This window comes from Vulpes lagopus, chromosome 3, assembly GCF_018345385.1.
Source record: "Vulpes lagopus strain Blue_001 chromosome 3, ASM1834538v1, whole genome shotgun sequence".
NCBI classification, from domain to species: Eukaryota; Metazoa; Chordata; class Mammalia; order Carnivora; family Canidae; genus Vulpes; species Vulpes lagopus.
Genome location: NC_054826.1, coordinates 79,505,486 through 79,737,723, shown reverse-complemented (window position 1 = coordinate 79,737,723; position 232,238 = coordinate 79,505,486). Strand labels below are relative to the sequence as shown.

The following is a 232,238-nucleotide window of genomic DNA, read 5'->3' as shown; positions in this document are numbered from 1 at the left end:
CCATGTTGAGGAGGGGGCAGGTGGGAACGAACGGTCTTCACCCTCGGAGGCCAGATTGTGCTGCCTGCTGCTCCCTCAGCTGCTGCCATCACCACTGCCCGTCATCCTCCCCCTTTTCAGAAGCTTCTGGAATTGGAAGCATGAAACTGGGGTGAGCATCTGCTTGTCAGAAGGTAGTTCCTTGTGAGCAAAGTGGGAGATGCAAGGAAAAGTGGTTACGTGTGAGAGCTGGGACGTGCGGGGGCATCAGCAAAGCACAGGGGCCATCCGTGACTTCCCGTCGGTGGTTGTCGCCTAAGAGGCCAAAAGGCGGGGGCACTGTTGTCATTAACATAGAACATCTTTGCGTATAGCGAAATGTCAGATCCCACTTTCCAGGGTTCTTTTCACACTTCATTACAGGAGAATAAAAAGATTTGGAGAAGCGTGTGCTTTTCAACTTAAAATCCAAATTAAAACATCCTCACAGCACATACTGGCAATGTTTTAAGTTCTCCTGTAAGCCAAAAATAATTTTCTTCTATTATTAGTTTCAGAGGTAAAATTCAGTGATTCATCGGTTGCCCATAACATCCGGGGCTTGTGACATCACGTGCCGCCTCAGTGCCAGTCACCCAGTTACCCCGTCCCCCCCCCCCCCCCCCCCCCCGCCCCCGCAACCCTCAGTTTGTCCCCAGAGTTGAGTGTCTCTTATGGTTTGTCTCCCTCTCTGATTTGGTCCAAAAATAATTTTCAAACACTCTTTTAAAGTTTTAAAGACTTCAGATCTTTGCTTGCCCAACTCTCCAGCAAGTGACGCGTTGATCTTTCCTTCATTATGTGCTGACCCTGAGGTGGTCCGTGTCTGTAGCTGACTCCCCTCCACCACGGTCCGTCTGTCCCTCTCCATCTCTCCATCCCTCTCCCCCGGACTCCTCTCTCTGCAAATGTCTCCCCTTCTCCGCTTTTCCCTCCCTCACTTCCCCCCACCTTCCTCTGCCCTCCCCCTCTACCTCTGCCCGTCCTCCCCTCCTCCCTGGGCCCCACAGGACCCTGGTGAGCCCAGGACTCATGACTCTCCTCTCTGGATGGGGACGGGAGTCGGATGTGCCTCCTGTTACCTGGGCTCTTCCCTCCTGTTCTCTGGCATCCTGGTTCCCAAGGCGCACTGCCCCGCACGGACTCTCCTCAAGTAGGGGTGGGGGACGTGATGTAGCACGGATCAGAGATATCACAAGAGGGGCACCTGGGTGGCTCAGTGGCGCTCGCCTGCCTTTGGCTCAGGGTGTGATCCCAGGGTCCCAGGATCGAGTCCCACATCAGGCCCCCCGCAAGGAGCCTGCTTCTCCCTCTGCCTGTGTCTCTGCCTCTCTCTGTGTCCCTCTTGAAGAAATAAATAAAATCTTAAAAAAAAAATGATATCCCAAGAACAGAGATGCCCCCAGAAAGAGGTGAGACTTCAACAGGGAGACAGAAGACTGTTTATGGCCAGGAATGAATGACGAGATTACTGATCCTGGGGGCCCAGCCTTCTATACCATCTCTCGGGGCTCAGGGGAATACTCAGAAAATCGAACAGCTGCTTTCTGGTTTCAGAGAGAGGACAGCAGAGGAAAAATAGACCAAAGATCATTTATTAAAGAAACTTTCGGGGCAGCCTGGGTGGCGCAGCAGTTTAGCACCTGCCTTCAGCCCAGGGTGTGATCCTGGAGTCCCGGGATCGAGTCCCACGTTGGGCTCCCGGTGCATGGAGCCTGCTTGTGTCTCTGCCTCTCTCTGTCTCTCATGAATAAATAAATAAAATCTTTTTTTTTTTAAAGAAACTTTTGTTGAACCCTTCTAAACCACTAGATACTGGGGAGGGACAAGAACAGTCTTTTCCATCAAGGACTGTCAAGTAGTGGGAGGCACGCACACAAATACCTCACGTAACTAGAGTAATAACACTATATGGAAAAATAACCAAGGAACAGTGACCATACTTTCTCACCCACAAAGGGGGGGATACGCTGGCTGGACCGTGTTCTGTCACTGGGGCAGAACATTATTAAAGGCACTGTTTGAGGAGATCTGTGTGGGCCAGAGAGAGGTCAAGTGTGAATGTTATGTCACAAAATGAATGTGCTCGTTTCATGGAGCAAACCTGTGTGCCACTGCTTCATCTTGGGCCAAAGGCTCTGGGATCTGCTGCTGGCAGCGTCTTGGGCCAACAGGCACGAGCCCAACAACTGTGCCCCCGTCTAATCCCCCCGATGCCGCAGGGCAAGAGAATGTGAGGTCCATCCATGTTAAAATTTGTGCTTTAAAGGAGAAATGATCCATCTGGAGGAAGGACCTGCTCCTGAAGAAGTCAGAGACAGCCGGACACCACATTCCCTGCACCAGGCACCCCTGATGAGGAGACAGTGGCTGACTGTCCCCTCTCCTCCCTGTCCCCAATCCCAGGAACTAGAAAAAGATGGAGTAAGACGCGTTCTCCGGGACTCCCTCACCCGCGGCCCCAGGCCTTGGCAGCAGTGTGACCTTGGGCAGCCTGTGCTAAGTCTTGCGGGGGCCGCCACCTTTTGGTCACATTCATCACCCAGCATAGCGACCATGAGTAACCAAACCCCCAAATAGAGACCCAGGACCTGCAACCTAGGCGTATTCTTGGAGGTGCCAGGATGGCATCCAGAAGGGCTGTTGCCCTGCTGTAGACCGTAGAAGAGCTGGGAGGATGACCTCCCAGCCTTCTGGAAGGCGTCCTCCTCCTGGGAGCTGCCGCCGTGCCCCTCGCGCCCGGCAGAGGGCAGCAGAGCCTCGGGCCGAGTCGGGTGGCGCCGCGCCCCAGGCCCTGGGCGCCCGGTGAGCAGGTGACCCGGGGCCGTCAGACCTCCCGGGCGCGGGCCCGAGCCCCAGTAGGGGGGAGCCGCGGCGAGTGAGGGGGTCGGCGGTCCTTGAAAAGACACCGGGTGCTCGGGAAAGAACAAATAGGCTTTGGGGGATGTTGGGGCGTGGGGCGCAGGGACGGGTGAGATGGGGTCAGCGGCTCGGATGGGAGCAGGTTCCGAGGAGGGAGTCCGGCTGGCGGGGCCCACGGCAGCTGCTCCCCGCCCCCCCACGGTGGGGCCCCGGCCTGGAGCAGCGCGGCCTGAGCGGCGGGGGGCGGGGGGCGGGGGGCGCCCGGGACCGAGATGCTGCTCGGGGAACCGGGGCGCACTCGGGCAGGGAGCGGTGCGCGGGGGCTACCGGCCTGACGGGCAAGGACCCCTCGTCCTCCGCCCCCTCCCAGCTCCTGCCGCGCCTCCAGGAGCCAAGCCCAGCCAGTCGGGGGGCTGGGGGCTCCCCGAGCCGGGGGACGGCGGCTCTGCACGGGGTGTACCGCCCCAGCACAGGCTCCGCGGGCCGCCCTGGACAGTAGGCAGGCGGCTCTGGGGGGCCCGGCTTTGGGGACTGCCCCCCCCCCCAGGGCGACCCCCCAGGGCCCTGCCTGGAGGAGGCCGGGGGCCCCTGGCTTCGACTGGGACTTCGGAGGAGGTGAAAACGGGGCTCCATCTGCTTCCATTTGGGGGGCAATCCCAAAAAGCCGGGCCCAAGGGGAGCGCAGAGTTGGTGGGTTCAGCGCAGGAGGTTCCAGAGGGCTGCGGGCGGGGGCAGGGGTCCCCGCGGCCGCCGCTGTCCCCGCAGCCAGGTCGCGCAGTACCGCGGCTTCCCGGGAGAGGGCAGCCTGGAGCAGCGGGGGGGGGGCGGTCCGCCCAGGGCCCAGGTGACCCGACGGCCCAGGAGCCTGGTCCAGGGGAGGGTGCAGGAGGGTGCCCCAAGCCCTCGGAGACGCTGCCGGGCCCTGTCCACCTACACGGCCTTGGTCTCTGCTCGTGTCGCCGGCGTGCACCCCCCACCTCGGGGAGGAGGCTCCTGCCGGTGGAAAGCACTTGGGGACACACTGCGTGGACCCCACTTCAGGGTTCAGCCTCTCCAGGGGCGGGCTCAGCAGCATCTCTGCCTCGGCTCCCCAGGAGAGTACCTGCCTGGCCTCCTTCCCAAGGACACGGGGATGACAGCGGGAGGGGAACCCCCAGGCACCACTGTCCTCACTAACACACCATGGCCTCAGCACCCCCCCTCCCCCGTGACAAACCCACAACCTCGGCACACCGGAGGTCAGCACTGTCACAGGCCACCTGCTCTCGTCACCCCATTTCTTGTACCCAGGCGGGAGGTGGGTGCTGGTCCAGGGATGGCCCTGCAGGCCAACCAGCGCCGAGGCCTGCTTCCTACCACGCGGCCCAACCCGCAGGTGCTCCGGGGCTGGCTGGGTCACGTGTCCCCTCATTAGCCAGGGAAAGGCTAGCAAGTGGGACGTTCATTCCGTGATCAGCTTGCTAAACTTGCATAGATAGATGATGATGATAGATACATGATAGATAATAGATTGATAAATAATAGGTCAATAGATAATAGATCGATATAGATGATAGATATAGATAGATCGATAGAGACAGAGATAGATGATAGATAGATAGACGATAGTCTTTTTGCTAAAATGTGCCAAAAGTTGGCTTAGATGTCCCATTCTGGATTTTTTTTTTTCTATTTCTGAGATTCTGTCCTTAGCCTTCTGGTATCTTGTGGCTCAGAAGCAACCGAGGTCCAACCCAGGTGGGGGAGCCACCAGCACAGGGAAACCCTGGGGGGTCCCCATGATGCCCTTGGTTCCCGCTCCCTGCTGGTGGTCTGCAGCGCCCTGGGGGCGGAGGTGCCCGCGGGCCACAAGCTCTGGCAGGCCACCTCCCTTCCCCTGTGATTGTATCTCACAAGCAACTACAGCTCATTCGGTAGAGGACTCAAGAACAACCCAGATGTGATGTGTGTAGTGCCAAGAAGACCTGTTGTGTGACTAGATCTATTTTTCCAAAAGAGAGAGAGAGAGAGAGAGAGAGAGAGAGAGGAGAGTCACGTGGCCTGTGGTGTGTGGTTCTTCTTCTTCTTCTTCTTTTTTTTTTTTTTTTTTTTGGTGTGTGGTGCTTCTGATGGTAAGTTCTGGATTCAGTTCCTGACTGCATTTTTTATTCAGCAAGCTATCAGCCTGTTTGGGCTTCACTGTTCTCACTTGTAAAATGGAGACAGTGATTCTGACTTACGGAGTGTCGGAAAGTAAGTCCCCTTCCGCCTGCCCCGGGGCCTGGCAGCCACAGGTCCCTTTGGTACCAGAAAGCCAAGTAGCAGGGAAAACATTCTTTACCAGGGAACCTGCAGAACGTGCACATTCTAGGGAGAGGCTAAGCTTTCTGGGGCTGCAGGTAGACCCCAGAGCAGGCTTCTCTTATGCTCCCTGTTCCTGCCGACCCACCCCCAAGCAGCAGCAGAACTCAAAGGTAGAAAGAAAGGGGAAAAAAAGAACCCAGTGTAGACAGTCTAGCTTAAAGTGGGGTGGGTGCGGTGTGGGGGGTGGGGGGGAGAAGGGATTACAGGTCCAGGGAAGTGGGGAGGAGGAAGAGAGGAAGAGGCAGGTGGCCTTGTAGGGAGCACTCCCTATCCAGATCCGAGGAGCTGCGAGGGGTAGCACAGCTTTAGGATCTCGCCACGGCCTCCCTGCTCACCACTTGAACCATGAGAAATGACCGTCTTCTCAAGTATGTATGTTTTACCAGCCATGCCCCTTGCGGAGTGCCCACTCTTCCTTCCGGTAATAAGGGACACTCTACTCAGATTTGCTAATGTGTGCAGATCTCACGGCACAAGGGTGAGTGCTCAAAACATGGTAGATTTTATGGAGATAGGGGCACCTGGGTGGCTTAGTGGTTGAGCGTCTGCCTTTGGCTTAGGGCGTGATCCCGGAGTCCTGGGATCGAGTCCTCCATCAGGTTCCCTGCAGGGAGCCTGCTTCTCCCTCTGCCTGTGTCTCTGCCTCTCTCTCTCTCTTTCTGTGTGTCTCTCATGAATAAATAAATAAAATCTTTAAAAAAAAAAAGATTTTGTGGAGCTGTATGGAGAACACCCGGAGGGCCGAAAACGAACAGTAGATGTCCAAGTGCTTTAGAGGGCTTGCCTCCAAGTCACACCAAAAGATTTTAATAGATATTATGATCAAAGCTGTGTTGACCCACAAAAAGTAGAAAACAGAGGAGCCTCCAGGCTATTTCCCACAACAGCTGCACCATTTTGCATTCTCACGAAAGGTGTATAGTGGTTCCAATTTCTCCACAGGCTCCACAACACTTGCTGTCATTTCTTGTTTTGATAATGGCCATCCTGACAGGTGGGAAATGACATCCCATTGTGGTTTTGAGTTGCCTTTCCCTGATGATAAGTGCTGTTGGCATTTTTTCATATACCTGTTGGTTATTTGTATGTCTTCTTTGGAGAAATTAAAAACAGAACAGCCAAATGATCCAGCGATCACTTCCAGGTATTTATTCAAAAGAATTAAGTCACAGTCTTCAAGGATTCTCGTCCCCATGTTCATTGCAGCATTAGCCATGGCAGCCAATATGTGGAATAATCCAAGTGTCTGCCAGCGGGTGGATGGATACAGAAAATGTGGACTATACATCAGACGGGATATTCTACCTTTAGAAAGAAGAAAACTCTGCCACATGTGACATCATGGCTGAGTCTTGACATCATGCTGAGTGAAATGAGCTGCACAACAGAAAAGCAAACATGTCAGGATCCCACTTGTATGGCACTGCTCAGAGATACAGCAGGTTCCCTTCCAGGACCGCCACAATAGAGCAAATATCTCAAGTGAGTCAAATCAGTGTTTTGGTGTCCCAGTGCAGATACATGTTATGCTTACACAAGACTGTTGTCTATTGAGTGTGCAATAGTAGTGTCTAAAAACACAACGTGCAGACCCTAATTTAAAGATACTTTATGGGCAGCCCAGGTGGCTCAGAGGTTTAGCGACGCCTTTGGCCCAGGGCGTGATCCTGGAGACCCTGGATTAAGTCCCACAACGGGCTTCCTGCATGGAGGCTGCTTCTCCCTCGGCCTGTGTCTCTGTGCCTTTCTCTCTCTGTATCTCTCATGAATGAATGAATGAATGAATGAATGAATGAATGAATAAATAAATAATCTTAAAAAATAAAGATACTTTATTGCTAAAAATGCCATCATCTAAGCTTTTGGGGGAGTTGTAATCGTTTTTGTGGGTGGAGAATCTTGCCTTGATTTTTTGTTTGTTTGTTTGTTTTTAAAGATTTTATTTATTTATTTATTTATTTATTTATTTATTTATTTATTTGAAAGAGAGACAGAGAGTGCATGAGCAAGAGCGGGGACAGAGGGCGAGGGAGAAGCAGGCTCCCCACTGAGCAGGAAGCCCCACACAGGACTTGATCCCAGGGCCCTGAGATCACAACCGGAGCGAAAGGCAGACACTTAACTGACTGAGCCACCCAGGTGCCCCTTGCCTTGATGCCAATGGCCGCTGAACCATCAGGGTGGGGGCTGGTGAAGGCTGGGGTGGCTGCGGCCACATCTGAAGACACAATCAATTTTGTTGCATCAGCTGACTCTTCCTTTCAAGGATGATTTCTCCATGGCACGCAATGCTATTTGATAGCATTTTGCCCACAGTAGAACTTCTTTGAAAATTGGAGTCTGTCCTCTCAAACCCTGCCGCTGCCTTAACAACTGAACTTCTGTGATATTCTAAATCCTTTGTTTGCATTCCAGCAAACTTCACAGCCTCTTCACCAGGAGGAGATCCCATCTCAAGAAACCACATTCTTCGCTCATCGATAAGAAGCAACTCCTCATCCGTTAAAATTTTATCGTGAGATTGCAGCCATTCAGCCACAGCTTCAGCCTCCACTTCTAATTCCACTTCTCCTGCTGTTTCCACCCCATCCGCAGTGGCTTCCTCCACTGAAGTCTTGAACCTTCAATTTGAAGAAGACAAAAAATCTGCAAAGGGCCACCAGGCGAAGCGCAAGAAAATGAGGTATGGCCGCCTAAGGCGCCCACGATGGCCACAGTCACAGAATCAGAGGGGACTGGTGGTGGCCAGGGGCTGGTGGAGGGGGAGGGGAGTTACTGATCAATAACACATAGTCTCAGGTAAGCGGGAGGGACGGCTCTGGGGACCTCCTGGATAACATGGTGCCTGTAACCAACGACACTCTATTGTATACCTCGAATGTTCATTAAGAGGGTAGATCCCGTGTTAGGCTCTTATCACAATAAAATAAAATTGAAAAAAAAAAATCAGAAAACAGAACCATGACAGGTGCAGCCCAAGCAGGTGGACGGCACGATGACCAACAAGTACCTTCCTCACCATCAAGCCTGATGGGGTCCAGTGCAGCCTGGACCTCAAGCATTTTGAGCAAAAGCAACTCTGCTTCATTGCTACAAAATTAATTCGCTTTTGAAGACCTTCTCAAGGAATGCTGCGCTGACCTGAGGACCTGTAGGACCCTGTATCCTTTGCGGCCTGGTGAAGTGCATGCCATCGGGCCTGTGGGGCCACAGTCAGGGAGGGGCCGAATGTGGTGAAGACAGGCGGAGGGCTGCTCGGGGATCCTGGCCCTGTGGGACCTGGGACCATCCATGGGGACCTTTGCATCCAAGCTGGCTGGACGTTACCATGGCAGCGATTCCTCGGAGAGGGTGGAGAAGGAGATCGGCTTGTGGTTGGGCCTGAGGAGCTGGTGGATGGGAGGAGCTGTGCTCAGAGCCGCTGGACGAGGAAGGACAGGAGAGCAGACCCCGGTGCTCCCCGCACCCTGCCCGCGGCCGCTCATCGGCAGGGCCCAGGCCCTCGCAACCCCAGTTATTTTTGAGAACTTCCTTAACATCTGGAGCTGGACATGCTCCCTGTACAGTATCATGTGGTACCGTCAGATTAAAATGTTTCATCCCATGTAAAAGAGAAAAAATAGAACAGAACCATGAGCTGGTCACACAGCAGCTGGACACGAAGCAGGAAGTTAGATTCTTCTTTGCATTATCTGCTCGGCGTGGTCAAGTGAATGAGCAGGTGTCTCACCTGTGCACAGGGGAGGTGCCGGGAGGAGCCAGGAACAAAGAGGCTCCTATGTCTATTTCTGGGCATCTTTGGTACAAAGATAAACAAACAGCAGTCTTTCCAGAATGGTCCACATTAATCTTGCCAAGAACCGGGAACGCAGGTGTAGGGACCTCTTAGGGTCTCCCCGTGATCTGATGATTAGCACTGAAATAGGAGCGTGTCGGAAGAAACAAATCCTTTCCCTGCTCCTGCTCCCGTCGCAAGCGCCCCCGGCGGTGTAGACTGCTGGCCCTCTGCGATCTGAGAGACTCTGAAAGTCCTCCCGTCAGTGGGGCCTTCCCTCCATCACTCACACCTCAGAAAGTCCGTGCTTTGTCTCCTAAGCATCTCTGATGGAAGACAAAAGTCCCCTGCCCCCCCTCTGAGGGTGATAGATAAACTGTCTTCCATTAATGGTTTAATGTGTGAAATAGTTAATTGCTATCGTTCATTTAAATTCATTGAACCAGTCTTTCTAGAAAAACCTTGCATAAATCAAGGAGGCGGGTTTTAACTATTTCCTGGTTGCCAGCATGGGAAGACCGGTGAGACCCAGGTCCCTGCCTGCCCAGCAGTCAGGCGGAGGGAGGCACAGACACAGGGAGCCACCGTTTACGCAGGGGACAGTTCTGTGCAGAGCGCTATGGAAACTTGAAAGAACGTTCTGGGAGGTCAGGGCCATTGAAAGCTAGGACTTCAGGGATGCTTAGCAGGGCCCAGGGAGGAGTGAGGCAGAGGGCTAATGAGTGAAAGGGCTGGAAGTGGTTGGCAAGGGTCAAGGTCGATAAAGACCTAGTGATGACTGGTCACAGCAGGAAAATGTTTTCCTTTGTTTTTAGTCACAGGGCAGGCATGGGGGGTTCCAACTATAAAGGAAAGCATTGTTTTGTGAATGTATATGAGATTTATCTTTTTCTGGGAAGAAGGTCTGTAGAGTTCTTCAGATCTACAGAGTCCATAATCCTGGAAGAGTTAGGCCCCCTGTGCTCCTCAAAGGCAAGACCTTGAGAGCTTTTAAGCAGGGGTGTGTCTCCACAAGAACACAGCTGTACTCTAGAAAGTTCTGGCAGACAGCTGTGCAGCTCAGAGGCAGGAGGCCAGGCTGACCATGCTGAGGCCGGAATCCATGTGGCAGGTGATGGGACTGAGGGGATCTGGGCTCTGACTTGGGCTCTCTGGCTGTGGGTACCGCTGGGCCCCACTTTCTCTGCTTGAGAGGAGCCAACACGGAACTGAGTCTTTATAAAGTTGTTGCTGCCACAGGACTAATGCAAACTGCATCTTGACAAAGAGAAATGTTCGGCGGGGCACCTGGCTGGCTCAGTCAGATGAGCATGCAACTCTTGATCTTGGGGTTGTGAGTTCGAGCCCCACGATAGGCGGGGAGCTTACTTTAAAAAGAAGAAGAGAGAAACATTCATTCTTCATGTAGGCACCTTCTACAGCTGACACTATTCTGGGCATTAATGTCCCTCTCCTGAGGGATCTCATGTCCTGGTGGCAAGATGCACGGGGAACATCCACACACAAACAAGAACATTTTAGAAAGTGTTACGGAAATACAAGAAAGGAGGGGTGGGGCGGGAGAGCCATCACAAGAGGCATCTCTGCGGAAGGGACGTTTGATCTGAGGCTTCAAGAGAAGAAGGCAGGTCTTTAAGATCTTGGGGGAAGAGCATTCTGAGCAGAGGGAATGGCCAGATCAGTGGACATCGGCTCTGTAGCTTAAAGGAGCAAAAAGAAGGCTGGAAGGGCAGAGCAGAGTGACCGCAGGGAACGTGGCAAGTGGCCAGACTGGGGGCAGAGGGCGGGGAGCCACGGCCCAGACTGGGTGGCTCTGGGGAGTCGGGAGCGTTGCACACTAACAGTATTTGGAAGCCATGGGAAGGTTTTCTTTCTGTTTTTCCTTTTGTTTTCTGTTTGGTTTTTTGTTGCTGTTTTAGAATCACTAAATTCTACCTCTCAAGCTAATAATACATTATATGATGATTAAATTGAATTTAAATTAAAAAAAAACGTGGAAACAACATCATCTGATGTCTTTTTTTTAAATAATTTTTTATTTTGAAATAGCTCAGGAGTCACAAGAAGTGGCAAAACTAGTAGAGGTATTTCCCATTTATCCTTCACAAGTTTGTGTGTGGACAGCTATTTTCATCTCCCTTGGGCAGGCGCCTATGAGTAGAGCCATGATTATTTATTCATGAGACACAGAGAAGCAGGCTCCTTGCAGGGATTCCAATGTGGGACTCGATCCCGATCCCCGGAGCCTGGGACCACACCCTGAGCTAAATGCAGCCGCTCAGCCGCTCAGCCACCCAGATGCCCCATCGGATCTCTTTTTTTTGAAAGTCATTTTAGCACTTAGGGAGAGACAACATTGAAGAAAAGCAACTGTGGGCACGAAGAGGCTAACCTGGGGGTGCCGTGAGGCACGAGAAGGCAGGGGCTTGTCCTGGAGCAGCTGAGGAGCATGAGAGCAGCCCCGGACCTGGGGTACGTTTTGGAAAGGAGAGTAATGAAGGGCACCTCTCAGGTCTCGGGGAGCAAGTGTGGACTGCCAGTCAGAAGCCAAGCCTCTGTTTTCTGGGTTACGTGAGCCTGGCTGTGGGGTCTTTTTTTTTTTTTTCTGGCTGTGGGGTCTTGAGTACATCACTTAACTTTCAGTCAAATCACTCATTCTCGACTCATAACTTGGAGCACCACTGTGGGCCCTTGGAGGAGTTCCCAGCTGTTGAATATTTGAAGTGCTGTCAGATAGAACAAATGGACTTATTTGAAACCGCTCAGAATTAGGGCCAGAGGTGGGCTCCATCTAAAAGAGCTTTTCCTAATAACCTGAACAACCTGCATGGGTTGTGCCACCCCGGCAGCTGGGATCTGCTCATTGAATGGGAAGCTGCTGGCAGGTTGCATTTGTTTTTTGAGATTTTTAATTTGTTCTTGAGGGAAAGCAAGAAAGAGAGTGTGTGCACAGAGGGAGAGGGAGACACAGACTCTCGGCTGAGTGAAGAGCCAACATGGGGCTTGATACCAGGACCCTGGGATCATGACCTGAGCCGAAGGCGGATGCTTAACTGACTGATCCACCCATGTATCCCACTGCTGGTGTGTTTTAGATTAGCTGCCCTCAGCCTATGGAATGGAGAATATATTTGCAAATGACATATCCAATAAAGGGTTAGCATCCAAAATCTATAAAGAACTTATCAAACTCAACACCTGAAAAACAACCCAGTTAGAAATGGGCAGAAGCCATGAATAGACATTTTTCCAAAGAAGACATCCAGATGGCCAACAGACACATGGAAAGATGTTTAATATCACTCATCCTCAGGGAAATGTGAATCAAACCTACAATGAGATATCACCTCACACCAGTCAGAATGGCTAAAATGAACAACACAGGAAACAGCAGATGTTGGAGAGGATGTGGAGAAAGGGGAACCCTCTTACACTGTTGGTGGGAATGCAAGCTGGTGCAGCCACTGTGGAAAGCAGTATGGAGGTTCCTCAGAAAGTTAAAGGTAGAGCTACCCTACGATTCAGCACTACTAGATACTCACCCAAAGGTTATAAATTCTTTAAAAATATGGATTCGAAGGAGTACATGCACCCCAATGTAGCAGCAGCATCAATAATAGCCAAACCATGGAAAGAGCCCAAATGTCCACCAACTGATGACATGGATAAAGTTGTGGTGCATACACATAATGGAATATTACTCAGCCATCGAAAAGAATGGAATCCTGCCATTTGCAACAATGTGGGTGGAACTAGAGGGTATTCTAATCAAAATATAGAAAGACAAATACCATATGATCTCACTCATATGTGGAATTTAAGAAACAAAACAGATGAACATATTGAAAGAAGGGGAAAAAAAGAGAGAGGGAGACAAGCCATAAGAAATGCTTAAAGATAGAGAAAAAACTGAGGGTTGCTGGAGGGAGCTAGGTCGGGGGTGGGCTTGATGGGCGATGGGCATTAAGGACGGCACTTGTGATGAGCACTGGGTGTTGCATGTGAGTGACAGATCACTGTATTGTTCTCCTGAAGCCACTTTTGCATTGTATGTTAACTAAAATTTAAATAAAAAATTGAAAAGAGGGCAGCTCAGGTGGTTCAGAGGTTTAGCGCCACCTTCAGCCCAGGGCCTGATCCTGGAGACCTGGGATCGATTCCCACGTCAGGCTCCCTGCATGGAGCCTGCTTCTCCCTCTGCCTGGGTCTCTGCCTCTCTCTCTCTCTCAATCTCTCTCTCTCTCTCTTTCATGAAATAAAATCTTTAAAATTTTTTGAAAAGAAAAAGAAATAACAATAAATCATTTGGCTGCCCTCAAAGAAAATGAGGGTGCACTTGATGAAGAGTGACGTCCACTATGACCCCAAGCTCTGGACGCTTTTAGACTCCAGCTTCACCTTTTGTAGACTGAGCATTGAAGCGAGAAAATGTGCAAAGGCAAGCAGGAGCTTTCACACAGGTGCTCTTTCTGGGTTCATTAAAAACTGACTGGAGACAGTGGGTGCCTAGTATATCTCTGGGTGCTCTCGGGCTTATACTAAAGATTAATGAAACCAGAGCTGACATTGTTTTACTGCCACTTATTAAGTAATTATACTAAGCACCTTACATATATTAGCTTTTGTTAATCCTAATAACAACCCAATGACATAGGTACTTTTGTTATCGCTAATACACAGATGAAGAAATGGAAGCACAGACAGGTTAAGAAACTTGGTCAAATCACACCGGTAGTAGGTGACACAGGTAGGGCGTGAATTCAGACAGCCTGAGCCCACAGCCCGTACTCCCAGTTTTTACCCTCATCACTAAGATGTGGCTCCAGGACCATTGTAGCCAATCTGGGAATATCTGACCCTACCATGTGAGACCATTTAGAATGTACACAAGGCAACACAAAGTTGTTTGTGGTAGTTGTCACCTCCTGAAATTGCAATTTAAGTTGAGAGGAAAGAGTATTCAAAGTATGGACCTCTCTCCTGCCAGGTTGGCTTTCCTTGTGAGGAGTGAGTAAAGCAGGCTGTGTACCGGGGGGTGGCTGGCCTGGGGGGGGGGCTCCTGTCTGGGAAGCAGCTTCTGTGAAGGGGGTGTGAGACAGAGCTCCACACCGGGCCCTGCGCTGGGCGCGGAGCCTGCCTGAGATGCTCTCCCCCCACCCTGCCCCCCTCCCCCATCTCTAAAAAAAAAAGGAAAAGGGAAGAAAAGAAAGAGCAAGCCTTGGGCCAAGCTTGAGGAGCACAGGCTCGTCTGTAGGGACCCTCACGGCCCCATCAGCCCGTCTTCATGTGGGTGGGGGGGCCTGGCTTTCTTGCAGGTGCCCCCCCCCCTCCCCGCTGCCTGTGAGGCTCTCCTCTCTCTCCTGGAAGACATTTCTGCCTGCAGGACACAAGATGTAATAACACCGCGGGGGGGGGGGGGGGGGGGGCGGGGCGGGGCAGTGACAGTAACAGGTGGCGCTAGTCTGGAGCAGGGGGCTGCTTGAAATCCCTCGATCCCATCTCCCAGCAACCTCTCGGCATCAGCACTGGCACCTGGCACCTGGCACCTGCCGTGCCACCTGGCCGTGCAGACCTCCACCTGCCTAGATGCGTTTCTGAATGTGAAGTCTCCCCCGATTTGGATTTTCTGCCTCTGGGCCTAACGTGGCTAAAAGAAAAGGAAGGAAAGGAGGGAAAGAGAAAGGTAAAAAACTGAGTTATCACCAAGGGTGGGGGGGGGGGGGGAGAGATTGAGAGAGAGAGAGAGAGAGACACACACACACACACGGAGGGAGGGAGGGAGGGAGGGAGGGAGGGAGACTGGTGCGGCTGATGTAACTCGGGTCAGGTGTGTGGGACCAGAGCTGCCAGCCTGAGCAGCTCTTTCCCCTAAACTATCATTATGGGAAGAGACTTTTGACAGACAACAGTGTTTATCGCGCTGGCAGCTCTGCTCTCAGGAGCCCTGTTGTCCCCAGCGGTGGCAGAGGGAGGACACAGCGGGTGTCCCCTGGAGGGAGCAGTCTGCTCTTGGAACGTGCTGGGACACCCCCCCCCCCTCCGCCTCCCCTGCCCCGTCTGCTCCTGGCAGCCCAGAGCCCAGGCAGGAAGGCTGGGGCTTGATTATAACAAGGGAGGCTTGGGGAGAGTGTGTGTGTGTGTGTGGGGGGGGTATTTGGGTGTGTGGGGTGTGTGTGTGTGTGGGGGGGGGGTGCCGGAAAGCTTGCCTGGGGAGTAAGGCGGAGAGCAGCCACCTAGACTGGGTGTCCAGTCGGGCTTCTTACGGCTTCTAGAGAACTGGCCCAGAGCCCACCCACTTCCTTAAGGAGTTGATGCGAACAAACCGATTAAGCTCCTAACATAGACCAAAAGGAAGAATTTGTACTAAAATGCTTTCTGGAACACATGTCTGCGTTCGATTTCCTCCCCCGTCTAGGGAGGTGGAGGAGGTCGGGCCAGTGGTATGGTTTCATTGGTCTCCAAATCCCTGATCCAGAGCCAAAGAACAGAGCCAGGGGCGGAGGGTGGGCTACTTCCCAGCCCTTCCCGCACGGGCCCAGCTCACCGGCCTCTCGGACTCGATTTTCCGGGAGGCGCAGCGCTCAGGACCGGCTCCACTCTCGGGAGGCTGTCCCGGCCACATGTGAGTGCTTCACGCCCCTCTGATCCTTTTTATCCTCTGATTTTCAAGATCAGTTCTGTCACTCACAGGCTTCTGCACCCAAGGATTCCAGATGGAAACCACGAAGTGAAAGGTCCGTGATATTAAATCCCTTTGAGCTGCAGATGCGGGGAGAAAGGTTTTCTGATGAAGCAGGTCAGAGTGGAGCGGAGGAGAAGCCCCCACGTGGCTGCTGCGGCTTCCTGCGGAGCCTATGCCCCTCTTACCCAGGAGGAAACAGAGCTCAGAGGGGTTAGGACACTTAACCCAGAGCCATACAGCCAGGGTCCAAGTTCGAGCCCACGGAAGCCGGGCACACAGCGGCCCAGCTCGGAACCCACAGCCTGAACACCACCCGCCAGCCTCTCCACACTGCCGTGGGACTTGCAGCAGACTTTTAAATTAAAAAGTGTGGGGGCAGCCCCGGTGGCTCAGTGGTTTAGGGCCGCCTTCAGCCCAGGGCCTGATCCTGGAGGCCCCAGGATCGAGTCCCACGTTGGGCTCCCTGCATGGAGCCTGCCTCTCTCTCTCTGTCTCTGTCTCTCATGAATAAATAAATAAAATATTTTTTAAAAAAGGTTAAAAAAAAAAGTGTGGGGATTTCCTGTCGCCTAACAGAGGCTGTTGAGCCAGTCACAGCCTGAACCAAGTGCCTGTTCCTTCAAGTGTGGCTGGACAGAAGCACTGCATCACTTGGGAGCTCTCTAGAAACATGAATTCTCAGGCCCCACCCCAGATCTCTCAAATCAGAAACTCTGGGTGTGGGACGCAGGAATCTGTCACCACAAGCGCTCCAGGTCACCCCGCAGCACGCAGCTGGAGAAGCCCTGGTCTGCTCACAGCCTGGCTGCACGTTAGCATCCCCCGGGGAGCTCCGCGGACACAGCTGAGGCTTAGCCGCATCGGTCTCGGGCCGGTGTGCGTCCGTGCTTTTCGTTTTCTGTTTGTAGCCAGTAGTGTAGAGAGGCTTGTTTTTCAGCTCCCAAAGGATTTGCAATATGCAGCAAGGTTTGAGACTTGCCAGTGTCACACAGAGAGCTGGAGTTTGAAGTCCGGGAACTGGGTACCAGTGATGGTTCTCCTGGCCACCAGCCGTGTCTCCGGCTTAATGAAGCCCCACTTTGTTCATGGGGTGCAAAGGTGGAAGTGACCACTGAACAAGGTCATTCATAATGCAGCTGGCAGTGTCTGGCCAACTGTGGGCACTCAAGATATGGGCGCTCTCACCTTGCAGGTGGGCAGCCCGCTCATGCGCCCCAGCTGGTGCCTGAGCCCGCAGCAGGAGTGGGGTCCGGGGCGCCGGGAGTGACCTTGGGGCCGGTCCCGTGCTGAACCCCTGCCCCGGGGGGTGCGCTCCCAGGCAAGGCCTGTGGACATCTGGTTTGGAGCTGGCAGAAGGCTGAGCTGAGCTGTGCTCCTGGATCTGGGGATTCCTGAGGGCACCAGCCTTTGTAGGAGTTCTGAGGGCAGCAGCTGTAGGGAAGGATCATTCACCGAGTACTTCAACATTGGACATTTATTTTCTCGCAATTCTGGAAGCTAAAAGTCTGAGATCAAGGGGTCGCCAGGGATCAAGGCGTTAGCTCCTTCTGAGGCTTATAGATGGCCATCATCTTCCCTTTGTGCGTGTCCTGATCTCTTCCTATAAGGACACCGGTCCTATTGGACCAGGGCCCTCCCCAATGACCTCACTTAACCTCAGTGGCCTCTCTCAAGACCCTATCCCCAAACACAGTCACATTCGGGTGTACTGGGGGTTAGCACTGCAACAGATCATTGCGAGGAGGACACAATTCTCTTTGGGGAGGGATATGACACCCTGTGCTATGACCCCCCCCCCCATCACATCCTTCTTATATGCAAAATACACTCACCCCATCCCAATAGCCCCGCAGGCCAGGACCCATTCCAGCATTAGCTCTAAGATCCAAATCTCACGTAAACGTCACCGAAAGCAGTTATGGGTGAGACTAGAGGTACGATTGTTCTCGTACCATCTCAAACTGTTGCCTCAAACCAGACAACAGGTGAAAGGGGATTTCAACCGCTCCATTTTGACCTCAGTCTGGACTAATTAAATTCTTTCCCGCTTATCTCTTAATGTAGGCAGAAGACCCAGCGGGCAAGCATCCCAGACCCCAGGAGCAGGAGGGGCTCCCCCCAGCCGGCAGGACCCCTCATGACTGCCTGCAAGACTGTGACCCACGTGACGTTCCACCCAGCTGCACGGACCCACCCACCTCTGTCCTGCCTTCTCCTTTCATAAACCCAGGAGTCTTTTCAGCGCTTCGGAGACTGTCTTTGAGGTGCTAGTGCACAGTCTTCCTGGTGTTGGCCTCACTGGACTAAATCCCTTTCTTGTTTCACCCCTTTTGGATTTGGTTAGTGGTGAGTGGCTGGACCTGGTCTGTTTGGGACCCGCAAGGCAGGTGCTCTTGGACTCCAGAGCCCCGGGTATGTTTAATTATCTCCTTCCAAAATACAGCAGATCAGGCCTAAGACAGACATCCCCAATCCCAAAGGGAGAAACTGGAAACAAGAAAAGAGTGACAGTCCCAAGCAAATCCCTACCAGTATCCCAGGGCAAATTCCATTAGAGTTTAAGGCTCAAGAATAATCCTCTTTGGCTCCATGCTCTGCTTTTTGGGCCAGCCAGGATGGTGGTTGTGACTCTCAGCCCTGGGGACTGTGTGTCAGTGGCAGCCCTGTGACCTCTAGACTGCCTTCAAGGTCATTCTTGTCTTTGCCTGAAGGATAAGGCATTCCCAGAGGGATGGCTCTGTTGTGCTATCCTGCTGAATCCCAGAAGCCCAACAGCCTTCCTTCATTTTGTCCTGTCTCTGGTCCCCTAGGTCTACGCTGGCATTCCTGCTGCTATAAAATTCTGAGAACACTTGAGATGGGTCTGACGGGTCCAAGCCATCAGACGGGAGGCTCTTCATGGATCTTTCCTGGATAAGCCTGTTTCTATTTCTGGCTTCCATGGAGATGGCTGATCAGATCCTTAAGTGACACCCATAATCTCTTTCTCATTTTTCAAAGTGTAGACAGGTTGAGAATTTTCCAAATCTTCAAGTTCTGAGTTCTTTTTCAATTTGTCTCTTTTCTCTTGCATTTTACTACAAATGGCAAGGAGAAACCAAGCTGTACTTCCAACCATTTGCTTGGAAACTCCCCAGCTCTGTACCAAGCTGATCATGCACGAGTTCTAGCAGTAGAACACCCCGCAGTCAAGTTCACTGCGCTTTTTGACAAGGACGGCCTTCCTCCAGTTTCCTATCGCCAGTTCTTCATGTCCATCTGAACTCGTGTTAGCACCTTCAGAGACTGTATTCCAACAGCGGCCTGTTTGTGATGATTCATGGGTCTCTCCTCTTTTCTCAAGGAGCCCTTGACGGAATTGTCTTTCGTATCTATGTTTCTACCAACAGTTTCTTCAAGGCGATCTATGCTTTTTCTAACATTCTCCTCAAAACTCTTCCAGCTGCTACACATTTCTAGTTGTGAAGCTACTTCCATACTTTTTAGGTGTTTATTACATAGCAACCCATCTCCCGGTACCAAAATCTGCATTATTTTTCTAGGTCAGCCAAGAAAAGTATCATAGACTGGGTGGCTTATTAACAGAAATTTATTTCTTCAAAATTCTGCAGGCTCAGAGTCCGAGATTAGGGTGTTGGCAGGGTTGGCTCCTTTAGAGGCCTCCCTCCTTGGTATACAGACGGCCGTCTTCCCTGTGTCTTTGTCCAGTCTTCCTTATAGGCTTCTGTGTCCTAAAGTCTCTTCTCTCTCTCCTTTTTTAAAGATTTTATTATTTGAGAGAGAGAGAGAGACAGTGACAGAGATAGAGAGAGAATGAGCAGAGAGGAGAGAGAAAAGCAGGCCCCCTGCTGATCAGGGAGCCTGACATGGGGCTCGAGCCCAGGACCCCAGGCTCATGGACTGAGCCCAAGGCAGATGCTTCACTGACTGAGCAGCCCCCCCGCCCCCCCGCCGGGGTTCCCCTAATGTCCTCTTCTTATAAGAACACTAGTCATGCTGGATTAGAGCACCCCCTCCAAAGACCCCACTTTAACTTATTCATCTGTTTAAGGACCTTATCTCCAAATATAGTTGCAGCCTGAGTTATTGGGGTTTAGGACCTCAGCACGAATTTTTGAGGGGTGAGGGGGATATAACTGAGGCTCCATAATAAGCCTTAAACACTCACCACTTGCTAAGAGCTGACTCACATGGCTTAGTGATGTCACTCTGTGGCTGTGTCCTGCCCGCCCCACTCCAGCCCTGTGAGCTGCTGTTGCCCGGACTGGAGAGACATGGGCCATGCTCTCACCGTGGCTCACTCCCGGCATGTGGCTGTGGGAGGGGAACACTTAAAAGTGAGAGATGTGGGGTGCCTGGGTGGCTCTGTCAGTTAAGGATCTGACTCTTGATTTTGGCTCAGGTCATGATCTCGGGGTCATGGGATCGAACCCCACATTGGGCTCCATACTCAGTGGGGCGTCTACTTGAGATTCTCTCTGCCACTCCTTCTGCCCCTCCCTCTGTCCCCTCCCCATGCAGGGGCACACTCTATCAGAAAAAAAGTAAAATCTTTAAAAAAGAATGGAGAGGTGCTTAGCTGTCCCTCTGAGGCCTCTGGTGCCGCTTCTGGGGTGTGTGATGGCAGGCCTGACACCGGTCACTTTCTTGCCCACAGTGACCTTTCACTGAGAACTCAGTCTCTAACACCGACCGCCTCGGCCCCCCTGTTCCTGTGCCCACATGCCTCGGGGGGAAACCACGGTGGCTCGTGGCAGCTGCAGCCCTGGCCTGGGAGGAAGGCGCCCAGCCATCATCCTGTGGGGCGAGCTAACTGTCCCCATGTCACAGACTGGGTTAAATGACATTCCTCAGGTGACACAGGTGGTGAGTGGAAGTGCCATCTTTCCACTTTTTTTTTTTTTAAGATTTTATTTGTATTTATACATGAGAGACAGAGAGAGAGAGAGAGAGAGAGAGAGAGAGAGGCAGAGACATAGGCAGAGGGAGAAACAGGCTCCATGCAGGGAGCCCAACGTGGGACTCGATCCCAGGACTCCAGGATCATGCCCTGGGCTGCAGGCAGCTCTAAACTGCTGAGCCAGCTGGGCTGCCCCATCTCTCCACTTCTGAGACCTCACCTTTCACTCACAAGAAGACTCCCGAGGCTTCTGGAAGTCTCTCCTCCAGGCCTCGGCAGGCCATCAACAGTCTTTCTCACCAGCCCGTCACCTGCCCCCTGCTCCTCAAAGCGCCCTCCCTCCCCAGCCCGACACACTGCAGCTCTGCACGGGCCCCACGCTCCCCCTTAACCGCACTCTGACCCCATCCTGTCTCAGTGCGGTCGTCTCCTGGTGGTCCCCCATCCCCTGTGGGGCTGGGAGGAGCATGGATCAGGGGAGTCTCAGCTTCCCGGATGGTGAAATGGGGTTAATGACAGCGCGGCAGGCAGGCCAGAGTTATCTGGAGGGCGGTGCATTTATCCCAGGGTCAGGCAAGTCACAGCCAGGCTTCTTGGGGTCACCCCAGTACCTCCTTCCACTTGCCTTTCTTGCGTGCCCCCAGGCCTTACTCCTTGCCCTTAAACTTCTGTCCCCAATGGCACCCAAGGATGGTGTCTGACAGGTGATACCCTCTGTCCCTTCCCATCCCACTCTCCCCGCAGCCTGTGGCGAGGAGCTCCATGGAAGCAGGGAGTCCGGAGCTGCGGTCCACGCCAGGTGGGCTTGGACATGACGGTTTCCTGCATGAGGCCAAGCCCGGGTTGGTCAAGAAACGCCTCCATCTCTCTTATCAAGGCACTTTTACAAAGTCCTTCTTCCGGGTCCCTGCTCACTGGGCAACCTTCTGCTCGCTGTAGTCCCATGTGGCTCCAATATGGAGAGAAGTTGGTCAGAAAATCCCAGGCCCCTTCCAGCTCACCTGTTATAGGTTTAGCCGGTGGTTGTTCTGGGGGCCCGGTGGCTCCCCTGCAGCTGCTCCTGGGCTCCCTTGCCCACCTGGCCAAGGCATTCATTAAATGCTGTTCTCAATATAAATGAAAATTCCATGACTATGAGTCTCTGGGTGCATGGCTCACATAAGTCCATCCTCAGGGGCACCTCTTCCCACTTGGTCTTCGGAATCGGGGTGTGAGCCCAGGTCCAGTGTCCATGTCAGACTCCCCTCTGCCTCACACCCCATTTTCAGGTGATGCTACAGCAAGGGGACAGACCCATTGAAGCTGGGGGATGGTTCAGGCACAGACAGGTCATGGATGTCATCTACACTGAGGTTCTTAGGATTCAGGGGTTCCAGAAACTTTGATGGGAAAAAAATCTTTTTTTAAAAAATAATTTTATTATTATTTTAAGATTTTATTTATTTATTCATGAGAGACACAGAGAGAGAGGCAGAGTCACAGGCAGAGGGAGAAGAAGCAAGCTCCATGCAGGGAGCCCGACATGGGACTCGATCCGGGGTCTCCAGGATCAGGCCCTGGGCTGAAGGCAGTGCTAAACCGCTGAGCCACCCGGGCTGCCCAACATCTTTATTTTCACGAACCTCCAATTGAATATAAAACTGGGAACTCTTGTCACCATTAAAAAAAAAAAAAGATCACAGATATTTTCATAGAACATTAATTATCACAGATTTTTCAAAATACTGCTCATGCTCATCACGACTTTGAAATTACAGTAGCTATGAAATGTGAGGCCTTGTTATTTAATGCACTGAGAAGCACTTATTATAAAAATATTTTGCTAATTGTGTCCTAGTCTAATTAGTCGTGTCTGTAATCCCAGGCCATGTGTTTCACTCATTTGAGAAGCTCAGAAGAAACCCCACGTTGCCAGCAGATGTCAGACATCAGGAGACCCGGAAGCCGCCACCACGGAGGATGCCCCCGCCTGTCCACCTGCTTCCAGAATTCTTCCGGGGGTAGCAAACGTGGTGGCTGCCGTGGTGGCCCAGTGGGTGCCTGGCCCTCCCGGTCCTCCTCGCCAGCAGAACCCACGTCTGTGACCAAGGACAGTGGCCCCGGAGAGGACGACTGCTGGCCGTCTAAGCACCTGAGCGCCCGGTTCTGGGCTGCGGGGCCCGAGAAGCCTGCGGGCGGTGGGGGTGCTCAGTGGAAAGGAGAGGAAGGAAAGAAGGGAAAGGCAGGCAGGCAGGAGGGAGGCAGGGAGAGGGAGAGAAGGAAGGAGGGAAAGCAAGGAGGGAAGGGGGAAGGGGAGCCAACCTGGACAGGGACCTGGGGGTGGAGGGGGGCAGTCAGGCAGAAAGCCGTTCTTTTCGTTCCGACAGTGTCGAGCCCCAGGACTGACCCGGAACCCTGTCACCTTTAGACTCCTCGTTATACAGGATAGTAAATGTCTCTTTTCATTCAGGCTGCATGTAACTGAGATTTCTTACCCTCGACTCCGAGCGCTCCAAGAGTCTCCTGCAATTCGAGAGCGACGTGACGGCTCATCCTGCAAGTTCATCAGCGAGCCCACAGGGGCCACTCGGAGGTCTCACGTGGCGGTCCCCGGAGGGCCATGCCCTCCCCCAGCCTGGGCTCCAACAGGACCGAGGAGGCCAGCGCCTTTTGGAGGCCGTCTTTATTCTCATAACTGCGTTCAAGGTCGTCTGACCCCCTCTCCCCCCAGGCCGCAGGTGTGACATAGGGTGAGCACCACAATGGTCTATTTTGCAGCCCTGTCCCACTGACCCCAGGTCCCCAGGGGCTCAGGCAGGGGCTGCAGAGCCATCTCTCATTACTGTTTTGGGACCCTCTGGTCCTACAGTGTCTTGGAAACAATGTGTATCATTTGCAGCACACACGATACAGAAAATCAACTACCGACCCTTGTACTACCGGTAAATTGGTCAGGAATATTAGTAAGTTGGTCTAAGAAGGGAGTTTGCTTTTTTGCTTTTAGGGAGGTCCATGAACAGAAGAGATGATGATAAGAGATTTTATTTTTCTGGCGGAATATTTTTTAAGAGTGTGGAATGTACTGTAGAATCAAGCAGCTGAGTCAGGTTACATATTTTGTTATAATCAATGTTGCACATCTGATCCTCTCCAGTTCCAGTCCAGGGCTCACAGAGCTCCCTTCCCCCTGTATCAGCTGAAACTCTTTCCAGAGCATTCCAGAGCCCACACCTGACTCGACTACCCAGGCTCGTCTCTGCAAAGCCCCCACTCGGAGCCTGCAGAGCACCCTGTCTTCTTGCTTGGCATGGAACATTCCCTCCCCTCCTAAGTCTTCAGGACTGTCAGGGCAACACAGAGTTTCTCAACAAATATTGAATGAATAAACTTTTCCCTGATGCCAAAGCAGGAATCTCTCTCTCTCTCTCTCTCTCACACACACACACACACACACACACACACACACTCCTAGGACTCTGAGGGACACTGCACAATTATGCTAAGATCTTTGTTTCTCAGATGGTAGGAAAACTGAGTTTTTGATTGTCTCAGATAATGGGGAAAGAGAACGCAGAAATGTGGTCTCTGGAACATTAAGAAAAACTCATCTGGGCCAGCCTTTCCAGTGTGCCCCTCTCAGCACCCAGTCCCCATCCAAGAACAGGCCATTGTAGTGTTTTTGTGATGTACCTGCGGGGTACTTCAAAGGTAGGTATTTTCAAAGGCTGAGAATAAGGGGGAAGGGTCTCAGACAGCCTCAGATGGCCCCAGAGAGCCCCAGAGAACTGGTAAACAAGCCTGTGGGTTTTATTTATTTTTTATTTTTTAAAGATTTTATTTATTTATTCTTGAAAGACAGAGAGAGAGGCAGAGACACAGGCAGAGGGAGAAGCAGGCTCCATGCAGGGAGCCTGACGTGGGACTCGATCCCGGGTCTCCAGATCACGCCCTGGGCTGAAGGCGGCGCTAAACTGCTGAACCACCTGGGCTGCCCGCCTGTGGGTTTTAAATACTATAAAAACTGTGAAAATGTTTGCCCCCTCGCCCCACCCCAATTCGGTGTGCAAGGCTCTGAGTGCCCAGGACTGACTCCAGGTGAGCACTTGGGAGTGGCGTGACCTTGAGCAGGTTAGCCCCTGCTCTTGAGGTTAAGGGCGTCAAGCCACAGCCTCTCAGGCCAGCTGTGAAAGGCACCCCATCACATCTTCTCTCAGGTTACCGCGAGCAGGACAAGAGAACGAATCCCAGGGCTTGGCTCAGTGCCTGGCACATCATAAACACTCCACCGACGATAATGGTTATTACTACAAATAAGAATAAACACCACAAGGGCGCAGCAGTACTAAGCAAATGCTTTTAAAAGTGTGCTAAGAAATGGTCATTGAGCAGGGTCCCCAAAGAAGACAGGCCGTTTCTCAGACATGAGTCACCCCCTCCAGTAAAGCCCAAGAATGACTGCAGCCACCGCCAGAGAGCGTTATCTATAAAGTATCTTCTCTTTATTTAAGTTAAACAATTTTCAAGGATGGTTTCCATCTATAAAATGGACAAAGTACAAGCTCTGTACAGCAGTTCTTTTTTAAAAATCAACTGGAAAAAAAATTACCAAACTATATTTTGAATTTGCAAAACATACTCACAGATACCATCATTTTAGCTTTTATGAAGACATAAGAAAGACCATCAGAGAGAAGACGACTAACTTCGCCACGCTTTGCTCAAAGGGCTCTTGGGAAAGAATCTGTATTTGTAAAAACGGGAGTGAGAGGGTGGGATCGTCCCGATGACTAAGAAATAATGCAACCACAGTAAGTCACTTTGGCACACTGTTGTCTTGTAAACATAGCCCACCTCCAGAGAGCCCTCCCGGCCCACCTCTACTCACGAGGCCCGCACGGCCGGCCACCCCTGCCACCCCCACCCACTCAGGGACGGGGAACAGCCCCAGAACAGGGGGGTGCAGGGATCCTGATGGTACAAGCTTGGTGAGAGTTCTGGGTGGGGTGGGGGCGTGTGGGGGAAGGATTCATCAACAACCTGACTCGAATTGGTTTTACATCAAAGCCAGATTTGTTTGCTAGCAACAGGTATTTCTTGCTAATGCCTGCAGGAGCTCACAGGTGACAGGGTCCGATGATGGAACCCAGGTGCTGAGGCAGAATCACCAGTACCGAGACTGGTTCCCGCCCCACCTGCCCTCAGCAGCCTTGCACAGGGAGCTGGCGCTGTCCCCAAGGGCCTACCTGCAGCCCCGACAGCCTCTGAAGACAGTGCAGAGGTCAGCCAGCTGTGGCTTCCCTGTGCACTGTGAGCACATCTAGTTGCTTGACAGAGGGCAGGAAGACGCAGGATGGTGGCCCAGCCACGCCTCTGTACCTAAGCCCAGTGTCCCAGGGCAAACACATGGGGCTTTTGCAGTGGAGGAAGAAAGACCAATAGTGTCCCCTTTTCTAGAAGAAAGGGACAGGGAAGAGAGTGGCACTTTGCAGAGTGTCAACCTAGCAGAATCTTCTAGGGCCACTTCTCACTCTGTGACCTCCAGGCCCTCCCCAAAGGGGCCTGAGGATGTGCATGTCTGACGCATGCCCCACCATGCAGCAGCTGTGGGTGGTCCCGGGGTGGCCTCTCTGATGCTGGGCATACGTGTGGGAGGGGTGGGTGAAGGCAGTGAGGGGAGAAGGCAGGAGGGAGCCATTCTGTAGGGGGCCAAGGGGGCTCTGCAGGCACCTTCCTGGGCATCCCTTCCTGCTACAGCTTTTAGTTCCTAGCTGTCTTGTGGTTTATACGGACCCCTGCTTCCTAAAGCACAAGCCTCCTGTTTTGTGCCTGGAATCCTCCACGTCAACTGATTAGGCATCGTCTGGCATCCCCCTCTCCTAACTCTTGATCCGGGGCCCCATGACCAAAAGCAGGCACACAGGCCTGGGAGGGACAGTGTGGGCAGGCCAGATTCGGGCCGTCTTGCCAGCTCATGGGACACTCACGATTAGCCCGATGCCCGTCTAGGACAGCTTCCTACCCTCACCTATTGGAAGCTGTGGGGCTGGGTTCTTGTTTTTTTGCTTTTTCCCTAAGAGAAAAAAAATCTAATTTTAAAAGACCCAAAGTAATGTTTGTCAAAATAAGTAACCCATCCAGGTTTACAGATACCGAGGGCACAACAAATGGATTCCGACACTTAGCAGCGACTTCCAAGCTGAAGCCCCCAGGGGCTCCTGCAGCACCTGCTCACTGATGGGGCTCCCAGGGGCCACGAGGCCACCTCCTCCCTGGGGGAGGGCCCGGTCCCCGTCCTTCCGGCTGTGAACTGCTTTGTGGGGAACTGACACGATGAGGACAACCTACAGAAACCATAAGGAACTGACCGTACATTCTTTCCTTATATATATTTATACTTAGTGTCCCACCATAGAAAAGTTCATATTCAAACAGAGCAAGTACATCACGTGGAAGAGGGGGCTGTGCTGGGAAGACAGCGGGGACGGAGGAGCGGGACAGGGGAAGAACAGAAATCTGCAAAATGACACGGTTCGGCATCGTGGAAACCAGACGGGACTTCGATGGGATCGAAAATGGAGATTTCAAAAGAGTTCTCCTCGCGGTGATGTCGCAACTACACTCCCTGCACCCTCCCGCCCCTGCCCCCCTGCCCCCCGCCGGTACGTGTTCGGGCGGCTCCTCGGGCCCTCCCAGGGATCGCTGGGGCTTCGGTGGTGGTGGCGGTGGCGGCGGCCCTCGCCGCCTCCCACGGGACGAGGAGCGCGGTGTCCACCCGGGCCCTGGGCCTCGTGCAAGTTCTCCGACTTTCAGACCATGATGGAATACTGAGGTATATAGTTTCGCAGAAAGTTCAAGAAACATAATCAATAAGGTGATCACCCCACTCGGCCTGCTGCTGTGGGCGCCGGGCCGGCTGGGCCTCAGGGCGCTCCTAGGGCTGCAGGTTGAGCGTGAACTTCCACTGCTGGGACAGGGCGGGGCCGCACACCTCCACGCTCAGGCCCCCGTTCTTGGCCGCGCGGCTGTCCAGGCACAGGTTGCTGCCCACGTGCCGCAGCTTGGAGTTGCCCTCGATCTGCTCCCATTTCTGCAGGAGACAGGACAGTCAGTGCCTTACGATCAGAGCCCACACCAAACAGTACGAAACACATCATTTGCAGGGTCTTCTAGCTACGTTACAGACAAACAAACAAAAAAATCCAAGTATTTTTTTGGGGGTGAGGTGGGGGTGGAATCTCTGATCATAATGGAGGAATTACCAGCTGTCCCAAGAGAAAGCAGCCCAGGGGTGGTTCAGCATCCAGGAAGGAAACCCACGCTCTCTGCCTTGGTCTGCAACTCAAAAGCTCTGTGCTAGGCCTGCTAAGGATGGCTTCTCCCACCCCACCACCCCCCTTCCCTGGCTGTCCCCGCAGCCAAGGACACCTGGCCATTCTGAGTGATTAACGCAAGGACTTGAGGTAGGGAGCTTCCAGTAGGGAATTTGCATTCATCCACAAGAAGGCCATATGAGAATATTTCACCATAAAGAAGGAGCCCCAAGAAGCTGAGCCAGAAAGAGGACCCCAATCCCACCCCTGGCTACGGAAGGTAGCCCTGCCCAGAGGCCGTGGCCTGGGCACTTCCGTGCTCCCACTGAGGGCCTTATGCACAATTAAAGCAGGGGAATGGTACGAGATGCTTGAGTGGACAGGATGTCATGCTGAAGAACCCGTTTCTAATACTGTCTGTTTTCTCTACTAGTCTGTGAGCTCTTCAATGGGGGGTGTGACAAACCTGTCTCAGCCACGCCAAGGGCCCCCAGTGCTCTGCATGGCAGGGACCAAGCAATACTTGCTGAGTTCCAAATGTGACACTTGCGTGTTTTTTTTTCTTTCTTTTTAAATATTTTATTTATTTATTCATGAGAGACACAAAGAGAGAGGCAGAAACACAGGCAGAGGGAGAAGCAGACTCCCTGTGGGGAGCCCAACGCGGGACACTATCTCAGGACCCCAGGATCACAACCTGAGCTGAAGGCAGACGCTCAACCACTGAGCCACCCACGTGCCCCTCAAATGTGATACTTGTAAAGCACAGGGTGTAGCATCTTCTTATTTGAGTGCTTACATCCTCCCTCCACCAAGACCAACCCACTAACCTCAAACAACCAGCTAACCAAACTCAACCAGTCAACCAACCAGCCAACTCACCAATCAACTAATCAACCAACCAAACAAGAAAGAAAACAGCCCACAGGCTAGCCTAAAAGAAATCTGAGGTCCCCTCACCTTGTTGTTTACCCCTATGTAAAAATTTCTAATGTTTGTTCTTTAAAAGAAAAAACGATCACACTTTTTTTTCCCCAAAAGCTCTCCTTTTCATTAATATAGTCTGTGATTCTAATTAATTCTTTACACTGTGTGCACTAAAGCTCCTTTCCGTAAGTATTTTTGCAAATCCTTTTGACACCGTGGAATTGAATTCTCTTCCTCCTGCCTCCCCTTCCCCTCTGACTCTGCAAATGCACACACAACACGAACACACAGACGTGCCTGGAAACCAAATAGCCCAACTGGCAAGACGGTGTAGTTTCAAGATAAAATTAGCGGAGAAGCCTCCTCTCAGAGGGCAAATGGATGAGGTGGGGAAAGAGGTAGAGCGAGGCAGATAGGAACCCAGCACCTCCAGGACTAGCTTGTGCACAAGAAGAGGATGCTAGGATGTATCAAGGCCCCTATGATACTTAGTCACGCCATCTCTAACCTGGAGTTTCTGCCAACAGTGAAATTCAGTGCAATCAGATGAGCAGTGGGGAGGTCACAGCTACCTGCCCATCATGGCCTCCTTTCTGGCTCCCTGGCTGTCAATCATCCCTCCATTGTCATGTAAAGTGTGTATGTGCTGCCAACATCCCAGTGTCACTCTGAGCGGCCAGAAATCAGGCTTGACAAAGAATGTGGAATGAATGGAATCTGATTCCCTTCTCTGGAGGGGCTGTGCCTGTCATGTGTCAAAGCGTCAGCTAAATGAGAGGTCTTTAAAAAAATAACCAAACTCCAGCTCTGTCTCTGGAAGGCAGTGTCGTCAGCCCAGAATCATGGGTCAGATTTCTAGGACATCGAGGCTCTAGCGAAACAGCCCCCACACGGCTCTCCACTGGGCGAAATCTCAGGGTCATACAAGCTGTTTGCAGGACATTTCCAGCCCATGGTACGAGCCTTGGGGGCATCATTATGCTTCCCAAGATTTGGAGTCGCACCAGGAACAGCTGTTAGCTCTGAAATTAGGTGAGGTCCTACTGAACTCCTCCAGATGTTAGGCGTCCATCAGAAGCCAGGCTGGGGTTCTGCAGCATGGGGAATGAGGGGCACCCCGCAAGCAGGCCAGGGATGGACAGATGCAAGCATTTCCCTGGCAACTGGGATCTAGGCAAGGGACCTGGTCCTGGCAGGTGACATCGGAGAGATGCGCTGACTCTATGGGTCTCAGCCTCCTCTTTTGTGAAATCTGTGTTGGACTAGAAGCCCACTGAGGCTCCTGGCTCTGGAAGGCTCCATGTCTCAGTTTCCCTACACCCACCTATCTCATATAAAAAGGGATTGTACGAAGACAAGACAGGGCTCCATGTGTTGGCACATTGGAAGTTCCTTTTGTTGGCTGCATCTCTATTTCTGACACTAGTCGTTACCCCATGGCTCAAGAAAAGGCATGTCTTCAAGCTACCACCAGGGTCCATGTCAGAGAAAATCAGCTTCAAAGGTTAAGAACAATCTGAACTGTTTGGAAAAAATAATATATTCAGATAGACACTTAGAAGAGTATGTGTGTGTGTAGAAGGTCTCATCAATTCGACCTTACTTGTTTAGCATTTTTAGAAACTTAAAAAGTAAAAATATTTAATGGATAAATAAGAACATGCAACTGTTCTTTAAAATATCTGGTGGTGTGGGAAGAATGAGAACGTCATCAGAAATAAGCAACATCAGACAGCTGACTTGAGAAATAAAGGTATGTGTGTGTTTAAAGGTGTGTTTATAGGCCTTTTCTTCAGGGCTGTGGGTTTACTAGCACACCAAAATGAAACAGAATGAAAGCACCCCCCCTTTGGTGACGTTGTTACAAACCTCACTTTGTTTCCTAGTACTTATCTGCAGGTCAGTGTTTCACTAACTTCTCAGTGGGCTCTGAGCCTGGACTGTGTTCTCCACATGGCGTGGCTGGCCACTGCTGCACACCCTGCCCAGTCCTTCCAGCTGTCCCTCTCCACTCCCTGGCCTGGGGTCCGTGCCTCCACATGTGGGGGTCTGAGGAGCCAGAAAGTGATGGGGTTCCAGTCATCACAGCCAGCACTGACATACACACACCAGCACAGCCACCAGCACCCACCTCTCTCCCGGGCTCACTGACATCACCAGACAAATCTCAGGAGGCCCACATACAAGTGGCTGTGACAAAGATGCTTCTGAAAAAGGGACCAGCAGCACTGCTCACCTGGCACGGCACAGGGAACAGGAAATGACCTGTAGGTCGGGAGCCCCTACTGCAGTTCCAGCCTAGGGAAGGTGTTTATAGACCTTCCCAGGAGCTGGACATACAGATACAGCCCCTTCCTTTTCAGTCTGGTTAGAGAGTGAGGCATAAATATAAAGGGATTAAGCAAGAAGTTATGGAAAGGGGTGCCTGAGTGGCTCGATCAGTGGGGTCTCTTGACTCTTGATTTTGGCTTGAGTCACGATCCTGCGGTCCTGGGACCAAACCCCATGTTGGGCTCTATGCTCAGCAGGTGTCTGCTTAGGGTTTCTCTCTCTCCCTCTCTCTCTCTGCCCCTCCTGTTGCTCTTTGCACTCTCTCTCTCCCTTTAAAATAAATGTAAAAAAAAAAGTTATGGAAAGATATAACCTGGGATGGGTGAACTCAAGGTGGAGCAGCTCAGAGGAGGTAGAGGGCAGAAGGCATGCTGCCCAGAGCCTGTGTACCTGGGAGACAGGGAAGCCTCCTGAGCCCTCGCACCCCACACCTTGCACACGAACACCCCACGTTCACCCAGCATGGGATTCAGGGAGTGCTTGCTAATGCCAGGAGCTCCCCAGCAGGGTGGGAGACGGTGGAGAGCAGGGGCGAGCTCTGACAGGGCGGCTGGACATCGCTAACCAGGGCAGGCAATCTACTTGGGGTGCGTGCTGCTGCCGAGGCCACGGAGGGTGCAGAGGAAGGCCGGGCCTAGGCGTGCAGGCGTCCTACCTGTCTGGTGTCATTCTCTCGGCAGCCCTGCAGCTTTATGACCGAGCCGGGTGCCCGGTCCACCACCGTCAGGCACAAGTCCATGTGCTTCACTGACTTCTCCTTTGTCAAGGCCCATTCCTGGAACATAAAACAGGAGGTCAGGGACATGCCACGTGCAGGGCTCGGAAGTGATGGGGCCCTGAGAGGGAACCGGCCATGCTGCGGAGTGCAGATCCGGAGCCCCTGAGCCAATGGTGCCCCCGACACATGACCTTCTGCCAAAGCGCAAAGCCACAACTGGCGCCTCCCAGCGTATCACTGGGTTGACTGGCTGATGTGGCAAAAGGACTTTGAGAACATGAGTAACTAAGACAAACAGTATCCATGATTTTAGCCCCAGACACAAAGCGAAGTGCCACATTCAGCTTTCTACCACGGAAGGTGAGCTGGAAACAGGGTGGCTTGTGCATGGTTCCCATGGGATGGACAGTTCAGGGCCTACTTTTCCATCCACACTATTTTGCAAAGACCCTGTCCCCCAGCAGGTGTGGTTTGGAAACCACCTTTGTGAACGTGTATTGTAACATATGAACATGATAAATTATACATGGCCTATTTAAGCAAAATACATGGTGTGCAGCCTCACCACTGAGCCGTGAGTTGAATTGCTGATGCTCACGAAGGTCTGAGATCCCCAGGGATGGATCTGCATATTTACACACACACCTCTCACAGCTAACACCGCGCACCTATGTGTTGGGTACCACTGTGAGCTCCAGGAGAGGGGCTTCTATTACCCCCACTTTACAGATTGGAACACCAAGCCAGAGGATGCTAAAATAACTTGCTCATGATTTTTACAAATAGAAACACAAACACACACACACACACACACCCCTTAAGGGCTGAGAGTACAACCATTTATTCTGAGTGCTAATTAAGACTGTCTAAAAGGGCAAGAGGCCAGAGAATGGAGAGGATGGGTGAGCGTGGCCCCAGGCAGAAGGTTCTGGGCAGGGCCACGAGTGTGACAAGAGGAGGGATTTCCGACCTTCACTGTAGGATCTGACCTCTCCAAGGAGGCGATACCCAAGCGAGACCTCGGGATCCAGAAGCAGCCAGGCATCTTCCAACCCAGAATAGCACTGGGACACACTCACTCCCTACCACCGCATCCCCCTCTGCTATCTGTGCAGGAAAACTGCTACGACTGAGCCATTCTTCCAGTAACAGTACACTGCTCCCTGCAGGCCTCGGGCACTCCCAGGCCTGGGTCTGGGGCAGCGAAGGACCTCACACCAGGCTGGCTCTCCCACGGAAGAATGACTAACTCATGAATACATTTATATATAACTTTAGGTGCTATTAAGTGCTATAGAGAGATTACTTTTCTTTTTTTCTGTTTTCAGGGGATGGAGATAAGGGAGGGAAAAATGATCTTTTCTTTCATTCATTCATTCATTCATTCATTCATTTATTTATAAATGATCTTTTAAAGAGGCTTTCCTATTCGGTACTTCGGTCACCTAGGAACAAACGGTCTGTCCCAGACAGGCAGCCCACCTAGGAAATGGAAGCCTGTTCCCAGCTTCCTCCTCTCCTACAGGGAGGCAGACTGGAGCCAGTCCCCTCACCTTCCTTGGCTTCAATGTTTTCACTTTTATTGAGTGTTTCTCAAAGTGTGCTCCAGGAGGGATTCTATGAAAAGCTAGTTTCAGGTCAAATAAGTTTGGGAAACAGTTTGGGCCATGTTTCTTTCATGTTTCTTTTTGCAAAGTCACAAAGAAGCTCTTAAAGGCTCTGGAAGCCTGAGAATAGAAGAACCTGCTTAGGCTGTTTTCCTTAGTGTCTTTCAAACTTCAGAGCACAGAGCCCTGTTCCCACCTGTCCCCATCAGCAGCTCTTGGCAGTGAGCACTGCAGAGCATTCTCCGGGAAGGGCCACACGCCTCCCCTGAGGGTTGATTCCAACCTTGCATGCTGTCGCTCCTCAGCCAGGGCTTCTGAAGGGCCAACAGGTCCTCAGCATCACCTGTGCTTCAGGGCAGCATTCAGGGCCAAAAGGTCCTAGGAAGGAGCGCCTGCACCCCGCCTTCCATTCATTCATCATGCCCCCACTCGTGGGTAAGATTCTAGATACTTCTTTGGAAGCAAGTGTTGAACGATGTTGGAAGGGTTGCAGATACCCAGTGAAAGCTCACGTATGGATGTTTCTACCACCTTCTTGCTATTGTGTGTTTAATTATTTTAAAGCAGACTTTACACTGAATTCCAGAAAACCTAATTCAGCTGTGCAAACAACAGAGCTGGCTGCCACTTTGTTCTTCTGTTGCATTTCAATGATCTGAATTTGTAAAATAAAGTTCATAAATATTTAAGAATTGCTTTTTTGAGCTGCCACTCTTAAAAAAGCATGGCCATTAATTTTCCCATTTCCTGTGTGTCTGCTGAGGCTCAGCCAGAAACCAGATAACAAACCTTACTCGTCCAGAGCATGGGATCCTGTTTTCAGTTAGGAAATGTTATTTATCCTCTCATTCCTCACCCGTGTGGCACACCACTCAAAAAAGCATTGCTTTCCATCAGTTCAGATGGGACTTACTCATGGTAGGGTTATGAGTCGGGACATCTGCAAGTGGCAAGCGTGAGCTCTGGCTTCCTGCTGCCTCCAGAACCACACTTCCCCATATGGTGGCCACTATCGACCTTGATTAAGTCAAACAGAATGAACACCTGACATCCTCAGCCACACCCTGAGGGCTCTGTAGCCACATGTGGTTGGTGGGAACTATATAGGATGGTGTACATCTAGAACATTCTCATCATACAAAGCACAACTGGTTGGTGCTGCTCTAGAAGGCAGCTCTCTGGGCCACAGGCTGGTCCAGGAGGAGGGTGTTCCCAGGTTGTAGATGACCGTACACTACGTTGTCATGCTGCCTGTCACCCACTCATGTGGTCTCTCCTTCTAGAAAACTCTTATTGTGCAGCTGCTTGTTTAGGGTCACCCACCTCGGGAGCCATCACAAACCCCCATGCTCTGCTACCCCAGGCCTGTGAAATCAGGCTTTCTGGGCAGGAGACCCATCCCCAGAATTTCCTAATAAGCTCTCGGGGTGATTCCAGCACAAAATCATGGGAGGAACGCTCAGATCAAGTAGAAACCTGCTCCCTGGACAGGCAGGGCTATGTCCTCCTGTCTAGGATCTCCGAGGGCACCGCACCTAGCCCAGTGGGCACTCAGCAGATACCTGCTGGAAGGAAGGAAAGCCCCGCTCTGCCCCATATCATTGTGAGAACAGCAACGGTCTCATAACAGAAGGGAAAATAGTGGGAACGGAGTGCTCTGCACCTGCTGTCATGTCTGTTCTTCATGACAGCCCCGCACAGCACTGGGACAGGCCGACATCTGGGCTGGGCCATGGCACAGCAGTGTCACCCATGCACCCAGCTAGGGGGCGCTTACCAGTTTCTTACACAATGAAGAGCATGATGCAGGACACTCATGAGCAGCCAAGTGGACAGGGATGTGGGAGAGGTCTGGGAGGCCCAGAGCATGAGAGTTTACTTCCCTGTGGACTCGGAGTGCCCCTCCCTCCCCACACTGGGAGGTGCAAACCCAGAAGCTCCCCGAAAGTGTCTCGTTGGCCTCCTTCGCCGTCCCAATCTACTTTCTCCCTCCCAAATGGCATCCTGAGAGCAGCTCGTCATCAGTGAGCTCCAGTGCCTATAACTAGGGTGACTGAACCAGGCTACTTTGAGACCGGGAGTGGGGGAGGCTATTAAAAATTGCACAGAAAACAGGTGTAAACCAGCAATGTGCCAGGCAGGCCAGGACAGTCAGCCTCCCTGTGGGCTTGCAGAGGAGTGCTGGTCGGCTCAGACCAACTTGCAGGCAGGATCTGGGGGATCCAGAGCCAAAGCCACCAGCCATCATAGGTGGTGGTGGCTACACAGGCCATGGCAGCCTGCTGCCCAGCAGCCACCAGCTTTTGTTAATTGGCTGTGGGGTAAAAGGTGCCCTCCCCTCCTAAGAACATGCTGAGTGGGTGAGAGCCAAGCACAGGGCCCAAGACAGAAGCAGGTGCCTGAGACACGGAGAAGGCGGGGTGTGGAGCAACGGAAAGTCCTTCACTCGCAGCCATGGTACTTACTTTTCAAATGCTCTACAGAGTAAGGCTTCTCATGGCCCAGTAGAGCTGCTACAATATAAGGGACTGACCCCTTTAACTATCACCAAATCACCAGAACATTGCAAACGTGACAGAGGGAAACCCCAGTGATTCAATGGGGAGACGCGTGAGTCCAACTTGGCATTACAAGTCCAGCGATATAGATGGTGGATAACGTGGGCCACATGTCCTCTGCTGTGTACCATGCAGGGGGAAGGTGCACTTCACCCAGCTGCATATGCATGAGCCAAATTTCTGAATTTCTGCTGTGAAGACCAGAAGCACCCTCATGCTTACCAGAGGCACAACCTTTCTGAAGCACCTTTCTGACAAAGATTCAACTGAGCTTCTGGAGAATCGTTAGATACAAGAAGCTTGTCTTCCGCAAGCTTAACTTTTTGGAAGGCAACATTTTAGTTATTTCCATTCTGGCTATGGAGTCCTCCCTCCCTCCTGTCCCCATCTCTGCCTGCCTCATCTTCCCCCCTACTCTCCTTCCTTCTCTCCTTACAGCTCTTCCACCTGACTCCTAACATCTATGGGGTCTGGGAAAGAGTACGAATGGGGACCCACATATCATAGGTTGAAATACTCGAAATCCACAAATCTGGCTGCACCCAGGGCTGGATCTGTGCTCACCCAAAGCTCCCAGTCTGTCCTTGGGGCATCTGCAGGAGCCAGGGGCTGTGCCTGCAGGACAAAGGTGAGACCCCAGGAGCCCGAGTGTGGCATGTGTGTGCTGGACCAGCCCTGGCTGCCACCTGAAGCTGGCTCTCCCTCCCTTGTCTAGTTTAGGACATCTGGATCGGTCCAAGCAACTGCTAAAATGATATTACCAAGCGAAGAGAGGAGGTAAAGCATTTGGGGATTGCAGTCTGCCCAGGTACTCCTTGGGGGGACTTGGAACAACCAACTCTTTTAAAAATACTTCTATTTAAAGAAGGTTCTGGGATCAATAAATCTGAGATACACTGAGTTAACCCCCTCCCAGCACCCCCACCATTTAAACTGCAGGTCCTCTTAGAGCTTGGCATTTTTTTCAGAGAGATGAGAGTACCTAGCATTACCCAAACTTTTTTGTGTACACAGCCCACATTTTACCAAATGCTTATTATTTTCTTCTGGGAAAACTGCTTTCTAGAACATTGTCCTCTGGAACATGTAGGCCTACAGGCTGTCACTTCTCTGTCTTGTTTTCAGTAAGGACAGAAGGCGATGGGGGTTTAGGCTTCCAGGACAAGTTGTGTGTGTCAGCTTGTCACTGTCCTGGACAAGTGACGACTAATATTTTCTATCTAATCCACTGTTATCTTAGCAGTCTTTTTTTTATTTTTATTTTTATTTTTATTTATGATAGTCATACAGAGAGAAAGAGAGAGAGGCAGAGACACAGGCAGAGGGAGAAGCAGGCTCCATGCACCGGGAGCCTGACGTGGGATTCGATCCCGGGTCTCCAGGATCGCACCCTGGGCCAAAGGCAGGTGCCAAACCGCTGCGCCACCCAGGGATCCCTCCACTGTTATCTTATAGGCAGGGACCGATATGACTTTGGCAGCAGCCATAGGGGCTGTGGTTAAGTACCAATTAAACCAGCCAGGGGGCTGGTGCTTACAAGCATGCTCGGAGACCAGACACAGATGCAGACATAGGACAGGTGCTTTGGGGTGAGCACACACCACAGGGATGAGAGAGGTGACAGGAAGACAAGGAAGAGGAAGAAGAGGAACAGATAAAGGTCACAAGTGCTATGGCCCTGCCTTGACAACGGATGTTGGATGTCAACGTGAAGTACTATCCCCCTCATTGCTGCAGCAGGGCCTGGCCTGAGGCTGATGACAAAGTCTGGGGTATCCCACCTGATCCTGCAGCCGCAGGTGGGTGACCAGCAGGGGCCAGGGGCTACTTCAGACATCTTGGGTCACAGGACAAAGGCAGCAGCTGAGACTTGTAAGCTCAGAGCCCTTTTCTGTTCTCTCTGGGCCTCCAGGTGCTTGAGACCCTCACACACATACCTGGTTGCCCCCTGCATTGTGACACTCATAGACTCCAACGACACCATCAGCAAAATGTCCCAAAGTGTCCAGGCAGTTGGTTCCCTGCTGCAAGGCCCCAAAAGCTATATCCTGGTGGTCAGGGACCCTGGAAAGCAAGGGGAGAAACATATGCTTGATGCTGCAGGCTGCACACCCCCGTGCTCAGTGATTGTCTCGGGCAGCAGGAACCACGGGAGGAGGCCTACTCCCCTGGCTCGTAACCTTCCTCCCACAGGTGGGCTGTGTCAGCCAGGCAGCTTTTCTCACAAGCCCTGGATTGCTAACCCTAAGTGAAGACTTCAAGTTGGAGAAGGATTCTTTCTATTCCATTACCAGGGAAATGTTTCTGGAAAGGAAAAGCTCCTCTATTCTTCAATCTTAGGGTGCTGGAAATTCTTTAGAAGAGCAATTCATAAGGTCAGGTCTTGTTGCCTTGAACTTCCCAGGAGACTTAAGATCTGAACTTTACCTAGTGGAAGGGAGAGCTCGAGTGGCTTTGTCAGGCAGCTGAGACACACAGAAACAGGGCACGGTGGCTGGGGGCAACATGCCTTAGGGTTTGACCCAAAACTGGCTGGCCTGGGCCTTGCACCAGCTGTGTCACCTCTGAGACTCCCACTCTCTCTAAACCTCAAACCCCTCTTCTGCACAGCACCTGAGAACAGGTCTGTTGTAAGTATCACAGAAAACATTTCACTGTAAGCACGTACAGCCCAGTGCCTGGCATATAGCAAGCACCCAGTAAACAGTAGTGCTTATTACAGACACAATAGGAATATTAAGTTGGTGTTTCTCTTCCTTATCTGGCATGGATGTGGGGAAGCAGATTCACCTGCTGGTGTGGTGCTCAAAGCTTTACATATGGTCTTAAGTGGCACAGGCCCGATGTCACTCCAAATCATGGGTGTCCTCAGGGTGAAACTCCATTTAATGTCACTCGGCCTGGCATCATCACCCACCAAGTCACAGACAACTGTGACAGCAAAAGCAAAGTACGTATCATTTCAGGGCAACAATGCATTGGTGTGAAGTCCCTCACTGGCTAGGAGGGGGATAATGACCGGAGGCTTCCCATGGGTGAAGCCCCCATGGCTTTCTCAGCCCTCAGCAAAAGCCATCCTTCATGGAGGCGGCCAGAGGGAGGAGAACATTCTGAGGTCCCTGCTCTCTGGGGTGGGGTGGGGGTATGTGGCATGATGTTATGCATTACTTCCCCAAGCACAGGAAACAGTTCCAGAGGGCGATGTAAGTGAATAGCAGCAATGAGGCAAAGCCACATTATCTAACTCTCAAACAAATCTCTGTGACAAGGGCTCTGAAGGAGCCGTTAGCACAAAAGATAATGGGCGTGACTCTTGCATTCACTGTCCCTGCGCTGGAGATAGGGGACTTGCTGTGCGATGCTCTGGGAATATTCACAATAAGGAATGTGCCACATTAAAGCAAAACCTGTCTGGCAATCCCGTTATGAAGATGAAGTTCAGATGGATCCTGAAACCCGCAGACCTGCAGGCCCTCTGATTAGGGTCTCAGTGCTCCCTTAGGATGTGGAGCTCTCATTAATTTAAGATGAAATTCTGGGTGTAGAGAGAAGACTCAGAAGAGTATTTCTGCCATCAGTGAGTCTCCAGGTGGGAAGCAGGGTACCGGTGTTATTACTTCCATGTCACACGTGGAAGAACAAGCCTGGAGGGGGAGGCGCTGCTGTAGGCAGGGTCCCGGGCTCTGGACCTCTGCTGGGCACTGCCATCTGTTCACCAGGAGGAGCAGGAGGGGCAGTGGCATCCTCGCAGCAGAAGCAAGGTGGGGAGTGGCAGAGTGGATTTATTCTTTGGCCTCTGCCAGGACCTGCACTAACCTTGGCTCTGGACACTTGCTCACTAGGGCAAGATGAGCAACGTGGGTGAAGCTCTAGGAGCCAGAACAGGGAGGCTGGGGAGAGGTACCTGCTGGGCAGAGGGTGCCCAAAGTGCACACCTGGGGGAGCCAACTTACAGAGCTGGTGACACAACAGACCTTGGTTACTTAGCCCCTGTCCTCTCCCAATAGGGCAGGAGGTAAATGAGGGGACACCCGGGACTGTTTCCACCTCTGTGGAGAATGGGAAGGTCACTTGGCAGGAGGCCGCTGTTCAGGGTGCGTGTTTGCATTCTCAGGGGTGCCTTGGGACAACTGCAGGGTGAGGAAACCGGGACCCCAGCTCCTGGCTTCTTGCCTGAGGTGCAACCTTCCTTCACTTCTTTACCTCTTGGGACCTCACTGCCTCTCTGACATCCGTTGAGCCCTTACAAAGTGAGGCCTTTGATCCCCGGTGGCTTACCTTAGTTCTGGGTAGACATTTTCCAGGTACCACTTGAAAGGCTTGCAGCTAAGTTTCTTCCTAAGCTCCAATCGGCTCTGAATACTGGAGGAGAGGGAAACAAGATTCCTTTACCAGCTTTAAGAACGGACAAGTTCCTTACATCAAATCTGAAAAACTACTGATGAGAAAGGGTTGAGCTGGGTAGTGGAGTGGGGCCCGTCCACACTCCTGCCCCCACACCCTCGTCCCACCTCCCATACACCTCCTGCCTTGGGCCCTCGGCCAGCCTTGAGCAGAGGCCCCTGCTTTGATACCCGGGCAACCGTCCTGGACTCCAGGAGGCAGAATGGTTCATGGGGTGTGGGCTGACCACAGGCTCCCCCCACCTCCAATGATCCTGAGCAAAGCAGCATGAGAGGGCTCAAGTGACACTTACTTTCCATAAGGAACATTTCTGGCAGAAGGCACCGCTGCGTAATAGAAATTTTTGTATTCATCCATCCAGACCTCTGCTGCCCGGCGGGTGTTACTAGAAACAAAATAAATCTCCTTGAGCTGTGATTTGCTTCCTGGCCATCAGCATCACTTCGTTTGTACTTGTCTGCATGGAGGGCTACTAAGGAAGGTCCTCTGAGGAGGGCTGGCAGCTATGGCAGTGATGCAGAGAGTGGGCTGTCCCCCTCAGCACCCATACCCATGTCTGCATGTAGCTGGCATTCAGTGGGTGCTTCCTGAACCAACAGAACTCGCTTTCTTGTCTTTCACAGAAACAAATTGCCAAAGAACAAAAGTCAGAGTTAGAACTGAAGCACAGGCAGGTACTGGAAGAGACAGGGGCTGGGCCAGCAAGAAGGACACAGAGCGTCACTGCAATAGCCTGCATGACGTATGCACAGATGGCTGGCACCAGGGAGTATAGCCCAGAAACCCTTGGCCTCTGTGCCCTGTCTCATCGCAGCTGTAACGCTACTAGATAATTCTGTGGAAAAGTTAAAAATACATAAGAATTACTATTCAAAAGACTTTTTTTCCCCTGCAGACTTGAGCTGAGCGAGTGTCCTGTTTGGACAAGGAATAACAGTGAGAAGGGGAGAGAAGCTTTATGGCCCACATCAGGGGCTCCCACTAATGACAACGTGCTGCAGGGACACAGATAGAATGGATTTTTTCTGACAAGCGAGAAAACCACATGCTTAAATCTCAAAATCATACCTACTTAAATCTCAAAACCATGATGTATGATCAGTCAAAGTCATTGGAACAAGCTACTTTTGCGTTACGGCCTGTATGAAAGGCTCCTGCATGCGTGGGCATCAACATTCATACCGTGAGCCTCTCTGCTCCCATATCCTGGACTCGGTTCCAAGGTAGACTCACTCCTCCTTAGAACCCATATAGGAGACATTATGTTCTTCCAAAATAAATACATCAGGGAGGCAAGGATCACCTTTGAAAAGAATTCCTTTTCTCTACCAGGAAGATCTCTTTTCAATGGTGAGCCTTTCAAATTATCTGAGCTACAATTACTAAAATAATTTCTATTCAGGGCACATATCTTTCACATAAAGTGATGTATAGCCCTTTTCTTCCTTTTCGTGCAGTAGACGATGAACTGTTGAGAATGCCATTTATGAGACGGGCAAGACAAGATGAATGAGTGGGCCCTCACTTCGGATTCAGCAGTTCCCACTTCTAAAAATTTACCTCAAGGAGAATATATATATGTGAAGATAAGCTCAGTTCAGCATTGTTATTAATGGCAAAAAAAAAATTAGAAACCATATGATGATCGACAGGGAAGTGATTGAATAAATGGGTGACTCTACAGTCATTGAAAATACTGGTGGGCATTTTACCTGCTGCTGTGGAATGATGTCCCTGACTGGTTGCTGGGTGAGAGACCAGTGCAGGGTAGACCTGTGTGTGCAGGGAGAAGGGAAAAGACAGGAGGGGAGGACGGGGTGAGAGATGGATCTGCCACATTATAAGGCTGTCTTTGGTAATGAGATTGAGGATACTTTTTACTCTTGTTCTGTAAGAAATGTAGATGTACAGCAATGAGCATTTAAAGATTTGAAGTAAAAAAAAAATAAAGATTTGAAGTGCCTGGGATGCTGGATCATAAGCATTATTTCTTAGATGAGCCATTAAATACTCTTACTAGGATTTGGGAGCCTTCCGAAGTGGCCCATCCTCAACTTCTGCCCAGCTGTGTGACTTCAGGGCTCTTAAGACTTGGATTGCTCATCAATAAGGTGAAAGAATTGGATTCAAGCATCTCCTAGGTCCCTTTTAGTCCTAATGGCTTCAGGGTTTTGTGAATTCCAATGACACAGTGGTTTTGAATCAGCTAAGTCATTAAGTAATTAAGTCATTTCTTAATTCCTAAATGCAAAGCAATATCCTTCTGTCTACTTGCTAGAGAAAAGATACTAGATAACTTCAACAAATCAGCTTCCTGGGCTACTCAGTGCTCATTTCAATTCATTCATTCAAACGTTTATTTGGTACCTACTATGTGCCAAACCATCTTCTTGGTGGTGTCCTCTAGAAGGGTCCACTTTCATTCATCCAGGCTCCCTTTGCTTTCTGCTTCCCCTCTGCCCAACCCTATACTCAGTGTAGACAAAGTAGCACTATCAGGAGGCAGGCAGCAGAAAGAAGGTGTGATTCCCATGGGCCAGCTCTACTGCTTGGTGGTTAAGAAAGTAACTTTAAACCATTGGTTTCCCGTATTTAATTTAAATCATATTAGTAAAGTCTCACTGTCTCACCGTTAACTCTAAACCTAAAACCAAGTATCCACCTAAGGATCTACCCCACCTCTACACTGTTATTCTGATTGGGACCTTCTCTGGCCCCTGGGGAACACATCCACTCAAGCAGACACAGAGCCCTCCAGTCTCTTAGGGGCTTGTAGGAAGCTAACTGGAAACACAGAGACCTGTCCAACTGGATCACTTTCAACTAGTCTTACGGGATGTGGTTGCCACAACCAGAGACAGGAAGAAAGTTTTTGCGGGTGGGTCTCATCACCTTACCCTTTCTAGCACCCACATGCACACCTGGGAGTGTTAAAACAACAAAGGACCCCACTAGGCTACTTGCTCCATTCATTCATTCACTCACTCATTCACTGACAAACTAACCTACACAAATGAGATCATCCTCCACATGCTGTTCTACCGCCCATTTTAGAATCTCTATCTAGAGATACCTGGGTGGCTCAGGTTGTGATCCCAGGGTTCTGGGACTGAGTCCCTCATCAGCCTCCCCATAGGGAGCTTGCTTCTCCCTCTACCTATGTCTCTGTCTCTTTGCCTGTTGTCTCTCATGAATAAAGAAATAAAATCTTTAAAAAATATATAAAGAAGAGTGCTTTTAAAAAAGCGTATAAAGCAACGTTCTGTGTATGCTAACAGACTCTTTTCTAAAAGCCTGTCATGCTGGTAGCAACCAATAGCTTTGATTTGGGTATTTGATATGTCTACACAGGAGGTTTTGGGAGGAAGCTCACATTGTCCCTGGGGGAAAAAAAAAAAAAACATACCTATCACTATTTGCTCTTGTAGAGCTCACTGGATAAGAACACATTTTTGTTTCTAATAAAGAACAGAAATGAAGTCAGACAACATTCAAGAAAGGACAGGCCTTTGAAAGAAGATCATTTGGTCAGAAGTTTTGCTATCTGGCTTCATGAAAGTTTCCCAGAACCCAGATTCTTTGCCGAAACTAACTTCTGTGTAATATGTGTGTATTGTGCAATCTGTACTTTGAATCCAAGTTTTAAAACACTATACAGGAGATATGTTAGTCATTCTCTCCAGCTCATTTCCACCCTCTCTCAAGTGCCCCTAGTTTGGTGGGGGCACCAGGTCAGCCAAGTTGTAGGACCAACGGCCAAGGATTCACTCTTAATTCCTGGCTCTTGGTCTCCTGTGACTGCCAGGCCACTGTAAATGCTGCCTTCCAGAAGGTGGCCAAGCCTGGCACGCCCTGGCCAGGGCACTTCCTCTCAGCCTGGGCCACGGCAATGGCTCTAAGAAGTGCCCTCACCCCTGCTCCTGCAGTGGAGGGGAGGGATGTTTGCACCATCATTTCCTCCTGGTGTCACCTCCTCACCACCCTCTGCCCAGTGGCCAGATGGACCTCACTGTAGCTTAAACCAGAGAAAGTCAGGAATGTATAGCAGCTTTCCCTGGCATCAAAACAACATCCAGTTTCCCATGACCTACACAGGTGCTTGGCTAGGGCCGGTCTAGCTCCCTCATCCTGTCTACCGTCCCCTCATTGTCTCAGCTCCAGTCCCACCTGGTGTTCTTCTGCTCTGAAGAAGTCATGCTGCTCTCAGCACCGAGAACCTGCTCATCCTGCAGGAAGCACTGCTCCCCAAGAGTCCACAGCCCCTCCCTCCCACCTTTTGGGTCTGAAACAAGTGCCACCTCCTCAGAGGGTCCCTCTGGCTGCATGCCACCCCAAAAACCTCTCCTCCTGTCTCTTTCATGCTCAACCACATGACCACATTTTATCTTTTTTCACAGCATTTATCAGTAGTTGCAATCATCTTATTTAGCTATTCATATATTGGATTGACTACTCCCACCTCCTGGAGGCCAGGCTGGCTGGCTTGTGTGCAGTTTTATCTTTAGCATCTAAAAGAATTCCCTAGAAAAAACCGTGGGCCTGAGACTGGTAATTTGCCTATTTTCTTCAGAAAGCTCCTCATTTGGCATCCTCATGTTTACTAAAATATATCTATTATCTATCATAAATCACATCCCCATGCCCCGTCTTTTTGGCTTGAATTTAGTATGGCTTGACTTACATATTGTTCCTTGGATGGTAATGCATACAAAAAAATAAGTCCCTCTTCTTTACAATAATGCTTTCTCATACATTTTTGGAGGTGTGTACAGTTGTATGAGCTTTCACACATGTACAGTCTTGTGCGATGACCATCACATGAGGATTCAGGACAGCACCGTCACCCTGGACACCCCTCAGGCTGCCCCTCTGTGGTCACATCGCTGTCCCGCCCTGCCCGTCTGCTCTCCATCACTGTAGCTGTGTCTGAAACTGTGTTAAAAGTGGGATTGTGCAGTATGCAACTTTTCACTCAGCGTAACGCCCTGGAGAGGCACGCACATTGCAGTGTGTACAGCTGATCCCTATCAATGCTGTGTGGTATTCCAATGAAGGAGACCTATTTCCATACGGCCCAGGGCTAAGTCCTGTCTGGGTGTCTGGGTGGTGGTCCTCGTCCCTGCTCAGCCTCCCACAACCACTTACCGGGCAAAGACAGTGCCGCTGCCCCCAGGGAAAGTGTAGGGGTGCTGCTTCCGGAACACATGTCCCACACGGCTGCAGGGGACAATCTCCAGGCTGCCACCGCACTGCCACACTCGAAATGAGATCTCTGCGATGAGGAATGAAGACAGGATGACTGACAGAGCCCCAGACTGCTCTGAGCAGCAGCCACCCCAGACAGGGTACAGACACCTGCCAATCACCATCCCATCAAAGGGCACTTGTGCCATCAACTGCTGAAAGAGATGTGAATAAGGAACTGGCCTCCTTCCAGAACATGGTCCTAAACTTTCTACAGTGGAGACATCCGACACACCCTGCATCTCCTCGCTCCATGGCACAATCCAGAAGGTATGTGCAGGCGGATAACTCAAATCAAGCTGTGTACCTTAAATGTCTACAATTTTAAATTGTCAATTGGACCTCAATAAAGTTGAAGAGGGAAAAAAAGATCGAATGAAAGTTCATCCTTGGGTTCACTAAGAGGGTGTTTCCCCAGTGGTGTTGTTTTACAGAAATGTAAAGTGATACAGACAAAATGAAGAATAATGTCAAATAAACTACCTATCCTGGAACATTTACAATCTTAGATTTTAGCACAGATCTGAATTAGGGAAAAGCCAATGAGATCTGTGTCACCAAATCCGGTGTTTTCATTAAACAATTCTATTCCAAATTCAAAAGAAAGAGCATGTGGAAACACTTTCCAGATTCGGATGAGACACCCTGAGATAAGTGTGAATCTTTGGTCTATTCTGAATATAAAGGACACTGAGCATAAGATCATGCATGTCCACGTAGCATCACAGTATCTACCAATGAAATGCTCACACTGACTTCTTCACTAGCGGCTCATGACCATGGGGTAGTACATTTGCACTTGCTTAGGATCAACACTGTTAGAAAAGGTGTCGCTGAAGGTGTATAAACATTGATAGCCATGAAATGCCCACAATGTAGCTTTGATTTTAGAAACAACAGGCCACCATATATGCCATCTTCCTCTAAAACTTACTTTCAGGGCACTGAGCATTACTATGCACCTGGGCTTTCTCCATCCAGGTGAAAAAACTATTCCTTAAATTTCAAAATTGATACTCATCCATAACTGTGCATTATTAGCAGGCTTCAAGTCACCTGGGAAGCTCACAGGTGTCTCTTGGACTATGGTAGTGACCAAAGATGCCTGAGTAATTCACAGATCCTTCAAAGCTGGCCACTAGCCAGTTTACTAGCCAGTAAACAATAGCTCGCCTACTTTGACACAAAATCAACCTTCAGGAGTAATGCTTAGTTACGTTGGCCAGCACTGCTCAGGCCAACGTCAACACAAACGCTGTTCTGAATAACCGTATTTGGGGAAAGCTCAGCACGTGGCTGCCACCCTCTGACCAGGCACCTGTCCTAATCACTAAGCATCCAAGTGACTGCAGGAGACTTTGTGTTTGGTATAAAAGGGCACTTTCTTGACATCAAGAACACAAGGAGGAGGTAAGACAATCCACAGAATTAGCAGTCACTGCTACAAGTAGAGAAGCATCAGAAGTAAGGGGGGATTACCGTAGACCATGAGTGAGGTGCTGGGTAAATCCTCTAGATAAAGCCTCATCTGTGGTAGCCGCAGGTGCCCCGACTGCTCAGTTGAAGGTGTGTTACTCCCACTTAGGGACAGAATCACAAGAGCTCCTCGTACTGGATGTGGCAAGCTGAAGTAGTAGAAATACCCCATCGGCTGGAAATGAGTGATCCTGGCAGCTGTCATGGGCCTTTTGTAACCAATACCCTTGAACCCTTGAAAAATGGAGGGTCATGACTACTCACACCCCCTGCAGTCAAAGACTTCTGATTTTCTTTCTCAGAGTCCAAAAAAACCTTGAGTAAGAAGTTGTCTGTATTTCAGGAAATAAAATTTAGATATGTGGTTGCCTAACGGGAACTTCCAAAATTGGGGGCTAGGAAGGCCCGATGGCTTCTATAGGAAGAAGCTGTTAAACAGGAAGGGATCCCTTCAGAGATCTAGTGGGAGATTTTGAAGGCCACATACAATTACAAATATATTCAGCTCTGGTTTTGCTTGAATTTGGGGATACTACAACTTGGGAATGATTCCTCAAGATAACTGGGTGGATTCTGAATTAGGGAGCTTGTGTTTGCATCTTAGCTCTGCTAACGACCAGCTCTGAGATCTGAGGCAAGAACTTGGTCCTTCAAGAAAGCAGGAAATGAAGTGTATGGAGTTGTGGAAAATTTCTGTTATATACCTGAAACTAATAGTGTGTGTTAACTACTTAAATTTTTAAAAAATGGGGTGGGGGTGGGGCGCCTGGGTGGCTCAGTCAGTTAAGCATCTGCCTTTGGCTCAGGTCATGATCTTGGGGTCCTGGGATCGAACCCTGCATAGGGTTCTCCACTCAATGGCAATATCTGCCATTGAGATATTCATCTGCCCTCTTCCTCTTCATCTCCTTCTGTGATCTCTCTTGCTCTCCCTCAAATAAATAAAATCTCAAAAAAAAAAAAAAAGAAAGCATATAATGAGCTGATGTACCAGAAGCAGCCTCTATCTGAATACTGTGGGGACATGACACAAAGGATACAGGTATCCAAGGAGCCTGACCCTATGTCTCATGGGGGCTAGAGATCAAGTTCTTTGTCTTTTTAATTGCTTACATTAGGCTTACATTAGCAGGTAGGAAACATGGAAGCTGTAGTGGTTCTTTTTGGCCGGGGGTGGGGGGGTGAGGAGAGGAGGGTGTACTTGGAGGAGGCGGTTTTGGATTTTGAGTAAAGGCATCCCTGCACCCTGCCTCCCCCGACACATATCCACATATACCACGCTGGCTGGACACCTGCTGGTATGCACCCAGTGCTCAGAAAAGGAAGTCAGAGTGGTGTCAGAAAGATGGACTCAGACTGGGGACTTCTGTTGCTGGAGCTCTGAAGACAGTGGAAGACTCCTGGGACTCTTTAGCTTTACAGAGCCAGGCAAGAGGAGGGAAGGTACCAGACAGCGCCCAGGCAGGGGCTGCTCCAGCCCCTTCCTCCCTGTCCCACTCCACCCTGATCCCAGTCCCCTCAAGCCCTTCCAGGGAACCTCACCTGTGTCACAGCTACATGAATATAGAAACCAAACCAACAGCAGCAACAAACAAACCAGGTCATTTAAAAAAATTCTCTCCCTTTTCTGTTCCCTGGGCGAAATACCCCTCTGATGCTTCAATCAATGCTCTTTCTCCTCTGTGACACAAAGGCTGGCCACCATCTCATCTGTCTAATCCGTGCTTTCAGCTAATGGCACACATTGCAAAGCACGTCCTGGCTTCAGGAGATGGTTGCCTAAGTGATGCACTGTCCTATTGGGTGGGGGTGGGGGGGGGGCTCCTGGCTGGCAGGGTCTCCACAAAGCCATCAGGGGATGTCTGTGTAGTGAGGGGGACTCAGAATTCTCTTCAGAAGGTTAATAAATCTTCTGACGCCTTTCGTGCTCAAACCACTTTAATACAAGTCCCTCCTACCTGTCAACGTATTGTTAAAAAAACCAAAAGGAGTTTGACTCCTGGTCCTTTGCCCCAGTGTAGTTACTGAGCCTAGAGAGGCTTTCAACATCAAAACACCACAGACAAACGCTCCACAGAGGAGATGTTGCCACTAACTTTAGCATCATAAAATGAGAGAAAAATAAGAGGCTAGTCTAGTTTTTTCTTTTAAATGAAAAATACCCAAATTTCTGTTACAGGAAAAACCACTAAAAATGACAGTGATGTCGCATTTTCCTCCCCATCCTTGCCCTGCTTCCTCCCAGGGTGCACCCATCCAACGATGGAATTAACTCGACAGCATCCGTAGCTGAGGAGAATCAGTTCAGAACCCCCGACAGAAAACCCTAAACAATCAAAAAAAAAAAAAAAAAGAAAAAGAAAAAGAAAAAGAACTGAGTCTTTTTTCTCTTAATGCAATAAATATGATTTGGCTACTAAATGTAGACCAAAGTCTATAAAATTTCATTGTCCCTAAACCTGAGGAAAACTGATTTGCACGGGTTATTAAAAACAAAAACAAAATCAAGCCAAATTGGAATCATTCACAAAGTTGTAAAGGAGGGCTTAAATGCCAAGGCCTCTCTGCTCCGTCTGATTTCTACCATCCCAGTTTGGCCAACCCCAGAGGCTGGCCAGGGCTCGTTTTCCACTCCACATGGCTGAGCACAGATCCCACAGTCTGCCATGTTTTCCCATGTCTGTAAGCTCTTCAGGTGACAGAGTTAACACCTGACCCCAGACACTAGTGAAAGGGATGCTATTGATACTTGTATGGGGGCCGATGGCAAGTGATGGTGACCAAGGCCTTTAGAGTTTTTTCCAACTGGCTCCCTGCACACTGCCAGCTCCTGCCTAACAGCCTCTTCAAAGCTTCCACTTTTCATTTGGACATCGCTGGTGGGTAGGAAAAGGCCACGGTTTCATCAGACTGGAAAGAAGAGACTCAGGCTCATACATACCCAGGTTTTCTCCTCCCCACACGTCCATCATCATGTCATACTTCCCCAGTTCTTCAAAGTAGAGCTTGTCCATCACGAATAGTCCACCAGCAATCATAGGGGTTCTGGAGAGGCAGAGAGAGGGTGGGAGGGAAGAGAGGGATGGGCCAGAGGCCAAGGTCAGATCTTCTGCATTCTCACGCCAACGTCATGTCTACAAGCTGATCTTAAAAGCAATGGCATAGCCATGGCTCCCCATTCAGAGCTCAGGACATCCTCACTGTTTTTCCACTGCTGACTTCAAATGCCTCCCACCTGCCCTGCTTAGACACTCCCACAGCGCCAGGGCCTGGACCCAGCCTTCCCTGTAAGATGGTGACTGTTGGAGCTGGGGGCACTCACTGACAAGGGGCCCTAGGCAGGGACTTGGTTTTTCTGTGCCTCAGTTTCCTCATAGGATTAAAAAAAATAATATGTAAATAATACATATAAGCCCTTAGCATACTCAGGAGATGCTTGATAACATCAGCTATCCTCATTCTCATCCTGAAGCTGGTTCCTGTTAGCCGGGACTCATCACTTCTGTGTTTCCTCAGCCTGGGCAGGGTGGTGGTGGGGCTGAGCCCCCACCTCCTTCCCAGTAGATGCCCTGAGAACTCAGTGTCAAGTGCTGGCAGGCTGTGGCAGGGCTGCCACCTAAGTGTGTGTCTAGCATGGAGGGGCAGCCCACACTCACACTTCCCACAGGTGGTGGACTCCTGACTCCCAACCGCAAGTTTCTCAGCAGGGCACAGGCTTGAGTTCTCTCCTCTGTGGGCAAATGGGAACGCAGGGGTAGCTCAGGGAGGGAGGCTGAGCAGGAAGGGGAGCAGCTGAGGGGACTCACGCCCCCCCAACCCTCCCTGTTCGCTTTAGTCTCCAAGCTCAACCTGAAGAGCCGGCCCTGCTGGAAACCGCTCTATGGCACAAATGTGAAGGAAGTCCCTAAACTCGGAGATTTGTCTCATATATATGTACGTCAGGCTTCATCTGAGGAAATCTCAAAGTACTTTATTCTGTGATCCGATGGAAGAAGCTAACTCTCCCTTGAGCTCTGACAGGGGAAACGGGGTGGGTGGTGGGCAGGAGGACAAAGAGCCTAACTTAGTGTCTAGGAAACAAATGCCCCGAGAGGGGTCACTGAGGGGGGTGCCCCCTGCAGGATGCTAACACTTACTTTATGGGGGCAACTGGGTTCCCCTGCCGGGATCTTCTCTGCTCAGGGGTCATATAATCCCATTTGAAGACCAAGTTCCAGTCAAAACCTACAGGCCATAGGAAAGAAACCAAACATTAGGGTGCTGATGAGAACGGAGGGTGCTCCTGGCACCCCGTCCATCACAGCTCAGACGGATTTGGTATTTGGACTGGACTGAGAGCCACACACAACAACAACAACAACAACAACAACAACAACAACAACAAAAACCCCAAAATAATAAAACCACCACTAGAGAAGCAGCAGAGGGGAGGGCGCCTAGGGTGGACCCAGGGCCAGGGAGCCAGTGAAAAGGGCGCATACCAGCGACTCCTTCCCTGAGGAGCTCACTCCCAACAGAAAACGTGGGGCGGGCTTTCCTACATAAAATGCCTGCAAATAACTCTGACAGGGAACACAGGGCTGTAAGGAGGACAAAGTCCAATCTGCCACTGTGCCTCCCATCCTGTCCCAGGCCGAAAGAGCCCAAGGAGGGGACGAGAGCACAGGTCTCCCAGCTGGCACACTTGGCTTCCATGTCCCTTGACTGCAACCAAACCATACGGGGCAAGGTGGCAGAGGGAAGGCTTTTAGATGAAAATGAGCCCAAGGAAGTGGCAAAGCTGGCAGCAGGCTGCAACTTCTGAGAAATACGGCGGCTGTCCCAATTCATTTATTTGTAGAATCTACAGGCCAGTCAGGACGGCTCAGCCCAGGCCTGGTGCCTGCATGTAGTTTATGACATTTGACAAGCTGCTGGGTCTCACCCTTACTCAGAAGGTCCCCACGTTGAGCCAGTGGGCACCAGTACACCAAATCTGCTGATGCTCTCAAGACGCACGAGGAGACCATTTCGTGGTGACAGGTGGTTCACTTACTGCATTTCCGAGGACCTGGCAGCCAAACCTAATTACTCCAGGGTCATCTATCCCTCAGCTCTATGCCATCAGGCTTTTTGTCAGCAGGCCCTGTGCAATACCTATGTTTGGGTTTCTCCTCAGGGTGCTCTGAGGTCAATGGGTCTGTATCCTGAACAGGCCAGGATACGAGGTTGGTGGTCTCTTGGGCCAGCACAGGATGTAGTTTCTGGCCCAGCCAGGGGCATGGGACCTAAATGGTCTCCCAGCTGTCACTGCAAAGTGTGGCAGGCTGGCCAAAAAGGAGTGAGCGGCCGGGGAGCCAGGCAGCAGAGACAGTGGCACAGAGAGGAAACTGAGGCAGGCCCCGCTGGGCTTTCCTGAAGAGCCCAGCTCTGCCCGAGGGAGAAGGCCTGCCTCAACCAGGAAAAAAACAAACGTCCTATGTTATTACAGACAATGCAAAGTCCTCAATGGGCCAGGTGATGTAACATTACCTGCATTTTTGGTATAACTGTTAATATTTTATTAATTTGGTCCAAAGAAACTAAATTAGGTTTTGAGAATCTGCTAAAAATGTCATCCTTGATTTTTTTCTTAAAGGAATTTGAGTAAACTAGGTGCCTACTCTTCCTCCGACCCAGCAGGAGGCCAGCACTCTTGCCCCCCGCCCCCGCCCCCACCCCAGAGCATCTGTGTCCCTGCACTGACTCTCACATAAGCAGCCCATCAAACCTCAGCTCTTGCAAATCCTCAGGGGAAGAACGCATTATGAACACTAATGTTTTCTTGATAACTAAGGATCTGTCCTCTTTAAAACTTCAAACCTTCTTACCATTTCCTAAGCATCTTCTCTGAATTTTACGTTTCCTGATGTAAGGAGAGTACTCCCACCATGGCTGCCCTGTTGCTGATGCCCTGGGATGGGGGAGCTGCTCACTCACATCTTTGACCTGGTGCTGGCCACTCTCACCCCTTTACTACCCCCGTGGCCAGTGCTACTATGCCTCCACTTCTCAGATGGGCATGCTGAGGTGCAGAGGTGAACTGGCCGGCCTGCGGTGACAGGGCAGGTAGGTCAAGAGCCCGAGTCTCACGGACTCTTGGCATTCTGTATTCAGAGGCTGTGCCCAAATTTACAGTATCACCGTCTTCTTCTTCTTCTTTTTTTTTTTTTTGATGTTAGACTATCAGTTAATCCTGTGTGTGTCTGTCTGGAATGGTCCAACCTCTCTACTCAGCTCAAAGTGTTAGAAGGTGGGAAAAGAAGGCCCTTGTTTCCCACCAAGCAAGAGGGGTGTTGGACAACTAGAAAAGAAATCATGGATCTTAGGAGTAAAGAATCAATAGTGAATAGATTGCACAAACAGAAGGTAAAGGCTTTGACATCTCTTTTAGCAGTCCTGGGGAGTCTTCGCTGACCTCTTGGCCCTCAGCCAAGTTCTGAGAGGTGTGGCTGCCAACCAGATGAGTTTCAGAGCTCAGGGCATTCACTGCTCTGACCCTGGAGCACAGGTCACCAGCCCCCAACCAACCCTGCCAGTCCCAGGGACATAAGGACAACCAGGGAGAACCAGATGTCATGTGACCAGTTCCTTCAAATGGCTGCCGTGATCCCTGTGCACCTCTCAGCACCATGAGGCACTGCATGAGACCAATGGTTCTCCAAGCATGGTCCAGGGGCCCATGGGGGTCCATACACCCTTTCGGGGGGTCTATCACACCAAAACTACTTTTATATTTACATGTCTCTTTCACTACTCTCACTCTTTCAAAAGCATATGATAGAGCTTTTCAGAAGCCGCAGGACATAGAGCATCGGTACTCTGATGGACAACAGGATGTGTACCTGCGTCCTCTTGTGTTTTAACAATTTCTTGCCTTTAATTTCTAATATAGCAAATGCTCATACATACACATAAGTTCTTTGGGGCCTGTGATAGTTTCTGAGAAGGTAAGAGCATGAGACAAGTCACTCGTGGGGCCCAAGGGGTGGTGGGTGTGAAGAGCACATCCTGAGGCTGTGAGGACCAACAGGAAGCTGGTGTGGCCCTTGGAGGCAAGGATGTGGGTGGTCAGCAGGGTAGGGAGCAGGAGCCCACCACCAAGCCAGGTGCAGGGGTGACTAGGGGGTTTGGGTGGTCAGCGAGAGTTGGGGTGACCCAGGTGGTGGGGTAGATGGCTTTGCCCCCAGGGAGACGCAGGCTGTCAGAGGAGCTGGTATCAGGAAGGAGGCAGAGCCGAGCCCAGCCCTGCTACTCTGAATCCTGAGCTCCGTGATGCTCACCACACAGCCTGTCAGCTCTGGCGACTCCTCATCCCAGGCTCTGACTTGGGAAGGCTTAATCTTCACTGATTAAAAATGACACCAAAACTGTGCACTAAGCCCCACATGTCATAACAGCCACAGAAGGTCAAAGAGATAAGAGAAGAACAGGAAACACAGGAAGTTCTTTAAGGGAAATGAGACTATTTTTCTCTCTTTATGAGATGCTACTTGTCCAGCACGGAGGCACCCTCTGCTCGCAGCATGTGCGCCAGTGGTGTGAAAGCTGCTGTCACTGTTGCTCACGACCCTGAGGGGGAGCAGGGATCAGCCTCCAGGCGGACGGCCTGAGCAAGGCAGGGGGGAGCAGGAGCGGCACCTACCGCCTTTCAAGTCAGCGGATGCCCCCACGTACTGAAAGTTGTCCATATTAATGACATCGATGATAGGGGACACGACCCGAGTCCTGTCCTAAAAAACAAATCAACAAAAGATGGGAATAGGTATCACCAACAAAACAAAGCCTCCTGTACCCCCCACCAGAGGCAGATGTCAGTGTCAGGCAGTCTCAGTAACAGCCACCCCCTCTCACCACCTGTCCCACTGGGCCTACAGGGGCCCCGGGACTCCCCATCCCACACGCCCCGCCCTCTGCCGTCACACTGATGGGCCCTCGTCTGTGCCGAGCGGGGCAGGGAGGGGAGCAGCTAGACAGCTGTGGCCATGGGACACCTCCGGCGTTTGCTTTCTTGGCTGAAGGCAAGGACCGCACCTGGGTGTCCCCAGTATTCTTTTCTGTTTTCCCAAATGTCAAAACTTCCAACCACGGGGGGCTTTCATTCTGATAGAATCTAAGCTCAGCTGTCTTTAAATGTCCTAATGTGCAAGCTGCGGCCAACCTCGGGAATAGATTCATGGCTGAGATCCTCACACGATGATGCTAGGAATCTATTTCTGTGGGCCTGAGGGGTGTGTGATGAGGAGAGCGTAGCTATTATTATGGCCGAGGGTAACCCAAATCAGCTCAAGAATCCCAGATTCGAACTTTGTCTTACCTGTGACTCTACCCAACAAAACATTTTTTCCCCCTTAGATGGAGGCATTTCTTTCACAGCCACAGTTATTATTCTGGTCGTTTGTGAACATAGGTCTTTTACCTTTCCTGCCCTCTTTAAAATCAGACGCTTGATGCTGGTGAGAGGCACTGCCCCATGCGGCAAGTTAATAAAAGGGTAAGTGCTTTCCTTGAGCCATTTACAGAACCCGTGTTAACCAGAAAAAAGACTTAGAAAAACAAATTAGTAACAGAATCTGCAGAGCTAACAACAGAATACATCAGATGAACACATAAAAGAACAGTATGAAGTTCTAGCACCACCCAGCTGCAAGTTTACGGGGGAGCACTGCAAACAGAAGTCACTCTTCCTTGCCTGGCTCAGTCTGGACCTGGGGGTGGGAGTCAAAGACCATAATATCCACTACTTTTGATTTCTTTTGGTAGGACTGGAATTAGTGGGAATTACAATTTTCCACTCCTTCTACTATCCTTACTTGAGGAGAGGGTATTTGAAATAATCCTGACAGCTCCACCGTAGTATCTTGGTTGTGGCTTTCCTGTGTCCTCTGCTTCCCTGGGGGACAGTACGGTGCTGTGAGAACTGGCAGTGGGGTGGGATGGTGGATACGGGTTGGGGGGCGGGGTGGGGATTCCAGGGGCGCTTCTTTCAACTAGATGTGTGTTTATGTGTAAGAGGACTCAGTTAGGGATGTAGTAGAACATGCTTTGCCATCCTGGCTCCACCTCCTGTATGAATTCTGGACGTGATATCAAGTTCTTCGTGTGTCAAATGGGGGTAATACCTAAATTAAAGGTAATATGTAACATGTCTAACGTGTAGTTAGTACTAAGTAAGGAGTACTAATTATCGTAATATTACAAATTACAAGTGGACAATATTAACATATTATATCATAATTACTAGTAGCTTATAGTTAGTATTTCATGACTTACCGTCCGCCAGCTATACCCTTGTTACACCTGACTTGTAAAAGGCATGACTTGTTCATTTTCCATTTCTCTAGTAATTTTGTTAAGTTGGCTGTATCACCCCAAAGAAACACTTTCTCAGTAGGGAGGAAAGAAAGTCAATAAAACAAGTAAAAAGCAAGAGAAATGGCAAAAGGCCAAAAGTAATACCACTGATGATGTTTCGAGAGCCAAAGGCACACAGAGTGTGCCACGGGTCACCCTGACAGCCTCAAAGTGTCGGTTGTGTGGTTACGGGCGCCCCGTGCTGCCACAGGCCTGCGGGGCAGGTTTCTCAGGGGGCAGCATGGCTGGAGAAGGCCAACCTGCCCCCCAGCACTCAGGCAGCCAATGCTCAGATCGCACTTGGATGCCAGGCCTTGTTCTAAGCGCTCTGCCCCTTTTGAGCTCAGAGAGTTGGCTGCAAAGCTGCAGGCAAGGAAAGAAGGTCCTTGTGAGAAAAAGCAAAGGGTTGTATTCGACAAATCCGGCTTTCACCAGCCTCTGCTGATCCTTGCCTCCTACCTGTCAAGTGCTTTCCCCTCCAGACGTAGATCCCTATGGTGAATAAAATACTCTTCGAATAGATGTCCAAGAGGCACCCCCTCCCCCGGTTTCCGGAATCAGGGAAAACCACAGTGTGAACCCTGGGCCTCACCTCAGCCACCCTCTCCAGGAGGGGCTCCAGCCAGTGCTCGTTGCACTCACAGTGGCTGTCCAGGAATGTCAGGACCTTGGCCTGGGCCGCATCAGCCCCCCGGACCCGCGAGCGCATCAGGCCTGCGGAAGGAATTTCAAAAGCGCATCAGGGTAGCTGAGCAAAAGGCCACAGAACAACCCATCCAGCACTGCATCGCCTCCCCACCATGCGGCTCTGCAGCCCTCGTGCAAATTTGGGTGGTAGGATCAATACCACCCTGTGGTTACAAAGACACAGTTCTGTCAGGACTTCTGTTTCCAAATTAATTGGATGACCACGAAGACAATTTTCTTAGAACTACTGCCCTCTGAGAAAGGCCTTTACATAACTGAAGTCTCCTTTATCAAGCAAGTGAAAGTGTGGAACTTTCACAACTACTTTCCTGCGACACAGCAACAGAGTTTTCTAATTAGCTGGGCCACAGAAGGTGTTACTCAGATGCTTCAAAGGACTGATGGAGCCTATGTGAATGGTGATAATGTAATGAGAACAATGCTGCAAATATCTCTGTCTTTCTAAGACTTACCACTGCCCAGTAAACATACATGACAAACCTCAGGTGATTTGGCTTTTACACAGAATTAGTCCCATTATCGGTCCAACCATACCATTTATCACGTATTTGTGATCTGTTCCTAATATACAGTGTTTACTACCACACCAAGTCCTATCACAAGTAGTATATGTGTCACTAAACAAGGTGGTTGTAAATGGCGTTCTTCATGCTGGGCTCTCTGCAGTACCCCCTGCTTCGTCTGTGGTTTAGCTTTTCACAATTTCAGTTAGCCACGGTCAACTGCAGTCTGGAAGCAGACGATCCTCCTGCTGATTGATGTATCGTCAGAAGGTCAGTAATGGCCTGACACTACGTCGCTTTGTCACTTGTGTCACTTCATCTCGTTACGTGGGCATTTTATCATCTCATGTCATCACAAGAAGGATAAGTACAGTAGAACAAGGTATTTTGAGAGAGGCCACATGCACATAACTTTTATACAGTATACTGTTCTACTTTATTATTGTTGTTGTTGATCTCTTACTGTGCCTAATTGATAACTCAAACCTTGTTGGAGGTATGCATGCATAGGAAAGAACACAGTATACATGGGTCCCATGCTACTCATGGTTTCAGGCTTCCACTGGGGTCTTGGAACGTATTCTGTGGATAACGGGGGATGACTGTTTATGAAGATAACATGACTATTCACAACCAGTAAGGACAAGTGTTTTAAGTTCTTTTATACACAGTCATCAAAATGGGTGTTCAATGGTTCTTACAGAGCTGCACACCACAGGAAGGAAGAGACAAAGGTTCCAGGCCTGGTGTTGCAAAGGCAAGAGAATCCATTTGTACTGGGCAGACCCTTCCTTAGAGCACAGTTATAAACCCTGATCAAAACACAGGAAGCAAGTATCGGGAAGGGCCAGAGAGCAGTCAGGAGCATGCAGAAACTAGAGAGGGTTCAGTCCATCAAAGAAGAAAATCACATGGAGTGAAGTCCCTGTGTATGTGCTGTTCCTCCTGAGGTTACTCTATGATCCACCACAACATCACGTTTTTGGCTTGTGGTGTCAGAGGACAGAGTCCAGGGTCTTTACAGTGGCTGGACTCTAGAGGGGGAGATCTGGGAAAGAAGGTTAGCCCCCAGTCTGGTGATAACCTCCCCAGAAGTTCTTGGCTGACTCCTGAACGTCAGGCACAGTGTGGAGGATCCCAAGGAGTCCAAGGAAAGAACAATCCAGAAGGCAGAAAGAACAGAGAGTTTGGCTGGTAACCAGCCCAGCCCTGAGACACAGAATTTGGCACACAAGTCCTGCCAAGTTAGAAGGGCTTGGTCATCTTTGAATTTCCCCAGCTGATTCTAATAAAGAGCCAGATGAAGACTCACTGGCATATAAAATCCCCAGCAGTAAATGGGGTTACAGCCATTCCTTCACTGCCATAATACATTAGGCAACTGATTTTCTGTCATCAAGTAGTAATACTATAGGCACCTGTATATATGCTTAAATATATGAGATACATACACACACAAACACACACAGGTACACCCAAGCACACATGCAGTTGTATGCGTGCATTTTCTCACTCAACTCTCGCATACTTCATTTATTCCATACAGGCTTCCCATCCTCTGCCTTCCCCCAGCCGCCCCTCTTCATCCTGTTTCAAAACAAAGCATCAATATGGGCTCTTACCCAAATGAACATCCTAACCTGAAGTACTTAGACGCACTAATTTCTGAGGCTAAAGGCACTCTCTGACAAGGCTAGCAAGTGATCTGTCAGTTATAAAACGCCGACATGAAAAATAATTTCTTTCTTTCCTCCTCTTCTTCTTTTTTTTTTTTGCCTGTGCTAGCAGACACTTTGGGTTTAAATTCAAAAAGTCATTATGCAGTTTGGGAGCAAACAGAATTCAAGATTTTCCGTCTGATCTCAAGGTTTTGGTTTATTCTAAGCTTGGGAGACAGATGTGAGTCCCGTGAATAGAGCTTGCTTAGGAGCAAGGCTGATCCCATTGTCTATGTATCTTGAACATCTGGATTGACAACCTTAGTTGGTTAAAATATGGTGCTGCAGGCACTGTCCTAACAGGCTCAATCACTTTATCGTGGCTGAAAATTCATGCTAAGAAAGACTGCATTGCTTGACTCCGGTTGGACTGTACAGTGAATCAGAAGAAAGAGTATACACTGGTCAGGGAATGCAAGCACCAGTTCAGGGCCAACAGTCATTCTCATATAATCCAAAGGGCACGTGTAAAATCTGTGCATCTTCCTATACTGACAGATTTCTCTGGATGATGCTAGAGCCTAGAATCCAGACACTGTGCCCTCCAACAGCACTGATGCACTGGATGTTAATTACATTGTGATTTTAGCTTCCTTTCCAGACACTTCAAAGTAATACTTTCCCCCTTTGGAGTCTCTCTTATAACTGCCAATAAAGTCAACTCGATGAGCCCAGCTCCAGCAGATAAGAGTGACAGCAGGTTTTGAAGCTGGCATTTGCAAGATCCAATAAGCATGTAATTGCAGTGTTATCTTCCTTCTTGGGATGCCTCACCTTCAGCGAGCTGTCAAACTTGAATCCCTTATTTTATCAGATGCCTGGAGCATAGAGTCATTAAACTTCTCATTGCTAAATCTTTGTTTTTCTTCTAAACTCTCGTACTCCAGGGACTGATAAGACTTCCTAGGTTCTAAAAGGAAAAGAGGAGCCAATTTTCTAAATACATAAATAAAAATGTAATTTGAACTCCTGCCCTAGTATACAAACAATTTCAATTAAGCTTTGAATGTCCTCCCTAGGCTTTGCTGGGCGAGGCTCCCAGGAGGCTCTGGTAGAGAGAGACAGACAAAAAGACTAGGAAGTTAATTGTGCTTTCAGCTGAAACATTTCTTTAAGTTATCTTTGGGCTTGGGAAAGTCAGAATTCAACTGTCTTGGTATTGAATTAAGAAAAAAGAGTCTTACCTTCTCGCCGATCATTTCTGAGAACCCGCACCTTCTCAATTTTTCCCAAGAGAGCCCCATCCTCAGCTGGGGAGAGAAAGAAGCAGGGCATTTGGAATCTCGTTTACAAGGTTCGTATTCAAGGATTGTGATTCACGGTCATCTGTGGGTGGAGGAGCTCCTGGGGCATCGAAGAGGCATCTCTTCTTTCTGTGGCCCTGACTTCTGGCTTTTTCAGGAAACTCGTCATTAGCACCCACAGTAAGGAGAGCTGGCATCCAGGAGAAGGGCTGGGGAGGGGGGCCGAGTCAGACTCAGTACTTACGGTCATTGCTGTAGTCATCCACCAAGATGATCTCTTTTATGAGATGGGGTGGGCTTTTCTTAAGCACACTGAGGAAACAGATAAAGAATGGAGGCCTTTTAGGGGCATCATTTGGGGTGGTCCCAATCCTTGGTTGAGAAGCCACTGGACACTCCTTGTGCTAGTGACCTGCCTGTCCCCCCACAGACAGTCCTAGCCCAGGTGTGATGGGGTCACAGGGCTGTGGCTAGCATCCCTGCCAGGGAGAACCTCCTGTAGGTCTAATGGGTGGCATCTCCTGCCCTCACCTGACCACTGTCCTCAGCAGGGCCGACCTGGCTTCATTGTGGAACGTGATCACCACGCTGGTGGCTGGTAGGTCCACCCGCCACTGCTTCCGCTGACACCTAAGGGGAGAGAAAGATGGTTCTCTGAATGAAGGACCCTGACCAGCCTCGGAAGGCTCTGGAGAGCACAAGCAGCCCAACCTGCAAAGGTGGACACTCTGGGATAAACTGGTTATCTGCAGAAGGGACTGGTCTATTCTGAGAGAGAGTGATGGCGGGACATAAGGAAACAGAAAAACACAACCGGAGTTACATTTTAAAAGATGATTTCGGCGAAAAGTAACATATTGAGAACATCTTTCTAACGCTGAAAAAAAAAAGCGTGTTTTAAAACAGTGAAGTCCCATTTATTCTCACATGCAGATACACCTCTAGAGATGTGCTTTTCACAATTCACAGTGGTTATTTCTGAGGGGTGGAACCAAATTCGTGTCGATGTTCTTTTCTCATTTCGGCAGCAAGCACGTAAGGCGTCTGCGATTCTTGGCAGCACTGCATGTGGAACCTGACTTGGTCCCGCTGACTGCCCTCCCCAACCCAGGGCAACAGGGATACACGTCTGTCACCCTGCCAGGTTGGGGCAGGGTGAGGGCCAGGCCCATGGGAACCTGAGCATGCCCGCTCTCGCCTCTCACTCTGAGGAGTACTGAAAGACCCCAGGGACGGCCTCTGAACGAAGTCGATCGGAGCAGCCAGGGATAAACTAGGGGCAGGTCAAAACAAGGTACTTCTCAGGTCTGGTCTCCACAAACAGACACAAGACTGCAACGACATGGAATGGTTCTTTTAAAAAACAGGACTGCTGCTCTAGGTTGAGGACGCTAAAGGGCCCCACGCTAGAGAAAGAAGTGACCCATCAAGGTATAGATGCAGCTCAGCAGAATCCATCACAAGGGACCTTTCAGAGCAGGCCCCATGGACGGAGAACATGCCAGCATAGAGGTGATGGTTCCAGAGACAGAGAAATACGTCCGGGGTGGGCTTACAGCCTCTCAGGACCACCAGGCAGCCGTCAGCTTGGGGTTTAAGTGCATTCAGAGAGTTATTAAAATGATGGTATCATGGATGCCGGCTTTAAAAAAGGCTGGGGAGACAGTAAAGAAGCTTTGGCCTACAGGGAAACAGTTCTCGAATCGTCTTTTTTTATACCCAAGGTCCAAAGAGTGAAAAATTTTTGCTGTGAGCCTGCAGTAGGGTGGGGACCTGTCATTGGCCCCACAGCGAGGCCCCTCCAGGCTGGTCTCTGTGATCTGTAGACCGTCCCTGTAATTCACGCCATGAAGCACACTGCCACCAGCATGGAAGAAGCTGAGAACCTTCCACGGGGCCAAAACACTTTAAAAACCTCGTTTTACCCATTAGCTCTTAACGCAGTTTACTGCAACTGTGAGCGATCCGCTTCCAGAATTAAAGGTACCTCTCTTCAATGGCGAATCATTGGGAAAAGGAGACAGATTTAAAACAAAAAAACCAACTCATCTTTGGAGCTCAGCACTTAAGCAGTTAAGGCCTGATGTGGCCGTGCAAGCAACTCACAATGGCCAGCAACTCCACACAAATGGGTACATCTGAAAGGCAAATGGTCCACAGACACTAATTTTCCCTCCTGACTGGGCAAACAACTTCAGAGGAGCACATTTTGAAAAGGAGCAAGAAAAGCACTGCAATTAAGAAGCAATTAGGTCACAATCACAAAGTGGACTTCTTTTGTTTATTCTGGTTATCTGGATAGCTTGCTTTTCATTAATCATGAGAAAACTGCATAATATACTAGTCATTGTTGCCCGGGGGACAAAATGCATGCTGGCCATTAACATGGTACACCTCATTCCGGCTTCCAACAGCCACGTCTTTCATGACACGTAGATGGATGGGCAAGTTCCTCGTCTTTCAATTTCAAGAACTGACCGATTGTTAGATTAAGGAAGGTTCAACTATAAACAAATTCCTGAGGACTGTCATTCCCCGGAGCTCCATCCATAAAGCTAACGAGGAGCATCAGGAGGGCAATACCCTCTGCAGTGAGTGAGCGCCACCCAGCCAGGTGGGAAGTGCGGAGCGGAGTGGGCTGCACACACCCCATCTGGGCTCACCTGCTCACCGAGTGCCAGTCACCCCAGCCATGAGAGGATTCAAACAGGGAAACACTTTTTCTCCTCGAATCGTAGTCAACCCATCCAATCATGTCCTATTCTCTCAGCTTCCTTTCCTCTGTGGGAAGCCTCGTTCTCCGTGAGCACCAGGAGTCTCAGGGGGCCCTGGAAACATCTTCCTGAACACAGAGGGCTGCTGCATCCACATCGTTTTATTAAAACTCCTCTACATATTCATAAGGCACCCAGTTTTGCTAGGACTTGGCAGTTGGGAAGCAGCTCCTTTTTAAGAGGTATCCCATTTTTAAGGCAAAGAGGGATAACGAGCAAAAACTGAGAAACAGCTTACACCGCATGAGTTAGGAGTGTATGTGTGTGTGGATGTGTATGGATTCAGATCCGAACTCCTCACACTGAGCCAAGAGAAGTAGGGGGTGGGGGTGGGGGGGGGGAGAGTGAAGAATTTCTTTAAAAAGAAACAGAATAAATCTTGCATTTAAAGAGTCCTATCTGTGCCAACCAGTCTTCACTACTCCAGAGCGAGTGAAAGGAGGCTCGATATAGCCACTCATCGGGGGACTTGGCTGCTGAGGGCACTTTCATACTTGAGCTTTCTTGGGGAATGGAGTACCAACCGCAGCTTATTTCAAGTCAGTGGCAGGACAAGTCTGCAGTTAGTTTTGTTCTCCCAGCTGAAGCTAGCTGGAAGCGATGTGATGCCTGGGGAGTGAACCTGGGCTCTGGTCACATGCCTGGGACTCAAGTTTGCATGAGTCTCCACAGGTCTGCTACTAGAGTGATCACTCTGGTAGCTTTCTATAACACACTTAAAACACAAACATGACTTTTTTTTAAATCTTCAATTTAGTTTTAAATTTCTCTGGGACCACACAGCTATCAATATTCGAACTTTTAAGGGCCTGGAAATGGAAGAAATAGTCGATCTCAAGCACCATGTGCTTCCGAGACCTTGTGAAGAGTGAATTTGTCTCTGGGCCTGACTTTTCTCTGATGCGGGTGTTATATTTGGGGTTCATCATAAAGTTGATCCAAGAACCCAGTGCACCTCTTCAGATGTATCCCCAGATGCACGGGGAAGCCAGGGGCTCCGTTTAATAATGGAAAAGTTTAATAATGTGTAGTTTCTCCTTTACCCCAGTGCCATGGCTCACCGTCACCCTGGCTGGTCTAGTATTTCTGCTAAGAGCCTGTGGTAGCCTTGGTTACTGCCTGTGTCATCTGTGAAGATGGTCCTCACAATCTTGCATGGTTACTGGGAAAATCAAATAAAAATATATGAAAGAAAACAATGAAAATGGGAAAGATCAGTATAATGTAATGCAATGGAATACGCATTTGGTAGTTGTGCATCATTGGTGCCTGTCACAGGAACGTGGAGGTTAGCAGAGTTTTATATTTTTTAAAATATTTTATTTATTTATACATGAGAGACACAGAAAGACAGAGAGAGAGGCAGAGACACAGGCAGAGGGAGAAGCAGGCTCCACGCAGGGAGCCCGACATGGGACTCGATCCTGGGTCTCCAGGATCACGCCCTGGGCTGAAGGTGGCGCTAAACCACTGAGCCACCCGGGCTGCCCAGCACAGTTTTCTGTAGCAACCTGGAATTCAGTTTGTGTTTTTCACTTCAAACCCCATCCTCATGGGAGTAACCTGAATTTGGTACTTCATTACCCCAAGTAGGGCTTTAATAAACTATATATGTCCATATTCATAAATAGTATGTAGTATTGCTCTGCATATATCTGAAATTTATATGGGTGACGTTGCACCATGACTTGCTTTTTGCACCTTGTGGGAATATGCCTGCTTTGATACACATTGTTCTATTAATTTCAAGTTCACTGCTGACTAGCTTCCCACAGTAGGCACACAATACATTTTACCTTTTCCGTGGATTGCCAACTTCTATTAGGAATAATGGAGTAGCGGACACTGTCTTTTGCATGCTTGAGAAGGCTTCTCGGCATTATCTACTCGCATGTGGGACTGGTAGTTAGAGATTATGTACCTCTTCAACTGAACTTGAGACAGCCAAGGGCGCTGGAAAATGGCTGTTGTAAGTTTTACCCCTACCCACAAGGACAAGTTCATCTTGCTTTATGGTCTCACCACCCCCTGGTACTGTCAGAATGTTTCCATTCTGTCAGGCAGATTGGTATGAAACGGCTACTTAGGATTCCGATTTTTATTTCTCCAGTTCCTAGAGCCACACATCTGTCCATACATTTGTAAGTTCACTGGAGTCTTCTGTTAACTGCCTGCTCATATTTTTTGTCTACTTTTTGATGAGATTTTTACTGCACTATAACCCGATGACAGGAATTTGTATATTCTGGACATTATCCTTTGCCAGCCAGATGCGTTGTAAAAGTCTTGTCCAAGCCTGTGGCAGATCCTTTAATTTTGTGATGTCTTCTGTCCAACATATGTTTTAAGTTTGCTTTTCAAACTGTGGCCCTGGGGTAATTGTCCTCATGACCTCAGGTCACTGATACATTCACATAGATTTTCTTCCAGATGTTTTAACTTTTACAAATACTTTTCACATTTATGTTCTCCACCTACCCATTTATATTTTTATGAATGGTAGGACTAAGTCATCTCATTTTTCTTACGTGGATGATCCGTTGTCTTAGCACCACTTAATAGCTCATTACTTCCTCCCCGATTTGTAATGTCACTGCTGTCACACCGCATTTTTTATATGCAGACATCTATTTCTGGTTCCACTTCTGCTCTGTTCATCTATTCATGTAACCCTGCATTCACACCACACTGCCTCAACTGGAAGTCCTACCATCGGACGAGGCAGGCTGCCCATGATTTTTCAAGACTTTTTATTGGCTATTCAGGGCCACCTGCCTTTCCTTTTGAATTTAAAGATCAGTTCTTGAAATTCCATGAGAAAAAGCACCATTTGACACTGTACTGAATTCCTACATTAATTCGAACAGAATTTGTATCCTTGTAATACTGAGTGGGGTGTTTTTTTTTTTTTTTGTCCTTCCATTATGTTTTACTGTTTTTGCTTTTGTTTTGTTTTGCTTTTAAGTAATGGCTACACCTGACGTGGGGCTCAAACTCAGGATCCTAAGATTAACAGTTGCATGCTCCATTGAGGGAGCCAGCCGAGAGCCCCAGTCAATTACATTTTGTACTTCTCTAATTTTCTCCAGAAAAGTGCATGGGCAGCCCAGGTGGCTCAGCGGTTTATAGCCCAGGGCGTGGTCCTGGAGGTCCAGGATCGAGTCCCATGTCAGGTCTCCGTGCCTGTGTCTCTGCTCCTCTCTCTCTCTCTGTGTGCCTCTCATGAATGAATAAATAAAATCTTAAAAAAAAAAGTTGTGCACATCTTTTGTCACATTTATTCCTAACATTCTTACATTCTGCTTCCTATAAAGAGTGGGGTCTGCTAACAGGCTGGTGTGGTGCTTGATTTCGCAGGTGGATGTTGTGCTTGGCAACCTCACTGGGCTCTCTTCTTGGTTCTGACAGTGTGTACGTTCTCTTGGATTTTCCACTAATCAATTCACCCACATTTTGTCCTTTTCTTTCCATTTCTTGTATATATTATGCTTCTTTTCTTGGTAAGGCAGTGATTATGGGCTGCAACATAACATGCGATTTTAAAAAACGAGGTAGAGAACATCCCTGCCTCCAACCCATCTTTAATCTAATCACAATTTTCATCATTAAGCATAATGTTTGCTGTGGATGTTTTATAGATGCCTTTCATCTGGTTAGGGAAATTCCCTTGTTAAGTGCTACATTTTACTGATTTTTTCCCCTCCTCCATCTATTAAATTGGTCATATAGCTTTTCTTTATTTTTTAAAAAAGATTGTATTTATTTATTTTAGAGAGAGAGAGAGAGAGAGAGAGAGAGAACACCTGCATGTGTGCTAGCGGAGGGAGGGGCAGAGGGAGAGAGAGAATCCTAAACAGGCTCCAATGCTGAGTATGGAGCCCAAGATGCAGGCAGGGCTTGATCTCATGAGCCTGAAATCATGACCTGAGCTAAAAGCAAGAGTCAGATGCTCAACCGAGTCACCCAGATGCCCCTAGCTTTGCTTCTTTAATCCACTGAGAAGGTCAACTGTATTCATACAGTTTCTGTTGCTCAGTCATTCTTGTAGTCCCAAAATAAACTCTACCTGGCTATGATTTTTTTAAATATTAGACTTTTGAGTATTTTGTTAAGATCTTTTGAATATATAACCATAACTGTGATTGGTCTACAAGTTTCTGCTCTTATACCTTCCTTTTCCAATTTCATAGCAAGGTATTCCTGCCTTCGTGAAGCACACTGGGTAGCTTTCCTTCATTTCTATTCTTTAAACTGGCTTGTGTATAGAACACTTGAATAAACCTGTGTAAACCCACTTGAGCCTTGTCAGTTTGGGAAAGGCAAACTTTTTATTGCTGATGGCTTGTATGTATGTATTTATTTATTTTTAAAGATTTTATTTATTTATTCATGAGAGACAGAGAGAGAGAGAGAGAGAGAGAGAGACACGCAGACACAGGCAGAGGGAGAAGCAGGCTCCATGCAGGGAGCCCGATGTGGGACTCGATCCCAGGACTGCAGGATCATGCCCTGGGCAGAAGGCAGGTGCTAAACCGCTGAGCCATCCAGGGATTTCCCCCATGGCTTGTATTTATTAATATTTTTTATTTCTTGAGTGATTCTGGTAATTTCCATGTTCCTAAAAAACTATCCATTCCATGTAAGTTTGTCACCTCTTATTTGCATAAAAGTTTACTTACTATTTTCTTATGGTCTTTACAAGCTTTACTGTATCTATAATAACGTCTGTGCGTTTTTCCTAATATTATTTAATGATGGTTTTTCTTTATTTGATTCATCAGTATTCTTGGAGATTCCTATTTTTTGAAGATCAAGCTTTAAATAATCCTGCCTATTTTGTGATTTACTAGTTCATTAAATTTTTCTTTATCCTGCATTGTCCTTCCTTCTGCTATTGAGGTTTTACCCTCAACGTAGTAAGTTTACTCCCACCTTCTTGAGTCACAGAGTGGGCCTGGGTTACCCTATGGAAAAAACAGGTGCCTTCAAATCCAATCAAATTCTACAGACGAGAAACAAAGACAGCTCTGTCCTCAACCAAGAGGAGGGTAGGGTGAAATGAGGAGATGTGGCCTGAGGTGTAATGATTAGCTTTTTAACTCCAGGAAAGAACGAAGTGGCACATATCACCATCCTATGCCAAAGTACACACTGAGGGCCAAGCCCTGGGGGACAGGGCCACAAAGGGAGCCCTGGGGTTGCTCTGAGCACACTGTCTCCACAGACCCAGCGCCTGAAAGTGTCAGCCTCCACGCACCCCTGCCGGCCGGGTGAGACAAACCAGGAGAATGTGTGAGGCTCAAGCTCAGACAGCAAGGCCAGGACGTTTCAAAACCCTCGAAGCAGATTCTGTTGCTTTCCAGCCCCCTTGCTTGCTGCTTGTGTTTGGAGACGTGTGTGTGTGTGTGTGTGTGTGTGTGTGTGTGTGTGTGTGTAGGGATGTTAACACCCAGGACGCTGGAAGGAAGGCTCTGAACAGCAGGTGACCCCAAGAGGCCCCAATGCACATTTGTCCCCTTTGCTCACCCACAGAGACCATGTGCGTGATTTCCATTTCAAAGGGAAGAAAGGGCGGGTCTGTTGCTTGCCTGCATTCTGGCAGGCTGAGGGACACAGCTGTCCCCACATGACCTGGCATTTCCCATATAAGCTGTACAGCCGGGGCACCTGCCAGGCTGGGGCCAACCAGGGTGCAGGCACCTGCTGGACACATGCTCTTCACTCAAGATGCCAAAGGATCTGGGGGGCAGGGCAGCTGCCCTGGCATGGACTCCTGATCACAAGGTCCAGACAGTTCGTGTCAGACTCTCAGAAGGGAGTACTAAAATGCAAATACCTTGGCCCTGCCCACCTGAGTAGGTCTGAGTGATGCCTGAGATTCTGATTTTAGAAGATCCCCTTTTCCCCAGGTGAAGATGATGCAGGTTGTTCTTGGGCCTCATTTTCAGAAGCTTTGCAGAAGACTGCGGGACAACGGGCCTCTGACACAGAGCTGTGAGGAGCTCTGGAATTATACACCCAATTCTGGTATGGACCACATAGCACAAAGGTTAAAAACCACTTCTCTGAAAGATCTTGGTTTCTCATTCCCCCTTCACCTCAACCTGAGTCCCAGTGTCCACCATGTAAGGACCCCGCCAGTGCTGCGTTCCTCACGCTCTACCACGGCTGTGAAGCCTAACACTTAGCGTCAAGTCTGCCTTTGGAGTAAGGCCCTGACACATCCAGGGCCCCGGGAACAAGCCCCAGCCCATATGTGAAGTCTGGACACACTATAAGAGGTGGGATGTACTTGAAACAGGCTGTCCCTCGACCTTTAGAGCATGAAGAGCATTTATAGGCCAGACTGGATGCCTCCCTCACCCCCAGGCGCTTCCTCTCTGGCCGCCCACAGACGATCAGCCTCCCGTGGCCAAGTTCATGGTGTGTTTCGTTGCGGAGTTCGAGGAAGGCTGCACAGACCATGGCATGGAATGGGTGTTGGAAATGGAACAGAAGGAAAAATTCAAAGGGAAGAAGAAAAAGAAGAAGAAAGCTAACTAGCTGTTGTATGGTGTTCATTTAATTAAAACACACTCTGAATAATCCTCTAGCGATCATGGCACAATATTCCACCTAATCAACTAATTTCTGATCAGTCCTAATAGCTAGAGAGCTTATTCTATGGAGGTCTCTTAAAGCTGAAGAGAACCAAATCCTGAGACATTTAAGAACCCATCTGAAATTAAGCTTCTTAAAAATCTAGTTGGCAGGAGATTTGAATAAGCCCCATTAATCACCATGGGTTTGTCTTGCTTTGAAATTATTAGTCTAAAACAGCTCTCTTGAATTCTGCAGGTTCTTGTATCCTGCACTTCATATGAAATAGGAGCCACGTCCTCAAACAAAATATTTATCCTCACTGTGGCACGGGAAACTCAAGCCAGTCTTATTGGCCACACTCCCTGTGAAGTCCTCTGACACCCCTGGAAAGCCAGGGGTTCCAGAAACAAAAGCACACACACCCCTCGGGCAGGAGGGCAGATGACACACCAACACACACTTCACGCTCAGCACCAGCCACAGCAAAGGGCACCTGGGATCCACAGGCGTTCTCCTCCCGGGAAATGAAAACAGTAGGTTTCTACCTGCTGCCTGCTGCCTTCTTTCATTCAAAGGGCATCATCTACCCTTCACTGCCTCCAGTTTTACAGGCACTAAATTTTAACTGAAAACTTTTTCAGGAGTCAAGAGTTATTGAAAGTTGCAGAAATGACAGCCCTGGATGAAGCCATCTGAGCTTCATAAAGCATCCAAGGACACTTCAGCCATCCACTCAGGTCACCATTCTGGTGGGGTCAGTGCAGAGATGGAAAATGCAGGACTTCAAACTGTCCTTCCTCCTGATGCCAGGGAAAAGGTTGTCCCCTCTGGAGGGAAGTCCATGCTGCTTATCAGACAATAAGAACCATATGCTCCATTTCTTGCCCCTCGCCTATTCACCTGGGCCATGAGGCACCAACTGTCCTGCTCAATGACACCACCTCTGTTTCCAAGTTGCCAAAGATTAAGTTTTTATTTTCAGTGCTCCGTGAAGAGATGTGCTTTTATTTTATCTGCTCCCTACTGTCTTGAAGTGGCCAATCCTTAAGAGTATCCCTTTTGGGGATTATCCAGGCAGGGGGCTTTCTTTTCTGCCCTGGATCTTTCTTTTTCAGCTGTGGCCTCAAAATAATGGAGTCTGGGTGGCCACCGAGCAGCAGTTCTGACTTTTCAAACTTGGTAGGAGAAAGCAATGTGCCATCAAGGATGATGTTTGAAGGGACCACTTCTTTCAAAGATATAGTTAATTGCTCTATGTTGTTGACTGTCATACACAGATAACGTTTCACATAACGATCCTATGACTAGCAACTGAACACTGCACCAGATCCCTTCGCTTATAAGGATGAAGGCAGACAGCTCGTTCTGTCACTGGACAAGTGTAAAAGGGGAGCCTGGGTGGCTCGGTTGGTTCAGCATCTGCCTTTGGCTCAGGTCATGATCTCAAGAGTCCTGGGACTGAGCCCCAATTGGGCTCCTTGCTCAGTAGGGGGTCTGCTTCTTCTCCCTTTGTCCCCCTCTCTGCCACTTATGCTCTGTCTTTTATACTCTCACATAAATAAATACAATCTTAAAAAAAAAAGTGTAAGAATGTAACCTTGAGGGATGCCTGGGTGGTTCAGAGGTTGAGCATCTGCCTTTGGCTCAGGGTGTCATCCTGGAATCCCGGGATCAAGACCCACATCAGGCTCCCTGTGAGGAGCCTGCCTCTCTCCCTCTACCTATGTCTCTGTCTCTCTCTCTGTGTGTCTCTCATGAATAAATAAATAAAATCTTAAAAAAAAAAAGAATGTAACCTTGAAAGAGAAGATTCACTATTTTAATTGCTCCTCTGGCCCTAGTCTATCAGTGTTCCATATAGAGAACAAAACACCCAGTGTTGGTCTTGACATGTCTTATGCATATTTTTTCCAACCAATGTCAGGATAATTTGTTTGGTTCCCTAATCCTTGGTTCATGTTAAATGTAACAGCAATTCTGGAATCTCGGGAAAAATCATCAACTTCTAGATGATGACAGAATGGCATATTATGATAAAGAATGATAAGGTTTTTTAACATATCCGGACACCGACAGTTACTACATTTTACGTTCAGTCCTTCTGACTCTACGATTCTGTGGGATGCCTCTAGGCACACCTGAAGAAAGATACATCCTTCTCATTAATGCAAAAACCACCCTCTCTTGTCTTGTTCCTTTCTGCCGGATTTTGCTTTGGGTGAACTGCCAAGCCCCTGAGGTAAATCCTTTTTTTTTTTTAAATAATTTTTATTGGTGTTCAATTTACCAACATACAGAGTAACACCCAGTGCTCATCCCGTCAAGTGTCCCCCTCAGTACCCGTCACCCATTCACCCCCACCCCCCGCCCTCCTCCCCTTCCACCACCCCTAGTTCATTTCCCAGAGTTAGGAGTCTTTATGTTCTGTCTCCCTTCCTGATATTTCCCACACATTTCTTCTCCCTTCCTTTATATGCCCTTTCACTATTTTTTATATTCCCCAAATGCATGAGAACATACACTGTTTGTCCTTCTCCGATTGACTTACTTCACTCAGCATAATACCCTCCAGTTCCATCCACGAGGAAGCAAATGGTGGGTATTTGTCGTTTCTAATGGCTGAGGAATATTCCATTGTATACATAAACCACATCTTCTTTATCCATTCATCTTTTGATGGACACTGAGGCTCCTTCCACAGTTTGGCCACCGTGGACATTGCTGCTAGAAACATCGGGGTGCAGGTGTCTCTGTGTTTCATTGCATCTGAATCTTTGGGGTAAATCCCCAACAGTGCAATTGCTGGGTCGTAGGGCAGGTCTATTTTTAACTCTTTGAGGAACCTCCACACAGTTTTCCAGAGTGGCTGCACCAGTTCACATTCCACCAACAGTGTAAGAGGGTTCCCTTTTCTCCACATCCTCTCCAACATTTGTTGTTTCCTGCCTTAATTTTCCCCATTCTCACTGGTGTGAGGTGGTATCTCATTGTGGTTTTGATTTGTATTTCCCTGATGGCAAGTGATGCAGAGCATTTTCTCATGTGCATGTTGGCCATGTCCATGTCTTCCTCTGTGAGATTTCTCTTCATGTCATTTGCCCATTTCATGATTGGATTGTTTGTTTCTTTGGTGTTGAGTTTAATAAGTTCTTTATAGATTTTGGAAACTAGCCCTTTATCTGATACGTCGTTTGCAAATATCTTCTCCCATTCTGTAGGGTGTCTTTTAGTTTTGTTGACTGTATCCTTTGCTGTGCAAAAGCTTCTTATCTTGATGAAGTCCCAATAGTTCATTTTTGCCTTTATTTCTCTTGCCTTCGTGGATGTATCCTGCAAGAAGTTACTGTGGCCAAGTTCAAAAAGGGTGTTGCCTGTGTTCTCCTCTAGGATTTTTTTTTTTTTTAAATTTTTATTTATTTATGATAGGAACACAGTGAGAGAGAGAGAGGCAGAGACACAGGCAGAGGGAGAAGCAGGCTCCATGCACCGGGAGCCTGATGTGGGATTCGATCCCGGATCTCCAGGATCGCGCCCTGGGCCAAAGGCAGGCGCCAAACCGCTGCTCCACCCAGGGATCCCTCCTCTAGGATTTTGATGGAATCTTGTCTCACATTTAGATCTTTCATCCATTTTGAGTTTATCTTTGTGTATGGTGCAAGAGAGTGGTCTAGTTTCATTCTTCTGCATGTGGATGTCCAATTTTCCCAACACCATTTATTGAAGAGACTGTCTTTCTTCCAATGGATAGTCTTTCCTCCTTTGTCGAATATTAGTTGACCATAAAGTTCAGGGTCCACTTCTGGGTTCTCTATTCTGTTCCATTGATCTACGTGTCTGTTTTTGTGCCAGTACCACACTGTCTTGATGACCACAGCTTTGTAGTACAACCTGAAATCTGGCATTGTGATGCCCCCAGCTATGGTTTTCTTTTTTAAAATTCCCCTGGCTATTCGGGGTCTTTTCTGATTCCACACAAATCTTAAAATAATTTGTTCTAGCTCTCTGAAGAAAGTCCATGGTATTTTGATAGGGATTGCATTAAACGTGTAAATTGCCCTGGGTAACATTGACATTTTCACAATATTAATTCTGCCAATCCATGAGCATGGAATATTTTTGTGTCTTCCCCTGAGGTAAATCCTGAATGCCTCAAGACAAACTCATTTTCCCAACCTCAGTCATGGTCACAAATAGCCATGACTTAGTCCTAGTCCAGGGATTACAACAGTCTGCTGGGCAGACTTCCAGAAAAGTAATAAGCCACTAAAGAAAAGAGCATTTTTGACCCCTTGACTTCCTGTCTTCAAAGTGATTGTGATGCATGGAACTACAGCAGCCTTTTTACAACCAGAAGGCAAAGAGGATGAGGCTGAAAAAAATGCTGACTATGGCGGTGAGGACAGTTCTCGGTTCAGCAGAAGCAACTCTTAGAGGAGTTACCTCCTTGTTAAATAATTCAATAAAATGTCTTTCTTTTAAAAAAAAGATTTTATTTATTCATGAGAGACAGAGAAAGAGGCAAAGACATAGGCAGAGGGAAAAGTAGGCTCTCTGTGGGGAGCCTGATGTAGGGCTCGATCCCAGGATCCTGAGATCATGACCTGAGCCAAAGGCAGACGCTCAACCACTGAGCTACCCAGGTGCCCCAATAAAATGTCTTTTTTGCTTAAAGTATCCTGACACAGCACAAGAAATGAACACAATCAGAATACTAAACAGAAAACTATGAAACAGCATATGAGTCTTAAAAAAAGACATGCCACAAGAATTCTGTGCATTGTGAATTTACCATTCGTGTACAAAGGGAGTGGAAAGTAATTCTTAGGATGAGCAAGCCCATGGAGCACTTCAGTTATCTGACTGCCTGAAAATATGTTTGAAGATCTACTCTAAAATAAATAAACTTAGAAAAATAAATAAAACGAAGATTCAACTTCTGGGAAAATATGGTAGGACTTGTGAAAAATACTTCAGTAGTAGGATCTTAACAGGCTTGTGTAAATATGGTGGCACAAACAAAAAACTGCTTAAAAAATCATGATATGAAATATAATTAAATGATGATATAAAAGAACAATAATCTGTGTCAAATTCTGGGTAAATCAACAAAACCAGAAAGTGAGGAGAAAGTAAAAGCTTATTAATTCATCACCTGGAAATATGTATGATTTTATTCTTGGCATTAAACCAGTACTCCTTTAATTTTCAGTGTTTTTGCTGAAGTTTTATAAAAACAAAAAGGTGCAACTAGTTGACTCCTATGTGGGAAACAAGCTCTCTTAGCCACAGGAGGGAAAAATAATGGACAAAACAGAAGACCAACAAGTAAAACATGACATATTTTCCACGTGACAGAGGAAAGAAAGCGGTGCAAAAAGCAGGCATGAGAAAAACAGAATGACATGAAAAAACCAGAGAACAGATCCACCATGAAAACTGCAGGGCATTCTCTTACACTTCAGACCATCAGGTTGGCCTAAACATAAAAATACAGTACTAGTTGCTTATAAAAGACAAATCTTAATAAAAATGACACTAACACAAAAAGAAAACTAACAGAAGACTAAAATAGGGATGCATGGGTGGCTCAGTGGCTGAGCGTCTGCCTTTGGCTCAGGGCATGATCCCAGGTTCTAGGATCGAGTCCCACATCAGGCTTCCTGCATATAGCCTGCTTCTCTATCTGCCTATGTCTCTGCCCCTCAATCTCTCTCTCTCTCTCTCTCTCATGAATAAATAAATAAAATCTTAAAAAAGAGAGATGAAAATATATCAAGAATGTGTAGAATAAAGTAGAAAATTAACACTATAAAAAGTAAGATGTATGGCCAAACAGGAAGACACTGGATGCAATACCAGAGGGTAATTTTTTGTTAATAAAAGTATAATTCATCATGAATACATAATTTCTAGGTACCAAATCAGAGTAGTCTCACATATCAAGCAAATACTCTTAGAAATAAGCAGAAATTGGGGCACCTGGATGGCTCAGTGATTGAGCATCTGCCTTTGGCTCAGGTCATGATCCCGGGGTCCTGGAATCGAGTCCCGCATTGGGCTCCCAGTAGGAAGCCTGCTTTTCCCTCTGCCTATGTCTCTGCCTCTCTCTCTGTGTGTCTCTCTCATGAATAAATAAATAAAATTTAAAAAAAGGGCAGCCTGGGTGGCTTAGTGGTTTAGCGCCACCTCCAGCCCAGGGCACGATCCTGGAGACCCGGGATCAAGTCCCACGTCAGGCTTCCTGCATGGAGCCTGCTTCTCCCTCTGCCTGTGTCTCTCATAAATAAATCTTTAAGATAAATTAATTAATTAAATAAAATAAAAAAGAAGCAAAAACTTGGATCAAGAGGTTCTGAATGCAATTAACCCGTTTAACAGGTAAATTTTGAACTTTGAAACAAAGATACTATTAGCCTTAAAAAAAAAAATCAGATATTTATAGAAATGAGAAGGAAAGATTGCAGCCTCTGGAGTCAGGCTGCAGTAGTTTGACTCTACTATTCATGAGTTATGCAACCTGGGTATTCTGTTTTGTCCTATATAAAACCACAATACCAAAAGGGCCACGTATTTCAGAGTTCTTGCCAGAAAGGCCTGTGAGGTGCTTACCAAAGCATCAGGGAACAAGGCACTCCACTGCAGGCAACTACCCCGGCTGTCACGCATCTCACATCACAAATAAAGCCCTTTGTGTCCTCCAGGTCAAACCATTACGTTGTAATGTCTGACTACAACACAATAAAGTGAAAAAAAAGAGAAAAAAAAGATCCAAAAGAAAAGGACTTAAGTCTAAACGAGTGAAAAAGAAAAAAAATCAATTTCTTATAATTTTGATACTCTCTGAAATAAGCAAGGTATTAGAAAAGAATCCAAAAGTAGAATTCCAGACAGAGTGAGGAATAACAGTATTCTGGTCATTTAAGAGGAGGTTTGAAATTACAATGCTACGTTTCATAATAGGGGAAATTCAGTCAAAGCGAAACAAATGTTAACAGACAAAAAGTAAACATTCAGTTCTAATGGGGGGGGGGGAGAAGAGGGAAGAAAATATAAAATAACATAGGCTGACATGAATGTGCTAGAAAACAGATAAATCTTAGAATTCACCTATAATCCTAGCACTTGGCTCCCAAGGATGAAAGGAAAAAAGAGTAAAGGACAAAGAGGAAAAAGTGAAAAAAACCCAGAGAGACAAACCCCTGGCATTTCTAAGCAGTGAAGAGATTTAAGTGCATATGCACAAAACTCACGCCAATACATTTGAAAATCGAGTGAAACTTATGATCTTCTGGGAAGATATAAATTATCAAAATTAATTCAAATACAACACAGACAAACCTACCATATGTCCACATCCACGAGAGAATTTTTAAAAGTGATTAAAGGACCACTGTGAGTAAAACAAAAACAGCTCTGGGTTTAGATGACTTTTATAGTGAATTTCAGAAAACAATTTCTTTGTAAAGAAGTTTTTCTAAAGCATCCTTTTTTTTTTTTTTCTTAAAGACGATTGTTCTAACATTCATTTTACAAAGCTAGCATAAACATGAAACCAAAGCCAGATGAAGGGAGGGGAGGGAGGGAGGGAGGGAGAGAAAGCACAGATAATTTCAATGAATCTTAATCCAAAACCCAAAATAAAATAGTAGCCAAACTCAGCAATATATGGAATACATTCTGGTAGATTCTCAGAACCAAGTAATACAGTGACATTTAAAACAGGACTTCCTTTCAAATGAGTGGGCAAAAAAAGGTTATTCAAAAATATTCACCCAACACTGTTTGCATTAAAACTGAAAAGAAACAATCTCTCCTTCCGTCACCAGAGGACTAGCTAAATAAACATAAAATGGAATATATAAAGCCATTAAAAATGAAAGCTATATTTAAAATGTTTCCTATGGATCAATGAGTGAAAAAAGTAGAATGCCAAACAGCAAATATAGAAATATATTTTTATATAATTACATGCATCTATCGGAGGATAATATAAGAGACGGATCAGGAAGGGCATTGACAAGAATGCTAATGCTTGTCCCTGCCTACTGAGATTTTCAGATGGAGTTAAATTCCTTTTAATTCTTTAGATAATTTCCTTTTGGGGGGAGTGATATATAGCAAATGTGTATCTACTTTTTAAAAGCTACTGTCAAAAGAAAAAGAAACTGGAGACTCCTGGGTGGCTCAGTGGGTCTGGGATGGAGTCCCAACTGGGCTCCCCGCGGGGAGCCTGCTTCTCCCTCTCCCTCTCTCTGTGTCTCCAACGAATAGGTGAATAAAATGTTTAAAAAAAAAAATCTTAAGAGGATTTATTTTTTTTTTTAATATTTTTTTTTAATTTTTTTTTTTTTATTTATTTATGATAGTCACAGAGCGAGAGAGAGAGAGGCAGAGACACAGGCAGAGGGAGAAGCAGGCTCCATGCACCCGGAGCCTGACGTGGGATTCGATCCCGGGTCTCCAGGATCGCGCCCTGAGCCAAAGGCAGGCGCCAAACCGCTGCACCACCCAGGGATCCCCAAGAGGATTTAAAAAAAAGAAAAACTGTTTAAGAAATTAGGTATTTTTTGAGGAGGTCTGATACAAGCTGTCCTATGCAAGGTAGAACAAATTCTTCTGGGTGGATCACTGTCCATTTAGAAATGGACAGATTTTAGAGATTTTTCAGCTATCATTTGCTTAAGATACAGTTTGCCAATGACAGGAGGGGGCATCGTCGTCACCATCACTATCAGCACTGTCATCTGTGTCTTGCCCTGAGCTCCTCAGGTTTGGTGCTTTTACATCACAGAATGGACAAATCCTAGGACCCTCTTCCCCTTGGAGGCCATGATAAAAGCGTGTTCAGATAACGACACCACCATGCACTGGTGGGCACCTCTTTACAAATGGGATTCTAGAGATGACAGTGCCAACTGAGTCATTGCATAAAGGGAGCCACCAAGTGAGATCCGGTTCTGCCCACTGGGCAAGCGGTGGATGGTGAGTTACAGAGAATACCAGGAGCTGCATTAGGTGCTAATCTGCAGGGGAAATCTCCAGGTAACTCCAGAAGCATTCCAGGAGACTGAGCTGGTTAGAGTCTATTCCTAGGGTCTCTATTCTTCTCTATGACCTCTCTTCCACCATCTAATATACCTGAGAGTGAATACATCTGATAACTTGGGTTGTCTTAATCTCGAGCTATGTTAATGCAGGAGAAGTAGGCTCTGGTCCCTCTAGGGCTAGCTGCAATTCATCATGTGTGACAGCAGGATGACATTTACTTTGCTACTCTTCTTTATTTACCTACCAGGAGTCCATAATTCCTAATCTACATTTCCAAGGTTTGAAACTCTCAAAAAAAAAAAAAAAAAAAAAAAAAAAAAAAGAAAAAAGAAAAAAAGAAAAAAGAAAAAAAAAAAAACCACCTCAGATCATATTTCATGGCAAAACCTGAGCCCACCTGAATTCATTTGACCCCAACTGAGGTCTATCAGCTTCATCCATCTCACTTTGTGTGAATGTTCATTAAGTTTTCCTGCAAAAAATATTAGCATTTAATTATAAGATATTGCCCCGGAATTAAGGATATTATGTAATAAATCTATGTAATATCTATCTAAAGTGAAAAAAAATCTGAGTTCTTCAGGAGTTTAAGTGAGGGACTAGGGAGCCGTATGATCACAGATGGTCTCTATCCCCAAGAAGCTTACTAAATGTCCGAAGAAAGAATATGTGAGCTCCGAAACAAGGGAGCCCCTCCAGCACTCAGTGGGGATGGGGAAGGGCTGTGGGTGTAGGTCATGTGAGGGCACTGATCCCTGGGCATGGGGCCAGTTGGAGGTGGCCCTTTGGAAGAAGCAAGGTGAGCTGTGTCTTGAAGGATGAGCAGGGGGAGGAGGCAGGGCCAGCTGCTGTGGGATGCTGAAGCAAGGCCAGGAGGGTGGATTTGGCTCGCTGAGGTCTTCTGTTGTTTCTTGCATGGGAAGGAGCAGGGAGGAGGGGTGTTTGGGGAGGTGGGTCTGAGTGATGGGCCCAGGCCCCTGAGGGGGGCACCTGCAGCAATTTGGGGGGTGGTGGGGAGCCAGGGACTGGAGTGAGAGTGGCGTGGAGAGGAAAGAGCTGCTTTGAAAGGAATGCCAGAAGAGAAAGGCACTCTAAGCCCCACAGGCTGTCCCTAGTCCCACAGGCAACCTGGACCAGAAGGCAAGGCCCTGCTTTTCTTCTAGCTCAGAACACACACAGGGCTTCTTCAGCGCCAATACGCAGCCCCTGGATGTGAGTATCAAAAACATGAACTACCTTGGCCTTTGCACTTAATGCAAGAGCATATAAAAAGCATTTATCAACCGCAAAAAGGTGCTGGTTTCAGGGTCACAGTGTAGGTACCAGAGGAAATTCAGCAGTCACCATAAAGGAGAGAAAGTCCATGAAGAACAAACCTATTAACACTGAAGCCATTCTGGTGATCAGAAATATCTCCATGCTTACTAACACACATTCAGGGATGGGGAACAGAATGGTCATCAATATCACAGAGAACTGCTTTGAAATCCCAAATGTGGGGGGCCCCTGGGTGGCTCAGTGGTTTAGCGTCTGCCTTTGGCTCAGGTCGTGATCCCGGGGTCCTGGGATTGAGTCCCACATCGGGCTCCCTGTTCAGTGGGGAGCCTCCTTCTCCCTCTATCTGTGCCTCTGCCTCTGTGTGTCCCTCATGAATACATAAAATCTTTTTTAGAAAGTCCAAAATGTGTAACTTCTACCTAGGCCTGTGCTCTGAATTTCAGATCTACTGCCCACTTGACCCTTCTTTCCATTCGGATGGAAAAGTTCCATCCTAGTCCCTAGAGCAAGGCTTCCCTAGCCACAGCTGATGTTCATGCAGCGCCTACCACGTGCCGAGGAGCTGGATGGAATTAACTCCTTCACACCTCCCCACAGCCCCATGGAAGGGCCACTGCCCTTCATCACCTCAACTTATACCTGATGGAAGTGGCAAGGGGCTCAGGGCTGCACCAAGGTTGGGCAGCTGGTGAGGGGACACCAGGATTCGAATCTGGGCACCACCCCCAGCACTCCTGCTCCTCTTCTCAGGATAGGGCCTCCTTCAGGCTGCTCGGACCAGAACCCTGGCCTCTTCCTTCACACTCCACATGCTATTGCTCAGCTTCCTTCTTGTCTCTACCATCAAAATGCATCCAGAATCCAACCACTTCTCACCAGCTCCTCTGCTAACCCCTTGCTGCGAACCACTGGGTTTCTTGGATTGTCTTTGCACCTCCCACTCCCCTAACCCCCCATTAGCCTGGTCTCAGCACACCCACCTTTAAGGGAATGATCCTCTAGATGCCTAATTCAGGTGATGTTTCTCTGCTCTAAAACCTGCAGTGGCTCCCATCTCTCTCAGAGGAAAATCCAGTGTCCTTATAATAAGCCTCCAGGCTTCCCCAACGCCCTGACCCATCACATCTCCTGCTCCCCCTTCCTTGATGCCCTGATACACCTGCATACTCCCTCTTCAGGAACTTTCCTCCACCATGTCCCAGGAAGGGACCCCTTCCCCACTATCCAGATGGCACTCCCCTGTCCCTCCCTCAGAACTTTGCCTAAATGTCCTCCTGTCAGGGAGACCCTTCCCACATGACCTGTTTAACTTCCCCCAGTTTTATTGAGATAAATTGGCATACAGCACCGAATACGGCGCAGAGCATGATGACTCACCTTAACACATACTGTGAGGTAATTACCACAGTAAGTTTAGTTAACATCCATCATCTCATACAAATACGAAGGAAGGCAGGAAGGAACGTAGTCTTCCTTGTGATGACAACTCTCAGGACGCTGTCTCTTAGCACACCATACTGCAGTGCTGACTAAAGTCACTAAGCTGCACTGACATCCTGAGTACTTACTTCTAACCGGATGTTGTACCTTACGGTCACCCTTCCTCAAGGCTCCCCCCCGCCACCCCTACCACCAGTAATCACAAATCTGATCTCTTTTTCTAGGAGTTTTTCTTTTTCCTTTCCTTTTTTTTTTTTGATTCCACATGTATGTGAGATCAGAAAATATCTGCCTTTCCCTGTGTGACTTATGTCACTTAACGTAATGCCCTCAAAGTCTATCCATGTTGTCACAAATGACAAGATTTCCTTCTTTTTTTATGGTTAAGTTTCCACTGTGTGTGTGTGTGTGTGTGTGTGTGTGTGTGTGTGTGTGTGAGACATTTTCTTTATCTAGTCATCCATCAACATACACTTAGGTTGTTTTATGTATTGGCTATTATAAATTTTGCTGCTGTGAACATGGAGGTGTAGCTACCTCTGAGATGGTGATTTTGTTCTTTGGATAAATCCCCAGAAGTAGAATTATCAGAGTGGAGGGTTGCTCTACTTTTAATTTTTGAGGAATCTGCAAACTGCTTTCCATGGTGGCTGCATCAATTTACACTCCACCAACAGTACACAGGGTCTCTTTTTTCCACATCCTCACCATTTCTTATTTCTTGTCTTTTGATGATAGCCATTCTAACAAGGTGTGAGATGGTATCTCCTTGTCGTTTTGATTTGCATTTCCCTGATGATTCGTAATGCTAAGCATGTACCTGTTGGCCATTCACATATCTTCCCTGGAAAAATGTTTATTCAAGTCCTTTGCCCCTTTTAATTAATTTATATATTAATTATTAAATTTTTGCTATTGAGTTGTATGAGCTTTTTATATATTTTTGATGTTAATCCCTTATCAGATATATGATTTGCAAATATTTTCTCTCATTCTGTTGGTGCCTATTCACTTTATTGTTTCTTTCACTGTGCCTAACCACTTGTTTAATATTGGACCTTCAACCTTGACTATCACACTCTCTGACCCCACCCTTTTTTATTTCCCTATATAATATTTAACATCGTCTTAGACTATATAATTTTTAATCACTTATTTTATTGTCTCCTACTCCTACCCCCTCCATGTAAGCTCTATGAAGGCAGAAATTTTTTTAATCAGTTTTGTTTATTGAGCTTTCCCTAGTGACCAGAAAAATACCTGTCACACACAGTAAGCCCTTAAATGCTTCCTAAATGAAAGCATGAATGCAAGAGTCAAAAGAAATCAACACGGAGTATAAAACTTCAAATCCAAGTTCAATTTTCCTATTGGGATATTTCCTTCTTTTAATAGGCTCGAATTTCCAAAAATGTGGATTTTCTTTTTCTTTCATCATTGTCAGATGGAGGAAATCACAGTTGATTCAGTATAGTTAAGATGGGTGTTATTTTAAAAGTCTGTACTTCTAATTTTACAGATTGAAATGGAGAGCTGGGTTCTCACAGACTCCACCACTAACACTTAGCACTCCAGGGCCCTATGAACAGGTCAGTTACACCAGAGGGCAGGCAGGTATAAGAACGCAGGTATCATAAATTGACAAGGCCACCTCTTTCCAGCTTATCAGAAAAGTCACAAGAAATGTCTGAAATCATATTGTTTCAGAAAAAGTAAAATATACAGTTTAAGGGACTGAGAGAGCTGAAACACAGTTTATACTATTTCCTAAAATATACAAAACCCTTCAGTTAAAAAAGAAAAGAAAAACTTTTACAGTTACGTGATGACAGTGAAGCAATGTGTTTAAGCGTGTGGCTGACATAGGAGGGTTTGTTCAGACCCAAAGATTCATCTCATTTACCAACAACATGCCAATGACCTCCATCTTTTTTTTTCTCTAAATTCTTTCTGAAATAGGCAGGATTACCATTTCAAAATTAGTTCCTCAACTGTTTTTGATCAATAACAACACTCTCCAGTGTTGTGCTGCACAAGAAGACCCACTTACCCCTCAGCACAACAGAGGCATTCATACAGAGAAGGCTGAACGTCTGCGCTCAATGGCACGCACATATCGAGAGCAAAGCTTAACAGAATAACAATTCAGTCTTTGCTCAAAGCTGATTTCTCATACACAAGCTGCTAGTCACATAAAATAATAATACAAACTATCCTGTATTTGTGAATTTGTTTGCTGCTTATGAAGTTCTTTCACAGATATCTGAGCCTAATAGCAATATGTAAGTTGGATAGGGCATGCACTATTGTGGTTTTGCAGATAAGAAATCCAGAGTTTACAGAGATTATTTCAACTTTAGTCTGGGAGTTAAGTGACAGAGCCACTCAAGTCCACAGCTATTTCTACTTATTATCACTTGGGAATAGACAATGCTGTTCAGGGCAAAATTTAAGAATGGTCAAGATTCAGGTTGAATTTGGATCACAAATAGAATACTCAGATTTTTTTCCTATTTTCAGTGATAGTATAAAGTTCCTTGGTATAGACCAATCTACTCACTAAAAGCAACTACAAAGTTTGGGTGAAACATACCAAAAAATCTATTTGAAGGTATTGGAGAGTTGATAAGGCAGCTGGGTGTTAGAGGACCAGGTTCCCAGAAAGAAGACAGGACCTCAGAGTAAGGCCAGCATTCTCTAATCCTCTTCTCCTCAAATAGTATGAAGCCAAGAGACTGGATAAGCCAAGCAGAAGTGAGGGCTTTGCAGGTGGGAAGGCAAGCCAAGTTTCTGCAGGTGTCATGGTGCTGTGGAGGCCAGAAGGGGAGTTCAGGACTTGCCAACGAGAGGGGGCTCTAATAAACTTCCCAGACTTCCAGGTGGAATCCCAAAGGGCTACTTCCTAGTAGCAAAAGAGAACTGGAAACTCACCAGTGCTCTACAAAAGACCAAAACCCAGCTTTAAGGCAGCTCAATTCCAGACTTGACCCAGTTGATCTGCCCTATTTTAACTATCTGCCAGGCAGCAAAACTAAATCCTCTTTGGAGGATGAAAACACCAGCTAGGGCCTTTAAATATCTCTACATTTGTCCGCACGCACCAAAATACAATAAGTAAAATTAAGAATTCAGTAGATGGACTTTAAAATCAAAACAGATACAGCAGAAGAAAGAATCCATTAACCAGAAGGAAGGCCAATAGAATGATATCTAGATTAGAACACAGGAAATAAAAAAAGAATAAATAATATAGAAAAGAGCACAGAGGGGCACAGGACATTTAGAAATATCTAACAAAGATGTGATTAAGGTCCAAAAGGGAGAGGGAGGAGAAAATGGGGCACAAGCAAAACTTACCAAAGTTTGAAGCTGTGGATTCAGGAAACTACAAACCCAAACAGGTTAAATACAAAACAAAACAAAACAAAACACCACACTTTAACACATTTCAGTGAAATTACTTAAATCAAAGACAAAGAGAAATATTTTTAAGGCAGCTAGAGGAAAAAATTTAAGATGTCTGCAAAAAACCCCACTACAGGTGAGAAGGTAAGATTCACAGTTGATATTTTACCAGAAACTAGGGAAGCCTGAAGACAAGAGAATGACTATATAAAAGTGCTCAAAGTACTATCAATCTAGAATTCCAAATTCAATGAAAATACTTTTCAAAACTAAAAGTGAAATAAAGGTATTTTCAAATAAAAGGATAGCATTCATTGCTAGAAAAGTAGCACCAAGAGAAATACTAACAGAAGTTCTCAGACAGATGAAAAATGGTCCCAAGTAGAAAAGTGAAAAATATAAGAAATGAGGAAAAATGGAAACATAAACATATGAATAAATTGAAATATGTAATAAATTTATACTGCATAAAACAACAGAAAATGCACCATGGAGTTTACACATAAAGAGGGAATTAAAGCCATATGACAACAAAGAATGTCAAACCGACAGGAAAGTTAATGGGGTGAAGTGCTATTAAGGTCTGTGGGTTCAGGAAATAATAAAATTATTCATTAATGTTAAAGTCTTATAAGTAAAGAATGCAATAAGCTAGTAGAGGGGGAAATATTTAATGCAAAAGAAGCAGAAAAGAGGAGGAAAAGAACACAAAGCAAAAGAACACAAAGCAGGTGGCATAAAAAGGACACCAACAGGGAGATGCTAGTGTCAATCCCAAATACCTCAGAACTTCCACTAAATGTAAAAGGACTAAATAATTAAAAGAAAAGATTGTCAGAGAGGATAAAAATCCAAAATCCTATTAGCTGCCACTTAATGGGATATAGTTTAAATGTAAGAACAAAAAGGTTGTAAGTGAAGAAAGAATGGGAAAAGATGGACAACAGAGAACACTAAACCAAAGAAAAGATGGGACAGCTTTACCAATACTGAGCATGACAAAAGCATTACCAGTGGTACAGGCCACCCAGAAGATAACAGCAACTCACATTGGGTCTAAAACACAAAGGACAGAGTGCGGTGAAGAACAGCCTCAAGCTGGCCGGTTGCACTTCCTAGACCATGCAACTTTCCATTTAGCCGTTGGCCTCTTTCACTGCACTCTAAGTTCCTCAAGGACCAAAAAGACCTTTGTGTTCATCACTGTATCCCGAGGATGTTGGTAGAAAGGGGACCAAAGAATAAAACAACAAAATTATATTACTCATTTTGGACCATCCCATCTCTGCCCAAACTACAACTCAAGAGTCGCAGCCAGGGAAACGGAGCCATGTGTGTGCACAGCCACTCAGGGATTCAGCTTTCAAAATGTTCGCTACTGATCTTTTAAGAGGGGACCTCCACCAGGCCCTTTGGAGTTGCTAACACAGGCACAATCTCCACTGTCTATGCCTCAGACTGTCTCCCAGTTCAGGGCATTTTTAATTTTAGATGCAGATAAGGCCTCAAATAGTCAAAAAGGGGACTGTATAAAGGGGAAGAGAGGAGTGGCCTGTTGCTGGAGTTGGTTTTATAAAAACACTAAAAATAAAAACAAGCAAACACAAAACAAAAGAAGCTGGTGAACAGAGGCATGGCTGTGGTCTGAATTTTGCATGAAAGGTGTAAGTCAGGCCCTAGGACAAGGTGGCAGGGGACCTGTGAAAGCAGGGAGCCTTACAGCTGGCTGCCTCTGACTGTCCAGGTGGCATGCATGTCCTGAGCCTGCCCACAGCTCTCCCAGGGGAATGAAGACGGAGTGCACCCTTCCATTACATTCCCGTGGAGAGCCTGAAACTGGAAGGAGAGAAACCAAAATCTTGCTTCTTCTCAGGATCCCATCAGCATGTAGCCAGTGGGGAACCAATGTGTCTCAGGCATTTGGCTCTAAGTCACTAATTCTTGGGGCTTTTTCAGTGCATTTAGGCCTCACGCCTGAAAACCAGGAGTGGGAAAGATGTCTGTGCTGAGCCATGGCAAGGCAGTTGTGCTGGAGATGGAACTCCGACGGGGAGGTCAGGTGCTTGGCACTCCTGCTCCTCCACTAACTGCCGTGCTTGACCGCAGGCAAGGAGCTCGGCTTCCGAGCCTCAGCTCCCCATCTGTTGCGCAGACATGCCATCAATGTTACGGCTTCAGAACTGCAACTTGCCAGGACTTCCCAGGGGCTCAGGGCTCTAGATACAGGTGGTGCCTCAGGGAGGGCTGGGGACATCCCACGTGCCTGCTAAGCCCTAAATGTGCTCCTGCTGACAACGTGACCAAGGGGGATGGCCCCCTCTGCCCAGCACACTGTCAGGGACTCTGCCTCCTGGGGAGGCTCCTGCACCTTCTGGAGGCTGGGGTCTCAATTCACTGGCTTCTGGAGACTGGCAGATGATGTCATCAGAAGAATAATCTCTCTACCTACGTCGCAGGAGTGCTAGCAGATTAAACAAAATCAATGCACATAAAAGGCTGAGCACAGGCCATGACACTGATAAAATGTCCAATAAATACTGTTATTGTTATTACTGAACAGACTCTAAAGCCTGTTATACCACAGCCAAACTCCCTCTGCCCCACCACCCACAAATGCCCAAGGCCACTTGAACTTACAGCAAGCCGTGGCCCTTGCTTAGAGAAGCATGTGTCTCACGTGCCATGCCTTGTGTGGCACCTGCCTCCTCCTCCACCAGGACCCTGCCCGCAGGACAGAGGAAGTAGAGTTCAGTTTACAAAGCAGGTGCCAGGGATTCATGGGGCTGAGCCCACTGAGATGCAGAGGGAGCAGGTGCTCTGGCCAGTTCGGCCCCGGAGCAGCTGCCACACTGGGAGGTCAGTTGTGTGTTTATGAGACCACTTTTATAAGAAAAATGTGAAATGAAAGCAAAGCCCTGGGCCCTCTGAAAAGGCCCCCTTTCATGCACCTACTCACAAGGAGCCAGATTCCCTTCAGAGCTGTGCTTCTCATTTTGTTTCCCTGGATCCTCTGCTCTCCTAAAAATCGGACTCTGGGTCCTATAATAATTGCCTGCACCAGAGCATCCCTCCAAGCAGCTGAGTTTATGTAGCAAACTTTTTCTTGGCTTCCAAAGTGTTTATTCTTACTGAGTAACAATGAGAAGTTTAGATTGTATCTTTCCCCACAACCCTTAATCCTGATCAGCCACTCTTTTCAAACAACTGACATCAATGCTGACATTCCAGCCAGAATAAACAGCACAGCCCATTACTTAAATGCTTGCCTTTTTGTTGAAATTCTCTAAAAAAATCAAAGAAAGAACGGAAGAATGGCCCCTTCAAGAGTTCTGATTTCTGTGTTTGGGCAGCATTACAGCCAGACATTTAAAGCTCTGCCTTAAAACACAGCCCCTCAGTGATGATCCTGAACCGAACCGAACCAAACCAAACCAAACCAAACCAAACCAAACCAAACCAAACCTTTACAACTCTAATTTATAGACTAAGTAAAAGCAGTGTTTTCTTGATTTAAAGCCTGCCAGATGAATCCATTAGGTGGGTAGTTTGGACACACTTCTCTCTAAGAGAGGATCCTTTGTGGGATGTAGCTGAGACAGCCCTGCTCTCAGGAGCAGTATTTTAGCCTTTGACTCAAAAATGTTTCACAACCTTTCATTTTAAATTTAGTGATCAAAGTGAAAGGGTGGTAGCAGAGAGAAACTTTCAAATCATTTAACTTTTGCAACCTGAACAAAACCTGTTCTATCAAGCAGTTCTCATTTTTAAGGGACTTGAATAAATAAATGAAAAGGAATGGTGTTTAGTTGACAGGGAAAAGAAGAAAACAAGATAATAAGATTTCTCTCCCTAAAGGTTTATTTGATTTTACTTATATAAACAATTTTAAAGCAAATCAGCTCCAGCTTTCCCCAGTAGGCAGAATGATATTTGATAAACTTCTTGGGTTGCACTTGATTTCTGGACTTGACTTTCCCGTCAGATGCATTTCCAGGCAAACAAAGCAAAACAACACACACATGCATGCAAACGAAAAACAAACTACACAAAACCCTTGTGAGTTGGATGCTGGAAAGGCCTTAACATACCCCCACTCTAAGAAGTACAAGAGTACTCCCCCACTGGGGCCTTGGCACTAACAGGAAATTGAAAGTGGTCTACCACACTGGACTGTACTCCAAGTGTTAGCCTTGGCTTCAAATTTATAGGTGAACATTTCAATGGTGGAGTCATCTAGAGCTTGGTCTTTGGGCCTCTCCTTATTTCTGTCTACATTCACTGCCTTGGAGTTGACATCAATGGCATGGCTTTAAGAACCATCAGCATCCTGACCATCCCCAAATTTACATTACCATTAAGACCTTTCTGGAGAACACCATACACAAATCCAGTCACATACAATGCATCTGGAACTTAACATGCCTGAATGTTAATTCCAGATGTGTCCCCCACACCTCTGGCCCCAGGCAGACCCTTTGACCACTCTATTAGTGTGTCCTGTTGGCTCCGCCTGCAGTACATACGTATCTGGATTTGTCCAATGTGCTTTGCATGACCTTTTGCCACGGCCATAACAGCTTCCCAGAGGTGGGAAGGGTAAGAAACAAATCGTCTGAAAAAGCACTTTCAAATTCTCATTGGTTTTTAATTTGCTTTTACTCTTGATAACTTATTTGATTAAGTTATTTGCTTTTACTCTTGATAACTTATTTGATTTCAAGTAACAATAAATGAGGTAGAGAAGCTTTTTTTTTTTCTTTTTTTGAGTGAAGAAACTGTACTTTCAAGAATAGGATGGGCTTCCACTGTAATTTCTAAGTGTCCAATATTTCCTGTATGTCAGATCTAGGATTTCACTCCCGGCAAGCTTTCCTAGGCTTCCTGCTTCTATGTTCGTATTTTTTTGTCACAGTGTTTTTTGTATACTTAAAAAAGTAAATAAAACACAGCCCAGGGCAGCCTGGCTGGTTTAGCAGTTTAGCACCGCCTTCAGTCCAGGGCGTGATCCTGGAGACCCCTGATCAAGTCCCATGTCAGGCTCCCTGAACGGAGCCTGCTTCTCTCTCTGCCTGTGTCTCTGCCCCTCTCTCTCTATCTGTGTCTCTCGTGAATAAATAAATAAAAATAAATTAATAAAATAACACAGCCCAAGAGTTTTTGTTTTGTTTTTGTTTTTGCAAGGCTCTGATGCTCTGACTTCTTTTATCTATCTCAAAGGACCGAAAATAAGGAGTAGACACAAACACAGTATAGTTATTTGGGGTTCATCATGGGGTTCACCTGATCTCCACTGCCTAAAAACCTCCCTTTTACTCTCCTTTATTCTTTTATGACTGTTAATATTACTAACGACTTAGTAGTTACTCACCATATGTCAGGCTGTGTGCTAAACAATACACTCACTCAACAAATATTTACTGAGTTTACTGAGTGCTGTTAATTGTCCAATAATAACCCTGGACACGGTGTCTCACTATTCTAATAAGAAAAGACAGATGAACATGTAAATAAGTCAAATGCATGGTGTGTAGGTGGTGATATGGATTATAGGAGATCAAGTGTGTGTGTGGGGAGATTAGGAATGCTGGTGTAGGGGCCAGAGGCTGCACTCCTAGGGCAGGCGGTCAAGGTCAAGGGCTGCCTCGCTGATGTGGCTCCCAAACAAAATCTTGTGGGAGGAGGAACCAGCTCTTGTGAACATTCCATTTAATCCTCAGGGTAACCAGAGTGATCGTGTGACATCATCTAGCAAATGATAAAAGTCACAGAATTAAGAATTGGAGAGTTTGGGATTGCAACCAAGATCTGTGTGACTCTAAAAACCTTGTTCTTAATTAACCACGTGCACTGCTTTCAGATTTATCTCAAGTGAAGACTGAATCCAAATGTTTCCATAATCCTAGACCAATGGGGATTCTGCAGAGACAAATAAAAACAAGTGACATTTATATGGAAGGTCAAATGCCTTAATTGTTCTCTATCAGAGAAATGGTGGGGGGAGATTCATAGAGGTAACTAGACCTCCTTAACCTGACATTCATATGAGCAGGTTATCCCAGAGCTTATGCTTGGAGGAGAGCACACTGGCTCAGTTCCAGGCATCGCACAGACTTAGGTGGACTTTAATTTAGCCAAAGTCAAACAAACATGGAAGGCATCCCAGCTGTTCCTTTAACACATGCAAATGAACATGACACAGTAGCTGCAACTAGAATTAAACCCACCTATAACACATACCATCAAGGGATGAATAAACATCTGTTTGGACAAACTCATTTTTCAAAAACTGAAAAAAAAAAACTACATATATACACATACACACCACACACACACACACACACACACACACACACACACACATACATACACAGTTTGGGGGACTTTGAAAGGGCTTGCAGTGGAGGCAGAACCACAGCCCACACACTGATGAGCCATCACAAAAGACACGAGTTTCCCTCAGCTCTAAGGAAAAGTCTATGGAGGAAAAGCCACAGCAGAAAAACCACTCAAACCCAAATGGTGCAGAGACACTCACATCAACTTACAGAGATGGGATTTCAAACAGTCAGTTCAAGTCACCAGGTTAGGTTTCTGAGCTAGATCCTGCTAGAACTTTAACTACTCTCTTGGGCTTAGGCCAAGACTGTCTTAAAAGCCACACTGCCCCTTCCTGGCCTTAAGTTTTTAAGGACAAGTGTTTACAGCAGGAGCCTCGGTTTCCTCTCTGTGCAAGGAGGACATCCTTTGTGTCTGGTGCCATGAGTCTGGAGGACTGTGTAAGTGCAACCCCCAGGAGCACAGGGGCAGTGCAGAGTCCAGTTAGCTTGGGGGGGGGGAAGGAAGAAGTGGGGGGGACACAGGCACCTGGGACCTCTCCCCAGATATACCTTGGGACTGTACACACAGCTTTAGGGCTTTCAGGGTCCCAAAGCTTCCATGTGGGCTCCCCGGTGTCTATGGACCCTAGGTCAGCAAATCCTAGTTTAGATAGGGTGTTAAACACTTAACCATGCTGACTTTAACCAGGAGCACAGCATTAGGACTGAATAAAGCTGCCTTTGAAAAAGAATTAATGGATCATAGGAAATATCAGACAAAAACAACCTCCTGGACTGGACTTAGAAAAATGGTAAGAATTAATGTTATGTATCACATCCATTTATACATCAATCGCATGTTTCATATATTGAATACGTATCACACACACACACACACACACACACACACACACACACACTGCACACTTCCTTCCCTGCTCCAAAAGACCTATAAACCTATATCTTTATGCACTGTTATGGGCAAATAGAGCTATCTAGAAGGCAAAGACAACTGTTAGGAAGTGAGCACCTGGCAGTTAACTGGTACCTACATAGTTAAGTCAAGCTCCCCTGAGAGTGGAAGAGGAGGAAAAAAAAAAAACTTTTCCATATATATTACTAACTTACGAAATAAATAAAGCCAAACTTTAAGATGTGTTCGTGTGGAATTTCGTTGAATTTTGTCTCTTGTCACTTATCCTCCTCTCAATCCCTGGAACACAAACCCAGAGCAATCTGATCCCTGGCTGGCTCTCTGGAAGCCCAGGGCTGCCTGTCACAGCCTTGTCCCTCTTTCTTTCTGGAGGCTTCTAGCTCAGGACCTACCCGTCCTTGGAGCCTTTCCTGACCTTCCCACTTCCATTTGGGGCCCCATTTGCATTGATTTGGAACAGACTGTCCAAGCCTCAGGTACTGCATCCCCTTGCTTCCTGGTGTACTGTCATCCCCTGACCAGCCAGAAAAGGATAAAACATTCATTCACTGATTTATTTAGATTTTACTTATCTATTTGAGATAGAGCAAGCACGAGCAGGAGGAGGGGCAGAGGCAGAGGGAGAAGCAAACTCCCTGCTAAGCAGGGAGCCTGACTAGAGGCTTGATCCCAGGACACCGGAATCATGACCTGAGCTGAAGGCAGATGCTTCAATGACTGAGCCACCCAGGCACCCCAAGACTTTTCTGACTGGAATCCTGAGACCCAAACACAGTATCTGAGTAGCAGCAGATGTGTAATCCATGACAGAAGAATGTGACTCTCTAAGTTACTCAGTGAGCAGCAGTGCCTATCAAGCACCCAGGAAAACAGCTCTCCTCCAAATGCAGCTCCCTATTTTTTTTTTTTTTTTTACAATCTCAAACAAGACTAACCCCTAGTGATGCCCATGTGACAGCCTCCCCAACAGAGATTCTTAGCAGCAAGGCTTAGGGTATAGTTGCAGTGAGGGCTGTGGATATCACTTTTGTGGTATGTGGTGACAAACAAACACATGTTAGAATGTCTGGAGACCTCATCAGCCAAGCCTGATAAGCCCCAGGGTACCCTCCACCCTCAGGTCCCAGATCCCTGAAGAATCAAGAGAAGGATGTAGACGAGAGCATCTGGTAAGGTAAGATGTCACCCTGCCTCTGTCTCCATTTTACACCTACTCTGCTAGGTTGTTTCTTTCCCCTTTCTGGTCTCTACATCATTTCTGACTTAAGCTGTCCTAATAAGAAAGAATTCAGATTTTCTTCCTTCCAACAAGGTTGTGAACAGTGGAAAAATTATGCTTGTTTGTGAATGGATTTTAGAAACGATAAGTGATTAGTGAACATGAGGCCAGTACCACAGGTTTCTCTTGCTGACTCCCACACTCTGGCCAGCAACCCACAGCCTCTGGATCTGGCCTTAGGGCAGCTGAAAGACTAGAATCCGATGTCAAATGGGCCTGTCACTTCCAGTGGGTGAAGTTCCATTGCTATGTGCCTCAGAAGTTTTCCGAGTTTTACCACCCCATTAAAGGCCCCGTATGCGTTCAGTTTCCCAGAGTATCAGAAAAATGTTAGTGTTACAGTAAAAGCTGCTTGCTGGACTGTGGGAAAGCAAGTGAAGCCCCAGGCCAGCACACGGCTTTGTACTTACTGGTCATGTCTGGTGTCGGGTATGGCTCTGTCCATCCGCAGCTTATCACTTTCCACTTGGTTGAATTTGTTGCGGGCATAGGGGTCCTGCCCAGAGCGAACCATCGTCCCTCCGACGTAGGCTTCCTGATTAAAGTCTCGCCACCGCACTTTTCCTGAAAGCAGCAGAGCAGACGGTGTGGGACAAGGGGGAAATGAGGCCAGGGTGGCCAGCACGCACCTCAGTAACGGTGCTACCTTAAGAATTAGTGCCCAGGGCTTCCTCTGACGGCAGTTGTAATCAACAAACTAGTTAGAAACAGCCTGAGCAAGCATCATCATGCCCATAAATTGGAAAGCTGAATGTTTACAGTTCGCAACAGGGAAGTTAAAGACTTGGACCTCAGTTGTTGTCTAATGAACAACATTTTCTGCCAGCCAAAGTGTGCGTAAGCATGGTACCACATTTTGTAAGAAAGGAGATTATTATCTGCCTCTCTCACCTTTCCAGGGGTTATGGTAATGCCGAAAAGCATCTCAGATATGGTGAAAAAGATAATGTCCAAATTAAACATAAGGCATCCCATTGTGTTACATCAGGTAACTCAAAAATAATTTTTTTAAAAAAAGACTTATTTATTTTGAGAGAGAGAGAGAGAGAGAGAGAGAGCATATGGGTGGGAGGGGCAGAGGGAGAAGGAGAGAGAGAATCTCAAGCAGACTCTGTGCTCAGTGTGGAGCCTCTCACAAATCAGAGATCATGACCTGAGTGGAAACCAAGAGTCAGATGCTTAACCTACTGGACCACCCAGGTGCCCCATGAAAATAAATGTTTAAACAAAGAATAACACCCCCCAAAGAAGAGGCTGTCTAAACACCCCTCAGTGAAACTCCCTCAGGGATTCTTCTCAAAGCTGTTGCCATGTCTGACCCCACATGGAGGTGAGCGAAGCCATTCCTACCATACATGCCTCTTAGCACACACTTCAAGAGGGAACAGAGCCAAGGTAGCCTGTCCTGTCCATGCATAAGGCAGCCCTGACTCATGATCAGATAAGTGGCTGCTGCTCTAGAAGGCCAAGCACAGAGTTCTCCAGGAACACAATAGTAGAGTGGGTAGTTTTTACTAGGATCTGGCATAGGGGCAGTGTTGGCAGTACCTTGGGATCTAGAAGAAAGAGCACAATGTGGTGGAAGAGCCTGGACAAGCCTGGGCATAATGAAGAAGCATGCGAAGGTGAAGAAGCATGCGAAGGTGTCAGGGCTGAGGCCAAGAGGTGGAAGGGAAGACAGACTCAAGGCAAAAGAGAAAATTCAGGACTTGATGTCTATCTGGCTTTAAAAGACCACTGCTTGCTACTTGCTACCTTCAGGGTCATGGTCAATTTTTTTATTCTTTGAAATAGTTTCCTAAAGATAAATAAAAGTAATAAAAAAAAAAAAAGGGTTCTTCATGAGGGATATAATGGCCTACTATGTGCCAGTTTGGTAGGTGTAGCTAACTCAAACCAAACTCAGAAAAAAAAAAGGAAAAAAAGGAAAGGGAAACAATGACCACAACCCTGCCCCCATGCATGATACTCATCAAATTCCAGGTAGTCCTAGTGCTGTGACGAAAAGGCATAAAGGGACAGATCATCCTGGGGTTGCTGTTTTATGGAGTGTCTGATAGGAGCTCTCTAATAGGGAGACTTTGAGCAGACATGCAGACAAAGGGAGGGAGAGGGCCATGTAGCCTTCTGAGAAGAACATAGGAAAATGCTCAGGAAACCACAGTGCAAAGGCTCTAGGGTGGCAGTGAGCTCACCTGTCCAGGACCAGCCAGGAAGCCAGTTTTTTTTTTTTTTTTTTTTTTTTATTTTTAATTTTTGTTGGAAGCCAGTTTAACAAAGAAAGGTGCTAGTCAGAGAGCTGAAAGCAGGCCTGCTGACAGCTACTTGGAACAGGCAAGTATGTGCAGGCAATAGTTCTGCCCCATGTCAAACGTCAGGTTGTTTAGTTAAGACCAACAATACCTACATACAAGCTTTTCCAACATGGATCTTCCCGCATACAATCAAAAGAATGTCCTGTTCCTTTCTCTATTTCAGAGATGAGGAAACTGAGATTCACTTACAGGAGATTTGTTCAAGGCCATAGAGTAAATTTTCCATCTAAAAGCTCATCTGCTTCTTGTTGCAATTGTCCTGCGAGGTCAAAACCCTCATCTCATCACAGCTGGTTGCCGTGGAAATGATGCTTGGGGTCACAGAGGTCCAGTCTCTCAAATGGAAAAGCAGTTTCAAAACTCATGAGCTCCCTGGCTATGACGATGCCATGCCCTCAATAAGTGTCTGCTTATGGGAGCCAGCCAGAGTGTCAGCATTCTCTCCCACCTAAAATAAAATGTTTCCAAAACATTTTTTTGGAAACATGTTTTTCATGCTAAGGTGACCCTAGAAATAACTTGATCCTCCTCTCACCCCACCTTTCTGCCTTCACCCTTATAGACTCCTAGGGATGGAGAAGAAAAAAACCACCCACCTGTGCTCAAACTAACACAAGTCAGAGCCTCAGCCTAAATCTATACCTGCAACACTTACTACGGAATCTAAATGAGCTGGTTCCCACTAATGTTTAATGGCCTGAATATTCTTTACTGCAACGTGAAGCTTGTAACTATGAACTGGGAATTGTGGAGCTCCATCCATAGCCAAAGAAGAGACTGTCACCCAAGAGATGGTCCATCTATAATTTTGCTTATGCTTTACATGATCCTCGCCTGGAGCCCTGGGAACAGTAAGGTCACCTCACTCCCGGTTGGTGTGGGTCTATGTGCGGAAAGAGCAGTGGCTATTGGCCCTTAGCCTTAGGGCCAACCTTAGCCACTGTTGACCTCTTGAGGCTTTCAACCCACCCGTACATCTTGTGCTATCAAAACCCCGTCCCTGTTCTGGAAAAAGACCTGAGTATTGCAGAGGGTTTTATGGGATGCCTGGTGTCAGTCGACTGCAGGTACTTGGCCTCAAGACACTGGTGTGTATTAGGTGTGGACTACACACTAGGCATCACATTGGCTCCTGCAGGTGCAATAAGCAAAAACAGACCTGTCCTGGGGAGGTCATGTTCTAGGAGACGGAGGGAGATCGACAATAAAATGACCATAATGTGTCATTAAAAACTGAGCTAGGTGTTCTGATGGTAAGGAATGTAGTTCTGTGGAGGCATCTAGCAGAGGAAGCTGATAGAAGAGGGAACAGGGAGGGTTTCCCCAGGGAAAGACTATCTGAGCTGAGATCAGAACAACAAGTAGCAGTAACAGAAGAGAAACTATCCTCCAAAGACTATAGGAACCCACTCAGAGGCAGTCCACAGTGACTCTGCCACCTTGGGAACATTCTTAGGACTCTTGGTGGCTCTGCCTTGCCTTGTGACAATTTTCCCAAGGCATACAGCCATTTTACTGGAGACAGATTATAACCGGTTTCTCTTTCATAAAAATTTAGCAATATGTTAGAAATTGGCAGGGACTTTCTAGCATGTTTGACTAGGACACACATTTTCTATCCTGTCCCAGATGTCATGATGTGCACAAATGCACACAACTGAAATGAAGGTTTCACCCTTCCTATGTGTGAACAGATCTAGTCTATCCTATTTTTCTTACGTGGGTCTGACACACCCTCTAATAGTCACAACCCATAATTTGAAAAACGCAGGGCTAAAGTACCATTATAGGAATGAGATATTTCTGTATTATACAGAATTCCTAGGGTTGGAGCCACCCGAAGAGGCAGAGGCAGGAAAAAGAGAGAGCAGGGCTCCCAGAGGGCATGCGTACCCCAGTCTGATCCCAGGTAGCCAGGGAAGCCCCCAGATGCAAAGATAACAGAATAGGAGGGGCAGGTTAGAGAGAAACAGTCCAAACAATAGATACAGCGTTTGAATAACTTGACTTTTAAAAATGCCATTCATACATCATCTTGTACTTCTATCACCTTCTTAAAATTATTAGAAAGAGCCTTGCAAATGAACTTTAGAAAACAAAGAAATACAGGCAAATCTAGTGACCGTGCACTTGGCTACGCAAAAGCAGTGCACAGGAAATACCCTGGAGATAGAAAACTATACAGGAGAAGCCAGAAAGCAGCTTCAACCCCAAGGAAAATGGGAAAAGAGCCTGCAATTAGAGAACACTAGAGCAGAGAGCCAACATTACCCTACGAAGGCCCAGGAAAACTGCTTTTTATTAAATGAGGTTCTGAAAATGCTGACGAGGAAATGGATTTCCAGGAGGTAAACTTCTCTGAGAAGGAGGGACTGTGTGGCCTTGAGAGCGTGGAAACCTATGATTCTGTAAAACTGAGATGCTTCCTGGTGGTCATGTGCGGGCAGGAAGAGCCACTTGTCCGCGCCCTCATATTGACCGATGGGGCTGGGTAAGAATCCCCACCCCATTCCAGCCAAACCCCCAGGCAGCCTCCTAGGGTCCCCGACCCCTCTGTGAACACACACAACCAGCCCAAGGCCACCCTGCCTTTCAAGGTCAAGTTTGTCCTTCAAGGCTAATAAACTTCTTGGAGAAGCAGGAGGCTTCTGATGCTGCCCCACCTGCCTCCCATCACCCCAGACATACTCCTCCCAGCTGGACTGGGAAGGAACTCCTCGCCTGAGAGCGGAATCTCCTGTTTTGTTGCTATTTCTCACCCACAGAGCCCAGCACCCTACGCACACATGACCAATTGCTTCTGACATCCACCTCTGAGAAGCTTTCTCTACCTGTGCTGGGCAGTGGCTTCCACTCGTTTGATGACACTGCTGCCCTCGTGAGCCCATCAGTCAGATCATCGCTCACCATGCAAGCAATTGAGGACTCGGGTTGAACAGCAGTCCTGTGCCAATGCTCAGGTCACAGTGGGGGCTTGGAGGGCCACAGCCAGTGTTCACAGAACGTGAGCAGAGAAGCAGCCGTGAAGAGCAGGGGTCCCAGGCCCAAGACCTGGGCATGAGCTCAGTCCACCCACCCCTCCTCACCCCTAGTCTGCATGTAATCAGAACATTCCACCTCTGAAGTTGTGAAAAATAAATGAAGTAATGACAGCAACAGTAATTCCTAAGCCACTAACTACTGTACAACATTAACTGACTTCATAGGCGGAACTGGCCAAGCAAACTCAATTACCTCCACTTTGCTGATGTAACCCCTACCTAGGCTGCTTGCTTGGGAGGGTCGCTGGGAGATGCTGAGCCCACCCAGGCCCTCCATGGCTTCTCCTGGGGGTCTCACCTCTGCAGCTGAACCTGGGAAATGAGTAGAGAGCCTCACCTTCCTTCCAAGGTTCCTGTGAGCACCTGTCCAGGTGAACATGGCACCTGGCTAGGTGAGCATGGGCTAAAACACATAGGAGAATGCAGTTCATACCTCAGTGCTGCCCAGGAGCACCTTCTGCCTTTGACCTACAGTGCCCACGAGAAGAGAGAAGGGGGACCGTGGGTAAGTTAACCTATGTCTGCACCTCTATTCCTCCATCTCCATCTGTTATGCCCAGGAAGCACTTAGAAAAAATAATAAACACAACATCAGTGTCTGCTTGCTTCAGGCAGGGGGACAGTGTGATACCGTCACATTTCAATCATGGGCCACGGGGAGAGGGGAGGGAAGGCCTGCTTGGAAGCATGGGAATTACTGCCTGGAAGAGGAGAGTCAGGCTGGAGACCAGGCTAGAACATGGGAATTCTAGTGGCCTATTCTCAGATAATATTAGCTTTGCTGTCAGTCATATCATGATCAGTGAGGCCCCTCAGCTTCTCACTTCCATTGTTTCTTCTTAGAGATAGATACCCCAGGAGTGCAGGCAGGAAGCAGAGCGCCCAGCAGCCTACCCTGTGTGCCATGGGCCAGCAGGGGCCAAATGCAGACACAGATGCCATGCTTTGGCTCAGTAGGGAGGGGGAGGGAGGGGAAGGGCCCCAACCCTGTGAAGCCGTGTGTGTGTGTGTGTGTGTGTGTGTGTGTGTGTGTGTGTGCGCGCGCGCGCGCGCGCAGAGGACAGGAAACAGGGTGGGAATGGATTTCTGGTCCCATTTCTACCTTCTCATTTCCTGGTGAGTCCCAGAACCCACCCTGTCACCTTTGACATCTGGAAGCCTCTTTTGTAGGGCAGCTCACATTCTGTTCCTGCTCACATTTGCAGTCCTGGGGAACTACTCACTGCATAAGACAGCCGTTCTATTCTGGGCAAACTTACTGTAAAGAAGTTCTTAATTTTGGAGGAAACATTCACTGCCTTCTGTTTCCCCCAAGTTGGGTGGAACAGGCCAGGACGGAGAAGATGCCAACCCTGAGCAAGCATACGAGAAGGCGTGCAGCCTCTGCCCTGGAGCTATACATACCTTGTGGGAAAAGGTGTGCCAAGTGATATGAACAAGATGAGAGGAATCTGGAATCCAGAGGTAGAAAAAGCCCCAGAAGAGGGGCATTTGGGCTGGGTCTTCAGACATGAGTAGGAGCCTGCCACGCCCTGGAAGGGCTATGTTGGAAGACACAATAGGATGGAAGGAAGGGGGTGTGAAGATGGGATGACAGGAGAGAAGGCCAGTCTGTGCCCAGCCCCAAGTCTCAGCCCTAGCTCCACTGCTCAAACTATATTCTCCACATTCTGAGGAGCACAGAAGCTCTGAGCAGGTGAGTGCTGACCGAATTTGTACTCCAGGAAGTGATTCTGGCTGCGGGGAGAAGGACGGATGCTCAGAGGGGAAACCCCCAAAGTAAGGGCGTGGTTGACCCCCCAAACACCTGCCCCCTCGACTCCCTGCTGAGGAAGACCCCGTCTGCCCCCAGGGATGCGTCCCAGGTCCCCAGAAGCACATCTTTTCTTCTCTAAGCCCAGCGCCGTGGACCTGAACCTGCGAGGACATCTATTCTCTGGTGTGAGCTGCCCTGCTCTGTCCTCTCGGCATCTCCCATCTCCTCAATGAGGAACCGCAGCAGAAGCCAGGGCCCCAGGATGGCACCTCTCATTTATGTGTGAGATCTCATTCCTGTTATCGTCAACCTCGTCTCTCTACCCTCTAGACTACCTGTAAACCTTTACTAAACCCATCCATGCAGAGCTCATGCTGTGTGTACTATGAGACATCACGACACCGTGAGGCGGGGCTGCTTCTCAACATGGTCACCTCCTCCAAGAGGCCCTCTCGGGTGTCCCCGGCTACAGCATTCCTCTTCCCTCTTCCTCACACACACAGCTCCATTCCAACCACAGCTTTGGCACAAGCCTCCTACCCTCTAATAATTTAACTCAAAATTCTGCCGAGGACAGAGCTCAAGTCCACCTTCGAAAACAGAGATGACCGCGTGTGCTCTGCCCTTCCCCAGGAATTACGGAGCAGGTTCTGCAGACAGTCGTGGGTCCTCGCAGGGCCCATCTCTCTGCTTGTCTGCACTTGGAGACGCTTTCATTAAAGCCGTCTGACACCAGTACTCAGCCCCTCTTCATCCTGCTCAGCCTTTTTGGTTTGGACATCGGTGTCTAGATAGAGGCGACAGAAACCAAATAGAAACTGATGAGCTCTGCGCTCTCCGCCCGGCGCCCTAGTTCCGAGCCAGGGTGGAGGCTGGCCTCCGTCTGCACCTCCACCCTCATAGGCCCGAGCACTCTTCCGGTGCACCCCACACATGCACTTGCATCGCCTGCCTGAAGCTCTCTTTGCTGCCTGGTCCCTTTGCTTGCTTGTTCACTCTTTTTGCTCCCAGGCAGGGGCCGAGCCTCAACCCTGCCCCGCAGCACATGTTTAATAATGCAAAGGAGTGTCCCACAAAAGGAGCCTTCTACAACCAGGGCGTGGCCGGCAGCCTCAGCTCATCTGCGGCCACTCCACGGATCCAGGCAGTGCAGGAACCCTGGCCCTCCTGCCACAGCTGCTACCTGCTGGGAGAGGAGGCCTGGGGGGGGGGGGGCTGGCTACGGCAGGGGAAGCCAGAGCACTCCCCCCTCACAGCCTTGGATCAACACCCCGAGGTCTCCCGGTGTGGGCCGATTAAGGACACAGTCCCTTTCTAGCCTTCCAAGCCGCAAGAAACAATGTCCAGAGGCAAGAGAGGATGAAGCCCGGGGCCACCATCTTGGGAGAGAAGGTTCGGACCAGACGCTCACACAGGCCTCTTGAGTCTCAGCTTGCGGCCCCCGCGGGCTAGGGTCCTCAGGTCAGTAGTGAGAAGACAACTTCCTGCCACTTGTACCTACTGGTCCATGCCGCAGACGCGCACCTGCCCACTCTGTGCAGCCATTACCACACTGCCTCCTGGCCACATGGACCTCAGCTCGGGGCCGACAATTTCTTCCCAGTTTATTTTCCCATCTTTGACTTTCCCCGGCAAGCCTGCCCGCTCACATGCTTCCTCTTTCACGCTGCTTTCTTTTTTTTTTTTTTTAATTTTTTAAAAATTTATTTATGATAGTCACACAAAGAGAGAGAGAGAGGCAGAGACACAGGCAGAGGGAGAAGCAGGCTCCATGCACCAGGAGCCCGACGTGGGATTTGATCCCGGGTCTCCAGGATCGCGCCCTGGGCCAAAGGCAGGCGCTAAACCGCTGTGCCACCCAGGGAACCCTCACATTGCTTTCTGAAGCCAGAGTTTCTTCTCTCCCCCCGTAATCTACCCCAGCAGGCTCTTGAGCTACTCCTGACTTTTCAGAATCTTTTTCTTCCTAGCTGAGTACCAGTAGTCCCCCCATTCCCACCCACCCCCACCACATACCCCAATCTCATCCACACTGCAGAGCAGCACAGCACCCCTCAGGCAGAGAGACCAGCTGGTGATCATAACTGCACACGATCCACGGGGCCCAGACAGAGGCCGCACAGGTGCTGAGATCCATGGGAGGCCTGGCTCTGTGGTCTAAGGTCAGGACCTGTTCCAGCTACCGTGGGGGTCCTAAGTGCCGCCCAGGACAGTATTTCTGCAGAAAAGCCTGTTCCAGGCTCCTAGTAACCAACCCTAAAACTGATCTTTTGGAAAAGACACTTTCATAACCAGGAACTGCTTGCATTTGGATGACTCTTTCCATTAAATTTAAAAGAACACCACATTTCCAAACAACATCATTTCTTTCTCAAAATTTGTTTTTGCTAGGCCTCATATTTAAAGCAACAATGATGTCAATCTATGAAGATGAACCTTCTAAAGGGTTAATACCACGAAAGCTATGAAAACCCAAGTGCTTGGGGACATACACATGTGGTCTTCACATTAGAGACCTGTCAGGTGTGATGGTCCTTTGGCAGATCAGGGCTGTGTCACAAGTGTACAAGGGAAGCAAAGTGCCCTGGCTGGTGTGGGTCCCGCCGGGCCAGCAGATTGGGGGGGGGGGGGGGGGGGGGACGGGGGCAGGAGACTTCTGGATTCTGTGCTACTACCACGGCTGTGCTGTACTGTAGTGCTTCACTCAAATCCTCCCCGGGAAGGATGGCTTAAACAAATTGAAAGCCAGTCTGTGTAAAACAGAGCAGCCTCTTCCGGGAAAGCAGCCAAGAAGGGAAATAGAATGTATTTTAAATCAAAGGACAAAGCTCTCAGATTTATTTTAACCTCCTGGTTGATCTCAAATGGAATGTAATTTTACTATACTTAAGAGAAAAAAAAATCCCTAATATTTTTTCTCTAGAAGGTCATAATGCTATAACATGAAAGAGGAGACTGGGGCAAGGCTCGAGCTACAAACAAATATATCCATTTAATGACAATGACATGTAAATAATATTTTATTATTATTTGTCACTGAATAGCTGGTAGGAAAAGAAATTTTGCTCACCAATGAGAAACTGTCTCCTGGAATAAGAAATCATACACAATTCATTTTTAAGAATGAAAAAAGAGGGAATTCAAAGAAGAGATTAAAAGTTCTTTAGTCACATAATGAAAAGAAAAACTCAGATGTTATAGGGTAAATACCCTTAATTTATTTAAAATTACTTGTGCCATCAAAATAACTACAAAAATAACCACCCTGAAGCAGTTATGATTTGCATTATGAGGTCCATACCTGGCTTGAAATCATGCAATCTTCATATATTTCTTTTCCAAATTTTAAATGGAAACTCTTCATTTTTCCTCTAAGTGACAGTGTCTAATGATAATTGATCTAGTTTGTTGTATTTGGTCTCCACTGATCCCCTATTTCATCCCCAATATTAGAAGTATCAAAGTGAACAGAACTGAAGCTGTTGCATTGGAAGTACAGGTAGAGAAAGAGGTAGTAGCCTATTAACCAGTGACCACAGGACAGCCACTTCACCCAGACCCAATCCCATACCATGCAATCACCCTGTAAAATATGTATTATTACTGCTCCATTTTACAGATTGGGAAAGTATAAAATGATGGCACCACAACTCAAACCCAGGTCTCTCACTTCCCAACGCCGTGTTCCTTCTACTGTGGCCTACAAAGCACTTTAAAGGAATTGAAGCAAGCACCAAAGGTAACTCCACAGGTCTGTGCAGGTCGCACTCCCCCTGACAAGCACCCTCTCACGTGGCACAAGCCATGGCACGGCCTTCCCCAGGTGTGATGGAGCCTCTGAGTTGAAGCCATGTACTACTCTCTTGAATGCTGACATCCTACGTGGCTGGAGTCAGAAGGAACCAGGGAGGCTATTTCTCTATAAGTATGGGAAAATCTTTTCATTAAAACTCCTAGCATCCAGCCACTGCTTATGAGTTTCCAGTGATGGAGGAATCATTGTTTCAAAGGGAGTCTGTTTCACCAGACAGCTGGAATTGTTGGCATAGGCTTCCTTATACAATAACAAAAACTGCCTGCCTGTAACTTCCACTCTCTGGAGTCTCAAATAAAAAGAAAAAAAAATGAGACTTTAGCCTCTTTTGTATGGCGGCCTTCCAAATATTTGGACATCACGATTCCATTTTCCCCTTCTAAGCCGTTCTGTAAAAACATGCTGTTATTTTAAGTGCTCCTCATCAGATGCTGTTTCCGGCCCCCTCACCGTCTGAGTCACATCATCTGGACCTACTCTAGCTTATGAGCATCTGTGAAAACCCTGTGCCCAGAGCAGAACAGAGGAGTTCAGGTGTGGTGTGTCAGCATGAAGGGCACTAAATGCCATCTGAATTATTTGCAATGCTCTATTTCTACTAATAGAGCACAAGACAATTCTACTTCTGGCTACTGACCTGATCTCTGTCTGCAGCTTTTTTTCTTACTTGTTGGAAGGTGGGGGGAAGGACATTAGAAGGTTTGTTTTTTTTTAATGCTGGCTAGGGTGCAAGGAAACAGGCCACCTTGGGAGACAATCCGGTGACCGATATAAAAAATTCTTTAATACGTGCCTTCCCCCTGACCCCGCAGTTTCACTTTTAGGGATTTATTTCAAGGAAGTAATTAAGGGCATATAAAGATTTATCTCTTTACTAGAAACCTTCTATATGTCCTACTGCACAGGATAAGTTCAGGGAGCTTAGGTAACAGTACATTGATGTCATTAAAAATGCTGTATAGGGGGAACGCCTGGGTGGCTCAGCGGTTGAGCATCTGCCTTTGGCTCAGGGTGTGATCCCAGAATCCCGGGATCGAGTCCCACATCGGGCTCCCTGCATGGAGCTTGCTTCTCTCTCTGCCTGTGTCTCTGCCTCTCTTTCCATCTCTCATGAATAAATAAATAAAATCTTAAAAAAAAATGCTGTATAAAAAAATAAAAAAATGCTGTATAGGAAGTATTCATGGACACGAGAAGGTGTTTATGATAGAATACCCCAGGAAGAAATGGGCGAAGTCCAGTGTGGTGCCTCATGTATAAAAATGTCGATGTAACCAGCTGGTAGAGGCTGCTTGTGGCCTGTTCTGAGCCATCCCAGGAGGAGGAGGGAGGATGGAGGCTTGAGGTGTTGTCCATGACAGGCTCAGAGAGAGCCCTGAGGTGCTATGCCCGGGAGAGGGGGCCTGTGGGGGTAGACTTCTCAGCTAACCCCCCCAAATCCTTAGCAGTGTTACGTGGTGGACTACTTGCATATTTTTTTGTAAAGATTCATGAAAACATGAAAAGCCCAGGAGCTGATTCAGAAATTGTGCCTAGGCCCCAGGCCTCCCGTACCTGCGCTTGGCACATCTGGCAGCAGACACCAGGTCATCTTAGTCACGTGGGTAAGTGCATCTGGATATATGCCCAGAACGAATCCAGAGGAACAGGCAGTGGCAGAGAACGGTGGTGACTTTGGGGTAGTAGAATTACACTTGAATACTTTCCTTATTTTTGCTGATCTGAGTTTCTAATTTTTCCACAAAAACATATTGCTTGTTTTTAAAAAGATACTTCCCCGAAGGATACTCAACCACTTATTTTCCTAATGACAACGCTGTGCAGAGCAGAGCCCCAGGCCTCAGGTCTGGGTCATGGCGAGCCACGCAGAGTGAGCTGTCCCATGGCTGTCACACAGTGCTCCCTGACCATGCGGCCTGCAGGGCGCCTGGCACAGAGAGATTATGGGGGAGGAGTGTTCAACCCTAAGCAACAACCCTGACGTGTGCTACCACATGTGTGAACACAGAGGACGCTACACAGAGTGAAACACACCCATCGCAAAAGGACAAATACCGTATGATTCCACCTATGTGAGGTGTTGGGAGGAGTCGAGTTCATGGAGACAGAAGGAGAATGGTGGCCAGGGACCAGGTTAGGGGGAATGGGAGTCAGTGTTGAATAGAGACGAGTTTCAGGCTGGAAAATGAAAAAGTTCTGGGGATAGACGGGGGTGATGGTTGCACAACTGTGTGAATGTGCTTAATGCTACTCTACTGTATGCTTAAAAATGGTTAAAATGGTGAATCTTATGTTATGTGTATCTTACCAGGATGTTTTAAAAAACACATACCATGCTGGAACCCAGTAAATCCCTGAGAAGGAGAAAGGTCAGGGGAGCATTTCTCCCGACTGCAGCAATGCTGAATAAATACACAAGTGGTTCATCTCATCTCTCTTCCGGCAGGTGGGAAGTAGAAAAGCTAAAACGTTTCCATTAGCATCAGCGGCAATTCACACCGGGATTTGGGTTCTATTACACACCTCGCCATTCCCGTGTCATTCATCTTTGTGTGAACGCGAGCCATTTCTGTTTGGAGAAATCAACTGTCTCGGGTAATGAAGCAGCAGCAGGCAGGGCCGCGGCGGGAGGAGACCCCGGGACAGATGGGGCCACCTCCCAGACAAGCCAGAATGTAATCAGGACTCTCCCCCTACCCGTGTCTCTCCCCCTTCCACAAGGTTGTAACGAACACCAGAATGACACCACAGTTTCAGAGAGGCAGAAAGAAAATCTCTCAAAGGAGACGTCAGCATCTGAAGGATGAGAGCTGCTTACGAAGAATGTGCCTCAGAGACAGGCCTCGGCCTTCCCACCCCTGGCCAACCTCTGCTTCTCCCTGTCCTGGATCATTGGCCATCCTGCCCACTGGCCTCATCAGTCAGAGTGGCAGATGCCGAGGATGCAGGATGAGAGGATGCAGGAGGCACAATTACTAAGAGAGACTAATTTTTCAAGGCAGAGGACTTTTTCTGTATCCAGGGGGGGAAAAAGATTAAATTTGTCTCCATCAGGGGGCACCTGGGTGGCTCAGCAGTTGAGCATCTGCCTTTAGCTCAGGTCTTGGTTTTGGGGTCCTGGGATCAAGTCCTGTGTTGGGCTCCCCACAGGGAGCCTGCTTCTCCCTCTGCCTGTATCTCTGCCTTTCTCTGTGTGTCTCTCATGAATAAATAAAATCTTAAAAAAAATTCATCTCCGTCAGATAGATTTTAAGAAAACAAAAAAATAGACAATCAGCACCAAAAAAGAAACTTCAGTAGTTGAAATGGAAGGAATCAGTCCTGGAATCTCAGGGCCAAAGGCCTTCCTTCCATTCCAGACCTGAACTCTGTGAGGAGGGAATCACTCCATTTCTGAGGCAGTGCGGTTGGTGATCCCAACCTCGGATGAGAGGCTGGAAGGCAGCAGAAAGACAGAGGTGAAACAACAGAATCTAGGGCTCTCAGAGTGAGAAAGTGTCTCTGTTATACATAGAAGGGAAATGAAACTGCAAATAGTCACGATTTTTCTAAGGCCAAATACCTGGGGGCAGCGCTAGGGCCTGAGGCCGGTGCCTGGCTCAGGATGCTGGCCTTGTCCTTAAGCCCTGTGGTTCTCGAGGACAGCTCTCACATCCCAGCTGCTGTGCGGCTGCTATTTCAGAAATGGCAAAAACACTGGAAAGAGGACACGGGGTGTTGCTATCCAACGCGTTCAGGAGTTTAAGAATCTTACAGCAACTCCTCAACCTCTAAAAAAAATTGTGATAGAAGAACATGTCCACTTGAGAATGCTGTGTACCCTCTCTGATGCCAGTGGACTCCCTGCGAGCGCTGGGCAGTTAGCAGGACTCTCCCCATGAGCATGACCTCAGCCTCCTCTGCAAGGCACCAGGAAACCCACCCCGGGTGCAAAGAAAACACACTACTCCCTCCTTCCTTAGGCAACCAGAGGAGAACTATCTGACTTCTAAGCTGTCTGTGACCCAGAAAAAGTGCAGATCTATGAAGGGAAACGGAGGATTCCCTGAGTGACCCTTGAGCCCAGGGAGCTTCCAAGGGAGAACCCCTGGCCAGCATGAGCTGGGTGAGGGCCAGCCCCACTTCACAACCGCACTCAGTCACCCTGATGACAGTGGGATCCGACTAAACAGAAGTAAAAGATGATGCTGACCAGGTCTCTCACCCCAATTCCCAGACCTCCTTCTCGGATGGGGTTTAGACTGGAGAGCTTGCTGAGGAAATCACAGGTCTCTAAAAGGCAAACACTAGATTCAATTGTTTAAGGATTTAGCCACTGCTGTTCACACACTGTGGTTCTGCCCCTGCCCAGAGCTCACAAAGCCCACTGGGGCTGTGCCCTGGCTCAGCGTGTAGCATGCAGCTTGGTCTGTGCTCAAGCCCCTAGAATCTACAGCTGGGATATACATGATTGAGCTTTCAACAGAAAATGAAGGCCAGGACCTCAGCCTCCAGGCCTCCCCTCTGCCACAGCCACTTTATTGAAATTCCAGATTCTCCCCCAAAGTACAAGGGGCTGGGACAGGAGATCTAGTTAAAAAAAATAATCTGGGCTTTTGTGGCCATGGTTGACCCAAGAGCAGTGATATCCGAACTGGGGCCACATGAGACACTCTTCAGGGATAAAGAAACAGTAGATATTTTCAAGTATTTTTCCTAATCCATTATAATATCCTATTGAAAATATGCCTTAGAATGCATCAATAGATTCGTAAGGTATTATGTGTTTAATCTATGAATATTTTAAGATATACAGAGGGAGAGTGAGCTATACTCAAAATATTTTTGCTAATAGGGTGTTTGGTCAAAAAAGTTGAAGTTGTTGCCTGGGGGCATCATTGCTATCTCTAATCTGGCTCCTACATCTGTCAGTGGGTTTCGTGGCCATGCTGAAAGACACCAGGCTCCTATATTCGGCTTCATGCTGCCTCCTCCCACCCATCTGTCTACAACTGCTAGATATCCAACACCTAGAACACAGGAAGCTACTGAGCTTCTGAGCAACCCACTTTACAAAGTGGAAAGTGCTATGAACAGTGGTTCCTTACAGACCACAACTCTGGCACTGCCCATCATTCTTGTGGAAAATATGTTTCTTAACCATGGCAAAATAACTTCTAAAGGGAAAATTCATGTGTATGCTGATTTAGTGAGAAAAAAAGGTCACAACAAAAACAGATGACATCCTCTGGCAAAATAAAAGGACACAGTGCCTTCATCAAAAGTTTTAGTAGTAACTCAAAAAAAGAGGAAAATCAGTACATTCCTATCTCTGAAGGAAATTACTGTGTAACAGCTAGAAACATGAAAGCCAGGGTCACTATCACATTGAATGGATTTTAACTAGAGTATGACTCTTAATAGTAACATCTAGTATATGCCCTGAAGATGGCTTCCCCCTCCCTCTCCATATATGTCTTAAAATCCACTAGAACACTCTTTTTTTTAAACAGAAGACAACCCACAGGAAGTCTCTCATTAATCCACACAGTAGAAGCATATCCTATTATTATAATAAAGAAATGCTTATTAGCTAAGTATTCCATTCAGATGCTCCCCACTGCGTGGGTAATGCCTATTTTAAATAGGAAGGAACTGTGGCTCACGCTGCTGACTCATATAGGAGTTGGGAAAGAAGAGAGGGGGCCACCCTAATAGATATATCTAATGCGCGTGCACACACACACATTTCACATCTAGTGTAACTGGGACAATGGGAAGGGTGGAGACAAAGGAGGGTCTGTATTCCCTGGGGTGATGCTTATCCAATCTCAGTAAGAAACATGAATATACAGACTCTTCATCATCATCAAAGTAAAAATGTCACGGACTAACTTCTGGTTTCTGGTCTAGTGTATAAAGAGCTTGGAAGTTATCATTCCATTCTAATAATAAAGCAAAACACTGAACAAGGCAAAACATCAACTCTTCTTAGCTTGCTCAGAGAAGTGAGATCATAGAACATGCTGCTACTCCAAAAACTGGAGAGACCAACAGGTGAGTACAGGGAATCACAGCAGAAACCTCTAGGGGAACACTGTCTGGGGAATGAAAACCAAACTGTAGTGGATGAACAGCTGGAGGTCACCACAGACAAGGCTGAGAAATAAAAACTCCAGGGGCCTCAGCCATAGGTGGGCCCCCACACCTCTGTAAGTTTTACCACCAGGAGTTTAACTAGGTTTCTCATAGTGAATAGTGGGAGACAGATCCCTTCATGTTTCCCACAGAACAGCAGAGGAGAATAGGAGAGGAGAAAGAATCATTTTGAAATATGCCAGAGCATTCTGTTCTTAACAAGGCCTGCCCTCAAGAGAAATTGTTTTACCATAGCTAACCTATTGGGAGTTTATCAGAGCCTAATCAACCTGGAGAAAGGAGAATACTCATTTCAAATCACCTCTAGCCACACTGTCCCACCTATTTGATAAAGAAACTGAGGAGTATTTGTGAAGTTGACAGCCCAGGGGTGCAGATCTATCCTATGACTATAGAATGTGTCCCCTACCCCTCTAGACCTTATCATCATGTCACTAAAGGCCTATTTACTGGAGTTCCTTTTACCCAGCACATCATATCTAGTGCTGAAGAAATACAAAGCATACTAAAAAGCAAAAAAACATAGTTTGAAGAAACAAAGCAAGCGTCAAAACAGACTCAGATATGGTAGGGATGCCAGAATTATACCAGAAATTTAAAACAACTATGATTAATATATTAAAAGTTCTAATGGAAAAAGTAGACAACATGGAAGGACAAATGAATACTGTAAACAGAGAGATGAAAATTCTTGTAAAAAAATCATAAACAATTATTGGAGATCAAAACACTGCCACAGAAATGAAGAATGGCTCTGATAGACTCATCAGTAAACTGGGCAAAGCTGATGGAAGAATCTTTGAGCTTGAGAATAAGATAGCAGAAGCTTCAGCTTCCAAACTGAAAAGCAAACATTAAAAAAAAACTGAAAAAAATCAGAACAGAGTATCCAAGAAATGTTGGGCAACTACCAACAATGTACAAACATGTGTAATGGGAATACCAGAATGAGAAGAAAGAAAGACAGGAATAAAAGAAGTATTTGAAGTGATAATGACTGATCATTTCCTTAAATTAAAGTCAGACACCAAAACACAGCTCCAGGGAGCTTAGAGGGCACCAAGCAGGATAAAGAACAAAGACTAACAAACAAACAAAAAGCACAAACTATACCTAGACATAGCACATTCAAAGTGTAGAAAATTAGTGATTTTTTTTTCAAATCTTAAAAGAAGAGTTGGGGGGGGGGAACAGCTTTACAGAAACAAAGATTAGAATTCCATCCAACTTCTCATAAACCATGCAAGCAAGAAGAGAGTAGAATGAAATATCTAAAGTGCTGAAAGAAAAAAACTGCCAACCTAGAATTCTTTATCCTGTGAAAATAATCTTCAAAAGTGAAGGAGAAATAAAATAAAGACTTTCTCAGACAACAAAAATTGAAGCAATATGTTGCCAGTAGACCTGCCTTGCAAGAAATATTAGAAGACACTTTTCAGACAGAAGGAAAATTATATAGGGCAGAAATTCAGAACTCCATAATCAAAGTAAGAACATCAGATAAGGAAAAAGTGATGGTAAAAGGACAACTTTAGTTTTCTTATTCTTAATTTATCTGATAGATAACCGTTTATTCAAAAGAATAATAGCAACAATGTATTTGATTATATATGCTTATATATATGTATATACACATGCATGTGAAATAATAACAGTGATGATATAGGAATGGAAGGGAAGAATTCTTAATATTTTGTTATAAAAAACACTAAGTGTGAAGCAGGCTAGTGCTATTTGAAATTAGACTTGCATTAGTTGTAAATACATATTGCAAACTCTAAGGCAACCACTAAAACTAAGGAAAAAAAATAGGAGAGAAAAATGGATTCATGTAGAATGCTCAATGAAAGCTAAAGAAAGCAGAAAAAAGTGTGGAAGATAAAAATAACAAGAAGAAAAGAGTAGCAAATATGGTAAATATTAATACAACTAGATTAATAACCACTCTAAATGGCAATGGTTTCAATACACCAATTAAAAGATAGAGATTGTCAGAGTAGATAGAAACAAGACCCAACTGACTGTATGTTATCTATATAGGAAATCCACTTCCAAAACAGAAAGCACTGAGCCCAGATGGGTTCACTAGTGAATTCTACCAAGCATTTAAGCAACAAACCATATTAATTCCCTATAATCTCCTTCAAAAGATAGAAGCTGAGGGAATACTTTCTAACTTATTCTATGATGCCAGCATCATCCTAGTAACAAAACCAGAGGACATTCCAAGAAAACAAATCAATATCTTATGAAAATAGATGCAAAAATCAACAAAATATTAGCTAATTAAATACAACAAAGTATAAAAAGAATTATATACCATGACCAAGTAGGATTTATCTTAGGCATCCAAGGCTAGTTCAACATATGAAAATCAATATAATCAATTGACAAAATCCAACTCATTCATGATAAAAATTCTCAGCAAACTAGGAGTGGAAGGGAAACTTCTTCAACTCGATAAAAACATCTGCAAAATCCTAGAGCTAACTATACTTAATGATGAGACACTAGAAGCTTTCCTGCTAGGTCAGAAATATGGCAAGGATGTCACCACTTTCCAACATCATACTAGAAGTCTCAGCTAATGCAATAAGGAAACAAAAAATATAATATAGATTAAGAAGGAAGATGTTTGCAGTTGATAGGACTATGTAAAAAATCTGAAAGAATCAAAAACTCCTAGAACTAATAAGTAATTACAGCAAGGTTGTAGGATACAGGGTTAATATACAAAAGTCAATTGTTTTCTTATACATGAATAATGAACAAGTGGAATTTGAAATTAAAAACAAAATACCATATACTTTAGTGCCTCCCCAAATATAATACTTTGATATAAATCTAACAAAACAGGCACAAAATTCATACGAGCAAACTGTAAAACTTATAAAAATTTTTTAAAAACTAGGTAAAAGGAGAGAGATTCCATGTTCACAAGAGGAAGACTCAGTATCGTCAAGATGTCCATCCTTACCAACTTGATCTAGAAGTTTGATGCAATCCAAATGAAAATCCCAGCACATTATTTTGTATCAACAGATTCTAAAGTTTATATGAAAGGCAACAAACAAACAGAATAAGGAACACAACATTAAAGAGAAAGAACAAAGTTGGAGGACCAACATTATTCGAATTCAAGAATTACTATAAAGTAATCAAGATAATGTGGTAATGTGGTATTGGGAAGAGACTAGGCTAACAGATCAATGGAACATAATAGAGTCCAGAAATGGACCCACATAAATACAGTCAACTGATTTTTGACAAAGGTGCAAAAGCAACACAATGGGGTAAAGACAGTCTTTCCAACAAATGATGCTGCAACAACTGGAAAACCACATGCAATCAATCTAGACACAAAACTTACACCCTTCTCAAAAATTAACTCAAAATGGATCACAAACCTAAATATAAAAGCAAATTATAAGACACTTGAAACGTAATATAGGAAAAAAAAACTTAGGTGACCTTGGGTAGGGCAATTACTTTTTAGGTATAATATCAAAGCCAAGATCCATGAAAGAACTGATAAACTTCATTAAAATTAAAATTTCTGTTTTGGGAAAGATACTGTCAAGAAAATTAGAAGACAAAGATGGAGAGAAAATATCTGCAAATGAATATCTGATGGAGGACTGTTATCCAAATCTGTAAAAATGCTTAAAATTCAGTAAGAAAATGAGCAACCCACTTAAAAAAATGGGTGGAAGACCTGAACAGATACCTCCCCATAGGAGATAAACAGAGGGTAAATAAACATATCAAAAGAAACTCAATATCATACATTATTAGGGAAATGCAAACTTGAACAATGAGATTTCCACTTCCCACCTATTATAATAGCCCAAACTGAAAACACTGACAACACCAAATGCCTGCTGAGGACGTGGAGAAACAGGAACTGTCATTCATTGCTAGTGGGAATGCAAAATGGTACAACTACTTTGGAAGAGTTTGGTAGCTTCTCACAACACTACACATACTCTTACTATATGATCCAACAGTCTTATTCCTTGGGATTTACCCAAATGAACTGAAAATGTATTATCTACAAAAAAACCTGCACACAGATGTTTATAGCAGTTTTATTTACAACTACCAAAGCTGAGAAGCAACCACATGTCTTGCAGTAGGTGAATGGATAAGCTGTGGTCCATTCAGACAACAGAATATTATTCAGTGATAAGAACAAATATACTATTAAGCCATGAAGAGACATGGAGGAGCCTTCAATACACATTACCAAGTGAAAGAAGCTAATCTGAAAGGGCAACATACTGTATGATTCTAATAGGAAAAAGATGAGTGGTTTCAGGGATTGGGAGGAGAGGAGAACGAAGAGTTGGAAAACAGAGGATGCTTAGGGCAGTGAAACGATTCCGTAGGATACTGTAACAGTGGATTTATGTCCCCATAGATTTGTTAAAACCTATCAAATGTACACCACCAAGAGTGAAGACTAATGAAAGCAATGGACTTTGGATGATTGTGATGTGTCCCTGTTGGTACCCTGATTGTAGCAATGTATCACTCTGGTGGGATATGTTGTCAGTGGGGGTGGTATGCATGTGTAGGGGCAGGAAGTATATGGGAACCTCTGTACTTCACGCACAATTTTGCTATGAACCTAGAATCACTCTAAAAAACAGCCTTTTAAAAAAATTGTGAATTGATATACTATCCTGTATTTTCTATTTTATTCTATTTTTTTTCTTTCAACAAATTTTGGGCATTTCCTAGTACACTTATTTCACCACCCACTAATAGGCTTGAAGGAAGACCACAACACATTGCCATAGAGCAGTGTCTCCAGCAGCCCTATGAAATCCATATTCTACCCCGCAGGCTCCACAGGCTCTACAGGTCACATTCAGCTCTACAGTTTCTGAGCAAGAGGACTTCCCAGCCACTAGCCACCAGCCACCAGCCCAAGGCTGGATGGGTCCCCAGGGGCTGCTGTGGTACCTGGAGGGAGGGTCTCCATGCTTTGTGCTTTCTCATCCCCGTTGCTGTGATGAAGGTCTTTCTTTTTAATTGGGTCAATTTCATTCCAGTCCTCCTACGGGGAACAAAGACACCAAATGAGTTGATCAGTTTTTCAAGCACACCTGCGTTCACCAGTTCAATAAACAGTAAGTGTTAGGATGCCAGTGGCCCCCGGGGATGCAAAGGATGAGGGAGAGAGAATTCTCATCTCCAGGACCTGCATCCTAGAAGTTCTCAAAGGGTGGAGATTTGAGGGGAGAAAAGTATGGGAGTGACTTTTTTCAGTGAAGGATTTCCACGTCCCTCTTCATTTTATATTTGCATTGTGTATCTATGGGAAGGAAATACTCGGGGCAAATCCCAGGTCTCTGTGGATCCACAAAGGTAGGGAAGGGAGATGGGGGAAAGTAGATTAAATAACTCAATAGTGGTTAAATTAAAGCCATTAAAATCAGGGTAGCTCTCCAGACATCTTAGATGGTTTAAGGACACCCTAGGACCCCATTCTCCCTCCGGGCCCCTTGGAGCCCTCCCTTGAGGTTGCTAAATGATTTAATTCCGCTGAATAACAGTGGACAGAGGAGGAAGGACCAGCCAAGCTTTTCCTAGGGCTAACTCTAATAAGACTGCCAATGGAACAGAGCTGTAAATTAAGGGTTTAATGTGAAACCAGAATAAGATATAAGTTCTGGCAGAATTTATTCAGCTCATCTGCACAAACAATTTAATCCATCAACATTAAATCAAACTAAAAAACATCTCCATGACCACAGAGCTAAATATATTTTTCAACCACTTGGAATCTGATTTCTGCGAATCAAATAAGAAAGGCTTCTGTATATAACCCAGATCAGAAATGCCCCATGGCTAGTCATTTTCCTACACAGACTTGTGTGAGCCAAGCATTGCGGACTGGCCATTCTCCCGAGCAGATGCTGCCGGGATGATCCGCACGCAGCATTAAGCCCTTCCTCAGGGAGACCCGACCAGTTCCACGCAGGTCTGTCCAGCTAGCATTCCTCCAGACCAGCGTGGGCTGTGCGCTGTGCAAAAGCTGTCCACTGGAGACATTTTGGCTCTTCAACATGTAAAGTGAGATCTGCAAGGAGGGCAACGCTCGGGGGCTGGGCCAAATCATACATTTTTCCCAAATGTGACTTGCTTTGCCAATAATCTGCATTTTTACTCAAATGGTATGGTAATTAAAGAGCAATCATGCCTAAGCTTCCTCCCTCTTGAGGCCAGCTTTTCCTTCAGCTGCTTCTTCAGTGATACAGCTAGGTTTAAACTAGCAGGGTCGGGATCCCTGGGTGGCGCAGCGGTTTGGCGCTTAGCAGGAGGGCATCTGAAGTACCAATGGGAGGACAAAGCAAAGATTTATTAAGAAGATGGTATGTAGGGGCAGCCCCGGTGGCTCAGTGGTTTAGCGCTGCCTTCGGCCCGGGGTGTGATCCTGGAGACCCAGGATCGAGTCCCACATCGGGCTCCCGGCATGGAGCCTGCTTCTCCCTCTGCCTGTGTCTCTGCCTCTCTCTCTCTCTCTCTCTCTCTCTCTCTCTGTGACTATCATAAAAAACAAACAAACAAACAAACAAACAAAAAAACCCAGCAGGGTCAACATGGAAATGACAGGTTGAGGCACCCAGGAGGATGACCCCACTGCAGAAACAGTGGGCTGGTGAGGAGCCCTCTGGCACCTTGGAGGTCTTTGTCCCACCCAGCTGTGATAATGGCCTCAGTCCTCCAAGCGCCCCAAATCCTGGGACTTTTGAAGATTTTTATCCTGCATTTTAACAAATGTATTAAAATGCATCTGTATCCCCATTCAAGTATTTTTTGCTGCAAAAAAAAAAAAAAAATTTCCAAAGGTATTTATAATTTGGCTTTTGAGATTATTTGGTTAAAAATAAACTTCCGGTTTACTATTGGCAATGATTTCACAGCAAGTTTGGCAAATCCATGAGAGGGAGAGACTAACCTACTACTGCCTTTACAATATATGGAAACGTGTGAATACTAATTCGGTAAGTTATAAAGTAACCAGAGTCATGCTGTGCAGGCTTTTAATTAAGCATTATTAATTTTTATTTTGCAGCTTGCTTGTAGCATTTTGTGGCTAATAACTTTTTTCTCCACAGGCCTTATACTGGTTAACGGATCAAACCATTTAACCTTGTACTTGAATAAAATCAAAAGTGAAAGTTGCTGGTGGGGCCGGAGCCTTACTTTCTACGTGTAAGAACCACGGCATTCGCTGTACTGTTGACAAAATCAACATTGAGGTAGGCCAACCATCCATGTTTTCTCAGAAAATAAATGCCTCTTTTTTCCCACAGGCAAGACTGAATAGTCCACAGGCAATATTCCTTAACCCTGCTCCCCACCCCAGTCCACGAAGCCCACCACAAAATTAAAGTGGGAGATGAGAGTGTGCTGAATGACAAAGTCCCAAGCAGGTGAAATAAAGCTAAGTGCCGTTTATGAACACCTACCATGTGCCACGTGTTGTACACAGATACCTCCCATCCCTGCAACAGCCACCCTGGCAGTTTATAATTCCTATTTCACAATGGGGACGTGGAAGACCAGCAAGCCTAAGCAATTTGCCCACACAGGTCAAAGAAAAAAGTAAGAAGCTTAAAGGTGGCTTTTCCTAAATCAGGACTCAGGTTAAACCAACTTATAAAAGCCCAATTATCACAAAATCATAAAAATCCAAGGATACGTTTCTAGGAGGTCATTCGCGAAGGACTCTCTTATTCTGGACTCCCAAGTCAAGAACTGCAAATTACCATGGTAACTACCTTCTCCTAGAGGAAAATGAGGAGCAGGAGGAGGAAAAGGAGGAACTGCCTAAGCTACTAATACGGAGCGTTCAGGAGATGCCAAGCTCCCCTCTAAACACTGTGCACACACTGATCTTCCTTTCAGTACTCTAACTAGCCCCATTTTACAGATGAGGAAGTTGAGGCACTGAAAGCTAAAGTAGCACAAAGGTCACAACAAGGCTACAATCGAACCCCAGGGGGTTTAGTATTGACTCCACGGTCTCCATCATTCTATGCACTGCCCTTAGATAAGAGAGCTTCCCCCTCTACCAGCAAGATAGACACAGTAAAGCAAAACAAAGTATTAACTATTCATCTCAGAGTATGTCTGAGCACCATAAATTCTTGATTGTTCACGATCACTGATTGGATTCGCTGCCTGAGACAGCCAGTGCCCATGTACAACCCACCACCTGTCAACAGCTCACCCTTCCGGACACCTGTCATGTTCTACTCTCTTCCTGAAACCCTGACCTGTGGCCTTCGCTGGGTGGAAGAAAGTCCCCAGAGACATGGTGGGGACCTGGCAGCTTCACTTCAGCTGAGTGTGTCCGCTGGGGTGCAGACAAGCATCCAACAATGATGGTACTGCGCCACTGAATACTGGCACACCTTGAAGACTGTGGGGGCAGGGCACACTGGCAGGAGTGCCAGGAAGGCTCCAAGAAGCCTATGTATGAGAATTGACAGCTTAGTAGAGATCTGAGGGGGTCAAGAATTAACCTGGCAAGGAGAAATGATGGGCATGAGGGAGAGGAGGGTTGTGGTGGAGAGAACACCATGAAAGACAGGAAACAAGAAGATGTGGAAGTGGCAAGATACGGAGACTTGAAACTTGTGTTCCAGAAACATCACTCTGGCTGTAGTGTAGGCAGCAGAGGGAGAAGACAGAGGAGAGGCCAGGGGGCCATGAGGGGAATGCAGCAAGGGATGGTGGTGAGCTGGCTCATGTCCGGGTCTTGGAGATGCAGAGAGGAGGTCGGCACAGCCATGGGGTGATGGCTGGAAGAGAAGAGCAAGGAAGGAAGGAAAGGATCAGAGATGGAGGCTTCCAACCTGGACATTTCAGACAGGCGGGGCATTCACCACTAAGGAATACGACGACGCTGTGTGGGTGGGGTAATGAATGGTGCTGGGAAATAAAGACAGCTCTGGGAAATGAGCGTTTGGGAAATGTTGGGGTTACTGCGAGATACAGAGAGGAGGTGGCTGGCAAACATGGGAGACATGTGGCTGGAGTTCTGGAAAGGCAGGATGAGCATGTGAGAGCACCCAGGGAGGGCAGGAGCTGAGTGAGAATGGGTCCTGGGCCAGTGGGAGATACCAATACTTGAGGGGCATATTGGGAAGAGTCTGGGCCCGGGAGCTGGAGCCTCGGGTTCTAGCACAGGAGTCTGAGGAAGTCACCAGCCTCTCTCTCCCCAGGGGGGCCCTGGGCTGAAAGTCCCATGGTCCCTGTTTGCCCAAGCATTCCTGGGGACCAGATACACCCAGCACTTTTTTATCCTTTCTACCTATCTTCCATATGCTTGGTATCCGAAAGCACTTCAGGGCCTTTGAGGGCAGAAGGGCTTTGTCGTATCCCCATGGCACCAAGTATGCTGCTGGTCGCACGTCAGATGCATAATAATAAACAGAGTTGAAAAAAGCTCTCACACTACTTACTCAGATTGATTTGACTGGCTTCGCCCACTTTTCAGTGGAAGCTTTTCATTACAACAACCCCCTGCCATACATCTACATACATTACGAGGTTTATTTACGCCCGTGGAGGCTCCTTTCAAACGGGAAACGTGCAGAATGTAAATAGATGGAGAAGCCTCTGGTGCCCAGGACCCACTGACAGCCGGGATGCGCTACCAACTGATCTGTTTTCTCCCAGTTGAGAGAAAACGATGCGGTGACAGACAGGTCCTCTTTTTAGTGACAAGGATAAACTGCTGAGATTAGAGGAGTCATGATGAGGTTTGATGCTGGGTCAGAAGTTGCAGAGAATTCAAAGCCCGGGATCTGGTAAGCCTGCTTTTATTCCTGGGCTGCAGCCCCATCCCTGCATTGTCTCTCCCACCCTCTGAGGAGGGCTGCTGACACCAAATGCATAATGAGTAACCCACTGAGGGCCAATGCTGCTGGCAAATGTAGACCAGGGAGGGCTCAGTGCTTCTGGCCCAACACTGGATTGTGTCAGGGAAGTTTAAACAGAGGTCTGCCAACACCCTTCACACCCATAGTGGAGCAGGGGGTGTGCTGTTCCCCGCGGCCCTGGACTTTATCATTTTGACCACACTGCAGGAAAGCCCTGGAGAGCCTCACCTACGGCATGAGATGGTCTCATCCCTGTGAAACGTTTGAGTCAGATAATGCAAACTCAATTTCCTGTTCTCCTACTTACTAACTGACGTGAGCTCACAGCTGTTATTATTTGTATTTGAATTGGTTGAGTTTTCACAGAGTCTTTAGAAGCTCGAGATATGCACTTTGCCCACATTGTTCTTACAAATGTGTACAACGGAAGCAGTCTATTACCTGAAGCACAAATGGAATTAAATCAGGCCGGGAGTGAAATCAGATGGAAACAAATGACTGAGTGATATCTATTTATCTACCGTAATTAGAGAGTACAAAAGCCAAAATTCATCCTATTTCCAAGAAGATAAAAGAACAATGAGTTTTAATAAAATGACATTATTTTCAGAAATAGTAAATCCAGTAGGTTGGTTTATTGAGTAGTTATGAAAATTAATTTAGTGTAAATATAGCTTTACTTATTAAAAGAGTATTACCCATATTCCCAATATGCTTTGTCTCCATTTCAAAATAAGAAAAAGTAAGTAACAAGTGGACTTGACTTTTGCCAGAAACAGCCGTCAGTGGCTATGAGGTGTGGAGGCAGAAAGGCCAGTTGGGGGTTGGGGGGGAGGTGCAGAGAGGGTCAGCTGGTTTTTGAGAGCAGCCTTTTACATAGGAATAGATTATCATCAGCTTATTCAGGGCCCTATTTCATCCCTGTTTCTTGTCCCAGATGAGAAAGCGATCCAGAAGGGCTAAGTGACTTACGTTATTAACCACTGCAAAACAAGTTCCCTCAAAACTGAGGAGCTTGAAACAAGAAACATTTTTTATCTCACACTCTGATTCTGCGAGTCAGGAATCCGGGTGGCTCATGGTCCCTCATGAGGCTGCAGTTAAGATGTCAGCCCGGGCTGCCACCATCTCAGGGTCCGACTGGGCTGCTCCCAAGATTGGTCACTCACAGGGCTGCTGGTGTGCCCTCACAATACAGCAGCTGGCCTTCCCCGTAGTAAGAGATCAGAGAGGAGAGCAAAGTTGGGGGAGACAGGGAGAGGGGCAGACACCAGGGCTCCTTTTACAACTTAATCTTAGAAACCATATCCTGTCACATCAGCACATTCTGTTGACCGGGAGCACATCACTATGTCCAGCTCACACTCAAGGGGAGGGGAAGTAGATCCCACATTTTGAGAAGAGGACTGCCAAAAAACTGGTGAGCATACTCTAAAACCACTCTGTGTGTCAATGCCTAAGACGGAGAATGGCAGAGCTGAGGACAGAATATTCCAAAGGGAGACAGAACACTGCTGTGACCCAGACAGTCAGTTATCCACACATGGGAGCCATGAGATGATGGGAGTCCAAGAGATGAGTCACGAAAGGGTCAAGTCTGCACAGTAAAAATGTCATTTCATCTCACATTCTCTTGTCCACAGTCCAATATAAAGACTAACACCACTTATGGTAACACGTTTGAATCATGAACACCGAAGGAAACATGCTTACACACGTAAAACTAGATGATAAAGGTCGGGGTATACTGTAGACTCAGCAAAGGCTGTCTTCATAAATTTTAAGTGGCTAACATTGTATTTGTTAACAGAGATAAATATATCACTGTGGAAGGAAAAAGGAAAATAAATAGGTTGTTTTTAATCTCCCGTTACTGAAATATATTTTGTCACTGTTAAATTATTTCCGCCGGCTAGACCATATGCTCAGAGGCAGATTAAGTAACCAAAAATATCATCTGAATGACTACTTGATTTTTTTCTTTATCAACTGTCTACTTTCCACTGTTATTTAATGACTGTTCAGTGATCACCGCTACCACAACCAATCTCTAACAGCAACATTTGAGTTCTGGGAGGTAAAAAAGAAAGCCAGGTTGCTAGACCTGTTAAAAAGATATGATCATTTATATTTCCACAGCCCACTGATACTGAAAACTAACTAGTTACTTGAAAGCAAATTTTTTAAAGAGTAGACTTAGTTTCCTGCTAAAGACCAAGACTTCCCATACTCCAGCATTCTCACTATAAAGTGATCCATAGAGGAACGGAAGGACTATTTATTATTTCTAATTCTTCAGGGTGGATATCCCACCACATCAGTGCAAAAGAGTATTCCTGGGTCTTCTTATGAGAGGATGGAAAAAATCTGCTGATATAAGGTATCACTACCAAAATTTTAGTTTCCAAATAAGGTATGACCCATTAATAAAGTGGCAAATGTAATTTTAACTCACTGGGGAAACAGCCTAAGAAAAGAATGTCAGAATACTCAGGGGAAGCCTCCTTAGCTAGGCTAGGAGTCAGGTCACTCTGAACCATGATCAAATTTCAGTTAAGACCAGAAACCTGTACCCTGCAAACAATGACCTCTGCATTTATAAAAGAGATGGTTTCTGTGACACTGTATATCAACAAAGATAGTAATCTTTTTTCAAATCAAAGCAATAAGACATGAAAATAATTGGTGGGAAAAAAGATTTCTGCTTCTAAATAACAGTTCCCACTGAAAGCAGTAATTTAAGAGGAAGAGTGTGCTCCTCCCTGATTCTCAGGATAGAAAGGGGACATAATATACTGTAGAGACCAGAACCACACTGGCTCAGTTATTCAACCATTTCTGAACATGCATTTTGTGCGTGGGTACCAGTGAGAACCCCTAATGCCAGGTTTCATCACTTTAGGAGAGCGAGTCAAACAAGCTGGAAGAGTAGGAAGAGCTCAGGGTAGCTTCCAACGGCAACCTCCCAACAGTTTCCAAAACTTTTATTCAGGTAAGTATAGGAAGGGTTTAAGAATCAGGAGCTGGGTAGAGTGGTGAGGGAAGAAACAAGACAGAAAGGCCAGGTCCTTGCCCCAAGGCCTGGTCTGTGTCTCAGCTTGGGTGTTTTCTAGAAGCTCCCCTGGCAGCTCTAACGCACAGTCAGGCTTGAGAACCACTGGCTTCACTAATGCACTTAAAGTTGTTCACATTCATTTCTCCAACTGAGTTCATGAAACTCAATGCTGCTAAAATGGAAGGGGCAAATTTCTACTGTGGATTTAAGTCACAGGCTGCTTCATACATAATCCCTTGCTCGCAAATAAAAAAATATATTATGATAAAGGTCACTGCTTTGTTTATCTTACAGTGTAGTCTCAGAGAAACGTGGGCTGGTGAGAAATACCATGGGGCTGCTCGTTATTTGGGAGCTGTAACGATCAATCGTACTGAAGGCATGAGTTAGAAGAACACCGCTTTTTATCCTCTGTTACTTAACTTTTCTAACGTGCAGGGGGCCAGGTGCATTATCCCGCACAGTCAGTCAACAACCTTAATTCGGTCAAAGTCTTCCTGTTCAAACTTGGTGGCCACATATAGATGAAATGTCATCAGTGACCCCCGCCTGCTCAAATCTAGAAACTCTAGAGCCTAAGATGCAATTAGGAAAGGTTTGGGATGTGCTTTGGGAATGGCAAGGTGATCCTGGTCTATCTCTAACACCCTGGGCAATTCAGGGCCTTGGGTTTCCAATATGCAACACAGAAATTTTAAAACCCCTCTATCCTATCCCATAAAATGTGACAAGGCTCCAATGGACTGTAAGGCATTATACACGTTAGACATAAAGTCCCATTACTGAGAACATCATATTTGCCTTCTTCTAATCTGAGGGACCGGTCTTCCTCTCTTTGTCCTCACACTAGGGTTACTGAACATCCCTCCCTGCCCCCATCATTAGCTCATTCACTGACTTGTTAACATGTATATATATGTTACCTCTGTGGTCTTCCCTCCCCAAATCCTAAACCCCAGTCTCACCATGATGAAAACATTAGATAAACCCCAAATGTGGGATATATTTTTACCAAATGCTTGACCAGGATGCCTAAAAGCTATCAAGGTCATCAAAAATAAGGAAGGCTGAAGACTGTCACAGCCCAGCCCAAAAATATCTGACAACTTAATGTAATGTTGGATCTGGACAGATCATAGAAAAGAAAAAGAACATTAGGGGAAAACTCAAGAAATCTGAATAAAGTAGGGACTTCAGTTCATAAAAATGTATCAGTATTGGTTCTTTAATTATAACATTCGTACCATCCTAATTTGAGATGGTCATAATAGGGGAAACTGGGTACAGAGAATATGAGAATCTCTGCACTTGTGTTCTCGTTTTTTTCTGCAAATCTAAGACTACTCTAAAAAACAGCTTAAAATTTTTTAAACTAAATGTGTGCATAAATCTTATTTACATAAAGGGAAAATAATTACATTAAACACTCCTGGTCCAACATCTGTCAACTGTATTTCTAGGGTGTCTGTCAATTTTTAATAGCAATTTTAATTCCACTCCTTTTCCCTGCAGGGAGCTAAGGTGTGAATCTCTTGATAAATGCTGATTTTAAAGCCAATTTTTGCAATGAGACACAGAGCCCAGGAGTAATCCATTTCACACCACAATTCTCTTTTCAAGAGCAATCAATCCATCCTCAACTCCCATGTTCACAGTAGATGACCAAAGCAGTAGGAAGCCCAGAGCAGGGGGAGCACAAGGCAGGCTATTAACATGCTGCTTTTCCTTATTCCTGCTTCTAAATAAGAGTTTATGAAGCAAGACGACTCTTGGGCCAGATCATAAACATTCCTGAAGGCAAGAGCAGCAGGCCTTTTAATACAGAGGCACAGGATGGCAGAATGAGAGCCCACAAGTCAGCTAAGCACCTGCTATTTTAAGGAGCTGTTTATGGTCTCATTTTCTATCACTTGATCTGATTCTACCTCTTTCTTCCTATAAACAGAGAAACAGCTTCTCCGATTTGGGGGAGGGGGCTCTTGGACAAAGCCAACAGCTACTCTACTTCTTGTTCTGGAATCTTCAACATTAGCTGAAGCAGATTCTCTTTAGGGAAATGATGAACAGCAGCAACCTTGACAAGAAAATGTCTTTTTTACCCAAAAAAAAAAAAAAAAAAGTATTCTAGAAAATTACTGGGGTGCCTGGGTGACTCAGTTGGTTAAGCATCTGACTCTTGATTTTGGCTGAGGTCATGATCTCAGGGTCATGGGATCAAGCCCCACATCGGGGTCTGCACTCGGTAGGGAATCTGCTTGAGGTTCTCTCTCTCTCCCTCTCTCTCTACCCCTCTGGCTGCTCATACACACGTTCTCACTCTCTAATAAATAAAATCTTAAAAATAAAATCATTTCCCCCATGACTTTTGCGAAGATCAATTGTATATTAAAATTAAAAAAACATAATTCCCAGTAGAGGAGATAAAAGTGGGAAGAGAAAGGTTAGGCAGGCAGTGGGCATGGCATGGTGTGCAGCAGCCAGCAGGGGGAGTAGACAGGTGGTACCCTCCTCAGCCTTGAGGACCAAGAGCCACAACCTACCCTCACCAGCCTCTCTACATGCCACACCCACACTGTCCCACCTTCCCCCACCCCCCACTGTCACCAGGATTCCTCCAAGTCTGGCAGCACCCTGACTTCTGTGTCAACACCCCGGTAGAGCTGCATCCCCACTTTGCTTCAGCTCACGGATATATCAGGTCTCATAGACCTGTGCTGCAATGCTCCCCTGCCATCAGTAGGTGCCACCAACTTGCTCATTTGCTGATTAAATCCAACCTGCTGGCGGGGGGGGGGGGGGGGGGGGGGGGGGGGGGGGGAGTCCTCCCCTTGCTCAGCTCTGTAACCACTTGAGTCAGATATAAGGGAATGATCCTCCAGGAACAACAGATCTGTTTGGAAGAACATCTGCAGGAGAAAGTGAGTCCTAGAATGATATGCTAAGGGCTCCAAGGGGACCCAGGATTAGAAATTAAATAGAAAACATGGAATTATGCCCCCGCCCCCTTTTGGAATCATAGGTCATTAGAGTCAGAAATCCCTGGCAGCACAGCCCAGGTGCAGCTGACCAGGAGGGACGATCTCTTATTAAAGCCTCAGCTGGTCTTGTCTCATTTCCTCCTCCTGACTGTCCAGTGAGGCTGATACAGCCATTCTGCCCCAAACCCGAGGTTCCCCTTACAGTACCTGACCCGCGTGCCTCAAAGGGAAGACTCTCAGTCCAGGTACAACAGAGATTTCGACTCTCTTTTCTTTGGGGCCAATTAAATTCAGAGAGATCTGGATGTTAGAAAAAGGAAAGGAGCAGAGAAGTGAGGGGAGAGGCAGTGGCTCCCCCAAAGCTGCCCTAGGAGAGAAGGGGAAGGCAGCAAAGCCCAGCACACCTCTGTGGCCAACACCAAGGCTGTGCAACCTGAAGGCTGAGGAAGGATGTGTTTGGAAAACAAATGATAATTCGGGTCTTTTTAGAAAATCAGTGTGTATGGCTAGAGCACCAGAGACACCACATGTGAGCCACACCTTGGAAGATGCATGTCATGAGCAGTGAAGGAAAATAAACTATGAGCATCTCAGTGAGATGGTGGGGAGGAGTTTTCTGAAGTTTCTAACCAATGAGTAACAGCAAACGGGAACTATACAGCATTGACCTTTATTAATGTAAAATCTATTCTCATTAACATTCTCTTCATCTGGGGTCGATGCCTAGGAAGGCATTCTGCCATAGGAACACATGAACATCACAGAAAAACCCTAGAATGGGTTGTCCTAAATCTGTTTTTCTCACTGGGCTTTCATTTTATGAATTACAAATTCTTCTTTCACAAATGATTTGTGCAAACAGAACACTGTCGTACATCATCAGCCCACTTTATAAATGGGTAAACATGGGGGAAAGTGGGTGACCTAGCACCGCCTGAGCCCAGATTCCACTCCGGCCTGTTTCCAAACAGTGTTTTTCCCAAAGCTCCATGCTCTTCTCTTAGGAGGTTATTTACATCAGATCACAGAAGCCAAGTGGAGTGTTTGCATCCTTTGTCTGGTGTGAGGGGCATGCAGCAGGACACTGCACTCGACAACACAGAAAGCCCCGCCCAGCTGGGTACAGTCTGCTGGCATGTTGCAGGGTGCTGGTTGCCACAGGAGTCTCCTACCGTCTTGTGTTCTGTCATGGGACAGGACGGACAGCCCTGGTCAGGGACAAGCTGTTTGCTCCCTCAACCCCTGGCACATTTACTTACATGTCCATTCTGTGCCTCCAACAGCTGGGACATTTTCCAGACTATTACAGTATGTGGTATTACAACATGAGTTGTAAATGCCCCACTATCTTATTAAAAAGCAAAAGGAGGGGCGCCTGGGTGGCTCAGTCAACTGACTGCTGCCTTTGGGCTCAGGTCGTGATTCCAGGGTCCCTGGATCAAGCCCCCACACGGAGCCCCCTGCTTCTCCCTCTGCCACTCTCCCAGCTTGTGCTCTCTCTCTGACAAATAAATGAACAAAATCTTTTTCTTTTAATAAAAAAAAAAAAACAAACAAAAGGAAAGAGTGTAAATTAGTCCAGCCTGACTGGAAAGCAACTGGGCACCACACATCAAGAAGTAGAAAGACACCTATAACCTTTAAGCTGAGAAATTGCATTACTGTGAATCTATCCTAATGAACTAACCCAGAATAAGGAACAAATCTTATGCACAAATGTTGCAGCATTGTTTCTTAGGGAAAAAAAAGTACCAATAAGAGGTTGGTTAAATTATGTTATAGCCCCTCAAAAGAATATTATGCCACCATTAAAAATTCTAATTATAAGGATCACACAGCCATATGTAAACGCTTATAATATGTTAAATGAAAAAGCAGGAAACAAAATTTTATGTACACAATGAAACAACTATATAAAACTACGTAGCCATATGGGTTAGCTTGGAATGAAATGCACTAAAATAAAAATGGTGTGTTAGAGTGAAGAATAATGAGTTTTGTCTCTACTTCTTAAACTTTCTGTCATGTTTTTAAATTACCTTCATGAATAATAAATTTAAGCACAGACATGTTTAGGTTGGAACTTCAAACCTATGCACTATTTCACATCATTAAAGGCATTGTGGCAGAAGGCTTGTATCTGGCCAGAAGGTCTGGACGCTGCCCAAAGCAGCCAGGGAAACCTGTGGTGGCACAGGACCTGTTTCTGGAAATGGAGATGAGCCTAGCCTCTCCTTTCAAGGTGTGAGGACAAGACACTATTCTAGAAGTCGGGGAGGTCTTCTCTTCCCTCAGGCCCTGGAAGGGTCCCTGCTGTTCTGGACAGGATTCAGCACTGCCAGACCCATGGAGAGGCCCATCTCCTCTGTGTGCATCTCTTCCTCTATTGAATGTTCCTTCCAGAATGGTCGACAAAAGACCAAACTGATCTTGGATACTTAGGGCCACTGCTGGTGCTGACCTGAACTAAGGGGTACGCTGGGCCCTAACACTGAGTTCATGGGCAAGTATAGACACAGAAATCAAACCATTCTCTTCCACCAGGTCACCCATCTCTGGCTTGACTGGCCCTGTTCCTCTAGTGTAGAACATGTAGGCAATGGGAGTCACAGTGGCAGTGGCACTGCCTCCACAGAACAGACATTTACAGAGAAGTCCCTAGGTGCCAGGAGTGGTGGGGTAGCTGTACGTATGCTCTTTCTGCCAATCCTCACCGCATTCTGGAGATGCGGTATTAATGCCCCCATTCAAAGATGAGAGAATTGAACACCAAAAAGAGAACTGAGGGCATGTGACAAACAGGCAGCCCATCCAGGGTCACACCCAGGTCTGACCGGCCCAGGGTCTGTAATCCATGCATCATACCCAGGCAGGTCTGGGGTGGACTGGATGACTCAGTGCCTACCTGCATAGTTAGAATAACCAAATCCAGCTCATCTAAGTTTCTGGCCCACAGTTGATAAGACAGTAACTGGGGGCTCCCCACCCTTCCTCTTTATCTAATCTTACTCAATTTCAGAAAATTATAATCTTACACTAATATTTCATCTCAAAGACTGCTTTTCCTATTCACAAACCTTATCTCATTTAATCATAAAGGGAAAGTTGGGGAGCAGGTGATCTGCTGCAAGGAACTTGGGCTTTGCAGGCAAATTCAGATTCCTGCTCCGGAGCTCACAGCAAGAGGAATCGTGTTTTCCACCCATGGTGATGTTGCAAGAATTAAATGAGTTAACATGCATGATGATAATGATGCCAGCAGGTTCTGACACACAGTAGGTTCCCAAAAAAAAGTGAGCCTTTGTCCCACACAATAGTCTTCTAAGTTATGAGGCACTCTATCTTATAGCAGAGAAAACTAAGCACAGAAAATCACCTGGGTTACCCAAGACCTCATAGTTACTGACAACCAGTCATGAGCCTTCTTTCTGCTGCAGACAGAGTCTGTGGGACTCAGAAATGGACACCAAGGTGAGTCAACTCCACAGAATTTGTTTCAAGTGGTGCTTGTATCTCTCCTCTAGTACATACTAGGTCTGAGAAGTTTACATTCTTTTGACACAGTGTTGTTTTTTTTTAATGCTGCATTCCAAAGAGCCTGTTTGCCTGCTAATTTACTCTCTTTAAGCCAAAGATTCATGTGCCCATTGGCTTTAAAACAAGAAAGAACTAGATGCAAATCCAGGTTCTAGAACCTTTTTTTTTTTTTTTAAGATTTTATTTGAGAGAGAGAACATGCGTGAGAGTGCACAAGCAGGGGGAGTGGCAGCAGAGGGAACAGGGAGAAGCAGGCTCCCCGCTGAACAGGGAGACTGAGGCGGGGCTTCACCCCAGGACCCCAGGATCATGACCTGAGCCGAAGCAGATGTTTAACCAACGGAGCCAGCCAGGCATCCCTAGAACTGTATAAATTATCCATCTCTCTAAGTCTTGGTGGCATTATCCAGAATGCTAGCCTCCAAGAGTATTTGAGCAAGTGTCTCTGAACATAGACAGAGAAGCTGTGATACAGCTCAGATACCGAAGCTTCGCCCAACACCTCGAGGACACGGCGGACCAGGTGTAACACGTGCCAGAAGGAACACACTACAAAGTTGACTCGCCCATGTGCTCGTGAAAAATGGCAAAGTTTATCTGAGTCAAATCAAGCAGGACATGCAAACTCACTTGCATTCGTGTGTACACAAGCTTGGGCAGCTGTACAAGAACCCCGAGGTTTACCAGCAAAACCAATGAACTGGCAGTGCCGGAAACTTTTACCTTTTTAAGGAATTTTGCTGGTGGGTCTTACCAAAGGTTTACACCCCATCTTCCAAAAGCTTAAAACGAAAGACTTAAAGAGCAACACACGGAGGGGATGGGACACAGAGACTGGGGAAATGGGGAAGCAAAATACTGTGGTCAACTTGAATGCTAACTCTGAGCTTCCCAGGCACAGGAGTATAGGGAGTAAGAGGCACGAGAACTAGGCTGCAACGAGCATCAGCCACGAGCCAGAAGACATGGGTGCAAGTCACCTCCCCAAGGCAAGGCGGTGCGTGATGGAGTCCGTCTCCATTCAGCCCAGATCCGACGGCTCCGCTTCAACGCACTGCATTTTCAGTCCCCAAGAGAAGTCATAATTACCTTAGGAGAGACTGAATTTCTGGTGCAAAATCCTAAATTTGTCACGAAAGTCACAGACTGGAGAAACGTAACGTGGCGGATTCAAGTCGGCCACGTTTCTAGGCTCCTCCTCCCGCCCCTCGCGGCCGCCGGGCGTGGGCGTGGCCGGGCGTGGGCGTGGCCGTGGGACGGCTCAGCCAATGGGACGCCCGCCCCCAAGGCCTGGGGGTGGGGCTTGCACCTGCCGTGCAGGGGGCGTGTCCTCTCAGGCCCGCACAGGCCTGCACAGGCCGCAAGGAAGCCGAGGTCCCTGGCACTTAACCTGCGCCTTGGGGCACGGAGGCTCCCAGGCCGCGGCCAGCAGTCCTGGACCAGCCAGCCAACTGAGCTGCCACTTGACGGCAGGGACACACGCGAGCCCCGGACGGATCTGGAGAGACCTGCAGAGGCACTGTCCCACAGCGTCGTGGGGAGTCATCAATCATTCCCATTAGGGCCACTATGCTCAGGGGGACCTGCCAAAAAGCAACAGATAACAGACAAGGATGTGGACTGAAATAATACAGGAAATCCTCAACAACAGCTGACAGAAAACAGGAAGTGATTTTCCATGGCTGTTGCCCATAAAAACTGCGGGAGCATGACATGGAAGGGCAGTCACAGGATGCTACATGGAGCAAAACCAAGTATCAGACACAGTCTGAGCCAACAGCCCCCAGTTTAAATATTATACACGCCCTTAAGTAAATATAAAAAGGGATCTGGGATAACCTGTGCATCAGCAGGGCTGAAAGAGTTTCTGAGCTTCTGAAGCCATCTGCCAGAGACAATTTATTCCTTTAACAAGTTTGAATGCTTACTATATGCCAGGTCCTCTGCCAGCTAGTAGAGCTGCAGAGATAACTGCTCAGTCAGGCCCTGTCTTCAAGAACACCACAAGGCATTCTTCCTGAGTACTAGGTGGACACCGTGATCTTGGGCACATCTACACCCTCCCTAAGGCTCAGCTCTTGTCTAAAGAATGGGAACAGCAGTTGATAGTCACCACACAGGATTTCTTGGTATAGTGCCGGACGCACACTGTATATTCAGCAACATTACTGTTATTAATACTGCCATCAGTACTATGATCCCAAAACTAACACCATATCCCTTTGCTATGATACAGAAGACAGGCTGCAGAAGTCATGGGAGGAAGGGAGGAGGGACTTTCACATGACAATGGTCATCCTGGAGAAAAGAGATGAAGGTCTGACCAATAAGCAGAGGCTTAGGACACTGGCCCAGAAGTCAGGGAAGAAGCCCCTAGTGGGTAGCTCCTGGAGACAGAACACCCCACAAGGGCTGTGACTTCTGCCTCCCCACCCACTCCTCCAAAACTCTCCATAGTCATTCTGGCTCAAAAGGCAGAAATGGAAGGCATGCTGGCCAACTCCTCCAGAGCTGGGAACAAACTGGCAAACATGGGTTGGCCAATGGCTTCAGAAAGCTGGCACTCCTCCAGGATTCTGGTTCCCTAGAGGCATAATGGTCTACCAGGTCCACCAGGTCCACCAAATCCCTGGTGAAAAAGGGATGAAGGGACGAGGAGGCGCAGTATGGCCAGAGCCAGCCTGCCTGCAGGTGGTAAGAAGACTCTGCATTTCCATCCTGGAGCTGACCAATATTCACCTGGCCTTGCTGCACATGAGCCATCCAATTCAGTCTTCACTGTGTTCAGTGGTACAGCCCACCCTGTCAGAACCAAGATGGACCAGGATGATTCGGCACCCGGAGGCCACAGCACGCCCCACAGTTCCCTATGGACTCGGTGTGTGGTCTTCAGGCTGGCCATGGCAGTGTGGAGCCCTAGGGCCAAGGGAAGAGCAAAGTGACCATCCCTTTCCCATTGAAGAAAGTATGGTCCATGTGGTCTCAAACTAAACTATAGTTTTTAAGTATTTTCTTCACACCTGGCCGAAATGCAATTAGGTGAACTTCTCTTGCTGATCCCCTAGTCTCACAATGAGTATCTTCTTTCTGGAGATCCTCCTAATAAACTCAAGGGAGTGCTCAGCATTTTGAGAGAAACGGATGGAACGGCTTGGTGTCGTGCAAATAGAAGTCATGTGCATCAGATATCTCTGTGGAGGCAGGAGCAACCAGTAAGAGAAGAGAAGACAGTTCCCTGAAATAAAATATCACATTGATAGCAGCCAAAACTGCAGGGTGATTGGTGCTCTTCCTGGGCTGGGTAAGCTCGCATGTTTACAGACTATGGGTGAAAGAGCGTGCTTCTGATAAAGCTCTATTTCAACCCCGGCTTTCTGTATCATCAAAAAGCAGTGTCAGTGTCCTCGGCAGACACACTGGGTCAGCCCCTTCACCACTTCAGGCATGTGATGCAAGAAGAAACACACTGCTGCCCAGGTGCTGGACATTCAAGTAGCAGGGGCTGGGAGCCGTGCGGAAACACTGCCTCTGAGCCTGGTTCTTTTTGTGGCTGCTTGTTCACAGCTCTGCATAGAAACAAAGCCATCAGACAGCATTCATCCAACCAACTTAGGGGCCAATGGTACAAAAATCTTTATCTGTGCTAGGATGGCAAACACAAGAGCTCCCGAGGGAGAGTCAACTTGACTTGATTTACCTGGAGGGAGAGATGGTAGGAACGAACCCTTCCAGTAGGCCAGACCAGCTATCTCATGAGGTGGTTTAAGCTCTACTCACTTGCTGGCCACTTCTGCTCTCATGGGAAGAGGGGGATATCTGGCTAAAAATATCTTGCAGACTACCACTGGTCCCATATGCAAAGTCTGGCGGTGTCACAGGAGGTCTTAGCTTTCTCCTCTATTGGGCATTTTTCCAAAACAAAAGTTGTTGACTTCATATCTTAGTATTCCCGTCTCTAGAACATGCAGCATATGTTAGTGATGGCCTCAAGCCCCTCTCTACAACACCTCGACAAATCCACTGTGTGCAGGCTTTACCCACATGCTGGAGAAATGCACTGGTCTCTGGCTGCTCCCTTATCTGTCCCTTGCATGACACAAAATGCCTCCATCACTCTGCCTCCCACTGCCTGGATAGTCCTGAGGATGGCTCACCATCTTCTATCCCCTGAGGTACAAACACTTTCAATCCCCCTGTAGCCAGGCTCCACCTTACCCACCCAGGCTTATTTCTTACTGATCCTGCCAACGGCCCAATTCCAGGCCTGTTCCAGCAGGCTCTTTACAATGACATGATGGTTCTAAGTTCCCTGACTTGGCTCATGATTTGTTTTAAGATACAATTTACATACAGTGAAATTCACTCTAGTGTTCAGCTCTGTGAGTTTGGACAATTGCACATTCATGAACCACCACTACACGCAAGATATACAGCAATTTTGTCACCTCAAAAATTCCCCTGCATACCTTAACTCAGCCCCTGGCATCCCCTGATCGGCCTTCTCTCTCTGTAGTTTTGCCTTTCTGGAACATCATGTAAATAAATCATACAGTAAGTGACCTTCTGTTTTGCTTATTTCATTCATGTTGTGCATGGAGATCCGTCCATGTGTATGTTTATCAGTACTTGCTTCCTTTCTGCCACGGGGTGGTATCCCACTGCGTACCACCACGCTCTTTCTTATGGGTGTACCACAGCTTGTTCACCCATTCTCCAGCTGAGGGGCAGTTAAGTGGTTTCCAGTTTTGGGCAAATATGAATTAAGTCATCAAAAATGTTGTGAGCACAAAATTTTCATTTCCCTTGGAGAAAAACCTAAGTGGGATTGCTGGGTGGCATGGGAGCATGTGTTGAACTTTATAAGAAACTGCCAACAATAGTCACACCATTTTGCTTTCCCACCAACAACATGGGAATTCCAGTTGCTCTATATCTCTGCCAGTGCTTGGTATTATCATTTTGGTTTTTTTATTAAGTCATTCTACACAGATGTATGGTGACACGATATAGCTTTCTTATTTGCTATAATTATACTTCCTACCTGCCAGGCACCATGTTTAGTGGCTCATATACATCTCGATTCATGCTTATTCCAACTCAACAGACTAAGTTCCTATATTTTCTCTGCTTTTAAATGCAGAAATTGAAGGGCACCTGGGTGGCTCAGTCAGTTAATCCTCTGCCTTCAGTTCAGGTCATGATCTCAGGGTCCTGGGATCTAGTCCCATGTCGGGCTCCCTGCTCAGTGGGGAGCCCGTCCCCTCTCCTTCTGTGCTAATAAATAAAATCTTTTAAAAATGCAGAAATTGAGGTGGCACTTGATCCAGGGTCATATGACTACAAAGTTCATGGCCTTAAATAAGACTTCACCTAGGATGACCTTATTTATACCTTCCTGAATTCTCTCCTTGCTTTTGGGTTCTGGCTCAAATTTCACTTCCTGCGTGATAGTTTCTCCAAATCATAATGTAACACAGCCCAGTCTGACCTTGTGTGCATCCTATTGTACTTGATCAATTCCCTAATTATTTATCTTCAATTAGAAAACCAAAGTATTCTTCAAATACCTCATGTTTCTTGCTTCCCAAACAGGATGTTCAGCCTCTTGAGACCAGAGCACCTGTCTTCCCAGCACTACTTTTCACCCTCTACATTTCAGGCACTGATTGAAATGAATCAGAACTTGTAGAAAGTGTTTGAAAATTGAGGAGGGAGGTGTGCTTGTATGTCATGGCCTCAGAGTTCCGTAGTGCTTTACATACCCACAACCTGCAGGTGGTATCTGCCCTACCAGGGGGACCAGGAAGTTAAGTTACAGAAAATAAGATAGGTTATGAGTCAAGGTAAAGTACATTCCTCCCCTACCCAACAAAAATTACCATAAACGGATCCATGACAAATGATAATAAAATATTTAGTGTATGGAAAATAGGGTGAAAATTGTTGGTGACATCATGAAGGATCAGTTTTAGGAAACAAACACTGAAGGCAAAAGAAACACAAAATGGAGCCTCTTGAGTTAATTAACCAATTAACATTCTACCAGGGACAAGGAAACTTCTTAGGATGACAATGCAAAGTAGTGCTGAAGCCAGAATAGATGCTAAAATGACACAGCAGGCCTCAGCCACGTCACCAGAAGCTGCCGGAAAGCAGCCACACCTGGAGGCCAACCAGCACACCCACCAGTTCCTCCCGTGCTCAACCCCATCATGTTGCTTTGCCCACAGGATTCAGGAGCCAGGTCCTTGCTGTAAGTCCACATCTCTGTACTCTGCTCCCTCTCCTCCCCGACCCCAGCTCCAGTCTCATGACATCAGCACCCAAAGGCGAGGCCTACATGCTGTCTGGTCAGCATTTCACATCCAGGACCCACATCCTAGAAAGTGAAAGCCTTTGCCTCTATTTCTATCCGTCACCCAGAGAAAGCTCCCAGTTACCTTCCCTCACCCCAGCCTGTGTCCTGGAGTCCTACCACAGTGTCATTCACATGGCTCTGGCCATCCGCAGAGCCAGGGACCCCAAGTCTGTGGCATGGATTCCATGGTGTCTCCTGACCTGATGCAGTGCTTCCCTCTTTCTCCATGTGTGAGCCGCTAGGGAATCTGCCCTTCACAGCAACACTTCATCCTCTGCTCAGGCCCTAGAGCAAGCCGTGTTTCACTTCCTAGAACCCTCAGGGCACTCTCCTGACCTGGCCCCTTAGCTAACCTGTCTTAGTCAGCACTTTGTCCTCCAGTCACACTAGGCGATTCTTGACCTTCTGTGACTTCCCCGTTCTGTGTTCTTCATACTTGGGAATCCAGTTTGGGTTTATAATCACTCTTTCTCTTGGAAATGGCCTTCAGGTTATAAAAGCTGCAGACCCCAAAGCCTGACCCTGCCTGTGGAGCCATGCTGGGAGAGTCCTGCCCCGTTGCTACCAGCCCAGGGGACGAGACCCCATTTGGCCATACACCCTACACTTGTACCCCTATCATAACACTTGGGGTGGGATGAACTTACTGACCTATCCCTGAACATTTCTGATCTGTTTTTGAAGGTCCTGGAATAAGATAAAATTTCTTTTTCTTCTTAAGATTTTATTTGTTTGAGAGAGAATGCTCATAAGCTGGGGGCAGGGTGGGGGGCAGCAGAGAGAAACAGACTCCCCACTGACCATGGAGCCCAAAGTCGGGCTTGATTCTACAACTTGGAGATCATGACCTGAGCGGAACACAGACACTTCACTGACTGAGCCACCTAGGTGCCCCTAAAATTTCTTTTTCCTACACATCTGAATTAATGGCCGTTTCTAAAAAATCTCCGGGTTGAGTTGTACGCCAATCACCGGTTCAGGGACAGCCAAGCCAAAGTATGGGCTGGGAGTGAGAGGTGAGCTGTGATGGGGAAGGCAGAGAGGGGGCCACTCTCTCACAGTTCAGAGGCAGCAGGCCCAACTGCAGAGATCAGACCAAGATTCTAGATAGAGAGCCTGATGCAACACAAGAGAGAGTCTGACAGAGCCAGAGCTCAGCATGCACAGCTTCGAGAATCCTTGGGCGAAAATCAGAGGGCACTCGCTCACCCAGATGCAGGGGAAAGTGAAGCTCTTCGACCGGAAGGAACCCACAAATTTGGGAAACTGCTTAGAGGCCAGCCACAGACTCCAAACCTAAACCCAAGTACTTAAAAGTAAAACTGAGTGGAGAGCCAGCCCTACTTGGGAGGCCCTGATGTCTAGAAAACAAAGCCCCAAACCTAGATCCCAACCAGCAAGTCTCTGAGTCCAAATGTTCCCATCTGACAAGGATACCATCCTTGCTGGAATAGGGCTCATCTTAATAACCTTATTTTAATTTGATTACCTCTGTAGAGAACTTGCTTCAAGATAAGGTCACAAAAAAAAAAAAAAAAAAAAGATAAGGTCACATTCTCAGGGACAGGGGGTTAAGATTCACCATATCTTTTTTGAGGGGATGCCTGTAAGATGACCTCTCCTCCAGGGCAGCCCCAGTGGCTTAGTGGTTTAGTGCCGCCTTCGGCCCAGGTTTAGTGCCACCTTCGACCTGGGATCGAGTCCCACATCAGGCTCCAGGCATAGAGCCCGCTTCTCTATCTGCCTGTCTCTCTCTCTCTCTCTCTCTCTCTCTCTCTCTCTCTAATAAATAAATTAAAAAATCTTAAAAAAAAAAAAAAGAAAAAAGATGACCTCTCCCCCAGATATTTCACAGCGGGGGCGGAGGATACAAATAGAAGGGCCCAGACACTTCTTGTGGCTCAGCTGCGGGGTTTTCCCACTGACCTGAGGCTATTTGTTTTCATCCCATCTGACTCAAGACTATTTCTTAAAAAGGCAGAAAGCATCGGCTCTGTGCCACGGGGGAAAGCTGGCGCAGAGGTCAGTGAGCTGAGAGGCCTGTGGTCCTCCCCTCTATGCAGAGTTCATCTCCTGTGGAGAAGAACTCACCCACCGCGTGACCAAGGGAACCACATCTTGATTCCAGGCACAGGCAGCTTGATTTCTAAAGGACTGAACAGTGCAATATTTAAAACGTACAAAATATACATTCCCATTGCACAATGGGGATAAGTTCTTGGCGTAACAGCTCAACACTCTGATTATGCAAGTGCTTTTCAAAAAGCATCGAGCCTCCAAGAAGCTAATCTGACAGAGACTTATTATGCTCTCCAAATAATGGGTGAAAAGAGAAACCATTTCTGAGTCTTTAGAAGATAGACACCCAGGCAGACAGGCCCACACAATAAATCTGCACAGAAGTTGTTAAGAGGCCTGGACACCAGTAGTTTTTATGAACATATCGATTCCACCAGACTCCAGTGAAGGAGAGAGCATGAATGTTCAGGGCCACCGGCAGGAGGGCCCCCCACCCCACACCCCGGGGCCCAGGGCCTCCTGCGGGCTGCTGGCGTGCCAGGCGGGCCAGGAGAGCAAAACAATGGCAACAAATGGCCGTAATCCATCCCGCGGGGGTGGGGACCAGGGCCATGGCCAGACAGGCTCAGCTCACTGGGTCTGACAAAAGGAACTTTTCACCACTGAGACCTTTGGGTTGCAATTATGAAAAGGCAGCAGGGGTGGGGGGTCAGGAGGGCACTCTGGGGGACTGGTGATTGGTGAATTGAGAAGCCGTCCTCAGACAAGACTGGATGTTCCCTGAGAAGTATTTTTCGAAAGGACTGGGGAAATGAACACCAAGGCCACTGTAATGCTGGTTTCAACGTAGCAAGAATTACGGGGATGTTTTCTGTTTCCCAGAGACATGAAAATGTGCTTATCATGATGTTAAACAAAAAAAAAAAAAAAAAAAGAAAAGAAAAGAAAAATCTTTAAAATGTTAAGAGATGGGTCCTCATAAATTGCTATTTAGGGTGTCTGTCAAATCTGACTACAGAAATGCTCTTTTTACTAAGAGAAACAGAACTGGTGATCAGTGGGTCTCTACTGTGTGTGTGTCCTAGGCATGGCACTGAGCCTGCCTGTCCTCGTTCTCTGTTTCAATCTTATCTCCTTTAGATGTACCTAGGCGGGCTGAATGCACTGGAGTCAGGTCACCAAGTATTAAAAGCTTTACTCAAAGTGGTGGACAAGAAAATCTAAGTGCAGGGAGCTGGGAGGGACTGCCTGTCCCAAACCAGAGCCAGGCACGAGGCAGGAACACAGGGGACAGGGGACAGGTAACAGGGTGCAAAGGTGACCCAAGGTGGGCAGTGCAGTTTCTGAGTAGTGCACCTGGGAGCCAGGCAGCAGGCGCTGCAGGGAGATGTGGGGCATGGGCAGGTGGAACGGGACCCTGCCCCATGAAGATGATTTATGAGGAGCCATCTGAGGAGTGGACCAAGGCCGCACATGACAATGATGCCCATCTTGTCACACTTACCCGAAACATGAATACGTGTTCTAAATGGGATTGGCTAGCTCCTCTCCTCTCCCTAGCCTCTCCTCTTACTCCTGTCCTGTCTATGCTCTGGCCCAGCAGCTTTCAAATTTTTTTTTGCCAAAACCCACAGAAAGAAATAAACTCAAGGTAGAGACCTAGTATTACATAATTCATATATTAATATATAATAACACATATCTAATATATGATACATATATTGTGTATTATATATTAATTATATTAATATATTTATTAATTATAAATACATACATTATATTAATATATACACATACACAGATGTATACACACCCACATACATGTAACAAGTTTCATTCAATACTACCTACGCTAGTAGATGTCACGTGCTCCAGTATCTTCTCTTCTACTTTTCTTTTAAAGATGGATGCCATCTTCCTAAAGGAGTTTCATGATCTGCTCTACGGGTTGTGACTTAAAATCTGAAAAACTCTGCCCTAGCCTTTGGAAGAGTCATGTTCCAGATTCCAACTGGGTGTTGGGTCTACTCACAGGCCACAAGTTCAAGCCTGAGTCAAGGAAGTAAAAGGGAATAAACAGCCCGGACCCTCCGAGGGCCTTCTTTCCATTCACCTGCAGCTGAGGAGCCCAGCAGCTGTGTTGTCCTTCCTCACACCCATGTGGCAGGAGCAGGGCCTAGGAGGGAAGGTACCTTGGGCGAAGGCAACTGTGAGTGGATCAGAGGACTGGAAATCCTCCTCCCAGGGCCACACTGGGGAGGTCGGCTGCTCAGGGTCACTGCCTTATTAAGGAAACACGGGCCCTGCACTACCTCTTTAGCATCCTGTGCTCTGAGGTAGTTTTCATTTCTGGCTGGGCCATCACCAGGCTCCTGGAGGCATCTAGACAGAAAGCCCCACCTTTATCATCACCCTTGCCTGGGTCTAAACATGCAGCACTGATTGTACCTGAATGGAAACAGGGCGGGAGATACATGCAGAAGGCTCTGCTGGAAATGCTCCTCCAGGCTCCTGCCTCCCAGAGCTTGCAGGGACGTAAGGGACAGGGCGGGACAGCGAGGCAGCAGTGACAATCAGTTGCTCTGGAATCACTATGATGACAAAGCTACAAAATCTGATCCAGAAGGCCACACAAAACCTGAACACATCTGCCCAACAGGAGGAATATTACGTGCCAGGAAGCAACTTGGGTCGCAGAGTAAACAGAAAAGAGCTGCATGACATCACATAAAAGCCCCGACACACCTGTATATTTCTGCTACATCCACCCTAGTCCGAAGAGTTGCACACAGCAGCCCTAAGTAGAGGTTCTGTGAGTTGCCTGGAGACCACAAGGACAGATTCCTCAGGGAAGGGAAAGGCAAAGACAGGTTCCTCTGTGCTCAGAAGACAGACAGCAGGCTTCTGTCCAGAAAACTCATCAGAGATGAGCAGCAGAGCCTCTACTTGGGAGGCTCACTCTCCAGCTTGTCTGGATGCCTCTTGCCATCTTGAAAGGCTGAGCAGAGGGCTGGGTGTTCCAGCATATCTTCCACGGGAAGGCCAAGCACTGCAGCAGCTCTACAGAGGTGCCCTGGGCAGAATTTTTATAAGTAGAGCTTTAAGTTTCAAAAGAAGAGAAGAAGAAAGAAGAAAGAAGGAAGAAGGAAGAAGGAAGAAGAAGAAGAAGAAGGGCTCTGAAACCGCTGTATAAGGGGGTAAGACGTCTCTGTAAGAAAAGTTTTTGCAACAGAAGAGATTAGACTTTCCTTCCAGAATAAAGTAAGACACACACACACCCCTCCGTGATTCCCAACTCAAACTCCAGTGGAGACATTCACTTTTCCGGGGAGGCTGTTGACAAAAACAAAGCATAAGCAAAGAGGAAACGTGAAGTTGCTATTTTAGTACATCTTCTGAAAGCAGGTTTGAGAAATAGGTTCAAAAGTTTAAAAAAAAGAGAGAGAGAAAGGATTTTTGTTTGTTTTATCCAAACATAAGTTTTTGGGAGCAAATATGCCACCTTGGGAGATGTATGAAATATTGCCTTTTATTTCAAGCCTGTGAAGTCTCTTCTGGGTTTTCTATCTCAGGCTTCCTTTGGTGAAATAAAGAAGTGAGTCTTCTGTACTGAGAAACAAGCACACATAGGTGGGCAGCTGCCCAGGCACCAAATGAACTGATGACTCCCTGGCTCCGAAGCTCAGGAATGGAGAGCAAGCTGGCAGGTCCCTGGTTCACTGGCTCCCAAGCCCCTGCAGCCATCCCCATCCTGGGGGCTGTCACACTCCATTATGGCACAATCAGGTAAGACACAGGCAGGACGTGAAGCATTCGAGAGGATTAGATCAGAGTGGGAAGCCCGCAGAGCGTACACGTCAGCATGGATGGCTCTGATGGCTACCAGAGAAGCCCTGCCAGACTAATTCAACAATCTGCCCCATCTCCAGAGAGGAAATCCTAATGAGGCAGGAGAGCCTGTAAGGCAGTTTTGTGGGTGTTCCGTCCAGCCACACTATTCTAAAAGTGAAGAGCATTTGGCTGCAATTTCCTGCTCTGGACACAGAATTATGCAATATCTGTCTGTTTATATTTACATGGCCAACATATAAAACAACAAAACCAAAACAAAGCCCATCGCCCACCTCGTTAAGCCAGCCGAGGCGGCACATGCGTGTGCACACACACACCAATCAAGTGGTGTTTTCAATCCTCTAAATGCAAGGATCCTCAAACTTCTGTTGTACTCCAATGCATGGAGGGGGCCCTATGTGCCCCTGCCATGACACTGGGCCACCCCAGTATCACTACAAAGGAGAGGGGATGTGTTCAGCTGAGAAACGTCCCTCCCCACAACACCAGACCTAAGAGTTGCCATAATCATAGAGCGCCCAAACCAGCAGAGCTGCACATGCTCTGGGCCCCAGAAGCCTGCAATCAGGCTGCACCCATGGCTACCACTGCTAAACCCTAAGTGGCCCTGCAATGACTCCCTGCCAGGAGAGACGAGATCTAGGCCACAGGATGACCTCTAGAGCCAGGTGACAGCAGCAGCAGCTCTTGTAACCAGACAACCAAGACTCAGACTAGGAAAGCTCCTCAAGATGCTACAGACCCTGGAACTGACTTTGAGGGAGTGAGGCACATCCTTCTGGAGAGATATTCAGGAGCAAGGCATCTGGCCCTCTCTGCAGCAGGAAGGGGGCCACGGGGTGCTCTTCCAGTCCGGCAGGGCCGGAGGAACCCCTGACTCCACCATCCCACCACCATGCAGACTGTATTGAAATGTTCTAGATCTTCCCCTGGTAGAAGGCCCCCGGTAGGTATCAGGCTTCCCCATTTCAGTTTGGGAGAAAAGTAGCTCATCACCATGCACTCTCCCTCACTGAGCACTGGGCACATGCGGGCTTTCTTGAGTGATCTGGCTGTTGGAGGGGCAGGGGTAGCCTTCATCTGAGGGCCACTGCTTCTCCCCTCCGGGTCAGTGCTTCGGTCTTTGAAGACTCAGAGCCTAGAAGCAGAGGTGGTGAGGAGTGGGGTCTGGGTCCTCTAGGCTGGTGCCAAAGGGCTACACCTGTATTTATTACTATCAACAACTGTCTGAAGGGTCAGCAGGTGTAAGAGTTTCAGAAGCAAACTGGATGATGCATAAGGTGGCGTTTGCTATGAAGATCTGGGACATGTACCTTCCTCTGTCCAGGTACTTTGTACAAGGGCCTCCAGCACATAAACAACCCTCGGAATACTGCTCAGCTCAAGCTCCCAGGCTGGAAACCACGACACCCACCAGGCAAAGCCAAGACAGAAGCCTCCCATGCAAGCCGGGCAGTGCCAGGGGCAGGTGCGCTCCCTGCAGGAGGCAGCCTCCGCGAACAGTGACCCCCAAGCCTCAGCCCCTGCTCAGGGGTGCAGCAAGGTCATCAGCCAGCAAGTGCTCCCAATCAAGACAAGCTCTGCTGAAAGCAGGCATGAGGTGCAGCCCTGGCCTGAGATCTCAAGAGAGGGGAGGGAGAGAGAGACAAGGGACCTCAGGGCCAGGAAAGGGGAACCAGCTCTCTGTTTCTATTTCTTCTCTCCCAGGGGAGACGCACTCACCCACCCTGCACCACAGCAGTCCCAGCCTGACCAGCTCTCCAACAATTTCTGCCAGAAGTTGAGGACAGGCAAAGTGAACACTAGGTGAAACCACACTTCACCAGGAAGTAGGCTGCAGTCTATGAGAAGTTTCACCATAATAAATCGTTTTTTTGGTTTGTTTTTTGAAAAGATTTAAGAGCAAGCGAGCTCACATGCATAGGGCAGAGGGAGACAGAGAGAGAGAATCTTAAGCAGACTCCCCACTGACCATGCAGTCCCACATGGCTCGATCCCACGACCCCGAGATCACAACCTGAGCAGAAATCAAGAGTCAGACGCTCAAGCGACTGAGCCACCCAGGTGTCCCACCTTAATAAATGTTGCCATATGTATCAGTCAGGGATCAACATGCTGAGAAGAATACAAAAGCAATCCCTCCAAACTGAGGATGGTGTCAAAGCACAGAACTGAGGATGGAGAGTCATCGCTGGCCATCTCCCTGGACTCAGTGACTCCACCGCCCTCCCTCTCACCCCCAGCACTGCCTCAGGCCTCGAGTTCTTCTGAGTCCACTTCCCATTTCTCTGGCTCCAGCCTCTCCCTCCAGATTCTCTCAGAAACACCCTCCCAATGGCCCACCTGCCTCTAGACTGGTTTCCCACTTCTCCTACGCAGTGCTGCCAGGGGAACATTCCATCCACATGCCCTACATGATTCTCCCCTTTACCTTCTCATGGGTACATTTCCAAACACACACACACACACACACACACACACACACACACACACACACACAAATGAGCTACACGTAGCTCCCCGACATGCCATCACCACTTCTTAGGCAAGACCCCCTGTTCCCTGTCCCACCCAACCCCCAGCATGGGCCACACTTCCGGCTCAGTCCTGATGACACTGCATCATTATCAATTATTCTGGTGCCTTCTTTCTCCTAAAAACATAGGCTCCCTGACCACAGGGTTGGCTTCTTACTCTGATGCCCACCGTGTGGTACACGCACAGTAAAAGCTGACCCAACCGTAAAGACATAGGGGAGTGGTTCTGAAACATGATTTAATTATTAACAAAAAATACTGGAGAAGGAGGAATGGTCACGTCCATACATGACGCAGTGTAATCAAATTCTCGGCCTGGGGCTAGAGACGTGAGTCAGGACCACCCCCCAGCCACCCTGTTCCTCTGGGGCTCCCTCACAGTCATAATGAAAGGGGGTGGGCAAAAAGAGCCAGTCTGCCTTTATCAGTTTCTCATGCCTGACTCCAAAGTGCAGAAGTACAATGACTGTCTTTTTAATTCCCAGCTCAGGAGGAAGAAGGAGAAAGCGCTTATTTTTAGCCAAGCCAAAAACATAAGCATCTACAGATCAATAAGGAGCAAAGGAGAAGAAAGAAATCTCACAAGAGATCAGAACTGGATCCAAACCCTCCAGGGAGCACTAGAAACGTGTACACTGATTGCCTGAAGCGGCCTGGACAAGGAGTGGACCGTCTTCTCTCTTCTCTGGATAATTAATCTCAGGATAATGGAAACGCATGCCGTAAGCTTCTTGAAAACACACGCACTTCCCAAAGGAGCTGGGCAAGTGGGTAAGAAAACAAGCAGTGTGAACGCCTGTTTTCTCTGTAATTATTTACAGAGACCTTGTTTCAAATGTGATCTTTCCAAGTTCAGAGAGAACCACTGCCACTAAGGCAAGAGCTGGTTCTCTGTGGGGCATCCTACCTGGGCCTACAGATACCACCCCATTTCCTCCTGCACCCACTGCTCAGAGGCAGCACCCAACACCCACTTGGCCAAGCCCCACACAGGCATCATGCCAAGGGGGGTGGCCTTCAACACTAGCTATGAAGCAGAGTTTTTGTTTTTGTTTTTCACATGGAAATGCCTAAGCCCCAGCCTCAGCTGAGTCCAAGCTGAACAATCCAAGCATCCCCAGGTGTTTCAGGGGGCTGAGAGCCACTGACTTGGCTGTGTTTTCTCACCCACCATTGAAGTGTTTTAAAAACAAAATACAGAGGAAACTGGAGACTGGCTTCAAACACTAGACACACAAGGAACAAATGCACATACGCTTCCATGACAAACCATCTTTCAAGTTGTAGGCCTGACCCAGAGACTCCCAAGCCTTGGGTGCCGAGGGTGGGAGTTTAAAATATGGATTTCAGAGCCCCTTCCCTGCTCCTCCAGGGATTCTGATTCAGAGTGTCTGGACTGAATTGGCCAGTTGTCAAGCAACACAGAGGCACTCTGAGAAATGGTGGTGTGAGGATCATCTTGGTAGTATGATGAAAGAAAGGATGAGTGAGAAAGTCTCCAGATGCCCTAACTCTGGAGGAGCCACCGGGGAGCCACTGGGATGCTCAGCCCCTTCTCTCCCTGCTTTTGCAGGTTATCAAGGAAAGGGAGCCCAACCTCCCTTGAGAACTTTCCTGAAGATCTGCAGGGAGATATCCAAAGGTTGCCAAAGGGAAAATGAGTCGCCATCCTCCCCTCCATGTTTGGAAGCCATAACATCAGAAATGCTCACCATAACCTCTGCCCTGAGTCAGCTCCTCACAGGGCGTTTTGACACCTTCTAAATGCAGCTTCTCCCCCATCCTCCAGTCTCTAATTAGTCCCTTCGCTCCTCTTGCCCCTCATGAGAACAGGGACTCAGGCCAGAGATGCTTCCTTTGAAGTAAGTATCACAAGGAGAAAAATGATGCCTGGGATTTGCGTGAAACTACAGGGACAGAATAAAGTGCACATGGAAAGAGACAAACCAAGCACAGTAAAATCCCAGTGACTACTGAGAGGGTGGTCAGTACATAGTTTGTTGCATCTACTTCTGTGGGTTTTTCATTATTAAAAAAAATTTCAAGAAAAATACTAAAATTCTATATATTGGTTACTATCATAATTCTCACAGCAAGGAACAGAGACCATGGAGAGACCACTGGATCTGTGGTCATCTGAGGTATACAAGTGACCCCAATTGTCCTGATCTGGAGCTACTGTTCCCCTGTAATTACTGACTCTCCTTTGCTTTCACTCCCAAAAGGGCCCTGGATCCTAAATTGCAGTCACTCTGGATATAGGGAACAATGAGCCTGTCATAACAGAACTATCTCTTTGAAACGCAGCCCAAAAGCAGCATAGTAACATTTATTCCCCTGACCTGCTCTAAATCATGATCTAGGTCAAAATACTGACCCAGATCTGTTTCTGCACACCTCCTTGCTACAGACACCAGGCTGCAAAGCATTCATGGGTGAGGCTTTTGGAAGTTGAGCATGTTTCAGCAGATTTCAGAGGCATGGTTGTGTTTGAAAGGGTGCTATTTTAAAACTGATTAAGATTCAAAGGTTAGCAATTAAAGCTATTAAAAACAAAACTCTTGGTATCTGACAAATGCCCAAATGACAGGAGGAACATCATCTGGGAGAAACAAAATGAGCTATTTACCACTGAACACGGTGACAGTCAAATGCTGCCCGAGAGAAACGTCAACGAACAGCTGTTGCAGCTGGAAAGTGTGGCCATCTTATGGATGTCACCCACGTGACTGTCACAGATAAAGACAGGCCTAGTATCCTCTGAATCATCAGAATGGTAAAAGAGGCCTGGGAAAACCAGGGGCTTCAGTAAGGGTTGTCGGGCTGACACTTTCCCACATGAAAACCATATGCTACATAAAGCCAAGGAAAAACAGTGTTCAGGGCCAGCTGGACCATCTCTTTCTCCTTGATCCCTTCTGCATCTGTCACATCTCTTTACAGAGGAACAGCAGCATTCACAGAAAAGGCAACTGGTCCCCGTGGCAGGTTCCTGATGGAACATCAGGCTTCTCTGAAGGGTAGAAGCCAGCACGTCATGCTAATGTGGCCACCTGAACACACCCACACTGCTGCCGCTTCCACCTCACCTCATGATCCAGTTTCTGTGTTTCATTCCTGCTGCTGCAACAGATGGACAGATGGACAGGGGGCCCCTTGGCATCTTACCAGAAAATAATTACTTGCCACAGAACCAGTCATATGGCCCCTCCCCCCAAGTTTTCAGATGTGGAAACCGAAAGCCAGAGAGCAGGGACCCTGTCCAGGTCACAGGGCCCACAGTGATGAGCCAGAGAGTGCTCCAGTGCCGATTCCTAGGGTCTACTGCTGGAAAAGACTCCAGGGTTCTGCCTTTGGATTCACACTCCAGGAATACCAGAAGCTAAACTGAGCAAGCACCATTCTCTCTGCCAGCTGCTCACACACAGACAGCCCTCCAGCCCTCTCTTCTAAAACCAGCTGGGCTGAGGCTCTGAATTTCAAGTAGCCACTGCTGGGACTCAGCTGGGGACTCCCCATCTCCCCCTGGTATGCATACAGGCCCATCCGCACTTTGGGTTTAAAATGAACATTAAAAGGATAATTTATAAGTGAGTATTCAGAGAAAAACCATGAAAACCAGCCTTCCTACCCAGGTGAGGCAGGGGGATGAGAAGTAGCTGACCAGTTAAGTACCCAGAGAGCATTTAGCAAATAAGCAAATGTATTTTATTAAGAGATTGAATAGACCAGGCAATGTCCAGTTCATAGAAGTTATATTCCAGACTCCCACACTCACCAGAAGCCTGGCCTATCTTCACATATCTATCTTTATATGCCTGCCTCCTCTATCTGTCCCACACACCCCTGCAGGGATTCCTGATCCTGCAACAGCTTAGTCCCTTCCACCAACACACACACAAAGTATGATGATTTTCCAAGTTCCAAATAATCAACTCACAGAAAACTAAAAATGTTTTATACCTGCTTTCAAATCACTTGCCAAAAACAAGGAGGGGACCTGCCATGACACTGAGAAATACGAGAAAGAGGGGACCTATCCCATCCCACCACCTTGATGCGGCCGGGAGGTGACTCATGGTGTGCCTCTGACCTATAGCAGATGACCCTGAGCCTGAGGAAGGGTGTGTGTTGCTGTCATCAGGGTCTCCCCTCAGCTTCCTTATCCACAAACTTCAACTTGGAACAAATCATCTAGTCAGGCCTACAGAGCATTTACAAGGCTTGGTACCCTTTATAATCATCAACTTATTTCATTCTCTTAACAACCCAAGGTCGAGGGTACCTGGGTGGCTCAGTCGGTTAAGCATCTGCCTTCAGCTCAGGTCATGATCTCAGGGTCCTGGGATTGAGACCCACATTGGGCTTCCTGCTCAGTGGAGAGCCTGCTTCTCCCTCTCTGTCTGCCCCCCGCCCCAGTTGCGTACTCACTCGCTCACACACACTCTCTCTCTCTCAAATGAAGAAATAAAATCTTTAAAAAACAAACAAACAAAAACAATCCAAGGTCAAAAAGCAAAGTAAGATCAAAAAAAAAAAAAAAAACAAACCCCACCCAAAACTCAGAAAATAACAAGTGTTGGCAAAGATGTAGAGAAATTAGAACCCTGTGCACTACTGATGGGAATGTTAAATGGTACAACTGTTAAAGAAGATAGTATGGTGGTTCTTAAAAAAATTAAAAGTAGAATTACCAGATGATCTAGCAATCCCACTTCTGAATACAGACCCAAAAGAATGGAAAGCAGAGATCTCACCAGATGCTCATAGTTGATTTGTAATAGATGAATGGTGGAAGCAACACAAGTGTCCATCTACAGATGAATGGATCAACACACCATGATACATACATACAATGTAATTCCCTTAAAAAGGGGGAAAAATGGTACATAGATGAACCCTGAGGACATCACACAAGTGAAATATGCCAGTCCCACCAGAACAAATACCGTATGATTCCGCTTATGTGAGGTTCCTAATGGTAGTGAAATTCCTAGAAACAGAAAGTAGAATGGTGGTGGTCAGAGGCTGGGGGTGAGGGAGGAGAATGAGGAGTCAGTGTTTAATGGGGGCAGGATTATAGTTTGGGATGATGAAAAAGTTCTGGAGATGGATGGTGGTGATGGTTGTACAATAGTGTGAATGTTCTTAATGTCACTCAATTGTACAGTTAAAAATGGTTGACGGAAAATTCTGTGTTATATATATTCTACTACAATTTTTTAAAAAATTTTAAAGCAAAGTAAGGGGCACAGCCAGGGTCTGAAGCCAGCATCTGAAGCCAGCATCTGGACCTGAAGTCCATGATTATCTTAAATGATGGGTAAGGCCCCTTCTTTCAGGGGTAATATCAAGACTCCATGATTGAAATACTGTGAACGTTTTTGAAATAAATCAGCTCCTGTGATCCTCCCAAAGGTCACCCAAATCACACGCGAAAAGAACACATCTTCTGTTTTCATGTTTTTAAGAATCTTTATTTCATAGCCATGCATTCTTTCTTAGTTTCTGGTTTGTTCCAAAATATACACATTTGCAGGGAATGCTGACATTTCCCCACGATGACACAAAACCAGAGAAATAAGGATAGAGCTCTTCCAAAATCACGAAGGACCCAGGAAAGCACAAATCTTATTTTTTTTCTTCCCCTTAACATCATCATTTGGTAATCAGAAAGAAGATCCTCTGCATAAATTTAAATACTGTAGAAGTGGGTTGTATAAAGGCACGTGCTACCAGAGTCACCTTATTTTCCGTTACGCTAAATGATTTAGACAATTCATTTACCACTGAGACATACACGGGCCTCTCCCTGAGGAGAAAGGGAAGGGGGGCTGAGGAGGAGGATTTGTAAACAAGATGATATCTAAACACTGACACACGCAGAATCAGGCGTAGGAGGGGAAAGGATGGAACTGTAATATATTTGTAAAAAAGCCTCCCGCCGTGGAAGTGAGCCGCACTAGGAAACCCAGGACACAGATGCATCCTCTCATCAGAAGGAACATACACAGGGAAGAAAAAGCACTTGGGTGGCTCAGTCAGTTGAGCATCTGCCTTCAGCTCAGGTGGTGATTCTGGGGTCTTGGGATCAAGTCCTATGTCCGGCTCCCTGCTCAGCAGGGATGCTGCTTCTCCTCCCCATTGTGCCCCTCTTTGGCTCATGCTGTCTGTCTGTCTGTCTGTCTGTGTCTCTCTCTCTCTCGAAAGAAGGAAAGCAAGCAAGCAAGCAAGTAAGCGAGCGCATATGCATTTCAACATAAAAACCATGACTCTTCAGATTTGCCAGTTAGACCTTCATTTACTGGAATTTCCTAACTATAAGATATACCCATGCTTAAGTTTCACCTAATTCCCTCATTTAAATATAGTATTTGCTAAATGTTCACCTAAATTTCCTCATTTAACGTAAGAACTCAGAGATGGGGATGAGTCTACCTGCTTTGAGAACGAGCAAAGGGAAGCTCAAGGAAGTGGTGACTGCCAATGGTTGATGGTCAGTAGTGGCTATGAAGAGCCAGAAGCTTCTCGCTGGACTCAGCAGTCTGTAACTCCCTGGAGAGCAGATGCCAGGCACTCTTGCCTGGGTCTCCAGCAGGTGCTTGGTCAACAGCTGATGAGGCAGTGGGGCGGGGCCACAGCCAGAAGTCACAGGAGAGATGCAAGCAGTGACAAACAAGGTCACTTTTTCCTATCAAACTGGCACTGAACAAAATCCAAGGAGAAAAAGGCAGAAGGGATAAGTGAGGCGTCAGGATGTAGCACAGCAACTTGTAAAACAAATCAGAACTAAAAAGCCAGGGAATAATAAAAATATTTAAAGTCTGGAAGGAAATCTTTATTTCTAACACCACATCAAAAGAAATCTAAGGAGAATATATTACATTTCTCATTAATGAAGGAAAATAAAGGCTTAACCATATAGAAGCTGAGCTAAATCCTACTTTACCTTTAGGGCAGTTTGCTTTTTTTTTTTAAAGATTTTATTTATTTATTCATGAAAGACACAGAGAGAGAGAGGTAGAGACACAGGGAGAGGGAGAAGAGGCTCCATGCCAGAAACCTGACGCGGTACTCGATCCCAGGTCCCCAGGATCACACCCTGGGCAGAAGGCGGCGCTAAACCGCTGAGCCACCCGGGCTGCCCCATTCTCCTGGTTTTTTTTGTTTGTTTTTGATTCTCCCATTTTTAGTGTGTTTCGCTAACTAGGTCCCACTCTTGAACTGGACATGTCCAGAAAGCTTGGCAGACACCACGGTGGTACGTGGCACTGGAGTCTGGCACGTGTAGCGGAGCCAGGAGAACTCAAGTGCAGGGCAACAACCCTTCTGCAAATCAGTCGGTAATTCACGTCCACCTGCTAGCCTTGGAAGAGAAGGGAATTGCCCCTCTTCACTGCTAGACCAAGGTCACCAGCAAGCACCTCTGCAAGCAGCAGCAGGTGAGGAGGTGTGAGACCCACTCCCCAACTGCAGCACCTGACCACATGCACTTCTGGGCAACAGCACCCGACACAGTATGAGTCAGAAATGGACTTGGCTCCCAGTTGAAATCTTCTTGCTGCGTCTGCCACGTCCACGCAGGCTTTCTGCTGTGCAGCACAGACCCTGCCTACACTCCATTCCATGATGGAGCCCACGGCAGCAAGACAGACCATGTGATTCCTCTCCACAAAGCACTTGTGCCTCCTAGCACCCATTCATGCCAAAATGAGCAATACCATCTGGCTCCACCCAGTAAACCCTGGGGAAGCCCCCTCATTCCCCTAAGGAAATGGGGTAGAAAAGAGAAGCTCCAGGTAGGGAAAGATCAGCCTTTTGTCTCAAAAAATGGTCTCTTAACTTAGGGACAACGCACTGACTACCTAGGGTTGCTCTCACCCCTTAGCCCCCTGCCTGTCTCCCACCCCATGCATACCATCAGAGAAGCCTGATAAGGAAGCAAAGTGGAAAGCCAGGGCTCAGGTTTGAGAAAAGCAAGCTATGCGGACAGTGAGCTCTCAGGTCTGAGGTTTACTGTAATAGGTTCTTGCTGAATGACCTTGGACCAAATACGACACTGTAGATTCTTACAAAATGACATTATCAGGACCCTCCTCCCACTTGCCCCCCTCCAAGTCTGGTAAGGCTAAAGACACACGGTGGTTTGAAGAGTCTAATAATAGCATCAAAGCAGAACATTGCCCCCACAATTTCTGACCTTACTCTATCATGTCCAGTCCTCCAGAAGGAGCAGCACTCCAGAAGTGAAGCCCTACAAGTTGATGATCTGAAGAGCACACCTCCCTCCTTAAGGATGAATGTATTCAGACAGGGAAGATGGTGAGTCTGGTCAGGAGGAGGTCAGGAGGCCAAACTGTGCTAGAAATCATGACAGGAAGAAACAGGCCTATGGACCTAACTGTATTTTGAAATGCTAGGTTAAATGTAAAAAGTACAGCTTGCCATCTCAGGCCACAAGGTATGGACCTTACTCTCTTGTGGGAGCTCTGTGGCAGGGTCATCTATAGAGGACAGCCAGACACAGCTACTGAAGGGGACCCTAGACACAAGACAAGAGAAGCAAACGGATCATGCACGATCCAATACCGCATGCAAATACACATGCAGGTTCAACTGGAGGTACTTGATACACCACCAAGGGAGTAAAACTCACATCTCCTGCACTCTTCTGTAATCTACAACTTGTAAGAGAGGCAAAAAGGAAGGTGATGTTTATGGATAATCTACAATATGCCCAAGATACGCTGCTAGGGCTTCATACACATCGGCTCATTGAATCCTCTTGACAAGGCTCCAGAAAAAAATCCTTTCACCCTCATTTGCTAAAAGAAAAAACTGAGGATCAGAAAGATGGCACTGGTCTCAGATCCCTCAAACAATAAATGGCAGAGACAGAATTCAAATTCAAAGCCAGACTGCAAAGGGTTCTCCCCCCACCCCCACATCTCCACAAGGGGACAGGATGAAGGGCTGCTGACTTCCACACAGAAGGCAGATTCTGATGGCTTCTGTGGCTTATGCCTGACAATTCAAAGACAAGAGGAAGACACCTGGGCTGAATTCAGAGCTTCTCTGTCAGCACAATGGAAATGAGATGTAGAAATTTGGAGAATAGCATCCTCTCTAAGAAAAGCATCACAAGTGGAATTACAAAGAGGAAAAACGAGCCTCAGGAACTGGCACAAAATGAAGATTCTGTATTGGAGAATAAAATCTGGGTATCACAATGACTGTCTTCCCCTACTGTCCTTACACGAGCACCCAAAAGCCATGCCTGCGGTGAGAGCATGCCTCAGGAGAGGCAGGTCCAAACACCAAATGTCATTTGCTCAAAGATGCATGATTTTTCCCATCTTGATATCTCTGAAACAGAGAGGAGTCTTAAAATTGATTGCAGAACACTTTGGTCACTGTTTTGTTTTGTTTTGTTAGGAATAATAAGGTGATGGTATGTCTTACAATCCTTAGCACCTAAGGTTGAATTCAGTAGGCTATAATGCTTCAATATTATAACATTTCATTATTTAACATTTGGAGGATTCAACACAGCCTCAAATACTTTGTCTCATTTGAGCTTCAGAGGCAAGCCCAATAGGTTTTGTTGTTTTTTTGGTTTTTTTTTAGATTTTATTTATTTATTCCTGAGAGACACATAGAGAGAGAGAGAGAGAGAGGGAGGGAGGAGCTCGACGTGTAACCTAATCCCGGGTCTCCAGGATCAGGCCCTGGGCTGAAGGCACGTGCTAAACCACTGAGCCACCTGGGCTGCCCCCTGATAGTTTTTTAATTCCCACTCTTCTTACTTAAATAAAAATGGAGCAACCAAGGCAGACTGCTTGGGGATTTGTTCAAGCAAGTGGCAGCATCAAGACCGGACTTGAGCTGGGCCCAAGACCTGAGCTGGGCCCAGGGGAGGAGTATGGAATTATAGTGTGGACCATGCAGAGTGGGATGCTCCAGGACACGCTGTGTACTCGCTTCGCTCCTCCCCCTTCCCCAGTGCCTCTCCCTCACGTGGTCAGGAGGGTGAAGATCCCAATCACGAGATGTCCCATGAGCCGTCCCATGAGCCGAAGTGGGGGAAGAGCTTTGTCAATACAGATCATCACTGCCATCAAAAGAGGCTGAGTCAAGGAAGCTAGTCCCCACCCAGTCTGGGACTCCCTCCACCTGGCCCCAACCCAGAGAGGGGGGAGCACGAGGGAGGGACAGTTAGAAACTGCTCCCCTGGAAACAAAGAAATAGCGAATGGCTCTCACGCCTGGACCACTGCTTTATTAGCTTCCGAGAGCAGAGAGGGAAAGAGACTCAGAATTTCACTTCTCAAAAATGCCAAATAAATTCAGATGAAGAGTTAAACATGGAAATCAAGCAAACAAACCAAACACCAGAACAATATGTAATTATTTTATATCTGATTTCTAGATGAGAAGGGCATTTCTAAATTTAAAAGCATTGTAAGAAACCACAGAAGAAAAGAATGAGAATTTAAATGTATAACGTGAGGTCCTCCCTATTTAAAAAAGACAAGAACAAAGTCAGAGGAAATATTAGCCCCAGAAATAGACAAAGGGATATAATTTGTAACCCTTATTAAACAGCGTATACAAAGTGATGGGGAAAATAATCCAGTTAGTACACACGGGAAACCTATCAAAAGATTTAGCAAGGTTCAAACTCTCTGACCCTGTAATTCCACTCCCAGGAATTTCTTCTAAGGAAATGGTGAAAAACTCAGCCAAGGTTTGTGTAAAAACATGTTCACTTCAAGTTAAATGACTGGCAGGGAATTAGCTAGGTAGACTGGGACATAGCTATACAATCTTAAAAAAAAAAAAAAAAAACCTTTTCAGATCATGTAAAAATACTTATGATGTAGTGTTAAAATTTTCAAGTAAGGAAAAAAAAACCCCTAACATGTTATTATCTCAAGTATATTAAGAAACAAAGAGAATGAAGCTTAGAAGGAACCATGGCAATGTCACTTATACATACGGATTGTGTATTACTTCTTTCAGCTTCCTGTGCTCTTCTGGAGTTTATCATTAATGTACAACAGCTCTATAATGGGTGGGGGGGTGGTAAACAGATTCTCACCCTCTCACCCCATGCTCAAGAAACACAATTCCAAAGCAAAGGGAGGCCAGCACAACGGATACTAGATATTTTTAGAGGTATTCAGAAAGAAAAGAAGCACCTAATATAGCAGGCCTTTACTCTCCAACAAAATGCTCAAAACATGTTTTTAATCACTGGTTTAATTCTTTCAACACTAGCTTGTACACGCTTGAAGAAATGCACAGACTGCCCTCCTTCATTTGAGTATTGCCACCCTGAATTTCTTTTTCCTAAGTAAGCTCCAAGACAGTTTGCAGGTCACCACGGCTCACTGTGATTCCTTCCTTGAGATGCCTAATTTCACATTTATTAGCAAGACCCAGCCCTGACACAGAACCAGAGGAGGGGGCAAGGCAAGCTGGAGTGGCCCATGACCTAGTCCTCCCATGGGCTTTTCCAACATTCAAGGAGCTTCCACATATAATCAGGGACCCACACCATGGGTACACCAGACAGATGGACACCAAACCCTCCTAGGAGAGGAGTCAGGGTTTCTATCCCCTACAGTTCTGGATGGAGGTCCTGATGTCCCTCATCTCTGTCCCTTCTCGGGTTGTAAAAACCAGCTCAGGGGCCTCTGGGTGGCTCAGTCAGTTAAGCGTCTGCCTTTGGCTCAGGTTATGATCTCAGGGTCCTGGGATCAAGCCCCACATTGGGCTCTCTGCTCAGTGGGGAATCTGCTTCTTTCTCTCAAATAAATAAAATCTTTAAAAATAAATAAATAGGGTGGCTGAGCAGTTTGGTGCCTTCAGCCTGGTACATGATCCTAGAGACCCGTGATCAGGTCCCACGTGGAGCTCCCTGCATGGAGCCTGCTTCTCTCTTTGCCTGTGTCTCTGCCTCTCTCTGCACCTCTCATGGATAAATAAAAAAGCTTTTTAAAAAATGTTTAAAAATTATAAATAAATAAATAAAAACCGGGTCAGAAGACAGTTACTCCAGGGACCCCACACCTGGACCAGCCAAGGCCCCACATTCCTACCTCTTTGGGGCTCACATTCCAGTTTTCCACTCCCGTGAGAAACAGAGAGCAGTTGGGCATGGAAGGAGTGAGGGGCCAGTGCCTCTGCTGCTTCTGTGCCAATGCACCCAGAGCTCATCATCCTCCTACTACCTTAGGTCCACACTAATCCCCCCAGCTACCATCCTGACCCAGTCTGCTGCTTTGCTGGTGGCCTAAAAACTCATTAAAGCGATTTAGCCATCATCAGCCAAGTTTGACCCTGGACACTCGGAGCTGTCTCTGAGACTACCAAACCTGTCTAAGCGGAAATTCCAGACACTCCTTGGGGCACCGCAGGCAGGGGTTCCCTACTTGGGAGAGGAGACAGGGTCAGCCAAGGTCCCGCTGTGCTCCAGATACAGTGCAGCTTCTGCTGGCTGGCTCCTCGGTGAGCCCCTAACAGCCTCTGTGTGCAACTGGTGTTCCTTTAGGCAGCCCGGCCAATAGTGGGGGTAAACACAGGGCTCCTGGACCCCTCCAGCTGGGCTCCCAGCACAATGGAACCTTTGCATAAGTTAACGCGCAGCAGCATCGAGAAACGAGCATTTAATGAGTGTTCTCTAACTGCCAGACCCCATGTTAAGTGCTTTTCCAAAGCCACTTAATTTATTTAACAAGGAAAGCAATAGTGGCCTCTGCTTTGCGCTGACATTAACTACAATGGACAGTGAGATCACACACAAAGGGAGCACGGCTCTGGTAAAGAAGCTCCAATGAGCGCACAGGCAACTGGAGCAGATGGGGGCTGGTTGAAGGAAGTTCTCAAAAATCCTAAAATGTGAAGGAATTGGACAGGTTTCTTTCACAAGTGGCAGAAGAAGGTGGTGGGAGAGTAGTTTTCAAATATTTGGGAGATTCTCATGTGCCAGAGGTAGAGGACCAGTAAGTTCCAGATTTGGTGTAGATCAGCAACTAGAAGCTTTAGACACGCAGAAGCTGGGTCTTCAGGGGCTGTCTACCCTAACGCTGTAGTTTACAAATAAAGAAAATGAGATCCCCCAGACCTTTCTACATGGCTCAGACAAGAGCCTGAGTGAGGCTGCAGTGGTGCTGGCTCCGGGAATCCCAGCAGGAAGGTGAGGCCTGTCCTCAAGGATGCAGCAAAATGCTTGGGCGGGGGCCAGCTGGGGTCACTCTGAGTTCTAAGACTCTGATACTAAGTGAGTCACAGAACGAAGAAATCTTTTCAGTACCAGGGCACATGGCCGCTCCTGAAGGACACGCGGTGTACTGTCTCCTCTCAAAAGATTCTAGATTTGTGGCTTTTCTCCCCCAAATAGCACACAGGCTAGAGGATAGGAAAGAAAAAAGTATTAAGAAATAGAAAAATTCACAGCATATCTGCAGTCAGAATTTGGCTTTAAATCCTGGCAACATAATCTATTTTGAGCATAAGACAAGTTTGCTAATTCCTAATGAGCCAGATTAGAAACAGACTACAAACGAACAGCAAACTCATCACAAAACTATGAGAGTGCCCAAAATACACTGCATTACTTATGCACCGCGAACAGCGGCATGTGGCTACTGAGTGAAAACCGTGTCACGGGTGCTCTGGGAAGAAAGGGCTTGCGGAAGTATTACCGATCACCCAGAAAATCCTCTCCACGGACTCTCAAAGATCCAGAACATGCCAGGTAGAGCCGCTCGGAAGGATGCGGAAGCACTAAAAGTCCCGGGCAGGCAAAGTGCAGGGTGCCCTGGGACAGCGTGTAGGGCCACTGACCCAGATTCGAGAAGACGGTGGTTCGACAAGGCTCTTCTGCGCTGGGCCCTTCCGGGCACATGGAAGAGCGCTCTGGCACAGGCAAGAGGGGATTTCAGAGGAAAGGGTCTGGAAAATGCTTCCCAGCCAAAGCTCAGGTACTCTGACCATTCAGGTAAGACGCACCCAGAAAAAAAGTCTCACGTAAACATCCTTATCAAAGTCCCTTCTCTACTTTCCGATAATTCCTGCTTTTCTTTCTCGTGCACCTCCCTGCCCAAGAAGCGATGAGTCTATGCAGACAGACCCAGAAACCAGTGTTTCCAACCCTAGTATAAGAACCAACTGAGGAGCTTTATTTAATAAACGGGACGGACAGAGGACACCTGGGCTCCACATCCTCCAAATGATGGGGCGCGCCACAGAAAAGGCAGGGCACGAGCCACCTCCCAGGGACTGAGGGGCCAGCGCCCGGAGCCACCATAGTCAGCAGCACCAGGGCCCTCATGTGACCCCTTCAAGGCTGGGACAACACAAGGTGGTGCAGACACTGCTTTTCTCTATAACCCCCTGAATGCGATCCTCAAGTGCACCTGCATTTAGAACGAGCTGCATATGGTGAGTGGGGTGTGAAAGAGCAGTTATAACAGGAGGCCTGTTTGGAAGGCAGGACAGATGGCCTAGGATGGGCTGGGAGGGCGCGAAGTCACAGCCGAGCCCCACAGTGCCCTTTTAGGGCCCATATGCTCCCCGCCCCCACGGGGACTAGAGAGGACCTAACCAGCAAGCTTGCGGTGAGAACCTCCAGAGAAGAAAGAGAAAAATGATAGCTGAGGCATACAAGCCAGCTCTCTGCTCCCACACCCACCCCTACTGCAGCCCAGGAAGGCCACTGTGTTAATGAACCCCAGAGGGCATTAAGGGCCAGAGCCACCACACACAGGGCACGACCACAAGGACACTCTGTCTTCACCTGCAAAGATGCTCTATATCCTGCACCCTGGACACAATGCTCTGGTGAAAGGGAGGGAGTTGTGGCACGATGACCTCACACCTGGGGAGACCGCAGGCACCCAGCATACACCCCATGCTGGGCCTGGGTAACCGGGCCTGGAGTAGCAGACAGGCAGCCCTGAGGAAGTGGAAATGCAGCCCATCACTCAGGGCGATTAAGGTGCACAGTGAGGTGCTCCAGCATATTTGACTCTTCTTAAAAGCAACTGCTCACAGGTTTTAAGTCAAACTATGAAGAGTCCTCCAAAGCAGGTGGGAAAGGGAAGGCGGAACAGTGAACTAGGGGAACCCGCCACAGAGCGCCAGTTGCGGGGCTCACAGTGGATTTGGGAGGAGCCTCAGACCCTGTCCCCCTTTTTAAACCAAGGGCCGCTGGCACCCGGCAGGAGAGAGCATATGTCTTCTGGATCTTTCTCAGGCTCTAGCACTTGGCAAAATATGAACATCCGTTAACCAACCACTGGGAATATAAAACCCCCAGACTGAGCTATGGAGTTGTATGTTTACAACCTCAGGGCTTGGGTCTGGAAACAAAAGTCAGCCTCTTGGATCCCTCCTGCTCCCAGTAAGCCCTGAGGGGAGAGCGGCGCACTGTGCGGTCCTGGGGCCAGTCATCCCACGGGGCTCCACTGGCTTCAGGAAAGCCCATCACCAAGGCCACAGAAGCCTGCAAGCTGGCAGCCCAGGCCTTGTCCGACTCAGAGATGCAACGGTTTTGGACCTGGCTGGGTGCATGGACATTGATGTGCTGTCCTCATTCCTGCTCTTTGGCCTAGAGGTGCTGACGTATTTCTACACACCTTGGGGTGGGGAGGTGTGAAGCCCTCTCCTTCTCACTCTAACCCTCTCAAAGCATCAGCATGCATTAGGCCTCAGCCATAGCCCCCAACAAGCTAAAGAGGCACATGGCTCCCCAGTCAGCAGGCTCCTTGTCCCATTCACACCCACCTCCTCACAGCACCCCAGGAGGCCCCCCACCACTACACTCCTCATTGGGCGCCTCTCTGCCCTCTGCCCCACCCCACGATCTAGCCCTGCCCGTGACCCCACTCCGGGCTTTGGGGCCTCCTGGAGTGCCTCCCCACACCCAGCCCCCAGGCACCCCGCTCCACTAAGTTCTCAGGGTCTCTGCTCAAGCCTTCCCCTTAGCTAAGACTGTCCTGTCCCCACCCACCCTGCCAGCAAATACACTCTCGTCTGGATAACTCACCAATCCTCAGGTACGGCTCAGGGGTCCCTGCTCCAATAGGCCTTCCCACGGCTGTCCTCTCCACCATTAGGGGCCCTCCCTCTTTCCCCCCTCCACCGACACCTACCCCAGCCCCACCACATCACAGGGCAGCTATCCATTTACACGTGGCCTCCACCTAGACCCCAAGCTCCTAGGAGGCTACCATTCTCCCTGCGTCTGGCCTATTTTGGTCACTGAAAGACAGACTTGAGGGAAGGAAAGACAGACAGGAGGGGGACATCAGGAACTCTGCCAAAAATCCCTTTTAGAAGGATTGGCACACATGTTGTAGTTCTGAAGAAATGGTGGTATGAGGCAAGACAAGAGGTTTAAAAACAGCTTGACTTTTCACTTAAACCGAAGACTGGAATATCACGGGAAGAGCTTTCAGGATCGGGTCATCCAACACAAAGTTGCCTATTACCCTTCACACCCCAATTTAATTTTCTCATTGCCTGGAAGCTGCTACAAACCCCACTCTCCAGCCTACAAAAATCTAGGAGCTCTGGTGAGACACTCCCACTAGCCCTCCACACAACTGTGGACTTTTTTTAAATGTGACTGGCCTTTCCATAGTTGGTGATATTATAAGATACAAAATTTAAGACACAATCTTGGCTGAAAGACTCACAATCCAAACCCAGAAAGTAAACCTTTCATCTTTCGTTATTCAATCTGCCTTTAATTAAACTATCAAATTCCAGCCCAGCCTGGCGTGACATCCTCAGGGAGGGGTACCCAGCAAACTGCAGAATTCGGAAAACAGAGAGACCTTTCCCAGCTCTACTTCCTTTCTCCACTGCCCCACCCCACCTCATATAACTTCCTTCCCCCCATTTCAGTTAGTTTGCTTTGGGGAAAGACACCATATTGTAATTGTGTGACGGGTTAGCACATCTTCACCTACAAATGCTCCAACTGGTACTGACTTCAGACTTTGGCTGTCTTCTTTGGAAGTCTATTGACTTCAAACATTTTTTCAGCCGACAACGCATAACCAGGCTTGGGAAGCCTTCATATTTAACAAGAATAAAGAATAGCTTGGGGGAGATCAGCTTACATGGCATGACAAGTCATTTCAACTTCGTCAACAAATAAAGCAAAATCTGAAGGTCACGTTGTGGTTTGCTTTGTAAAGAACAATAGTCATGAAAACAAACGGTAGTGCAAGGGAACGTGATGATCTTCTAGTATTCATACAATTGATGAGAGCACAATATCCTGGATTTGATGACCACACAGTTGGGTTCTCAGAAGGAAAGACCATTTTCCCTAATGGACCCTAAGCCTTCAAGACCTCCATTTTCATTGCTGAATTAATGGGAAGGACTCGGGGCAAAAATCAGTAGAAGGTACCAAGATCCCTGTCTATGCTTTCTCCAAGGACCTGAAGAAATTTGGTATATTCCAGAACACAAGAAAAGTACCTTCCCATCTCTCTAAGGAGAACAGCCACCTGCTTCCTTGAAGTACCAGGAGCCCTGGAATTACTCCCATTATGCTACACCACAGCCACTTCCCCATGTAGTACAACCAGGGAGATTTTTCATGCAATGGACAGCCTTCTAGAGAACTCCTAATTATATTTTCTTTGCTTTTTAATAACATTAAACATTCCACTGGTGACAAGGTGACATGGCAGCTTGTCACAAACCCAGTACAACCACAGCTTGGGTTTAGAAGGGCTCTTCTGGTAAACAGTTCTTCCAGCGATGTTTACCAACAAACCAACATGCTGAATTCGTAAGAGTTGGTGTTCCACTCTCCTAGTCTCCATGTTTGTATCAACACTAAAAGGAAATGATCAAAATTTACTGCAAGAAAGTACCTATCAAAACCTGTACTTAATTTAACTCCATCTAAATCTATGCTGGATGATATTTTTGACATTATACAGATCTGAGAACATCTGTGTTTCTTTTTAAATCTGAGCTGGGCATGTGAGTAGTTGAAGTGTCAACAGAAGTCCAGACGACAGGGACAAAATCTCTAGCTCATGCACACATCACTCTGTGCATGCTTTCATTACATGGCAAGAGCTGTACTTTGGGGCCCTACAAAGTTCACCAATGAGGGAGAATGCCTAAGAAAAGCATTTTTATGGCACTCCTGCATTTGCAGAGTGCTTGCTCAGTGTGGGCTTGGGGTTTGGTTTCTGTATCACATCTGCTAAGTGTACAAGTCATTTTCAAAACTGCAGATGCTAGAAAACAAACGAAAATTATGATCATGGGGCTAAAGTAGACAAAAGAAAGCAATTAGAACATTCTGTTCCCACAGGACAGAAGGGCTTAAGTACACCTGCTGCCTTATAAATAATCTATATACAAATTACACACACACACACACACACACACACACACACACACACGCTTCCCCTTCTCATCTCAGCAGAAAGCGAGGAAGCAAAAAAGGCCCCTCAGAAATGCACTAAAGGTCTTTCACAACATAGACTAAGGGAGGATGATCCCAAGTGGGTACAAAGTGAAAGACAAAAGTAAAAAGTGGTGAGGGGCCAACTCCCAGAAGCCTGAATCGCTTAGGAGTCTATACTTAAGGGTGGAGGCAATGTAAATATGGCCATCATTGGGTAAGGTGGGCTACTTTCAGATCCTAGAACTCACACACCTGTTGTGTAGGCCGCCCTTCAAAACAATCCCCTTGGGAGACCTTTGGTATACCCACGAAGGTGCCAGTAGCCAAAATATTTCTGGAGCCCGTCATGGCTTGGTTCCCCCCACCCCAGAGCCAACAGCATAATTTTCATCCTTTAAGGCATATTTGATTTTTGGAAATAGCTACTAATCACTCAGAGTCAAGAGTGATGAATAGAGCAGGCAATCAAGCTCAGTAATTTCATTCTTGGTCAGACACTCACAGTGGGTCCCAAACAGCAAGTGCAATTTTCTCACACAGCCTGTAAGCTAGCTGTTGATGATGCTGTTAAAGGCAGAGCTCCAGGACTGCTCTGAGCAAGGACAGCATCAGTGAAGTAAGTGGATAGCCCCCTCTGAAAGTAACATCTTTGAAGATCATCCTTCCCTCTGAATGCACACACACTGATGAGTCTATTATTTTTTTTTGAGTCTATTATTTTTATAAAGATTTATTTATGAGAGACACAGAGAGAGGCAGAGACACAGGCAGAGGGAGAAGCAGGCTCCTCCTCCCAGGGAGCTCAATGTGGGACTCGATCCCCAGATCCAGGATCACACCCTGAGCCAAAGGCAGACTCTCAACCACTGAGCCACCCAGGCGTCCCTGATGAGTCGATTAAACCCAGTCTCCTGGGGCGCCTGGGTGGCTCAAGTGGTTAAGTATCACGTGGCTCAGGTCAGGCTCTTGCAGTTGTGGCACTGAGCCCTGTGTCAGGCTCCATGCTCAGTATGGAGTCTGCTTAGAATTCTCTCCCTCCCTCTCCCCCTCATAAGCACTCGCTCTCTCCCTCTCTCATAAATAATTAAAATCTAAAAAAAATTCCAGTCTCATGATTTTATAGCCATCACTACAATGCCTGATGCCTTCCCCAACTCAACACAACCCCAAATAAGTTATTATTAATGAGGGACACTGGGCATTTCAACAGCTAATCAAGAAAATCCTGAACCACAACCCTGCAGGGACATTCACATCCTGTGGGCATGTATCAGTGTCCAGAAGTATACACATGTGTGTGCAGGTACACACACATATGTATATATATACAGCACAGATTTACAGCTCATCCTCGAATCATCTTTAGTGGGTTTATCCTAAGTTTAGATAATAAATTCAATGTTAATAATAGCTGAGACCTTTAAAATCCTCTGGAGGAAAACACACACAGCGCTCCCATTCATATGCCCTCACATTAATTGATCGACTGTGGTTTTCTGGTTTCTCTAGCCTTGCAAGAAAAAAGGGGCATTAAAAAGAAATACAACTAAGAAAGCTAAGATACAGTGCAAGTGCAAACATCAACACAGGATTTCCCCTGAACACAACACACCTGCTTCCTGACTTACAACTTGAAAAAGTGTAGGTTTCACAGAGAGACAAGATCGGGGTAGAGGTAGGATCAGTGTGCAGTGACTGGTTTGGAAGCTTTGAGGTTTGGGATTCATATTCTTTAAACCCTGACCTAATCCAGAAGGAACTTTTTTAAGGCAGAGTTACACTATTTTCCCCACCCAACTAGGAATGAGTTGGTGATTAGCCTCTAGTTAACCAAATCTATCTGAGAGAAGCAACAAACGGCCAACCCATGCTTGTGGGCAGAGGTTCATTCTGCTAAGTCCTAGCACCTAGGCTGCTTACAAGAGGCGGTACTCGTCCAGGAGGGAAGGGGAGATGTTAGAATCAGAGAGACCTGGGTGAGAAGTCTCAATCTCCCCTCCTTCTAGCTGTGTGACCTTGAGCTAGTTGCTACCTTCCCATTGTCCCCTTTCCAGGAGCTATAAAAAAATGGGTTCTGTGATAGCGTGTGTCCTCCCAAGGCTGTTGGGAGGACTGAATCTGTATGTTAAGTGCTTGGTGCAGTGCCTGGGACATTATCCAGCTGCTCTTCCTTATGGGGAAGTCAACAAATTTCCCCCAGTGTAACCCTCCTCCAGGGGAACACACACACACCAGCATTAGCAGGTTGTAAAGGTGACACCGGGGCACCTGAGTCACTCAGTGGTTCACTGTCTGCCTTTGGTCAGGTCGTGATCGGGTCCTGGGATTGAGTCCCACATCGGGCTCCCCGCAGGGAGCCCGCTTCTCCTTCTACCTGTGTCTCAGCCTCTCTCTGTGTGTCTCTCATGAATAAACAAAATATAAATAAACAAACAAACAAATGAACGAATGTGATACCATCCATCTTTTAGGAGATCAGAGTGAAAGAGGGCATCTTCCCCAAACAAAAACAGACACTGGTGTTCCCTTAAAATAGAAACAAAGCCTTGCAAAATGTCTCCTTGCCCAAACCTGGAGTATTCAGACGCTGGAACTCTCCTTACCAATGACAGAGTCCATCAGGAAATGGATGAACTAAAGGAAAGAGAGATCCTGAGCATTGAAGCAAGGACTGAGGAAGAAGCAGAGAATATGAGAGGGGGCATGATGAGGAAATGAACAGGTGAGGACAGGTCAGCAGAACAGAATTGCCTCTTCATGCGTGAACACCTTGCTGGTGCTTCCTTTTTTTTTTTTTTAAGATTTTATTTATTTATTCATGAGAGACACAAAGAGAGAGAGAGGCAGAGACATAGACAGAGGGAGAAGCAGGTTCCATGCAGGGATCCCAATGTGAGACTTGATCCTGGGACTCCAGGATCATACCCTGGGCCAAAGGGAGGTGCCTAACCGCTGAGCCCCCCAGGAGTCCCTGCTTCTTCCAATACTGGAAGCTGCTTCTCCAGTGCTGGGGTGGCTCAGACTTCCTCACATCCTCACGGGCCTCTGCCAGCATATGGCAGGCACAGGGAGGACTGATGCTCCAGCAGAAAAGAGAGAAGAGTGGGAAGCAGACATCCAGATCTGGAAGCAGATCCAGATCCAGGGAGTGTAAATAAAGGGAGGCAGCTCCAACCCACTGGACACTGGCTCTAGCTCACTCACTGCTCTAAGATCACCCCTCCTCAGGGAACATAGGGCCAGCGTCATGCACCACCATGGAGAAACATCCGGCATATACCCATCCTAGGGAATGCTTTCAATAAAGCTGGAGAAAGATGGGAAGTCCAAACCAAAATTAACCAATTTCTAGCCTGGTGTAAACCTCAAAGTTTGCTATGAGCCATTCAGTCTATCAAAAAATTAAGGAAGTCACTGGAAGTTTTATCTTAACCAAGGGGTTGAAGCTATGCCAGCATGACCTAGCCTGAGACTCAGCCATGTCTGGCCATGTGTGATGACCTCCGGCCACGGGCACTACTAGAAATAAATTTATTGAAGAGTAAGGATGTGTGTGTGCTTTTGTGTGTCTGTGTATGTGTGTGTGTAAGAGAGCTTTTTCACCCAGGCAGCCTAGAGAAGAGAGGAACTTTGACTCCTGTGGAGGGAAGAGCAGAAAAGAAGCTAAAGGAGCATTTCCACATCCAGCTCTGAACCATGAAGGTCCAGATAGCAGTGTCCAGCTGGCATAGTGACACTGGAGGGAAGAGATGCAGGGGCTCCATTTAAACAAGGAACACAGTGTTCCATGAAGCAAAGACTCCAGGGACGCACTGGTAGGACTCAAACACCAAGAGGGTTTGCAGCTTGGCAGCTCCAGGAGATACACCCTTGGCAGGGAGCTCATCCCTCTCAGGAAAAGTCCCAGCAGGGCTGATTAGGGTGCAGGCAACATCCACAAGGCAGATCAAATCATACATCAACAGGCTGTTACTGGGCAGCAACCCCTGGACCACTTAGAACCAAATGGAGACTCTGAGAAGAAACAGAGGTTACCCTTACTATCTAACAACCTCCTTATAACCCAGGCTAGGAGTTGGGACCTGGAGAAACTCAGGGGTAGCCTTGAGAAACCCCTCACAAGCCTGATGAAGGGTTAGTCAGCAGGGGTCTGCATTAAGATGTTCTATGTGGCAAGGTTAGTGCTGGTGGCTAAGCATCCAAAGATGTGCGAGCCAGCTACTGACCCTGGGACACTTATATCCTAGGTAATGGGAGGAGTCACAAGGGTAACAAGTATTGGCAACATATGGTGGTGGTATCTGCAAAACTATCAGCCAGGTATGAGAGGGTCTAGGGGAGGAGCATGAGAAGCCCGCCGCCCCGGGGAACAGACTATGGCTACAAACACCACTTCCTAATAAAAGGAAGCAAGGCTCTCTGGGAAAATGGCTAATTCCAGGTCTGGGGCAAGAAATTCACAATGTGACCTCAGAAATCTTTTCATACCAGATAGCAAAACAGTGATCGAAGGTGATCAGGATCACATTGAAAGGAGCTAGGAGCCACCTAGAGAAGGGCTCACTGACCAAGGCTGAGATAATCTGAACATTAAACAGAATACAAACTATAACGAATTGAAATACATCATTAAATCCCTGAGTTCCCGGCACCTGGTTGGCTCAGTTGGTTAAGCACGTGCCTTCAACTCAGGTCATGATTCTGGGGTCCTGGGACTGAGCTCCACATGGGACTCCCTGCACAGCGGAGAATCTGCTTTTCCCTCTCCCTCTCTGCTTCCTTTACTTGTGCTCTGTCAAATAAATAACATCTTTAAAAAAATAATAATAAATCCATGGTTCATAATAATACAAAGCCAAATCAAACCAACAAAACACTCTATTTGTTCACAACTCACTGAAAACCAATAAATAAAAGAGAAAGAATCAAGCTGTGTGTTGTCTCTCCCATATGGGCAGCACAAGGTAGGCAGTGGATGAGGAAGAGTTTTCCTTTCTACAAATATTCTACCAAGGACAGTAAAAAATGGCTTACAGAATGAAAATGCCACGATGCTGCAATCCCCATGAACTAGGGATCCAGGCATGGAACATTCACAGCTGCTAACATCACAAAGAGACAACCACAAGATACCATGGGACACTCACTGAACAATGCAACCCCAACACATGATGAACATTAATCTTGCTCACTCTCCCCAAAAATGAAAAATTAAAACTCAAACCTGAATCTGATCAAACTTCTAGGTCCAAATTCTAATTTGCAAGAAATAAAGAGCACAAAGGAGCTTGCTTATTTATACCATGGGGATGCAATCAGCAAAATACAGACTGGAAAAGTGTAAGGCAAACTCCTGGTTCCCCCGAACAAATGAATTGCAAAAACAAACCAAGAAAAAAATGAGAGAGATAAAAAAGAAAGAAAGAAAGATATTTAAAAAGATTTAAAGGCAAATGAATCATCAGAGTGACTTTATCTAAATCTTGAGTTAACAAAAAAACCGTAAGATAAATTTGTGACATTTATGAACTAACAGGAAATCTGAACTACTGAATATTTGATGATTAAATAAATGTGCTAATTTTTAAAGGTATGATTTATGATACTAGGAGTTATTTTAAGAGCCCTTATATTTTAACAATGCATACTAAAATATTTACAGATGAAAATAATGATTTCTGGGGCCTGCTTGAGAAGGCACATGGATGGGGCAAGACTGTCCCCAGGCTAATGGCAGTTGGAGCAGGGGAACAGTATGTGGAGTTCATAATAATATTCTGTCTACTTATGCATATTTGAACTTCTTCACAAAATTTTTTAAATCAGGCTAAACTGAGAACAAGGGCCTCTCAGAGGAGGTGAGATCCAAATCAAGCCTCGCAGGGTAAGGACTGGCTGGGATGGCGTTGCCACTAAGATGGCGTGAACAAAGGCTCTGAGGTGAGGTGGAGCCACACATAGAGCAAGCTGCCTCCCAGTCTGCCATGGTCCAAACATCTGTGTCACCCCCAAGTTCATGTTTATGTCCTAACGCCCAATATAATGATGTTAGGAGGTGGGGCCTCAGGAGGTGACTCCGTCATGTATGGCTGTAGTGCCCTTATAGAAGAGACCACCATTTCCAGCTCCCTTCCATCAGGTCACTGGGGTGGCTCAGTTGGTTAAGCAGGTCACCAGGTGAGGACACAGCAAGAAAGCAACCTGAGAAAGGGCTCCCCCAGAGCCTGACCATGCTGGCACCCTGAACTCAGCCTTCCAGCCTCCAGAGCTGTGAGAAGTTAATGCCCGTTATTTACCCGGTCTGTGGGGTTTCTGGTCACAGCCCAAATGGACTGAGCCCCACACAGTCCTTACAGGGCAGATGAGAAGGAAGGCTGAGACCTGAGCGAGTTGGGGAGAAGCCTGGTCATGCACGGCCTTGCCTCCTAGTCGTCAGCTGGGGACTCTGATGGGGAGCCCAGCCCTGTCACTCATAGCTCAAATACTGCAGATCATCCTGATGCCCCTGCAGATGGTAGCACTAAATGGGACTAAAGGGGGGGGACCACCCCAGAAGTCACACCGACAGTCCTGGTCACCATGCATGGCTAACCACCCTGGTCAATGTGAGGCCTGCACACTGGAAATGGCGAAATGACACATCGCCATCTATCCTGTTATGCGACACCAAGTGTTTATGGCAAAGCTCAAAAGACCAATCCAACATTCTAGATGCAAAGGTGAGCAGAAGGCACATTCCGTGGGCCATGCCCATCCCAGAAAGCCAGCTCGCTATGTCAGATCATGACTCACGTGGTCAGTATAGCTCTGACCCACCTGGTCGGCCCAACCCTAATTCCAGCGTCCTGATCATTACAGGACCTACTTACAGCCAATCACCCTCCTCTCTGTAAGAAATCCCTCCCACCTCACTACCACCTAAAAATAAATCTTTCAAAGATAAAGAGATAATAACAAGGAAAACGTCTGTCAATGTATTAAGCTCAAGTGTCTTCCTAAATTTCACCGAGAGTCACTTGAGAAAACTCCTTTACAAGTAACAGTCTGTAGGCACCAGGTGACAGCGGACAAGAGGCAGGAATGAGGTGTGAATTCACCAGGAAGCTAAAATGAAAACCTCATATTAAATGCGGTCAAAAAGGAATCACAGTGGCCTAGTTCTCAAATCCTGGGTGACTCGGCAACTGCTCAGTGGGTGGGAAGCCCCCCCCCCCCACCGCCCGCACCTGAAGCCAGCTCCAGACTTCAAGGAAATACACATCAAAACTGGCTTCCCTGAGGGGGAGATTCTGGGGCGCCCAGGGGGACTAGCCGCTGAGCGTCTGCCTTCCACTCAGGTCACGATCCTGGGGTCCTGGGATCGCGTCCCACACTGGGCTCCTTGCGAGGAGCCTGCTTCTCCCTCGGCCTGTGTCTCTGCCTCTCTGTCTCACGAATAAATAAATAAATCATTAAAAAAATAGAAAAAGATGAGATTCTGACACTCAAGGCTTGTCACAAAAAGACTTTCATTCTATCACATCAAGCACTGCACAGAGATTTAAGTCCTTCATGCAACTGCCTCCCCCTGGATGTCAGAGATCAGCACATGTTGAGTCGAGTCCATGAGAAAGAACCAGTGGCTCGCCCTCGGCCACGGCGACACGTCACCAAGCACAGGGAAGAGAGCCTCCCCCATGCACCTCCCAAATGGGTGCTCCAACCGCAAGCCCAGGAGCACCCCTGACCCTCTTCCCCTGAAAGCACCTTCATGAGACCATGACCCCTTAACCACTCAGGCACAAACAGGCCTCTGTCACTCACTGGGCTCTGAAGGGAACCCGAGGAGTACCTGAAACTCCACATGCTGGTGGTGTTGGGGAGGTCCCCACGTCCAGGCCCCATCAACCCTAAAACTCTCAGCTCTTAACTCCCCCCGCCCCCTCACGCAGCAACGGGCCATGCCATCCACTCCCTCGGCACACTGTACAGGGCACTCTGCTCTTATCTCATTTTTGCTCAACTCTTGCCCCAAGACAGTCTTTGGCTGTTCTGTGCAGGGTCATTGCCCTTGAGGGAAGGTCACATCCTCTAGTTCTTACACATCTCCCACAGTCCCTTCCCCAGCCTCCTTGAGAGCGGCTATACCCTCTGGTTCCAGGTACAGACCAGACACAAATGCCAGGCAAATGGGGCTATGAGTGAAGGAGGAGAGAAGAAAGGAGAAAGAAACTTGTACAAGGAAGGCTCACCTTTGCTCAAGGGCCCCTGGCTCTCTGTGCTAGGCTGCTGCAGCCCCAAGCAGAGCTCTGGGTACCACCAGCATGGCCTGGACCAGACCATTCCAACGGTCTCAGCCCCAGGGCTTGCCCCTCCAGCACTCCCTGTGCTCCACGCACAGGGACAGTGCAGACAGCTTTCTGAAGCAGAGATTCAAAGTCCTGCACACACGAGCCCAGACTCTCAGGTCCTGATGTCCAGCTGCCACCTAAGCAAAGTGGGCGTAAAGCACCTCAGCAGGCCAGACGGCAAGGGAAGAGAGCCCCACTAGGATGTGCTCGGAAGGGAGGGTGCAGGTGGGAGGGTGCCAAGGACATTTCTACGGTCTCCCCATGCCCCTGGCCTACTCCTGCAGTCATCCAGGACGCCTTGGTGGCGGGACAGGACGCGATTATGCCATGCATTGTGTAAGTACCTGAAGACACCATGCTTTACCAGGAAAGATGCTTGCTCAGGATGTGCTTTTGGCCTGGCTGGCACCCAAAGGCAGATCACAGGTGGTCCCTGCTCCCTGCGCAGGCCCAGGGCAGGCAACAGCCATACTTCCCCTCTCCCTGGCCACCCCTCCCTCTTCTCCCCATCGCCACCCTCACAGCCCACACACAGGGAAGGCTGACACTGGAACACTCGGGAGAGATCCCTGGGCCCATGCTGCCACTTCCTCCCCTCTTCCTCACCTGCCTGCTGTTGGCTCAGGCAGGGGACCGTCGTGGGCAGAGCTGGAAACCAAGCGCTTTCAGATCCTTCACCAGGAGCAACCTAGGCACTTTGGACACATGCTTCAAAGGCAGGTACTCCTAGCACCTTGGGAGCCCACAGTGCCCCTGCCCCGGCACACGGGTCATGCCACAGTCCCTCCAGATGTGCCAGCAGCGAGCAGACACCCACGCTATGCTAACCCAAGCAATTCCTCTGGGGAGGTGCTGGCTCAGTCTAGGCTGAAAGGCCCAACCAGGGTGTGCAGATTAGGATTCCCAAGGCAGAGAGAAGCCCTCTGCAGAGAGAAGAGGGAGCAGCAACCTGGGGGGGGGGGGGGGGGGCACACGCTGCTGTGCCTGGGTCATGACCCAGGCCATGACCTAGGCCATGCTCCAGGCTGTTTCCAAGTCTCACCTCACACCTGGCCTTCAGGAGGCCAGGCAGCTTTCCTACTCTCAGCAATGTGGCATACCCTCACATCCTCACAATAAATTCCTTTCTCCACTTAAGCTAGCCTGCATTAGGCTGCTTTTGCTTGTAATCAAGAGGACCTTTTTTTTTTTTTTTTTTAAGATTTTATTTATTCTTGAGAGACACAGAAAGAGAGGCAGAGACATGAGCAGAGGGAGAAGCAGGCTCCATGCAGGAAGCCTGGTGTGGGACTTGATCCCAGGACCCTGGGATCACACGCTGAGCCAAAGGCAGATGCTCAACCGCTGAGCCACCCAGGCATCCCGAGAGAACCTGTTAATAGGACCTTCATTAGAAAGCGAAGAACTACAAAAGCAGGTGGCTACAATGTGAATCCAGCAGCCCCTCCCAGGAAAAAAGCAAAAAGCATTTTGCACCCAAATCTCAGGTCTTTAGCTCTAGACTCTGCATTCAGAGTACTTTTCTCTTTCCTCCATAAGACATTCTAGAGGGAAACAGTTTTCATTTTAAGAAGCTTTGGTGCCAGGCAACCTGACAATTAATTTAATGCAACAAGCTAATCACCGTGAGAGGCATAACAGCAAACTTGTTTCCATTCAAGGGCTGGCTCTGGTGTTTAAAGGGAAAATCAGAAGTTAAAACTTTAAAACAATTCCTGATGATCTGAGCTGGCTAAAGAAAGCCCACCTGGGTCCCTGCATGAGGGTACAGAGCTTTCTCAGGACAGTGTCTTGAGGACCCGAGAGCATCTCTGGTCAGAACTTAATGGGGAAACCTCACTGTGGAACATGCAAACACACACACATGCACATGTGCACACACCCAGGTGCTTACATAAATATACACCCAACCCTTCCCATATTCCCATGACACCTTCAACTCACCTGTGATCAGCTTCTACCTTGCAGCGGGTGTCTCTTGCATTAGAGAGAAGAACATGAATTTCCCCCAAGGTCCTACAGTTGTACTAGTAACCTGCCCAAAGAAAACCATATACCACAACCTCTCCATTTCTGCGAGAAGCCCAGGCTCAGGTCCAAGCCCCTCTGAACTCATACTCAATGCATCTGCATTCCTGGTCTCAAACCAGGAAAAGTCCCCAGAAAAATCTTGGAGACAAACAAAACAAAACAGAAACAGAAAAAGCACAGCTGAGGAGGGACCCTCAGGGCTTAGGCATAGATGTCTAGAAACCAAATAAATAAAGAACAGCGGCAGTGTGAGCAATTTATTGCATTATTACTGTGTCCAACGTCCTGTTACACTCACTCATTCAATCCTCCCACAAGCCTCTAGTTATCCCCACAGTTTAAGAGGAGAAACAGAGCAGAAGTTGAGCATCCCCCAGGTAACAGGGCTGGGGACAGACCCCAATGACCTATCCTGGGGTCACTCCATAGCCTGCCCCTGTGTGATGCTAGTGGGACACCCTGGCCACCACAGCTCCTGACAGCCCAGTGACTCAGACAAGAACAGCATGCACAGGGCATGCACAGGGCAAAGCCAGAGATCCCTTCTTCCCTTAAAATGTTCCTACCACACAGGAAAAACATAAAAGAGAGGTTAAAGAGGCACAGAAATTAAAAACCACCATAGCATTGAAAAAAAGGAGCTAGAGGCCAGACTGCAAGAACTAGAAGGACCACTTGGTGGGTGGTCAGGGTGCTTTGGTGGCTCTCACCAGTTGCTCCATGCTGGTATTCTGAGCAGGAGAGCTGCACCAGGCTAGGGGAGACCATCACCCCCAGGACATGCCGGAGGGCAAGGTGACAAGTCACAGGGGCACATGCTGTGCAGGTTGTTCCCCACCTTTGATCCTACTACAGAAACAGAAATAAACCTGAACGGTAGATAGCCCACGTCCAAAAGGAGGTAAACCATTAGTACACTGGCGCAATGGACTCATTTGGCCTTCTGACTTGGGGGCTCACTGACTGCTTGCCTAAAGGCTCCTCCCTAAGCATACCCACCACCCTGTGTCCTATGGCTGACCCAACACCCCAAGTCTTTCTGCCCAGGTCGCCTGAGCACCACATCAGCATGTGCTTCAGAAAATTACTCCAGTCTGCAGCCTCCGCTGAGACTTCTGTAACTCCTCACAGTGCTAGTGACCCAAGGTCCTGCCCCAAGAATCACCCTCGACCATTCTGCCCCGGCCAACCCGGCTGCCCCCTTCCTTTCCCAAACCTGCGCTTCTCCTGGTTCCATCCGGACACCACCCAGCCTCTGTGGTCCTTCCTCCCCACCTGTTTCCACCACACTGGCCCCTGTGAATGGCAGGGCTCATCAACTATAAGGCCACCTACCACACTGTGCCCAGAGGCTTCCATGCACGCTCCAGGCGCTCATGATTACATGAAATGGCATAAGTCATGCAGTCACATCTACTCTGGCCACACTGCCTGTAGGAGCCCAAGAAGCAGTTTCAAAGTGTAGCCTCCACTATATCCTTCAGGCAATGTCCTTTTCTTTTGGATCAAAGATCATCAAGGGACATGGGTAAAGCAGCCTAGAGGCACGAGGTAGGCTTTCCACACCCCCTCAGGGGACTCATAGGGAAGAAATCTTTCTGAGTCAATCTTTCTTTGACCTTGCTCATGGGGTTACTTTTCCATGACCCCAACTTCGTAACTGTGAAAGCACTCAAATTCTGTAGCATTCTGCCAATCGAGAAATACTTGCTGAGCAGCTGCATTGTGCTGGGCTCAGCGGGGGACGGGAGGGTCCCCCAAATGCCTCGCACTGCTGCCAGGCTCCTCCCATCCTCTGGATGAGGGGGTACAGGTCATCAGAAGAAAGGTCTTCTGACAGAAAAACAGGAAGTGAACAGGATGTAGTTAGGAAGGGTCCTCTCACCTCCTTGGGCTCTCTCTGTTCTAGGACTCGGGGGGTCTGTCTGGAGGACTCAGAAGTCTGTCTGGAGGCCTCAGGTAGGGCAAGGCAGGTGGTGTCCAGAAAAGCAACTCACATTCACTGTGCTTGGTAAGCACGAGCACTGAGCTAATAAGCCTTTGCATGCATCATAACAGATGGATGTCTGTATCTCCTTCTCTTCCTAAGTAGGGAAACCCCAAGTCCAGTTGTGAGCATGATGGCTGCTGCCCCACGGAAGAATGCTGGGAGAAGGCAGGGCACCCAAGCCAGCCCCCAACTGCAAGAAGGTGGTCAGATCTAAACTGGTTACCCAGCAGTCTAGCTGTGAAGCCCTCTGTCAAAATGTTCACATGGGCCCCAGCTGTGCTACAAAAACCTGAAGCATGAGATGGGTTCTCATGTCTAGGCAAGAGAATTCAAGGGGAGCTCTCCCACCTCCAGGCTGGCGTAAAGGCAGCAGGGACTAGGAGGGGGCCACGCAGGGGTGTGAACCTAGAAGGCTTCATCTGGGGCCTCCTGCCCCCCTGTCCATGCCCACATGGCAACTGCCCCTCCACACGCTCTTCTTCAAGTCCCAGGGTGTAACTCTATTTATCCTTGCCTTACAAATTCCCGGTGTGGAAAATAAACAGGTAAACCACTATGCCAGGGAAAAAGTAACTAAGTGTTACAAGAGATACAGGAAAACACTCTGGCAGCAGCAAAGAGGCGATTTATTTTAGCACAGTGGTTCCTAAGCTTGCCTGTGGATGCCTGTCCCCATGCCCCAAGAGATTCTGAGCCTGAAAGAGGGCTGGCTGGCCTGGCATCAGAACAAGCCTCTGGCTTACAAGCAGCCAGGGTCACTCCTTGTTCCTTATGGGCAAATATGGTCTTGGCATATGTTACACTCCTCTTGCATCCCACAAAGCCTAGGACAATTGCTGAATAAACACTGGTTGGTTTCTGGTGAATCCTGATGAATGATCTGCCAATCAAATGCACAGCTCTGAAAGAAAAGAGCTACCTTTTTTTAAAAAGATCTTTTAAAATTTTATTTTAGGGAGAGGGGAGGGACAGACAGAGAGGGAGAGGGAGAGAGAATCTCAAGCAGATTCTGTGCTGAGCACAGAGCCCAACATGGGACTCAATCCCATGACCCTGAGATCATGACCTGAGCTGAAAGTCAGATGCTCAACTGACTGAGCCACCCAGGTGCCCCAAGAGCTATCTTTTAATAAGCAAGGTCCATTTATTGTTTTGCTGTTAACCCTGTAGTGTCCAACCCGAGCAGCTTCCACCTGCCCCATTTCAACACTGTCTCTAAATGTCAATAGGTCTAAACTTTATAGATGCAGCAATTTTATAATATTGTAACCTAAATGGTAATGGAGTCACGATACATACATGGGATCCAGCCCCAGCCAGGCCAGAGAATTCAGGAGCAACCCCTAATGGCCCAAAGGCATTGGTGGCTCCAGATACAGATACATGTCACAGAGAGACTGACCACGCAAACCCGGTGGCAGGGCTGGTGGCCCTCCTCCTGCTGACCACTGGCAGGTCCCTGCCATACCCTACAGGGAGCCTACACAGTCCCATGCCCACTGCTGCAGCAGGTCACCCACCTGCTCCCTGAGGTCACACACCTGCTCCCCCCCCCCCCCGCCCCGCCCCCGTGCCTACAGCAAGAACACCTGGGTATTCTCATCCATCCACTACTCCCTAAGCATCTGGCCCAAATTCACCCATCTGAGAAAGCCTCTTTAAGCAACTAGATCCCATTTACAGGATTGCTGGAGCCACTTCTCCTAAGGAGACACAGATCTTAGGGGAATGCTTTTCAACTGCCAGAGGAGGCCAGGGCCAGCAGTGGAGTATGAGATCAGTTCAGTGGGCTGAACAAATCCATGTGGCTCAGAGTGAGCGCTCCTGGTGGCATTGAGCTCGTCTTCTACCACCGTGTTTAGCCCCACCCCACACCCTGTGCGATGCAAGCCAGTAAGCCTGATGAATGAGCCTGTCCAGACCTCAGCAACACCTTCCACAGTGCTTTACGGTTTACACCACTGACATCCACCTGTTTGCACCCGCAGGAAGAATGGGGGTACATGCACTGCCCAAGGCCGCACAGCCAGCGGGGCAGCTGAATCCAGGCATCTGGTGTCACACCACCATTGCCCAGAAGCTCATCCCCCACCAAAGCTGCCCAAGGGACTGCTCAGGCTCTGCTTCCCCCTTCCCTGAGCTCTGTCTCTGATTTTTAACATCTCAAGTCTAATGAAGATCTAAGAAAATTTTTTGTTTTAATTGTTCATATAAACTACCCTACGAAATTCATGCTCTACCCACGATACGTAAACTACTTTTACTCATAGAAAACCTATTTGTGGGACGCCTGGATGGCTTAGCAGTTTAGCACCTCCCTTTGGCCCAGGGTGTGACCCTGGGGTCCCGGGATTGAGTCTCTCATCAGGCTCCCCAGAGGGACCCTGCTTCTCCCTCTGCCTGTGTCTCTGCCTCTCTTTCTGTGTCTCTCATGAATAAATAAACAAGATCTCTAAAAAAAAAAAAGAAAAGAAAAGAAAACCTATTTGCAAGTTAGAAGACTTCCGCAATTCTCTTTTCTTTAATCAATAGTTTAGAATGCACACACGCGCACATGCATACATGTGCTCATACACACGCAGAATCTGTGAAACTACAACCCGTTTCTTCCCAACTATGTCTCGGTCCGTACACGCAGCTGACCTCAAGGAGGAGGTGAGGGCCTGCACGTATCAGCTGCCATCTGAGCCACTGCCACCTCTGCCAGTCCCCGCACTGCAACATATGTCCCCAGAGCACCCCTTCTGCTGACGGGACTCGACCCTCTCCAGAGTGGCTGAGGAGCCCTGCCTTCCTGGAACTGTGATCCAGCTTCCAGAACCAGAGTTTCTGTGTTCAACCAGAGCATTGGATTCGGGGCTTGGCCTGCCCAGACCCACAGGGGGACCCCCACGTTGCTGTCACTTGCCCACTGGCAAGTCTCATAAACGGGGGGCCCCGATTATCACTGAAAATATGGGGAGAATACAACTGCCTTTCTCATGGCGTTATTACAAGGAGTAAATGAGATGACACATGTAAATAGGATGAACTCACTCATTTCATCCAAACAGGAATGCTTGCAGAAGTGAGAGGGAACGTGTTGGTCGCCACTGGGCAGCAGGGCGCCCCACGACCACCCGGGATGGCAGCATGGGGCCAACCAACGAAGAGGGACCGTTTAAACAGCGCTGATGAGGGGCATCATCAAATTCTCTCTCACCAGTGCCTGGCCTACAGTAAGTGTCGACCCTTACTCGTGACAGTTCCATCATCCGCTTCCCATCTCAACCCCTGGAGCCTTTAACGTAAAATAAGAGGAACAGGGACTAACGCTCAACATAAAACATCAGCGCTGAGGTCACAACCTTAGCGACCAGGTCGAGGGACAGCGGGCCAAATCACCAAAGGTGTCAGCAACCGAAGGGACATGGGGCCTTCAGTGTCCAGGGCCCTGCCTCCAGGCCACCAGGATGCCCCGGCTTCTGGAGGCCAGCACTGGGAAATGATCTCCATCCACTGCTGCTCCTCATGCTGCAAACTCCGGGCGATAAGACACTCTCCCCACACACACGGCCAGGCTCCCACGGAGGAATAAGCCATCCAGAGATAACATGGCTCATGCATGCAGAAAACACAGAACTCTGCTCTCAAAGTCCAGGACCCAGAGCAGACGATACCTGGCAATTCTCCAGTACGCAATCCTAAGCAGAAAAGAGCCTGTATGCCCTAGGTCATGGAGTCTCCATGTGGTTAATGTACAACTACTGCACAACACTGGCAGGTTTGAAGACTAAAGAATGAATCACATCTACTGCATTCACCCGACTGCTCTCGGGGACAGGAAAGGTAAGCGAGAAGGACTGGAGAGACAGTGTACACGTTGCCACGCACACAGGGTACTGGACTTGGTATCAGACAGAGCTACTCTGCCGCTTACTAACTGTCCATCCTCAACAAGCTGCTGGGCCGCTCCCTGGGAGCCAGGACCCTGATGTGTAAAGGGGGATGATCATCCTCGTGAGCCAAGAGGACATGAAACCCCAACACAGAGTAAAACACAAGTATGAGTCTCCTAAAAAGGCACACTGCGATGACAGGGACAGAAGCTCTCGCTGTCGTGTGCCGCTGCTCATGTAAGCTTCAACGCTTCGCCCGTGCTGACTACCATGAGTTATATATATATGAGGTGGGCCAGAAAGAATCTGCTCCCACAACAGCATAAGCAAGAGTGACATGGGTCATTGAATGGAGATACCATCGACTGCAGGGCATGCCATTAGTTTTACATACCACTTAGGAAGAAAAATGGTATTAAACCATGGAACACTGTCCATTGTGAGATGCACCCTGGTTTCAGAGATGTTAAAACATGAGAGAGAAAAAAGGTGCATTTTAGAATCCATGAGACACAGTGTGACAAGGACCCCAGGGTGGCCTCGAAGTCAGGCTCCAGTCCTCACTGGACAAGGTCCGAGGCCAATTTGAGCACACTGGGCAGTGAGGGGTCTAGCGGAGAAGGCTCTTTATAACCACCAGGAACTTGCATACATTCCAGACTCCCTGTCTCTCCTGCAGACTGACTGTGTGGATCTGGAATGGTGTCCGGGGATCCTTTTTACAAAGCTCCTCAGATGATAGGTCAGGAGGGCCCTCCAGTCTGAAAGGGTCCCTGCCTCCCACCAGCTGGTCCCACACCACCCTACAACCATGCCCTGGGCTGAGAAGGTGGAGAGAGGGTTCCGTGCCTTGAGCACCCTGTGCCAGCCAGGGTTAAAGCCCAGCTAAACTACAGAATGGATCTACTCCACGGTGGCTCCCCCATCCTTCCCCCTACCCCAACTTCAGGCATCAGAACACACCTTCGCTAAAGAATGATCAGGACTGAAGCTGTGGGTCTCTACATACAGCACCATTCTGTGGCCCTCCCACACTTCCATTTCTGCTGAGTTTCTCTTGCACACTCCCCCCTCCCCACTCTGATTCATTTTCTGAGTATGCAGTTGCAAACCTCCATTTAGAACAGGGGGGGAATTGAAGGCGTCCTGTGTGGCATTTCCCTAAGTCAGCTGTGACTCAGCCTGGCAAAGCCCCAAGTGCCTTTATAGAGGCTTCCTTCTGCCCCTTTATTAGCTCAGCGAGCAGCAAAGACCAGTAATAACAGGCCAATCACTGCTCAGGGGCGCATTTGCCACACCTCCAGGGACCCAGGGAAAGAGAAGGAATGAGGGCCCCTTCCTCCCAGCTCTGCAAATTTCATTTACATTTTGAAGCGACAGGGGACATGGGTGGAACTCCACGGTTGCAAATTATGCACTCCAGGATTTCTGAAACCCTATTAAGAAAGGGGAGCCTAAGTGGGTGGCGAGCATGAAGCAGCTCCAGCCACCTGTTCCCTCCTCCCACCCCTGCTTAGCACATCACATTTATTTTATGACTCAAGGTATCCAACTAGGCAGGGGTTTTAAAGCTTCCCATTTCTGATGCTAGAGCACCAGGGGGCTGAGAATCCAGATCCTCAAGCTAAAATGTCAGCTCCGGCCCTCCGAGGCCCACCAGCTGGTTCTGACAAGGCACTGCACTGCAGGAGGAGGATTCCCCAGAAGACAGGATTTCAGTTTTTTAGACAGTGGTTTCATGAAGCTTTGGGGAAAGGAGCCAGGGTGACAGTGGGTGAGAGAGCCCTGTGCCAAATAAAGTCCATGCCCATATGCCCTGCTTCCTGCAGCACTTCCTGGCCCCAGAGCCTACAGGCCTCAGGGGGTCCAAGATCCCTGTCCCACATCCTAGGAGAACACAGAGAAGCCAAGGGTGCTGTACCCCAAATGTTGCTGTATCCTGAAAAGGAACACAGTGCGAGCCTCGCCCAGAGAGCAAGAGTCGAGTTGATTTGTTTAATTGAACCCAATACATGGCTCCCTGGGACAAGCGTCTGCACCCTGAGTGAGGAGAGTCCTGCCAGAGATGCACAGCATCACTCCAGAACATGCTGAATGGAAATCAGCGAAGGTCAGGCAGGACCAACGCTCGCTGAGTAAATGACTAGGGAAGGAAAGGCATACATAACAAGCCATTACCTAATAAGGGGTCTGTCTAAGCAGCTGACTTGTTCCAGAATTGAGGCCAAAATCAGGGTTAACTGCAAAGTGCCTACATGATAATTACATGGCTGGGGGGTTTTGGCATTTTGTTTCCTTCCTTCCTTCCCTCCTTCCTTCTCTTCCTTTTTTTCCTTTTCTTCCTTCCTTCCTTAGCCACCTCATTCTCTCCTTACAGCCACACCATAAAAATCCTGAAAGATTCTCCTTTCTAGAAGCAGCAACTGATCCTTGAGAGCCCCTGGGGATAAGGACAGCCTGGCCCACATCTGATCCAAACCAAGCAGGAGGGAAGCCCACCAGCATTTCTTCTCAGCCCCAAGGCTGAAGACAGAAGCTTGCTCATGGCTGTGGATGTTCATCTGGAGGAAAGACAGCAGTCGTGGGAGAGCATCTCCATGCTCAACCCAATTCCTGCCGAATGAAAAATAATCACCTTCTCATGAAGGCAGTACAATCACTCACATCCATGAGCAAGGACAAAGTAAACCAAGGTGAAGAGAGTAAGAGCCCCATTACGTCCCAGGATGTGCAAAATGAGATCCCACAACCATTATCAACGTCCATTCAGGGGATTCGGGGCTCCCAGAGATCTAAGGGATGATGACTAGAACACAAAGGACCACAACCCTCTGTCTCTGTAAACAGCTCTTTCTAGCAACTGTCTTTCCAGACAGCCTCACCTAGAAGGAAGTGGAGGCTGTTATAATTTCTCTAAAACCAGACTTGACGAGGGTCTTCAGATAGCCCTAGTGCGAAGTGCAGTATTCCCAATGCCACCCCAGGAAGGCCTGGGTCTCAGCCTCAGAGTGACCTACAAAAAGCAAAATGTCACTTCCGGTCCCACAGAGGGAGTCCTCAAGTAACACCCTTCTCCATGCCACTTCTGAGTACTCTCCGCTCTTCTCCTACGGCCCACGCTCACCACGGCTGCCCCCAGAACAGTCCCGTAGCACTTCCACTGTCACGGCTACCGCAATGTTTTCAACTTCTGCATTACTCGAGTGTCTCTTTGCAGTCTGCCCCACGTAATCTGTTTCCATCAATGCCTACGTGAAAAACTGCGTGAGACTTAGTTTGCTCTTAAAAAAAAAAAAAAAAAGCCACAAGCTGTCCCAAGTTCTCATACTAAGTGCATGTCATTACAACTAAGAAGCCTGTGCAGCCTTATGTCAGATCAACAAGCAATTTCCACCTCACTCTTGCAGATATGAATACTTCAAAGACCCCAAATGGGTATCAACTTTCCCCACAAAACCACATCTGCCACAAGCTCTTCCAGAAAATAAACTGGGAATTCTAAAACAAGAATTCATCCATTTGGGCTTATAATTTCAGAGAGACACAACTTCACTCTTGAGACCAAAATTACTGATTTATTTTGAAGCTGCAGTTGCCATCTCCAACAGAAGCTTCCCCTGAGAATGCTCCGCCCCTGCATTTACAGCTCAGAAGACCCATTTGCCCACCACCAGTCACTCTGGAGACAATAAATCAGACACATCTGCCCCCGAGACACATGTGCCCTCAAGGGGCTTGTCTGGTCTCCCCTTGTCTGCCTTGAAAACAGTTAGGCTTGTTTTCCAGGTGGGAAGGGTGCTTCTTCTGAAACAACAGAAACAGTTTTGAGCCTCGTAAGCCCTTAAAATTTACTAGCACCTAAAATTAGCTCCTCTGATGGACAATTTGTCTTTGCACTTTTACACAATGCAGACAGCTCACCAAGGAGGGCAAACAGTGCCTATGTCAACCAGTAAAAAGTGTCGAGGAACGAAGAGGAGAGCTAATTTTAGGAGGCAACTTTTCACTGCAGCCACTTCTTGTGCTTCTGTCTGGCACAGGGACAGAAGAGGAATACATACACCATCCCCAAAATCTCCCCTATGAACTTCTCACCACGCATCAACCTCTATTCCAGGCCAACTCACTCCAAAGTGCCAGGAAAGGAATCCATACTATACAGCTTCTTGAGGAAAGAGGGGAAACCTCAGGAAGAATAGGAATCATTACACACAAAAAAAGCAAAGACAATAATCCATCATATTCATAAAACCCACACTTCCACTTATGATACATGTTTTTTCTCCATCAGCCTTACATGGTTTATTAAACACTTATTCCTAGCCCAGAGTTTGGCTGACCAGGACTTGAAAACCTGTTCAAACACCATTAGGATCATGTCAAGAATCTTTTAAGTCATCTAAAAAGGCATTGTTTTATCTGTCTTGACAAACTGGGAATATACTTGGCATGCTTGGGAATCTTCTCAGCTCAACAAACATGCCCTGGCACCTGATACGCTCAAGAGCAGGCACAAACTGTCTGAGAAGATGGGTGTACCAGTGCCTGGACCCAGGGAGCACCTGACAGGAGCCGGCCACAAAAGCCAAAGAAGGAAAGCATGGTGGAAATGCTTGTATAACACTTACTGCCAAAGCCAGAATTACAGTGAGATGCCCCTGTTGTAGAGCACATTCAGGAGTGTCAGGGGAACCTACACGTACATATACACACACCTGACCCTTGAACCACAGGACGGTCAAGGGCACCGCAGAGTCAAAAATCTGCGTCGAATTTTTGACTCCCCCAAAACATAACTATGACTAGCCTGCTGTTGACCAGAAGCATTATAGAGAACATAAGGAGTCGATTAACATACACTCTGTATATGTATTCTATATTGTACTCTTACAATGAAACAAGTTAAAGAAAATATTAAGAGAATCATAAAGAAAATACATTCACAATACCGTGCCCTATTAGAAAAGATCTGTGTATAAGTGGGCCTGCACAGCTAAAACCGTGTTGTTCAAGGGTCAATGGTACATTGTCTTTGTGTGTGTGTGTGTGTGTGTGTGTGTGTGCATATTTCCCACACATACACCTCCTAAATGTGTCCTACACCAGGGGTGTGCGTGTATACATCATGCACATATATATGTATTTCTCCACTTTCTAAATATGTACACACATATGTGTGTATACTTTTTTTCCCATTTGAAAGTAGCCATTTATTAACTGACCAGATTATAAAAATAATCATGGTAGATACTTGAGTTCATTAGCCTATTGATCTGGTCTTCCCTGTTGCCAGCATCTCCACCTTCTACAAAATGGGTGGTCTTTTTTTTCATACCCCCAATGGAGAAGAACATTTGAAGGGCCATAAAAAGTTGTTTGCTTCTTTGAAACATTTTCCAACCATACAGATCTCATGAGTCAGACCCTCCATGCTGATGATGCCATATCTACCAGAGATCGGGCAACAAATGTGTTCTCTGACATGGTAATTCACTTCTTGTTAATCTTGCCATAACCACGCTCGTAGATCAATTCAGTCACCGACTTCAGGTTTGGGTCCCCCCATGCTATATATGGTTCCACAATCCTTAGCATGTTAACTGAAGCCTTGCTGAGCTTAACCAAGGTGCCATTAAAGATCTGGTGAAAGCAAAGAAGCTGTAACACTTTTAGAACCTGTGGGCTCACACCATTGAAGCCTCTGATCCTGATGAAAAATGCCAACCTGGGTTCTGCAGGCACATGGAAATTGGCAGCTTTTCTTACCAGCCCCACCATTCAAAGCTCTTCCAGAAAATAACAGTTCTCTACATCTGCCTATATTCAGTTGTGGTAATGCTCAGCTTTTTCATAGATAAGCTTCCTCCTTGCCTTTTCGAAGCATCTTTTGGGCAAACTTTTTTCTCAGACACTTGATCTTCAACTCTGCAAAATTCCTTTGCTTTTTCTTATTGGTTTCTGGCAAAGCAGGAACCTTCTTTTTTCTTTTCTTCTGCACCCTCCATGGTTCCAGCCAGAGAAGAGGCCATATATATATTTCTGTGTACACAAATATGCACGCACACGCACACACACACAGAGATTCTGCAGGGAGGCAGCCCTGCATGTTACACTGGTCTAACTTAAGAGCATTGTGACCATGAGTGAGCTATTCAGCTCTGTGGTTGCTCATTGCAGAATCAGGGGAGTAATGCCTACACCTCACAGGATTTGCTAATGTTGACCACAAACCCTGGATGGCCCAGTTCTGCACGGTAGCAGGCACACAGTAGGTGGAGAACCAAGGAAGTTTCTCCAATGTTCTTTGGAGCCACTTGAGGAATATTAGCTACACCTTAGAACTTAGAAAACTGAAGCAGAATAATGGGGCACATTGCCTGCAATTGTAGCACGTTAAAACTACTTTCAGAACCTGACCCTTCATTTTCCAGTCGCTCATTGAGCAAAAACCATTTTGAACTTCAATTCTTCACCACAGACTGCATGAGAAGCTGGGATAAACCATGGGCCCTGCCCTCAAGGCACCTGGGTCCTAGTGGACAGGAAATAAATGCTATTAACTAAATATTCACATATGCAGCATCTGGGACATCAAGCCATGGATGAAGCAATTCCTTAGAGCCAGGTGTCTCATAACCCTAGAATGGAAAGAAGCTGAGAGTGATGGGAGCAACTGGCCTCCTTGCAAGCATCAGGCGCAAAGAAAGGATGGAGCCCTCTTGCTTGGGTCTGCAAAGCCATCTGCAGAGCCAGATGGAGGGAGGCTCCAGGAACTCCTGCCTGGCAGCCTCAGAACATAGGGGAAGAAAAAGTCTCCTTCCAGGAACAAAGGCCAAAATACCATTAAGCTGTCCACAGTGAACCCTCTGAGGGCAGGGGCAGTTGCCAAAAGACTTGCAATGGCTGTGGCCACAATGGTGTAACATATGCCACCCCCGGGGGTTTCCCTGCTGGCGTCTCCTGGGTATCACAGCATGGGACATGTGAAGAGCTCTGACAAGGGGAAACAAGCCATCCTGGTCAGAGCTACAGAGCTATATGGACTTGCTGCAGATTCGGAAATGCACTAGTAGATTAATGCTTTCAAAAAACTTGCAACAAAGAATGCATATTAACTCTGTTTACTGTCTCAGACTCCCAAGATGTCTGATGTGATGTGCTCCTGCCATGCACCCCAGCCTGGGGCTCAGGGAACCCTGGAATCACTATCATAGGGGTGTAGAATAGGCTGTATACATGACTGCCAATTAGCAAAATGGATAAAATTGGTGCCAGTAAAGAAAACAAACCAGGGCCCGGGGGCACTGAGACTGCTCCAAGTCCACAAGCAAGCCCAACAAAGCACATGGTGAGTTGCTTGTAAAAATGCCACCATCAAAGATGGCCAGTATGATACAGGAGCATATGGAAGGCCACCTCTGCTGAGAAGGCAATTAAAAGTCTATGGTTAAATGGCACTGCTGAAGCTCAGATTCTCCTTTCACATATGTGATTTTGCGTGATCAAGAACATCAAAACTCAACAGATGATTGGGTCTGTAACACCATACCAGTTAGAATTTCTACGAGTTAGAATTTCCCAGATTCATCTAGGACTGAAGTCCCTCATATCTCCTGCCACATCTTGGGCAGTCCCTGGCATATGATCAATAAATACATCCAGGAAGGGGACATGGCAAATCCACAAGACATCTGGGTGGTAGCTTTGATGCCTATCCTCCTGGATTAATTTCTGTGTCCTAGAGAGGGTCTTTTTGGCTATGGCCAGCCCTCAGGGATCCTAGCAGCCTCCAAGAGCCTGCAGCCCACACAATGGCTAAAATATGATATGATCTGGAAAGTTCTCACTTTGGGGTGGATTGGGCTACCAACACGGCCTAGCGGACCAACCTGGTTAATCACTGGGAGGAAAGAAACTGAGGCATAAGGTAGACACACAAGTTTGGAGGAGGCAGTTTTAGTCCAGTCCTCTAACACCCCTACCCTAAGCTGAGCTGTCAAGGTGTGTGGTGGGCAGAAGCCAAGCAGCCTAGGGTAGGAAATAGCCCATGCCACCTCCGGAGTGCTGCTCCCTTCACCTGTGTTGTGAGGAGCCCTCCTGCCTGGGAGCTCATTCTTTGGAGGACATTGGGCCCAAAGTAGCCACAGTCAAGTCAAATGCTCTGGCACCCTGCCTGGTTCCAGGGCCCTCAAGGTTAAGAGGAGCCATGCCTCACCTCCTTTTTCATCATGCTGGATTTGTTACTATTTTGCACTCAACATCTGCCAATAAATATCTACACTGAGCCAAAAAAAAAGAGAGAGAGAGAGAGAGAGAGAGAGAGAGAAGGAAGGAAGGAAGGAAGGAAAGAAAAAAATCATGTGCATACAGTCTAAAAAGTACTATCCTACATTATGACCATCAGACCTCATAGGAACAGATACAGCCAAGCAGAACAACAGGAAAGAAGAGAAAACTCTGGCATTCTTCTACAGGGGTACAGGACATCCTGCCACACTACTAGAGAACCTGCATAATATTTAGATATGCCTTCAAAACCTCATAATCCCACAAATAACACCTTATAGTCCAAGTCTGTGCTAAAAAGAGTGAGTGTAAAGTGTTTGAAGTTTCTAGACAAACATGGTTATAAATGTCTACTTACCCAGAAGGCAAACAAGGAAATTCAGAATTTATCCTGGTTATTAATTACTAGCATTTATATACTTTTTTTTTTACAAGGGGCACTCATACATATTAACTTAATCTTTGATCTCTGAAACCAAGGCAGAATTAGCAGTATTATCTATTTTATAGGGGCCAACCTAAAGAGTCAGTTACCATGTCCACCCTAAACTGCCAACCAGTTAAGTATGATACAACATATTATTTGGTACATGTTACCATAATTCTCTACTATTAAAAGAGATTTCATGGCGCATGAGTGGCTTGGTCAGTTAAGCGTCTGTCCAACTCATGATTTCAGCTCAGATCATGATCTCAGAGTTGTTGAGTTTCAAGGCCTGCCTGGGACTCCACACTCAATGGGAAGTCTGCTGTGATTCTCCTCTCCTCTGCCCCCTCCCCACTTGTGTGCACAGACAGGCATTCTCTCTCTCTCTCTCTCTCTCTCTCTCTCTCAAAAAAAAAAAAAAAGGTATTTCAAACTTTCTAATATCAAAGATAGATAATTATTTCATTCTTAAAATTAAAATGTAAGGGACGATGTTATTTACAACAGCCAAGAGGTGAAAGCCACCCAGGTGTCCACTGACAGATGAACTGATAAACGAAACGTGGCCTACGTCCGTACAACGGAATGTTACCTAGCCTCACAAAGGAAGGGAATTCTGTCTCCTGCTACGGTGTGGATGGACCTTCAGACATATTGCTAAGTGAAATAAACAATCACAAAAGGACAAATATTCCACAATTCTGCTCATAAGAGGTCCCTAGAGGAGTCAAGTTGACAGAGACAAAAGAAGAATGGTGGTGGCCAGGGGCTAGGGAAGGGGAAACTGGCAGTTAGTGTTGAATGGAGACAGAGTTTCCGTTTTAGAAGATGGAAGAGTTCTGGAGCTCAATGGTGGTGATGCACACACAGACAATGTGAACATACTTAATGCCACTGAATAGCCACCTGTAAATATGGTTACGATGGGGAAAAAAAAGTAGTTGGTTTGCTGAAACATAGTAATCTCAACATGATAAAAATTGTATCTCCTGAGCAAAGTACCTAGCAGTTTAACAATCTGGATAAACAGTTCATTAAATTCAAGAGTCTGGTGAGGAACGTTATCGGTGTCCCCCATGACCCTGAGTCTGAACTGTGAAATCTCTATCCCCTCCCCACAGACGTAGCTCTGGACAGTAACTTAGTATGATCCTGATGTTCTCACAACAAATTTAATAGGAAGAGGGAATCATTTTGTTTGCTTCTAAACAAACCATTCAGACAGAAATGAAGGAATTACTCATCCTGCAGAATCTATTTACCATCTGTTGCTGAAGGGGAAGTCTTCACTGAATAAGGAGCCTGAGCTGGAGGACCTCAGAGTGAATTAAACACTTGCAGCTTCCAGGTCCCACTGATTCTACGCCTGTATATAACTCGGATCACACCGATTCTTCCCTTGAGAAGAAATACATGAAGGGCCATTAAGGAAACCCAACGTGGACAGCACCTCCCCACCTGCACCCCAGGCTGCTAAGGATTATACAGAAGAGGCTGGAAAACTGAATTAATTATGAATTAAGAAAGACTCTGCTTGATGGATAACAGAAATCTCTCAAGTAAGATGAGAGTCGAATGCAGAAGCATTAAAGTGGTCCTGGAGGGGAGGCGGGAGAGGCTGCTATGGGGCCCTCGGGTCAGCCTCCTGGCCCCCTCAATGACCAGCAGCTAGCATTGCCCCTAATCACCAAATCACTTCAGCAAATGACTAAGCTGCATTGGTAAGAAATTATTTCTTCATAATTATCACAGATAAGTACGTATTTAATATGTTTGGTTTCACTATTAAAATCTGAAAAGGTAATATTTTCTATCCTGGTGCAAGCCACACTGACAGGTCCTAGAATGAGAAGACAGCACAAATGCAAGCTGATTTGTAGGTTTTCTGAAAGCAAACCCAACTGAAGCCAGCCAGGATCAGTGAGAAGAATTGTGAGGGCAACTGTCTTCAGACCTAGGGCAGAGCCCACTCCCTCCCACTCCCCAGCCTCAGGAACTCCAGGCACACTCCCACAGAGAAGCCCTCTGCAAAAGCAGTGGACTGGACGACAATGATTTATCAGATCTCAGGGCACTTTGGGCTGCCTGGGCAGTCCTTTTTTTTTTTTTTTTTTTTTTTTTTAAGATTTTATTTATTCATGAGAGACACACACAGAGAGAGAGAGAGAGAGAGAGAGGCAGAGACACAGGCAGAAGGAGAAGCAGGCTCCATGCAGGGAGCCTGATGTGGGGACTCGATCCCCGGACTCCAGGATCATGTCCTGGGCCAAAGGCAGGCACTAAACCGCTGAGCTACCCAGGGATCTCCCTGCCTGGGGCAGTCCTGATGGTCCACCAGTGTCACTGGGCATAAAGGGGGCAGGCCTCTCTTACCAGAGGCGCAGGCCCGTGGTTCTCCATGCCACCACCACAATGGAGTGTTCTATCCCCCGGGGAAACTCCCCTAGGCTTCTCTCTCCAGCAAGAGGGGTCGGGACTTCTCACAGCACAGTAGCCCAGCTCCAGGAGAGAAAGGCAGAGACTGCCCGGCCTCTGAAGGCTGGGCCTACAGAGCTCAGTGTCCCCCCTTTGGCAGTCCACTGGTCATGTAAGCTATTAGACTGGCCCAGACTCCAGCCAGGTGAATTCAGCACTTGGAGCAGGGGCATGCAGAGCAAACAGGGAGGAGAACCTGCCAGGACGTCACTGCAGACCTCCTCTCACAACAGGACACCGGAGTCACCATCTCCTATGAAGCCAGAACTACTTGGTTTTGTTCTGAGAAGTGCGCACTGGAACCCATCACGTGGAGATAGCGGTGGAGTGTGATGGTTAAGGGCAGGCCCAGCCCAAGGGGCCAGCAAGAGCAGGTGTCAACTCCAACACCTAAGGTAACTCCTTTAACCCCTCTTTATCTGGCAGTCTGTCCACGGAGGGGATGATAAAACTGCCTCATGCCGTTTTTATAAGGATTAGATGAAGTAACACATTACCAAGTGCTCAAAAGAGTCCATGGGACATAATCAGTTCTTGGGATCACTGTTTTTATTCCCCGCTGGAGGGGCCACACCAAAGTCTGTCCAAGCCACAGAATGCACAGACGCAGCCCCACAGGTCTGCTGACCACTGCGACATTCCATACCAGTTCTCTGCAGGCAGGATACATAAAAGAGCCAGGTTCTGGGTCCCCAGCTCGCGCTGATCGCTTTTTCTCTCTCACCCTATTCAATCAGAGACAGATAACAAAAATCTGGGAATCAGAACACCTCGGGCAGAGGGGCCAGTTTTTAATCACAGTAAAAATCCAGAAACCAGGAACCGGAACCATATGTGACTCAAGCCGTGTGCTGAGAGCTTTCTCCACATCGCTTTAATCCTCGCCACCCCAATGGGAGTTAGGAACACACCTAACACAGGCTAGGTTCCACGTGTGAAGCTGTTTCGTCTAGAAAGAGGGTATCAGCCCCCCCACAGACCTGTACACAGAACAGTACTCGAGGTTAGTTCCCACGCACCTGGCTCTTCAGCTCCTTTCCTCAAATTGTTTAGTTCTATTTCCTATTTGATAGTTTTTACTTCTACTACATATATTCCATTTAACATCAGATGTTCTGGGAAAATGTGAAGATTTAAATCAAAAGAACAGTAACATTATAATTACCCCCCCCCCCCCGCCACCTTCTAAGTGACAAAACTAAGGCTACGACAGATTGAGGAGCTTACACGGCCCGAGTTTACACAGCCAATATGGTAGAGGGTGGATTCAAACCCACTTATCAAAAGCCTGCCCTCTTGGCAACTGCCTCATGTGCCTCTCAGGGGTGAAGTGAGCAGGATGAGGCACGTGGCCCACAGACCCCTGGGTCTCAGCCATGACCCGTCAGGGCTGCAGAAGGCGGGCCTTAGAGGCAATCATTCTCTCTCACAAACATGAACTCCATGTCCTTGCTTCAGCTTTGGGCATTGACTTAAATAAATGGCCACATGCACCTCTCTGCATTTAGTTTTTGATATTTTTTTTGTCCAATTGACACCATCCATTATGATGTGCAGTGATCTTTAAAGTCCAGTATTCTCATCAAGTGTAAAGGCTATGAGATGTTTGTCTCTCATGAGGAAGTGCTTCATTCTGTTAGAAAACGAGGACGATGTAACTCAACATGTTTCCTTCGGCTACCAAGATCCAACTTATGCACAACTGACGGAACTTCCCTTGGTCCAGTATCAGCGGACTTGTTAAAAAACTCGTGGGCACTGAGCTATTCTGTTAACTCTTTGGGTCTCAGGCTCCTGCTCTACATATGGGGATAATAATACCCACCAGGCAGGATTATGTTGGGGGTTAAACTCAACACAGATGGGCAACACTTACCCAGTATCTGGCCCCACAGAGATGCTTCATGTTCATTCTCCTTCATTCTTCAATTCTCCTAGCCACTTCGGTTTCCTTCCCCTCTTTCTTCCCACCCCTGCAAATTATTGGGCCCTAGATTTTTAAGCTCTTGTTTTAATGAGTCTGTGTTTATATACAATATACGCATTTTTTCTTATGTGCTGCCTCAAATCTTTTTTGGAGTGTACACGGCTTAAATACACAACAGCCATGATCTAGATAGTTGAAGGAAATTTCAGAGTTGTCACATAAGGGGCATAGAATTTAGTGATAAGGTTGGAAAATGTCACCCTCTGAAAATAAAGCCAAAAAGAACCAAGAGAATGAATGGCATTAGCCATCTGGGGTGATCTTTCCAGGAAATAGCTCACTCTAGCTGATGACTTAGAAGTGTAGCTGATGAGAAAAGAGTATGTCTCAAATCTCATAGAGGAATCAAAAACAAAATCTCATCAGAATGACTTGAGCAAAAAAATCTATGGAACGTAACATAAACCGTAATCTAATTAAGTACAATATGTCTCAGGAAATAGTTCTGCTGGCTGAATACTAAAGAATGTTGGCAAGAAAGTCAGATGTATCAGTCAGGATTCAATTAGAATTCAGATGCCACATGAGCTTTTTAAACAGAGGGTAGCTTTAACAGGAATTGTTAACTAGGTGTAAAGTTGTTAACTAGGTAACTGAGGTATCAGGGCTACAGCAACTGCAGAACCGGCCAGCGCCCCCAGGACTGGGGGGATGAAGGGGAGAAGTTGGAAGGACTGACCCTTACAAACTCAGAGAAGAGGCCCTGATGCCCAGAGCACTAAGGACAGGGCAGAGGCCATGAGGCAGTTTGAAAGCTAGATTCAGCTGCTGCAGGTGAAGTGGACAAGTGTCCCTGAGGACTGCTCATGGGAAGAGGAAGCCTAGGGGAAGGACCAAGTCCTTTGCTGGTCCTTTGACTGCCCCCTACCCACACCTGGCCTGCCAGGGAGCTGCTGGCAAGAGCAGAAATGAGCTGGCATGCAGAGTACTAGCTTGGGTATCACAGAGCAGAGTCTGGAAGGATTTGGGGCTAAGATAATACTTTCATAAATTGTACACTGGGTTTTTGTGAAAAATGAGTCTCCACTGCCACCTTAGGGAGAGGGTATTGATTCTATATACAGAAATATCCCCAGAATGGTGAAGGCCAATTCATCAAGCTTCATAGGCAGAGGAAAATAAGCCTACAGAAAACATAGCTGCTCCCCCAGCAGTGTTGTGGTTTCCTGATTACATGAGCCCCTAGGAGCCTTCTTACAACAGCATGGTTCTCGTCATCAGTTAATAAACTGTCAATCTTATTTATCAAAATTTTACAACCCTGATTCATGGAAACCCCAACCTTTGATTGATAAATTCCAAGGTGAACTAATCAAATTGAGTTTCAAAACCTGTAAAACCCAGAGTGAGACCCCAGACCTGTGTCAATTCCTCTCTCAAAGCTCTGACACAGCTTGGTGGCTTCTGTTATTTTAACTGTGTGTTTGACCACATGTGATTTACACATTGGGAAATTTATCAGGTATTCTAAAGACAATAACTGAAGTCTCAACTGTTTCTACAAATTGGTTACACACACACACACACACACACACACACCTGTGCAGAATAAAGAAAACAGATGCAAAACTTCAACCTCCCCATGGATAAACCCATTCATGGCATTCCTAAATTCTAGCCAGTTTATCCTTCAACAGAGAAATCAGCCGATGTTCATAGATTTCAGAAACCTCAGAACCATGGGGACCTCCTCCCCTTCCCTCCCAACTCAGCTTCTCAACACAAAGTAAATCATCCTGAGTTGATAACAATAGGGAGACAAGGACAGAAGTGCTACTGGAAGGTCCTCTACCTTCAGTTCAAATGGGCATGTGTGAGACTGTGGAGGGGAAGCAGCCAGGCTGCTGTGCAGAGTGCTTAGTAGCACTCACCAATTCCAGGTCAGACTGGGACAGACAGCTTTGTTTATATCCCCCCCAGAAGATAAATGGCTAACAGGCAGCCTAACGACAAATGTCAGTGTCCTCTAATCATGTAAAAGTTCCCAACACTCCCAATCAGCGGGTACATGATCCATAATAGGTTGTCTAGAATGATTTTTTTCTGGAGATTTACAACCACATGGTCACTGACACTCAACATTATGGGGTCAAACCTCCCTCCTCAAAACAAAAACAAAAACAAAAACCCATAAACACAACAACAAAAACCACCAAATCCAGAATAAAAAAATACACAAAAATAGAACCCATGATTGCTCAATGACTGAATACCCTACTCCCTGTATCACTCAGTCCAGAGTCTATAAGAAAAGTTACATTTTCTTTAAGCTCTAAACTGTCACTTTGGTATCTTTTGATCATTATTTTCTATTGTAAACAGCAAGCTTCTTGGAGATTCCAGAATAACTAGTTATAACTAAGAGCCTCATTCAGTAATCCAATGGGCAATCCATTATATGCTCATCAATATTCAACTCTAAATCAAGCACCCCACAGAGAAGAACCAACTCAAAGTCCACAAAACTGACCAAACATATATACAAGGACTCCATGATGTTTAGCAATTATGGCCAAAGATGGAAACTCTCAGTAATTAACCTACCTGACCACCGTTTCCAAACCTGACTGCATGTAAATCAAGAGTGGGGAGCTTCTTCTAAAACATTCTTCAGCCCTATGGCCCAACATTCCAATTTAATTGGTCTGGGGTAGTGACTGGGTGCCTGTACTTTTAAATCCCCCCAGGTGTTCCTCCTGTGTGGCCAGATTGAGAAACACTGGACAACAGTTTGCAGGGTGGGCGGGTATGAAAGATAAAGATGTAATAAGCTGCAAGGAAAACCAATTAAAAGACACAGGGGAAAAGCAAGGGGGGGTGGGGAGAATCAAGAAGATAACAGAGTCCAAGGCTACTGCAGTCCTCGAAATTTCATTTCAAGCCAGCAAATCAAGTGCAATCAATGGACAAATTCCTTCACTCCACATATATTGCCTTAGTGAAATTACTAGTTAGTACTGGTCCTCAGATGAGGCAGCTCTTAAAATACGGACACTATGCATGTCCTAATAGGCCACGTCCCCTCCTCTCCAGGTACACTGTGTACAGGTTTTGAAGGGGCTGTGCCAGATGCTTGCTCGGAGCCTGCCACGTGAAAGAAGGGGACAGAAGCCAGCTTCAAACCAGGATCTTCATTTCCACCTTCCCTGGTAAAGTACGTTTCTCCCTGTAGTAGACAAAAAAGTACGCAACCTACGCAAAGTAACCTCGCATTTCTAATGAAATGACATACACACCTTTTCAGCCAGGAAGAAGCAAAGTTGTGGGAGTGTGTGGCTGCATGTGTGTGTACACACAAGTGTATGAGTACATGTGTCTGTAGCTGCAGACAGAAAATGACTGAGAGCTGAGTTAACAACACACACACACTATATTGAGCACTTTCTACCTACATGCTGGGGCACAGGTTTATACTAAGTGCTTGACAGACATCTCACTTAATCCTTGGAACAAAAGAGGTCTTGTTATTTCCATCTTACAGGGGGAGGTGACAGAGACTTAAGGAAGGTGCCTGCCCAGGGACAGACAGCAGTAAGAAGGGCTTAGACTGGACCCAGATGATGATTCCGAAGCCCAAAGCTGCCCACACCACCTCTCCATACACACTCTCAGGGTTCCCCAAAAGCACAAGCAGCATGGCCAACACACAGCTGGGGAGAAAGTGTTGTGCCCTAAATCCATGTTATTAATCATAAGTTATTAACTGCTCCTAGGGCTCCCATGCAGGAGATTCAGTCTGCAATTGGATCCTCATTTCTACAGAAATTATGTCCTGGGTGGCGGGCGGGCGGGCGGAAGGGGTTGTAATTGAGGAGGAGGAATAAGAAGCAAAGAGGGAAATCAATGCCCTTGGCACACAAAGAACTCACTTTGCAGCTGTTTTCCTCCCCAGGCAAGGAGAACACCCCCAAATAGGTCAGAGACAGGAAGCTCCAACCTCCAAAGGGGAGCCAGCTGTGCTGCAGGACAGTCTCCCTCCAGGCTTGCTCCCCCCCAACCCCCGTTCGCCCTCTTCCCTTGACACGGGCAATATTCCAGCCACCCACACCCCATTCACCCACCAGTTGTTTAAAAGTGAATTAACCACTCCTCGGCACAGGGCAGAGAGATGCGCAGGTATCATTAATTATCACTATCCATTCTAAATTCTTGCTCAAATGACTTCAGATGCCATCCCTGGGGTCTCATTATTCCGTACCTCCAAACACTGAAAATAATGGAGGACAGAATTTTCTCGGTTTCTAAGCATGCCAAGTCCTGGAGTAAAATCCTGTTGTTGGGTCTCTACATTGCACAAAGGCGGACAGAACTCTGCCCTGTGGCTCAGCACACTTCCCGTGGCACCCGCATTCCTCCCTTACCTTGGTGGGTTGGCTCCATACACTTCACAAATTGCTCCAGGCATCCCAACAAATGCTCCAGAAGGGTCTGCCCCTTTGGCAAACAGTGTCCGACGACCTCAGGGGCACTGACTGAGGTGTGACCAGGCCGTGTGCCGACTCAGTGGCCCCCACATTTCACAACACACATCCACCTCCACCCTATCTGTCCGATGCCCTAAACCTCCCATCCTCTATACCAGAAGTCAGTAGTATTATCAAGTTTTATTTATTTATTTAGACACAGTTTTATTTTATAAGTGGCCATCGAAGGCACAGAGCATTACAATAAGAAGTCAGAGGTAGCTCCCAAAACTCAGAAATGTAATGAATAAGAGAACAATGGATGCCTAATCCCTAGCCTATCAGCGTGTCCACCCAGAGACTATTTTAACCTAGGTGACTGCCTCCAGATTACCATCCATGTGCAGAGCAGTTTTATGATTTGATGAATTGGTGGAAGGAGAGTTCACAATGGAAAAACTTTGCTAAATACAGCTAGAAGGAACTAAGAGGGTTTAAAAACAATTGATAATTTTATTGTTCATTATCTCTCTCTCCTCTCCTTCAGCATCCTGGCGTGGTCTCCGTGCGCTCCTCAGACGAGGTAAAGCGGCACCCCCACTGATTAAGGCCCAGTGATTTAATAGCACACAGATACAGCTGGGGCCTGTTTGGCTGCAAGAGCAATGCAGCATTTCTGGAGGAAAAAACGCTCTAGGATGCACTGCACTTGAGGAAAAGCCAGATTCACACCCAGAAAGGATGGTGACTCCCCACCTTGACCATGTCTGCCAGACCACAACTGTTACAGACCAGAGACAGTGCATAAAGGGGCAAATGACTTGTAACAGAAGGGCTGGGTCACCCGGCAGGGAGAAAGCCCAGGGGAGGGTGGGGGCAGGGGCCAGCATGTGCTGTAATAGCATGGCATGTTTACCAAGCAGCAGACCCTCCACAGAGTCTGGGCTTGCAGCCATTCTCATCACAGTGACCCCAGCAGTCTGAGACTCATCTCACTGACCAATGGTCACAGAGCACCAACTGTGTGTTGGGTGCATACTCAGGGAACCCAATGACACACACGAATAAATTCCTAAGTGCTTACCGACCTGGTGCCTCCCTTGCCCACTGTGCTTCCATTCACCAGCCTTCTTTTTGCTTTTAATTGCCCAATCACATCAAACTGACTGGCCTCAGGACCTTTGCACATGATTCCTCTCCATCCCTTCCACCACGTCCTCATGGCTGGATCCTTCCAGTCATCAGTTCTTCCCCAAATGTCCCCCCTTCAGTCCTCTCTGCTGGTTATGTGAGTCCCCTTGGAGCACCATGTAGGGCTATCCAGTACCGTTTTGGTGGCCTTCAACCTGCACCTCTCCCAGAATGCAGATTCCCAAGCCCACAGGGCCCTCATTCCCCAAAGCCTCCCTCAGTGTCAACACACCATGGTTGTTAATGCATCTCCCTAGGAGGGAGAAGGGCAGAGAAGGGGAGTAGCTAAGCACATGCCAGCCCTCACAGCCAGCTCACAGCCTGTAGGATGCAGGCATTCAAATATTATATGGCATGGCTCAGCAGGCTGGGGAGGTCCTGGGTGTCAATACCAGCACACAGTTAAGGACCCAGGGAGACTGGACAGCCTTGGACCCAGATAGGCTTGCTATCTGCTGGACTAGCAGGAGTCTGGGGCTGCAGACCTTCTCCCCCAAGGGCACACAGCCCAGCGTTCGGGGCTGGTGAGAAGAGCTCAGACCAACACCCGACCCAGTCGCTTTCCTCCTTTGTCCTGGCCACCACTTCCCTCTACTTGCACACAGATCAGAGGACAGGGCAGTGGGGCTCCTTCTTGGGGGAAGGCCTAAGAAATGCCCAGGGGGATCCTCAACACTTCATACACACACAGGTAATGTTGGTCCGAATCATTCCAGAGACACGGAGCACAAACACAGTGTGTCCCGTCCCCCCCCATTACCCCCCACAAGAAACTAAATGCTGAATGTTGTCCATCTCCTAAACTCCCTGGGCACCATTTAACAGCCCAGACAGCCTCTTTAAGGGAAAGAGCAACGCCTTAGAACCGGAATTCTATATCTTGAAACATCTCAATGTGCTGTATCAGAGGGCTGCAGACAACCTTTAAAGGTCATCTCTTAGCCTGGCTCCCCGGCTCCATCATCCCAGCTGCCTAATTAGCACTTAAATGGGTATGTTCCATGCACAGGCCTTCCTGAGCGTTACGATGGGCAAGGGCTGGTTCCCTATTTCTCTGTGTGCGGACCTCCAGAGCCAGGACTTGTCTTCTCACAGCTCGACACTCCCTTCTTGAAACAAGTAAGTACTGCAGACCCTGTGGAAGGTCCCTAAGCCAGACTCTCCCCCAGCTCAGCCCTGAGGAGGAGGGACGAGGAGAGCCCACCTCGGGGGCCGACAGAGCACGGGTGGATCTCCAAGGGTGCGCCAGCTCCAGAGGCCCGAGCTGACCAGCCTGAACGTCGTGGACTGTGAAGGCAGGGCTTAAAGTCAGACACCCATGAAATTGCCATCCCATCAGCTCACTCCCTCAGGCCATTAATCCATTAAGTCTGCTTTGTTCTCACGCCCCTGGGATCCACACAGCACTTTGACCAATCACGGAACCTTAAAAATGTAACCCAAATGTGACACTTCTAGCTTCGCTCAGCACCACAGCTTCCATTATAAATGGGGCCCTCCTTAGATCCACGCGATTTCGTGGGGCCCAAGAAAGGGAGCCAAACCACAAAGGGAGGGAAAGTTTCCACCATCGGGGGTTCTGCACCTGATGTCATTTCTAGTCCAGTGAGTCATACCATGACATCACCACCCACTAGGGTGTCTCCCTCCAAGCAAGCCCCCTCGTCTATGGGAGAAGCCCAGAGCCGGCACCAAGGAGCATCTGCAAGAAAGGAGGGTGAGCACACGTGCCAGTAAAAATAAAAGTAGGCCCTCACTAAACTGGTCAGCACCACACCAGCAGCTCAGGAATTTCCAAAAACCCTTTTTATGGATGAGGAAATGGAGGCCAATCAAAATACCAGCAGCATCTGAATGTGGGCCTGCCGCCAGAGCCAGGATCTTTGAGTTATCATAACCAAACATCCGGAATTTTGTATAGATCATACTTCTTAAAATCATCACACAGTGTATCTATTAATCTACAATCTAGTCATAAATTGTCTTAATTAGAGGCATCAGAGAAACCACACGAACACCGTGCTAATTGACAGAACTAGTCCTGGGCCCTCCCGGGGTGGGGGACTTTGTTTCATTGCCACGATTATTAATTTGTCTTCCACTTGTCACTCACCTACAGTTTCAAAAGCAGGTCAGAAACTGAACTAATGAAACTAAAAGAACGTTTACTAATTAAAACCTTGTGGAAAAGTTTTCAAATAACACGTTGCATTCGGATAATAACAGCTCAAGATATTGAACGAACCAATTGCCAATTAGAGTTAAAAAATTAATTATACAGTCACAGAGTTAAAAACCACATCCTGGTGTAATTTGCAAAGATGAGAGATTAAGGGGTAAAAGTGGGAAATAAGCTCTTGGTAACCACGTGCGGGAGAAGGGGCCTGCCGCGGCCCCCAGAGCCCGCACTGGCCCCCCGGGGCCCTTGCCCCGCTCACCCCGCCGCCCCGGGCTCAGCCTCCACGCTGGAGAAGGAGCAAGATCTGTGGGAATCCCTCCCGGCCTCACCCTCCTTCCACGGTGAAGGTTCCAGGCCAGGCCCGTGGAGGTGGAGGGGCTCTCTGGGAAAGGAGGCTCTTCTGCTTAACCACGGCAGAGGGAGGCCAGCTCCAGTGGGCACAGAAGCCCCAGGCTGGTGAAAGCCAGCCACGGTGGACAGCCCCAGCCAGCTCGGGGTGCCAGCACCTGCCACCCTACCAGCCCAAGAGTTTGTGTCAGCACCAGCAGCTAGGGGCACTTAGCACGTAAGTTCCAGGCCCCATTCGGACTTATTCTTCACTGAACAATCTGATGAGCTACATAAATGAGGGAACGGAGGAACAGAGGAGTTAGGTAACTTGCCTGAGTTTCCACAGCTAACTGGAAAAGCCAGACATCCAACCCAGGCCTAAGGTCGCCGTGCCACATGTCCCCTCAGGCGTGTCGCCCCAGAGCCAACTGCCCACAGATAACTTCTCTGCACAATCTCTCTGGGCTCTGCAAGACCATTTCCCGAGGCTCCAACATGGATTTACTGAGCTGTCCTGGCAACCCCCGCGAGACTCAGTCCTCCTCCAGACACTCAGTACCCCTCCGGACACCAAGCAGGCTGAGCTACCGGTGCCCAGAAGTCATCCCTCATCACACACAGAACCTGGGTCACCAAGACTCCACTCTATGGGCAGCTCAGACCCTGAACCCACTCTAGCCCTGCACAGAGGCCTCCTACCCTCTGCTGAAACCTAAAATAAAGTCTCACAGTCCTGAGGAGAGCTCTGCTTCAAGATACCTATGACACAGGTGGTTAGGACACCAGCGCTTTCTAGCGCTTGCATGAAAAACTAGACGGATGGCATCATCAGAAATCCCATTCTGGGGCCAGTGCAATGTGGCCAGGAGACAAGCCTCCGCGGCCCTCACGCGGGGATGCTCCACAGGAGGCCCCACCGTCTCTGAGGCCTGCACACCCACCCTCAGGCTGGTGCTCCGATCTCCTAAGAACCCAGGCCGCTCCCCCTCCCAGCTCACTGCCAACTCCCACACACGAGCAGCTCTCACTGAAAAAGGTTACCGAGATGATCCCCAGCCCCAGCAATCAGCACCTTCCAGGCCTGCAGCTGTAGCTCTGCGTTCATACACAAGAAGCCTGTTTGTGACTTGTCCCTGACTGCAGCTCTAAGACCAGGACAGCCACAGCTGACTTTCTCCAAAGCCGTATCTTAGCTGGGGGACCGTGACAATTCCAGCCACGACACTGCTACCATGTGACCTGGGGGGCAAGTTCACCACCTTGGGGCCCGCGGAAAACCACATGCATAAGTGCGGGAAGAAAACCAGCTCCTGATGTTGTTCTGGGCACAGAGAAATGAAAGAAACGAGCACTGTCTCTAAAACTGTTTTGGGCATCTCTGTGACAAGGCTGATACAAATTTGAAGTACTAGGAATTATAGAATTATACCTTCCAGAAAACATGCATTATCATTCACTTGTCACAAGTCGCTCATTTACAAATCTGATGTAAAATATGAGGTGTTAGCAATAATATCCTGCTGGAGAAACAAAAGGGAATAATGTGTATTTATTAAAGGTCTCCCACCCTGGCTTCCCAAATCATCCACAGCTCCCACTAATGGACTGTTTATTGCAACAAGCAAACTGCCCAGGATGAGTGGAAAAGCTGGCAGAAGGACTAAACATAGAAACGTGCTGTCTGCCTACTCACTCCTGTCAAATGAGAAGGATGGAGTCAACATAATATAATAACCCACCAAACTCAGGTGGGTGACAGGGTCTCTGGGCCACCGAGCAGGCTGGTTAGGTGTAAGCAAACTCAAAGAACACCCTAAACTGACACTCTATCATCAAAATGATCACCAAAATTAGCCATCTCCTAGGGAGTTTAAATAATTTTTTTTTAAAGATTTTATTTATCTGAGAGAGAGAGAACACAAGCAAGCATGAATAGGGGAAGGGCAGAGACACAGGGAGAAGCAGACTCCCCACTGAGCAAGGAGCCAGACAACATGGGCTTGATCCCAAGACATCAGGACCTGCCTGAGCTGACCGCAGACACTTAACTGAACCACCCAGGCGGGCCTAAATAATTTTCATAAAAGAAATGGTATCAAACATAAGAATATTTTCCTTGTTATACGGGTGACAATTCCAAGATCTTAGGCAACCCTGAAGCATCCTTTGGAAGAATCACCACTAAACATTCCTAAATTACAGAGGATACACAAGGCTGATTATGTCTTTGCTAACTATGATACTGTGATTTACAAGAAATTCAAATTTCATCCACAGTTCCTGGCTCATGATTCCCCAAACCCTTGAATTTCCTGGGAGCAAAGGGAGCATCTTTTCTCATAATACTTTAGTCTCTCGTCTTCTGTTCCTGAAAACTCCTTACAGCCAGAAAGGTGAAAGAAGTGTCTCCTAATTTATAACAAGCCCCCTCCCACAACTGGGGTTATGTTAATGAGGTGACTTTTGAAAAGCACCAGGGGAACCAACCACAGGACTAGAGGGCTGGAACTTTCCATCCCCTGATTTCTGAGGGTGGCTGAGGAGGAAAAGACTGAATAAATTACCAATGGCCAACGATTTGATCAGTCATGCCTTTGTAACAAAAACCCTAAAGGAGGGGGTACGGAGAGCTTCCAGGTTGGAGAACCAGAATGCTTCCTTATGCCACCATGCCAGGCCCCAAATTCCATGAGGACAGAAGCTTCTTTGTTTGGGACTGTGCCCTGCGTATCTCTTCCTCTGGCTGTTCCTTCATATCCTTTGATGTTCTTTGTAATAAACCAGTAATCTAGTCAGTAAACAGGCTTCTTGAATTCTGTGAGCTGCTCTAGCAAACTAATTAAACCCAAGAAAAGGGGGATGGTAACCTCTGATTTACAGCCAGTCAGTCAGAAGCACAGGGGACAACCTGGGCCTGCAACTCCGGCGTCAGAAGTGGAGGAGAATCTCATAGGACTGAGCCTTTACCCTGCGGGACCTGGTGCTGTCTCTGGGCAGACTGTATCTGAATCCGACCAAACTGTAAGACACTCAGCAGGTGTTGGGGCATTGCTTGGTAGAACCTTCCCTGTGATGCACATGCTGGAAACTGAGAGCAGAAACCTTCCACTGACTCTATCACTAAGCCTTCAAGTTGCTTTTTAAAAAATATTAGTTTTCACCCGGTTTGCTAGTTGTAGCTATGAACAACTGTAAATTTCTTTTTAAAAACATTAATGAAATTTTCAAAAGTACACAAAAATAAAATAGTAGGATGGACCCCAGGTAACCATCAGCCAAATTCAATAACACATAGCCCTATCTTATTCTCCCATAATTTTCCCTCCAGACATGGTATCTATTGCATCCATAAACACTTAAGATTGGATTTACAAAAGATTAGGATTTTCAAAAAACAACCCCAAGACTCCACTAATAAAATTAATAGTGATGCTTTATATTTCATCTACTATTCAGTCCCTATTTGACTTACTTCTAATTTTTTTTTTCTTTTTAGGTCTTTCCCTAGTTGGTTTGTTCAGTGATCCTGAGCTCCATGAAGGAAGACAGAGTATCTTGCTCACTTCTGCAGATCCCAGAATTCAACAGGGTAATTTGTAAATAGAGAATGCTCCAAAAGTGTTTGAGTGGGTTCGTGCTCATCACTGTTCACCTCTCAAAAATAAAAAGTAAAAAAATAATAATAAATAAATAAATAAAAGGAAGTAAACTTCTGTTTATACAGATCCTGAGAATTAGGTCATTACCAGCACATGGTCAAACATACAACAGACTAGCAGCAAAGTCTACACGATGCATGTCAGTGGCCTGGAAGAAAATCCCAGAAACAACAATAAAGCTCTCACAGTCCTTAGAAACCAAATCAAGTGGAGAAGTAGATGGTGAATTGGGGAATCAGGAAATATTCCCAAATGAGTAAAAAACTGGCTAACTCTACATAACTGCCAAGCTACATTAAAAGCCCAGAACCAAGAGCTTTTAGTGCTTTCATTGATTTTTTTTAATGCTGCATCACCAAAGGTCTTGGTGGCACAGATGACTTTGAGGAAAATTGGCACAAATATCTTGGGGTCAAAAACTAGACACTGGAAAAGTTTTAGGAACACCTTACCCCTACACTTCATGTGTATTTTCCTTTTTATCTGCGTACAAGAGTGATATATGGAAAAATCAATGTCTAATTAAGTCTAAAAGAGCTCTTTAAATAAGTAGACAAATAAAAGTGTTAACTGATAAAGAAACCATGTATCACAGTTCAATGAACAGTGTTTTTTCCTTGCCTACTGGTACATAAAGTGGTGGTTTTATGAATAATGGCATCTTAGATTTGATCAAAAGAGGTATTCTATATGAAGGGGAAAATCAGAGATTATCAAAAGTGAGGAGCAAGAAAAACAAGTGGGTGAGCTTGTCCACACGAGGGAAGAGGGAAGGAACAGAAGTGGGCAGGGACAGTGAAAAGAGGAAAAGAAGGTGAGCCACGTGAAGGTCACAGCAAAAGCTCAAAATCTTGGTCAGTGGGAGAGCCCCTGAGGTGGAAAGCGGCAAGATAATGACACTTGAAGCCTCCCACGCTGGCCAATCGGCCCATCATCAAGGACAGCCTTGGGCATCCCCATGCACAAGAGGCACTGCCACTTGCCACAGCCTGATAACAGAGTATTAGTTTATGGGCATTTCCCAAAGGCAGACCTCTAATTTCCATCAACTGCTCAGCAATCCCAGGTGATTCAGCTTAGACCCTTCCATTGAAGTGTGTCATCCTTCTAGAGCTTCTAGAGGAGTTCACTCCTTCACTGGCCTCTGAAGAAGCAGAGTCAAAGAAACCATCCCAAATGCTCTTAAGTCTGAAAGTCTTTAAAATTACCTTTCCTTTGCTGCCATGCAAATATTCCAGTTGTTTCATCCAGAAACAACTGGTGGCATCATGCATAACCCCCATTAAGGACCTAAGATCCCTCATAAATGCCAACATTTTCTCTGAAAAGCAACTGGATGCTCCCACTTGAGAACCAGGAGAATCTGCAGTTTCCTACCATGCCACCTCCCTACAACAGCTGTAGGTAATGAAGTCACACGTCCATTTTATTTCCCACAAATACTACAGATTGCAGAGCATCAACGTAGGCCATGTTGCCAAGCACAACCTCTCCAAGGCCTGGGCATCAGGGAGGCTTCTGACCTCTGGTTTCCTACAGGCTGGTTTTCCTGCAGGAATCAACAAGCCCCATCGCCCATAGCAACTCCCAGAGATTACATCACAGTGGAAATCCTGCGCTGGAACAGGTGTGCAGGGACCACAAGGATTTCTTGTTAAGTGATAACATGCGTGGAAAGCATTCTATCAATGTTCAATGCCATCTAACAGTGTACTCAACAATGGACAATGCATGCTTCCCAGGTCCAACTTAGCATCTCATAGAGATCAGCCCAGGAATCAAGCAACGAGATTGTTCCAAAGGCACATTTTACTGAGTTGATGAGCAAACTAACCTGCAGGCACATAAAGCAGCCCCAGGTCCAAAGTGGAACACAGGGGCATGGGAGCAGGCGTACCATTCTCCCTAGGATGGGTACACGTGGCCCAAGGCTCCACGGGAACAAGAAGACCCAAGGTTCCCACGCCACACAGGAAACCCCACCTATGACAAACCAAAGGCATCAATCTTCAGAGGTAAAAAACTAGCTCATTTATTTGGCAAAAGTCAGCAAAAGGAGGCATCATGAAGACAGGACACAGCTAAAACCATTGCTTGCGTGTGAAGCGAAGTGAGTCCCAAACATTCATCTGCTTCCAGTTTTGGCTCAAAGCTCACTTCTCCAGTGAGCTGGACCCCCACTCGGTCCCTATCCCCTCCCTCTGTACTTGGCACCTTTCTTCACACTGCAGCGGCTACTTACCTATCCCGGGTTTCGTCTAGCTCCCCACTAAAATCAAAGTTCCATGAGGACAGGGATCCTGCCTGTTATGGTCCTGCCACGTTCCCAAGCACCCAAATAGTGCCTGTCACACACTAGATGTTAAAGAAATACTCACTGAAAGGATGAATTAAAGGGACCAGAGCCTGTTTTGACTTCTGCTCCTGCCAGAGGGGCAGCTGGGGACGGTCGTCTTCAGGACAGGCAGATAGATGGCAGATGGAGAACACACAAAACCTCTCACAGCGCAAAAGGTTAAAAAATGAAGAAAGCAAAACAGACTGACACTACCATCAAAGCATTACTATGAGTGCTCCAAAATGACTTCCAGGAATGCTCTGACAAGGGGCAGCAGGATGAGGGCATGCCAAGAGCACGGCAAGGCCGGCTCCCGACAGCAAGCCACATGCCACGCTGCTGGCCGCCAGACACCTTCCAAGCCCTGAGCTGCCACAAAGCCCACCACCCCCCGAGGCCCCGGGAGATTCCTCCCAGCAGACGACTCTGGGTCAGCCATCCACCAGCTCCGCCACCTTGGGAAAGTCACTCCCCCTCTCTGTGCTTCAGGCTCCATCAGTAAAATGACAGAACCGAAGGGGCTATCAGGAGGAGTCACTGAGTTCATACTGACAGAGCAGCATTAGGACATGGCCTGGCACACAGTGGGTGCTAACAGCCTAAGTGTTTATTAGATTAAAACCCTTGCCCAGGGGTTCCACCCCTGACCACACAAAGAGGCCATCCTGTTCTGCTAGGATCTAACCATTAAAGTCACAGAGAGAAAAGAAATGAAAGTTAACATAGACACAGCAGTGGCTCTCAATGAGGGACGTCTCTGTCCTCCAGGTGACACTTGGCAGTGCCTCAAGACGCTATTGGTTGTCACATGTGGGGTCAAGGCCACGGAAGCCACTAAACACCAGATGATACGCAGTGTAGCCCCGCACAACAAAGATTATCTGTCTCCAAATGTCAACCAGGTCAAGCCTGAGCAACCCTGATTGGGGGTGATCACACCCCACAAGGACCCTGACAAAACACATGTCCAGTTTGGGGTTCTGGAAAGTCAGTAACTCCGTCCCAGCCAGACTGACCATTCCTCCCCGCAAAGAATCCCCAGGCCACAAACAGCTACCCCGGCAGGATCGGGTAACCAGCACTCAGGGCCCGAGAGACCCTGGGGAGGGCAGAGGCCGAGGAGACAGAGGAGAGTTTGCCCAGGCAGGCGGCCCAAGGCAGCTTTGATGCCCACTGTGGGCCACAGTGACAGGCCCATTCCACGTCCCCAGACAGCCACCCCTCAGCCACTGCTTCACAACAGCCAGCTCCTGTAACACGTGGGGCTCACGGCACAGAATTCCCAAAGCCTGGCAGAGCTGTTTCAATTTAGGCCCGGGAGTGAGATTCTATGTGACCGTTTTTGGTTTTCTCAGACCCAGCCCCAATGAATCACTGCCTTCTACATTCCAGCCTGCTAAGAAACCCAATGTGTATAAAACGACATGTTTCCCAGGCCTGTAATCCCGGACATGACGAAATGCAAAAATGCCAAGTGTCTCACTCTATGCTCCAAGAGGCAGAGTGAGGGCAGGAGCAGAGATCTACCTGCCTAGGCCAAGGGACCAGGGGTGAGGGTGACATGCTCCACCAGGGAAGGCCTTGTTGGCTCCTTGAGTCTGGTTTTTGGGGTTTTTTTTTTTTAAGATTTTATTTATTTAGGAAAGAGAGAGAGAAAGAGAGAGAGAGAGAGAGGCAGAGACATTGGCAGAGGGAAAAGTAGGCTCCCTACAGGGAGCCCGATGCAGGACTCGATCCCGGAATCACGACCTGAGCCAATGGCAGATGCTCGACCATGAAGCCACCCAGGTGCCCCCGAGTCTGGTTTTTTATTTCCTAGAAATGGTCCCATGATCAGAAAGGAGAAAGGTGGAGGAGGCTCTCCTGAGTAGACAGGTAAACCAGACAGGTCCTCCTGGTACCTCCTGCCATGGAACCAATCCTTAAGGTCAAGCACATGGCTGAAGGCTAGAGAACCTTCACACCAGCTAAGAGACAAAGTCTGGTTCCACTCTGCGGGCATGAGTGTCCATAGGAGGGCTCCCTCCAACACGCAGGCATGAGTGTCCACAGGAGTACTCCCTCCAACACATTCAATCTAAACTCTCAAAGAAGGGGGACATTCCTTACCAGGCCCAGCCTTTCCTAAAACCCTCTCAGGTGGGTTTGCTTGTGGAAGTACCACCAGAAGGAGGTCTGCCTTCAAAAACTTCACCAAAAAGGCAGTCTGGAGGCAAGGATCCAAGACAACAAGAGGGGAACAAGGGTCCCCAGTAGCAGAGACTCAAACACACCCTCAAGGGGAAAGATGACCCTTCAGGTCAGAGAAGTGAGACCAGGCCAACGCTTCCTTGGATCCAAGCGGCACACTTACATGAGTGATACTCAGCATGTTTATGTATCACTGTGATGTGGATACAGAGGTAGGGTACAAAAGGCCCCTGCAGTGGCAGCTTTCAATTCTTTGGTTGCTGATCATGGTGAAGGGATTCCCAAGGGAAGAGACCAGGATAGCCAGGGGCTGGGAATCATTCAGAGTCTTAGGAGTGACATTTACTTACCAACCAGTATGGAAGCATCCCCCTATTTTAATCTGTGTGGCATCACTGTATGGGTGTGTTTCCATTTGGACATCCACCCAGCTTATATGTCTCAGCATCATCCCATCCATGCAAACCTTCCAGAAGAGGATTCACAAGGAGAAATGCAGAAGAACAAAAGCAGGGAGTGGATTTGGCCAGGTTTGGCTACTTTTCTCATCCCTCGAATTCTGCTGGGCCAGCTAGGAGGCTGCATTGATTTTCTTTTTTTTTCCCCAGGAATACCCTGAGTCCTTCCTGGGATCTCAGCCAGAACCTCAAAGTGAACTCCTGTGTGTGCCTGTGTCTCTGCCCCAGGCAGTCTCAGCCTCACCCTCATCACCATCACCACCACCAACACCACTACCACCACCTCCTCCTTCCACTAAGCCAACTGCCTCGGATTTGCTAGAAGGTAGGCAGCATAGCATTGCCTGCTTTGAAATCGACATCCTCCCAAACTTACTTCCCACTCCCCAAAGATCTGAAAAACATGAATGGCAGAAACAAAATATTATATGCATATAGAGATATAAATATAAATGCGTACATGCCCAGTCATTTTCCTGACCACCTCTTGATTACCTCTTCCTCTGATCCAAATAGGAAACCCACCACGCATGAGGAGGTATGTTGGAGAGATTTACAGAGGGCCTGAAGGCCACGTACAACCTCTACCAGTTGGGTCTCCTTAACCCTACCTCAAGGTTTGACAGCCTGAGCAAGCTGACCCTACTCTGTACTGGGTACAGCCACTTCTTTTCCATTTTTGCTAGAGGGTTAAGGGAAGCGCTCATTACTTTGGCACTGTTTATCAGTCACAATCTGTTTCCATTATGTTTGAGCACCCGGAGGCAGCCACAACATAACTTGGGAACAGGGAAACTTGATTTTCTTTAGAGAAAAGTTTATATTACAGTGCCATTTGTCAGATTCTCTGGCGATAGTGTTTTTCCCCCCCTCTGCTGCCCTCCCTGCCTCAGCTTCAAACTCTCATTTCAAATGGAATTTCTTTAAACTCCAAACTGATTATAGGTGGCGAGGTGTAGTATGGGTCCCCTCCTGCACATACACCCACAGACTCACATATCTACTGACACCCATCAAAGCACATGGCAGCTTCATGTTCCACCTCAAACCACTCAGTCGAGAGCAGTCATAGCTCCCCTCCCGCCAGGAGAAGCAAGGCTGCAGAGACAGAGGGGAGCCCAGATCGTAGGTGGGGAATGGAGCAGGCTGGCTTCCTTGCCACAGGAAGTCTCCACTGAAGGGCACGTTTATCACACACTCTGTTCACACAATCGCCAGAGAAAGATGTGCCCTCCATCCAGCTTGCCTGCTGGCTGCCAACAGGTGGGGACCCCACTCCTATACCGCAGCTAGGCACGAGAGAGCTGGCGAGTCCGGACTGCGTCCCCCAAAGGCAGTCCTTAATGTCATTCAAGGTTCTTTAGAACAAGCCCAAATAAACCAAACAAATCAATCTCAGAGGAATGGATGAAAGCTAAAGAAAAAATAAAAACATCAACGATTTTCCAGAGAGCAAGAAGACACTGCAGATTCCTGGTTCAATATTCGGCTTTTTCAAGGAGTATTGTGGCTTTTTACTTGTTCTTTATCACCACCCCCAGCCCCAAAACCATTTATTCAGCATCTACTATTTCTCAACACCTACTAATGGCATTTAGCTCTCTGGCATAAGGTGAAAATGATTATCGCCACTGTAAAGATGAAAAACTGAGGGTCAGAGAGTGAATTACTAAAGGTCACTAAGCAGAAGTGGTAGAGAGCTAACGTCACTCAGTGCCAATAAACGGATTCATGCCATTCCTCTTCCTGTGAATGTCCATAACCCAGCTCAAAAAACATGACTGTTTCCCTGATAGACCAAACTGAGAATCAATGAGTCAGCTTGGCATGTGAAGCCCTCTTCGGCCCAGTCCCCACCTCCTTCTCCAATTTCATACCCCACTGTTCCCCTATACACGTGCCACACTCCAACCAAGTAAGGTCTCTCACCACTCCCTCCTCCCTGCAAATGCCTCCTACAAGAATACCCCCCCCCCAGCCCTCCACCCTCGAACCCCCAAAGCGAGGGCTGCAGCAGTTCATCCACTCATCAAGGAAGGATGGGAAGTGAACAGGATGCCCAGGCCTTGGTCACGTCCTTCAGCTAACACTCTCCCCTACCTCCCGAGAATGTGAGCAGCACAGACAAGGGATCTCAGGCTGGACATGCTCTCTTTTGGTAGAGATCATTCTTCACAAACTGGGAAACCATTCCCTTTCCATCCTCAACGGCCACACTTTACCCAGAGGCAGGCTCACTGCAACAGAAATCCCTTCTTCTCTTCTATAGCTCTATCCACTGCCAACCTGCCAAGGCCTGGGGAGACTTAACATGATTAAAATTGTAAAGCATTTAAGATGTTTGAAGGAAAGGCATCATTGAAGTGCAGATCATCAATTTGGGGGGGGGGGGGGAAGCACACTATGGGAGGAGTGCAGAGATCTATACATGTGTAAATGGTATAATTTTAAACATTATGCATAAACTGATTGACTACCCACCCTGAACCTCAGCATTGAGTCCCAAATGGTGCTGCGATGCCCAGATTGCTTTTGAGCACCTGTTCCTGTTCACTGTATTAGATCTGCAATCTGAGGTGAGTTGACTTTGTGGGTTTTGCCAAATGGAGAATAACAGTCCTGAGATCAGTTATTTAACAGGCAGGGCACACAGCGACAAGCCCGGGCAGGGGTGCTGAAGCAGCAGAAACACCAGGCAGGCTCCCGTCAGACAATCCCCCAAAGCCTAATACTGAAGCCTGGTACCCCGTGAAAAACATCAGGGCAGAGCGAAACGTGCTAAATACAGAACAAGAGCCTTGACTTATTATAGCATAGTATGAATCAAGAGAAGAAACATTAATTCCACTTGCATCTAAAGAACTATAGCTATTATTTACATTCTGCCTTCACTTGCATACCACATGATCTTTTTTAAGTCCATACTTTGCAAGACCCCCACCCCCCAAACCCAACAGATTTCCTTTCATCATAAGGATGAACTAAATTTGAAGACTCTTTAGTCTTTAAATCCATGGAAACAATTCAGGAGGAAGGAAGACTACCCAGTTTTACACTCTAGATTAGGAAATTCAGGACAGCGGGGTTCTATTCAGGCCCTCCAGAATGGTCTCACAGCTTCGACTTTTATACCAGCATCCACAACCCTAAGTTAATGAGTCTTTTGCTGTGATTTCAAAAGCTATTGCATTTACACACCTCTTCCTCAACTGACAAATCACTAAACCATTCTAAGGGCTAGGATTAAATTTTATGGTTCGTTGACAGAAAGAATAGAATCCCAAATCACCAATCCATGTATAATTGTTCATTTCCCACACATTTTTTTCCTACCTGATCTCCATACCTTCCCATTGCCACTAGATCACAAAGAGTTCTTGGGTTTTTTTCTTTCAATTAAGGATACCCCTCAAAAACCAGCGGCTGAAGGCCACCAGGGAGAAAGCAGCCTCTCTGGATGCTAAGGACACACTGTTGCTGTTTCTAATCACAGGTACTAAGGAAAGTACTAAACCCAAGGAAAGAGAAATAGCAGTGTGGCTTATTTGTTTGTTTTTCTTTTGCACGAAAGGCAGAAGGCTTTGCCAGGTCCCACCAGCATACCAGACCTTGCAGAGCTGCCAAGGCCTAGTTTATTGCAAAGCAAAGTTTTGAAAAGAATTTCAGTTTAACATGAGCATAGTTTTTAAAGGGCTGCAGTGCTCCTACTGGATGTACTGCTCTTCACCATTCAGGAATAAACAAGAGACTTCAGGTACATCTACAGCAGTTCTCTGCATTAAAAAAAGAAAAAGAAATTGGGCTAAGAGCACCCTGTTGGCGCAGAACTAAGCTAGGCCAATTCAGCACATGGAAAGACTTTCCATTTCTGTTCCCTCCGGATAAAGCAAACCCATGCAATTTCCCAAGACTCAAACAAGATACCTACCTCCATCTAATAATGCCTTCAGGTGAGAATGAATGAATCAGTGAATCAATGACACAAACAAGGGGGGAAACCTCAGAAGCGACCAAACCTCAGCGTTGACTTCACCTGTCTGACTTTAAGGCTAAAAAGTCTGTTCATGTGCAGTCGGTCCCGTCTGGCCTGTTTGAGAGCACCATCGCCTAGTTCCAGCCCAACCCTCCGTCCAGCTCCACGAACTCAGAATTTCCTGGGCTCGCGGTGACACTGAACGCCACAGTGACGAGGGTTACAGGACCCTGGGAAAGACAGCGCTGCTTCCAAAGCCTCTGGCCCACTCAGCGCCACGACCCCGCCGGCGGCATGTGCGCAGCCAAAGCCCTCCGGGGGCAGCGGGCGCGGGCGCGGGCGCGGGCGCGGGACCCCGCCGTCGGGCTTCCCTGGCCGCCCCCTTCCTCCCGAAAACGCCTGGCTGTCCGGGGGGCTGGTGCGGTCCCGGGGCCCCCCCTCGGCCCCTGGGAGCCTGCTCAAAGCACGCCCATAGGACAGGGACCATCCCCGCGTAACCAGGCAGCCGGGCTGGGAGAGGCACGCGCAGGGCGCCCGGGCCAGGCGGGGCCAGGAGGGTCGGGCCGAGCTGGCCTGAGCCCAGAGCCCAGAGCCCAGAGCCCAGAGCCCAGAGCCCAGAGCCGCGACCGAGGGGGAAGTCGGGGGTGTCCGCGGCCGGCCCCACTCCGGGCGCAGGGGCGCGCGGGCCCTCGGCTCTCCCCCGCCCAGGGAGCCCCTTGCGTCCGGCACCCGCTGGCTGCACCCCCCGCCGCCGCCCCAGGGCGATGAGACCCCGAGCTGCCCCCCAACTCCCGCCGCGCGGTGACAAGCGGGAAAGGGGTGAGGATCTGCAGCGGCTTGTACCAAAGGGCTGGAAAGAAACTTGGACTCCCCCCCCCCCCCCCGCACAGGACACTCCGGAAAGGCAGCGCCTCCCCGCCTCCCCCCACCCCCTTCTGGGTGTCCCAACACCCCCACCGCTAAACTTCCCACCGCAGGGGACGGGGCTCCCGGCGGCCGGACCAGACTCAACTCAATTACGCGGAGCAGAGAGGGGCACGTCTACACAGGAGGACGCGCACGGACCGGCCGGGGGCGCCGGGGAAGGCGTCCGGGGTCCGGCAGGGCCGCCGCCTCCCGGGCCGGCCGAGCGCCGAGGGGCCGCTGCGCCCCCGCGCCCCTGCGCCCCTGCGCCCCTGCCCCGGGGGCCCGGCTGGGAGGCCGGGGGAGGGGAGCCGGAGGGGCGCGAGCCCGCGTCGGCGCCCGGCGCGCCTCGTCCCGGCGCGGGGTCCGCAGCGGGGCAGGGGGCGCGTCGGCGCGGGCGGGGCTGGCGGGGCTGGCGGGGGAAGGGGAAGGGGAAGGGGAGCCGGGGAGCCGGGGAGCCGGGCCCGGGCAGGGCGCCCCACTCACCTTCCTGCCGGCGCCGCCGCCCGCGCCCGCGGCCAGCGCGGAGCCGCCCCCCGAGTACATGTAGTAGGCGATGCCCAGCACCCACAGGAAGGCGAAGCAGAGCAGCATCCGCGAGCGCCGCCGCATTCTCCCCTCTCGGCCGCCGGCCGCGGCCGCCGCTGCTCGCGAGTGCTGCCTGGGGCCGGCGCGGGCGGGGAGCGGGCCGGGGGAGGAGCGGAGGAAGGGGAAGGGCGCGGCGGCGGCTCCTCCTCCGGCGCGGGCGGCTGCTCGGCGGCGGCGAAGGCGGCGCGCGCCCGGCGCCCGAGCTCCGCCCCGGGCCGGGAGCGCGGCGCGGCGCCCGAGCAGGAAGCGGCGGCCTCGGAGGCGGCGAGCGGGTCAGGGAGCAAAGGGCGACCAATCGGCGGCGGCTGCGGGGGCCGGGACGCGGGCAGGAGGAGGGGACTGCCGCGTCTCCATGGCGGCAGCACGCGGGGCTCGGGCGGGAGGGCGTCCGCGGGCCCGGCCCCGGCCCCGCCCCGCCCCGCCCCGCCCCTCGGCGTCCGCCCCGCCCCTCGGCGTCCGCCCCGCCCCTCGGCGTCCTCCCCGCCGCGGCCCCGCCGCCCCCGTGAGTGACAGGTGGCGGCGCGGCCCGGCCCGGCCCGGCCCGGCCCGGCGGAGCGCGCGCACGTGCGCACACACACGTGCACACGCCCCGGGGCCGCCGGGGCCCGCCGAGGAGGCCGTGGGCGCCCCGCTCCCGGGCCTGGGGACCGCCCCGCGCTCGCCCTGCCCGCCGGCCCGCCTGCGCGCCTTGCTGCAGACCCGCCTGCTGGACCCGACTTCGCCCCGCTCGCTGCAGTTTTCTTTCTAATCTCGCAGCAGAACATCCCTGGTCCCCGGTTGCCAATTGTATGTATTTATTTAGTCAGAGGTGGGGGCCCACGGGGAGAAGGCGAGCGGTCAAGGGAACGTTTTTCCGAGAATGGGCAGCCCTCAGTAGCAGGATTGTTTTTGTTTTATTTTGTTGTTAAGAAACGCGACAGAGGAAGAAGGGATGCAACGTATTTTTTTTTTTCGATCTTTTCCTTTGAATGTGTTGCTTTCTTAAGAGAAGAAAGAAGAGTTAGCACGTAAACATCTCGGGAAAATACATCTGTCTTGTAACAGATCTCTGTAACCTTGACGATGCCCTTGCCACACGCAAAGTTTCCCCGTGCTCCTAAGACAGAAGGAACTGTTACTTGGCGCTGGTTGTTTCGAACGCGATTTCAGGAGCTTCCCCGTCTGCAGGATAAGGCAGCTGCCTGAATCTGAAGCTCTACTCACCAAAATACAAACACAAACAAGCCTTCAGCACCACTAGGAGAGGGAATGCCGGGAACTGAACTTCTAATTACTTCTTAAGTAGAAGAAAGAAAAGACATCCGATTCCAGCAGCGCTCCTTGCACTGCTGCCAAGGACTTAAGTGAAGTCCCGGCTTAAAGCCTCTACAAAGAGAAAGTCCAACACCAAAAACTAAAACTGAACACAGGTCAGGTACTTAACAGGGAAGAGGTTTGAAAGAGAATGGGACAGGAGGTGGCAGCCTTGAAGAAGCCTTGCTTCTGGGAGAAGTCAAATAAATAAAGAGAGGGTAATGCCCTTTGGAGGCCTAGCAGAGAAGGGAAAGAAGGAAGTACAAAGGGCAAATTAAAGATCCTACAGAAATAAAAGATGGCCAGTCCCTCCCCCAGACAGTTATCTATTAAAAACTGCACTTCACTCTACAAATAGAACTGGGAATCCAGTGTCAAAATTCTTAGTAACGGGATAACATCAAATTGAATGAATACAAAACTACCACAAAAAGAAAACAAAAAAGGAATCACATTTCCTATGACAAAAAAAATGAATCCTGACATTTTTGGCTGATCTCACACACACACACACACACACACACACACACAAAACCAGGAAGCAGAAGAAATTGTTACACCACACATCAAACTACCAAACTGAACAAAGCCTCATGTATATGGACACACACACACATACACAATATGTGTACATCTAGACAACTACAATCAGAAATTCAAAAACTAAGAACAGACTAGACAAAAATTAAGAAGCAATACAATTAAAGCTCATCAAATTCAGGAAAAATATGGAAAAGAAGACAAAACAATCTGAGAAACAAAAAATAATTATGAAATGCCCATGGGAGAATATTGTCAAATATATGTAAAAGGACACTGAAGAATGGCAAGAAAATAATCAAGAAATTGAACAATAAGAAAGAAAGAAGCAAAAAGTGTTCAGAGAAGTGGTTGAGGTAAAAGGAAAGAAGAACCAAAATACATATAACTGGAGTCCTCAATGTGGACACACCAGTGAAGCAGAATTAGTATTAAAACGAATCCCAGATGTAATGTTTGACATGTTAACTACATCATCATGGGTAATGCTCTATGGCATATTTGAAAGTTATTAGGAGAGTAGGTCCTAGGAGTTCTCATTACAAGGGAAACTTTTCTTTTCTCTTTTTGTATCTATATGAGGTGATGAATGTTAACTTTATTGTGGTCATCATTTCATAATATATGTTAGTCAATTCATTATGCTGTACAAATTATATGGTGCTTATGTAGTTATGTAAATTATGAATTCAGAAATAGGAGAAAATTTCAATTATATATCAAAATTACCTTCCATGTACCTTGAAAAACTATTCTGGAATAATCAACTCCAAAATATATCTGAGTTAAACTATTGGATTTTAAAGGCAACAAGATCAAATTACTTATGGGGATCACAAATTTAGGCTGGCATCAGACTTCTTTTTTTTAAAAAAAAGATTTATTTATTTATTTATTCATGAGACACACAGACAGAGACATAGGCAGAGGGAGAAATGGGCTCCTTGCAGGGAGCCTGATGTGGGACTCGACCCCGGATCCCGGGATCATGATCTGAGCCTAAGGCAGGCGCCACCCAGGCATCCCTGCATCAGACTTCTTAAAATCAACATACAAAGCAACACAACAATGGAGCAACATTTATAAGAAACTCAATGCAAGAAAATGCCAGCCAAGGATTTTTGTGTCCAGCTACGAACCAACAGATAGGAACTGAGTGCAAAAATTCAGGGACCATTATATGCCTTTCCTGGAGAATTAACTTCCTTCATCCAAGAGAAAACTCCTGGATAATTAACTTCCCTCATCTGAGAGATAACTGAGGAAAACCAGCAAAATGATTGATGGAGAGCATTTATATATTTAATTGGTGGAAAGAATAATATGTATGCATTATATTTTCTGGTAAAGTAAAACACAAGCAACTAGAAGCAATTGAAGGAGAAGGGAGAAAGAAAAAAACAGAATCATATCATTGACTATTAAATAGGCAATAGATGAAAAAAATAGGCAATAGATGGATGGAAGTCAAAGGAGACCATGTAGAATGGACAGATGAGATGTTAAAAGAAACAAAGGAAGGAACTAAGGGTAATATAATAATATAAAACTTGACCACAAAGCAAAATATAAATATTCTCAAATATCAAATCCTATTTTAAAACCCTAAGAGAAAAAATTTTAAAACAGCAAAGAATACATGCCAGATAGTGGGGGCAAAAAAACAGTAAGTATAGCATAATACATGTGGTATTGTAAAAGAAAATAATATGACAGAATTGATATCACAGTATCATTACAAATGGGCTTAATTTACCAAATAAAAGATTTCCAAGGGGTACCTGGGTGGCTCAATTAATCAGCTGAGGTCCTGATCTCAGGGTCCTGGGATCCAGCCCCAGTGGGTCTCTGTGCTCAGCAGGAGTCTGCTTAAGGATTCTCTCTCCTTCTCCTTTGGCCCCTCTCCTGATTAAATAAACAAACAAACAAGTCTTTAAAAAAAAGAAAGAAAGCCCAAATCTAAAAAAATGCAGGAGCTGTGATCCTAATATCAAAGCAGAACAAACCAAAGAACATCAAATGAAACAAAGGACAATTAATAGCCAAAACTTCAATTCCCAATGAAGACATATCAATTGTATATCAGTAAGGCTTTGATCAGAGGAGTAAAACCATTATTAATGTTATAGAATAAGGAACATATGATAGGGTTTAAACTTTTACAATGTTGAAGGGTAGGAAAAAAGTCAGACTTCAGGTAGGAAGTCTGTTTCCATTTGTGTGGCAACAGTTCTGAAGTCATTGCAATTTTCAGACCTGGCAGTCAAAAAAATTTTTTAAATGCTAGAAGTGACAGTCTGAAGCCATTGAAGTCACTGAACCTTGAGGATGTGAGGCCAAGAAAATAAGCCAGTCACAGGAAGACAAATACTATATGACTCCACTGATACGAAGTACCTAGAATAGTACAACTCCTAAGTACAGAATTTCAGTTTGCGAAGATGAAAAAGTTCTGGAGATGGATGAGGGTGTGGTTGCACAACAGTGTGAATGTATACTTAATGCCAACAGAGCTACATACTTAAAAATTGTGCAAGTGTGGGATCCCTGGGTGGCGCAGCGGTTTAGCACCTGCCTTTGGCCCAGGGCGCGATCCTGGAGACCCGGAATCGAATCCCATGTCGGGCTCCCGGTGCATGGAGCCTGCTTCTCCCTCTGCCTGTGTCTCTGCCTCTCTCTCTCTCTCATGAATAAATAAATAAATAAAATCTTTTAAAAAAAAAAAAGAGTCTGTAAACATGAAAAAATGTTAAACTTCACTCATGGTGGAGCCACAAATTAACACTACAGAGAAACTACCCCCTCACAAACTGGCAAAAATTCAAAAACTTGATAAAACACCATTGACTGGACTATAAGAAAGAATAAGGAACACTTCTGTGAACAGATATGGAGATAACTTCCAGGATATGTTATTAAGTTAAAAAAGAGTATATATTATGTGCTATTTTTATAAGATATAAAGGAAAATAAACCATACAAATATCTGCTTTTTTTTTTTTTTTTTTTTTTTTTTTGCAACACAACAGATAGGAACTGAGTGCAAAAATTCAGAGACCATTATATACCTTTCCTGGAGAATTAACTTCCTTCATCCAAGAGAAAACTCCTGGATAATTAACACAATCACAAGCATATAATAATGATACACCAGAAAACAATGAAATTAGTTACCTATACATGGTGAGAGGATAAGATGGAGGGGATAGAAGGAGGGACACCTCCCTGGGTGCAACCTTTTCCTAGGTTTGACTTTTGGAAACATGTTAAGGTCCTCCAAAAAGTAAAATAAAATTAACAAAGATGGGGAGGTTCCTTAAAATGTAATCCAAAAAGAAAGACCTGAACCCAACTATATTGCAAATGAATGCCACACTGTGAGAGGGTAAAAGAACTAATATGCATACCTTTCAAACAAAGTACTTGGGCTATATAACCTCAGCCTACAGAAGGAAACAACTTCAAAAAATTTTTGAGCTCTTCCTTATGTTTTTTTCATAGTGTTATGGTGTGGCAATTAAACTGTTTTATGCATATTGTGCAATTGAACACATAAGAAAATGCATTGCTTTGGGGAGCTAAGATTTTTACTATGGAAGAAAGAAGATGTGATGTGGAATGATCTATAATGAAAGACAAGGAAAGGGTGAGGAAAGCAAATAAGATTCTTGTGGAGTAGATTTGAAATCAGAATTAACAGTAAATATATACATATATGTTTATACATCTACATGCATGTACATATTCCCTAGATCGGTCCACTGAAAAGATCCCAGAGCAATACCTCAATAGCAATGAGCACATTTGCAACCAGATCTTGGTTTCTAACACCATTTTCCACCATAAGATTTCCTTGAAGAAATGATCGATTCAATGACCAGAGTATAGAAGGTACTAGATGAGCCTAGAAGATCTTTTTGTAATGGAGAGTAAGAAATAGTGGTGGAGGAATGTCAAAACATCACAGGAGTCAGCTTGAAGGGCCTCTACTGGCTAAATCTAGACATATATGTATCAAAATAAATATTGAATAAATTAGGAATCTTGAGTACATACTGATAGTAAACAGATAACTAAATAAAGGAGATGGGGGAGATCTTTGTTTCCATAGAATGCCAACTGATAAATGTGAATGGAAGGGTGAAATTGAAAATCACCATCACAGTAAAGATTGGTTGGTGAAAAGGGAGTTTGATAAAGAGGATTTTACAGTGTCTTCAAATATCTTTCAATAGGACATTTATTCATTGCAGAAGGAACTTAGTAACTGTATAGTGAGAAACTGGACAACACATTGGCCAGGTGATTAAAATTAACATCACTCACAAGGGTCAGATGGATATCATAGATATCTCAGATACCCTGAGAAGGACATATCACTGTTTGGTATTCTGGCTGAGAACTTGTAACTTGAATCTCATAATGAATAAATACTGGAAAAAAACAAAATTGAGGAACATTCTGTAAAACAACTAGTTTGTATCTGCAGAAATGTCACTATTGTGAAAGACAGGGAATAGGCAAAGAAGCATTACAGACTAGTGGACCTAATGAGACCTAACTGAATGCAATACATGATCTTGTGTTAGGAACTCAAAGAACGCTGTAGAGGACATAAATAGGACAATTAACAAAACTGGACTACGGACCACCGTAGATTAGGCAACAGTATGGTGTTACATACTATAGCATGCCTTAGGGTATCACACAGCGTTGTACTTTCTGATGCTGATAACTGTGCTATTGTTACACGGGAGATTCTTGTTCTCAGGAAATGTGAACTGAAGGTTCAAAGGTCCAAGGGGCAAGATAGAACACAAGTTGCTCTCAAAATTTCAGAAGAAATATGCACAGAGGATGCTGCAACAAATATGGCAAAATATTAGAGGGTCTGGGTAAAGAACATATGGGAATTGTCTTCCTAACTTTTCTGTAAGGGTGATATTATAGATATTGAAATCATTTTCTTTAAAAAGTGATTTAACTTACCGTGTGTGCAGCCTGGTTGTTAGTTTCATCTTGCAGGTTAGGAAAGCTGTAGAAGCCTGAAATCATTTGGCTAAAGCTATTATAACTTAGGACTCTAAACCCCACTGCAGCCAGCACTCACGCAGCTCTGTCTTTCCACGACTTTTACCTTTGCTGACTTTCCTACCACACCTCAACACACACTTTCAGCCACTCGTGCATGGTTTCTGTGTTTTTACAGGTAACGAGCTGAGTAGCTAAGTCTCTATAAATGTTGACTTGCCCTTTATTCAGCCCCTGGCACTGTACAGCACTGTGGCTGTCATTTATCAATGTAATATTCTCATGCTGGAAGCCCTTAGGGTTTTTTTCTTGACTGTATAGTACAGTATGAACACCTACCTATTTGTAGCAACACAGAAATGTAGCTTCAGTATTTCTCCTGCCAGTTCACTGTTACTGTTGTCAGAGATGTCAGGAGCCCTGCACAATTTAATGATATTTGTGTCTTTATACAATGGAAACTTTATGATCTGGTAGCTCAATTTTTCTTTGCCTCAAATATTTGAATGAAGGCAAAATACCCAACTAAGAGAGAACAGAAAAACAAAATTACAACGCCTTAACTAGGACCAAAATATTAAACACTGAGATTGGAATATCAGAGCTCTTTCTCCCCTGCTGCCCCCAAATTTGAAATGTGTTTATGCAGAGGCTTTTGTCGAAAGAGGAGATTAAAGAGTGTGGCTCAGGTCCTGTCACAGTCCCAGGACCCACCACAGGCTGGCTTTAATGGGAAGGGACACGTTGGAGTATAACACTTCTATCCATAGTAAGTCAAGGACTACTGTCCCTCAAAAGTGCCACTCTGAGTGACAGAAGCTCAAAACTTGCATACCCCATAGAGACATGTGGTGACCACCTGCCACAATCTTCCCTGAAATCTGACTTGCATCATAACTGAGAAAGAATTCATCAATGTGAGTTAAGTTAAGGAATTCAATTCCCCTAAAAATATAAACATTAATGATGTGCTTACTACATTCCAGGCACTGTTCCAAGTGCAGTTCATGTATTATTTTATGCAATTATTATTAATCTTCACAACAGCCGATGATGTAAATGCCATTATTCCAGCTTTATATTGAGGGGTGACACTGTTGCATTCCTCGCCCAGGGCAGCTCTGTGCACTGCAGAGCCTGGGAAGGTGAGTGACAAGGAAACATTTGGCCACACCACAGGCAAAATGGGTAACCTGGAGGGCTGGGACTGGGACTTGACTAAAATAGCACAGCAGGGGCTTTGGGGAGTCAGACAACTTCTGGCTCTTGGTCTGGGTGCTGATTCCATGCTGTGCTGGATGTGAAAAAGGTCAATGGCTTGTGATGTATGTACTCTCTATATGAAATTATAGTTCAGTAAAAAAAAAAAAAAAAAAAAAAAAACCAGGGTGAAAAATCACTGATTTCCTTTCAGTCTCTGTAAATGCAGGGTGAAGCTCACCCTCACTCATCAGCCTCTGTCTGGACCAACCGCAGCACAACTACTTCCTGTCTCCACTTCCCTTCCACGCCTGCCCTGCAACCCACGCTGCTGGAAACATCCCCAGAAACCTCCACACAGCCTCCTGGGTGTCTGGACACGGAGCTCCTCACCTCACATTAGGGGAATGTCAAGCCATTAATGATGATGAACAGGCCACTGGGCTGCTCACACACTTGATTCTTGCTTTGCATCCCATAGATCTTTCTACCTGGCGCCTCATCTCTGCCTCTCTTGGTCCAGAGGTGGGGAGAGGAGCTCCAGGGAAGAGCTGGGATGTCAGCACCATAGTCTCTCATTACGCATAGCTCTTGCCCCATAACCCCCTGCCAAATGGGCCTGGGGAAAGAACATCAGCACAACTACCCTAAAAGGGAATTCTTGTTGGTGGCTTCAGGGTGACCCCCAGCCCCTCCAAGTCCTCTGTAGTGATTCCTGTTCTCTTTGGCAACATCATGTTGCCAGGTGAAAGGTAGTGTTCTTGCTCCACCTTCCCCTTTTGTAAATCCCTTTACCCAAGACTCCCAGAAGACAAGTCCACCGGGTGGCTATGCCACTAGCGCCCCCTGCAGTACAACCTCTGTTAATGCCGATGCAGACCTGCGGTGCCGGTGAGTTTGAGAGCTGACCGGGGAAGTAGGGGGCAGCCTTCAGCTGTCCTGGCAATGTGCCCTGTCCACATTCCACAGAGATGGCAAAGAACCAGTTCCTTTAGTTTTTGTACACTCTGGCATGATAACCTCCCCCCCCCCCCCATGCCCTGGACAGCGAGTAGAACCTTCCAGGTGAAGGGCAGATGCTTCCCTAACCTCAGATGCCCTTCCCCTTCCTCCCCTTCAGCCTGTGGATGAGCTCCCTTCCTTTCCAATGAGCTTCTTCCTGGGAGGTCTCTCAGTTCATTGAGTAAATGAACTCCCAGTGTGCCTGTCCCAGCAGTCCCCCAGATAGATCTGGGTTCTGGGGTGAATATATCTCCAACTCAACTAGACTCCTGCTGCGTATTTTACAGCGTTTTCATATACACTATCCCATCAAATTCCTCCTGAGGTAGGTAGTACTCTGCTCATCTTGGAGGATGACCTGAGGCTCAGAGAATTCAGGGACGTTATCCCAAACCATCCAGGAGCTAGCTGACAGCAGCACCAAGGGTAGAAACAGGTCACCTCCCTCCAAATCCCCAGCCTTCTCCCCCACGGCCTGCCCATGCCAGCTGCAGAGTCCCAAGATTGGCTCCGGTGCGCGTGGATGTTCTGAGGAAGTCTCTGATTTATTTATAGTCTATACTCCACTCACTTCCAAAGATAATTGGAGTCATCTTACAAAACCCACAAACACACATCCATAAGATGTACAGAGAAGTGTTGTGTAGGCAGACCATGTAATGGGGGATTTTCCATACCTCCTTCCCCCTGCCAGATTTCTAATCCTGGAGAGCTTTGTAAAAATATAATTTCCTGAGATTCCCATCCCAGACCTACTGAATCAGAATTGCCAAGAGATGAGCTGACTTGTATATAGTGTTTTTATTCCAAATACAACGAGATAAAGGAGGCTAGCAACAGATTTAAGAGAAGAAGATCATACAGTGTATGGCTGATATGGGCTAAAGAGCTCTAATGACTATCTGGGGCCCATGGCAGGCCTTAGTGTTCCCAAAACCACACTTTTCCTGCTCCTGCTTAAGGATGGACACGGTCTATTCTGGAAACAACCCTCTTTGGGGCCTAAACAACCCTTTATCATCCAACAAACAGAGAATGCAATACTATCCTGTGAACTACAGGTCTTTACCACACCTATAAAACCCAAGGAATCTATAAGGAACAAGAATACAGTTTTGGAAAGCAAAGTCATTTTGTGGTCCAAAAACAAATGTCTTCAACTTAAGAATGTCTTCCAACATGAAAGGATATTGGATTATTATTTTTTTTTAAGATTTATTTATTTATTCATGAGAGGCACACAGAGAGAGGCAGGATGGAGAAGCAGACTTCCTACTGGGAGCCCGATCTGGGACTCGATTCCAGGACCCCAGGATCGTTACCTGAGCCAAAGGCAGATGCTCAACCACTTGAGCCACCCAGGCATCCCAAAGGGGTATTGGATTATATTTTGAAATTATTATTAATTTTTAGCTATGATAATGCAATTGTGGTTATATGGAAAATGTCCTCATTCTTAGGAGGCACAGGCTGAAGTATTTAGAAAGTGAAGTGTCATGATGTCAGCAACTGACTTTCAAATGACCCAGCAACAAAGTTTTTCTATTATACAGAGTTGTAAAAATATGGGTGTAGATTTAGTGAGAGAAATATATGGAGAGAGATAGAAAAAACAAATGTAGTAAAATGCTAATTGTTGAATCCAAGTTGGAGAGCATAATAGGGTTATTGTTGCATTCTTTCAGTTTTGTCTATGTTTAAAATTTTTCAAAATGAAAAATGGGGAGAGAAAGAAAGAATAAAGAACAAATGAGGGAGATCTGGTGAATAATTGCAGTGAAAATAATCACAATTTTTCCTGGAGAAAAAAAAAATCCCAGACATCGCAGCCAGACAGAAACATCCGGCATGCTTGGCTGGCTGTCAGTCAATCAATTATTCAACAGGTGTTTATTATGGGTCTGTGCTGGGCTAAAACTTCTCTAAACAGTGAAAGGGAAACAAAGTTGTATACATGGTGTTCCTGTCCTCGAGGCCCTAATGATTAAATTCCATTTCATGAAACTTTTTTTTTAAGATTTTATTTATTTATTCGTGAGAGGCAGAGAGAGGTGTAGGCTCCCCTTGGGGAACCCAATGCAGGACTCAATTCCAGGACCCTGGAATCATGCCCTGAGCCAAAGGCAGACGCTCAACCAATGAGCCACCCAGGCGCCCCCATTTCATGAAGCTTTTTTGCTCTGGATCTAATTTCTTGGTATAATCTAAAAAAGCACCTAAGTGATACCTCTGTGAGCAAAGACTTTTCAGCCCCAAGAAGAATGTCTTTGTCAGAAACTTTACCGGGAAGAGAAATAATACAGGATGTTCCAGATTTTCAGAAAAAAAAAAAAAAAAAAAAAAGGTTATACTAAGAAAATTCCTGAACCATGGGACACCTGGGTGGCTCAGCGGTTAAGCATCTGCCTTCAGCTCAGGGCGTGATCCCGGATCTGGGATCGAGTCCCACCTCGGGCTCCCTGCAGGGAGCCTGCTTCTCCCTCTGCCTGTGTCTCTGCCTCTCTTTCTCTCTGTGTCTCTCATGAATAAATAAATAAAATCTAAAAAAAAAAAAAAAGAAAGAAAGAAAAGAAAAGAAAATTCTTGAACCAAATCCCAAATATGGCCAAAGATTATAGAAATGTGACCTGCTGTGTCTGAAGGGAGGTGAGAGCAGAGCTGGGTCAATGTTAAGGGCAAGTGGAAGCAAGGTGGGACCTCAGTAGCGATGAAGGATGCAGGAAGCCCAGGAGAGAAGAGAGCTGGAGAGGCCCAAAGAGCCTGTAGACACAATGAAGACGGTTCAGGAGAGAGAGACACAGCCATAGCCCGACCTCCTCCAGGGACCAGCAGGGAGCAGGGATGGCAGCCAGTGAGGAAGTCTCTGGGCATCGCCTTACCCTGGGGGCAGGTCAGGCCAGCTATGGGATCCCTTTCACAAGCCTAATGGTAATATTTCAGGGGTATTTTTGCTTAAAAGGGTAGAGGGAATGAGCACATTTCTCCCCATGAAGATCATTGATAATTCCTCAACATTTCATTGAGTAATTGGGGATAAAGGGTTCAAAGTATGAACTCCCATGGAGGTAAGAGTCACTTGTTCCATAAGAGTATTTTCAAGTTTGTGCTTCATGCCAAGCTCTGTTCAGGATTACTGGAGCACTTTGAGGAAGAGCACGTAGAAGTCTCTGCTGTCAGAGAAATCTCGAGGTGTCTAGTGTGGTGTATACAAGCACTCATCAGTGAGCAGGAAGGACAGGCTCCGGCACCCATCTGCTCCAGAGGAGGCCCTGGGAGCGGGGGAGCAGGGGGTATGTCCTGAAGAGTTCCCTGAGGGGCCTGACGATGGTGCTACTGAGGCCAGAGACAGTGAAGAGGCTCCAGGTTCAGCCACAAACCTTCCAGGCTGCTGACACCCCCTGTGATAGGCCCCATTGACTTCAGCATCCGAGGAGACAAACAGAACCTGCGCTGAAGTATTTCTGACACGCAACTGTAAGCAGGCAGCTCTGCTTAGAATGATTTATGAAGATGTTTTGTTTTTATTTTTGCACGTAGTTGACTTTGAGTAAATGAGCCTTGTTTCTGAGGAATTTCTAATCAAGGTATCGCTGTATAAAACAGCCTTTGCCCTCAAGGAACTTACGGCCTTGCTTGAAAGACAGAGCACACACCCATGGAATAGATAGGAAGGCAATAAATAAAGTGACAAAATGCTGGGTAGGGACAATTAAGGGGTCAACGGAAAATTTAAAATGCAATATACATGATAGAGAGCAAGCCAGGTTTCCACCCGAGTCTCTTGGATTTCCAAATAAAAAAGGCTTACGGTGCTTCATCTCCTGCTGACGATCTGTCTTTAAATCAGAAGCTGCCCTCGACCGCAGGTATGAGAAGTCAGAGAAGGGACACCCACGTCAGCGTGGGACCACCCCTCAGACCGCTACCTCCAGCTTGGTGAGGCGGGAGCCAGAGGGAGCCAGAGCAGAGCTTTTTTAAAAAATGAATTCAATAGATGATTCCAGGAGGCCCTGGGGTGAAGAGAACCATCCCCTGCCTAGGGGGGGCCGACTGCTCGGTGGGGAGTGAGAATGTTTACGAAGGAAGGAGGTGAAGGAAGGAGGCCCGGTGTGAAAGACAGAAGCTGCCTCCTGAGCCTCCCACTTCAGGGGGCGCGAGGACAGTGGTGGATGGCTTACCAGAGAGTTCTAGTTCTTCCTCCAACCAGTACCTATTAGGCACATGCTTGGCGCCAGGCACTGTGCTAGGAACTTGGGTTATATCTGGGACAGAACAGACTTAGGTTCTCTCTCGAGTTTCTGTTCTAGCAGAGCCATGAGACGAGGGAGCGAGGGCTGGGCCCTAAGCATTGCACATGATCAGTACATGAACGGTGTGCCGGGAGGTAGAAGGTGCTGGACAGAGCGCCCGCAGAGCCTGGGAAGGGGGTGATGTGCATGCCCAGCGAGTGCTCAGGCACGTGGTGCAGGCGAGATCCAAGCCTAGGAAGGGAGTAGGGAGGAGAATTAGCCAAGCAGGTAGCTGGAGGGACGGGATCCCAAGCAGGAGCCAGAGCAGCCAGTGCAAAGGCCCCCCGGGGCGGGAGCTAGCCTGGCCAGAGAGACGAACCCCAGGAGGCCAGTGTTGCTGGAACACAGCGAGAAAGGGGGAAAGGGGAAGATCAGATGGACCGAGGCCACAGGGAGGTGAAAATGGAAGATCCCAAAGGGCTAACATAAGGATTTTGCTTCTATTCTGAACACAACAAAAAGCCTGCAGAGGGCCTGGAGCAGAAGATGATAGTGTGGCACTGAGGGCCCTGTTGAGATTTGATCACAGAGGGCGGGGGCAGAAGCAGGAAGATCATTCGGGAAGATCTCGGGAAGGCACCGAGATGTGGTAGCTCAGACCAGGGTGTGGACAGTGGAGGAGGCAAGAGGCTCAGCCTCTGGATGTTTTGAAGGTAGAACCAGCAAGATTACCTGCGAGGTGGGAGGTGGGGTACGGAAGTTAAAGAACAGGTGATCCCTGGGACATGGCCCTGAGCCCCTGCAAGTTAGGAGCTGCCTCAGCTGAGAAGGGAAGGTGAGAAGCAGGGCTGGTTCTTGAGGGATGGTCGGGAGTTCACTGTAGGATGTGTGGGATCTGAGCCATCTCCAAGACGCCCAAGTGAGGAAGTCAAGAGGCAGTTAGATGCATGTGCCTGGAGGTTGGGAGGGGGCGTGGGGAAGAGACACCTGAGGGTCTGGGTGGAGAGGTGGTGGTAAAGCCGAGAGATGGCAGAGAACACCAAGAGGCAGGCCAAGGACTGAGCTCTCTCTAATGTTACTTAAAAGTTAAACTCAGTAAAACACGCTATACGTCTAGCATGCAAATAAAGAGAACGGGGCGAGGGGAATCAGAGGGAGAGAACTGAATGTGCTCTTAAGTTTTGCTGCACAGAGGAGCAAAGAAATGGGGTGTGATCGGTGAGACAGGGATCAAGAAATAAACATTGTATTTGAGGAAGAGGAGTTTGTGAAGGGGACCAGATTGGATGGCGAGATGACTTTGAGACTGAGGAGATGGCAGGCCATCTGGTGAAAATGCTAGTCACTGTCAGCACTGTGAGGGCCCGCTGAGAAAGGGCATCACACAAGTGAGGCCACCAGCACCTGCTCGGGTCTGTGGACCCCAATGGTTAAAACCAGAAATAGACAAGACTACTTAACTCATGCTCTAACTAAACCCATTGTGACTATTTCTTGTTGCACTTCCTTGAGACATTGATGATGGTGTTTTGCAATGACTAGAACTTCCCAACTCCCAGAGCAGAAAAGCCCTGATAGCAGTGGAATTACCTGAAAGACCACTCCCCACACATCTGCTTTTCTGTCTGTGATCATGGGCTGAACACATCCTGCCCCCAGCCATGATCATGCAATCACAGCCTGCTGTCTCATACATACCCCTTGAACCTCTCCTATAAAATTCTAGGTGTCCATCCTGCAGGCAGAGAGGTCGGTGGAGGCATGAGCCTGACACCTCCCTTGGCTGCTGGCACCTGAACTAAAGTTCTCTGTTTCTCTTGTCCAAACTCTCATCTCTTGAATTATTGGCTTACTCTTGTGACAAGTGTGTCCATGTTTGTTGGGCAACAGTGTTGGCCAACCCAACCAAGAGCTATGCCTCTGATTTGTCCAGCCCTTGGGGTTTCTTAGGATGGAGCTTTTGGTCCCAACAGTGCTCCAGAGCTTACCTGTTCCTTTCCTTAGTTAGGGTCTGTGATAGATGGGTCCCCAACATGAGAGAGGGGCAGAAGCGAGTTAAAAATGAATCAGAAAAGACCCCGAATAGCCAGGGGAATTTTAAAAAAGAAAACCATATCCGGGGGCATCACAATGCCAGATTTCAGGTTGTACTACAAAGTTGTGGTCATCAAGACAGTGTGGTACTGGCACAAAAACAGACACATAGATCAATGGAACAGAATAGAGAACCCAGAAGTGGACCCTCAACTTTATGGTCAATTAATATTCCATAAAGGAGGAAAGACTATCCATTGGAAGAAAGACAGTCTCTTCAATAAATGGTGCTGGGAAAATTGGACATCCACATGCAGAAGAATGAAACTAGACCACTCTCTTGTACCATACACAAAGATAAACTCAAAATGGATGAAAGATCTAAACGTGAGACAAGATTCCATCAAAATCCTAGAGGAGAACACAGGCAACACCCTTTTTGAACTCAGCCACAGTAACTTCTTGCAAGATACATCCACGAAGGCAAAAGAAACAAAAGCAAAAATGAACTATTGGGACTTCATCAAGATAAGAAGCTTTTGCACAGCAAAGGATACAGTCAACAAAACTCAAAGACAACCTACAGAATGGGAGAAGATATTCGCAAATGACGTATCAGATAAAGGGCTAGTTTCCAAGATCTATAAAGAACTTATTAAACTCGACACCAAAGAAACAAACAATCCAATCATGAAATGGGCAAAAGACATGAAGAGAAATCTCACAGAGGAAGACATGGACATGGCCAACATGCACATGAGAAAATGCTCTGCATCACTTGCCATCAGGGAAATACAAATCAAAACCACAATGAGATACCTCCTCACACCAGTGAGAATGGGGAAAATTAACAAGGCAGGAAACAACAAATGTTGGAGAGGATGCGGAGAAAAGGGAACCCTCCTGCACTGTTGGTGGGAATGTGAACTGGTGCAGCCACTCTGGAAAACTGTGTGGAGGTTCCTCAAAGAGTCAAAAATAGACCTGCCCTACGACCCAGCAATTGCACTGTTGGGATTTATCCCAAAAATACAGATGCAATGAAACGCCGGGACACCTGCACCCTGATGTTTATAGCAGCAATGGCCACAATAGCCAAACTGTGGAAGGAGCCTCGGTGTCTATCGAAAGATGAATGGATAAAGAAGATGTGGTTTATGTATACAATGGAATATTCCTCAGCCATTAGAAACGACAAATACCCACCATTTGCTTCAACGTGGATGGAACTGGAGGGTATTATGCTGAGTGAAATAAGTCAATCGGAGAAGCACAAACATTATATGTTCTCATTCATTTGGAGAATATAAATAATAGTGAAAAGGAATAGAAGGGAAGGGAGAAGAAATGGGTAGGAAATATCAGGAAGGGAGACAGAACATAAAGACTCCTAACTCTGGGAAACGAACTAGGGGTGGTGGAAGGGGAGGAGGGCGGGGGGTGGGGGTGAATGGGTGATGGGCACTGAGGGAGGCATTTGACGAGATGAGCACTGGGTGTTATTCTGTATGTTGGCAAATTGAACACCAATAAAAAATAAATTTATTATTTAAAAAAAGGAAAAAAATGAATGGAGATACACTGGAAGGGATGCCCGGCCTGCAGAAAGAAATAGAAGGGTGACATGGGACCAGGGGAGCCTCAGCAAGAGACATTAGCCACAGGGACAGGGATTCCTTCAAGGGGTGGAGACTGGCCTCCTGAGGAATAGCGTGACCAAGTCATAGGCCAGGAGGATGGAGATCTATGGTGTTCTGTTGACTGGGGCTGCCATGACAAACCACCACAGACTGGGGGCTTCAGCA

At 47.5% G+C, this 232,238-nt stretch overlaps 1 protein-coding gene across 2 annotated transcripts; it reads right to left on the bottom strand.

Moving 5' to 3' along the window:
- Positions 1-25,036: 25,036 nt before the first annotated feature.
- Positions 25,037-215,265, bottom strand: GALNT2 (polypeptide N-acetylgalactosaminyltransferase 2). 2 transcript variants are annotated; one of them, XM_041747614.1, is made up of 16 exons: positions 215,003-215,265; positions 115,769-115,862; positions 94,147-94,300; positions 61,211-61,309; positions 60,924-60,991; positions 60,620-60,685; positions 57,099-57,220; positions 54,798-54,885; positions 51,271-51,358; positions 50,076-50,179; positions 45,560-45,686; positions 40,707-40,799; positions 40,289-40,372; positions 37,948-38,074; positions 31,783-31,902; positions 25,037-27,646 (listed from the first exon to the last, which is right to left on the bottom strand). In XM_041747614.1, the coding sequence occupies exons 1-16, from the start codon at positions 215,126-215,128 to the stop codon at positions 27,491-27,493; spliced, it is 1,716 nt and encodes a 571-aa protein (XP_041603548.1). In that variant the 5' UTR covers positions 215,129-215,265; the 3' UTR covers positions 25,037-27,490. The 2 variants fall into 2 exon arrangements, with proteins under 2 accessions (XP_041603548.1, XP_041603549.1); XM_041747615.1 differs by lacking the exon at positions 215,003-215,265 and adding an exon at positions 175,185-175,223.
- Between the last annotated feature and the right edge of the window lie 16,973 nt (positions 215,266-232,238).

What these genes read in the sequence shown, in the direction of transcription:
- GALNT2 (XM_041747614.1), bottom strand. Translation starts at nt 215,128, where the DNA reads ATGCGGCGGCGCTCGCGGATGCTGCTCTGCTTCGCCTTCCTGTGGGTG. An exon ending in TCCTGGAGAGGGTGGCTGAG is followed by an intron (nt 54,886 to 57,098) that starts GTGAGGCCCAGG and finishes TTTGTTTTTTAG; the next exon opens with GACAGGACTCGGGTCGTGTC. An exon ending in AGCGGCACTGTCTTTGCCCG is followed by an intron (nt 40,800 to 45,559) that starts GTAAGTGGTTGT and finishes TTTTGTTTCTAG; the next exon opens with TAACACCCGCCGGGCAGCAG.